Below are 208,253 nucleotides of genomic sequence, written 5' to 3' on the forward strand. Positions count from 1 at the left end.
GCCAAATAACACGTTTTCTAGGCGCCGCGACGGCTTCTCAATGGTTGGCAATAGCTTATGCGCAGTAGGGCTGCAAGTGATGCTTATTGCACTCGACAATTCTAAACCCCCTGTCTTTGGAAATTCTGTGCGATAAGACGCAGAGCCAAGCCAGATCGCACGGATGACGGCTGTGGTCAAGCAGCTGAAGAATTGCTTGTTGCTCCCTCACGCCGAGCCAGCCCTCGATTAGCGATCAAACAGGAATTCACCCGATGAGCCTTTCATCGTGACGTCTGCGTTCAATCTACGGATATGGATATCGAGATTGATTATTGGACGGTCCATAGAAGGTTTGATGTCGGTATTTCCGCCCTCAATCTGTATAGTCTGTATGGTTCATACCTTACCAATTGCTATGAATTTCATCCAACCACGATTAGAGGAGAAGAAAAAAATCGGTTCGTATCCGGGCACTGAGGCACGCCTACTTCGTAGTAACCCTGCATGCATGTAGTCTGGATTCTGACCAGTGCCAAAAGAGAGGTACGAGAGGAAGGAAGGCACGGAGCGGAGTGGTGGAAACTGGCAAGAACGTGAGATGGCACTTTCTCCAACGCATTGCCCCCATGTACTCCGTACCTTTAGGTTGTACAGCATACGGTTTCCTGCCATCTAATTGAGATTCCTACACAAATCCAACAACCACTCCTACAACACTTCAGTTCGACTACCTGCAAATCACCACGTTGGCCAAAACGACCCGATAACATGGTGATAACTGCGGGACGCAGTGAAAAGGAGACGCGTCGCCAGCACAGCCCTGCAACGCGTGGCATGAGTGCATAGTCTACCGTTCCAGCGGATTAAACCTTAAGTGGTTGCTTCTATTTTTCTCTCTCCTAACTTGCTTCGAGTCTCGACCTCTCAGACGCCTCCGTAGTCGGCATGCTTCGAGAAGCAGAGCGACGACGCACAGCACAGTCTCGTTGACACACGGACGGACAACGACGCAGCAATTACGACACCCGTCCTGCGGCCTAAGACCTGAAGCTGGAACTATTTGGAGCCTCGTTGAAAGTGCATCAAGACTCGGACGACTGGTTCATCCTCTCTTTTGCTACCTACTCCTTAACGTTCCATCCCGCCTTGGCCGCCACCGCTACCATCGCTGTCTCCGCCAGCTTCGCCTCGCCGACAACGACGTCTCTCAAACACAAGATGCACGTCTTGGCGGGGCAAGAGACAATATTATCCGTGGCACCCTTACCTTGGCGGTTGTGAATTGGCGACGACAGACAACGGACGGGCAACCTCTGAATGGGAAGAAGGTAAAAGTGAGGCAGTAACCTTGGGTCATGAAACACACCAGATAACTTTATCTGAACAAGGACTCGCTGCAAATTCCCCGGATTCTCCCAGCATCTTCCCTCGATCAGATACCCATCGCTCGGTAGCTTCGGGAACAAAAAATGGTGCCATTTCCACTGTACAAAGTCTTCCCTACAGTCCGTCTCCGCCTGTCAAGCCCAACTGTCCGACAAGTTGCCGACTTACCTAGCAGCACCAAGGGTACCCAACTAGGTACTTTGCTCTGCTCATCGCCGCTCATCACGGCCAGATAAAGCACCTCCACCACGAGTCAAGCAGCGGTTTCAGAACGTGCGCCGACGGCATCCGCCTTTTGGGTCGATCCTCTTGGACGTCCTTTGTTCGAGTCTCACACTCAACATGGCCTTGTCCCGACTCCAGCGGCTAGACGCAGCGCCCAAGACACCGCTTATCGTGTCGAAAAGCTGCCCGCATTCTGTCTCTCGATCCCAACGTACGGAATTCTCTCGCCAGATTTGCGTGGATACCGTACTATGGTAGAGTGCCGACTTCGACAGAAGCAACTGTGCAGAACCAGCAATCTAATAGACTTTGGCCTCTCAACAGTATTGGGTTCAGGATTGTGGATCGCTATTTTCGGTCAAATAACAGTTGATACACGTCAGAGTTCAAACCGGCGCTCATTGACACTTGGCGCAACCCAAGGTTCTCATGGCTTGCGGGCCGCTAGAAGGAGCGAAAGTCTCAATAATGGGACCGGCAATCCGATATGCAACCCATCAAACTTTGTCCATGAGCGTTGAGCACTCAAGTCGAAATGAGAGCCGCCCCTGAACCGAACATAATTATCAGAAGCGGCCAACCGCACAGCTGCATTGCAATCAGCCCATTGCGCAGTTTGCATGCCGCAATCTCATCATTTGCCCGCAGCGCAGTCTCGATGCTTGGCATTGATTAATGGATTGTGCTGACGCCGATTGCGCTGAACCTACAACGCCAATGCCAATACCAATGCCAATGCCCAAGCCACCCTCTTACACTAATACACACAGGCATACAGCCCCTGGTCCCTGGTCCCTCATGTCGCTCGCCCCTCCCCCTGCGTCTCCGCCAATCCCACACAAGGCTGACAGCATGAGCTGTGCGATTCTGTTTGGCTATCCTTGCCCCGGGCGAGTTGTGGTTGGGATGGGTGGTTGCGAGTGTGGCTAGGCGGGCAGATGCAGCTGCCTAGCTGCACCATCGATGGTGATTGATTCTCTTCATCACTCTGCCACCCGCAGGATTGGCTCGAGTTTTACAACATCCATCATCACTGGCTGATCTTTGCAAACTCACGCCAAGAACTAAGACAGCGCAATTAAACGACAAAAATCAGGACCTGATGGATGTCGCGTCGGCAAGGAGTCTTATCGAGAGGGCTGGCTCGGCTGATGAACATGGTACAGTGGATGGTGATGTCAAGATTTCTAACAAGAGCAGTCAAAGCGGGCAAATCCGTTTGAGAGGCCGCTTTCTTTCGCAGCTTCTCTCTGGCAAGCCAATCCGATGGCCAAGACACGTGTCCATCTTTACTCGTCGTAGCTACGCCCTACATTTGCTAAACAAATGGCCCAGCGTATATCATTGCAGCGCTGGAAAGACGATAGGCAGAAACCCTGGCTTGGCCCGACCAAAGTTTTGCGAAAACGGGGCGAGTGGTTTCCAAAGGAGGGGCCCCCATCGCGAGTGAGATGATGGCGCCGGACGATGAAATCGGAATATAGCGGCATCTCTTGATAGTAAAGAGGATCAGCGAGCAGCAAAAGGAGATGAGTAGAATCGAGGACATGACTGATGAGATGGGGACAACTATGGATCGATGTACACACGGATACAGATGCGCCAAACACGTTTTGTTGGTAACTCAGGTTGGACTCGACGAGGAAACCCACAAGGCCAGGCACGTCGAAAGTCTGGGCTGGCCCGGGCGTATGCTCGCCGCAGGGGTTCGGCGCACAGTGCCAGCTTCCTCGGACGCTAACTGTCTCCGGCCGGGGCGTCGACCGGGTCCACTCCCGCAATCCATTGACAGCAGTCAAGCAGTCGCGCCGCCCAGGCGCGCGCCCAATTGGCAGACAGCGCCATTGGGCGATGTTCATAGAGGATTCAAGAGAAGTACTTGTAAGCGTCCCACGGGCGTTGTTGATCCACTGTCACGACGCGGCACAGCAAAAAAGAAGACCTAGCAGACCACATGTCACCTCGTGTCTTGAAATGCTGCTTGTGAGTTGTGACCATCTCCTCAGCTCCTGTCTACCAGTCAGTCGATCAGCAAGTTGGTATTTCTAAGATAGTCGAGCCCATCGAGATACTGTGGACGGTGATATTGTGTACTACCAATCTCAGTAGTCCCAGACCAGTGTTGCCAGTTTCGACATGCCGAGACAGGCTGCACGGCTGAGGTCCGACAAGAGAGACTTGGAAAAGAAAGTGAAGAAGAAAACGGACCCCTGAAGAATAAGCCCCTTTATCCTTGTCGTCTTTCCGTTCGACACTACCAAAATGAGTCTAAGAGGCAAGGGGAGGAGGGGCACAGCTTCGTACAGGGCACCGAGGACAAGGGAGGGGGATAGTGGAGGTCCAGGTCGGTCCCCTAATGGGGTTTGGGGGCCGCTACCGCCCGCAATGGATCTGTTCCAGTTGGAGAAAATTAAAATAGCAAAAGGCGACCTTTTTTTTTTCGCGCGCTCTCTCAGACTATCTCGCAGTAAAGAGGACCCGAACCTTTTTCTGCCCCCTGTCCTTACTGTACGGACGGACGGTCGGCTACGGCTACACAGGGCGAGATCGCGCATCTGCTGTTGCTTGCTTGCTGTTACCGGGATACTGTCTCCACGACCCTGAGCTTCCACCTTTCATGAGGTAAGAAGTACTGTGTAAACTTCCAAAGCCCTGTAGGTGCGTACCTTACGAATACCCGACGGGTTGTCTGTAAGGTAGTGCATGTACAGAGTACGTACCTTTTTACTGAGGTGGGAAAGAGGGACACCTTTCCCCATTGTCGGCCGACCCTCTTCTCTTGGCCCTCATACATTTCGCAAATCCTCTTTCTCCAGCATCGCTTCTTTTTCCTTGTCTTCTGTGACATGCTGGACTGGATATTGTAGATTCGCATTTCCTGCATTTCTTCACTTATTGGTTTTCTTCCTCCTGCAACAACAAAGCAGACCGTCTTTCTCTTCTTTGGTTGTGGTGCTGCAGTCTCACCGCCAAGGTTCCACCCAAAAGCTTAGAGAGACATTGCCATCGTTGGCGACAATCTGCCACTCCCTCGATTTCTCTCTCGGACCTTTGCCCGACTTGACTTGCGACACCTCTCTAGTCGTTCCACCACTCGCTTTTCGCAACTGGCAAATCTCACCCCGACGTAGCAGAGCTTCATCTGTTCATCGTAGCAATCCGGTATAATGGCCACTCAGATTAAGGCAGCTGCCAACGGCGCTGCTGCGAATGGCGACGTCAACCACGAGCCCATCAATGTCATTATTCCCATTGGCGGTATTGGCTCCCGCTTCGCAAAGGAGGGTTACCGCTACCCGAAGCCCCTGATCAACATCGTCGGCCGGCCCATGCTGCTATGGCTGATTGACAACCTGAGCCTCAAGCCCGGCGACACCTTGTGGATGGCCATTAACGAGGAGGTTGACGACGAGTTCAGAATCGGCCAGCTCGTGAGCAAGACGTTTTCCAAGATCGACTTCAGACTCCTGCGCTTGCGCCACCAGACCAAGGGTGCCAGCGAGACGGTAAGCCATTTTCTGAGCTTCTTTGTCATCTCTCTTTTGCTCTTTTGACCTGCGCTCTTGTCTCTTCTTCCTCCGCCCTTGCGCAATTCCGCACGAGGAAGGGCAAAGCCAAGCTTGGAAGCGCATTGCTGACGATCCCTCATAGCTCTACATCGTCACCCAGAGCATGACCAAGAAGCACCTCGAGCGCAAGACTGTTTCTCTCGACTGCGACACCATCTACTGGGCCGATGTTCTACAGGACATTCGCAACATGCCCAAGGGCCATGGCGGCTGCTTCTACTTCCCCGACGTTGGCGACAAGCCCATTTTCTCTTACATCAAGACAGAACCTAAGTGAGTGGCTACCGGGAGCGAAAGGGGGTGAACCCTCTGTAGTCAGGATGCATATTCTAACAGATTACTACTACAGGGACGGCTTGGAGCGCATCGTCGACATTCAGGAGAAGAAGGCCATCTCCAACAAGGCAAACACGGGCGCATACGTTTTCCCGTCTGCGGGTCAGCTTAAGTCATGGGCTGCCCAGAACCTCGACATGAAGAGACCCGACGGCTCAGAAGTCGGCGAGTACTACACTTCCCAGATGATCGCCCTCATGATCCAGAACGGCGTGCCGTACCTGGGCATGCCTGTCAGCACCAAGGACTTCAGTGTTGTCGGCACACCCGAGCAGCTCAAGGACCTCCTGAAGCTTCTCAAGACCGATACTTCCAACCTCCCTATCAAGCTCAAAAAACGCCGTTTCTGCTTCGATCTCGACATGACTCTGGTCGGTGTGCCCGCCGTGGCCGGAGATTACTCCACCTGCCCTCCCATCGAGAAGAACATTCGCCTCGTCCAGCAGTTGTACAACGCTGGCCACTACATCATCATTGTAAGTCAATTCTTGGCGCTTGGCGAGCAGGGAGCAGATCATGGCTTCCTGCATTTCCAAGACTTTACGCTAATCCTTAACAGCAAACGGCTCGCCGCATGCGCACACATCACGGAAACTTGGGCTCAGTCCTGGCTGACGTCGGCCCTGTCACCTTTGCCCAGCTGGCCAAGTACGAGATCCCATACCACGATATCCACTTCGGCAAGCCCTACGCCGATGTATACGTCGACGATCTGGCTGTCAACGCCAACCTCGACACTATGCGGGAAATTGGCTGGCTTTTGGATGAGCAGGACCCAGCTGCCCTGATCGGACAAGATGCTGCGACAGGTGACGATGCGAAGAAGGCCGGCATGATTGCCGCCCGCGATTTCAACACCATTCAGATCATTGGCGATAAGGTGATCAAGTCGAGCAAGTCCGAGAACATTCTCGGCGAGCTCTTCTTCTACTCCCACATGCCCGCTGAGATTGCCCAAGTCTTCCCCACCGTATATAACGTGGACTACATTCCCGACACCACCACTTACAACATCACCATGGAGAACCGCCGTGGTTTGACCTTCTCTCACCTTCTGGTTGGTCGATCCATCACCAAGGGTCGCCTGATCTCCCTTCTCAAGGCCCTCCACACCGTTCACACCACGGGCAGCACAGACAAGGCCACGCTCAAGATCCCTAGTGCCCTGGAGAAGAAGTTCGAGGAGCATTCCCTCGCGCGGGCGAACAACCGCGTCAACATCTACGCGAACTACGGCTCTAAGCTGCGCAGCCGTTACTACAAGGACCAGCACAAATACGATGCGCTTGGTCCCCTAGCCGCCTCTCTCTTCGCCCGTATCAACGAGTTCCTCGACACATACGAGGCTGAGGAGAAGGGTGTTCACGCGCAGGTCATCCACGGTGACCCTGTTTTCAGCAATGCCATCCTTTCCAAGGATGAGAAGCTCGTCAGCTTCATCGATGTGCGCTGCCAGCTGGAGAACACCCTGACGCCCGAGGGTGACATCCACTACGACTTGGGCAAGGTCCTCCAGTCCCTCTGTGGTTACGATCACATCCTGTTTATGAGCGCGAACAACTATGACTTGCGCGACGCTCTCGACAGTGACAAGCCTCTTCTCGACGAGGCTGACTCAGACCTCCTCGAGAGCCTCCAGGAGCACTTCTTCACCTTCCTCGAGGAGACATACTCTGTCCGCCTGCACCGCAAGACCCTCTTCCGTATCACCGCCTCTCTGTTCTTCAGTTTGATTCCTCTGCACCGACCCGAACTCGGCGCCGTCTTCCTGCGCATGTGCAAGGAGACGCTCGACAAGGCGAGCAACATCAACTACGGCCCGGGCGCCCGCTCCACGGCAGGCCTCACGCTTAGTCGACGCGCGAGCTCCAACTTTGGATCTGATGAGAAGGCTCGGGAGATGCCTATCGCCTCCGGCAAGGGCGAGAACCTCTCCATCCCCAGCGTTACCGTCACTACGAAATAATTGTACCAGCTTTTGATGATGTCGTATAACTGCTATCAAGAAGCCAATCCACTCGATTCGCGGGCTATAATGTGCCGAGCTATCGGAAAGGTGGAGGTTGGCTTGCGATGGCGGGGGTGGAGTTGCATTGATGTCATTCGGGACGGAGCTTCCGTCGAAGAAAGCGGAGAGCTCATGTGGAGCCCTGTCGAACACACGTCGCGTCGGAAGCCAGCCGAGAAGCGATCGATGTGTGTATGTGGGAACGGGGACGGGGACGGGGACGGGAACAAAGTGGCATTTGCCTCGAAAAATTGTTCGTATCGCGTAAGGTACTTACCTATAGGGTGGAAAAGGGGGAAGAAGCGTTTTGATCGGGTTTTGCACTACAACTTGTAGGGATGGATGTTGTTCAGCGTCGGTCTACGAGGGTCATGTACTACTTATTATACCAAGAAATTAAGAAATCGTACATCAAAATCAGGCACTTTATGCAGTGTGTGTGTGTGTGTGTATGTATGGCTTTGGATGTGAATGATGGCTAGCTTGCCACGGATGTTGGCAAGCTTCCAACTGAAGTCTTAATATTAGATTTTGCTGCGTAAACAACTCACAATCACCAAAAAAGAACTTTGCAATTGGTGAATGGTAACGTTCGCTATCTAGGCTCGGCAGAGCAGGGCCTGCTCACCCAGGTAATCCTATCTACTTTCGCTCGATTGAGGCCAATTCTTCTCCTGACTGACCCGGAACTAGTAACTTCATTCTCCCGCGATCCTCCCACAACCACCAACCACGCCTGCCTCTCCCATCATCACTCACTCCATCGCACTCCCTCCAGTCCTCACCCATTGGAATCTCTGATATGCGTACTCAGATGTACCACATGGTGTTCTTGAACATGCCAGATGCCTGGGGGTCAGAGTCAGGTCCACTGCCACCCAGAGGAAGCAGGGGAAGGGACTCGGTAGGACGCTCGCCCTCGAACATGCTAAGACCGCGGGAGCCGTATTCGTCAACCATCTCCGCCGCCTTGGGGCCGGAACGGAAGCCCTGAGAGGTAGCAATGTTCTCATGTGCACGAGCACGGCCGCAGGCGAGATCAGCGTAGTAGATCGCCGGGTGAAGGGAGACAGGAGTCGTCGAGCGAGCGTACTGGTAGCACTGACCATAGATCATACGCTGAAGATCATTCGGGGCCATCTTGGCCTCGTCCACCAGCACGGTGTAGTGCACAGGGCGAGCAGTTCCCTGAATGGCCACGTGCGAGCACATGTAGAAGTCCCACCAGAAGGGGTGGCAGACCTCCTTCTCGAGGACAGTTCCGGGGAGGGGGTTGCCGTTCTTGTCTCCCTGCTGGGGGAAGAATCGAATGTGGTGGCGCTTCGTAGCCACAATGACCGTCCACTTGGGCTGCTTGGCGGTGGGGTAGATGCTCTTGATGATGTTCTTCATCGTTCCCACCTCGTATTCCAGCACCTGTGAGTACTGGCCCTCAGAGACACCGTCACGGAAGTAGACAATGTGGGGAGGAGGCGCAGGGTGGCCCATACGCTTGTGCCAGGTAGGCATGAGACGACCAAGGAAAGTGCGGGCACTGACAGGCGATAGCATCTCAACGCGGTAGCCGTTGGTCTCAACAGCGGCTGAGTAGAAAGTGGCATCGGCATCCATCGGCATGGTCATCGCCGCCATCGAGGGAGCGTCGATTCCAGGGGTCGCGTGGGAAACGTCTACTCCAATCATCATCGTAACTTCCTTGAAGAACGGAGGATTCTTGTTAGAAGGACCGGATGGGTGAGGGATACGGCAGGTAACGCCTCCAAGCTTCGCGTTGACCTTCATGGCCACGTTGGAATGGTACTGGGCCTGGTTCTTGTCAACATGGCGTGAAAGAACACACTGAGTAAGCAAGCCGAATCGACAATCGGCGGACTTCTTGATTCGCTCGTAAGAGCCAACATTGTCAAACCGCAAGATGCAGAAGAGCAGCTGCGGGACTGCACTGGTCTTGGCCTTGATCTGGGCATAAGCCCTGGCAATTGCTTCGGCAACATTGTTATTACGGGCCTCGCTGTCGATGACAACGGCGTCCTTTGTAATCTTGCCTCCATGGCCAGTGTAAGTCTGCTTGAACGTCTGTGCAAAGGCCTGGGCATTGGCTCTGCTAGTGGAGTTTTCCAGAATCACGATACCCCAAGACGCCAGAGGAGCACGATTGGGAACCCAGAACTTTTTGCCGCGCAAGTCCCAGCGACCAGAGAACATGGGGCTGACCACATTGTTGGCGTACTGAATCTTCGGGGGCTCAAGGAGACTGCCCACAGTCTTGGCCATCTGGTCTTCGAAAACAACACCGTACTGGCGGAGATAGGGGTCCTCCTTCCATGCCAGCTGGTTCTTCGCGTTGATGATGTCCGCCTTGCGCTGGGTGGGACGAGTGACAGCAGCCTTGATCATCGCCGAGGTCTGATCAGGGTCAAGCTTGTAGTTGTAGCGCTGCATGGCAGCGACCACACAGACCTCCATGGGGAAGAAGCCGGCCTTCGCGGTCTCGACAACAGGCCAATCACGGAACTGAACCTTGTAACCGTAGGTCTTGTCGAAGTACTTCGTAATGTTCATCTCCTCGCCATTGTTCGTGAAGACGATACTGTCAGTAGTAGCACCGCTCTCGCCGTAGGTTGGGTTGAATGCGAACCCCTTGATAGTGTAGGACTTGTCCCAGTTCTCCTTGCCGCGGTGCTTGGGGCAGAATCGAAGCTTGGCCAGCTTCCTAAGATGCTTGAAGGCATCAGACATGGTAAGTACCGTCTTGCCGTTCTTGTCCTGCTGGCGCACTGGCTTCAAGACCTTGGCGATGTCCGGCGGGCTCAGGCCCTGCCATCTACGATCGCAAGTACCCAGGAAGTCCCTGACGAAGAGATGCAACGGCTTGTCTCCCTTCCAGAATGCCGTATTGGCGACGTCGACGTTCAGACCGAGCCCACGACCAAGCTTGTTCATAACCGATTGATTCATCCGGACCGACGAGTAGACACCCTTGACGACCTCCAAGCAGGCACCAAGATCCATGGTCTTCCTATCGCGCTCGTTGTAGAAGTTGCGCTTGATCGAGAGAAGGTTCTGGCCAGGGAACTGGCGGACAAGGTGGTCGAGGAAGTTCATGCACTCCAGAACAGTGCTGTCCCAGTCCATTTTACCGGTCAGGTATGCTTCAAGGGCGGCGAGGTTGATCTTCTTCGTCTCCTTCATGACGAAGAAGAAGGAATTGTCGCGCGGCTTGGCATTGGGACGGACGAGCTTGCCCTCGTCAAGGTCAACCTTCAAGCGCTCCTCGCCACGGTTGATAGGAACCGACGACCTGTACTGGTGTTAGAGGAAATATGCATGTAGGATAGGATAACGTACCAAGCCAACTTGCGACCATCGTTCAACCAAAGGGTCTTGTACTTCGCCAGCATATTCTGGACAGGCGGAGAGTCCCAGACCTTCTTGAACACCACGTTGTACTTCTGGGGCACGGGCGAGATCGACACATCATACTGGTAGATGGTCATTTTGTCGTTCCACTGCTTCACGCGGAACTGGTTGACCTCCAAGTTGACAGGCTTGCCAGAGGTGTTGTAGCCGGGTCTTCGAACGAAGGGGGTCTCGCCGGCATTGAGGTACGACTCCGGGGGCGGGTCGATGCGAGAGTTGATGTGATCCTTGCTGGGACCACCGCCCTCCGGCTTCGCGGGGTCGAAGCCCATGGAAGGCCCGAAGCCATGCTTTGGCTGAGATCCCGAACGGGATCTAGCAGGGCTGGCAGGACCACGGCTGGGAGAACCGGAAGACATCCTGTCCTAGGTAGTCGTGGAAAGTGTGGAGTTGCTGTGTAGATGTCGCTATTTGTGGTCAGTGAATGTACGTAGCTCGCTGAGATGATGTTGAGAGGTTGAGAGGTTGAGAGGTGGTAGAAGAGGGGGGAAAATGGAAGAAGGCCCTTTTTGTAGCTGCCTACCTAGGTTGACAGCTGTCAAAGGGGCCTGAGGAAGGAGGTTGTCGAGGACGGGTGATCTGGAAGGAAGGAAGGAATATGAAAAGAAGGAACCAATCTCGAGAGCAGGAGCGCTGTAATTTTATTCCTTTTCCAAAGATAGCATAGATGTATGGGTCGGGCAAGATACCTTATCTGAGTGTGTTGAAGGAGGTTGGCAGTGAGGCTGGGTTGCAATGCAGTATGGTGATGTATGAGGGAAGAAGCAGAAGTTGGATTGAGAGAAGGGAGAGGCCTTTTTGTAAACCCGCTGGAGGAGATTTCCAGCCTTTTCGGCAGGAGGAAGGAGGCAGCTTGTGGGTTTGGGAAGGAAGGTATGGCAGCAAAATCATGTGTGTATATGTGTGTGTCTTGATGATGTTTGTGCAGAGATGTGAGGTGTGTCAAGCATGAATATGTTGTGAACTTGCCTGAGTTGAGGGTTGAAGGTGACTGAAGTGTGTGATTGTGATTGATTGTTTGGGTAGCTAAGCAATTTGTGATTGCGATGTGAGTGTGTGGAGGAGAAGAAGATCTGGAGGCTGGAGGGTCAAGAGGTGGGTTTATATAGCCTCCAGATAGAGGGAGTGATCTAGAAATCGGCTGCGTGGTTCTGGGGAAGGAGCAACAGAATCAGCAGGAAGGATCGATGGCCAAATAGTGAGAGATATTAGGATTGAGGATATGAAGACTTCAGTTTAGGAAGTTGGGTGGGTGAGAACAATGAAACCTTCACCCTTTAGCCAGGCATCAAAATCACCTCATTCAAGTTACTATCAAACACGTCACGATGCTTCGCTGCAGCCAGATGGCCATCAAGGCGGTGAGGACGCCGGCATGAACGCCATCATTTATGACACAGCGTGATGGCAGGATGGCATAGAATACATGGGTGATAAAATTGAGCAAATAATGGCATTGACATATGCCACTCAGTCTACGTACGTCACCAACAGTAAGCTACGGAACAGCTGCGAATAGGTATCAAAGCCAGACTCGCCAATCATGCTACAATGTGATAGCCATATCTAGATCTCCCAGACACCAGTGATCAGGAACTCGGTCGAGAACGCTGAAGGCTTCGAAGAGGTGTCAAGAACGTGAGACTCTAGGGCAATCAGCACGTTTACCCACAGTCCACAGTCGAAAGAGCCCAACATGCAGATCTCGCATCAACTGAATATTCGTGGCCTGGAAGATGCCAACAGTTGTTGTCTCACAGAATGGAAGGCATGACCACGGGGCATGAGCATAAATGCCGCCGCATCATGATGACTCCAGTAAGCACAGCATGCCATGTCTGAAATCAACCGGCTTTCCGCCTATAACGAAGTTCGTTAGTCGACTAGTGGTAGATAGTAGACGACGTGACTTCCATATCTCTGGCTGGCGATGCGCCGGAGTCTCGCTTCATTGTTCCATAAACAGACTAGCAATGTACTCTCTTGAAAGGCTTTTGCCGCGTCTGCGATGGGGCATCACCAGAGCCGTCACACCTGCAAAGTCTGGCTTCAAGAAAACTCACAAGCCTATATAAGGGCGGCAGAGTATCTCATGGAAAGCAGAATGTGCTTGTCAAGCTTAAGGCCATTAGATTGTCTGTGGGTTATGGCACGCGGGATTGTGCCTGCAAGCATAAACTTGTATTTATAAATCAAGAGAAGAGATAATTAAACACAAGCATCACTGAACAATTACGACCTAGCAACACGTTTATTCCAATAACCTTCCTATGTTTAATAGCGTATTCTCTAAGGAATATATAAGAAATAAAAAAGGACAATAAGAAGAGTAATAAGAATAGCAATAGGAATAGCAATAGGAATAATAACAGGAATAGTAATAGCAGTAGCAATAAGAATAGTAATAAGAATAAGAGTAATGAGAATAAGATAAATAGAGCTTAGGCGTTGAGCGGCAAACTACTTTGCTAATATGAGGTGCTAGGATAGGTCGGATATTAAGTCAAGCCAAGCTCTGCCTGCCGCTTAACACCCGGTTCCTTTAGGGGTGATGTCGGGGCAGAAACTCCGTCACTGCCCCAGCGGAAGAGTTCCATGTACGTAAAGGTACCTGCACGTTCTGTTCTGACGTATTAGGCTTTGATTCAACACCAGAGTCTCCGGGTTAGTGTCATCTTGTTAGAGCCGTCCATCGCTTTTGCTGCGACGAGATTTGAGAGAAACCATACTTCGGGACGGCCCAAGGCTCGGACCTGTTGAAGGACGACTATCCCATGCCTCAGCCGGGTGATGTTCGACGCGGACCTTGACCAAATTGCTTTACAAGTGCGCAAGCCGGTGACAAACAAGATACCGATCAACATAAGAGTAGTCACCTCATATCAACAGCAAGAGAAAGTGATGTCTCAAAAGCAGATTTCTTTGAATTACTCAAGCGGCTAGCCAAGCAATCTAGATGACACCTCAACGTGGCATCCCATGCAGCCACCTGCCATTCATCCCCATCCTCCAATATCGCGTGGACGAGCCATCGAACAACATGCCGTGGCGTATGCTTTTTGACGAAAAAAGTGCGTGCTGCTTCCGTGAGCCGCACGAGTAAAGTATCCGCCGCCGCAGCCCTGAACGCCTACAGTAATGCGGAGCCCCTTGAAGACTTTTTGTATTATACAGAACACTGATGTCGCAGACTTTGCAACCAATGTTCCCTTGAGGAACGAGTGAAAACCATGACCCTCAAAACATGAACCAAAGCTCAATATCAGAAGGCATGTCCCGACGCAGCGTGTTGGGCTTGCCCCGATAGTTATTGAGCCACCAGATACCGACTAGTGTGGTCGACCGAGTCTGTGATAGCCATCGAAATTATGGCCAACCCCTTCGGAAACCAGCCCCTGAATCCAATCGTCAGCTCCAAGATCAATACTGATATTTTCCATATTGCTGTGCTGGTGCTTGGCTGTAGCCAGCAGGTGCCCAAGAAGCGTTCACGTCAAACGAAGCCGCTGGTGGATATTGCCCCTGCTGTGGCATGTCCTGTCGGTAAACAGAAGGGTCGGTATGTCCGCCACTGGAACCAGGTCGGAGGGGAGAGCTCTTGTATCCGGATGATGCCAGGCGCCTACCCGATCCATCGTATGGACTGAGGGCTCTCTGAGGGGAGTTCCGTCCACCGTTTCCGTACCCAGCGTAGTCACCAGATGCCTGTCGGCTGTGGGAAGGGGGTTGCATACCGTTGTTTTGTCGAGCGCCGAGCTCTTGTTGGGTTTTCCATGCGCTGTAATCAGGCACAGGGGTGTCGCGGATCAGGCCAACGAGATTAGGAGCGCTCAGACGGAATGCGTTGGGCGAGTGAGCGTAAGAGTGCGCCGGCGGTAGGATGCCCAAGAGGAAAGTAATGTCTCGGGAAAGGGGTGCTCCTTGGTTACGTCTTTGCTGGTCAAGACGACGACCCGCGGCACCCTTAAGAGGCGATTCTCCCCTGGCGAGCTTCCGTGGCCTGTTGAGCTCTTCATAATCGTCGCCCGCGAAAGGTCTCTTTGGAGAGTTTGTGACGCCCATGTACTGCGGGCCCGGGCTGGCCGTCTGACGAACTGGCAAGGCCATTGGGGATTGCCGAACTGAGGTCGGCTGCTCGATGGTCGGAATCAGCATCTTCGGCCGTAGTTGAACAGCCGGGGAGATGATGAGGCGGTATGCGATGGGATCAAACGTGTCTACTGAGAAACGGTTTGCAAAGTGTGAAAGTCTGGGATCAGCCGGCCAGAGTTCCGACATGCGCTTCTCCAGCTCAGCAATTGAGGAGAGCTCTCCAAACTGCGATTCGTACTTGTGGAAGTATGAGTAGAGTTGCTTCGCCTGGTCCTTCTTATCTTCTTTCTGCGTGAGGCGGTTGACGCACGTCTCGAAAACAACACGGGCATCTATGCATGGGTCAATATGAATTCATCGAGTATGAGAGGGAGGAGAGCTCACTTGTTGTGTCGCCCTTGGAGTGCAAGAACTTGAGATACTCGAGCATGAAACTAGCATCCTCGGGGAAAAGCTTCGCACCGCGGTCAAAGATCTTACCGCCAGCTGGGTCGTTGTAGATGAGAGCTTCCATCTTCGCAACGGCGATGTAGACATCGCTGGTAAGCTGGCCGCGGCCACGGGCCTCAATAAAGACTTGCCGAAGACCCGAAGTTGTGTTGCCCTTGCCTTGTGTCCTCCTAGCAGCCCGACAAAGCGCAATCCACACGAACGAAATGGTGCGCTTGAGCATATCTGTCTGTACCGAGAATCCCTGCTTCACGGCGTTGATGCGCTCTTCCTTTCCAAGTTCACCGGGCTGATTGTCGCCGTCGATATCGTCGTCGTTCCGTTCGATTGAGTCCTTGATGTTAGGGTCTTGGGCCGAGGCTTCCTCGATCTTGCGAACCTCTTTCTCTTCCCGCTCCTTGAGCTTCTTGGACATGGCGTACAAAGTGTCGAGAACGCGACTGTAGGGCTCCCTGATTGCCTTGGCGCGGGCAGCCTTGCTGGCATCATCGTCTCCAGCCGGGTAGGTCGTTTCCACACGGTCTCCATGTCTGAGGGCAAGCAATACACTTTCGGGGTTGGCCTCAATGCCGTCTGTCAGAAAAGACAGGCCCAGCTCCTTGCCATCCTTTGCAATGTTGTTGGCGAAGCACCACTCTGCTGCGTCCACCCACATCTCGGGCCAGAAACGGAGAGCCATCAACGCTTGCCTATAGCAGTACAACACGCGAGTTTTGTAGGCTTCAGGCTCTTCGTCTAGAAGAACTAACGGATCCTCCTTCTCCCACTGAATCCACTTCTTCCAGATATCGACCTGCTCCAAGAATTCCTGGTCACCATGGAAGCCAGGTGCAGGAGGCAGTCGAGGAAGCGACGTTCGTGAGAGCCTAGGAATCAGGCGATCGAGCTGAGAGTTTGCTGCCTTGGCTGTCATGTAAGCGGGCGAGCGCTTTTGGATGAATTGGCGGCCCTTATCGTGTCGTTAGCAATAACCATCTACCGAGGGGACAAGTAACTTACAGTCGTTTTGTTCAGGCTCATTTCGAACTGGTCGTAGTCCTTCCACAGATCTGTAAGCGCAAACATGGGGACTGTGATGGCGCGATGGTAGGCCTTGCGCAACTGGTCCATCTTCTGCTGATCCTGCCAGCCACTGCCTCCGACCTGGCCTGGGCCGCTCTTGATGAACTGGATGTAGTCCTTCCACAGTTGACCAGAGTCACGGTCAATGCCAACAGAAGCAATCACAAAGTCGTAGGACATGCTCAGGATTCGGCGAGACTCCCCGTTGGGGTCGTTGTTCAAATCGTATCGTCTGCGGATGTAGTTGAGGTATACGGTCCAAAGCTTGACATTGGGCACATTGACCAGTGACCGGCTGAAAAGCGCTTCGGCGTCCTGAAAGCGGTTGGAGTCCAACTCGAGCTGTGCCCAGTCGGCCCAGATATCGGCCTAGATAGGCGTTAGTTTGAGACCTTGCTGTACACAAGCATAATTCCACTTACAGCCTGGGGGAAAACTTGGAGGAATCGCTCATAGGCAGCGCGCAACTCATCCAACTGGTCGTAGCGTCGGTGTTCTGCGAACAATGCAAGCCACGCATCCATATCCCCTCTTGGGTTCTCCTTCACGCGATCCTCCAAGATGCCAAAAGTGTCGTTCGGGTCTCTGCTCGGGGCGGACTGCACTGCTGGAGGGGGCGGCGCTTGCGCTGTCCTCGATGCCGCACTTGGTGCGCGCACCGGGACTCCCTGGCTTGCCTGCTCTGGAATGGCGCTCATTTGGCCTTGGACAGGAGTAGATGTAGATGCAGAAGGGAAAGGAGGGTCTTGTGCAATGGGAGTTTGCGTCGCAGGAGCAGCAGGAACAGAGTTCGATGCCGGAGTAGGTGCATCTTCTTCCTCGTCATCGGAGTCTCCCACTAGGAATCCTCCCTGCGTTTTGGGTTTGCCTGATTTCGGCTTGATGGAGGTGGAAGCGGTGGGAGTTGGGGTTGAATCGGCGGGGGGATTGGGCTCTGCGGTCTCTGGAACTGAAGTTATCGCGACCGACTCTGGGTCATATTCGCCAGCATCTTCTGAGTCACCATTCGCAGCTTGATCAAGTGGGAAGGCAGGATCTTGACTTTGTTCGTCGCTATGCTGTATATCATTTGTTTCTTCATATCCATCTTCTCCCCAAGACGCACCCTCGAATTGTTGATCGTTCTGCGGGAGTTCGGAATCCATTGCGATGATGAGCACTCCGAAGAATCTGTGTTGCAACGTCTCACAAGAATCACGGTGCGATCCTCTCCGCTGAGAACCTCAATGTCAATTGACTTCGCAGCGTAGCACCGGTCGCGGTAGCTATGAGGTACGGGGTCGCCCTAGGCGCGATGACGCTGGGTATTTCGGGCGAGGAAGGCGTAATTAGGCTCGTAGAAGATCGATAAATGGTCGTAAAAGAAAGGTTTGAAAGAGGCTTGTCGTTCGTAGTCGGCTATCGAAGGTCGCGGATGGCTGCGAGGGGCAGTGAAGCTGATGATGGTGGCTGCCTGTAAGACGAACTGGTCGCAAAACCAGAAGGTTGCAGCTTGTTGGCAATGTGAAAGATTGGAGGAAAGTAGACGCCGAAACTAGGCTAGCGTGGTTTGGCGGTGACCTGGCAAAAGTTCGGTCAAACCAAGCTACGACTGATAAGATAATCTTATCGGATAAGGATCACCTGGTAGGCACTTGAGGTGACTTCCACCTTGAAGTTCCTTAACATAAGGTAAAGTACCTTGACATATCTATACGAGTGAGAACTCTTGCGAATTTTGGCTTTCGAGAAGATCAAACAGTTACGTCGGTCTCATCCATTCGAATGTAATGGCATATTCTAGCTAAGGTACGGAGGACGTAGGGTTCTTCCACCTAAGTGAGGTACCCATGGAATGAGAATGGAATGCATCAGCCATCTCCAAGCCTCGCTTTGTGTGGCTGGGCAGGTGGACAGGAACTTGACAGGCACGACAGACACACGGACAGGCGCGAGAGCCGAAAGGGGCTAGCCTCGACGTGGAGACCACTTTACGCGAAATTCGCGGTAGGGGGAAGGCAGGCGCGTCCCAGGTCCACGCCGTTGTCCCGTTGCAATTGACGAGCCGAGCCTTCTTCTTCCATCTCGCTCGCCGCAAAACAAACCGACCTTCTCAATACACTAACTCCACCCACCACCTCAGACCGACGTCCACGCAACGAATTTCTCCTCAACTTTCTATCGCTTGCAGTCGCGCAGACTTTTCCTCTACATCCCTTACCACTTTCTCAACCAAGACTTCATCGCCCACCTTTGACGATGTCCATCGTTTCGCTTCTGGGCGTGCAGGTTCTGAACAACCCCGCCAAATTCACGGACAAGTACGAGTTCGAAATCACCTTCGAGTGCTTGGAGTCCTTGGAGAAAGGTAAAGAATTATATGGGAAAGAAATCCACGATCTCTAATTTTACTGACAAACTTTCGATCAGATCTCGAGTGGAAGTTGACCTACGTTGGTTCTGCGACTAGGTTAGTTTGATGTGGAATTTTTCACCATGTACACCGCCATTCGCTGACTGCCAGACAACAGTGATCAGTACGACCAAGAGCTCGACAGTCTTCTCGTCGGACCCGTCCCCGTCGGTGTCAACAAGTTCATCTTCGAGGCCGATGCGCCCAACACTTCCAGGATTCCCGACGCCGACATTCTGGGTGTCACTGTGATTCTCCTGACCTGCGCTTACGATGGTCGTGAGTTCGTTCGTGTTGGCTACTATGTCAACAATGAGTACGACTCTGAGGAGCTCAACGCCGAGCCTCCCTCCAAGCCCATCATCGAGCGAGTCAAGCGCAACGTTCTCGCCGAGAAGCCTCGTGTGACCCGCTTCGCGATCAAGTGGTACGTTTCCATAAACATGAGGGGGAAATCAGAATCGACAGAATAGTGGAGCTAACTGGGAGCCTTAGGGACAACGATGCCGCCGCCCCCGCCGAGTTCCCCCCTGAGCAGCCCGAGGCTGACCTTGTGCCCGATGAGGACGAGTACGGTGCTGAGGAGCGTGAAGAGGAGGAGGCCGAGGCTAGCGCTGCTAACAGCGAGAAGCCTGCCGGTGAGGATCTCGAGATGGCCGGTGTCGAGAATGGCGAGGGTGAGGCCGTTCCTGCCGAGGAGGACGAGATGTCGGATGACGGCAGTGTTGATATCGAGGGCGAGAGCGAGGACGAGCTGGAGGAGGAGGGTGAGGGCGAGGCTGCTGATGACGACGCCATGGACGTCGACACCGGTGACAAGCCCGTTGCCGTTGCCGGCAAGGCCTAGGAGGTCGCTACTCACTAGGTGACGCCTGTCGAGAGATGTTTTGACGCTTTTGCCCATACCCCCATTGTTTTGCCGACCCAGAAGTTATTCGACTAGAATTGCGCAGGATGGCGGTTTACACGAAGAATACGACCTGGATGATGATTGCACAAGGTACCCGAACCATTCAGTATAGATGATGTGGTCTGGAGAGGGGCCAAGTGCAGAAGGGACTTTGTCCTAGTAATTAGATGCAAAAGATACCTTTTCCTGTGGACATGTGCCCTTTTGACCCCTTCCTGGTGAGCTACGTGTCGAAGTGACTACCCATTTTTCTACTTCCAAGAATTTCCAGTCTTAGTTCAAACCCCTGGGTAAGAAAAAAAAAGGAAAAAAAAAGCGGATGCGAAGCTCCATGCAACGAATGCCGACGACACGATCTAACGTCTTTTTCTGCATCATGCGACTGAAATTGAGACATTTTCGAACGGGCTTGTGAATTCCATCCCCTCCAGACCACACTAAGGCCTCCCCAGCAACCAGATGCCTCTTCCGCGCCCCTCGTTTCCCCTCCCTCCTTAGGTTGGGTTTGAACAATTGCACCTGTACGCACGTGAAGTTTCCTTGGCGGCATTCATCTGTCAGTAGCACAACGCCATTGACAACTGCCAAGGCAGCAGCCATTGCCAATCAACTTTCAATTGCGACTCACACAGTCACACTCCATAGGCCGCGAAAAGCCGCTCCTGGTGGCCGGCGCCGGACGACACCTCATCGACAGCCCTGCTTTTCTTAGTGATCGCTAATCGACTCCGACGATTCATGCTCCAAACTAACCTCACCTCGGTGACTCCTCCAGCTCCAACCCCACGTTGTATTTCCTGTATTTTGGACCCCCTTCATCCCCTCCCTCACTGTTCCCCGGCATGCGTTCTCAAGTCCCGTCTCCCTGCGTCACACCACACATTCGGGGCGCACAGAGATGCATACGGGGAACACATCCGTGCCCACCCACCCGGTCCAGTGGCCGAAAAGCTTGGGTTCGGTGATGTCGGCCGATGTTCGCACGCACGCGCCCCCCGGGCCCATGAAGTCATCTCGAGACGGGACTATTACTTGCCGGCCTTCATCTCTCCCGCGCGCATGCTCGCACACACCGAAGACACCGCGCCGTACTTTTGGAACCCTTGGCTCCGCGGCTCAGCCGCATTTGGGGTCGATCTCCTTGGATGAGGGGAACGTCGAGGCTGCCTAGGCTAGTGCTTGTGGTGTAGCTGGAGATTGCCGATGGCACAACATTCTGATTTCGGATCTCTTGTCGAAGGTCTTAGGCAAGGCAGGCTGTGCATGTTAGTGAGTAGAAAAGGGCCGCTGTCCTGGAGACGGTCTGCCCAGTAGATTCTCTTCTTTCTTGATCCATCATTCTTACATCAGTAGTCATCTCCTTGGCCTCTCCTAGCATACTCACTTCGTTAAACTCGTTCTCGGTCACTGCTATGTCAACCCGGAGCCCTGAGGAACTGCTCAGAGCAGTTGAGGCAAGCCACGACCAATATCTCCGTAACTTACGAAGTCTCCATGATTCCCTGGCTAGTGCCGTGAGAGACAGGTCAGATACCAAGACGACAAACAACACTCGCCAGCCATCTCCCCTCCTACAACCTTCTCCAAGTCCCGTCCAAAGTCCAGGCCAAAGTCCACCACTCTCATCGGAAGCGACCTTTCAGCCTGCTCTTCGCCGTGCCCGGCGCTCAACTTTCTCTGACCCTATCGAGAAGCGGACTCTGCCCAGCGTCGTTGAAAGAAAACACGTACCGGCCTCCATTCACTCTGAGTTAGACTTCGAGTATCTACCCTTGCTTGACATTACAGGCCCTCGAAGTGCCAAAAGTTCAGATGGGACCCTCGCAATCCCCCCCACAAAACTAGTTGAACGCGTATCATGGACGGACAACCAACTTTTACGCCATCTCAAGTACACTGACTTCACCGGTGGTGCCGCTATTGCGCTAACCGATGTGATCAAACGGCAAGCCGACATTGACGAGGATGCGGTATTCGAGGAATTTGCGGCATATGAAAGCCAAGGGTACGTCAGCTCAACTTTTGAGCTGTACGACGTCGATAAGGAAGGATCGCCTCGACCTGTGGGTAAACATCCAGACCGCCGTCCCCGAGGCGCCTCAGCCGACGCAGCTCCAACTCCCACTCAGATTGTCGACGCTCCGACGGTGTGGAACGCCCTAAAGGAGATTCACGCCGACGGCCAAGCCGTAGGTCTCGTAACGATCCTACAAGAACCGTCGGCCCTCATGCTCGGCGCGCTACATATGACAATGCGCCCATACTTCGACATGACGGAGCTCCTCAACCACTTCATCACAGACCATGAGAATAACGGCAAGACGACAGCCCACGTCCACCGAGCCTTTGCAAAGGATGCTTCACCCTCGCACCTCCGCCAGCGCAGCTTCTTCTTCGTCTTCAAGTACTACACAGTCGTAGGCGAGGGCCTCGAACCAGCCCCCTTTCAAAAGTACGATAAACGCCCTGCGGACCGCCGCTCAAAGGACCATATCGACATTGCGGAATGCAGCTCCATCTCTCTGGCCCACCACGCCAATCCGTGAAACAGACCCGGCGCCGCGAGGGTCCCCAGGAAGGCTTCCTCTTCGACACGTTCGCGCCGTGGCATCTGCTCTCGATACAGTCCTTCCCAGACGACGAACACACCCTCCGCGGCGGCGACGCCGAGGCACACAAGAACTTCCCCTCGGGCCCGTACGCCTTCCTGGACGCCCTGGTGACCGAGTACCGCGACGCGACGAAGCGCAACCTCGCCCTCCACGCCCGCATCGCGAAGCTCATCACCCCGCCGACGGACTTCATGTTCGACGCCCGCCTGCGCGACAAGCTCCTCTTCGAGGACAAGCACTTCACCTACATCCGGCGGTACTTTTGGGCCTATAACACGCTGGGCGTCGTGAACGAGGGCCTGCGCGCCATGCTGGCCGCCTACCGCGAGACCTTTCCCGACGACTTCTGGGAGGGAAGGCACCAGACGCTGTGGCCGCACCCGGCGCCGGAGAGCCCCGAGGGCGCGGTGTACCGCGACAAGATGGTGCTCTTGCGGTCCGACTTGGAGCGCGCGTGTCGGGACCTGGAGACGGTGCACGCCAAGAACGCCGCGACGCGCAAGGAGATTGAGAATCTGCGGGACCAGCTCTTCAGCGGGAGCTCCATCAAGGAGTCGAGGAGGGCGATCGAGCAGGGGGATAACATCAAGGTCCTGACGTTGGGGTCCATGGTGTTTTTGCCCCTGACGTTTGTAACTGTAAGTCGCAATCCTCCCTACCTCCTACCTCTATTCAACGTCCTTATACTGAAACATCAAAACTCTGCAGTCAGTCTTTGGGATAACAGAGTTTACAATCTCACCAGAAGACTGGAGATTCCCCGTGACAATGGTCTGCGTCTGCGTACCCTTCATCGTTGCCCTCATCCTTCTGCAGACGCGCGCGGGGTACTCGCTCGCGCGGCACACGTTCGCCACGCTCGCTTGGCCGTTTCGGCTGTTTACGGACGCCGATGCAGATGAGCAGTTTATGCCGGCCGTCACCATGCCCGTGACGGAGACGAGACCCAGAAGGAAGAGGCGATTGACGGGTCGTCGGCCCCCGCCTCCGCTGTCGACACGTTCGCCACGGCACCAGCACCAGCAGCAACAGCGTGACAATGATCTGGGTTTGATACAGTCGTTTATGGGTTGGTGGACGTGGGTGAGGAAGAATGGGGTTCGTAGAAGTGGAGGTGAGCGAGGTGACGATTCAGCGTTCGGAAATGTGTGAGAAGGGTTTGATCGATTGAGATTCTATAGCTGCTAGATACCCCCCTTTTTTTTTATTAAAAAAAACGTCTTGAGCCCGTTAACCTATCATATGTAAGAATACAAAAGCTAGATGCGAAGGCTTGTTTCCTGAATGCCAGCCAACCTCTCGAGAGTAGCCGGACTGTAGAGACCCGGTCGAGGACGAAGGCCTTTCTTTACACCAGCACTCCGCTCATATCCAATGTCGAAACTCGCCGTGTTCACAACATACCGGACATACTGACAGGGATTCAACACTCGCCAAGCTTAGCTGGAGAATCAACCGAGTGGGCTTCTGACCATGTGAGAAGACCCCGTTATAACTCGGTACATTAATCACCTTGGTCCTTTCCGACTGGGCGAAGTGGAATTGGAATGGCCCGGCTTGGACGATTTGATCTTTCTCTGAGTGTAATCGACGTCTCCAACAAGCATGGCGACCATAAAGTCTTTCATCCTTGATCTTAAACCTAAATGCCGACAGCTGCCTCTCATGTTGGACCTCTCCAGAAAACTCATCTCAAGCCCGTCCCGGATCTCAGTGGAAAGATGATCCTCTAGTCCAGTCAAGATGACTACACCGTCTCGCGCACCTCTCTCGACAGCCGACACGTTGTCGCAACATCACTTTGCTCTACAGTAAAGTCCAGTGAAGAGGGGTGGCTGACTTCCCTTGCCACCCCCCAATCGAATCACCCAACTCCGACTCGATTCTTCAAAAGATCGAGTCGCATGGATTCAATGGCTATGCTCCCGACTCCCAAATCCTCACCAACTCGAGCCCTCGGAAAATTATAATCCACAGCAAATGTCAAAAGTCGAGATCCCATAACCCCCAGATCCCATCGTTTACGAGCAAAGAAGAGAGACAAAACAAAGAGAAACAAACAACGTGTTCTTGAACAACTGCATAAAAAACAAGTAAGAGAAGAGATGGCGAGCAGGGGTGAATGAATGAGTCTCTTTGTCTCATTCATCAACGTCGCCAATCTATGTAGAACAGCGTTCAACTCGACCGGTTGCTTGTTCCCTCGATGTCGCAGGTCCTTACTTCCGTTCCGTCCTCCCGTTTCGTTGTTTCCGTCATCTCGGTAGCCTCTAGAAGGTGAGTCTTGGATGCCTCACGGGAGGCGAGGTCACATCCGTCCTAGATCGGGCTAGTCGACCTTTGCTTGCGCAACATCTCTATTTACTTTGGCAGATTGAATTCTAGTCTATCTGTACTCTGTACACAGTATCATGTCTAGTGGAGCAAACTGCCGCCGGCTACAGATGCACAAGACACATCGTTGGGGGCGAGGGGCGGCGGAAAAAAGAGAATCCCTTCTTCCTCATCCTCCTCTTTCCGCCCCTGTCAACGCTTGGCTTGTCACCCGACTGAACCCATGTCGCCGATCAAGAGCCCCCCCCCCCCCAGACTCTAGGGTTTCTGCCACACGTAACAGAATTTCTGACCATCATCATTTCGACATTCGCTATCTGCGACAGTTTGAGCCTTGAGATGTAAACACTCCTATGTAAGCAGACTCAGAGAGCAGCTTGCCCCCACTCAGACCATTGTAGCCAACCACTCCGAGTCCTCTTCTCCCGAGTCCTCGAAGGGGCCCGCCGGGTCGGGGTGGGCTGACTGTTTCTGCCCTAGGTTCGCGTACCCCGCCGCAGTAAATGGCGACCGGCCGAGGAGGCGCAAAAGGTTATGGGTATGGGAAAAGATCTACGATTGTTCCCCCCCTGGGTGCTCCACATGATGTGGAAGAAGCCTCTCCCACGCAGCCGCTGCTTTCAAAAAAAAAAAAAAAAAAATGGCCGATATCCTGCTCGCGCTTTGCTTCAGAGTTGTGGATCTCCTTCCAGCCACCCGATTTTACAGAGAGAGTTCATGATACACTATCCATGCTGTACGGATACGGATGCTTGTCAGTCTACTGTTGCGTGAGAGCTTCCTACTGAGCACAGCCTGACGTACACCCTCAGCCAGGCCTCGTCAAGAGATCTGCGTCGCGGCAAGAAACGCGACGACGTCTGCGGAGATTAAGGAAGGCCCCTACTCCAGGGTTCTCCGGGGGTAAGGGCGGGAAGTGACAGCTGTCGGCAAGAGCTTTGACGTCGGACGCCTGCAGATGGTTTGCAACTCGACAATAGCGGTTTCTGTGCTTCCGTACTCTGTACCCTGTACCTCGAGGGAAAGGGCGAGAATGCCGTGTAGCTGTGGCAGATCGTGACTGAAACATTCGGATGGTGCTGTTCAACACGAGAAGTCGTCTTGTTTCGTTTCTTTGTGGACATGTCACCTGCCATTGAACAAGCAAGGTGGCAGGCGTGTAAGTTGAACCGAGTCGATGGATCATCAGGAAGCCTAGAATTAGGACCAGGACTCTCGGTAGTCGCAATCTCACCCAGCAGGCCGCCAGCCAACAATAGTAACTAGATTGCGAGTCAGTCTCATGGGCTTGTTGGAAGAGGCTAAGCGAGACGAGTGAATCATGTGTGCCATCTAGAGGATCGTGGGTTGGTTAGTCTATCTATTCGCAGATCTAGAGTTTGTAAGGCAGAACGTAGAGAACGACTAACTGATGATCTTGCAAGATACTGGTTGTTTCTTCCCGAAGAATCCGACGATTCCATGGATTAGTCGCCGATTGGACGAAAAAAAAAAACTGCTGACTGTATATTGCGCTGTGCTAGAATACGGGATAATCTCGATCTTGAGTTGGATCTTGTATCGTGTGTGGTGCTTTGATGTTGCCCAGTTCAGTTCTCGCATCGCACAGACAGCATCGCGGGAGGCAGATCCGCAAGGGGCAGCCATGGCTTGGCGTAATTCGATTGGCTCATTAACGACGACAGAAGCACCTTGGGATCTGACACTGACAACTTTAGAATGATAGACGTCGTTACCAGCTAAGCCATCCTGGTATCGAATGGAGAGGCCCTTCCTCTCTAGCCATCACGATGGGAAAGGGGCTAAAGGGGGAAATGATTGCCCATTATAGCAACACCATCGGATCAGAAGGAGGACGGTGGCCGTTGACATTGACCGGAGCCGTGCTGGAAAGTCAGCAAGAAATCCGAGCTATAGTCAATAGTGGAAATCTTGTTCCCTGCCTACCAGCCAAGAACTCTCTACTCGTGACCATTTGGCCCCAGCAGGGCTAGATTAGTAGAGACAAGCCCCTGGTTTTGGTGACAGCAACGGGGGGGGGGGGGGCATGGACTGTGCATCGGAGGCTTCGAACGACGGTTCCTGCAGAAGGGTCCATCAATCTAGTTCGCAAGGAGAAACGTCGCGTACGTTTTCTGTGCGTCACGCACTTTATTGCTAGCAAAACTTTGCGCGCTGGCGGAGCGTCGAGAACGGCCCTGAACGACGGTGGATCAATGTTCCCATCCGTCGCGCGGCGTGTCTTGTCTTTCGCTGTTCCTAGGACGAGCCAAGGTCTCTTTTGGACAAGGTCAGGAACAAGCCGAGTTGAAGCTAGGTGTCGCCGGAACTCCCTAGAGGGGGCGATCCTCATGAAATCGCATCCTGTCCTCCCACGTGTCGCAGGCATGGGGAAATGAAGAGCATGGACCAGCTCAAGGCGGTGCAGACATCAGTTCAGCCACAATCCCCCGCTGCTTTGATAGCCTTTGTTCTATGCGGCGGATTTTGTGAGCTATGTCTTCGCATTCGACATGCTTAAAGGCAAGCCGCACTGCAATGGCGTTGGCATCGGGTCCCAAGTCATTGTCAGGCCTGTCTGCACGCGGGCGGCTAAGTTCCCCTTTCTGCTGGCAGCGCGGCCAGGCGGCCGCGCCTGGCCGGCAGCGTCGAATCCGCGTCTGATGCGGCCAGATCTTGACGTAGACGCGCCACAGCGGCCAGACTGTTGATCTGTAGGCTCTACAGGTTCAGTTGCGGGCCCTCGTAGTTGAATTAACAATAACAAGGCAGGTGTCGAAAGAAGGTGTGCCGAAGAGGGTCGAGGGGCGCATACTCTGAAGAACGGACTTGCGTACTCGCAGTTGGGTGACACAGAGAAGATCGGCAGCGAATCGGCAGTGAAGCGGTCTCACATCGACTAGACTAGGTAGGAGAGCACGGGATCCTTGGCGATGGACCGCTGGCTGGTTCAGCTGGATGATGAAAGGTTCCAGAAATCTGGCCCCCGGCGTCAACTTTGAGACTTAGGCGCAGGCATTATGCTTCGCGAACAACAGTCCCTTAATCACGCGTACGGGCCGCAGCGAGGGCCGTCGGGGGGCTCGGCATTCCAGGGCCGGTCCTGTGTATCTGTATGGGTTACTCAAGGGTATCGGAACGGCAAATATTTGTATTGATTTCCAGTCTTCCATCAGGAAATCAATATCCCGTCCGATAATACAACGGACGCCTGTACTCGCCTATACCGTTTGAAACCAAACAAGCCCGCCGAAGAAATCGGATGTGATGAACGGATAGCGCGGTCGTATAAGTTGATGATGACGAGTTACTGTGTGGCTTGGAGCATCGCAGGGTTCCAGAGGTCCGTTCCACCCTCCAATGTTCGCGTCCGAAGCCGAAGAGAGGCGATAATCATGGGGAAACGGGGTCAGGGATACGGATTGAAGGATGCAGGAATTCCTGAATGGGCCGGGGACCACCGTAGCACGCGCCCGAGTCGATATCTTGTTTTTCTTTTTTGGCTTCCCCTATTCCACATCCCGCTGAACCGCTTTCCGAACGGGCATGTGGGCCTTCTTGATGCGGTCAAGCGCGACTCTTCTTTTGTTATTGGTCCCTGTCGCTGTCTCTGGGGTGCAGACGCTGACAATGTCAAAGTCAAAAATGGAGTTGACAGAGGCACACCGAGGGAAAAAGGAGGGTGGCGCTCTTTGACATGCCACTTGTTTGTCGTTAACGATGGCGCCGATTTTTACGAGCACACGGACCGCCGACAGGTTCATCAATGCTGATTTAGGTCGGGAAGCCGATCATATCAGGTGTGCATGAACCTTCAAGTTGCGCTGTCGCAAACGCAGACACTCCGAACGGTGAGCCAAGTTGGCGCAAGACGGTTACACTGCTCATCTAGTCAAGGTACTGTGAGACTGGGAGTTGCGAGCGACTGACACGGTGTCATGTTGCTGTGCGTCTGACAGCCTGTCTTGATTTCGATCGCCTTTCTTCTTTCTGCAGCATTTGCAGACGCAGGACCGTAATGTGCAGCTGAAAAAAGCAGTGGTTTCAAGCCTGCCTGCGCCTCCTGGTTGCATGAACGATAGGCGTCATGCCGGTTTCTGCTCCTGTCTGGTCGGTACTTTTCTCGAACAGAAAAGCACTAGGAATGATGGTAAGAGTAGGGGAAGCGACGATTCCCAACCTCAGTCCTTGGATCTGGCCCACTCAGCTCCGGTGTTATATGTTTTGCGGTTCGTCCATCCGTTCTTTTAAAAGAAAGGAAGCCATATGTCCGGCGTCGTCCAGTGCGGTGTGGCATCCCGAGTCTGTGGGCAGTGGCTCCATCAGGCTTCTAGAGTTTGGTGCGAGGAAAACCTATTTTAGTCTTTCGTTCTCTTGTGATCACGACTTTTGGCAGGTCTCGGTCGGAAAGGTAGATGCTTGGATGGATGCGAAGGGCGAGAAAGAAGCCGAAGACGAACGGGTCAAGGCCAGTCCGTTCCGCATGTCTAGGATGACTATGTGAGGATATGTTGCAGGTGCCGCCACCAACAATGCAGCCAGCGTTGGTGGATGATCCTGACACTACCAGAGATGGAGGCGATATCTGGTGAGGGATCGTTAGGTTTCTGGAGCCCGGTTCTTCTTCCTGGACGTAGGTTTTTCCCGTCCACCCGGCGGCTAGGTAAGTTGAGCTGTAAGGCAAACTATCACAGGACGGATGCAAGGCAAGGTAGGCGGTCCCTCGCTTTGGAATCGAGCGAAACGGTACCTGGACGCCGTCCGTGGACAGGGCTTGTTCACCCCTTTTCAACCCAAAGATGGGAAGTTGCAGTTGCAGTCATCTGCAGTCATATTCGGCCCAAGTTGTTCCTGCATTTGTATCGAGACTGGACGCACGATGAGGCAAGCTGGTATAGCCGGTAAAGCTCGGCGAGTTTGATGCGAAGGAGCGCGCACGGGATAGTCTGTTCGTTAGGAATGATCGCGACCAATTGAACTGACGATGGACAACGATTGGCCAGGTAGTAAGGTCTCGAGCGGCTTGTGAAAAAGATTTGGAGCTCAACTGAGATGGAGGGAGTGAACCCAAGCGAATGGGATGTCCAGGCTGCCCGGAACCCACGCAGCTGTGGCAGCTCACGTAGTGTAGATTCGAAGGTGTGAGGGCGAATCCTGGAGTGTCTTGGGGTTCGAAGTGGTGTGCATATATCTGACCCGACTGCAAAGAGTCCGAGGCGATGGGATTTGGTGTGTAGCGGCAAGAGGCGAGCAGTCTCAGATGGGGTGAGTAAGTAATACACGGTCATTGATTTGTAGCGTCGGTATTTCCTCACTACGGTGCCTGGCTCGAGGATGAAGGCCAAAAACGATGTTTGAGAGTAATCTGTGGATGCCAGACAGAGATGAGCCTTGGTACGTACCGCGACGGACGTTATACGGTTGCCAAACTGCGATACAATTACAGTTCTACCTGGTACCTGAGGACGGTTCGGGGTAAAAGGCAGGCAGGTGCATTTCATCCTCAACTTCCAGGTTACCTACTCCGTTGAAATCGTGAGGATAGGTACGTACTTGTCCCTGATATCACGGAAGGTGTCAAGGTGAGTTGAGGTCAGGTCGAGGAAGGTGTGACTGTGGGGTGGTTGGATGACATGACCCCCGCCACTCCCATCGACAGGACTGAACGGGAACTTTTGGTGCTTAGGGAGGAAAGGCTCACGGCTCACGCAAGTGCGGGCAGGCGCAGGTGCAGGTGCGGCAACCATCTTTGGAGGAGAGAAGGAAGCGATGGAACCCCTGCAGAATTCTCAAACAGATTTCTGGCGTTACAGCGAAGCGGGAGTCGCGGGACCAGTCATCGTCGTCCCATCCCACACTTTGATTTTTTTTCTGTCTGTTTCCAAGGTTCTTGTTGGTGGGGTCGCGTTCTTCTTCACATCTGCTTCGGGAGGTGATGGTCCTTTATTTTCTGTACTATGTATCGTGTTTCCGGATGATAATATAGATAATTGTCAAATTCCCGGTCAACAGATCGATAGAGATTTGTTGAATTTCAACTAGCAGACAGACGGGCAAGCATGAGAAACATCGCAATATGCCCACGTTGCACGCCCATAGTATCCAGTCTCACCCCAAGAGACAACAAATTGCTCCAATTTGCATTTTCGAAGCGACTTACTTGAGCTCTGACAGATTGCCACTTGTGCCTACCGTTTCTCTAGACAAGCAGCCATAGAAATTCACTTTCCGTACTCGTTCGTATCTCGTTACTTTTCCCCCTGAGCCTGCATTGGTGAGTTCATGACAATAAAGTATCCTCTTTTCTCCTATTCAGAAGACTGCTGTGATCGTTTTAAATGTCTTGATGTCATGATACAGGTGTGTAATCAAACTGGCAATTCGGAGAGCTCTCTAGGTTGTCTCCTACTAGACCAGTCGCCCGTTGCATGGTGGATGATGTTGCACGTTGCTAGTTGGGTAGCAGCAGTTCGTTGTAACTCCCATTATCGCTTGGTTCGGTCAGTACGCCCGCTGACGGACTCGGCGAAGCTCCATTGGGCTTTGATGATTTCCCTGCTACCTTACTGCAGTTGGTAGGTCGCCGGCGACTGAGTGCCCGTTTGTACTCTGGGATTTCGCGCGTTCCTAGGTATCTTTGCCTTAAACAACCATGTACTCCGGTACGTATCGAGGTACCTAGTTTCTGCCCACTCGCCCACTTCGCCTGAAGCCAGGAACCGCTCCGCATCGCGCGCACGAGGCAAGGGGTCCGTTCCCCACCCTCCATTCTTAGTGACCCCATCTCCTCCCTCATCCCAAGATACCTAGTGTAGGTAGTGAGTGAATGTACCTTTTTAGGTACCGACAGGCTATCTCTCTCACACTCTCACTTTCGCACGATACGCAGGCTTAGGTTGTTGGACGCAGTCGTTCATGCTCACATTGAATCTCACTCTCATACGTATCGGTGCACCCACCACACCACAAACTCACTCTCACTCTTACTCTCATCAACACTCATTCAGACACACGTAGCTCACGCTTATGAATTTAGCAGTCTGTTCGCGCACATCAATCTCTCATCGCACTCAACGCGCTTTTCGCGTCTTCTTCATCAAGACCATTCAATAATACCTAGTACGTACGGATACCTTACCTTCATCCCACTTACCTAGGAAGGAACACGTACCGAACAGGACCAGGGACTCCCCCGTCCTCATCGTCCCGGATCAGGTCCAACTTTCATGTTCAGGCAGGCCGGCCGGCCGCTCTGCTCTCGCTCCCACGAGCCATCAGTGGTCACGCATCACACCCCCATCCATCCATCCTTTCCATCCATCCATCCATCCACTTTGCTCATCCAACTTTGACCCTCCAATAAAGCCAATCCCACCGTTTTGTGCAACCTCTCCGCTGCACCTACGCCCAGTCTACCTATTCAATTACGAGTCTGAGTATCCGTACCTTTCCATAGTGTATGAACACCTTGCCTGCGCAGTCAAGTGAGCTCTGGCTGCTCCCATCGCACCCGCAACAGGCCTGGCAGATGGCGGACATGGAGGGCAGTAAGGTACAGATACCGATGCTCGTTGATCGCTCACTCAGTGTCCGTGCCATGTGCCTTGTGCCTGTCCATCTGCTGGCCCGAAGTGATCCATGCCCCTTTATTCGCGACCCATCCTATCCATCCGTACCTTAATCTCTCCGTATGCACCGCGGCGACCAACTGTACGTACCCTTTACCTGGATATGGCCAGGACCTGAGGACACAGCCTTTTTTGCTCTCACGCTCTCCGCTCTCTGCTCTCCTCCTCTGCCTCTTTCTCTCTGGCATGGCACACCCCCCTGCTCGTCACACTCTTGTCCAACTTTGCTGCTTGTCCCTCCTTTTGCACGTTCTGAACCGCCGCCCTACGCAGTCCTACCTCGCTGTACTCTTTACGGAGTACCATCCCCTCCTTTCTACTTGAGCGACAAGGCCTATCTCTCTGTGTCCCCCCCCAAGAGAATTGGCCCCTGGTCCTCATTCCACCCACACGGAACCACCATACACACACACATTCGTACACACTCACTCACTCTCTCACACTCTTCTTCTTCTACTCAACTCTGCTCTGCTTTTTTAACCCTATCCTCCTCACTCCTTTCTTTGCTCCTTACAAACAGCAGTGGGAAACCTCTGCCATCCTACAGCGTAGCGCCCCAGAGAAAACATATACCGAAAAAGAACGGGCTCATCACGCTGCTCAACCAGACGCAAAAGACCAAGCACAACCCTCTCCCCCGATTATCTGCCTGGATCTGGAACCTCGCCGCTCCTAGGGTCGATTTTAATTTGATCACCGCTGTCCACACATTTGCGGCCGCGCCTGCCAAAGCTAAAACAGCGCCCTTATTCGTCGTACCGCCCTATCAGCTGGGCCAAAAGCAATATCCATCGGCCTGCCCCCCCGACGAAGCTTCCGTCCGAAACACCACAAAAACCAACACCACATTCTCGAAGTCTGCCATCTTGGGTTCTTTGACACCGACGACTGAAGTCACTTCGCAGCCTCTTGTGCACTCAACTCAATCACTGTCTCGAGGCGTTCGCTGGACGACATATCAATTGTGCCCGCACACACACCAATATACACTCACTAACGCACCACTCAATCACACTCTGACCGACCCAGTTCCCGCACGACACGCACGACTCGATTCCACCCAGTTCCCGGTTCAGTTCCCCCCCCCAAAAACTGCCACGCCCCCTCCATCACCTCTTCGGAGCCACGTCTTGACGAACCGCTCTCCTTCCGCGAGTCGCAACGGTCTGGCAACGATAACTGCATCTTTGGATCAGTCGGAAGAACCACTTCCTTTCACGCTGGATACCAACAGTCGCTTTCCCAATCGCCAACCTCGCAGCTGCACTGCAACATCGCCGTTCAGCCAACCACCGATCACCAGCGCCGGCCGTCGTAACCTCTTCGCAGGCGACGTTGAGACCCCGTTCATTCAAGGGGTTCTCTGAGGCGACTTGCCTACTTCGCGCAAACATCACCTCAGGCCATCGCCAACATGTCCGTCATGCTTCAAACACCATCCCGAGCTTCTACCGCCTCCTCCTCCTCCTTCCAACCCCTCTCCCGCCAAAACACCATGTCTTCTTACGATGGATCGCGGTCCGCCCGCCAATCGAAGCGATACTCCATGTCCGCGCTGTATATGTCCATGTCGGCGAACGAGACTGATTTGGAGATTGAGGATGACTTGGCCAAAGGTAGGCTCTGCAACCTCCGAAGTTTTTGTGCCCTTTCGCCTTACTGACGATGGATTGTACAGCCCAAAAGATTCTCAGGGAGCTCAAGTCTAAGATCTCTTCGCAATCCAAAAAGAACTTCGTCCTCGAAAAGGACGTGCGATATCTTGATTCACGAATCGCCCTCCTCATCCAGAACCGAATGGCTCTTGAGGAACAGAACGAAGTCGCGAGCCACTTGGAAGACGCGACGGATATGCAAGAAGGCGCCTTTCCCAACGACGACAAGACGCAAAAGTATGGCAACTTGATGTTCTTGTTGCAATCCGAGCCGAGGCATATTGCACACCTCTGCCGTCTGGTGTCAATGTCGGAAATCGACTCCCTGCTGCAGACGGTCATGTTCACCATCTACGGAAACCAATATGAGAGTCGCGAAGAACATCTGCTCTTGACTATGTTCCAGGTTTGTGTCCTAAGACTATATTGTGCGAAATCAGAAGCTGACTCTTCACTCAACAGTCTGTTCTCACCTACCAATTCGACAACACCCCCGAATATTCTTCGCTTCTGCGCGCAAATACACCCGTCTCGAGAATGATGACCACATACACGCGGAGAGGACCAGGACAGAGCTTTCTCAAGTCAGTTCTTGCTGATAGAATCAACAGTCTGATCGAGTTGAAGGACCTTGACCTGGAGATCAACCCTCTCAAGGTCTACGAGCGCATGATTGAGCAGATTGAGGAGGACACTGGCAGTCTGCCTGCATCGCTTCCCAAGGGTGTTACTGCTGAGCAGGCCGCGGAGAACCCTCAAGTTCAAGCCATCATCGAGCCGCGACTGACGATGCTCACCGAGATTGCTAATGGCTTCTTGACGACCATCATTGACGGGCTCGACGAAGCGCCGTACGGTATTCGGTGGATTTGCAAGCAGATTCGCAGCTTGACGAAGCGCAAGTACCCTGATGCCAATGATCAGGTTATTTGTACCCTCATCGGCGGATTCTTCTTCTTGCGGTTCATCAACCCGGCAATCGTGACGCCCAAGTCATACATGCTCATTGACGGTCAGCCGGCTGATCGCCCAAGAAGAACGCTGACTTTGATCGCAAAGATGCTGCAAAACCTTGCTAACAAGCCCTCATACGCCAAGGAGCCTTACATGGCCAAGCTGCAACCCTTCATCTACCAGAACAAGGAGCGTATCAACAAGTTCATGCTTGACCTGTGTGAAGTTGGTGACTTCTATGAGAGCTTGGAAATGGACAACTACGTCGCACTCTCGAAGAAGGATTTGGAACTGTCCATCACCTTGAACGAAATCTATGCCATGCATGGCCTGATCGAGAAGCACAACGGAGAGCTCTGCAAGGATGACAACTCTCACTTGGGCATCATCATGTCCGAGCTAGGAGGCGCACCCCCACAGGTTCCTCGCAAGGAGAACCGCGCCATCAACCTCCCCCTCTTCAGCCGATGGGAAACAGCGATCGACGACTTGACAGCGGCGCTCGACATCACGCAAGAGGAAGTGTACTTTATGGAAGCCAAGTCCGTCTTTGTGCAAATCATGCGATCGATCCCATCCAACAGCAGCGTCGCACGAAGACCTCTGCGACTCGAGCGGATTGCCGACGCCGCAGCTACGAGCCGAAACGACGCCGTGATGGTTCGCAAAGGTATCAGAGCGATGGAGCTGCTTTCGCAGCTGCAGGAACTGAAAGTCATCGATAAGAGCGATCAATTCGGCCTGCTGCGTGACGAAGTCGAGCAGGAACTGCAACATCTTGGATCGCTCAAGGACGGAGTTATCCAAGAGACTGGCAAATTGGAAGAGGTTTACAAGACCATTCGCGACCACAACAACTATCTTGTTGGTCAATTGGAGACGTACAAGAGCTACCTGCACAACGTGCGTTCGCAAAGCGAGGGAACCAAGCGCAAGCAGCAGAAGCAACAGGTCCTCGGGCCTTACAAATTCACTCACCAGCAGCTGGAGAAGGAGGGTGTCATTCAAAAGAGCAACGTCCCTGACAACCGGAGGGCCAACATTTACTTCAACTTTACCAGCCCTCTGCCGGGAACCTTTGTTATCTCTCTCCACTACAAGGGTACGTTACTTTGATTGGTCACTGCGCAACTTTCACTGACTCTTGTACAGGACGCAATCGCGGTCTTCTTGAACTGGATCTCAAGCTCGACGACCTGCTTGAGATGCAGAAAGACGGCCAGGACGACCTTGATCTGGAGTACGTCCAGTTCAACGTCACCAAGGTTCTCACTTTGTTGAACAAGCGATTTGCGAGAAAGAAGGGGTGGTAAACGCCACGACTTGACCTCTCAACTCTCAACTGTACAACTTTTCCTCCCAGAGATACCCTCGACTGGCTTTTCTTCGAATTAGGCGTTCTCGGCATCTATTTGAATCCTGATACCACGACGTCTTCGTCTTCATCGTCGCACCGCCTTCGACTTCCATCCTCGCAATCGTCTGCATCAATGCGTTGCCAGCTTCCCACCCTTATGAACGCCTCCTCGCTACGGCCGCCTTTAATTCACTTCTCGACCATCTCATTCATCCATGCGCATACCGGCGTTATTATACCTGTCTCTTTCGTATTCGCCTAGATCTGTGTCTGCGTGCTCGAGACTTTGAGCAGCTTTCTCTAGACTAGGTCAAGTACAAGATTATCACCGTGGATATATGGGAACTTGGTTTTTGTCTCTTGCGGCCTTGCGCGCCACATCTTATCGGCGAATAGGCGGTACGGCTTGGAGTCTTCTTTTTTCACGTCCTCTCGATATACCTGCTACGTCATTTTTAATTCTCTTGTTCGGCGGTCGGCGCCAGGAAATTCATGGTTCTTGCTGCCTTGTGCAACTTTGCTTGCTTGTCCTTTTTTGGTCCTCATTTGTTTGTTTTTTTCCATCCATACGTCCTGATGCGCAACGATGGCGCAAGTTGTATTCGGCTGGTCCGGCGACTTTTTTTTGGTTTTATGTCCTGCCCCTTTGCACTTCATGTCTGAAATGATACGGTAGAGAAGATGGACGAGAAAGAAATGGAATGAAGGTAGATGATTCTCTCAAACTTGGTCCCTTTCGTGATGACGTACCGTGATATTGTTGCTTGTGAAGCCTTGTGAAGGTTTGTCAATGATGGGGTGACAATGTCGTATGAGGGGAAGAATTGACTTCCGCGATCAAGGTTTGAAAAGGGTATGTAGGAAGGGGTATTCAGTTTAGTTTGAGCGAACATTTGACAGTTCGTCGTGCCTGTTTCCGTCTCGTATTTCTGCTCTTCGTTTCTACCCCGACAACGAAGTTTGTATTCACTTTCTTTTTGAGTTTTCTCTTCACAAATGGCGCGCGTTCGTTGCAAAAGTAGAAGCCTCGTGTCTCTCTGTGGCTTTAGGCTCCCGATTCGGGTATACTTCATCCGATGAATTTTTGTCATGCGAGATGGGATGGATGGATGGTAGGTGAGTAACGGTTGAGGCGGGAGGAGGGCGGAGGAGGAGGAGAAGGGGAGGGGGATGACGTGAGCCTGTCTGCCACGTTGTCCTGTGGTCGCGCAGTGCTTTGCGTTTGGGTTGTTTGGTTCTTTTTCCCCCCGGTTCGTGTTTCGAGTTTTGGTGGTGTCGACGGCGTGATATAGGGACGGTGGTATATATGACCGAGGTGTGTGTGCCTTGTGTTTGAGAGGTCTTGGTTGTATGGTAGGGTGAGGAGGAGGGGCCGGGTATGGTTTGCCGGGTCCTTGGGTATGTCGTGCTGGTTGTGTTTCTGTAGGCTGGGAAGGAAAGTGAGGTAGGGTGTGCTGTCTATAGGGGAGGGAGGGGGTTTGGAAAGGTGACGATGGTTTTCTTTGGTCGATTGGGTTCGGTTGGCGTGTTACAGCCTTGTGGAGAGGGGTGGTGGCGTTTGGGGGCGGTGGTGGTTTGGGTTGGTGAGATGAGATGAGGCTGAGGTCGGAGTATTTGGTGAGTTTTCGTGAGTTTGTTAAGTTGGATGGATGACTTTGTTTGTGAAGGAGGCTGGATGTTGGGGAAGAGTGAAGGTAGCTTCTCTAACATTGTGGATGACGCAGATTGTAAAAGGAGGTTGTATGTGTTTATGAGTGAGTGAGCTTGAGCTCAGTGTCAAGGGTGGCTTTGGAAACATGAGTGTAAGTTGGAAGGTTGATTGGATGAGAGCTGCGTTCCTTAGGGCGAGTTGGTGACAGGATCCGAGGAGTGTCATGATAGGCATAGACGACGAGGTTTTGACTGAGTGTTTCGGAGTAGACATGAAATTCACTGCGTATGGTGTTAAGAATACATCACGTTGAGTATGAGAGGAGGTCGTACGTGAAGGAAAACTCACAGGAGACGTCAAAAAAAGAGAACACAGGTTGAAGAGTCTCTACTGTGACTTTATCATGCGAATGTCAGGATTCGTACATTTTGATGCTGGCATGCAAATGAAGAACTTGAAGGGTCGGGGAGGCTATTCTCGACCTTCATCATGTTACTGTCTCACAACACGCCCTTGGGAACTCAGGGTTGAAGAGGAAATGCCCGGATGGTGGCTATTGATTATTGGCCTGGCTAGGTCTAAAAAAGCAACTCTGAACCTTGTGATTGATAGCTGCTGCTTCATCAGTGAAGCCTTCACAGCTCAGATCGAATGCGAGTCCGCCGGTTAACATTGCCAGCGTATCACACTGTGATGATTGAAGAAGAGACAACCACGGTATATGCCTGGAAGAATTCAGGTTTCTGAAAACTCGCAACAGGTTCGACTGGATTGCACATCCTTTCCCACAAAGTCAGGGCGACAACATCTTTGACGTGACACGGAATATATGTTTTGATACTACCTGGAGAGCAGACGGTCAAGTAAGTACGTTTAGACCCCTTTGCCAGTTCGCCAGACCACTTGCGGATGGCCGCAACCGTCGGTACCTATTGCCTAGCCAGCGTACCAGGACTGGGCGTGTACGTTCAAAAGCCTGGCTATATGCGGAGATGTTTCCCTATACCTCCTCGACATTCATAGGGACGTTGGGAGTTGAAATAAGGAGGCAATCCAGTGATCATGTTCTAAGTCTTCATGATATATCTGTCATCACATTGAACTTTCACTTCTCTTGTGGGTATAAAGGCTGGGTTTCTGTATACAATTACTGTTGTTTGAATCAACTCGTCCCTAGAATTTCAAGCGGAGCCGAACTTGTACATTGCCGTGACATACGATTGTGTTTGGAAGCCTGCATACGATACGAGGTTGATAGAGCAAAGCAAGTCCTAGCGATACACGATATCTGCCTGAGAGAAGAACGTGTTCTCGATTTGACCTCATGGTAAGATGATACAAAGATGTATCCCTTCGCGTTCGTGATAGACGACTAGGGGTTTTTGATCTGGGACTTACTTTGCAAGAAGGCTGTGCAGCTTAGTCGTGGGACTTTGCTGGTTGAGATGGGTTAAGAATGCAGTGAAACCGCCGCCCACGACGGGGTTTTGCATGCAGGGGTTGAAGCGGCAAACTTGCCGGAATGGTCTTGAGAGCTCCGGATGGGCTACCATTGCAGTGAAGCTTTCGCCCCTTGCTTCCTCTGAGGTCGGGCTCTGGATGTAGGAGCTGAGGTGCTAAAGTAGAGAAACGTCTGAGAGCCTTGGGGGGAGCCAAAGTTGCAGTGAAATTTTCGCCACACGCCCACGACCACTGAGGGGAATTCGTATGCTGAAATTGAGTTGATAAAAGTCACTCATCGTCTGGAGAGCTTGAGATGGGCCAATGTTGTAGTGAAGCTTTCGCCCCAGTCGCCTCTGAGGTCGGATTTTGGATACAAGAGCTGAGGTGCTAAAGTGGCAAGATGTCTTGAGAGCTTTGGGGGGAGCCAAAATCGCAGTGAATTGTAGGCACAGGTCCCACCACTCCTGGGGGCAAGAGGTTGCATGCAGGGATTAGATTGAGTTGACAAAGCTCCTAGGTAATCTTCTGTGAGCTTGAAATGGGCTAACATTGCAGTGAAGCTTTCGCCCCCGAGCCATCACCTCTGAGGGGGCTTTGCGTGCACATGCAGGGGTTAAGGTGCTCCAGTCAGCATACGCGCTCATTACCGGTGTTCATCCAGGATGCCATCAATAGAGTCGTTTGATATCTATGTGATAAGGAAGAGCTGGAAGAGTAGGAACCCGCGAATGTGTCGTCGTAAGCAGCGTTCGGTGATCTGAAGGATTCTGCAGTCGGCCCTAGTTCAGCCGTTGAGGTGTGATATGATTCTCGTCCTCAGTATGCTCCGAATCAATTGTGTATGATGGACAGCTCTGAGACTGTGATTTGCCGCGGCAAGGATGCAATGCATTAAGAAGCAGGTGATTAGGTACAAGATGTGCTGTCTTGACCGACACCGCGGTGGCACCGCGATGTAAGTGCCGTCGACCGACTTGAGGCCCAAAAGCCCGAGTGGCTGGCAGCACTCATGGAGACAATATCTCCAACATCGTCAGAATCGCTAGAGGTAGACAAGGGCGAAGAAGAGGATGGCTGTATGGAATCAGCAAAGCAAGTCCTCGTCTGAAGCCTTCTCCAGCCGCACCCGACACCTTCACCGCTTTGCTCACGCCTTCGCCGATTTGATATTGAAATATCAGTGCACGATATGGACGGATCGACAAGAACTTCTTCATCTTGCCCATCAGCCGTGCTGAAGGTCTTCTGTCAGGGTGACTATACAGCGACTGCGAGAGGTCTAATGCCTGTTGGATCTATGCCTAATCTAGTAGCGACATCGTTGCCATCATGGTGGGTACTTGATGGAATCGAGCTCATCATGCTGTGTGGCAGCCTCAATGCTGTACTGTATGTTATGGATCAGCGTGCGGTAGCTGTTTGAAATTGTTCGTAAACACGATTGGTACAATCAAGTCGAATGGTTCGCATTATCAAACGTGGCTTTTCAAGTCGAAGACGTGGCGGAACCGAGCCGACAGGCCGGTTCGTGAGGAGATGGGATGGGACAGAATGGATAGATGGACGTGGCATGACACACCCTACCACATAGACGTTGATGGACCGTCAAACTCGCTGTGAATCATCAACATTGCCACTTGAAGGCGGCATGTTGGTTGTGTTTGGAGGCTAGTGTTTCGGCAACGGATACTGTGTGTCCAAATAGTCGTCGGCGCGATTTGACTCGTACGTCGGCGACTATCATGAGTGTCGGCTTCCGTTGACGACCAAACATCGGCTTGAGAGGACGCATGAAGCAAAGCGTTGCATTTGGCGGGGGGGAGATGTCAGTGTCGTCGATGGATGGTGGGATTCGTTTCAAAACACGAGCGATTAGGGATGCCGCAAGAAATTTCTCAATGCCTAGACTATTTCCATGACCCTTGATCTTGGAAGCGAATTTCCGGTGGGCAAAGAGTTCAAATTGCTATACATATACTATCTTCCCCCCCTTCTCACCGAAGACCACCGAGCCCGGTGAAGAGAGTTAAGCTTGTTTCGAGCACGTCAACTGTCACTTACAACGCCCACCCCGGCCGCTTCCCACGCGGGCCAACCCGCAAATTCTCCCCCCTCCAATCCGCAGACGCTTGCCAGCCAAACTTCAACAAGGGGGTGGGACTGGCAGGACAAAGTTGCCTATCTGGTGATTCACGGATTGGGAAACGGTGTTCGACGATCACTGATTCGGTCCCTATCTCTCTGTGAAGAAAAGAATTCCCATAATAGGGGAGTTCCCTTGGGGTAGCATTGACTTAATCTCGCAATGCTCCACACCAGGAACCCAGCAAAGCAAAAAAGTCGTCACCCATTATCATAAACAGAGAGAAAGACGCACACGCCAACGCAGAAAAGAAGGGGGGAAATCTTGAAAGTGTGCCCTTTTTAGCCTAAGTGCCAGACAGGGTGACATTCGTTGGATACATTCTAGAAAGAATGGACGGTAAAGGAATCCAACCCAGATCAAATCATAATCAAATCTCGATAAGCCGGACCCCTTTTTTCCAGTCCAGCGCGCAAGTTCAACGTTCCGCGAGGTAACTGTACCATTTCAAAATGACGGCTGCGCATACCGAGAGCGCACAGCTGGCCAGTCGGCTCGATGGACTGGTCATGGTCATCCCGGACCTGCGCCGGATGGTCAGCCACTGGCCGTCTGGGAAGAATGTTCACGCCTCCGAGGTTGAGGGGTTGATTTGCAAACTCCTGGAGCAGAGGTGAGCTTGTCCAAGAGAATCATGAGATTTTTCGGTATGCTGACTTATGAAAAGCGATGCGTCCCCGAAAGACAAGACCAATGTGCTGGAAGCGAATCCGGCTCTCTTGGCCTCATGGTAAGATATCCTCAAGAAAAGTTGAAAAAAGAGGGAAAATTACCCCCAGCACTTGCTAATGAGTAGTGTGTGTGTGACGTTAGCCTCTGGCCCAACGCAACAAGAGAGAGGCTTGGCACCTTGACGCTCATGGTGCTCTGGCAGGGCAGACTCGATGACCATATCGAAAGCCTCGAGTGTAAGAGCGCGGAAAAGGCCAAGGATTTCCGTAACAAGGCCAAGGACTACATTGCACAATATCTCCAGCTTTCCGAGGGGCCTAAGGAGGCGTCAACGAACCCCGTCATTGCGGGGTTCCAGCCGGTTGCCAAAGTTATTTGCCAGCAGTACGACCGAGGTGAGTTTCTTTTCTCATATCTGGGTATAGCAGCGAAATCGGGGAGCTGATTTATTTTGCCAATGACAGATCAGAGGAGGAGGTTGAGGGTCAGTTTATTCGAGTACATTGACTCGACCGTGCAGGAGATGCGGTATATCCAGAACGGACACGCGCCGACGACGTTGTCGTATGAGAAGCTTCGCAAGAAGACGGGGGGCGCTGGCCCTCTGTGCGCCTTGGCAGAGTAAGGAAACATGAAGGTAATTTCCTTGAAATGTAGGATTTCTGCTAACGAAAGTAGGTTCGCCTCTGGATCAACGTGGCCAGCGCACGTCGTCAACTCGCAGCCGCATAAGATGATCCTGGAGTCGGTTAGCATCATCATCGGCCTGTTAGTTTTGCCCCTCTACTAGACCCCGGAATGGAGATACGCAGAAGCTAACAAAGTGTTGTGGAAAATAGGACGAATGACTTGCTCTCGCTGAACAAGGAGCTGGTAAGTGGATTATTCATGGTGGTGGTGCGTGAGCGGGAGGAACTAATTATTCGAGCAGCGAAAAGGCCGGACTCTCAATGCGGTGCCGGTGCGGTACTGGAATGGCAAAGATGGCAATGACCTGGAGAATGCCGTCGGAGAAGTCGTAGAAGAGATTGACAAGGCCATCAAGCAGCTCGACGTTTGCGAGCGAAGATTGATCAACCAGAGCCTTGCGGACGCTGACGCGATTCGGGAGGTGACTGCGACGCTGAAGACGATTTGCACTGGCAACTTGACTTGGAGGTTTGTGACTTTGGGTTCCCCCCTCTCTAAAAACTTGCGTGTTGCTGACGACGGGAACAGTCTTGAATCGAAGCGGTACAACGTAGGTCCTCTGGATGCCGATGGAAGTCTGAGGCAGGAATTGAGGGCTCCCGATGCATGAAATAGAGGGCAATTCGAGAAACGAAGGCGGTAATAGACGATGATAATGGATTGTCATGAGAGGTAGAAGTAATAGCTGGGCGGCAACGCCGCGAGTAGAACGCCCGTAATGATGAATGATACCCTCAAGGCTTTGATCTCGACGGACGGTCAATTGACGTTCCAATGCGTGGGGTGTTGATTGTGGTTGTCAAGCCCCCGGTTCCTAGTGCCAGCAGATTGGGAAAAGGGACCGAGGACCTTGAGAGACAGCGCGATAAAAGCAAGTATCATGGAATAAGAAAGCAGAGGTTGATGAGGTGCGGACGTTATTGGTGGCGTGCATGACAAGTCAAGTTTGCGTTGCAGCGCCCCGGGCTTGTGAACAAATACGGCGTACCAACGCGACCGCGCCAGAAGGATATTAGCCTCTTAGCATCTTGGGTTTGTTACTGTGTTACACACCTAGCAGTACTCCTTACACAGAACTTGACTAATGTTCTGCCTATGGATACAGTACCTTAGGTAAGTAAGTACACAATGAATGTCTCACAGGGGAAAGAGGGCCGGACGCAGGGGGGACGTTTGCCATTGGATGTTGGTCTGATGTCATGGCAATTTGCGAGCTCAGCCAAGCAAATGTCTCAATTGGCGCGGGCAGTGGCAGTGGGCGAGGCCCCTCTCAAGCTTTCAGCTCCAGGGCAGTGTCTGGGGAAAAGACCAAGCTCCCCCCGCCCAAGCTCTAGTCCCCAGGAAAACAGAAAGCTCCCAACACAAACACATATCATCCAGCCTCGCGCCCCCGTCTTGGAGCTTAAGCATTTACCTAACTTCCACACTCACACAATATCAACTTCAACCTCAAGACACCGTACAAAGCTACCCACAGACACAATGGCTTTCCGCTTTGCCGCAAGAAGACTCGCCCTCACCCGCCCCGCCGTGCCGGCGCGGGCCTTTCACTCGACGCCCGCCGCGTTCGTCAAGGTCGGCGACGCTGTGCCCGAGGTCGACCTCGTCGAGAACTCGCCCGGCAACAAGGTCAACCTCGCCGAGGAGTTTGGAAAGGTCACCAACGGACTCATCATCGGCGTGCCCGCCGCCTTCTCTCCCGCGTGCTCCGCGAGCCACATCCCTTCGTACATCAACCACCCGAAGCTCAAGGAGGCCGGCCCCGTCTTTGTCGTCTCCGTCAACGATCCCTTTGTGTAGGTTTCCCTCTCCGGGACCTTGGAGGCATTCGAGGATTCGAAACCTCATTGAGGCTTCAAGGCAAGGGGACGTAGAAGGAAAGCGATTGATACTGACGAGCGAGTAGCATGAAGGCCTGGGGTGACCAATTGGACCCGGCGGCCCAGACTGGAGTATGTTGAGACACCCTCCTCCCTTCTCCTCTTGCGCCGAGGCAGCGTTGGTATGCTAATTTTATGAAAGATTCGATTCCTGGGAGACCCGTCCGGCGAGTTCACCAGAGCATTTGACGTCGACTTTGATAGCAAGGCCATCTTCGGCAACGACCGCAGCAAGCGCTATACCCTCGTGATCGAGAACGGAAAGGTCAAGGAGGCCCACGTTGAGCCCGATAACATTGGCACTGCAGGTAAGATTTCGAGGACCTTATCATGCCTTGTGAGGGCTAGCTGACAACGCGAACAGTTTCCCTGGCCGACAAGGTCTTGGGTTGAGATGACGTGGACCCGGTGTTGCGATGTTGCAATGAACTACAAGATAGGGGAACATCGAAGGTCACTTGGATCAGGTAGATGCAGTTTGAAAGAAGATATAATATGTATCGCGAATACCAGCTTGAATTCAAAGACAAGCCCAGAAGACGTGTCTCCGAATCCGAACCCCTGACTGACAGCAGCGAGAAGAAATGGTGTTTCACGTACCGGCCTCAGGGGCCCACAAAGAAATCGAATGTTTCCTTCGCCTGCTTAGGAAGCTATCATGTCGACACGGTATGGGTACCTGAGTTAATTGACAATGATGGGACTATCACATTTGTCAGGCCTGCAACGCCGAAGATCAAGGAAACCCCGGGATCAAAGCTGGCCGAGCCGGGCACTTGCGGACACCCGGCATGCACCCGATGACCGGCGACATCGGAGCCACTTGGTGCCGGGCCGCTCCCGCCTGACAAATGCAGGGGCAAATAACGTGAGAATGCGACGTCGCTATCGATAAGAACGGATGACTAAGGGTAAGCGAGGGGCAGTTCCGTCAGGTTCCGCACTGCTTATCGAGCGACAAACACGGAGTCTCGACTCGAGGTGACACTCTCGAGGGTGGTGGCGCTCAGGGCAGCTGTGTGAGTCGTCCACCGTCATGCCATGCATCAAGTTCAAAGCCAAAGACCACCCTCTCACCTCTAGGTATGCCTTACTCCTGAGTCCCTCATCGCCTAACTCCGCACTGCCCTGGAGGCAAGGACCAGATTCTGAGGGCCTTATGGAGTCACCTGCCCGCCGTCAGACGCAGTCACTGGCCAGCGACTATTGCAATGACGCTGGCACGGGGCTGCATCTGGCCCCCAGGGAGTTTGAGGACTGGTCTCCTCCCCGGTGGGATTGGAGAGGGTGAGGTGCTTTAATCGAGTCGTGTGCCTGAAGCCTGCCTCTTTCATCAGTGCCTGATCAATTTCCCTGGGCTTGTATCCGTGGATGTAAAGATAGCGCTGGAAGCGCAAAATAGAAGCATCTGCAACCTTGTGACCTTGTCCCCCCTCACTCCTGACCTCTAAGGAGGTACTTGAGGTACTTAGGTAAGGCACTCACTCACATTACTCATTTCGGGACTGAATCCCGCCATCATATGCCCAAGAACATAGGAGATGCGTATTGGAACGTAGTGTCGATGGTGTTGATGTTAAAACGAATCCCTAGACTCAGTCGGCCTGTCCAGTGACACTGATATTCAGAGTTGCAAGGGGCCGTACTGTCAGAGTGTGTGGTGAGAGTAACTCTGAAAGAGTCCTCCCGTCCCCCTTGGCCCTGCCCCTACCTTACACAGTAAGTACCGGTAGTTCACGGTGCAAGCCCGCGCCCCCGGCGGGGGATTTGTCCCCCGCCCTGTCGAGGTACTTTGCATTTGCCGATGTCACCCGCCATTGATGAAGTCACTCGGCTTCTTCCCTCCAGTGCATTCATTCTTCTAACCAACACCCCCGACGTCTGAGTTCCGTCATTGGGTTCAACAACTCACTCGCTGGGTACCTAGGAAGGAAGTCACTGCCTGGTCCTGACTGTCTGTGACTGCCAAACCAAACCGTCCGACTCCCTCCCGCTACCTTACATACCTTCCTTGCCTTATCCACCCATTCATCCCACCCACATCCCACACGCTCAGTCACTCAGGTCGTTCACCTTTCCCGCAACGCATTCCAATCCCACTTTCACATCCACATATCCACGCCCACCACACCCATCACCCATAGACCACCGCCCTCGCGCTCTACCTTGCGGCATTCTACACCGCAGGCAACCGAGCCAGGTCCCTATTGCCGCCGACCGCTCTGACTGATCCCGCCCGACCTCGACAACCCGCCCTTTCTCTGCACAACCGCAGACAGCGAGTGCCTTTGTATAACCTGCTCAGCTCTTCCTGGCCTTTGTACCTGTTTGTTGCCTCACCCTTGGGCCATCACAGCCTGCAACTTACCAATCTACCCCTCCACCCATCAAGTGACTTCCGCACCGCGACCGGCGCCCAACACAGCCATTCTTTCTCCCCTCGTTGGATCTGATCCTCGACGTCCATCTCCGTCACCCGTGTCTCACCCGCCCATACATTTCCAACCCGTTTCCGCCCCCTCGGAAACGCTTCCCTCGCCTCCATCTGCAGTCGGCACCATTCCTCCCACTACGCGGAAGAGAAAGGCCGCTGAGGCGACGATATCCTCCAACAACCAAGACACCGCGACAAAGAAGAGGATCGCCTCGGCTGCTGGACAGGACGCTCCCCCGACCCCCGTCACCACCGCGAGCAACGGCATGGATTCAGAGGAGGACTTCATGTCGGCTCCCTCGAGCGACGACGAGATCATGCAGGATGACAGCGGCGAGGACATGTCTGGCCCTGATGGTATGTATACACCGCTCAACCCACCTCTAGACTCCTCGGTCTCAAAGCCACCGACTGACGTCTCTGATTCCTCCACAGACTTCGATGAAGATGACTTCGAAGACGAGCCCGAGGACCTGGGCATGATCAAGGACTCCGACAGCAAAAAGAAGGTGGCTTACGACATCTCATTCAAAGTCTACGAACCAAAGGACATTCAGCGTCAACAGGATGACATGATTGACGAGGTCAACATGATCCTGAACATCCGCAAGGAGGACGTCGCGATATTGTTGCGGCACTTTAGGTGGAACAAAGAACGTTTGATCGAGGACTACATGGACGCTCCCAACAAGGTCTTGGAGGCTGCAGGCCTTGGCTCGAACGTGGCTGGCCCGCCCAAGCTTGAAGCCATTCCGGGTTTCATGTGCGACATCTGCTGCGAAGACGAAGACGGCCTCCAAACCTTCTCTCTTAAGTGCGGCCACCGATACTGCGTAGACTGCTACCGCCAATACTTGACTCAGAAGATTCGCGAAGAAGGCGAGGCGGCTCGTATCCAGTGTCCAGCCGAGGGCTGCGGCCGCATCATCGATTCCAAGTCCTTGGATCTGCTCGTTGCAGCCGATCTCAACTCCCGATACCATGAGCTGCTGAACCGGACGTACGTGGAGGACAAGGAAATCCTGAAGTGGTGCCCTGCACCCGACTGCCCAAATGCCGTGGAATGCGCCATTAAGAAGAAGGACCTGGACAGAATCGTCCCCACAGTAGCATGCGGTTGCGGTCATCGCTTCTGCTTTGGTTGCATTTTGACTGATCATCAGCCTGCTCCCTGTGAGCTTGTCAAGCGATGGTTGAAGAAGTGCGCAGACGATTCGGAGACTGCGAATTGGATATCGGCCAATACCAAGGAGTGCCCCAAGTGCAACTCGACAATCGAGAAGAACGGCGGCTGCAACCACATGACATGCCGAAAGTGCAAGCACGAGTTTTGCTGGATGTGCATGGGATTATGGTCGGAGCACGGCACGAGCTGGTACAACTGCAATCGTTTCGAGGAAAAGAGTGGTACAGATGCGCGTGATGCGCAGGCCAAGTCCCGCATATCGCTAGAACGTTACCTGCATTACTACAACCGATACGCCAACCACGAACAGTCTGCCAAGCTCGACAAGGACATCTACCACAAGACGGAGAAGAAGATGGTACAGCTTCAGACAGCCTCAGGCATGTCTTGGATTGAGGTTCAGTACCTGAACCAGGCTTCACAAACGCTGCAAACTTGCCGGCAGACTCTTAAGTGGACCTACGCCTTCGCATTTTATTTGGCGCGTAACAACTTGACCGAGATTTTCGAAGATAACCAAAAGGACCTCGAGATGGCTGTCGAGGCCTTGTCAGAGATGTTTGAGAAGCCCGTCCAGGAGCTCTGTGATAAGAAGTTGAAGGTCGACATTATGGACAAGACGTCATACTGCAAGAAGCGACGGATTATTTTGCTTGAAGACACTGCAGACAACCTGGCCAATGGTACGTTAGCAATATGAACCAGATCAAATAATAGCTGACCGTATTAGGACGTTGGACATTTAACGTAGATCTTCACGGACCTTCACCAGTCGGGGCCACAAGCAGTCGTCGTCAGTAGATCATGGATGATGCGGACGTGGTGGAGCGCGAAATCGACGAAGACAGCGGCGAAGAAGAATGGTTCTTCCTTTCCAACGATACGGCGAGGTAGTTGCGGCTGCCGGGGTGAAAGAACACGATTCGCATGGTCCGTGAGGCTAGCGGATCGCTTTTCGGGCTTGGTATGGATATACACAGAAGCATGGACTCAGAGAGCCACGCAAAAGGTTTGTCGCGTGGGTTTTGAGACGGAAACCTTTGGAAGAGGAAGGCATTAGACCCAGGAACGGATTCAACGTGGGGAGGATCGGCTGCTGCCTCAATGGTCATCACTTTAGTGTTCTCAGTATGACAAGAGGCGGGCTTTTTTTTCTCCTCTCTCTCTTTCATAGTAAAGGAAGGCAAGGGAATGACTGCTGCGCATCATGAGCATTGTGTATGGTATAGGTCTTCAGGTTTACTTGCCCAGTGTCCCAGGCACAGCGGGCTTCTTTTTTTTATTTTTATCATTGGGCAAAACCACGTCCTGGTCAAATTTCCATCCCGGATTCTGTATTCTGGTTTAGGTTTGTGAAATTTGTGAAACTCGTGAGCTTTCACAACTAGGCTATCTTTACAACCCGTCCATGTGTTTACGTCCGATGGGTACTGCTAGGTGGTTCTTGAACGCCCATATGGAAAGGGCTGTAATAATGAGGTGGGATTGGGGGCTAGGCGGCTCCCCGGTCCGGGCCGAGATTGGATTTTTAGATAAGTTCTCAAAAGAGTGACCAACGAGAACCTTCCGAACAAGATAAGAAGTAGGTAAATCGTAGTATTTCATGACTTGAATAATGACCCGTCAAGCTGTAGGCTGATCACAAGCAGTGGCGCACACGTTCCATTAGGGAAAAAAAGGGTCTTCCAGCCACGATATATTCCCATCATCAATCACCACTACTAAAAACTCCATCGTCTCCTTGTGATTACAATGCATACAAGAAACCCTGGCTATACTGTCCCTCTCGACTTTCCGGCATGATTCACATGTTCTGTGGTCCCTTGTAACCTCCAATCATGTCAAATGATAACTCATGCTGTATGCCTTCCTGCCCGTACGCCTCGGTGACCCTAACTTCAATGATGGCCATCCTGTACCGACCTCGCTTTGAGTCAAGAGAGATAGATAACACGATCGGGTGCCCAGAAAAATAGACCCATCTCTCCCCTAGAGGAGTCGCGCTCACGGCGCCTCAATGATGCGTAACTCTTAACGCCTGCTTCCAAAGTGGATAGAACAAAACAAGGACGCAACGTTTGTGGGTATCGCATCGACATGTGGTTAGTAATTGCTTCAATTGTATACAAACCGAGAAAGGTTCAGTGTCTTGGGCACGGAGTCTCCGTCGTCCTTCTGGCCAAGGTCGTGGGCAAAGACATCGTCGTCATTCTCGCCGTCGCTATCGGGGATGATCTGGTCTTCGCTTCCGCACGCCGCGTTCAGAGCCTCCACCTCGGCCAGATCGACCTTGGGCAGAGGTACAAAAGACGGGTTAACGGGGAACGACTTGAGTAGCCGGCTCTTCCGGGGACTGCGCTTGGGGCTCCGCTGTATCGTGCTCTTAGTAGGAGATAGGGGCCGCCGAGCAGGCGGGTTCTTCCGCTGGAGAGCACGGGCTCCCATCCGCTGTAGCGGGGTGAGAAGCGGAGTGTTCTTTGACGTGCCAGCTGCGATTGAGCTAGCCGAGAATGTGATTGAGGATGCCGCAGTGGAGGGAGCAGCGGTCGAGGGTGTGAAAATTGATGATTGCTGAGAGGCAATGGTGCTCGGCGTGTCGGGCTGGCTTGAGGCGGCAGGGCTGGGCTGAGAGCTGAAGGCAAATCGCTGTAATGACGTCCGTCTCATGTTCTTCTCTGTGAGCGACGAGACAGGCTTGCTCGGCTCAACGTCGTCTACTTCGGACAGATCGGTCTGCGGCGTGGCTGATATCTCTCCGTCCTTGCTGAACTGGCTGTCCGTACCGGCAGTTGCTTCGGTTCCTGTATCCGTGCTCTGACTCTCTTCGTAGACCGCTATTGATTTGGGCTTCGGGTCATGCCATCCATCAATGTCTGGGAGATTGAGTAGCGCCTCGTCGATGGAGTCGTCTGAGAATAGGAAACTGTCCTTGTTCTTGTTGGTTGAGCTTCCGTTCTTGGGGAAGAACTTGCTCTTTTGGGATTCCTCAGTTTTCGTTTCGGTAATGTCTGTATCTGCACATAGACGGACCTTCTTGGGAGGCCGCTGGGAGCCGCCTTTCATCAGTGCATCGATATCGTCTATAGTGTTTGTCGCGTCACCGACGGTGATACGACGGGTTCCGTCAGAGCCGCTAGAAGCATGTTGCTGCAGTAAGTCCTGGATGGGCTCGGTCCGTCGTCGTAAGAGGCGAGGGGAAGTATTTGAACGGGCGGTTCGTGTGGGACGCGAGCTGGCGTTTGGCTGCGATGATGAAGTGCCATCGACATATGGTCTAGGAAGGGGAAAGACTCTGGGTACCAGGCCATTGTGAGTAAGCGCGGCAACTCTCTCTGGGTCGACAGAGAAACAGTTGCGGTCCATTTCACCCATCGGAATACGCTGGTGGCCTTTGAAGTACGAATCAATCGGCTTAGTCGGTTGTCGCGTGCGGGTCGACGATGAAGAGACTGCCGCAAGGGCCTCTGCAGATTGAGAATGCCTTCTCTTCGTATCGGTCTTGGAGCCAGGCATGGGCGCGGGGATGATGGTCTCCTTGGTCATGGGGTTGACATCTCCGAGTGCAATTGCCGTAGCCATGGCCGGCTCCACGTAGCCACCGATGAACGGCATATCCTCCACACCCTTGCCTTCCTCGGGTTCTGTCAAACATACCAACCGCTTCTTCGTCGGGCAGTAGACTCTTTGGTGGATGAATGTCAGCTCGGCCTGGGCAAACCGAGACATGTAGTTCTCTGAAACGCGATGCTTTCCTTCGAATTGGATCATCCGGATCAGTCGATCAATAGTCTTGTACTTGCGAATCATCCGGTAGGCCGTCTTGAGACCCATATTGTTGATTCCCTCGAGATAGTCGCACCCACTGAGAATGGCCATTCGGCGGAAGTCGTCATCCGTCCACCCCGTAAGAGAAACCTCCCGAACCGCACAGAAATCCCTCCGGTTGATCTCGATACAATTGCCGTACTGGTCGAGTTTTGTGAGGAGCCGCTTGCAACCAAAAACCAAGAGGTCCGAGTCCTCCGATAGAATGCCGTTGATGAGGCCTTGGCGTTCGAGGTAAACAAGCTGAGCATCAGCCTCGTACGGTGCGACGACGTACGAGATATTCAACTTTTTCAATTCGTCAATGAGATTGCGAGCCATCTCTGGTGTGACATCAATGGCCTTCTGAAACTCGAGGGCTGCTTGTGATGACTTTCCGGCTCTGAGAAGCTCCATGGCAGACTTCTTGCTCTCTTCACGGCGTTTAGCGCGAGATCCTTCGGTGGCGGCTTTGCTGGGAAGGAAGTCGCCATCAAAGACAATGTATGGTGTGACGCCAAAATGCTTGAGCATCCTCACCCGGTGCATGGCGAAGTCGACATATCTGAGGCAAGGTTAGGCATACGAACCTACGGTTGCGTAGCTTGGGAAGCGCGTTATGCACGGCGCATGGCTAGGGTCACTTACTTGCGGGTGGGGTTGCCCTTGGCCAGATCAACGGCGCAGGCAATAGCTCCTCTGTGAAGCCATCCATAGGCGTCAACGCCGAGCGTTTCACCGGCGAATTTCTTCAACTCGGTTGGCCTGTGGATGGACTTGAGCAACGGAAGCAGACCTGGGGGGTTTTGGTGAGCAAGGACGTTGACCGGAAGCAAGGGAGAAATGGTACCTGAGACGCCCATTTTCGGTCGCGAGAAGGGTTCGCGGGTCCTCAAAGGTTGGCAAGTCGGTATTTCCTGAGGGCTGCCTAGGTCTCTCTCTGATCCGATTCACAGGCCAGAAGCCGGGGTCGACGAAGGGAAATCAATGCTCAGTCCATTCGTTGAGAGAGAATGACGCGTGGGCAAGTCGTTCGCGTAAGGATTGAAAGTCGGAACGCCAAGTCAGGTGATCCGGGGGCAAATGTAAACAAAGCACTCGGGCGCTACGTTGACGAGTCCGGAAATGCCACTTGTACGGAGGAAATGCGACGAAAGGTTGGAGAACTGAAAGAGGGGGAAATGCAAGGTCGACGGGAATTCACCACGATGCTGAGGTCGAAGGAGCGAAGCTGTGCAGGTGGAGTGAATCACGGCTTCCTGCACGGGAAAGGGACGGTGGAATCGCCCGGGGGGTGACCTGGGCTTGCTATATTGGAACGCGGGTGGACACACCGTACCGCGTCAGGCTCATATCGCGACTCCCCAGTTCTCTTTTTTCTCTCTGTCTTTTTGTATTTAATTTTTACGCAGGAACCAGGCCAGGAAACTACCCCAAAGAGGATTAGCGCAATCAGACAAGGATTTCCAGAGCAACGTCACTCTGTCCGGATTTGGTTGAAGACCATTGGACCTTTCCTGGGGTTAAGTGGAGACATCAAGTACTCTTTTCATCCAATGTCTGTGCACACAGCAAACGCACCTGCAGACTCGGATGGGATTTTCATCGGGTGGGGCACAGACCGACTATCACAGAACCAGCGCCATCGCAAATCTCATTCTGCGTCTCGTTCAACTCTGAGAATCATTGATCTCGGATACCAATCTCATTGTGAACTGACCCGGTCTCATTCCCTCTGTTGTTCCAATATCGTCAAGATGCCCTCAACATTAGAAAAGGCTCGCAAGCACATTGCGAAGAAGCGCAACGGCCATGACCTAGCCTTGCATGAGTTTTCCAGAGATTCCAAGCGTCTTCACAAGGCCTCGATCAGAGACCAACGGCTGGGAAAGCTACACGCCTCAAAGAACAAGAAGGAGCAGCCGATGAGTATGATATCACAGTTCAAGAACGTCAAGGCTGGCCAACTGACATCTGGTAGTTGACCGTGCCTCCTTTTTCCAAAAGGCCATTCAGGAGAAGGGATCTGAGCCCCTCGACTTGGCCGCTGTTCAGGAGCTCATCAGCAAGTACGTCTCAGAAGCCGACCAGCCCACATAAGTTGAGAAAACACTGACACATTATCAGGTTTGTGCACCAGTACGATGAGGAGTACGCCGAGGTCAAGAAGACCCGCCGTGCCGGCCGCCCTGCAAGTGCCAAGGAAGACTTGCTCAAGCTGAGAATCTCCAACCTTGAAGAGGAGTACAAGATCGGATTTTGTCAGTCGACTCCCCGAAGCGTATCTTCCTTTCGCGGCATTCTAACGCTTTGCAGACCTTCCTGATCTCACAACGTCGTCCAACATCATTCAACTCGACCGCTGGGAGGGTTCATGGGCTTACCTCACCAACCTCGCCTGGGTCAAGATCACGAGTGACGGGAACGTCAGACCTTCCAGCTTCCCTCCCAGGGTTTAGTTTCTGGCATCTTACAGCATGATCATGGCGTTTTTTTTTTCGGCGTTTGGGGGAAAACAAGAGGCCATAATCCAGCTAGGCCTTGAAGCACCATCATCGATTTCACCGGGAGAAAGGATGGGGGATCATTCGTCGGCTCCAATTTCTATGTACGGCTCCTCGTACGGTGCCACCATAGAAGAGCGGGCTTTTCGCGGGAAATGTCTCGGACAGGTCAGGCACTGTATCGGAGTTCTTGTTTGGCCAACAGACAAATTTCTCCGGTTACATACAGCAACCGTGCATGTTGAGGTGCGAAAGGTCCAATGCTCGGATCACAGCAGACCACGCATGGTCAAATCACTGGCTCGTCCAGCGTCTAAGCCATGATTCTCCTGTGCCGTTGCACAAAAGGGGGTTCGGCAAAGTGTGCCAAACGTAGAGAGCATGTGGCTTCATGAGAATCGCGCGCCGTACCGATGGTCCTCCGAAGGGGGGGCTGCCAGAAGGCGGGCGGCAGAGACCGAAGCAGCGTCATATAAAGAGCCAACGTGGCGGTTTTGCATGAAAAGGTTGCTTCCGAAACTTTGGGTGAGGCTCGGCAAACGCTACATGAGTGCCTTGTAGCCTAGTATTATATGATCATCTTCGTCCCAGATCGCCCAACCATCTTACTTCCATGTTGCACGCCGGTAGTCACGATGATGCCGGGAACTGAAAGGTCCTGATCCTATAGCTCCACAACGCAACGTCTTCCCACAGTGTCGTCTGTCCATGGCCAGACTGGCCAAGCTGGCCAAGATCATGCATCTCATCTGCCCCAAGCCTCCTGGACCAGGTCACTGGGACCACATTGCTAACGAATCGTTTTCCTACTTTGTAACTAAACCCAGCTTTCCTTTCGAGTTCCAAGTGCTACATTACACCGCTGCTCTACTCCTCTGCAAGGCTTTCGACGGTTACACACCTGCAGAGTCTTGTGGTCGGAATGAACTCATTTACTCTACTCGATCCAAGGCTCTTCCCACAATGGTGAGATGCCGTGAACGCAGCAGCGTCTGAGAATGTCGCAGAAGAGAGGATCAAGATGCTGGTGGGCGCTTAGAGTGAGAATAGCATCATGCTGTTGGACAACAATGGCCCGTGGCCGGGCTCTTGCTGAGCTGGATCGATGAGCTGGATCGATGGGAGCATTCCCGTCATGCAGGATCGCTCGGCCATATCGAAGGGTATATCATCGAACCGGTTCTCTGGGTCTCCACGCTCCCATCTATCACCGTTGGAGTGTTATACCCGACAACTGCGGCAATTCTCAGTTCCCGACCGTCTCGCCGATCTTTACAGCTGTTTCAATCTTTCTTTATACTTCCAATCATCCATCCATCTTTGAGCCACGCCTCTCAGTAATGTAAGCCACCTCTCTCAAAATCTGACGCACTCAAGATAAATGCTTATATAGACACCTAGCAAACTATGTGCAAATACATCACACACCTCCGCGTCTGCAACGTGTGCAGTCACCAAGATACGGTTCTCATATCGGAAAGACCCTGCTTCCTCGCCAAGAAGAACGGCGTCTTTGGAAGCTGTGATGCCGGCATAGGTAGTGACCGCAGCTGTACCAGAAATCACTGTTGGAAGTGTAAAGAGAGAGTCCGTCGCATCCCCCGGCCATCACCAGTGTCACGCCACATCAGTCTTCACTGAGAGAAGGACAAAGGAAAGTGGAAAACGGTGTAATTTGGATGAGGAGGGCGAAAACTCGAGAGCCATTTCATTATAGGCTAGCTGCGGGTCAGCTGGGAATATTTGTACCATTTCCTTGGATCTTGATGTTTGTTATTTGAGGTGGTTTCTTGAAGACGAGACCGGCTTCCCACGGCGAATTCTGGGGGTCGGTACATCTGGATCCTGTTGCTACCTATTGAAGCTTAGCTCGGATTCCGTATCGATAACATCAAAATCAAGGTGCTTCTGTGGATCAATTCCAGATGCAGTGGAGTTCTGGTCTGGTGCCTGAATATGACAAAGTGTTTGCAGAATGGACCCTGCTGTCCAGTCCCTGGCGGTTCCGCTCCACCCAGGCCCGGTGTCACCCGGCAAAACGTTTCGCCGAAGTGTGATCTGATGTCAAAAATTTTGGGAGCTCTCCAAAGCTTTTTTGCGACCTGGCAGATCCAGCCAATCCACCTCCACTCTCCTCCAACAAGCTTTTGCATCTCTCCTTGCCTCAACCATTACGACCTCTCAACGCAACACCTCAGTCCACCGCCCATCATGCTTTCCATCAGATCCGTCGCGCGCTCAGCGCCCAGAGCTTTCACTCTCCTTTCCCTCAGACAGACTGCGCGCCCCAGCGCCTTCATCAAGGCCTCCTCATGGAGCGCTGCCGTTCAGACCCAGCGCGCATCAGCCTTCTCCAGCTCTGCCTTTAGGAAATCTGCCGCCGGTGAGACCGATGCTGAGCTCGTCGCCAAGCTCGAGAGCGAGCTTCAGTTCGAGGAGGAGGTCAAGCAGAACGAGCAGCTGCCCGCGAGCGTCAAGGACTTCATCGACAACAGCCCCTTTGAGCTCCACGACACCCCTGGCAAGGAGGAGGTCAAGCTCACCCGCAAGTTTGGCGAGGAGAAGTAAGTTTGCAACCCCAGCATTGTCTAGCAGCCAACATTGCGAAACGGGAAACTAACAGAAAACCCTTAGGATCACAATCACTTTCTCCATCGCCGACCTTGCCAACTACGACCCCGAGATGTACGACCAGGATCGAGCCCTTGAGGACGAGGAGTTCGAGTCCGACGTCCAGAACCCCAACAAGCAGTCCGGCGTCCAGTCATCCGGTGGCGCCCGCTCTGCCAACGCTGAGGAGCAGCTCGAGGAGGAGGAGGGCGACCTCGACGAGGCCGCTCCCCCTTGCCGCCTGAGCATCGTCGTCGAGAAGCCTGGCAAGACCCCCGGCGCCCTCAACATCGACGCCACCGCCCAGACGGCGCCATCGTCGTCGACAACATGTTTTACTACGAGGACGGCAAGCTCGCCCACGCCTCTAACGCCGAGGTCGCCCATGCTCGCAGCGACATCTACCCCGGCCCCCCCTTCGGCAGCCTCGACGAGGACCTGCAGATCTTGATGGAGCGCTACCTCGAGGAGCGCGGCATTACCCAGGCCCTGGCCGTCTTCGCGCCCGACTACATTGACGTCAAGGAGCAGCGCGAGTACGTCCGGTGGTTGAACAACGTCAAGGGCTTCGTCAACGCCTAAATTCAAGTTCAATGATGACTCTGTTTGGAAGGAAAAAAATCTGTTGGGAAGAAAGAAACTCAATGATGTATGATGGCGCGGCGCGCGTGCAAAGTGTAAGATGATACGAAAAAAACCCACCTGGAAAAGGACCTTCTTGGCTTGTCTTATAGCTGTTTTCCACTCTACGATGTACCATATCAAACCATGGCCTGGCCGGCGTGCCGGTTGCCCACATAAGAAACTGTAATACCAAAAAATTCTCCTGCACACATGTAGCGCACTGGGTCCACTAAGCATTTGGTCAACAGTATAGTAGAGACTAGAGAGTGGCTCTTTGGCGAAAAACCATTGAAGCTAGCACAACATTTCTTCACATTGCTCAGGGTCCTATTTAAAGTCTAAGCTAGAAACTGTCGACATCAACAAGTCGTGCATTGACCCACTGCGCAAGGCGACATAGATCTCGCTGGTCAAGGTGCCTATGGTCTTCTTTCCCGGCTCCCCGAGGTTTTCATTGATTTCCAGTGTTGGCGGGTAGTCTTGCAAACCGCGATGCATCGGAACGCCCAGAGTTTTCCTGACATATATATAGATTGCCTTTGAAGCAACCCCGAGATATGTGCCTGTGCTGGGGTTCTCCAGAAAGCGGAAGCGTGTCTTGCGATACTCATGACTGATTCTTTCAGCGGATTGCTTTGTGTAAGCGTCCATGGCCTTGACGGCAATGATCAACTCCTCAGGATGCATGCCCTCGAAGTACGGGGCCAAGACCTCAAGTTGTTCACCCTTCGCTTCTCGCGCAGCAGCTCGACCTCGGTCCTCCACGTCGAGGTTGGCCAGGCCGTTCCACTTCTGGAGCAGGATCTCGCCACAGCGCTGGGCAATGTCGTCCGCTCCGTCAGCAGCTCTGTGAAACCCGACACAATTCTGGGCAACTTCCAGCATCGCGGGCCTTGTCACGCTGCAAAACTCAAGATGGAGACATTGCAGGTCGAGAGCCTGACAGAGGGCGTATATGTACGTTGCCACCATGAGGTACAAGATCTCGGTCATCTCCAACGCGTTCCTAGCGGCGATCAACGCAAGCGAGTTGATCGACTGGTTGTTCATCTCTGCGCTCTGAATATGCGCGGACACGGGGTGGGATAGGTGGGCCAGCTCAGACATGTACGCTGCCATGGTGATGTCCAACCCCTTCGTTGTGAATGACTTGCTCGGGTTGTCAGCGGCGAGGTTGGGCGGCAAGCAGTCGTTGAGCTTAGCGTTGAGAAGCTCTGTGCATTGAGCGAACATGAGTTTGCCCAATAGTTGCATGGAGGATGAGGCCTTTTCCATGGCAGAAGTGACAGCTAGCGCTTGAAAGTTCCCTCCTTGATGTACGGTCTCGGTCTCGACGTCAAAGAGGGGGTTATCCGTGGTGCTGTTGATCTCAACTTGTACTTGCTGTTGAGCTAGCATCAAGTCTTCAAGCAAGGGACCAATCCATTGGGGCGCGGTTCGAAGAGGGTATCGGTCTTGGACGAGGCCTTCGGCATGGTCGTCTCCCTTTCTGGTCAGCTTGGATCCGGAGAGAAAACGTAGTATGTTGGCAGCGGCCTCCACCTGGCCCAGGTGCGGTCAACATTGGGATATGAACGGATGGTAGTTCGACTGCCGGCCTCGTAGTGCCTCGGTTGCCATAGCGGTAAGGAACTGCGACATCGTGGCGAGTTGATGAGCCTGGTGCATGGCAACACAGGCCGCTGCGGCGCTCGTAGCAGTACCATTTGTGATACCCAGAGCTTCCTTGGCTTCGAACCGCACCGGCTCCAGGCCAATCATTTTCAAGGCTTCTTTCGCAGTCATAAACTTTGGCCTTTGCGCGCCGACAGCAACGTAGACATCCGAGTTGCCCTCCAAAACACCGGCAATGTAAGACAAAGGTATCAAGTCCCCAGAAGCTGAGATGCTGCCACGCAGTGGGACTATCGGAATGACATGGTTATCCAGCAGGGTCAACATTGCTTCCAGAACTTCTAGACGGACACCAGAATGGCCACGCAGCAGAGAGTTGACCCGGACGAGAAGCATTCCTCTGACAATGGAGGTAGGAAGGGCATGCCCTCTCCAGGCTTGCATTCCAAGATGGCTTTCGCCATGAAGATCTGAGCCTTTGTCGGAAGGTAGAAGAATACCCACTTGGAGAAGCTGCAGTAGCCCTCTCTGCAATTCTTCGTGATCAGAAGTGCGCACGTCGGCACTTCCGCCAAATCCTGTTGTGATGCCGTAGATTGTGGCACCTTGGCGGAGCTTTAGGTGTAACAGAGTAGTGCTTTCGTGAACCTTATTGATGATATTGGCATCCAATGTCAAAGAGACGGCGGCGTGATAGTGGCTGACGGCTACCACGTCAGAGAGTGATAAAGTCTGGCCGTCTACAACGACACGGGAATGCGAGTCGAGCAACTGCCGGAGGTGGTTCCATTGCCCGAACACAAGATGAAGATGTCCCATCAACATGATTGTAGGACCCGCCTCAGTTAAACAAGATATAGCTTAGGGATGAGTGGATGGTGCTCAATTGGGTAGAAGATGATGTATCAAGGAGTGACAGAGAGCGCAAGAGCGAGGCATACCAGTCTAGTTCTGAGCAGTTCAACTTATATATTCCCATGAACGAGGAACTAGAGCAAGTAGGCTGCGGTTCTCGCTCCTCAACCTCGTCCTTCGTGCCCTCACGGTCTTAAGGGTTCTACACGATTCACTGTAGACACCCAGCCACCTGCGAGCTTCTAAAATTTTGAAGACTGAAGAGGGCTTCTCTCAACACGATTCATGCACTCGGATATCTCGCGCGAATATTGAGGATCATTGCTTATCTTGTCTCTATACGATGTGGTGTACATAGGTAGATCAACCGTAGCCGCTGCTATTCAAGTCAAGCGCACGGAGGGAACTCCAGCAGTGCTACAAGATGCTGCAATCATGATTTAACCCACATTCCTTGGGAAATTGGCGGTGCGAACTATGTTCCTCTTAGCTTCTCGTCGTCGGATGCAACTGGACTGATTTTCGGTCTAAAATCTGATTTTTCTGCCCAGTATCGTGAGAAGTCTAAAGGACACTACCTTACGTGCTTATCCCTCTTTTTCACAAGCGGACGCCGGCGATCCGTCGGAATAGATATTCCAAAATTCAAGCGAATGCATATTCATACTGCTCAAGCCCCCTGGCATGTCTCAAACCTAGAGTGAAGCTATTCAGACACGTGCTACAGAGGCTTCTCATCGTAAGTAGATCGTGAGATTGATTATCTTCATGACTCAACAAATTCGTATTGGCAAAATGCTGCATTCAGGATAAGGTTCGAGCTATCCGTGGAAAAAGGACTTACCCCTCAACTACACGACTTACAATAATGGCAGGATCCATCAAACTTTAAGTGAAGCTATTCAGAGTAGGCTTCCCATGATGAATAGTGAGGATGATCTACCTCGATTGCCGCGTAATTGCTCAACATTTCCAATTAACATAAGACTACTTTTGGGACAAGGTTTCGACTAATGAGGCAATGGAAGCACAGTTTACCCCTCAATAGCACGGCATTTGCCGTCGATTGCACGCCTGGAGTCTAGAGCCTAATATCTATATAAGTTGCAAAGGGGCATGGATTTCTATCACGTAATTTGCTTTCTGTTTACACATATTGCCCAGTGTTCAGCCGGAACACAACAGTAACTCAACCAGCCATCCTATTCTTTCAAGCTTGCAAAACCTTTGAAAAATCATCATGGCAACATCATCACAGTACGCTGAACGCACGTATCATAACACTTCATCTCCGTACGTTTTGCCCAATGAGTAAGTACTACTAAAACCCTGCCGAGGCGTCTCGAATCGAAGAACATGAGCTTACTCTGTCAGTACTCCGGAGCAAGCTCGTCTTGATGAACAAGCACTTGCCATCCAGTCCATGCTGGGTGGGAAGCCTTTTCTCTTCGACCTGAGACTTCTCCCGAGCAAGTCGAAAATCCTCGACATCGGATGTGGAACTGGGGTAGCCACGACCCAGCTAGCACGACAATGTCCTTCCTCACGGGCGTACGGGATTGATCTGTCTGCAGTCCCTGACCATGTCAAAGCTTCAGCTCCGACCAATGTCACCTTTTTGAAAGGCAACATCATGGACGACCTGTCCGAGCAGGGACTTCAGGAAGAAAGCTTGGACTACGTGTTCGGGCGTATGCTGTTCCTCGCGATCGACGACTGGAAAGAGTACTTTTCACGCGTTCACCACCTCTTGAAGCCCGGTGCCATCGTCGAGCACCAGGATTGCTCCTGGGAGTACTACCGCCAAGGTACACAGACAAAGCTCAGCGGAAATTGGTCTTGGCATCAAGCAGTTCTAGAGGAGTCGCAGGCTATGGGACTGGATATCCTAGTTGGTGATCATGTCGGAGATCACATGAAAGCCGCCGGGCTCGAAGTGCTTCTTACGCGATCGTTTGAGTTTTCAATGATGCCGTCCGAGAAGAATATTCCCAGCGCTGCAGTCGGGTGCTATGCGCAACGCACTCTTCTCAAGGCATTCCCAGACCTTCTCAGAAAGATATTGACAAAGCGGGACTTGTACTCTGATGAAGATGTTTTGAAATTGACAAAGGAGTGTCTTGAGACTTCATCGGCGGAGGAGGGGATTTTTGTCAAGTACACAGTCACCATTGGGAGGAAGCCAGCTCAGTAGTAGTTCACGAATGATGCGGTCTTTGGCTAGGGGATGGGGTGTTCATGTTCTTGAATCCTTCTGTTTTTTCCTTCTCAATGTTTAATGTCGAGTATATCTTGCTGTTTATCTCCTCATTAGTTTCAATGTATCTTTGATCAATGGCCATTCAAAGTACTGTTCGTTGTCTTGAAGATGACTTCGCTCTGTAGACTCGACGGGAGGCATGTTATGGAGTTGGGCGACTGAAACCAACTGGCGCTAGTCACGTAGCACGATGACGGTGACAGGCGACTCGCACGTGTATTACCACGTTGAAGCCATCATTTTCACCGGAAACGGCGTGGCCTGGGCATATCGCCAGGCGGCAGGCTTCCTCGAGTCATTCAACGGCGATACGGTACTTGCAATAAGGTTTGTAAGGTCGTACTGGCGGGGGCCGACCTCATCGTTATCGATCTGAAGCGCTTCCTGTGCAGTAAGTGCTGCAAACGGATGCCCCGATCGGCATGATATAGTGCCTTGTCGGCTAAATTACTGGCGGTAGCGCGACTGACCTTGTGAGTGTGAACGTGGAGTTCAAGAGGAGGCCCTTTCTGCTCGCAGATCAACTACCCACGGGCAGTCCTCGTCGCTCGATAGTCTGAGCTCGTCCAATGAGTTTGCTAGCGGGTGTTTCTAGAAGGTGTCATCGCGGCTTCAGTAGCACTAGTAGGTAGTGCATTCTCGACTTTGCTCAATGCAGATCATGGACAAGATCATCCTGATCGACACGGAAATAACCGCAACCGCATTCCTACAATATCACGATGTCTAACGCAGCTTTTTACGTACATGGACTAATACTAGTAGTTGATTGGGCATTAACGCTGCGCCAAATCTGCCGAAAGGAGAGTATGCCGGAACCCACGTGAGGTGCAAAGACCATCAGTCTATGCACGTGAATCTCAGAGAAGATGCTCCGGTATGGCTCGCATATGAGCAGTCTTCGGATAACACCAAGGAAGGAAAGTCGCCTTGCACTCGATGAAAAGGCCGAGCAATATAAGGCCAATATTAGTTTGGATTCCAGCAGCATTGACGAAGGCGAAGTCCTATGCTTCTCAAAATGGTTCATTGACCATCAGTTCTACTCTCAAGCTGCAGATGCAAAGGCAGGCATGACAACTCCGTTTAAATTTCTGTAAAGTTCCAACCAACCATGTAAGCACTCCAAAGATCTCACGCCGCCATCATCCATCATATATCCTTTACCGCCCCAGCCAAAAGCGAGTCACGCCCTTCGGCAGCCACCGCCGCAAAATCATACTCGGTCAGGAGCATCTTGGGACTCAGCCCCGCAAACTTCCACACGCCGTCGACCTTTCTATACCAGTGCTTATTGCTACTATGCGCGTGTCCCTTGACGGCGACATGCTTGAACGTCTCGTCAGTGTACTTTTGATGGGGGACACGGAGCTGGTGATGGCCCACGACCTCGGTCTCTGAGATCTTTTCCCAGCGGCTTGCACCGACGAGGTGTTGCGTCTTGAGGAGAGGACTGCCGAGCATGGGTTTGCTGCTCATCATGGCGACGTAGTCTTCTGCGGGCATGGCTTCCCAGATCTTGTTGAGGAAGGGGTAGTCGATCTTTGGAATGAGGGTTGTGTTAGGTTGCGTGTTACCAGAGGGAGGGCGATATGCTTACGCGGAGGGTAGGGGCAATACATTTGCGAAGGCGGTCCCAGTCCTTTGTGTCGTAGCTGTCTGCCCACTCGTAAAGGCATGCATTCAACCCGAGGTAATCTAGAGTACTTGTTCAGTATCACATCATGGGCAGTCAAACCTGGTGAATTGGTTTACCGTCGAAAGTAATATTAATAGAAGATGTCATTTTGTCTAACTTATAGAGTATAATGATGAAATAAGGTAGATTAAACTATCGCCCGATCTGTGTAATTCGCGAGGGAAGTCAAATGAGGAGGAACAGCTCGTGCGATGAAACTTTGATGGAGCATGGGAATGAATCACCGGGAGTTGATAGAAGTATCCCTAATCTTCAAGGAAAAGAATATAAGCTGTCTTAAATTACCCCGGAATCTGCTTTCTCCACGATTACATCTTCAAAGTAGACACTTTGCCTATGAAATTGGTCGTCGCTATCGAGAGCGGGGGACCGTGGGTGTAACCCGTCCACTTGCCGTTCCTCCACTTCCCGGAGAAGTCTACCGGACAAATTTATCGGGCGGCTGTGTCAACGTATTGCGACGAAACACGGCATTCGCACATGTTCTTTGTATGCCAAGCCGATTCGCTCCAGACGTCGACTAGCACTAAGTTAAAAGAGGCGCCGGGCGACTCGGTTAAAGCCACAATGAGAAGAAGTTCCCGAGTCTCACTTTGTAATACAACACCCGCTCCAAATGTGTCCACAACCAAGTGCCATCGAAGTATCACATCACATCACTGAAGAAAATTGGAGTTGCATCGTGAGGCATTTACACTATGCCTCGTTATAGTCATGCAAGAAATTCGCCAAAGGGCGGTTGGTTTTGTAAAATAGACCCAGGATCTACCCCCTTTTCCTCGTTTCTCGATCGGCCTAGACCTGGAATGGATTCGACATCAAGTCGTGGGAAAATATCTCAACCCCAAGTACACAAAAAATGTCCAAGAATGAAAAGAGTTGTTGGTGTTTTCGGCCCAGCCAACGTAGCTACCAGAACAGGTGCCCTGCCTTGTTGTCGCTGCATGATCCCGTTTGCCATTTTTCAAAGTCCGTCCAATGGCGGCGTCCTTGTCGACGTTTAGTAGGGCTTCTCGCCGAGGCTATTTCTCTTGTTAGTCGTCTATTCGGGCGGTTTGTTTTCAATTAAGACTAAAACTTACTAGTTGCCAGGGGGCGAGTAGCGGGCGACGACGTAGGTGCCCTGGGAGTTGGTGGCAACAGCCAGACCGACCTTGGTGGTGCTCTTCCAGACGATCTGAGTGTAGTGACCGAAGCCCATGTAGTTGGACTCGGAGATGGTCTCGCCGTTGTAGGAGGACTTCTCAGCGATCCAGGCGTTGGCAGCGTTGATGTAGGGGCTGTCGGTGTTGGACTGCATGTACAGGTTCTCGCCCTGGTCAGAGACCTGGGAGTGGGTCAGGGAGCCGACGGAGAGGAGGTGGGTGGCCCACTCCTGGGCGTTGGAGGCGAGGGTGGCATCCCACTCGAGGGCCGGGACGCCGACGTCGGAGCGGGCGGCGTTGTGGGCATCGAGGGCGGCCTGCTGGTCCGAGGTGAGGCCGGAGGTACCGCTGGAGGCAGCGGTGGTGGCAGCCGGGGCAGCGGAGGAGGTGGTGCTGACGGCCTCCTCAACGGGGGCGGCGGCGGAGGGGGTCACGACCGGGGCGGCGGAAGTGGCGGCGGGAGGGGCGGTAGCGGCGGGGAGGGTGATGGTGGAGGTGGAGGTCACCTCGGCGCCGGAGCAGTCGTCGGCGGCCTTGCTGGCCTCGACGCCGGTGTTACCCCAGCCCCAATAGGAGCCGGATGGGGGGCCTTGGCCTCTCCAGGCGGCGGCCTGGGTGGCGAGAGCGGCAACGGCGACAGCGGAGAAACGCATTTTGATGGTTTGGTTGAAAAGGGGTCTTTGGAAATCACCGGGATTCTTGGATGTTGATCTGAAGGAGTGAACGGAGGATGGAACCTGCCAAGGCGTCGATGAGTACCGCTGGGGTGTAAAAGAGTGACAGACGCAAAAGGTCGATTTTGGGTAAGGAGGAAAAGAGAAACAATAGGAAAGGAACGCGAGAGTTGGGATATTATATATTCTGCATCGTGTTTACTCAGTTAGAGTTGTTTGCCCCCGGTCCTGCTGATGTCGGGATATTTTGCCGCTGGCAGTATTCAACTTGAGACGAGTGATGATCTCCCGTATGCAAGCCTCCACATCAGAGATATTAAACTAGAAGACGTGGTGTCTCACACTCCCGGCCCTTTGGAGAGAGCACTTACGAATAATCGAATCTCCTTTGCATCCTGATAGGACCAGGGCATTCGGGGGGAGCCTGGAAGTTGGAAGGGATTAGGATCTAGTGTGTTGGAGTGTCCCCCCACACCAACAACATTGTCAAAAAGTCTTTCCAAGTTCCAACAGTTTCCTGAGTTTCCTCCCCCTTCTTTTGCAGGAGCCGCGGAAGCGCGGAAGTTGGATCAGACAACGGTGCCCATTGTATTAGTGGATACGTTGACATTGGAAACGACCCCAGATGAGTGGTTTAAATTCGACCGGGCAGCAACAAACTCGCCCCTGTCGACATGTCTCACACCACCACACCAGGATCTCCAAGGATTTCTCTGGGACGTAGCCCTACCAGATTATGTCACATCAGTGGATTTAGCTGCTGCCGGTAAATGGAAGGGACCCCATGTGGGGCCGAGCGTGTGGTCCAGGCAGCGGTCCAGAACCAAATCTGCTCAGGGATGATGACCAGTTCTCGACTCTTCGACTCACTCGATGTCTCAATCTCTTTGTCAAATTTCACCCTCTCTTTTTAATAAACAAGCCTGAGAGTCTTCTTTACCATGGCACTCTCTAATCCTCTTTTCACAGCCTCATTCAATTACGATTGCGTCGGTGTCCGAGGGAGCCAGAACAGAAGAAAGTGAGAGAGAAAACTACCCGTCCTGAGTACGATAGACCCTATCTGGCTGTGTTCGCCTATGTCGGAGTACCCCACCCGTCATTTCTTTCTCTGACACTCTCTTCTCGTCTAATTAATGAAGTTGCAGCCGAACGGACATTGTTTATTATGCTTCGATCATCCCGTCAAGTGGGATGCAAAGGCGTCATGGATGGCAAAGCCCAGCTCCTGGGCGAGAACTCAAGTGGTAGTCTGGTGCGGGGTATAGCCAATCAAACATTGCACAATGCTTTTTTGTTCCCTCATTAAACAACTTCAAACTCTAGCTTCGGCTGCAAGCCTTCACTCAGGGGTAAAAAAAAAAAAATAAAAAAAATAAAAAAAAGACACAAAGTCTTTGTCGGGGCGTTTCGCTCTGGAACATCGCCAGAAGCACACAAACGATCAGCTTTGCCACTACTAAATTAGTATAGACTCACATCGATCATCATCGATCACGTTCGAGGCCTTGAGTCTCTCTTTTGCTTTAAGCTCCTTGCTTCCCTTCCCTCCCTTTTCTCCCGCTCCTTTGGTTCGAGCCAATCCCGCCGATCGATGGTCTTTGGCAGGCACCGAGGCTTGGACTTGGCCAAGCTGGGCACCCAAAGCTTACACGGGCCGGGGCTGGGAGTTCCCACATTCCCGCGCCGTTGGATCCGGCGTCTTGGTACTGGTGACTGGGAGAAATGGATGTGGTTCGTGTCATGCAAAATGTTGGCCTAGACCTTTCCCTACACTAGTTCGTCTGATGTCTCTCCTAGCACGTGTACATCTCAGACCACCTTCGACAAATCTCTCAATTATTTTCGTCATGAGCTGTTTAGAGTTGACTAGTAAGCACCGTGGCACCGCAAACCACTCTTTACGTTGCATAAGTTTGCTAGACAGAAAATCTCTCAATCGAGTTACACCATGTCCGTTGGGGGTGTATATGCCGCTCTCTATGGTATATTCGAGGTGGGCCTCCGAGATTGCGAAATCAACATGGTTGAACTCGCCCCGGTTACATCCCGCCGGTACAGAGTTGAGCCAAGGTGTCACTTTGCCCCTCTCTGCCTTCTTCGCTAAGTTCGCTTCGACATGTCTCCATTTCTCTGTCACGATTTCCTGTTGCAATCCGCACAGTCCCCATCGCTTCGACTGCTTTCCCCCGATGAACCCGGTTGACCGACCAATTGGCCAATGCAGAAACCACCGTCGTCTGTCTAAGCAACTTTAACGGAGTACGAATAGGATTGTTTACTGATCCTATGGGAATCTCTATGCATGGACGTAGGCCTTGGTTTGAGCTCTTTCTTGTCCTTGCGTATACCTGAGAGGATTTTACGGCTTTCAGGTCAAAAACACTTCCGGTTCTAGTTTTCCCGTACCTCGGGCCTTCATAGACCCGGCGAGTCAGGCATAACTCCACCGCCAGTCACCTCACAGGCTCACGGGACATCACAATCTTGCATTCAATTCAGAGTTCAGTAAGCGAAGTGGCGAGGAGACACGTAAACGCTGAATCAGCCGCGCGAGAGCGAGAAAGGAACCCAGGTACCAGCCGCTATCCCCGGTGATTTTGTAAGGCGGCGGTATCCATCAAGTGCGGCTGAGTCGAGTCGCTTCGCCCAGATCTCGTATCAATGAGTTTGTTAATCTGCGGATCATTTCACTGGACCGGAGTCTTCCTGTCTTCTCTGCCTACGGAGTAATCCGTATGTCCACGTCTGACGTAGGCCAAACATCCAGTTGGTCGAGTTCCATTTTGTCGAAACCCGTCGGCCGCAATCCTTCGAGCGCCGTCCATATACAGCATACTCCGTACTTCTAGCATATCTAAGGCCATACCTCTTAGGCAACTTCGAATCCCATTAGCAATACGAGTGATTGCGCTTTACAACTGTGTAGCCTGCCTCTCTGTTGATTCCCGGCTGACCTTGCTTGTTTGGGGCCAAAGACTATGGCGGGCTCCGGTTATCGCCCGAGTATCAAAATTGAGAGGAAGCCACTGCAATATTCGTTAGCACAGGCCGTCGAAGTTTCTGGGTATGTCTTGTTCACATAAATACCTGAGTTTTTTTGCTGGCATATTTCACCCCTTTTTACTCTTCACCAACATCCCTTCGCGTCTTGTGAAAGCGACCTCGTGGAAACGACTGAAGGTGTTTTCAGGTAAACTCGACCAAAGCCTTTGAATGGCTCACGGTGAACCTCACCCCTCTGTCTTTGAGCCACTTCCACACCGGAATGATCTCGTCCATATCCGAACTCTTATCCCCAGGCAGAAAAGTGAGAAGATTGTCCTCCACTGCATAGTGGGCAGTTTCATCCGCTTCCCTGTACTCTCGTTTTGCTCTGAATTCTACACTCTTCAAACTAGGCATCTTCTGTAAATACCGAAAGTGGTGCTTGAGATTATGAGCCCAGCCGGGCCTGAGTAGAATCGCAGAAAGCAGTATCGTTTGAACATGAGAGAAAGGTTCCACGCAGCCGTGGTATTCCCAACGACTAAAAAGAGCCCTGTAAAGATTCATGAGAGATTGCGGAACCGGACGTTTGACAGAGTAAGCAAACTGATCGATGCTCGGGACGATTCGTATTGACGTCGAAGGCTTCGTCAGTGGCCTATTACGCTCGAACCAATTTCGATGAAGAAAGGTACATTGCGGTAATCGTCTGTTTATGATCTCTCGAGTTCTGCGGTCGACCAGTGTGAAGTTATACAGGACTTCCATGGCATGTTGTCGATGCTTGACTTTACTCTTTTCCCAGTTTCTAGCGTCGTCAATCAAGAAATGCTCAATTCTGTGAGACCAGGGGTGTTTGCTTTGGTCAAGCAGGAGGCAGCGATTCTCATCGGTCACCTTCTCGGACTCGAACCCCGACAATACCCATGATAATGGCTCGACTGTTGATTCCAAGTCGTCAACCACGGCATCGACGATTGCGAGCCATATTTCGTACGGAAGAACTCCGCTGGGAAGAGTCGTGCCTCTGATTTCGAATTTAACACGCTGCAAGGTATTGTGAAGCTTGGTGGACCAGCGCATAGTGTCCAGCCGTGGAGAGGGACTCAGGCTGGGGGCGGGTGTTGGTCTTTCAAAAGTGTCAAAGAAGATGACGAAAGTGAAGAGCAATGCGGCGCAAGATTTAGTCGACACTGTATAGTCAGGATCAGCACTGCTTGTACTGAAGGCGTCTATGTTGCGAAATTATGGGGAAAGAGACGAGGTGAGCCGCTGTAGTGGTGGTAGACGGAGAAAGGCCTTTTTCTTTTTGTTCTACATAGCAATGTATGCGTAGATTTCATGGCGCTAATAACCTTCTCGAGCAGGTTTCTTTAAGTTTGGGTCAAGTAATGTATCTCTGGGGGTTCTTTTGGTACAGAGAACCGAGGTTTCGAGCGAGAACAGGCAGAGCAGAAAGCATAATTTGAGACACCCTGACGACCTCCAGCATCGAAAAGCAAACGTATACCTTGATAATCTGATATATATATATATATCCAATCGACTGTAGCCAAGATATTCAGGAACTCCATTTACGGTTTTCTAAGGAAAGAGAGCAGTCACACCAACATCCGGAGAGTACGTGGGTGCCGTCTAGTACTATGTTAGTCGAAGATCTCAAGTAAATTTCGTGCTATCCATACGGTCCTGTGACCCTAGAGACGTGTTCGACGAGTATCCACATTCACCGTCTTCAACTTTACAGTATATAGATAACGCTGCCTCGTGTACTTATCCATATAGATCCGGTTGGTGGTAGGCATGGATTGGGAGAGACACCAAGGCACCTTCAAAGCAGGGGCTCTCGCAAGCGACTTGATTCATATCGGGGTATCAAAGAATTTCATTGTCTAGCCTCCTCCGCTCGGTTCTTCCCGCCCACTGCGTATACCACCAAGTATAAGAATCGGTTACCCAAGCCTGGAGTCAAAGGGTACACATCCACAAACTCCAAAGAACTTACGCTGACAGCCACAATCCAAGCTCTCGTACACTATTCCAGCCCAATCCGATAGCACTTACACTCCTCTTCAAAAAACCTCATACGCAGACCTCCGTCCGTACGAACGAGCTCAATCTCCCCACGCAAAGCATACCTCGGCTGAATCGTAATCTTCACACCAGCATCAAACAACGGCTCCCACAACAACAGAAGCCGCGTATCGCTCAGCGCCAACTCCGCAGCAAGGTCAGGCAAGATGGCCGGATCAACAGGCAAAACTGCCGTGTGGTCGTGCAGCGGCTGCTCGTGATCGGCGGGCTGCACGGGGCTCTGGATCGCGCACCACGTCTGCACGCGCCTCAACTCCGGCAAGGCCGCGAGGGCGCGAATCTGCTTCGTGCTCGCCGTCATCAGGTTTTCTAAGCTACTGCTGACGTTGCGGATCATGCGCAGCGGCCCCACCGCGGCTGTCTCTGAGGGCTGGAGGATGGCGTTCTCCAGGGGTTCTGGGTTCTCGCCGTCTGCGTTGTTATGTCGGTCCGCGGCCTTGAAATCGAGGACGAAGACGTCGATGTCGGGGAGGACCCAGGCGTGTCTGGGCGGGTCGGCGATGGCGTTGCTCTTCTGTCCTGCAGTAGACCATTCTGTGGCGCTTGCCGGGGTGCGGTGGTGACGGGGCACGTGGTGGTGGCGCGGGAACTTGCAAAAGGTCTTGTCTACAATGTCGGAGACGCGCTTGCTGCGGAGGTTTGCGAGGGTGCTGACGAGGCACCAGCGCTTCGTCTGGGAGGCGTAGTCGTAGGCGTGGTTGTCGCTGATGTAGATGGAGTCGATGGCGTCCGAACATCCTTCCACGTGCCATGTCGAGACTTCGGCTGCGGCTTGGGCGTAGGCGGATTCGACGTAGCGGTCTGCGATTTCGAGGAAGAGTTCGAGGGGGACGACGCCTTTTGAATCACTTGATTCGTTGGTGGTGGCCAGTGCCTGGTTCTTCTGGGATTTACCAGCCATCATTATGGGGGAGGGGTTAGTTGGGATCGAGAGCTGTGGTTGAGAGAAAGTAGGAAGGAAACTTAGACTGGAGAGGGGGCGTAGTTGGAAGTGCCTGCCGCTTGAATGCTATTGAGAGTGAAGACAGGCTGTAAGAGTGAATTTGGAGTTGGCTAGAAAATTGATTTCTGTAAGTCAATTCAAAGGTGAAGTCGATGCCGATGCAAAGGTGAAGCGAGGTCGCGAGCCAGTCCCGGCAAGAAGCAGTACTTCAACCAGGAATATGAAACAAATGCTGATCGATGTTATTATCCGAGAAGTGGTTGATCTTGTAGAGATGTGTAGTCTGTCAGTTGTTGAAAGTCTCCTGACTTTATATATCACCTCATCCTCAAACCCCTTTCATCATTGGTTCCGTGAGCTTGGTCTTTGTGACCCTGCAAACAAAGTGATTATCCCCCCTTTGAAGAATCAGGTCGATGAAGTAATCTTTGATGAACGGACAAAGACGCTTCTCCTAGATCATTATTTGTTGTCTTTACTTAGGCATTGTTCATACTCATGCGTTGTCTCATAGTAGCCGTTCCGGATGCAAGGAGTCCAAAGTTGAAGCGTTGAAACATTAGCTGGGTAGGTCCTCGTACTGGCAAAGCAGTTGGTTTCTTGCGTCTAACCAGACATCTATACCATTTAGCTTGAAGACAACAAGTTCTGAGATCCCGTATAACTCGTTATTACCCGAGAGGTAGACAACTCATCAGTTCTAGGTATCTTGGAATGGATGGGATGAGACTCATCATATACGAGATACAGAATACCATTTTCATTACCAACAAGTAGACAAGAATTCTCTTCCAAGGTAGGTAACATCGCAGAGGAGCATGAAACAATCTCTTCCCGGCCTGTCCAGCCTTCCTACTCCCTGCGAAATCTGCGCTTCAACGAGGGACCAGGATAATAGTACAACCTTCATGAACCATGGATGACGGCACCTGCATCCCGCGCGCCATATTCACCGAAAAACGTCTATCCTCTCATGCCATAGCATTATATCTATCCTGGAACCCCCCCAAACTTTGCGATAAAACTGCAATATGTAACATAAGTACCAAGTCAAGTGCCTATGCAGTGTCAAGAAGGGGTTACATCCAACTCCGGATCGACCACCAAATCAGGGACGTCCACAAACCCCCCGATTTCCCCCCTCCCGAAAGCGGGGCCGAACCGCACGGAGCCAGGCCAGACTCGGCGGGCAGCACGCAGCCATCGGCACCCAACACGTCCGCTCCGCCATCCGAAAGCGAATGTCCGTCCCAACACCGCGTTAACAAGGTTTCTTCCCCTCTCCTTCAAGTTGTCTATTGAGATAGAGTTTACTTTGAAGCCATCTCATCACAAGACAGGAGGCTGTCCAGAAACGCTGGCTTTCACCCCTCCTGTTCAGATCTATATAAAAGCCAAGCTTTCCTCACAAACTCAGTTTCCTCGCAATATGACTGACACTTGTTACCTACCATATGCCTGTGATGTCTATCCCCACCTTAATCACCCGACCCCCAAGTCCAATCATGCAAGATAAAGTATTGATGAAATGTATTACTATAAAAAATACTCAACCAATAAAACATAAAAACCATCTAAAAATCCCAACGCCGCCTTTCAAGAATAAGGCTTGTGTGTGTGTCTCTCTCTCTCTGTGTGTGAATGTATATGTATGTATGAGTCGCAATGTTCCACACCCGAGAGCGAACAATGTGAATGGTCTCCTCCTCCTCCTCCTCCTATTCCTTCTTCCTCTTCTTCCTCTCCCCCATCCGCACACCATGCAACGCAAAAACACCCTCCGACCCCTCATCGTTAATGCAAGAATTCTTCAAGCGAGAGGGATCATGAAACGAGAAAACAACCAAAGAAAAAGAAAAAAAAAACTTCCAAAAAGCAAAAAGCGAGCGATGCATCTTCAGGAAAGGTCAACAGGATCAAACGGATCCAAATGATCTGGAAAGAGAGACAAAGGAGAGGAGTTCCAAGAAAGAGAAACAAGGAACGGGCCCGATGCAGCGTCCCAGGCGCTCAGTATGCCTTTCTAATCCAATTAATTTCTTTCCCCAACAACGTCAACCATTTACTTGCTCTCCGTAGCCGGGGCCGCAGCTGGAGCCGGAGCTTCTACAACAACGATATCGCTCATGTCCCACTCCCCCTTCTGCGCCCTCGCGAGCACCTCTCTACCCTTATCCGTCAACTCGGGCTTGCCACCCGTGTCCGTCACCTGCTCAAAAAAGGCGGGCTTGAAGACCTCGCCCGTGCGCTCGCGCTCACGGGCCAGCTCCCGCTGCCGCTCCTCGAGCTCGACCTTGACCTGCGTCGCCTTGGAGAACTGCTTCGCGTGGATGGCTTCAGTGACGCCACCCCACATCGTCAAGGACTCGTTCTCGAGCTGCTTCTCCTTCGGGGGCAGCACCTTGGGCGCTACGTTGAGGGGTGCGAGATCGATGATTGTGTAGCGGGCTTCGGCAGGGTGAGAGTTCTGCATATTCTTGTGAGCTTTCATGCGGCAGAGGTGGGCGAAGGAAGACAGGGAGGGAGGGGGCAACTCACCACTGGCTTGGGGCCGAGGGTAAACTCAATTTTCTCGCGCCACGGGCCGCTCAGGCGGGCGACAATATCGGCCTCTGGGACGTCCTTAATGTTGACCTTGTCATCGTTCTCGGGGTCGTACTTGAAGATGATGCCCTCGACGCGGTTCGTAGAGCGGCCGAGCCACCCAGCCTCAATGTAGTGCAAAATCGTCTTGAGCTTGGTCTGCGGGCACGTAATGTACGCCATCTCACTGACGCTGACGCTCAAGCTACCCCTGAGGATGCCACCGAGATGCGCCGCGGGGTGAGTGAGGCGATACGTCTCGCCGCCGCGCTTTTCGAGCGTGACGAAAATACCGAGGTTGTGCTCGCCAGGCAACACGCGCACACTAGTACCCGTGAACTTTGCCGTAATCTGGTCGAAGCCGCGGGCAGAGAGGCCCCGCTCGGGACAGCTGATGTGGAATGCGCTTACGGGCGGGTGGTGGGAGGTCTGCTCGGTCAGGTATGAGATACGGAGGGGCTTGCTCTCAGGTGTCGTGTTGCCGTGCTGCGGGACGGATAGGGAGACGGCCGAGGCGTTCTTGTCTGCCTTGGCCGACTTGAAGCTTGACGAGCTGCTACCGGCGCCGCTACCGAGGGCTGTTGTGTTGATCTTGGGCGCATTATCTTCGGTTTCCCAGTTACACTAATCGCATCCTCCATCAGCGTCATAAACCATGACAGGCGCATAGTATGCAAAGGAAGGACCGGCGGTAACTCACCCTAAAGAACTCTCCCAAGCACGAGTTGTATGGTTTGCAAGGCTTTCCCTTGACGTACTTCAAATCCTTTGTGAACCAGAACCGGCAGACCTCGAGCATGCGGTCGAGGGGTTCGTCCGCGGTACCGATGGCGACGAAGGCGTTGGGCGCATCGAGGTAGTTCCAGTATTCGAGGTTCGGCGTCGGCTCGAGGAGTTGGGACGGGAGAGAGAAGCGGACGGCAGCAAGGTCGGCGACACCAATAAACCTAAGAGAAGGAGGCTAGTCAGCACGGATTCCACTTTCCTGACGATTCTCGTCCGTCTGGTTCTGGAGTTTTGGAGGCCTGATGAGGTGACGATCGCAGATTTACCCCTCCAGGGATCGTCGCCCATCAGCCAACGCATCCCCGCCCGCGAAGCAGAGAAACTCGCCTCCTGATTTCCAAAAAGCACTGCGCATGCAAGCCAAACCGCCGAACGACGTCACCCAACACACACGGCATACACTCACTTCTTCAGAATACCAATAAAGGTCTTGAGCTTGGAGCCATCGCTCTGAGGCTCTTCAGGCGTATCATGCGCAGCTGCAGCAGCCATGGTTGCAGTCTCGAGATCGCAGAACAAGGGGTTCGTTGGTTGGTTTGGTTGTGGAGGGTAAGGCGAGAGGTTCAAACAAGCCCGCGGCTGGTCGGTGGGTTTTCGGAGTAGCGAGAGAGAGTTTGAGGAACCGATGACGACGCTTCCCTTTCTTCCGCCTTTGGTTTGATTCGCTGCTTGGCGGCCTGGCTTCTCTCCTACTACCGGTAAGGTAAGGTAAGGTACTGCGTGAAAGGTACTGTTCAACCAAGAAATCGCCCAGGCGAAAAATAGCGGCTTTGGCTGCGATAAGGTGGGGTGCCGAGAACGGCTGGCGGGGTTGCGAAGCCGAGATGGGAACGGCCAAAAAAGAGAAACCGAACAGTGACAGACAAGCACACCCACACCACGACGTAAGGTAGTAGTTCCACGAGGTTTGGCGGCTGCAGTAGAGATCCAGAGATGTGGACCAGAGATGATGACAGAGTAAGGTTTTTGTTTGGATGCTCGACTCCGAGTCGAAGGAGAGATGACCGTTGTTGCGGGTACGTTTGTTTGGACAGGTAGGGTATTCCGTAGGCGAGGTGGTTCCAAAGGCGTGAGCGCGCGTGTCCGTTTCGTTTCAGTCGTCCGACTCGTGCGCAGCGCGCCGCAGCGTACAGATACGTATGCTATGCGGTGATGGGATCCCGCAGAAGGAAATTAGACCGTTGCTTCGTATGGCCTATTGCGAATACCCAATGTTGGAGGGCGACAACGGGTGAGGTGAGGTGAGGTGAGGTAATCTGGATATGAAATACTACAGACGTTGCTGTATTGGAGATGGATGGCGAACCAGCAGGACGAGCACGGAAAAAAAGAAAAAGGTGCAACCCAAACGCGGTTCAGGAGCAGAGAAGAAGGTTCGTTCGATTTGGGGTATTGTTTTCTCTCTCTTTCTCCCCCAGCACGAAAACCAATAGACAAAGACTTTGGAAATGGCGGTGGATGAAAAAAAAAGAGGATGAAATGAGAGATGAACCGAAGGCGAAACCATATGCCCCAGAATGGTACGTAAAAATGTCATGCACGGCACCCAAAAGGCTACGAACAGCAGCACCACCCACCACCCAGCAGCATCAGCAATCAAAGCAACAGCAGAGCTCCATGCATCGGAGCGGGAAGGCAAGTGGTGACGCCGCACAGAGAGCGCTAAACCCGCGCAATCTGACCAGGGGAGCGGGAGGATGGGCACCGAGGCACAGCGCCAAGCAGCCAATAGCTGTAGCTAAGTCGAGCGTGTGTGCCTTTGGGGGGCAGTACTGAGCAAGTACTTCCATCTACAGTGCCAAATATGACGTGATGGGTCACAAGACCGCTGAATCCCACCTGTTGTGGTTGTCTCCGATAAGCAGTCGCACTGACTAAAAGTCTCTGATAACGCCTCGACCGTCCTTTCTCCTTCCAGAACAACTGCCAGAAACATACTTTCGAGTCAGATAAGAGCTGCGATAAGACATCTCCCCTTACATCAGAAACCAAGGGGCCTTGCACCTCTGACTTTCAGCAACCACTCGAGAACAACAGAGAACTCTCGATAATGTTTTACATACCATCAGGAAACACACAAAAAGAATTAGACAAGCTGTTCTCCAGCTCCAGTAAGACAACGCAGTAATCAACATTGTACTCACTTGACCAATCAAGGTAGGTGTCAAGTCGGGTTAGAAAGGCACGCTCCCATCCACCACCTCCAAAAGCCGCGTCCGGACCGCCGCAGACAGCAAAGCAGCCTTGCGACGCCAGGGCCGGATTGCGACCAATCATCCGCGCACATGTCTAATCCAGCCGCCATCACAAGCTTCTCTCTCTCTCTCTCTCGCGCGCGCGCGCGCGCTCTCTATCGCTCTGTCTTTTCTTGACTCAAGCCTTACCCCTTCAAACACGTCTGGTGAGAAGGAGGAGGTGGAAACTACCAGAAGGAGGAAACAAAGCTCGAGCACATGGGAGGAATGAGAGGCTACGGCGGCATCTGCATCTCTACCTTATTTCGCAGTTCTGATCAATCAAAGTCAGACGATTAGCAGATAGTTACATGTAAACACACTTACCTCAAAGTGAAGGTCGTGATATTCGTCCACAACCCTCAGATCAAAACACCGCAAAGATGCTGCCAGACAGACGAGCGCAGCCCGCACCTCCCTCTAAAACGATCTTTATGAACGGATGGTTCTATGTGCAACATATAGCTTAGCTCATGTGAAGCTGCACAATTATTCAAACCACTGCTAGGAAAACCAGCAACGGTAACGGCAATCGCACCAACCTTCAAGGCTCCCGATTCGTAGACTACAAACTCGAGGACAAAGACCTCATCCAACACTAGCCAAATACATCAATCAAAAAGCTTAGTGAAAAAATACGACCACAGCACCTAAATCTCATAAATCATAGCATATCACTCAACAAGGTACAAACATCTTTCATAATCAAGCCTTTCTCCCACTCGTACTGACTTCAGCCCTGCCACAGAAACGAGAAGCAAACTAAGAACCTGACTTATAATCTCTACTCGAGTATTGAAAAAGCCAACCTCGTGTCGACGTCAAGTTCAACCACCTAGCTGTAAGGCAAGGTAGTTCAACCAAACAAAGGCGCCGAATAGGCAGATGTGTCTCTCTACAGCCTCTCAGAGCTCAAAGGAGGAAACTCAACCCAGTCACGAGGTCGCAAATCCCACACTGCAGACGACATTGAATAGAGCCGCAAAGCCCACAGACCCCCGCAGCACCCAAGCGTACATACGTCCATCTCGTTCCCGTGACACGCCTCTCATCTCATGAAGCCATCACGAGACCACCTCACTTACACCTAACCCAATCTACGCCCCCCCTCTCCCTCTCTCCCCAGCGCCGTTCCCCATCCCAAGGAGGCTGTGAATCAACCTCACCCTGACCGCCTCATTCCCGCGTCCCCCTGAGCCTCTCTGACATTTCATCCATGATGCCCCCCGACGGTTCACCGGAATCTCCCCTGCCCCCTCCAAAAAAACTCAGCTTCCAATATTGAAGACTTTGATATTACCCTCGCCTCTATCTCACCCGCCCACCCGCCCGCCGCCGTTACTCCTGCTGCTGCGGCTACTACTACGCCATACTCTCCCACTGCTACTGTTGCTGCAGATCTTCAGGAACCCCTCATCTCAGGCCATCTCAGGGTCCTGCCAGGATTCCACCACCTCCAAGGCAAAGGCCCTCGTTCGTGGGTTCATGGTACGAAGTGTTTCCAAGGGGGAGGGGAGTGAACCTGGAGCCTGGAAAGGGAAGGAGAAGGAGGAAGCTACATGGGAGCAGCAGCAGTACTGCGGTAGAATCAGGAGCGAGGGAAGGGGGTACCGGGGGTTCAACGTTCGATCGTCGATTCATCTCTCTTTCTCTTTCATATCGCCAACCTCATCTCTCGGTGAGTAGGAGTGAACATGGGGAAGGGGGTGAAATTGAAAATGAAAATGGGAATGGGGGGGTCTGATAGAATAGAATGAAAGGATACTTCAACGTCGTATGTACCGCCGGTATCTCGGTATCAGACTTCCCCCATCGAGTTCAATATCCACCGAAAAAATCTCATCGACTCGAGCTTCATCATGGACATGGAATTTCGGTCAAGGGCTTCGAGAAGAGGAGAAGGGGAGAAGGGGAGGAGAGGGAACAGCCACCGTTCATTCCCCGTCTTACATGCTACCCTTCGTGCATCTGATCGTCGTCGCGGGAGAGAGGAAGAACAAAAACAACTGATCCCAATGGCTCGTGAATGCCTTCAGAGTTTTCGCCGCCTCCAAGGCCCGACTCAAACCACCAATCCCCGGGCCCCCGAGAGTATCACCACTCCCGGACGGACCCCTCACCCCCCTCAAAGAAAAAAAATCCAATATCAGAATGGTGTTCAAGCCGTAAAAAGGAATGCAACAATGTTCCACTCCAGTCAAAGTGATGGTAAGGTAAGGTATCCGCAGCGCCGCCGCAGGACAACAACCGTGGCCCCCCGTGCTCCGTACCTGCATTCGGCACTCGACTCACCGAACCACCACCCACCCACCAACCCGGGGCTCTGACCTGGAGGCTGACCTTGCTTTTGGATTTTGTAAGTTCGTATAGCTTCATCCTGCCCTCCCTGTACCTCCTCAAACGAGCATAATCCCCCCCTCCAACTGCCAACTCTAGGGTCTCTGGCGCCATGGGAATCTTGGAAGATCTGCATTCTGAACCGTTTTTTCCCACTCCAGAGTCCATGCATTCCAACTGACAGGTACACCTGAAGGGTTGCATCGCATGCGGTGGGCAGAGGAAGAGGAGAAGAAGAAGAAGGAATGAGGGAACAAAATACCACCCAGCAATGCCAGTCGAAGAGGGAGCGCCGCCGCCGCAAGCCCGCCCCCCGAATCAAGCTTCATCGACAAAGCAACAAACAACAACAACCCCCGCCCCGCCCAATAAGCACCGCCGTGTATCCATTATCGTCAAAATAAAAAAGGGACTCCTCTCCCGGGCGGTTGCTTCGTGGTGAGAAAGTGGCTCTCCCTCCCCCCCGGTATTCCGGCCGAACACGAGAGATCAACGCGTGGCAAAGTCCCGTGGTCGACCGACCGGAGGCTAGGAGCACCGGGCTTCACGGCCCTCCTTGCCTAATGCCGACGTTCTCTCTGGGAGTGCTGAATCCTCGACGTCGGACATGCGTCTCGGGGAACCGGGGGGCGTGTTAATTGCTATTCACGCCTCTCTTCCCACCCACCAAACTTATCCTGTAACCCCCTTTTCCTGCCTCTGCTTCATGTATCCAGACACGCCAATCTTTCCTCTCCCCATGTCTGATATCTGCAAGAATCGTACGCGAATAACGTCAGTGCCTCCCCTCCAATACTTCCCCAAGTTGCCTCCATCGTGGCTCAGCCCTCTATAAATATATATAATTCCAATGATTTTCTCAGGGGGGCCGCGATCAAGGGTTCCATTGAATGATTTCCACCCATCGAGAAACCTACCTCGTCGAGAAATGATCATCGTCGCTTTCTGCCCCCCCCAAATTCCCTCTCTTCCCGCCCTTCCTCAATACCCAAGCCCAGTGCAAACCTTTGTTCGTTCCAACCTTGATCATGGCATCGGAGTCAGGGACCAATCTGCCATCTCACTTTTGTGCCCCCCAAACACCGCACAACACACTGCTGCCCGGCCCCCCGTGTGCCCCCGCAAGACCCACGCCATGGAAGGGTCCATCGAAAAGTTTTTCTCCCCTCCAGCAATTTCATCCCCTCCCATCGACAATGACCTCATGATCGACACCGAATTTTCTCTCTTGGGCAAACGTGACCGTCAATAATGGCTGCATCCCAGCGGTGCCCGTGGAGACCCTTAAAAGGCATTCCTAGGGCAAATCCACCATCTGTACCCTGATCCCGGCCGACCACAGGGCGCACGCGGGATGCTCTCCGATGCCACAGCGTCAGCGTCTGTGAGTGCCGTCCAGGACCACCACGGTGGACAACGGCAGAGAGAGTCACCTCCACTGTCAGGATCCCAGTCAAGTTGCTGGCCGTGAGATTGCTTCTATCCGTACGTCCGCCACCCATCCGCAATAACAGGATGAGTTGGTTTGTTGCTGTTGTACGAGTCGGACTTGCTTTCCGCGGCACTTGTCAATCGCTTATACTTTTTGCGCCCTACGTTCCCGTTGGAGGGTGAAGCTTGTAGCCGTATGCGGTGTAAGTGAGGGAAACAAAACTGTACCTGCGCTTTGCCCACAGCACGACTTTGTTTTTGCCGCCGTTAGTGTTGCAACCTCCGCCCGGATACCCTCGTCAACTGGCGCTTACAAAGTTAACCCTAAGCTTCGTCATTTCCTAGTCCCGAGAGAAGGGCACGTTCCGGGGAGGATGACAACGGTCCCTAGAGGCCTTGTTCCCATGTCCGGCAAAGCGCATCTTGGTGCCCCGGGTCTCCGAGTGTAACGTGAGGTGGACCTCAACCCAAGCAGGCGAACTCAACCGGCTTCGGCTACAAGACATTGCCCTGACGCATATTGACGAAAGCTTCTCATCACCGGCGCGTCGGACAGCAACCTTGTGTCTCCACTGACTGAATTGCGACCATATTGGCCATATGACACTCCCCCCGGCTGCGGGATCAAGCCCCGAGGGTGTCCTGCGTCAACTGCCCAGCGTTGCATGTGGTAAGATTGGAATTAAGCTCCAGGATGATGGGCCAGGGCGGGTCAGGGCCTGCGACTATTATCGTAGTGTAGCCCCTCTGTTTGGTGACTGAGAAACCCATCAAGATGTCTTCTCTGGTTCATACACTGCCACTGACTCGTGTGCCACAGTCGGAGCGTAGTTTGACAGGTTTATTGGCACTTAACGGCGGGCGATATTGTCGAATCTCCGTCATAGCCAGCAGTCTGAGCGGCTGTCGCCGTTCTGCGAATCGGGGACTTTAGGGTTCGGCAAGCTATTGAAGTTACAGGCCACAGTAGAGTAGTAAGGTACGAGATCCTATACTACCTTACGCTGACCGCGAGGCAAGCCGTGAAGCAATCTCGATGAACAAAGAGTCCACGACTCCACGGAGCTTGCTGGCGACTATGAGATGAAATGAATCCATGCCTACCTTTCTTTGCCCATGTAGCACCACCATTGTGCCCCCCACCTCCACTGTGGCTGCCGCGACCCTCAACCAAATACCTGGTATTGTTGGCGCTGTATGCAGAGAAGCATAAAAGAAATGGTTGATTTTTTTCCCCCTGAAATCGGCGATCAACGGTCAGCTAGACTTGGACAGTTGGTCCCCTGCTTTGGCGCTGAATGCGAGGACCCTGAAGAAACCGTACTAGTGAGCAACCGACGGTTGGTATCGATCGCTGGGTAGGGCTCCGTGGTCTCCTACTTAGCCTCCTGTACCCCAGCGCCGTTGCGCGGGATGGCCCAAGATGGCTTCGACCATGTGCCCAGATTGGGATGCACACCATCAGTTGTCATAATCTCCTACGGACATTGAGCAATGAGCGCTCATGAGGTTATACCGTTATACTAGGCGCTACCGAACGCCCTGGGGTCTGCTGAAATCCTCTTACCCCAAGAGTGCGTGCTCCGAAGCCACATGTGCAAAGGCCCCGCAAACATGCATGGCAGCCCTCCCACTTTGACGCGCTGAGAAATGCCATGATCCCAGACTCTCTATCCGTTTGTACCACGGCCGCCCACCCAAGCTGGTCCGAAGCGTTGCATTTTCAAAGCTTGGCGAGATTTGTGGCTCGCGATAACATCGTGCGAGGTCGATGGCAGCTGGCTTCAACGCCGCATATGCGGGCTTTAACTCAGGGCTTGCTGGTCGCTCCGTGCGCTGTTTATTAGCGCGATATGTGCGTGAAATGCCTACCGGGCATGATTATCTGACAGATAATCATCATGCTGTTGCAATGCCGTCTCTGGGTCGGCAACCTCCTGAGTGCTGAGTGCGGGCTCGCATTTGGGTTGGACATGGTATCCATGGTCGAGCTCAGGATCCCGGGGTAGAGCTCATGGAGCTCTCGCTGGAGCCATACACTATACCCATTAGCAATGTATTCTGCCATCTCGCCTGGTAAGACCTTGTCCGTATCCACCCGGTGAATTATCCGGCCAAGTTCAACTGATCAGGGAATTATGTTTCGTGGTATCCGTACTTCGTAGCGGGCAGAACTTGGTGATTGCTGCTGCTCAGGCAGACTCGCCTGGCCCAGCATTTTCCATCAGTCAACGCCACATCATACTCGTGCCGCGTCCCGGGAAGAATGAGGCGCCGAGACTAGTCGCCCCCTGTATCTATATCCTTACTTCGATGCATCGTCAGGCCGAGCAGAGCAAAGACGGGGGCCCCGTTTCTAGAGAGAATGACGTTGCTCGCGGCATCTCAGCATCCCCATTTGGATGGCACAAAATGTGACTGCACTGAGGCCCTGAAGGAAAGCTCAGCGCGCTCTCATTTTCGGAAGCTCGCCTGATGGAGGTATAGCCCATCAGATGGCAGGGTTGCGAGTTTCGAACATGTCCCGCGCAACTCTATCAATGACACAGAGAACCATGCATCGTGTGTTGTCGGGGTCTGTTTCAACTCTCTGTGCAACGACTGTTGATGCAAGTTCCAATTGCAATAGCACAAAGCTGGCCTCTACCGGTGCCACGAATCAAGTGTGCGGCGCAGAGGTTTCTACACCGCAACTCGCAATGATGCTGCATTGCGGAGAGTTGGCTGAATACGTGAGTGTTAACGACTGTTCATTGGAGCCTTTGGAATAGATGGAGCTTGTGCCATCGTGGGATGTTGTTGGTGGAGTCAACGTCGCTTTTCCAAATGTATCCGTACTTCGGTGAAAATAGCAACCCAGTGAAGACAGTTTTTTCTCTTCTGCTTCTGTTTGGCTTTCGTCAAGTACGACATGACATCATTCTTCCGTGGCGGTGCGCGCCCTCCAACATCGACAACCATCCCTGGTCCTTGCCCAAGATGAGAATGGAGACTGAGATGGAGAATGGAGATGGAGCACGCACACGCGGGTCCTGAGCCCCGCATCAGTTTGTTTCTCTCCAAAGCCCCGGGGTTGAAAGCAGCATACGGCGCTTTGCAATGCCGTCCTGTCCATCTTAATACGCCGTGCCAAATCAACGTCGGATCTCCCCCCCAGGAGGAAGAGGAGGAGGAAAAATTTCAGTGTTGGACTCCATCTGAGTGGCACCAGACAAAACCATCAAAGTCACAACCTGAGCTGCGAGGCCCATTTTGACTGGCCACCGATGTCGTCAGTGAGGCATTCGCCATTTGGCGATGGCAACAAGGCGACGTTAATGGGGCGAATTCTCACCAAAGTCTGCCCACCCATGTTCCATGCGCTGGTGCGCGCATGTCTGTATCTTCGATCACGAGACCCATCCCACAGACGCGAGCAACTTCTTCCGTACGCCAGGATCGCCTCTCATCAACTAGGTAATTCACAAACCACGGGAGGTGTGTGCAATGTGAACCGCACAGCTGGAAATTATTGGGAACCCCAACTACCGATGTTTGGCGAGTTTCTGGGTCTCAATTAAAGCCTTACGGCCGGATCCTTGTGGTTTATTGTTGGCAATGTTATCCCGATACTGATGCGAATTCACCGAACTGCAACGATCCCTGCAGACCCTTTGGGAGTCGACTCTGTGGTTGGTTGACGCTTGGATGCAATCGTTATTTGTATCGTGTGCAGCCGTATTAGAATAGCATTATGCGTTAGGAGTAGGCGACAAGTTTGCTACTTCACCCACAGGCCTGGACTGGAAGACCTGCTGCTTGACCGCCTCGTTCTGTTAGAGGGGGGGGGGGGGGGGGGGGGGTTTCCCGGTCCAATCTCGTCAAGTCGCGGAAACTCTGTTGTGTAGACTAACGATTCCATTCTCCTCGGGACGAACGGTTGGATTGATGTACTCAGGAACCGAACGATCACCGTTGAAGTTGATGACAAAAGCAAGCGACGATTGGTTCGTCGTTGCCCCCTAAAAGCTGTGCTGGGATGAACTCCCACGCCTATGGATAATTCTCCAGCATCCTGAGCCGAAGATCGGCATCAGAAACGGGCAGGCCAGCTGCGACGGCCTGCTCTCGACAACCAGTGCTTCTATTTCGATTCCATGTCGGCCATTGGCGCCAACCGGTCCTGGCCCAATCGGCAAACCATTCACAAGACCCTTCTTTTGAGGCTTCGGTACGGATGTAGATCGACTTCCAGAACCCAAAGACCCAGGTATCGTGCTTGTTGTCGCAGGCTTGTAGCCCCCGTGATTGATGTGTTTCGAACTCTCGACATTAGCCTGTGGGTAAGGAGGTGAGTCTGGGTCGCCATGACGTCAGAGTTTTTCCCTCGTTGTCTCCGCCTCGCCCTGGTAATTTGGGAACAGTCACAGACTCATAGCCGCTGCGCGAGACACTCGGGTCTAGAGTCTAGGCATGGGATCGTGCTTGACATGAGACGGTCTGGCCCTCCATCAACCTTCTTCCCCAAGTCGAGGCCTGTCGTAGAGTTTGCGGCTCGAGCACTCTGCACTGATGGAGGACCTATGCTGCATAAGGGACGGGGAGCCCGAGGGAAATCTGAGTAGCTTCCTTTGGACTCTTCTTAGCGTGGTGCACTGAAGATGTTCCTGAGAGCTAGCTTCGTTGACGTCCGTCTAGAACAAATTGGCAGCTCGGCGATCCCATCTGCAAGGGCAGCTATGTGGCCTGTAGCTGTCACGACTTGAGGCGGATCCAGTGCCTCCACCGAACTATTGGGACGTGCTGGAAGTTGTTATGGTCGGCAAGCTCTGCAGAGGTCGCGCTGCATCCGCAGTTGAGCCATCGCTTAAGCTCGCATCGACAGTAGATCTTCTTTCAGCCCACCCGTGAAGTGTGACTGACTTAGATGAGTAGTTGACGACGTTCAATTCGGAACCCCTGGTTCGCGATTTCTCTCGCTCATCATAAGACTCCGCTCGGAAGTCGTCTCTTTCTCCAAGTTTGGGGTTTACATAAAATCCAGCCAGAATAGCATTGAGGCGACGGCCTTGAGGATTGTGGTTCTTGTGTTCTAGCCTCGAGGCTTGCTCTCGTAGTAATTAGTGAATTGTGCGGTAAAGTGAATAAGCTTAGATGAAACAAGGATCGCAGCGTAAGTCTCGTCTCTTGACAGCTACTGGTCCGAGTCGGAAATGATCTGTCGGCGCCCAACTTTGGTAGTCGCTCAATGGATCCCTGGAGGTCGCCTTGTAATCTCCCGAGGACATCTAAATGAAAGGAGCCATATACCCATCGTCAAAAGACGTTTCTCTTGCTTTGATTCGATACGACTTGAAGGATTCTGGATGAGTCGGCATCCCGAAATGGCTGTGAAGAATGCCGCGTCGTCTCAAAATCCGGACCGTTTGAGTCTGGCGGTGTTTCGGGCCATTTCGATGCTCAAAGAGGCTAAATACGAAACAGTCAAGAAGTACTGTGCCGTGGATATGACGACGGCCCGGAAGAATCCTCGTCAATTCTCGTTTCCGAAGCCTTGGTTGCATTTCAACATGGGGATTGAGCTGACTCGAGTAAGCCTTTGGAGGTGCATCTGGGAACTCACTGGCCAGGAAAATGACGTCAACACGCCTTGTCAATATCATCTGCCATTCGAAATAAAGCTCCACGCCAACAGAGAGCCGTTGGGGGCCAATATACGATGTATGCTCCTTTTACGTAGTAGGCGGCCAAGTTGAAGTATCCCGCACGATGAATGTGGATACATACATTGCCGCGTTGCCTTCGATGTATCGAGGTATCGGACTGACGGATTCTTCAATGCGGTATCGCCAAATGACTCTGCCCCATTCATATGACTGCCACGATGACCCGGCCATAGTTACCAGTGCTGTGCCGCCGCAAGTCTTCAGTAAAAGCGTATTGTCCATGTCGGATGTGGTAACTATCGGGATGGCGTCAACACAAATCTGCCTTGAAAAATAATGGCAACCAATTGTCGCGTGTGGACGGGACGGGAGCTATGCCACGTGCCGTGTCCCGCGCGGGTAACACTCGTCATGTCTAGTAGCGACAACGGCGCGCCAGGCTAACAGAACGTTGGCGACGTTGTGATAGCGCCACTTAGAGTTCACTAGATGGTGCGTAACGGTGGGCAAGGCCAGTCATCTGGAATAGGATAATCAGGCCCGAAGCCACCGTTTAGCGAGCAACCAAGGATGTCGAATCAACGAGCCTGCAAGAGGTGGAATTGAAACACTGAGCATACCTGCATAGTGGCAGCCACTACAGCCTCGCTCTGAAATTATACTGTATGCAAAGGACACGCGATTGACCCGACGAACGATGTGAAGTTCGGAGTCAACACCGCCAGTAAATCAGGACCGAGATAGGAGCCAACAGCCGTCCGTCCATTAGAGACTGCTAGTAGGGGGTTCAGGGGTGTATCGTGCTCGCTGCCCGGATATCGCGTATATTTTGCTGGCGATTGCAGTGCTGATCGCATCGCTGAATCGTGGTTGTCATCAAGAAAGCTACTTGGGGTTTGGGCGGTGCGGCATGCCGGGCAGAGATCTGCATTCACTAGTGAAGACATTGAATCGCCGCCAGGCAAAAAGGAGACATCCCAAGGGCCTGTTGTTGCAATATGCGATCCGAGACCATTGCCGCTTCTGAATCAATTCCCGGCTTCATCGAGCCTTGGGCGTGGGGTATCGCCGGCGACTTGTGTCGGCCTGCTTAGCCGTCGAAGCGATGATCGACTGGATGAGCTCTGAGGTTGTCGTTGTTGGCCGACAACAAGCGGACACAGCCCATCTTTCGGGATCGCATTCAGACGAGCATCCCCGAAGACCCTAGTCTTCAAGCCCACGGCCAGCTCAATGTCCTTCCAACGGCAGCAGTAATCGGGCATGACCGTTTTCGTATATCCTGCGATCTGTCAAATGACCCAGAAGTCTCTATCTTCGGACACTGGCCGTCATGACATAGCTCGATTGGGATTCGGCAGCTCTCCACTTTGTCTAGGGCGCTTCGGCGAGGGGCGAAACGGAGATTGCACAGCCACACGGCTTAAGGGTCCAGGGGTCTTGTGGCAATCCTTCGCCTTCGCCATCTCCCAATACCTCTCCAATGGGTGTGGTGTGGTGTGGTGGTGTAAGTATTGGTACAAGCCGACTTGATTCTTGGGCGGTAGATGGTAGGCCGTTGACTGCCACGACTGCTTGTGACAAAAAAGCAATTTTTGAATACTGGCAAGAATTGGGTTGTCAAGCGCTGTACGGAGTACGGAGTACGAATACCTGAGCGTGCAGTTTGAGGTGGCGGTCCGCGGATTAGGTTTGACGGGGATGAACGGTTCGACCAAACTTGGAAGGCATCGCAGGGTTGAGGGCTTCGAGAGCCACCGAGCCGCGTGCTGCGGTATGAATGGAGTGGTATCCATACATTGTTTTGTCCACTGACCATTTGTGATTACTAGCAGTGTACCTATGACCAGAGCGGCTAAGCAGAGTTGATGGAATGTACCCGTACGGATGGTGCGGTATTAGTTCGCCCTGTAGAGTGCGTCTGAAGCATTGGACGAGGCATCCGGGGGGGTTGGCAGATTGTTTTGAGTGACCGGATGAAATTGATCGAGAAGAAAAAAAAAAAAAGCAAAGACGGGGGAATTGCGAGCGTCCTTCAGCGGAATGACTGGTTGAAGCCCAAGGCAATTGGGCGGCTTGGGTCAATCTAGACAAGGTGTGCCCGAAGAGTGATGCAGATGTTTGATTTGGAGTCCAGTAATACGATGGAGATTTTGTGCAAAGAACACACAATGGACGCACCGCACCGGTGAGCATCTTGAGAGACGAAGTTGTACAAAGCTCCGGCGCCTAATGGCACTGCTGAACGTTTTCTCGGGGCGGCGCCGCCGGCATGGGGCATCCAGCTGTCAGAGACGCGATGGCGCAAGAAAGGACCGATCCAAGAGACGACGCCTTAATCAGACGATACCCACCGAGCCCACATAGTACTGTGACGGTAGGCGCATTGGCAGACTAACAGGAGAAGGATGAGGCCTGTGGACGAGGAAGAAGAAGAGTGTACGAATACTCCGTACTCCATAAGGTATGCATGGATGGCACCGATGGCAGACGGCAGACGAAGAAGAAGAAGAAGCAACGGAGGATGGGCCAGGGGGGCGGGGTTAATGGGAATGATGAAGCCAAAGGGAGCATGGCACACGGAGATACCAATGCGAGGATGGGGAAAACAAAAAGGCGCATGAACGTAGAACTGGAAATTGGCTTGTGGCAGTGTGGGCAGATGAAGATGAGGTCGGGCTGGCGCTGGCGCTGGCGCTGGTACTGGCAGGTTGTTGGGTTCAGTATTCTTGAAGATTGAGATGGCGGACGCAGGAAGACGAGGACGAGGGCAGCGGCGATATGATGGGCGAAGGGAGACACCTTGTGCGGGAAGATGATGTGATTGAAGAGGACGGGAGTCCCGTGGAGCTGACGTTCACAAGAGATCCTGGAAGCCTGAAGGTGACTTTTGCGCAACATGCCCGGAAAGCACTCATTCTCAGTTCCTTCCGCTGGAAGGCAAGGTTCTTAGTACATTAGTTGTGAGGCAGGAGCGAACGAGCCCAACTGAGCGCAAGGAAATGGGGGAAAGAGCAAGCCGCCGCAAAGGTCGAGGTGCGATGCATGCTCAGCTCATCTCAGCTCAGTAAGGTACCTATTAAGGTACGTAAGTGGTCCAGGCCCCCTCAGACAGAGAGACACCTCATTGTTTAGTGAAGCAGGCAAGGTAATGCTGACTACTACCTTCCATGCTTGACGATAAGGTGCGAGGAAGGCGCCGTTCAAAGTGCCCAGTTGACGATTAAAGTTTCGGTAAGGCGCCCTTCATCGCACACCTGCCATGTGTGGTGTTTCTGTTTTGAGCAAGGGCGTTTTCCGCTTTCCCATGTTTGAAAAACACCATTACCCGTATTGCCCTGAGCACGAAGTACAGGCTGGAGAGAAAATGGCAAGAGCAAGCGGGAGCAATTGACTGGTGCGCTATCTCTTCCTCCTACTTTCCTTCCGGGAAGGTGCCTCGGAATAAGGTCAGGTAAGGTACCTTAGGAAGAGTTATAGTAGGTATACCTCCCTTACCTTGGTACATGTGGCATGGCTGTTTTACCGCCCTGGTCAAAAAGTAAACAACAAGAAGGAAGGGGAAAAGTACCTTACTTCGTGCTTGACCTGACCTCAGTTCCCCATGTCAGCAATGTAGTATTGAAGGTGGTAAGCCCTTGGGTGTGTAGCAACTGCCTTACATCGAGATTCAATAGTGACCCCGATGATATTGGTTAATGAGAAGGAGCGAGGGTTGGACGGCACACGGGAGCAGGTACGAAGTGCAAATGGGGAAAACCGCCGTGGTCACGGAATAAGGTAAGGTACCTACGCTTCAGGCCCATAGTGCGTATGAACAATGTATCATTCTGGATGTCTATCGCTTCGTTAAAGAAACGGAAGGCACCTGCTTGTGGCCTGCGTTTGCTTGGCTGGCCGAAGTTGTGCCTCCGTCTCCGTACCCGTCCCCATCCATCACCGAGCATCTCCATTCCTTCTCCCTTTTGCACCCAGTCTATGGGCTACTACCTTATGGTACTTCAAGCTCGAGAGGGAAAACTGTCCCGTTACATTGAGCTTGCACACGGATAACGGCTCGCCAACAATGACCACCAGGGCTAGCCAAGCACCAAGATGGGACACACGGCAACGGCGACGGCGCCGAAATCTGATCCCAAGGGCCCCAAGGGACCAAACGTCGTGCGGGCTGCGGAACCTACGGTCCTACCTACCTTACCTTGGGGTGGGAAGGGGCACGCAGGCCGCACGACACAAGCGCGCACGAGGGGAAAGCACACATCGGTATGAAGCCAGGCCCGATCCAGACAGAAGAGGGCCCAGAAAGGGCCTGCCATCTGACAAGACTCGCGCGTTTCCCCGTTCCCGCCTGTTGAAGGCTTCAAGCCAGAGTGAGCATAGGCTAACTCCTCCGACCACGAGACACCACCCGACTGCCCCAGGGCAGGCCGCGCCGCCGCAGAACCGAAGATGAGGGACCGACTACCCTTCACTAACTAGCATCCGCAACTTAGGTCGCAGATGCTAGCAAGGCCTCCGTGGATGGTATCCATACTCTGTGGTCCTTTGCATTTTGCGCAGCACCTTTTTCTTAATTGACTGACGACGTCTTTTTGCCTCTCACGTTTATTCCGAGCCGCGATCCCAATCAATCTGCCATACTAATCGGCTCTGTCAGAGAGTGGTCAGCTAAACCAACTACGTCAGATGGGAAAGGTCGCCGCTGGGACGGAGTAGCGCGGCTTCCTCCCCCTGTCCATCCCCCACTCTCCGAATCTCTCTTCTCCGAGTCTACTGAAGTTAGAAAAAGTGTCGGCTGACTGTGCAGGGGAAGGAGAAGAGCAAAACCGAACGGCCGGCAGAGAGGCGATGCTGTGTGTAGTGCTATATTCCGTCGGTATGGATACAGATACACTACTCTGCACCTTAGCTTGCGTAATACCTAGCACCTGGGCCAAATAAGAAAGACATCGGAGAGTGCAAGAGCTCGAGCCACGATTGAGGTGCCACACTCGTCGGGGTTGAGCTTGTCTGGCGGCTTGACTGGCGGTGATGAATGCGCGCGCCCCCTTTGCATAACGTAGGTGACTCTATTCGAAGCTGGGGCGCCACAGACAACACTCAATGGAACAGAGCAAGGTACGGATACATCTGGACTGGAAGGATGGACTCGACCTCGGTCTAATGGGGCCACAGAGCTGCGCGTCACGGGAGAGAGAAAGAAACAGAGAGATTCGGTCAGTCCGTCACCTCACCTCACCTCACCTTACCTTACATCGGTCGCCTCTCTCGTTCTTTCCCGAAACTCCTCATCGACTTTGCAGTACTTGGTACACATCAGCGAGGGCACTTTCTCATTCTCTCTCCCATCTGGGTGAGGATGATGGGGTACGGAGTACGTATCCTTACGTGGGTGCGAGAGAAAGAAAGACATTGGCACAACCGTTGCCGTCCCTTTTCTGAAGAGCACGAGGGGCGTGTGCATAAATGAGCCTTGTCGACACATCCCATCCCGGGGGGGCCAGTGAGCGGGGGGTACGATACAATGCTCATTGTCGCGCACTAACAATTATTTTTTCGAGATGGACAGTCGGCCTGGCAAGGGAGGGGGGATCGAGTGGAGGAAGCCGCCGATGGACATGCCCTGCCCCTGCCCACACACGACCTCGCAGTCGTGGTAGCAGTAGGGAGTACGTACAGACCAGACCACCTCACCTTACCTCGAGTGAGCAGGAACGAGGGGAACAACAGCAGCAGCAGCAGGAAGGGGAGAAGCAGTGGCACTCATGTACTGCAAGTCGAGTCCCACCTTCACAGACACGTACCGCTACCTCGGCTAACCATGTGTCTCACGCAAGACAGCAAGTAGTCGGAACCTCGCATGTCCACCCGACCCGACCAGAAAAGCCAACGAGGGACAAAGTCCAGCCCAGCTGTGCAGTGGCAGCGGAAGCGGCAGCTCCAGCAGCAGGCCGACCTCACACATCACACATCCAATCCAATGGCACCCGACAATATCGTCTTCTTCCTTCTGGTTCTCCCTCCCCCGTGCGACGCGTTTCTCTACCTGCCTTACCTTACTTTACATAGGTACCCTACCTTACCTTCACGGTGCTGTGATCCAAAGGGAGCGAGCGACTGTTTGTTCCTCATACTCAACATCTACTTTCTCCCACTCGACCCGGGCAACTCGACTTTGCTTTCTCGGAGTAATAATACCTGAGTTGACATTCGTCCCTTTACCTTACGTATCCGTACTTTACACAGCTTCGCTCTGCCGTGCATCATTGCTCTAGTCAGCTCAGCTCAACTCCCACTTCACCCACCTCAAGGCGGGAAAAGGTAAAAGGTACCTTACCTTACTGCCGGAAATCCTCCGTTGGATACATCACAAACACACCCCACTGCGATTTCTTCATATCTTCCGCCAGACTTCTCCCATATACCGGCCTTCTTCTCCATCCTTCTCCTCCTACCAGACTTCTCCTCACTTCTGTTACTATTCCATCGCCAACTTCTTCTATCCTCCTACGTCGGCAATCTTGCAACTCATTCCACCTCCGTTTTGTCTCTCGACTCAGCTGCTGCTAATACTACTGCTGCTGCCTGACCTCAAGTAGCTCACCTTACTTCCACAATTCATCCCACTTCCACAACCGCAACCTCAGAGGAAAGAAAAGCGAGAGGGAAAGAAAAAAAAAAAGAGTACGTACCATCAGCTACTTGTCTTTGCAGTCTCGCCCAAGCACATCGTCAGGTACCCATCCCCCCGACCATCCTCACCCATGCCCATTTACCCATCTCTTCCAACACCCATTTCCATATCCCACACACCCATGCCCTTACCAGCATCAACCCAAGGCCCCAAGGGCCCCAGTTCTCTCCTCCAAGGAGGTCCCAGACCCAGGTCCCATCCATCTTCATACCCATCAACCCAGGACCCAGCCCAAAGGGCTCACTGCACCGTCGTTCAACCCGCGCGCACACCCCCATCCTTACCTGACCTCTCTCTACCTTGCCTTACTCTGCCTTACAAGCGCGCATTCACACATACATACATTAGATACCGCTCATCCCATCCATCCCTCTTTCCTTGAATTCTCTATCTACCCGTCTTGCTTGAAGTTCTGTTCCGACCTCCCATCGTAGCCGCGTCTCTTCTCGCTCTTGCGCACTCTTTCAACCTCTCTCCCGGCCCCGGAGCATAATACGCACACCTCGCCTACCCACGCGCTGTGGTGTCTACCGTCCATTTACTCACCTTGAGCTACAGGTTGTGTACCAGGCAACGCACCATTACGGGCCGTATTCGAAACCACACACCAAGACTTCGAGACTCTTTGGCGAACCAACAGACTACCACTTGCTGTTACCTCTGGTGCGCGCATGGTCTCTGTCTGCCAACGTCTTGGTCTCCTCGTTTGCGCCTCGTAACCAAGTCGCTACATCCGCCCGATTCATCTCCTCGGTGAAGCAGATCCAATATCGACAGAAACGCCCACTGCGCATCTAGGCCATCGTTGCTCCGCCGCGCATCCTTGTCTGTCCACCTTGCTTCACAAACGTACTTACCAGGTACCCACTGCATCCTCTAATATACCGCTCTCTCCCCACGGACGTCATACCGGAGCGGTCTTTCCTCTCGAACTGCAACTTCTCGACTTTTGCTAGCGGCCCATTCGACCTTGCACATCACCATTTGAAGAACCAATTTCGCACCGGGGTTTTTTTTTTCTTCCCCCTTTGGCTCCGCGACCGCGTGCGACGCTATCACCGACACATTCGCTCGTTTTTACTTTCGATCGCTCTATGAGGCGCCAAAGCTCGGCCTTCCCCCACCTGACCTACGCTCGTTAAGGAAGTTCAGGCTTGCTCAGCTGAATCACGGCAGACGAAGAAGAAAAAAAAAGACAGGCGTCACAAAGCAGCAACACGAGGGCGAGGATTCGGACCGTTCGATCGCTCGCCAGAAAGAGACTGGATTTGGGAGACCACCCGCAACTACTGAACACCAACTTGGTATCGCTGTCACTAGGCAGCGCGCAGATCTGCTATCAAGATGTTTCGCCAAAGGTAAGCTCTGCCATGTTTTGTCGTTATGCGCCGACAAAAATAGCTGTGCAGCCCGGCTCCCCGCACAAGATGCGCGCGTCGTTGCGCCATCTCGAAACCTTTTTTGCGCCTGCCCGGACATGTGCTGACTCGTGTGCCTGTTCACAGAACAAGCGCCCAAAAACCTGGCGATGAACTGCTGGCCACTTTTCGAAAGCAGTTCCCTGAGGTAGCTGTTACGACCACGGCCCCAGTCGGTGCCGCGAGTGCCGCCGTTGATAATACGGGCATGGTCCCGTCCATCCCGGGTGTTCAAGAAAGGTCAGTACAAGTATCATCGTGAACCTTTCCTAGAGTTTTGCCGTTGCTTCTGCGGCACCCGGCCGCGCCCGCCGGGATGAGTCCAGGCAGAAACGCGGGGTATTCTTGCCCACGTGTGGATCAGGAGGACTTATGCGCAGAATTACTTCCCAAAAAGATGCTTGATTTATCCGACTCTGGCTAACATCATACTCGCGGTAGAAGCCACAGCCTCAGCCATGAAGCTTTCAGGGATCAAGACCCAACGCCCAGAGCCACGAATGAACCATGGAGGTTCACCCCATCGCTGCTTGACCCCAACTCTTTCTCCTTCACCAACTTCGCCAATGCGCCGCCCGGTTACTACACTCCCACGCCGGGAGGCACCAACACCATCTACCATCCCCATGCCGGTGACTTGCACACACCTACCCTAGGGCTCGGCATGGGTCTCGGGACCCCTCTGTCGATGCCTACATCTGAGGGCGCAATGCATGCTGGGCAGCCTATGATGGATCTCGCCGGGTTCCAGGGAATGCAAGGAATGCACCACCCTCAGCAGTTTCAACAACCCTTCAATCCTTTTATTCAGCCTCCGGCACACCAGCAATCCTTCGCCCCCTCGTCATTTGTTCATCAAGACACCGGGTACGAGACTATGGAGCAAGATGGATCGCCAATGAACTCTGATCCATCTGAAGAGCGAATGGCTTCTATCGACAGCGCATTTCACAACTCGCCCATGGTAGGTTTCCAGGGACGTCAGTTCGGAGGCATGCCCATGGCCGCGGTCATGCCACCATCTGCTGAAAAGTTCCGGTTTCACGCTACTTTGAATGCCCCTACCGCCATGATCAAACATGCCGATGAGATTCCTGTCACGTATCTCAACAAGGGCCAGGCTTACTCTTTGTCTGTTGTCGATACCAATGCTACAATGCCTGTGGCCCCGGGGACCAAGTTCCGTACTTTTGTCCGGATCTCCTTCGAAGACGAGCAGCAAAGACAGAAGCCCGGCGTCTGCTGGGCTTTGTGGAAAGAGGGACGAGGCACAAACGAAGCCCATCAACGAGGCGGAAAGCTGCAGGCCGTGGAATATGTAGAGGCAGGCCAGCCGACCGAAGGCGACGATAAGAGAACCCGTGTTGAGTTGGAATCATCCTCTTTTGACGGGTTTTCCGTAGTTTGGACCCCCGGCATCAACGGCGCCCCGGAGTGCAACATTGCCGTACGCTTCAACTTTTTGTCAACCGACTTTAGCCACTCCAAGGGTGTTAAGGGCATTCCAGTAAGACTCTGCACCAAGACCAGCACATTCCCGATAGACACCGCGCAGCCAGCAGCCGATGCCAACCCGGAGATCTGTTTCTGCAAGGTGAAGCTATTCCGCGACCACGGTGCCGAACGGAAGCTTTCCAACGATGTTGCACATGTCAAGAAGACCATCGATAAGCTCAAGCAACAGATAACCCAAGCGGAAAGCGGCATGAAAGACTTTGGGAAGCGCAAGAGGTCGAACGCTGCAGCTCAAATCAAGGGTGCAGATCAGCGACCCGGCAAGGTTCAGAAACACAAGCGAACCTGGTCCATGTCCTCCACCAGTTCAGCTGGGGCCGGAACTCGCCCTCCTCTCGAAGAAGACTTGCACTTCAAGCTCCAAACATTGCAGGATATGTTTACCAGTACCCGACCTGTGAGCGTATTGTACCTACGCGGTGAAGAACTCGACGATCCAGATCTGCACCCTGTTTCGCTTCCCGGAGAGCAAGGCGAACTTGCCAAGGTAGAATCCCGCGAAGGACCAGCATGGCAAGCACGGAGTGGCCGCAGTTCCATTGCCGGATCGTCTCTGGTATCACCTTCACCGAGCTCCCTATCACTAGCGTCTCAGGCTTCGGTTGTTCCCAACCGTCAATGGACCGGATTCGAGGGCGAGGGCTCTGGTGAACCTGCTTCCCGGCAAGGGTCAGACCAACCTACAAAGGTCACCAAAACAGACGATGCGGGCAACTTGAGCGGTTGGATCGAGGCTCTAGGAGTAGACCCAGCTTATCGTCCCCCTCCAGAGCGCGTGGTGAAGCCCGCAGCCTGCTTCTACATTCTTCGACCCAACACAATGGAGCCAGAGAAGCGGGAGTACTACCGGGCCATCTACTTGGCCCAGAGGAATCTCAAAGATTTTAACTACCGTGTGGCTGCAAAGTGGAACCTGGACCCTTCGAAGATTCTGCGGACAGTCCACGTCCTCGATCGCGGTCTCGAGGTCGAGATAGACGACGATGTCATCCAAGAACTCAGAGAAGGCCAAGACATGACGCTCGAAATCAAGGAGATCTTGCCCGAAAACCCCGGCCAGCTCAAACGCGAATGGGACATGGCCGTCGACACAAGCGATGGCGACGCCATGGACCAATCGTCTGCACAAGGCGGTTTCGAATTGCGCCTTAACTTTTAATTTCACATAATTGGATCCATCTCTACTTCGGCAACAATTGGATGGGATTCGGATTGGGGACGGGCTTCGTTTTTCTTTCTGCTGGCATAGGCATACACGCGCTCGCACACGCATGGTTGGAATATCGCTCCGAAGGCGTTGTTGATTTTGAGATACCAAGTCCCTGGATGGGCCGCTTCTTCTTTTCAACGCTTCTCGCCACACGAATCGTGGGCGACTTTATGATTTGGGTATTTAGATCTGGGTCATTATGGGCAATCCTGGGCAGCAAAAAACACACAAGATATCCCGCCCTTCCACAAGGGCCGTTCGGCACACTCTCGAGAGGCTCGTCGGAAACGCGACGGGCAGACCTACGGCGAAGAAGAACTCACAGACAACCCGGACTTCTGTGGCCCTTTCGACCTTGCCAATGGCCTCTGATGCGACTTTTCCCATTCTCTTCTTTCATTTCGCGCATCACTACGTTTTACCCTACTATTTGGTACCCAATACTCTGTCTTTCATTTGTTCGAGGCAACACATTGTGTGTCTTTATTTCCTGAGCGCTCAGGAGCCATGTAGCTTGGCCAACGAAGTGACGCAAGTATTGGAGGGCACCATTGATAGAGACGAGCTCCCTGCACTGCAATGCATTGCGGCTTGTACCATAGCAACATACCCGCTGATTCCTTCGGTCTATCCGGGAACAGAGAATTTACGGCATTTACATGAAGTTTGCATTTTTATCGCAGCGCCCGCATCAAGCATATTTCGAATTTAGATTGCCAGGCCCGAGAAACCGAACCACAGAAACACTGGCTAACTCTAGTGCTCATATCGGTTCCGTATAGGTCATGCAAGGCGGTTATTACTGACTGGGACACAGAAGCCGCCGTTTAGGTCATTGTGCACGATGATTGGAAGACGGCCGTGCTGTGGCTAATCTCGCGTGGGAAGCGCTCATTTCGACCGTGGGAGCCACCGGGGAGGCGTTGAAACCGCTGTCGAAGTGTACTTTGACTAGCGCCGTCGACGGTCTAGACCACTGTCATCGCGGGTCCGGTTGCTCCATCATAATCGAACAACATGGGCGGGGACTTCCCTTTTGCAATAAGGACGGATCCAAAGTTTCGGTCTGCCGCGCCTGGGATAACCCTGGAATACGGCCACCGAGACCACGACATCGTCGATGAGAGGCGGCCGGCTTTCTCCAGCCACACAGCGTTTTCCGTCCGATCGGTCCCACTACGACCTGCTTGGGAGGAAACGCTCCAACGCCCTGACGCCGCGCCGCGCCGACGGGATCCGGGCGTATTCGTACCCTTGAACGTGATCGAGGCTCTCGCCTGGGACTCAAATCCAGATTGTCGCGCTGGTCCTCGGTGAAATCAGAAGAGAATCGGACATTGGGGCTCGTGAATACGGCATCAACTAATTCCTACGAGCTTTGACCCCCACAGTTCATGTTGCTCACAGTCCCAGCCAACCGGAGCAGAAGATACAACTTTCAAGGAAACGGGGCCAAACGAAGTTTATTTTCTTGCGACCAAGATAACAAAGGTTGGGCAAGCAGTTAGCAAAGGCTGAGACGACAGGCGTCTATCTAGGCACGCGGTGGTCAGAAGAATTGGCCGCTTTTCTCAGGCTCGATGGTTAGAAGAGTGGCCAATTCTTCTGACCCCCGCGTGCTAAGATCGCAACCCAATTCCGTTGATCGCCGTCCGTTCAGCTGCTTGAGTACCACTGATTGATACTTGATGCTGCGATTCTCCGATCGGGAGTCTCGACTTGGGGGTGAACGATCACCCAACCAACATGCCTCGGTCAGCGAATTAGTCAAAATGTTTGACAACCTATCGAGTGCTTTCAGTATGGATGGAAGGCACATCAGATGTTCATGCGCTACAAGGGGTCCTTCGCGACATACCCCGACAGCCCCGCGGCCACCGACTGACGAATAGCGGGGCAATTGCTTACTTCGTCCGATCCGTCAGCAGACCATTCCTCCGATGTCCCCGGCGAGACACCTACAGACCGGCCGGATTCCGGCCATGCCGTATGATCGGCGCAGTACAATATACCTCGCGAGGCCGCCCGACAGTCCCCCTCATTGCTCTACGTCAAGCCACAGCGATCGCCGCCTCTCATTGCCTTTTGAGATTCACGAGCCACTAATGATGTGGCAAGTGCTTGCGTGTTTCGAGGGCCTGGAAGCGCCATGGACTCTTGTCTAATTCGCTCGAAGAAGTTTCCTCGGATGAGCCAAACATGAGTCAAAATTTGAAAGTTTAGCTAGTAAGACGACCTACACATGCATATCCGTGCCGTGAGGCCGAGAAGCCACATGTGGCGCAAGCGACGCACCACAGGACCAAAGATGGGCGACTACCTACGACTACAATGGCCCATCATGAACGTGTTGGATGCTGCGTTGCTCGGCTACCTCGAAGAACTTGTGGTTGGGGGGTGTGAAGGTTGTTGGTCGATACTTTCAAGCAGCAAACGACTTAACCTCGAAGTTCTTGATATCACGACACCAGCGTATGAAGACAACCACCCATGTTCATACGAATCGATCGCCTACGTATCATGGTATCATCTCAACAAAAGCGATGCCGTATCAAAACACAGGCATATTACCTCGATAGTCTGGACCTAGGGTGTCTGTCATGGAGGCCGCCCTGGGCTAGAGCTGCAAGATGAATGACCGGCCTCTTGTACGGCCGCAACCATAAGGCCGCATGAAACCTTTACCAGACGATGGCAAACGACAAGCCCTCAAACGACGTTATGTCTCTAGAGCACGCATAGAGACGAATGGATTGGATCGGATTACGCTAGCAGACTGAGAGTTGCTAGATCTCCCAGTTGATCTTTCAATCCGATGTCTTCGGCACCAACCGCCTGATATTTCAGAATGCCGAGGCGAGGATTTGTGATCGAAATACCGTCTGGTCATGTGGGATTGTCACTGAAAGACGCCAAACCCAATAAATCTAACAACATCGCAGAGAAACTCGAGTCGCATTCCGCCAATAGTCTTGAATTTTCCTGACAGATACGTTCCAAGAAGGGCCTGCCTGCTTGCGGGGAATTCGGGGTCAGAAAACGACTTTAACATGCGGAAAGCGAGGCTTTCGCCTTACGAGGTCGATCTCCTGCGGCTAATGGTAACGGTAGCATATTCGGCCCCGGTCGCATGCGACCCCATGTCCCATTGCTAATGTTACAAGCGTAGGGGTACTTCGAAGATTGCCCAACTTTCATCAGAGCCTGATAATGTCTCAAATTCTTTAGACATTGTCTAAGGATATGGAGCTGTACACATCAAATCACCCAACAACAGAAAAGCAACAACAGAAAAGCAGCGGCAAGCACTTGTACGGCCACGCGTCTCATACCATGCTGCGAAGACGCGGATGCAAGTCTCTGCGCCTAAAAGTCAATGATTTTCAAGGGTCTGCATCATGCAGCGGCACGAGTGCACGATGAAGGTCTATGCGAGCAGGTGAAGCCACAGGTCCTGCATTCCAAGTACCAGTACATTGGAAGATGGAGTGCCAGTCACGGCCTAGAGATGGTGGAGAGCACTCGCCACAGATCAGTTCCCAAATCGTCTGCCAGACGCTTCTGAGTGGCTCAAGATACGAGAGAAACTGGGACTTTTTGTCCAAAGGGAGTGGCTCGACCGGCTTCCCGAATCGGAGCGGTTGCACGCTGATCATCGTCGACCAAGGGAGCGTCTCCAGGACTAGGCAGAAGAATCTGGACCCAACGAGCTGTGAGAGACCTCGGAGAGACAGCCTTGTCACACTTGCTTCTGCGGCGTCTATTGAAAACGAAGATACCTCATGCAGAGAAAAGGAGGGCAGCTGCATTCCAGATGACCTCTGTGCGTCTGTGACGAGACAGGATGCGCCATGATTGCGCGGCTACTAGCCACAGTTGGTGCCACAGGTCGATAATCCGGGCGCCCATGATCCTCCGTGGCATGAAGATCACTGCAAACTATATCTCAAAGTCGCATCATTCTTCAGGGGAAGTATCCAGTCAGGTTCATCAAGACCATGACATCTCAGCTGGCCAAGGGTTCAGCCCCCTTCGCGTAAAACAATTAGGTTTTAGCGGAGGGTCTAAGGCCTCTGTTCGGCTTCGACCTCGTCCGCCACAAGTTGTGCGGAACATGTCGATCACTTGCTTCATGTGGCTTGAAAGGCGAGCCACACTTCGAGCGGTCAACCGCTATGCGTGGAGAGTTGCGTGGCTGAAGTGGCTGAGCTGCTGCTTCCTCGGGGGGTGTGCGCCAGGTGTGGAAGAGGTACGACTTCTGACTGGCTCTGGTCAGATGCACTCGCCACAGTTGAAGGGGGACGGACGGGGGAAACAAATGGCGTTCGTGCGTAGGTGCGGCTTCTGCAGCTGTCGGACGCAGTGGGCGCCCCAGGGGTGAGTGTCTTTGGGGTCTCGTTAGGAAGAAGTCACTTTCTATCAGGCCAACATCCGGTCCGCTCATTGGGTGGCAAGACCCCTACATGATTCCAGACTCTTGGGATCGCCGAGGATAGGGGTGCCACGAGGGCTCGGGACTCGGGAGGCATGGCGGAGGGGTTCCATCAGAAGAGGGACGCCTTGGACCCAGCCACAAGGGACTCTCGCCAAGTTGAAGAGGATAAGAGTCAACGACGCCCCAAGGACCAACGCTCGACGCGGCTTTCTTTGCTGATGGAGGTGATGTTGAGGTGCCCTCTCCACGCTCTTGCACCGACAATGCCTTGTCTCTTTTTTTCAAATTTGCTTTACGACTCCCTTCTTTCTCCAGGACAACAGGATAACACGACTTAGAGGTAAGGATCCCCTTCTTATTTCCTCGTTTCTCCCTACCCCGTCCTCCGCCTCCTCTCCAGCCACAGTGAGGGACTAGGTTTCTCTACTCGGTAGCGGAGTGACGCTTGTCTTGCCGCTGGAACGTCAACGGTGAGCCAATGGCAACAACATATGAGGCCTGTCAGTTTCCTGAAGCGGTAACTTGAGGCTTTTGCCACACCTGAGAGCTCTGTTGTGAGGGAAGATCGCGAGTTCGTGGCGGTGTTCCCCTTCCACACCCTTTCTGGCCTTTGGCTCGGAACGTGGGGGGCGAGGGTGAAGGAGGAGTGAGAGGGCCGGAGGCGAGGAGGGGCTAGGGCTGCAGGATCTCGCGATTTACATCCTCTTTATCATCCACTGGCCTGTTACCTGCTGCATGAGGGCATTCCCCTTGTAGAACAACAGCCGAGACGGCGATCCTCGCTTGCCAACTGGCTCCTTGTGGGTGCAAGCGCTCCCTTTCGGGACCTGGAGGACGTATCAGTGCCCACAGTGTCACCTACAATCGGTCTTGCTCCCTATAGGACAGGTGGCAAGCGGATGAGAAGCCCTTGAGGCAGCGGAGACAAGCGTTTTCACAAGTCAGCGGGCAGGATGCCACAGGTGACCAGGCAGCGAGCTGTCGCCACACGAGGATGAAGCTTCCCCTGACCTGTTACCGCGATCTGCAGGGAGAATGCAAATTCTTCTTGCAGCGAAAAGGGCAGCTATCACCACAAGAGACCGTTGGAGAGGTCTGTCGCGCGGAACGACATTCAGATCTGCGGCCTCTGTCACCTGGAATGCTACGGTGATCGTGTGGCAGGAGCACCAATGGGAACACGATCGCCGTGGGAAGATGCCTTTTACGGGTAGCTGTTGCAGTATGCCGAGTGGCATTGAGTTTAGGGCTGAGATGTGCCTTTTTTCTCTATGCTTCCCCCATTTCGCCACCCTACCTCTCTCTGCAAGCTCTACAGAGTTGCCCGGGGGATCTGATCTGACAGGCGCGGCGACGAGGCACGTTGAGTGGCGGGGATCGGCGGACACGGTTCTGTGGAGGGGCGGCCTCGGCACGTTCACATCGAAGCCTATGGTAGGCTGGGGATGACAGAACTCTGTGGACGATGGGACGTTTCAGAAGCTTTGCGAAAGAACAAGAGATGGACGACAGATGAGCGTGAAAGGCAGGGATTCTCCCGGATCGCTTTGTGGCGGTCTTTCTTTAAGACGGTTCTGACGGCGAACGAGAGCACAAGATCTGCAGATCGACCGTTTGCAAGAAGCGGGGAAATCTGTGGTGTTTTGTTGACCTTTTTTTTTGTTGCGTGGTTTTCGGTATGGGGATGGCAGTTTACAAAGCTTTTTTTCTTTTTCTTTTTTTCTGCATTTATCCGAATCGGCCCGTTTTGGTTTTCAATTCAATTAATTTTTTGGGATTTGATTCGGTCTGGTAATGGTAATTGTCAAATTTCTATTCTTTTTGCAATGTCATTAATGTTTTGTTGGAATTCGATTGATGCCATTTGTTTGAGGTTACTTTTCAGGTGAGAGGAGGCGAATGGTGATCGGCGGTGATCGGCCGTACGTCATTGCCCGTTTCTATCACCTCCGCGACGTTTCGGAGCGTAGGACGGCCGGCGGGAGAGGATGGGGGGGTTTTGCCACATAAGAGAATCAGAATTTTTATCTATAACTCTAGTGATTTCTCTTGCACTCGTGCCTGTGCCTTTAATTGTGTGACTGTTCTTGTTTTCGTGCGAGTTGAGGAATCGCTCTGCGGAATAGGTGTCGATGGGCGACGTTTTTGGGGAAGGAGTGAGTGCGAGACTACGACAAGTCAAAGATTGAATGAGTCCATGGATTGGAACTGCGACCGAGGTGGGAGTGAGAGTGTTTGGAAGGATGGGATTCGTTTCCTTTTGGATGGGAACTTGTTTACGAGGATTGACGCCCGAGGTCGCGTAGGGACGGACGGGAAAGGGGTGGGAGGTACTGGACGCAAATTGGGCGACGACGGAGCACGACGACGACACGATTAACGACGATACAACTACGATAATAGCGAGGAGGTTCCAAAGGAATTGCATTGATGGAACTATTAGACACAAGTGACGGAAGCAGAGACGTACGCGGCCCCGAGGACGAGGACGAGGACGGTGCCTACGGACTCTGTCGACGCAATACCCCCCCCCCCCTTTCCCCAGGGCGATTGTCAACGTCCGAAAACGATGATGCAGAAAGTGAGAGATGCATGGGCATGCCGGACTGCTACACCGAGCTGGATCGAATCGCAACGCGGGATGGCGTGTGTAGGTCCTGATGAGTGACGAGTGGCGGAAATGATGCTGAGAAGGAGGGAGGGCTGCGTTTTTGAGACTCTCGCTACGGGGCCCATGCTCTGATACTATGTCGTTCCGTCGTTTGAGGTTCGCGAATAGGTCTTGGGGGAGTTTCTTGGAAGGGGGAAGGGGGAAAGGTGAGTAAGTATTTTGGCTATTTCTTCAGATGTCAGTCGTGGGGGTATCGTCATGGAGCTACGAATTGCCATCTCTCAAGGAGCAGATTGTTTCCTATCGTGATTCCGGATAGTAGGTAGTGTCCTGACCCAAGGCGTTTTGTGAGCCTTGACAGACTGACACCCTGCGATCTTCTAGCTTTGCTGGGTCTCGTTGTGGCTTACTTTGGGTGAGAACCTCAAGGGGATAAGGTTCAACCCAAGCGGGCTAATAAACGTTGTCCACGAAACCACCTTGAAGGTCGTCCTTCGACGGCCGAGTCGTCCACCCCTCCCGTAAGCTTCTGTGCTCGAGATTATTACCGCAAAACCTATGGTTGCTCCCGTGCTCCCCTTTCATCCTTGCCATTATCGGGAGGAGATGTAGTTGCTACTTTGATTCGAGTAGTACAATGGCAAGCAAGCACCATGATATCTGTCAGTTTCTGAAGCACGTCAAGCGCCACCTAGGCTTCTCAATTGTTTATTTCACACATAGTGGGAGGGAGGTCCAACTATGAGCAGTCTTGAAAATAATTACTTGTTGAATATGCTGAGTTGTCAGGTGAGCGTGGAGTCTCCTATTCTATCGAGGAGCACAGCAACCATGCAATCCTGTACATACGTAGCCAACAGCCATCGCAACCATACTGCAGTTGTAGTCGACTGCAGGGCACCTTGAATAAATACCCTCCAACGTCACGCAGCCGTTCAAGCGATCCTCAAGGCACCGGTGATTAATGCCATCGACTTCCTCAGCATGAAATAGTCTCTGGATGATAGCTGAAAGTCACTGTTGCCCCGAGATACACTTTCAAAGACAAACGTCTCTTTGTCTTAATCTGAATAAAGATACCGTCTCGTTATCTGTTACGCACGCTCATCCTCCTAACATCGTGAACGAATACGAACAGGTCTTCTAGATTCTATGAATGACTAGAAGTTCACTGTTGACACTTGTGTGGAACCTGGTTTCTCTCGGACCTCCTATTCGAGAGAGTCTTCGTGTGCCCTTTCATGGTATCGTCAAGCCGGCCTAGAAGCTCTTCCTCATAGCCCTTACCGAAGCCACGTCTCGACTTTCAACCTCGACGTCTTTTCTCAGTCCCTCCTTCCCTTCGAGCTTGACTCTGCATGGCCCCCACCCCAGGACCAACTCCACAACATGGAGGGACTGTTGACAGAAGAGCCGAAAGCAGATCTCATCCTTCTCGTCAAGGAAAAGCTCCAGCGGGACATTCTCCTGACCAAAACCCCAATGGCGAACTACAACTGGAATTCTCCTACTCTACAGCGCCTTCCACGGGGCCTTGTCCGTCGTCGGACTTTGAAGAAGAGAGGTGATTTCGTCCGGTAGCCCGACGAGGTGGAGATCTTCGGGTCCATGCTTGCGAGAGCCGAGCCGAAAGCGTTCCGAACTCAAGTACTCGGCCATGCCATAACTGGGATGCGTCATGTACTTGTCCATGTAGACTCGCTTGATGCTCGGCGGGGAGAGGAACCACTCAAGCGCGCCGGACAGCTCTTCTGGGTTTGGGACATCTGAACCGAACCAGTCGAATCTGACATTTTGGACGACCCGGAGGATTCCGTTGGCCGTCGCGCTAGGCTGAGAGCGTGAGGAGACCTGCTGGCCGCTCGGTTGGGCAAACGGCCACGGCTGCGTAAATTTGGTCTCGATGTCGACGTTCATGATTTGGAAGATATCAACTGCTGGGCATGCCCAAACACAATCCTCCTTGAATTTAACGACGATCTTTTCATAGAGTGGGGGACACGCCACTATGCGGCGTTTGCTGCGGTAGCGAAGAGGATGGAAAGTCTTCAGGGCCATGGCCCTGGTCCATGAGCAGACTTGCAATGGTAGTCGGATACCGTTGAAGCGCTCCTTCGAGGAAACTGGCCCCGTGTCTTCGAGGGATGGCGAATCTCCACGTCCTGAGTAGGCTGTTACGTCGTCTTGTAACGTGCGTCTTGGGCGTTGGCGTCTGTGAGGGTCTCGACTTTGGAAAATTTCCCACGTGATGGGCTGGCAATCGGCGGCGGCACCTGCGATCATTTTGTCGAATATCATTAGTATGATCTCGTTTGGGAGATGGGGGAGGCAACGAGCCTCCACCACTACCTTTGAAGTCTTTTGCTGCGACATTATCATGGGCGAACCAATACTCAGGGAGCGTGAAATGATACGGCAGTGATGATCCTGTATGAGATATCCGTGATGATGGTGTGTTTCTGCTAGAATTTCTCAGCGTTTATCATGGACAATAGCAGCCATGATATCTGTAGAAACAATGGCTTCGGAGACGGCAGTTGAAGGACCTTGAGGGTCAAACTGACACTGAACTCGAATAACCTTTTTTTCGATCTCCGAATGAAAAGCTTGTCATAGAATTTTGGTGCTCTGACATTGATGTCGGGGAAAGACAGATAAAGAACTTCATTTCTCAACCATTCAAGCAAGCTTCTGAAAACCAAAAGATGGTACGCCTATAGGTGCAGGCGTTGGGTTTCGGACTGTTCATTTGGTATCTATGCTTAGCAGAAAGGAGAAGGAAGAAATGTTATCAAGAACGATATTAGTTCAGACTAAACGACTTGGCCCTCTTTATATGTGTAAGGCATTCTGTAAAAGTAGAACCTCGCCGCCCGAAAATTTACCACCACGATATTCATGATGCCGTGGTCCCAAGAGCTTACCCCGTGCTCCGCAGCCACAGTGACACGAAAGCATCTAGTATCGTTCCCAATATCCTGTTGGCATCACAGTATCACCCACCCTGACAAGAATTTACAATCTCTGGTCTCATCTGGAGCCAAGTATTTCATCCTGAAGCCTTCGGTCGTCTGAATGATCTCTGCACCACCCCTGCCATCCGTGACATAGATTCGAACTTTCTTTTTCTTGAGGTATTCCCAAATAGTTCTGCCATCAACTTCTGACGTCAAGACTTGCAGGTTGGGATCTATTTTGTCGTCAATCTCTACCGGCTCGCTCGGGCGAGGGCTGGGTAATACAGCCGATGGTAAACGGCGACTCAAATATCTCCATGGTTCGGGGCGACAGACTACTTTCCTAAGATTTGGTAGCCACGACAGAACAGTACAGAAATGGCTTGGCAGATTCTGGAAGTATCTACTAGCAGGTTTCGCACTGGGGGGAAGCATGATATTTTGCATTTTCTGCAAGAGTCGAATGCTCTCCAGATTTGCTTCAAAGTATTCGTCTTCCATGCAAAAAGCGTCGATTTCAGGCAAAGCCCATCCGTAGACGGGCTCTCTATCCCAACTGCCCAAGTAACGGGATATATCCGCTCGAAATAATCTTTGACGAACCATCTTTTGACCCATTCTGTTGATCTGTGAGGGAAGTCTGAAGCTTGCAGATCTCTTTCGAATTTCGTGAGCCATTCTTTCGAAGTCCCTGGCGCCTAGACCGATAGGGCTTCTAATCAAATAAGTACTTTCCCAGAAGATGGGACAAGCGGACTGCACAGCCTCTGATATGAGGATATCGATGATTGCCATAAATATCCTAGAGGGCAATGAAGCCGGGCCAACGGGGCGGTCTTCGCTCTCGTTTTCGTCTTTTATTGCCGACAAGCATTGTGAGCATGTGCATTCGGGGTTTAGGAACTTGATACTTGGACTTCCCGCATCAGGGTCATCCGAAGTATTGTAAACCTCAAAGGTAGAGTGTCGACTGTCTAATACTTTTCCGTATACTCGTACGCTTCGACAGCCGAATGGATTCCAAAATGACCCAAACTTGGTCTTGTGAGGGAGATGATAGTCGCTCCAGTCGGGGAAGTTATCGGCATCCATAGGAATCATACCGAGAAGGCATTTGGTGTCACTCATCTCGATGGTGTCAATAAGGGTTTTCCCGTTAAAGATGACTTCTTTTAGTTGCGGCAGATTCTCGATAACTTCGAGAGTTATCATGTTGAATTCTAGGATATGGAATCGCCGAATATGTTGCATGAAAGTGTAGGCCTTGAGAGTCGGGAGATATATCAATGAATCGAGGGGGCTTCCAGTATAATGAATGTAACTTCTCACTTTGGCTACCCGAAATAGATCAACGTAAGGTAGGACGAAGATGTCAGGGCCAGTTCCCGGAAAATAAAAATGCTGCGAGGGAATAGGTATGAAGACCCTACTAGTGAGCTCTCTGCATTTCTTGTTGATCTGTAAAGGAAGAGAAATGTGTTGGAATCGATGGATGCTGAGCGGTCCAGGGTAACCCAGGTCGCCAGTGAGAGCGAGGCGGAAGTTCGACGGAGCGTCTTCTGCATACTCTAACCGCCACTCAATGGCCCGGGCAGAAATTTTCGCATCTGTGAGGAAGGCCTGAATGATGGCAAAAAATATCTCGGTGGGGATAGAGGCAGGGCCGGCACAACCTGGGAGTTCCGGCCGAAGTTGACGAGGAGACATCGTTGGGTGATATAGATTGTCTTGCAAGGGCAAGAGAGAAGAGAATCAAATGAGCGTGAGTTAGAAGCTAGAAGTGATTTTGGGAGAAGGGAGAGATGGAAAGGGAGAGATGGAAAGGGAGAGAAAGGTCATTTTTTTCCAGAACGAGGAATACACCCTTTCGCCACAAAGATTACAACCCTTTTGGACATTATCTTCCTTGACATATCACAAGGACCTGAAGGGTAATATCTGCTGCCTTAAAGAAACGATGCTTGACTTTGGACCTGCGCAGCCGCAAACCTTAGAAAGGGACCACAGACTGGTGCCAGAGACGACAGGAGGGAGGGACCCTAGAATACCGGCGGACATAAATGATAAGAGAGCCCCAGCCACCTACCCATTTGAGTTACAAGACAATTAGTTGGTGTATCATGACTATTGTCCTCATAGCATCACCGACCATGCGTTATCTCGTGCACAAAATGTTCGAGATAAATCTAGAGTTAAGGCATGAACAGAGGAGCGGAAGACTGTGAGCGCCGAATCGTTAGGTAACTTGTTTTGTCAACGACCTACTTCTTAGGTTTGATTCTGACCTGAACTGAGGGTCTAACCACGGCCACGACGAAAGCCGACCTCGCCCGAGGCGCGTCAACCCCCAAGTCCCCGCAGCCTTCGTGCCTCAACACCTTGCACAAGTACAAAGATTATTCTCAAAATTCAACCCTCCTTGTCATTGTACTCAGTGTCGGCTGGGCAGCAGGAGCAGTCGGGAAAAAGATGCTTCACGCGGATCCCGTCCTTGGTAATCTTCATCTCCATGACAGCCGGCTTGATATCATCCCTGAACGCAAAAAGCTCAATCTCACGTCGCTTAAACGGACGCCACAGCTTGCGGAAGGCACGACCGTGTCTCTCCTCCCAAATTTTCATATCCGGGTACCGGTGACCCTCGACCTTCATCCAGCCCGGGTGAATCGCTAGGAGCTCGGGGTCATCGTACATGGGCACAGAATAACCGGCGATAATGGAGACCGTCTTGAGGCTCGGGAGCGTCGAGATCGCGGCCACGGCGACCTTGTTGTTCTTCTGGAAGAAACGAAGGGTTGGGAGGAAGACGTGCTGGACCCCGCTTAGGAGGTCGTGGCCCAGGGGAGTGGGTAGCTGAATGGCCGCCGAGAAGCTCATCTCGCGCGAAGGGCGGACGCCTTCGGTGTCGTTGAAGTCGGGTGTGAAGAGGTCGACGTCAGGGCGGACCCAGGCGTCGACGGCGGAGAGGGGCGAGTTGTAGAAGTGATCCTTCTTGACGGGCATGCGGCGGAAGTGGCGGTGGACCATGGAGCGCGTCTTCTTGTCAATTTGGAGGGGAAGACGAATGCTCTGGAAACGGTCAAGTTCGCTCATCTCAACCGTCTCAGAGCCGACGTTATGGCCTCTGATGCGGAGGACGAGCTTGGTCGGGACGTCGTGGTGGTAGTCGATGAGCCAGAGGACTGAGCGGTTGTCGGCGAGAGCGTTCTCGAGGTAAGCATCGATGATGCTGAAAAATATCTCGCGAGGCAAGTCTGTGGGACTGACTTTGCCTCGGCGGGTAGTGGAACGCGGCATGCCGGCGAAGGAGACTGTCGAGAGGACGGTTCGGTCTACGAGGCGAATTCGACCGCGATCTCCTTCGGTGTTTGACAAGCCTCCTGGCGAAGATGAAGGAACGGTCTTAGACGTCATTGTAGCTAGATGAGTAATATCAGAAAATGGAAAATTGCAGGGAGTGCGGCGAGTCGTCTACGTACTTTCCGACCGCCAGAATTGAGGAACTGGCGGTGTTTTGTCGAATCCTTCTCGACACTCCGACCTCAATGCTGGAAGAGGATGGAAAAGAAAAGAAGGGACGAGTCGAGATAGAAAGATTATGATTTTGAGAAGATTCGGTTTCATGTGAGTAGCCGCTTAGTCGTCATATTGGGCTCTGTTTGTTTGTCTGCCTGCATGCTCACCCTTGACTTGAGGCGCAGAATCAGGCCTCTGGCGGATTGGCCGACCACAATACGGATCAACGACCTATCATATTAGTCTCAGAAAAGATGAGGCTTCATGAAAGGCCCTGAACTGGAGACAACAACATATACACATGGTGAACATGCGCAAAAGAAAACGAATCATCTTTGATGAACTGTGCATGGGACAAAGAGTTTGGTGATTCCTAATTACGACTTCTGATGAGCCAGCGTGTTGAACAACCTGAAGTCCCAGTACGTCCTCCTATGATGGACTGATTCTTGGGGCGAGAGCTACCCCAACTGCCACACCAGTCCTTCCATAACCACAAAGGCTGGGTATCTATCCTCCTTCCAGGAGACGAGTGTGAATCCTTCCATTTGTACCATTCGTGATCCCCACGTCTAAGTCAGATTATCATGAGGTCCATGACATGCTTCATGCGCTCTGTCAACTCTTCGACGGCTTCGTCAGCGTAAGGCAGAATGTATGTGATCATGATCTTGTCACGACTCGGGTGTAACTCGATGATGGGGAGCTGGTCGTTGTCGATGACACCAAAGAGCTTGACTCCTCTTGCTTCAAGATGGTCGGCCCATAGAATTCTGAGTGCTTCAGAGTCCTGAGTGCAGAATTGTGCAAGGCGCGGAAACTTCTTCGGGTCGACCTCATGGAGACCTGGCTTCATGCTGCTGCGAAGTTTGCTGGTGAATCTTCCAACATTGAAGGTGATTGACTTGAGGTTCGGGAGTCTGACCAGGGTTGAAAGAGACTCCTCGTTTGCAGTGATGAGGTAGCGCAAGCGCAGAAGGAAGATCTTCTCGACGCGAGAGAGTAGGGCGTAGCCGGAAGAAGAGGGCAGGAGCACCGCTTGGTCGTAGATGAACTGTTCGGCCTCGCGGCCTTCTTGCAGAGATGTGAAGAAAGGGACAAACTCGTCTGTCAGAGGGACGTATGCCTTGACTGGGCAAAGGAGGCGAGTGAGACCGTCGGGACTGGCGACCATCAACGGGAGTCTAGTGAAGGTCTTCTCGGTCATGCGTCGGGACTGCTGGTTGATCTGCGAGACAAGGCAAAGCTTCTGGTGGCGCTTGTGAGTAGTGGTCTGTGGCTTGGCCTCTAAGATGTTGACATCGTTGAGCACCAGCTTGGTGGCCAGGCTGTGATTGTAGGCGAGAGACCAGACCTTGACATCGTAGGGGTCCTTTGCTGTACCGATAAGCTGTTCAACAACATGGAGAAAGACCTCGTATGGCACACTGGTCTTCATCTGAGGCCGCTTATTCACCGCTGCGACAACAGGGGATGGAGAAGGGTCTGCCATGGTGGTGGTGATAGTCGTGACTAGTGGTGGTGAGGTGTAATAATATCGCGATGTTGTTGTTGCTGTGGTAATGGGTATGGTCGCGGTGGTAAAAGTATGAGAGTGGGAGAGTGGGAAGAAATGGATAAGAAAGTGAGTGTTTTATACCACAGTAGTAGGGAATTTTCAAATTGCGAAGAGGAAGGTGTATCTCACTCAGAACAAAAAGGAAGGAGCAGGGAAAATGTGTATGTGATTCAATGTTATCGAGAGGAGACCTCCGGGGCGTAGAAGGACGACAGTGGCTGGGCGAGACGACAAACACACTAAGAAGTAGTGAGGCCATAGGAGCCAGGCTGTTTATACCTGAGATATGATGCCACCTGCAAGGCAAGCAAGGTAAATCGAATAACAAGCAGTCTTTTCTGAAAGCCCTTCGGACTGTTGACATCGTGTGACGATAGCTTCACCTCAAAACTTCAGATGGATTATAAGCCGAAGACTATCACCATCATAAGTACAATATGAATCAAACCCTCTGAACTTTCTGAAAGTGTATCATGAGACCCCTTGTACTATATATGCGTCGCTAATCAAGGCCGTGATAGGAGGCATCTGGAAATTTGTACCTAGTCTTACCGTCTTTTATTTGGGCTAAATGTGGATTGTGACACCTTTCAGAATGGAATGATGCGTGTCTTGATCTGACGGATGTAGCTATACCTCGTGGTGATCTCCCCAATGCAGTGAACTGAGGACTTCACGAAGTTGATGAATGAGTATTGTGATTCTTACGAACGACTAGCTATCTGATGTCCGAGCCTCCCATTTGTTATCTCTTCATACCTATGAGCTGAATGATACCCATTGTGTTCCATCAAACGCGAGCCAGGGCCATGACACTCTGGATATCGTAAGTACCCAACAAGTAGGCAGAAAAGCTTGTGTCCATCTCTCTTCATCAGTGACAAACATAACCATCGCAGCCACTACCCTAAACACTGCGAAATTCGCCTCCGCGAGCCAGATCCTCGCGACTGAGCATGTTCAGCTGACCACCGTTGTCAGCCTTCATAGCAAGAACGACCGGGTGACGCTGATTATCATAGCAATGGCAGACGGGGTCGAGGAATCTCATGCGGACGCTGCCATCGTTCTTGTAAATGAGCTCGAGAAGCTCCACGTCGCCGGCACCAGGCGCGTAGCACACGAGCTTGATGTCCTTCTGCTCCAGCTTGGCCCAGACGGGCTTCATCTCCTGACGGTACTTGCGGTCCCACTCGATAAGGGACGGGAACAGCCTGCTGTCGAGGGGAAGTTCCGTGTTGTGGTGGTGGCGCTTTCTCTTGGGAGTGTTGAGGATGCGGATGACGCCAACGTCGATAGCGACTTGCTTGAGATTGGGCAGCTGAAGAATGGCCTCAAAGTCCTTGCCATAGGCGTAGCGGTACAACTCGGTGATGAAGATGCGAACGCTCTGAATGGAGTGGGTGATGAGGCAGTTGGCAGGGCGAGGTCTCATGAGAGCGGCATAAAGGTACGGGATGCTCTCGCGCTCGCCCACGAAGATGAGGAAGTGGTCTCTGGTGGGACAAATCCAGCCGACACGCACGAAGCCGGGTTCGGCTCCTTCGACGTAGATCATCTCCCAGGGGCGGAAGACGAGCTTGAACTTGATGCGGGAGCGGCGGTCGATCTGGTTGAGAATGCCGACGATGCGGAAGCGCTTGCACTGGGGGGCGCGGTTGCCGAGCGCGGCGTAGTCGACCTGGTCGAAAACCGTCAGGCGAGACTTGGCGTCAGGCGTGGGGTCGCGGGAAGTCCAATAGAGGATTGAGTCGGTCTTCTGCTCAGCCTGCTTGAGGAGGTGGTCGAAGACGAGCTCGAAGACCTTGTGCTTGGAGTCTTTCGGGCCCTTGACGACTGGAAGAGCCTTGCCGAGGGATGACATATCCATGGACGATGCCATCTTGGCGTCAGGAGTGGATGTCGAGGCACTCATCGTGATGGCTGGAAATCTCAGAATGGATTGGGGATTTTTCCTGCGCCTCAGTGGAATGTGTGTATATGGAAGGAGAAGAAGAAGAAGCGAAACAGGAGATGGAGGTAGTAAAAAGAACAGAGAGATGTGTGGGAAGGAAGCCGGGCCAAAACCATTCTTCCAATACTTGCAAACGGCAGCCGTAAATCTATGCAGACGTGCAGATAGCCGAAGGAGCGGTGGGAGTTGAAGCGGAAGTGGTATGTTTGTTGTCAATCGATGCGGCAGCCGGCAGTTAAACTTAATATCTACAGCCTTAATCCCGATTCACCTCTCTTACTATATTTTCCATAGTGCTCCTTTGATCCGGGATCAGTGTCGAGCACTTCGAGACTCAGATTGCGGCATGACATGCTCTGAAGGGAGATGGAAATGAACTGTGCCAGAACATCCATTGTGGCGAGGAAGTGAGTTCTTGTTATGTTAGAAGCAACTGCCATAAGTGACCAAATGAGAGAGAGATTTCGGAAAGGAGGCTGAAAGAAGACTGGAAAGAAGATCTGGAAAGGAGATTTGGAAGGAAGATTTATGGTAAGGATCTAAGAAAACTGGAAGGAAGATGTCATCAAGATGTAGTACATTGGGGTAGCAGCAATCGACAAAGACAGACGAGCAGCATCAATGTACTTGGCAAGATGAACGAGTCAACGATTTTCTATTTAGATTCTCGCTTTTAACACCCTTTTTGTGTAACTTATGTCTTCCCAGCTACAAAGAAACCAAGTCCTCTCCAGACTCAAGATTGATCTCCTTTGTAGTTGCCCGAATCTGCGGCAGCTTGTTCACACTTCGACTTTGAAGCACATTTGTGACGGTCGCCTTCTTCTGCGGGGGGCTACTGAAGAAGATATCATCGAACAACTTGTTCGAGAACCGAGTCTTCAGATCCTCTAGAGTCCACCCAGCCTCCTTTCCAATATCCGCCATGACGCCGAGGAACTCTTGAATCTCAGCCTTGTAGTCCTCGTTCTTCATCTTCTCGAGCCACGGCCTGCCGTTGACGCTGAACTCCTTCCATTCCTTGGCCCAGTGAGGCCGCGTCTTCAACAGCTTCTGGGTATTAGGGTCCTTGAGCGCCATCCATTTGTCGAGAACCTGCTGAGCGAACGGCACCCAGATATCCGAGGCCGCGTGGAGGGTAAGAACCTCAATTGAACAGGTGCCCAACTCGTTACCGCGCTGAGGTGCCATCACGACATTACTCCCTCCCATAATCCTCATTTCCAACGGCATGCGCATGGGACACTTTTCCCGATTCTCTTTCGTATACGCAGTAAGAATCGCATCCCACCACGCCCGCTGAATAGGGGCATAGTCAATCTCCACAGGCTCATCAGGCCCAAACGTCTTGCCACCCTTGGCCACGAGCGGGATTTCGACCTCCATGTCGCGCACGCGGACGTTCTGGATAGCCCGCTGGAAGTGCAGCGCGTCGGGGACGTAGGTGGTGACCTCCTTGTCCGGGAGAGCCAGCATGGCGAAGCGGGAGATGAGGGTGACGGCCGCCTCGGTGAAGCAGACTTGGTCGACGAGCTTGTCGAGGAGCGTGGTGTTTTGGAGCACATTCATCGTGAAAGTCTGCACGAAGGAGAGAAAGATGTGGGCGTCGTCGGGGAAGTTTACGACGCCCCCGCTGTTGGTTGTGTCGTTCCAGCAGTTGACCCAGACTTTGTCCGAGTACGGGAACCAGAACCACTCCGAGTAAAAGTCGTTGGTCGCGCGGTCCTCAAAGATCTCCTGGTATCCCCGCCTCTCCCCCTCAGTCAGCTTGCGCCAGGGGTCGGCGAGTGTAGCGGGGAGCTTGGAGAGGTCGAGGTCCGCGGGCGGAGGCACGGCCAGCGCGACGGAGACCTTTTCGGGCTTCAGGCGGGCGTAGGTCATGGGCGACATCTCAAGCGTGATGTGCGTGACGACGCCCATCAAACCAAAGCAGCCGCTCGCGGCTCGGAGGTGCTCGGGCTTGGTGACTTCCTGCGGCTCTCCGTGGCAGTCGACGTACTCGATGCGACGGACGAGATCGCTGAGGGTCTGGTGGCGACGGCCGGCGCCGTGACAGATTGGGGCATTGGAGCCGCCCAGCGTGATTTCCACCATAATGACGTTCATGGGCATCGTGACGGTCTTGTTGTCGATGCACCAGCGGCGGAGTCTCTCGTTTGTGCAAGCGGTGCCGACTCTGACGAGGTAGTTGCCGTTCTCGAGGGGCTTTTCGGAGACCATGCTGATTGTCTGGAGGTCGTTTGCGGCGGACTCTGGGAAGGGGAGAGCCGTGATGTTGGGCAGCTTGGTGACCTCGTGAAGGCCGAGGAGGGAAATGAGAACGTATCCGTTCTCTGCGAAGACCGGGGACCACGAGTGACCTGCCGAAAGGAATCAGATATTGAAGGAGAAGGCAGCGGCATGCTGAAACTTACGGAAACCTGAGCATCGCACGCCCATGTTGTGGGCCTTTGCATACTTGACGATGAGCTGGACCTCTTGAGATGTCTTTGGCACACATGTGAGAGCTGGAACGTTCTTCACAGTGAGACCCCAGTTCTGGAACTCCGTCTTGTAGTATACCTGGCGACTGGTTAAGCAATTCGTTTGTCGAGATAAAAATCATTCGAACGAAAACTTACTACGATACCAGTCCCTCGGAGCTCATCCTTGTTACCCTCGATGAAGTCCTCCATCTTGGTCAACGTGTTTTGAAGAAGCGCCCTCTCCTTAACAGCAAGTTTATGGATAGGCTCTTTGAGCTTCTTGATACCCCGCGCACCAACCTGGATAACGCAGTCCGCCTCGTGCAACCTCGCCAGCTCCTCCCGACACCCCAGACTGGGACCCATCTGGAAACCATCGCCAATCTTCTTGGGATCGTCGCCGGCGAGAAATCTCTTGATAGACTTTTGCTCGTCATCAGTATGCTTGTGGAGAATGTTGGAAAATGCGCCATCGGTTTCCGAGTCCTTGAAGACCTGGAGGAGTCTGCGGAGAAACTGGACGTAGTCGACGTCTATGTCTTTGTTGACGTAGTCATCTAGAAGGGCTTGCAGGCCTGGGACTTCCTTTTTGCTGAATTTGGGGTTGTTGTGGAGGCCCTTGGCAATGTGTCCGATACGTTCGTCGACCGAGTGGTCCCACGCTTTCGATGTGGAAGTCATGTTTGGGCTGGCAGGATGGCTGAGCAGCTATGTATCGTGGCTATGATAGCAAGCAGTAAGCCTGTCAATTCAGAACTGTCGATGACAGACTATCGAGCGATGGGTACCAAGCAGTCGGATATCCTGCCGGGACTTTATATGCGTCCTCATCCTTTGAGATATGCTCAACTTTCCGGTCACAGGAGAATGCGATACCCAAAGACCGTCTTCATTTCTCAAAGCATTCGTTTTCGCGCAGTTCCCCTGCTCTTCAGCCGCATTGAAAACATGCGAAATCAGAAAGTCAACATCAGCCGTGTCTTGAATCCACATTGGGGGGCGGGAGCGGATGTGACGACGAAACCGGCAATAGGGTTGTCTTCATGTGAAACAAGCGCCCACGAGGAGAGCCGGCAGTGGACGCCAACGTCTAGATCATGTGCGGGGAATCTTTTGGCATCAAAAGGTGGACGCGTTTGAGCTCCGCAGGAGAGTAGGCGTCTTGTGGGTACCTGCTACCTATGAATCCTCTCCAACTTGTCTGTCGAAGCGGCACATCAGGCTTCCTAAGAAAACACTCTCTTAGAAAAGGGAACACGAAGTTGATGGCGAAGTACCTAGTCACGATCACGTAGCCAAGAGTCAATCAATGGCATCAAGTTATGCGGAAAGTGGCAAATGCTTTGGGCTTCCGGTTCATCAGAAAGGTCCGGCCCGACGCTTATCTAGCTCGCACCCCGCGATGGCCTGGATCCCAATCGTCCATCGTCGAATAAAATGCAGGGGAGCGTCTCTCATGTTTTCGAAAATCCGTCTTTTCACGTGTGGCGTTGTGAGACATTTAGGAGGCAGACAGCCGGTCTCATCCCATCGGCTGAGTTTTGTGGCTTTTCCGATTGCTGTTAGGTCGCTGACTACGATTTACCCAAAGACGGCCGAAATAGAGCTCGAAAACAGTCTCATCCTAACTCTCGTGGCTTTCGGCTACCAACGCAGACTATCCGGAGCATCTTTCCCTTATTTCATGACAAACCGGCCCTCCTCATCATTAGGGAAAACTCAAATTCAAAACCTGGAATGCCCGTGGGGGATCGCGGGCCACGAGGGCACAGAGGACATGGTCAATGATGAACAAGCTACGAAGGAATCTTCTCCATATATTGATGTCAACTGTCTATTGACTATCCTCTCCCCACTCGCTGTCTTGGTCTTCAATATCTCTATCCGATGCCGCAAGGATGTCTTGTGAATGCTCAGGCAACTTGAACTTGCTCTCACGCTCACATGCAACCCACAGCAGAGCCCACAAGATGATCTGTCCAATGAGAAGAGGTAGCTGAGCAGCAAAGGTCGAGATACTGTCCGTGTAGTCCATGATTATCTGGCCGAGTGCCCAGCCCATCCAAGACAAGGACACTGATCCCAGCGCTCCTGACCACGATGTCGATTGGCGGACCATGAAAGCCCAAAGAACTTCCTAGAGTGTCAGCTGAATGTTTGAATAGTCTTTCGGGGGTTTGGCTTACAGGGCAGCGCCGCTTCATTAATTCGCCCCAGAAATTGGAAAGGAACAGCTTCGAGAACGCTGAAGCCAGAAACGCTTAGGACGCTCAAGACACCTGATGTAATCGCGACTGAAACCATAACAGCGTCTAGTTGAAGAAGTCAGCAAGCAGCAATTTTCACTACATTTTCTCGAATGAATCATGATCATAGCCTCATCCAAGCACTGTATTATTTACGTTGAGGGGCATTCGGAGACAGCCCGAGGAAAGAGATATCAAAAGACACAGAAAAAGCCATTAGAGAAAGTGAATGACTTACAGAGCGACGGTGGAAATTTGTAAATCAAGAGACCAGCGAGAATGGTCATGACAACAGCACCCGCTCCGCTGACAGGGTCTTCGTGGATGACACCCCCAGAGGTCAGAGACATCGCCAAGGCGATGAAAAAGACCAGAAATGACTGTAAAGCGTTGGAGAGCGATTGCTATCAAAGACATTAGAATATGAATGCCGTGGAAGAGGAAGATTTCAGGACGGACCTGGTGCTTCCACCAAACAGCCCCCGCTGCTTTGGCGTAGAACGACTCAGAAGCGGCACGCTGTGAGTAGTAGAGTTTCTGATGCGGAAGAAGCCAGGTTATATCCTTTGGCCCTCCGATAAGATTTGAGAAGCCGACCTGTATGGCGTAGTACAGCAGACTAATATTGGTGAAGAAGATGATACCGCCGATGTCGACTGTCAAAGAAATTTTATTGAAGGTGATTTCTGGCAATAACCCAAGCGAGCTAACAAGCCCTGCGAAGGCAACGTTCCAAAAGAGGAAGCGCAGTGGCAACTCCTTGATGGGGTACCATGTTATCATGTACTTGACGAGCGTCAACGCGAGACAGCTTCTCAAGACGGCGTGGACCCTGGAGAGCAATACGGCGATATGGTGGAATAATACACCGCCTCTCACAACGCTGACTAGTACTGTTCAATCATTAGTCTCTGGCTTGAGGAGGAGGGCTATGGGAATTTCTGAGTACTGTTCGCTGCGAAAGTGCAGATGGCGACTTGGTTGAGCGGCAAATACTGCAGCAAAATGAAGCCTGGCAGTTGCCCCACGAGGGACCAAGTATAAAAGATGAAGATTGCGGATGGCTTGGCGGAATTAGATGGACCGAGAGTGCTCAGTCCGGCCTGCTATCAGTAAGAGGCTGTTCATCTGCTGATTGGCCTGAGGCATATGGACTTACAAGACATAGTGCGAAGAAAAGAAACTCTACTCTCCATGTGTGAGAAGTAGTGATAAAAGTCGAGGTCTTGGCTATGTTATTCTGCCCTTGCACTGGTACCATATCGTTATTGGAGGAAGAGGATGACGACGCATCATGTATAGTGTCCTGTGTCTGCTCCTTGGGTTGGGGGTGAGGTGCCAAAGACAGCCGGATCCTATCGATACGATGCAGCTGCTCGACCCCTCGACGGTTCACTCTCAAGACAGCTTGCCTGTGGAATGTGTTTGTTCGAGCGTCGTAAGAGCAGAGGAGAGTTCGTTGCAGACCGCCTTCAGAGCCACATTCGAGTATGGCAACTGGAGGAAGACGGCAGTGGAAGTGCGTGACCGTCATCAAGTACGTATCCACCAAAGTGAAAGCGAAAGTGCCGCTCCCGGCAGGCGGCCCGGAGGGCTGTATGGATGTTGGGGGTTCTCGTCGATCATCTTCATCGCTGTAGTGTTCCGAGGTCGTGGTTGTGAGATTGCCATGATTGAACCCCCATAGATGCTTTTCAATGCTCGCAGAGTCCACAATGCCCTCTATGCCGATGAGTCGGGACTTGGCAGGCTGTTTGACTCTGCCTCGTGTTGAGATTAACACTATTGGGAACAAAAGAGCGAAGACTATGGCAAGAGGAAGGAGCCACATGTAGACCTGCCAGATCGACAATCGCATAAAGTCTGAGAGCACGATGCTAGCAATGCCAGTGAAGAAAGAGAATGCCATAGGGACGGAGAAGCATGCAAAATACGTGAAGCCGACGAAAACGACATAACGCATCCCGAAGCTCCTGTCGAAATAAGGCTCTGGCTCGAGGTTGTCCCAATGAATCGTCGCACCGTGAACCTTATCTAGCATGACTGTATCGGCGCCGACCACGCCGGTTATACTGACGCTTGGAAAGATCTCGCTGAGCCTAGCACCCCAGGTATCTTCTACCCGGTGCCATGGGGCTCCGTCTGGCTGGGAGAGGGATATCAACCTGCTGAGGAAGGCTCCACTATCATTGGCGATGGAGAGCTTGGCAAAGGCCTGGAACCCGGAGTCGTCTTTGTTCACCGGAGGTCGATGGCGGTTGGGGAACAGACCCATTGTTGCATATGCAATGTCTCCCTTGTTGAATTGATCCGTCTGACGCCTCGAGAAACAAGCGAGAGCAGCTTCGATGAGCCGAAGGTCGGTAAGGATTGCGGATCCTTCGAAGTGGTCCACGAGTTCCTTCACAGCCTCCGCGTCGTCCCATGCCCGCTCAGCAAAGTTGCGTTTCGCCAATTCCTTGGGTTCCGCTTGGTCCCCGAGGACATAGAGTCGTATGCGATATTCCGCCGGGCAAAGCAGAAGTTCCGGCAGCGTCCACAGGCGAGATCCCCACTGCCGTAGCCACGGAGTGACGTTCTCACGCTTGTACTCAGGAGGCTCAGTGCTAGCAAGGATTGAGGCGACCTTGTCGTTGGCGGATGGTCCGATGGCGATGATCATGGAATGTGCCGCACGAACAATGTCGCAAATTCGATAGACGTCCTGACTGCTGCTCGTCGATCGTGCGATGCCGTCGTCGTTCCTAACACACTCGAAGTCGAGCCAGAATGCCCTTTTCCCCACCCCTTTTGCGGCATCCATGCCCCATTTGGCCAAGATCTCTCGATCCTGTCGTGCAACTTCTTTGTTAGCGTTCCTGGTAGCCTCGTCTGGGTAGTCGTGCTTGTTGAGTTCCTCCTCAGTAGCTACCCTGAACTGGAGCCTGGTGTATGAGACGAAGACGAACTCGAGGTCTACATCGTCTCCATGCTGCGCGAGGTAGTCGGAGACCTTGACCGTCTCGTATATGCCTTGTTCAAAGTCCCTAACGAAGCATAGGTATCGTGGACGAAGAGAAGTTGACGAGCTGTCAACACGTAACCCGGAAGGCGGCAGAGATCCGCTCAACCTGATGTTATCGGTGTATTGCTGCTCTGATGCTGGAGGCCTTGCTTCTTGCAGGGGACCAGGAAGAATGGCATCTTGCTCTACCGGATGTCGATTTGGAAACGATCTCTTCTGGCTGCTTTCCTCCCTTGAGAGAACGCATACGTCATCGTAGCGTGAGTCCTTTTTGTTGCGAGCATCGACAAGCTGTTGTACAGTTGTCCCAAGATTCCCGGCCCAGCAGACCTTGATATCATGATCAGCTCTGTTCTGATCAGCCTGTTAGAGCAAGGATGTGTCTCATACCAGCATACAAAGCACCGGCCATGCCATGAGGAGCTTCAGCGCTGTCACCGCCAGTGCGTAAAAGCTAACATTGTACTTCCTTGTCCCAGGAACAAATAAAGATGACCCGGCCCAGTAGGAGACGCGCAAAACTGGCGAGACTCGGGATGGTAACTTTCCCAGGCGCGACCATCTCGATGTCTCGGGCAGAACGTCCGGCTCTTGGCCGCACTGAAGCACGAGTGGAACCAAGCAGCCGTCCGATGGCCGGGCCCACCATTCGTGGCTTGGGTCCGTGTAGTCGGGTTCCATCCTTTCAGGATTTCGCGATGCTGAATGAGGCGCGCATAAATCAAAGATGCAACGATTTCGCACTCAATGATGAGAGAGAGTAAGAAATGAGATGCGCTTGGCGCGTATCAAGGGAACGCCTCACTTTTGTGTGGATTTCGCGCTGAATGTCGTTGCCTGCTTACGCTGCACAGCCACGGCGGCTGAGACCTTGCATGAACCCCTGTCACTGTCATTGTCGATGAAGTTGCTTCGTTTTGAGGTAGGCGCCGATAGCTCAGACTATTGGCTGGAACTCGTCAATGTGGGGCCATGCAACATCCAGCACGAAGTTGGAAGGAAGCCTCTATCTCAACTGTGATAGCCGCACCTTCCAGATATTGCTGTGAAAAGGCCATATAAGACCCCTCACTTCCAATCCTGTCACCAACGGTGGCAGGCGCCTCACAGGCTTGTGAGGTCAGGTCAAAGTCCCGTTTGGCGGGATGGTTAGGGGCGAGCCTTCTCGGCGGCAGACTCGTCTTCACCAGGGCTAAGGTTCGATCCCCAGCATGAGCACCAAGAGATGTAGCCCCCAGTTCAGCACCGGGGGGGTGAACTCTTTTTGGTACCGACTTCTAGTCTTTCTTTGGTCGTTGGGCGACCTCGAGTTGAACCTGCTAGAGCATGTCTAGGCTTAAGTCAAGTCGCGAGCCCTTGCCCAAGTCTGAGATTGACTGACGCCTCAGTAAAATCGGCTGAGAAGCATGGTCTAGAAGTCGGCGACTCAAAAAATTACTTGGACTATGTTGGATTGATTGATTGTTCTGGAAACGTAGCATCATCGATCATCCAACATCTACCAGCTCATCACGTGACGTCACTTTACCACTCTTCGCACTTGCAGATTTTGACGGAACGACATATCACGTACCTTGAGTCATTTTGAATGGAATCATTGTATAAAATGGAATAGTCCTGCACTCTTCAGTGGCGGCTGCAGGCTGGTCCGTGTATTTGTCGTCTGAACAACGGTTTCTTGACAAGCTGCAACTTCGAAGTCAGATTGACTCGAGCCCCTCCATATTTCGACGACATGTCTAATCTTCAACTGGTTCCGTCGCTGAAGACGCAAGTTGCATGTAAATTTTGTTAGTATCCGACTACATGCTCTATCCCTTTGGATCTCAATTAAGCATTTTGGTCAGTCAATACGACCCACTGAAAGCAAGAAAAATTGCATCCATTTTCTCAACCGTAATTCCACAGACAACAACCGAGATGCAGGTGCTGATTCGAAAGAGAGTGAACAGCTCTGTATAGCCATCTCAGTCACATGGGATATCTGTAGTCTATTAATTGATAGGTACCTTATCTAAGGCCAGTATGAAACACTCACACAAGTCGGAAGGAGCAAGAGGGAACGTTGTTGCATCTCCGGAGATCGGAGCCGAAAGCGGACCTCAGACGTCCGAAGCCCCGCTTTCGCCGAGATCCGCCGACCTCACGCCAAAACCGGATTGGGAACCCTGACCAAAAGCTCTGACCATGGGTACGGATACCGACCGACTTGGGCTTATCTTTCAGACTTTCTCATCTTCCAGGTTCATCCTTTTGCGTCTCACCTCAGACTTCATACAGACCAGCATTGCTACACCTCAGGTTCTTAGTCCGGTGACAATGCCGCATTGTCTGAGACGCACGTTGTGCGACAGAACCATCACTACGAAGGACAGCCACTCCAACACTCAGCCCAAGTCGCACAGCGTACACCGTCTACCAATGGTCATTCGAGGGGAAGTTCTCTCGTTGTACGAAGTAGATATTCCTACATACATCCGTATGGAGCATCAAAAAGTCAAAAACAAGGGATGATTGTTTTTACTGCTTCTGCGGTCAGCGCCCCGCCGAAGCCTCGAACGGTATCTAGCGTCCAGGGATTTCCGCCGGGAATAACTTTTGCGACACACTGCCTGACAGGTTCCACCGCCCTGGGAAGCCACGCGGAACTGGCCAATCCGCAAACCTTCGTGGTGGTATTCTCGATTCCGACAGACGTTCTGGAAAACTCTCGACAAGGTTATGGGCGAAGCCGCGAAGATCATTGTCGGAGCTGCCAAGATGAGATATGACTTCATCTATCAACTATACTGTACAAGTCTACCCTATCGGAGACGTGAGCGGCGTTGTCTTGTACATACGCAAATGGCGAAAGAGACATGACTTATGTTCTCACCCGCCTTAGCAGTGCTTACTTGTATAATGTATTCTTATGGGACAATGGGAGTGGGGCAAACCGAAGCGGACCTCGGCTGAACTCCACCCCTCCCCAAATCATCGTCTCATCTCACACCGGAAAACGATGGGCTCCATTGATAAGAGGAAACGCGGGATTTGGCACTGTTTTCCGCTTCCACAGCACCACGACTGCAAGGCTCCAATGCGGAGGAGAAGCTGGGGATTCTCATGAAGCGGGGGAGAAGCAGATCCAGACTCTAATTCTAGAGATGCTGCGTGTCTCAGTCTCGATACCACGAAACTTCCAAGTCTTGAGGTCTTGAGCAAGACACATCCAAATGTCGGCCCTCTTCGTCACTTCGCTCCCAGACGGCGGCCACTCTAGCCCGAGGCGATGCGACCCTAGCTCCGCCGTTATCCCCGTCGGGCTCTGAAGGTCGATCACCCACCCAATGGGCCAATTCTAGTCCTCGTCAGGCTGTCTCTTTCCTTTCCCAATCCTGCTCCGATTGCGTGCCTTGAGAATACCCACACCGCGCACCCCACCTACACCCTTTTCGCGCCGGTGGATCGGATGCGGGTTGCCGCCCACCACCCATTCCATGGATCCAGCACCAGGTCCCCTTCCCACTCGCCGCCCCCTTTGACGGCGGCGTTGCGCTGCCGGGGGGCGTGTGTTTGGGCGTGGGACGTTTGAGAAATTGTCGGTTTGTAAAACTCTTCTGTCTCTCCCTCGCTCTTGTAGGTCCTATCTACTATCCGTGTTTCTTGAAGGATTCTTCGGGGCCGCCCCTCTTGCAAATCTCCCGTTGACTCATTGGCATAGTATACCCGCTTTGTCGACTGGCTCTAGCTGTGACGGGAGTTTGTTACACCTTGGGCCAGAGATACTACTAGTACGGTTAAAAATCTCTTGTCCCGAGGCTCGGCGCGCCGTTTCTTGATCTACTTTCCCTGTCCCAATTCCCCAAGAGCCGCAATTCCCAGGACATTCGGGTTCTTTTTTGCGTGGAGGGAGATCAAACATCGCGCCAGGCGCCTATCCACACTGGTCTTTGAACCAAAGAAGACCTCGGCAGCAGTCGAATCATGCCCGCAATACACGACTTCGGGACCGGGTCCCACGCGGCCGCCACCGACACGGCGACCGCGACCTCGACCAGCTCCGGCCAAGACTCGCCGCCACTCCGCCCGCTCAAGGAGGTCGAGTCCCGGCACAGCCACCACAACCGGAGCCGGGCCTCGTCCCACTCGTCCACCGACACCGACCCCCTCGAGCCCCTCGAGCACGCCCTGACGCCCGACCTCGAGACCGAGGCGGAGCACGTCGCTCGGGAGCCCATCACGTACACGCGCACCGGCACGAGTATCGGCAGCACCGCATCACGGCCTCCGGACTACGAGGTCGTCTTTGAGCCCGACGACCCCGAGAACCCAAAGAACTGGCCCCTCTGGTACCGCGGCTGGACCATCTTCGTCGTCTCACTCTCTACCTGGATCGTGGTGCTGTACAGCACGAGTTACACGGCGTCTATCCCCGGCCTCGTTGAGGAGTATCACTCGACCAGGGTTATTGCGACGCTCGGTGTTACTACTTACCTTCTTGGCTTGGCTGCCGGCAGTCTAATTGTTGCCCCGATGAGCGAGTTGTATGGCCGGCAATATGTCTACCTCGGATGCTTCACCGTCTCATCACTGCTGATCATTCCCTGCGCTCTTGCAAAGTCCCTGACGACCCTGATTGTCGTCCGCTTCTTCGGGTAAGCCTTCTACTATCTCAAGTAATTGGGATCATCTAACATTATAACTCAGCGCATTGTTCGGAGCTGCCTTGATCGCCAACAGCCCAGGAACGGTGGTGGACATCTCAGATGAGGAGTATCGTGCCCTCGCCATGTCCTTCTACTCCATCGCCCCCTTGAACGGTCCAGTCACCGGTCCAATCATCGGTGGCTTCGTGTACCAGTACCTGGGCTGGAGATGGACCAACTGGATCGTCCTCATCATCGCCGGTGTTGGCATCGCACTCATGTTCACCCTGCGTGAGACCTACGCACCCACCATTCTCCAGCGCAAGGCCGCTCGCATCCGCAAAGAGACGGATGACCCGCGCTGGTGGTGCCGCTACGACGAGAAGGTTTCCAAGGTCCACCTCATCAAGCTGAATCTCAGCCGCCCCTTCGTCCTCAGTTTCACAGAGCCCATTCTATGGTTCTTCAACCTCTGGTAAGACTCTTACGTGACGCCCCACCACCACGGGCCACATACTAACAAAAAGCCCAGGATCTCACTCATCTACGGCATCCTCTACCTCTGCTTCGTCGCCTACCCCATAGTCTTCTCCCAATACCGCGGCTGGGGCCCCGGCGTCTCGGGCCTCGCCTTCGTCGGCATCGGCATTGGCACCATCCTCGCCATCATCAGCGAGCCCATCTTCCGCCGCATCATCAACGCCCACCCAAAGGACCCCATCACCGGCCGTGTCCCGCCCGAAGCCACCGCCCGCGTGATGACCATCGGCGCCATCCTCACCCCCATAGGCCAGCTCGTCTTCTCCTGGACCTGCCTCCCCGCCACGATCCACTGGGCCATCCCCATCGCCTTCGGCATCCCCTTTGGCGCGGGCAACACAATCTCCTTCATCTACGGGTCCAACTATCTCGCCGGCGCGTACGGCATCTACGCCGCCTCCGCGCTGGCCGGCAACGCCGTCATGCGAAGCATGTTTGGCGGCACGCTGCCGCTCGCGGGCACGTCCATGTATAAGGCCATGTCGCCCCAGTGGGCGGGGACGCTCTGCGGCCTGCTCGAGCTCGCGCTCATCCCGATCCCCATCATCTTTTGGCGGTACGGCGAGAAGATTCGCGCAAAGAGCCCGATTATTCGGCAGATGAGGGAGGACCAGGAGAAGAATGAGAGTAAGCGGGCGAAACAGCTCGCGCGGCTGGAGAGGAAGAAGGAGAGGGAGGCTGCTGCTGCGGCAGCAGCGGCTGCAGGTGGTCACAGTGAGAAGTCGACGGGCGTGTTGGCGAGTGAGGAGCAGACTGAGCCTCGAGATATCGAGAAGAGTGCTTGAGAGGGTTGTATCATCCTCTTGCAAAGCCATCGCCAAGGAGGATATGTTTGATATATGATGTGTTCGTTGCAACACGAATTCGACGAGGACTGTATACCCCCCCTTAGTCCTCGGAAAAGATCTAATGTAGCATATACGGCGTTTGGGATGTCGCGTCAGGAGACACATGGGCCATTGAGCCTTTCCCTATAGAAGTTGTCGAGAAGTAAAGATTATCATAGCTACATCCATAGGATCGCCTTAAAAGTAATACTTGGTTTTTCAGAAAATCGTCTCCCACGGTCCCAGGTCTCGAGCCAGTTCCTTCAGCTTTTCCTTGATGCCATCGCCGGTCCCCTTGGTTCCCTCTTCTCCCGGTCCCGTGGCGTATCGCAGGCAGCCTATATCTCGATAACCTCCTTTGCCACTGTTGGTTTTATCGCCTGTATCGTGAAAATCAGCATACAATACCATTCTTGGTGAGAAATCTTGTAAGTGAAGCTGCTGATGGACGAGCTGTACTCACACTCTTTCCAGTTCCAATTCAGCATGTACTCGCAACGATTCATCCCATCAATCTCCTCTCCCGTCTCCCTTGGATCAAAGGCCCTCATACCATACCTCGTCCTCTCCTTGCTCGGGAAGGTGCAGCCCTCTATCCAGGAAATTGTAGAATGATGTTTCGAACCGTTGGTGCCCAGCCCGTTGGATTTATATTCCTCGCTATCTGGCGATATCCGTAGCTTTTTGTCGTCCAACGCTTTGCAAATTTTCCTGATGTCCATCAAGATATCCATCCCGCTGATGACCTCCTCGTCGAACGAGGCCCTGCCGTTGCATTTCTGCTCGCCGACCTTGATTTCCATATCCTTGATCCACTGCGTCACGATAGGGTACGGTGCTTTGCCGGTGTTCTTGGTCGGCCTCGTTGTTGTGGATGTCGGTTTAGGCGCAGGCGTAGGCACGGCTAGACACTTGCAGACCTGGGCAACCTTGTCACAAGCCGGAGTCTGGTCGCGAGCGCACTGGTTTAGGAGGTTACATTGGTTGTCTTCGGTGCAGGCTGCTCCTGGCTTTTGTGCTGCAGCTGTGGAGGAGGGCCATACTGTGGGCACGTCGGATGGGTTGAAGGGCATTTCGCTCTTGGTGGTCTGAGGCGGAGGTGATGTCTGAGGGACTGATGGAGATGGCGTCAGAATTGGAATGACAGATGGACCGGGCGGGTCAGGAGGGGGCGGCGACTCCGCCAGAACCAAATGTTTGCCGTTGTAGCTGGTTGTCCAAGCTGCCCATTTTTGAACGTTTGGTCCAGCGTGTACTCCTAGTTGAGTACCGGCCAACAGTAACGAGCTTAGGAACAATACAAACCTAGACTTTGACAGCATGGTGTACTATTCAGCGCGGACTGGTGATGGGCGAGAATGGCAGACAATGTAGCGACGTAGTCTGGAACAAAATGGGGGAGGAAGTGCGTTTAAGTCGCCAGTGGACTTGTCGCAACTCAGAGAAACAACCATTGCCCGATTGAAAATATGTCGCCCGTATTTCGGGGCTTTGATCAATGTGACACCATATCATCCCTTTTGAATCCGGGACAAACAAATCTGGCGTAGGCTTGCCAACATCGTACTATTAATCACTGAAGGGATCACTTTGTTTTCGCGAGTCTCTGGAGCAGCCATCTGTGGTTTGAAAAGATGAACCGACAAGTGGGGCTTCAATTGTTTCCGGGAATAGACTGAGAGCATGCCAAAAGTCATTTCATCAGCATAACGGAGGATCGATTAAACGAAACGAGAACGTATGGCAGGGAGGCAGGACGTATTCGGGGGAGAGTCTTAAGACGACAAAGAAGTAGGTGTCGGCGTTGAAAGAAAATCTCAAGGGAAGACTGTAGTGCCTGCTTTTGCCCCCTAGGTAGTCACCTTGATTGGATCCCTTGCTCTTTGACTGCATTCTGCTCCCATGTTGGCTCCAAAAAGGCTTGAAATAGATGTAGGATCTAAGAAACCGCCCTATCCTCCAAGACAATTCCAGAGCCCATCATGTACACAGTCACCCTGTTGTACTCTGGCCTGATTTTGTGATAAAACACCGCAAGCTGGACATTCTGAACAAGTCAAACGGTTGTACTGGTAACATTGAATTCGCCACTGTCTAACATGGGACATACTACAACGCAAGGTAACTCCCAACGCCGGGCGCGGCTGAGATGGCATATCGCATACGTCAAACGCATCAATGAGGAACGTCTATCGAAGCAGCTCCCGGTTTCCGATGCCCCCCAGTTATTAGACGAAATTCAAGAATTCGAAGCTCTGTTTGCGGACTTGCCCCCGCTGCCGCCTCGCCTTCCACGACCAGATTATGCTATTGATGTCGACAAACTTAATCCCGATGATCCCATGGAGCTCGAGTTCTACATTGCTTGTCGAATGGGCCACCTGCAAGAGGCTCAAATCTTCATTCAGGACATGTCTTCGAGTCACGCTGTTCGCCAATTCGGTCTACAGCAAGCTTCCTTCGGAAACCAGCCTGCTATCGCCAAGTTCTTGCTTGCCAACGATACAACTCTCCACGGATACGTCTTTGAAGGCACGGAAGCAGCATCAAAAACACGAGGAACCGCTGTTGGCGCTTCTCTTTTCGAAACCTTTCCAGATGATGACGATACCTTGGTTCCTCTGCTGCAAACTTTCATGGACGCAGGATGGCACCCGAATCAAGCTTGGGAACCCAGAGAAGGGAACTACCCAAAATGGGCGCTCCAGGATCCTTTATGCGTCCGCAACAAACCTCTGGCCAAGTTCCTTCTTTCTTGCGGCGCTGATCCCAATATTGGACCCGGGTGGTATCATATTCCGACACTAAAGGACCAAGAACCAGATGTATGGTTTCCAGTTGAAGTGCCGTTCCATCGGCATGGGATATGGACATTTGGTCTTGCGATCGAGACCTGGAATCCGCGTTTTTTTGAGTTGCTCAGAACGTACAGCGATCCTGTCCTCAAGGTCTCCGAGCTCATGCCCTTGCTGCGAATCGTGCGAGACATGTCATTATTGTCAAAAGTCGGCCAAGAAAGTGAGGACGCTGAAAGGTGGGTGAGCCCATTCTCCATGCGTCGCGAAATGGCCGAGCACATGTTGAGCTTTGATGATGTGAGTGTCGATGACGCGAAGTGGGCAGGAGAAAGAGGGGAGCAGACTGCGCTGACTTTGGCTTGTGCTACGGGGGATTGGGACTACGTGGAGTGGCTTCTTGACAAGGGGGCTGATCCGAGTGTTCTTGACGGGATCGCTTTCGCTCATGATCCGAAGAGGCTGTTGGAGCTTATGAGTCGGTCAGGGCCATCCGATTCAGGGCAGTTCGAGGATGTTGCCCGCCCATATCAGATAATTTTGAAAAAGCAGCTGGACCAATGTAAGCTAAACAATCGAATTACACGCCGCTAAGGCGTGATCAACGAGGTATAAGACAACATGTATGTGGTACCGGATAAACATATTAGGTACGACTTATCCAGGTAGGACGCATTGGAGGTTTCCATAGGTTACGGCCCATCCAAATTTGATGGAGATATCAAATTGACATGAGATGATCCAGTTAAACAAAGTTCCCAAGATTCCTAAGACCCAACAGAGAACAGAATTGAAGACACAATACCTTACCTATAACAGCCTTGATTAAAGTAGTAGACACACATCCTCACTTGTAGGCTACTATAGTTACATCTTTATTCCGATTTCGACTTAGAGCTCCGTGTCCTTACAAAAGCATGCCCGATTCTTGAAGTTGGCCATATTTCACGATTTCTAGGCTTTATTTGAAGATGAACGGACTACCCCGTGGGACATTGAATGACAGGCCACAAAGAGGGTTCTGTTACTGAAATCACAACAGCCATACACCATACGGTTGGAACGTGTGATCTCGAAACTGCCAATAGTTGGCCAGACGGCACCTCATTATTCTACTGCCAAATTCTTCATCCTCCGGCAAGCTGGTGAATCAGTTGAGCCTCTCCCTCGTAGCCTTGCGCTTCAGCCTTCCATGGAGAGACTGGCTTCTCTTCTTTCCTCTCAATTTCCTTGACAACCGAAAGGTTATTTTCTTCCCTTCCACATAATCGCGTTCGAGTATTTTACGCGTTCCTCGATTTGTTCCTTCGCAGGAAGGCAAACGCGTCGCCCTGATCTTACGATTCCAAGCTTTCGAAAAGGCACGGCAGCCATCGCCATATCGACATCAAGGACTCTCAGTCTTTTCCTCACCGGCGCTAGACGAATTCAAGTGACCATTGAAACAACGCAAGCGGAACGCCATGATCATGTCTCTGTCAAAGATTCCAAACCTGACCGGTCCAATCCGCGTCCCTTACGAGATTTTCCTCAACGTCATCGAGATTCTCGTCCGGGAAGAACTGGAAAACACCCATTCGCTGGAACACGTCCTCGAATACGACCGGCGGAGTGAGACCAGGATTGTTGTAAGCACGACTGGCTATGACGATGACCACTATGTACGAATCAACCGAGTTCGCGACCTCCTGCATATCGACTGCAGAAGCCGCAGCATGGTTAGCAAGTACTTCCCTCGAATGGTCATGATCACACGCAGGCATCGACGTCCCCGGTTCCCGTTCGTGGGTCGAGTGTGCCTCGCTACCGACATCTTCACTTTCAAGGAAAATCTCGAGATCGATTTCCTCTTCGCCTCGATCATTCTGCCCACCGTCAAGGGCAATGAGATCGTCCGGAACATCACGGCAATCAAAGGAAACGATACCAAGTTCTTCCGAGAGAACTTCGAAGATTTTATCGACGTGCTCGCTTCCCTTCCCAACCTCCGCAAAATAATCATCAGCGGTGGCAATTATCAACCGAAGGAGGACGACGACAGATGTGCATGTTCTCTCTCGGAATCCCACCCAGGGTTCACGACGATTGACGGGTCCCACTTTCCATCGCTAGCCCAGTGGGAGGAAGACTACGGCGACGTTGCTCGGAAGTTTGGTCCTCAGTTCATGAAGAGAAACATTTCCATCATCGCCCATGTCTCCACAAACATATGGAAGTCTGATCTGGAGCTGGATATCACCGAGGACGCCATCCGCGTCAAGTCCAACTGCAGGAATTGCGACTGCTGCGAGTGCTGGGTCAATGAGATCTGCCAAGATATCACTCGACTCCTTCGGCAGTGTCGTCTCGCCGAATTCAGAGAGGGTTCCGGCATTCGTCCCTAGATGCATTTACCTGCAGGCTTATGCACTCGAAAGACGAGATACCGACGGATCATTGCGAATGTCAAAGGGGGCGGGGGGCGGGGCGGGCATCAAAATTTGAAGCATAAGATGGGATAGCAAGGAGAACTACATCGCGAAACGGGTCGAATAACAGGATGGGCTTCCTTCTTACTATTGAGACTTGGAGTGAATCAAACAAATGGTTGCGCATGGAATCAAGAGAGAGTCTACAGGCATTCGCCACCCAAATAAAGTGTCTACGTTGATAATTAGTTGGCATGATTACCTATCATTTTTGACCCACTCTGACGAGGTGAAATATTTTTCATACATGATTTGTGATCCTAGTCACAATTGGAGTAGCCAAAAGACATTGTGAAGCAGCATCGACCGTCAGCGTTATGATGGGAAAGTAAGTCAAGAACTTGATGTGAGCTGCAACCTATCGCAAGTGATACAAACAGCCTCTAGAGATAGAAATGCAAAGCGTGCTCCCCAACCGCTCATCCATGACAATCTATCGTAGACCCCGCAGTTCAAGACCCGTGGAAAACTAATCCTGCTGTTGCATCGCTTGCTCTAGAGTACGCCCAAGAGCTCTCAATTCCTCGGAAAGCTCAAGGTAACGAATGCATTGCGGGTCAAGGAACTGCAAGCGAACAGCTCCGTCCTTCAAGAATAATCTTGCCTTCTTGACTCGGGACCTTTGTTTCCATTCTGAGCCTGATGTTACGTAAACATGAATCCCTCGTTCTTCTGCAACGCGTAACTGCGTCTTCAAAGTCTTCAGGTCTTGGCCTGATGCTGCCAAACCCAGTTCCGGGAAGATTTGGGTGTCGAGTGCCATGTCATCATGGTGAGAGTCATGGAACGAGACTCTCGGGTCGAGGCCTTTGAAGACTTGCTCGATGTCGACCCAAACTTCCTGCAAGTTGGGGAAACACCGCAGCGTTTCGGGACTAAGAGTTTGCGGCCAAATCTGAGTGGGTAGGTAGTCAAACCAAGTCCCCTGTACCCGTCTTACTAGTCGATAAAGCTGTTCTTCTTCAGGTTGAGGAAGAAGAGTGAAAGATGCCTTGAAGATGCTGTCCGTGTCCGGCGCGAGCTCAAACATGTCAACATCCGGAAGCACACACCCCGGCAGCATACGGACCCTTTCTTCCATGGTTCGAGGATCATACTCGTTTGAGTTGCACGCAACGCGTACCATGTCGTTGAGAACGAAGACTTGTCTTACCAAACGTCTGCTGGTTCTGTCAATTCGTAGAAGGTCGCGGATTTGTCTTCATCGCTGCGTCTGTATCTCGACGCCTCCACGGTCCCCCAATACCGCAGAACCGTTGGATTGCGGGTCACTTTGATACCATCCGTCTGTGAAACCAATTATGTAGGTTACCTTTTCATGTCTAGCCCTCTCGTAAGCCTTCGAAATCATCACCTCTACTATTAGGAGGAAAATCTCATAGGGTAGGTTGACAGGACCCTTCAGAGCTGGGAAAACTGCGTGCAACGATTGAGCGGACATGTTGCTTGTCTTCTGGAACGGAGTGCTAGGCTTCGTTGCTTGTTTAGTGTTACTATGGCAGTGTCTAAAAAAAGTACTCAGCTTATGGTGTCTTGAAAGTCTGGGTATGTTGAGCGCTTTGATGATGAGGAATTTTGGCGGTTGGTTGATGTGGTATGAGAGAACTCCAGATATGATACTACATCCAGACATTAGTCCATTTTATGCATCAACGAATCTCTATAAGCCTTTAGTGCCTTTGATACATTGTTCTTGGTTTTCCTTGCACTACTATCGCGCAGACAAATACATTGTACGTAAATCATGGGCCTAGTCTATTGGTATTTTTAGTTGTCGCGTCAAGCATTGATCATTTTGAGTCATTGTAAGACTACCACTATTGTCTTCGAGACAACAAGGTAATTACCATGTTTTCCGTCAAGGATCTTTGTGCAATTGACGCGGCTTGAGCCTTTCCATTCTCGCACTCCCTGCTAGCATCTGAGGCGCTTTATGTGAGTAGTATACCTGATTTTATTCAAGTCGGGAAGCTTTCTGGTCACTGATATTTATCTAGACTTGGATCTTGAGATATGCCACAAAGATCCTGCAAATTTCTTAGCGTCTAAGCGCTTCCTTCTAGCCAAATTCCATTTCTCCTGGGCGTCCACGATTTTATGGCTCCACGCATATGCAAGAGCGGGTTCCGACGCCTCATAACTGTCTATAGACAGTCATAACCAAATCAAATGCTATTGATTTGTCGAAAAAATACTGGAGGGTGCTAATGATTTAGAGAGGACTCAAGCGAGTCACGAGCGCCAGATGTAGAAGTAAGATTACTTCAAACTCACCGACTACTCAACAGATCGCAAACGGTCATATTTACTTACCCTAATCACCCCAGTCAGCTAGATGACCAGATAATGAACATGCGTGCTCGATTGCGGTCACCGCTGAAAATGTGGAAAACTCACATTACGAGGTCATCACGACATAATAAGAGAGCCTCGCAGGTATAGAAAAACGAAGCGAGAGAAAAGGTGATGGCTGATGTGGCTTCAATCATATATGACGGACACGCCTAAATGTTCTACTAACACTACATCTCTTAAAACCAAGCCTTGACACCGGCCTGAATGGCCTTGAGGAGGCTGAAGTCGTACGAGTCCTCACCCAAACTCCAAACAGCGACACCACCCAGACCACGAGCCTTGGCGATCTCATTGAACTTGCGGGTAACAAGAGCAGGGGTATCCCAGGTCCAGAAGAAAGGACCGGCGGGGTCCCAGTACCACTGGCCACCACTGACCTCATCGGTCTTGCCGTTGGTCATGGCAGTCTTGAAGGAAGAGAGGGTGGAGGTGCCGTTGCAGATACCATAGTCGGACTGGCAGCCGTTGCCGCAGTGAGCAGCAGTGGCACCGCAGAAGCCGTACTGGGAGCAGCAGTTGCCAGTGGGGCACTTGTAGAAAGTTCCGGCACCGCAGGAAGCATCCGGAGAAGTAGTCAGGTTGGTGGGAGCAGCCTGGAAGTTGGCGGTCTCAAAGGTCACGGCGCCAGACATGCCCGTATCGGTGCCATCAGCAGCCTCCATGAGCTCGGTGGGGCAGCCGAGACCCTGGGTACAGTTGTAGCCCTTGGCGGTGGTGAACCACTTGGCGTAGAGAGCAAAGCCAAGGTTGATCTTGGCGGGCTCAACGCCAAGAGCGATGTAAGTGTCGATAGCCTCAAGAGAGCCCTTAATGTCAGTGTGGTGCTTGGTGATATTGTCGCGGCGGTTCATGAGATCGTAGGTCATGACGGTGAAGTGGTCGACGGCGGCATTGATCTTGGGAGTCTGGTGCTTGGTGAACGCAATCATGTCGCGCTTCAGACCCGGGGCGGTGACGGAAAGCTCCATCTTGTGGTGCTTCAGCTGAGTCTTGATTGCAGACAAGAGCAGAGGGAAAGTGTTGATCTCCGAAGTCTTCTGGCTGTTGGGCTTCTGGATGTAATCCGCACCATTGCCACCGGGATACTCCCAATCAACATCTAAGAGCACATTTAGTCGGTGTTCACAACAGATTAATGATGGAAGATCACGCGTGACTTACCGACACAGTCATATCCAAGCTTGACCGCCGTTTCCGCGACGTTGATGGCATACTTGTGACGGCTCTCGTTGGTGGCAGCCCCAAGACCGAATCCATCCGTGTCGCCCCAACCCCCGATGGCCATGCAGACCTTGGTTCCGTTGTTGAACAGAGCGCGAACCTCATTCAGAGGCTTAAACGGCTTGTATTCGCCAGCCGGATCGGAAGCAAAAAGGGACGAGTTGGCGAAAGCGGTGATTACGTGGGTAACACCCGAGGTTACGGACTTGTCCGGAATGCCTGCGGTGTGGTATCTAATTGGATCTGTTAGAAAGCTGTCTTCGATTTCGGGTGATTGAATCAACTTACTGGTCAAAGTACATGACATAACGAGGAGCTGCACCTGTTCCTTCGGTGCAGGTAGTGCCGTCGGAGGCAGCCTGAGCGGCCACGGCGGCCAGAGAGGCCAAGCCAAGAGATCGAAACAGCATTATTACTATAGTCTGGTATTATCAAAAGAATGTGGTTCCTCAACGAGTGGTTGAGACGGTCAGGTTAAGCGAGTGACTTCGAGAGGCGTGAAAGCGCTTGCCAAGGAATCTTTCCATACATGCGTGGGGAGAGGGAGATGCATTCTCAAATAGCTCAACCCCTATCCGAGGGATACGCAACCCGTCTCGTGTTGACGAAAGTTACACACGGGTAGCGGGACCTGGTGCACATTACCACTGCCCACAACCCGGTTGTTTGGGGGAGCAAACTTGGACGTTTGGTTTGCCTAGGTTGATTGCACTCGTAACAAGTGAAAAGGTAGATTAAACGGGTAGTTGTTGAGTGGATCACGAGGGGTGATCATTCGCGGGCGGACGCGGTAGTGCGGCACTTCGCGGTGCCAAGTCAGGAGACAAGGCGGGATCGCTTGCGGTCACTGCGAGGCATGGTTGACAGCAGTGGAGAGTTCAATATATCAAGAAAGTATAAAATGGTCGTTTGGTAGAGTCGGAAATTGCGGTTGGACTCGGTCTGCGTTTAGATAGGCTGACTCGCTGGGATGAGCCCGTCCGAAATACCGTCGAATGAATCGCGCGCTCCAGAAAGTGCTGCAGCCAAGATGATTTCCCAGATGGAAAAAGCTTGACCTAAGCACAAGCCTTCCGGGGTTTCCGTCCGAACTCATAGACACCCTGCAAAGTGGTTCGTGCACTTACTCCTCGAATCAATCAGCACGGCGCTGAAGAACCCAAGATTATTTTTGGCAAAATTGGCATCTTGCTTTGCTTCTTACCGTCACTTCCAGCTTTCGAGTCCAGAGAGTTTCAGTGTACGGAGTATTCAGTAGCCTCAAACTTTAGCTGAAATTGGAAGTATTCGAGAACAAAGTGAGTAACGCAATGGCTCTTAATTCTGCCTTTAGTAGCCGAGTGCCTCAGGTTATTAGTTTGTGGCTTAAACCACTTGAGGCTGGAGCTCGGTGCAGCTATTTCGTCTCTCCTGCACCTTCCACGGGAGAAACAAGCTGGTTGTACTTGAGGTAAGTAACAAGATGATATCATGTGGCCTCTGGTCATGCGGCAGACGTGATCTCTTTTAGATTTCCTCAGTTCACATCTCTTGACCAAAAGATTACCGCGTTTTGTATTGTTTAAACCGGATGAACTGAGCACAGACAGAAGACAAAGCGAATACCAGTCCACAAGTGCTGGTTACAGCACTCCTACCTCGTCTTTAAGAGCGAGTAAAACGTCGCTGCACAATTGGATTGTAAAGGAGCATCTGTGACTCTGACCTTTCCACGCTCCATCTCGGTCTCCTGCACGCTTGTTCTGGGTGTTGGGCTTCATCCCAACCTGGCAGAAGGGACGATGAAGTCTGGTTAACAACACTAGTCATGGTTTGGCGAACGGTGATGATGGATGAAGGAGTGAGAAAGGGGGAGAAAAGTCCGATGTCCAGATACGGCCTGGTGATGAGACGTACGTGAGCAGAGCTATGGCCGCGAGCGCCCAACCACATGGAGAGAAGCCATAGATGACTCCTTCGGAAGCGGCTTGACGACAAGCTATCCCTATATCTCCCTGGTGAACTGTTCTATGGCCTGACTCCGTATCATGACTATGGCATGTATCAATTGCTCAGGCTTCTCGACGAGCCTGCATTGCATTAGTAGCAGCAGAACAGTCACCAAACAAGATGTGATCTAACCCCTATCAAGCGGCCCCCTACATGCAATGGTTAGTGAAATTCATATTCGCTCTTCATGTACTCGCCTGCTTTCTTCGCTATCTTTGGGTAGATACAAGCCACTTTCTACCCACTCCACGCGCCCATTGCTGCGCCATAACTCCTGACATAGAAGTTGTTGCCCCGTTCGATATGAAGTCATGATCGATGACGATAGTTGTGATCTCATTCTTCGGGAACTTCCTGAATATTCCCTCATCGTAGGCAGCGGCAAATGTCTAGTTGCAATATGACTGGAAGTAACGCCTCTCGAAGGGTGCTTGAACGTTAAGAATAGTAGGCGAACTGGGGAAACTCGTGAGGCTCAAGCAATAACTAAAGTAGTATTCTGATCGGTACATGAAATGACCTCTGCTATTATCGCCAATACTTCCATGTCACCCATTCCCTATACTTCTTGGATCAGACTTTTGAGGCAGCGATTGCAGCGGACTCAAATAAAGAATCCAAACGTACCATTATTACAATAGTAGTCGAAATATGACCTAGCCCATGCTAAACAATTGATTGGCTTGTTTCTCACTCAAGTCTCAAGTGAACTTCACTCTATTTAAGGTGTTTTCATTCCCAACATTTCATTCTTCGATGACTTCCTGTATCAGAATACCCTTAACCTTTGCCATTTAACTTTTAAGGAGTATATTGCGACATAAGACCGAGGCTAGCCGGGCTTCTTTGGTGATGGTGTTACCCTATATTGATGATAGCGAACTTGTTTATCACTGGGGGGGAGCTCTTAGTGATGGTTATAATAGGTATTGACCCTAATGTTGACGATAAGTTATCTTGCTGATGTGTACGTATCATATGGAAAGATAACGACTCGCTGATCGATAAGACTACGAAATAATCCTTTGTTCATGTGCGACAAGTAAGACTCAACTTATTGTGAAAGTTATGCGTGAAGCAGGGGCAAGGAAAATATATCTATAACTATGTTACCATACATATTTGGGCAGTTGGCCTTGGCCCTGCTACACAATTCATTTCTAATTGCATTCGTCGTACTAAAGCCGAGAGGCCGATATCGCTGCTGTGGTCATTGGGACTTCGAACTCGCTAGAAAGGCATTCTACCATGAGAGAACCCACATCAGCTCCGTGTAATGATCAATTGATCTATGAAGAAGAGGAAGAGAGAGTGTAAGTCAACAAAGCCTGAAGAATGGGTCTGCCACAGCTGTCCCGGGCGAGCCCCGCGTCAGCCAGAGTCCTCCGAGTTGCCAATAGTGGCCCCGTGACCATTATCGTGAGAAAATTGAGGACGACAGAGAAAACAGATTGTCGACGACGTCCCAGTTGAGCGTTTGATTGCTTGTCAATTAATGGTTACGTCGAAAAACCATTGTCACTCTTAACTGAATCAGAACATCTCGCCTCCTTAACATCATCCCATCAGATCATCTGGCTGAATGGTAGTGTAGGAAACAATGCCCTATACGACTTATCAGTGCCTGAAAGGCTTTGAAAATCGTAAGCAATTTAAGCTCGGAAATCAAACTTTCTGCCCTTGCTTTGATATCGTACTTGAATTCACGATGGAGACCATCTTGACAGTCTGTTCTCAGGGCTTGCGGTAGGTAATACAAGCGTGGGATATGGTCTTATTGCCTCCACAACAAGCATTTCCACTCTTCAGCTTTCTTCCTTTTGCAAATACACGTGATCATAATGTTCTACTAAGTCTTTTGCAACCGCGTGTGAGGAAGTGCCGCTAAATAGGTAATATCATGATGAAGTCAGTGTTAGAGAATACTGACCGTTATTCGTGAGAGTAGATGATGAGCCAAGTTCTCTCTTGCGGGCGCTGAAGTTTGATTTTACAAATTCTCCACTGCTTGAACCTTGTTGTTGATTCTACCAAGACACGCCTGAGTTAATTAATGGGCAGTTCGACCTCCCGGGTGCGGGGTTCCGAAGTCTACGAACCCAATAGAATAGGATAGCTATCGAGTTTTTAAGAGAGCACCGCCTCTTCTGTCGCGTTGCCGCCCAAACGTTAAAGTCGATTCCTGACCTCGTTCATACACAATATACATAATAGTGTGTAATATGTTGTCTTAAGAAGGAGCCTCCAGAGTGATGGATTCAGGGACGATGAGCAAGTCTGGAAGCCTAACGATTCAGAGACTGTTTCAATTGTCCCTTACCACCAAGCACCTTCTCCGCTCGCCCTGGCTAAACTCCATTGTGCCCTTGTCACAGCGCAAATAAACATCGGAAAAAGAGCTACAGTAGGAGAGAAATCGTATGTCCTTAAGGGACATGTGAACAGAATCGTACTCATGGCACACTAACGAACATTAGGCTCTTCTCACGGTCATCGCCACCATTTCATGTCAGATACAAGCCCCCCCTTTGGCATCGTACATCATCATAGAATCCTAGTTATCTGACATGAACTCTCAGGTCATGGCTGTACCTCAACTTCCCAAAAGAGGCCAAGAATCAGCATAAAGTACCTGCTTTAGTCCCGTAATATTCCGGTCTCGTCACGTCACTGAACGAAAAGAGTGGTTTGTATCCGCCGTGAATATCGGAATATAGTCCACCTCAGTATGGAAAATTTTGAGGAACCTCTTACCCTCCACATCAATACCTTCGACCTAGCGTGAGTACTAGTATGATATCACAACAAGACTGGCAGGTCGCATTATCTTCCATGAGTCATGACTACAACCTAAGCTCCAAGACTCATACGTCTACTAGGTACCAAGTTCGACGAAACGGCAAAGCGGGAAAGTCATCGAACCGCGCCGAGAGGGCACTCTTCGAGGTTTTTAAGCTCCTCCATTGCCTGAATATGAATTTCATGGCTCTGTAGAGCATAGCCCAAGCCCCGGACACGTTCGCGTTTGAGACCATTTCTGCGACCGGCCGAATGCAACATGTACGAATCAGGAGCGATGCGGAGGTTACTCCGACGCTTTAACTTGAAAACCGGGATATCCTGGACATATGTAGTCTGATCCAAGATCCGTCTCAACCTTGATGGCGTATCATCTCGGCCTGGGCCGCGACCGAACCTCCTAGGAGCTGCTTCTATCTTGCAGAGCTCTGGATTCGATTTATGTTGCATTTTCTCAAGCAATCTGGATTTCTCTTGACTAACAATACAGTTTCGTGGAATATTTCCCCGTTTCACTCAATCCAGTATGAGATTAGATAGATGAAGAATGCATCCATCATTAGCGTATGACTTGCTGCCGCATGGAGCTATCCAGAAAATTTATATTGAGGGATGTCTGGCAATGTGCCCTTGTCCTTTGAAGAGAGGAGTAAGTCACATTGAGATGGTTACCATTCTAAATTGTAAGGCGAGTGAACTTGTGCTGTTCCAGAACTTGTCGTGTCAACCCTGTTCAGTGTCTAGACTCCTTAGATTGGATCTAACGGCGACTTTTCCAGTTCTGGCGCCTAAAACGTCTCCATCGGAACGCCTGAACACCTCTCGCGTTGTAGTTCATGCAGTAAGTGTTGCTTCTGGATGTGTTTGTTGGCTGCTACGTAGTTCCAGCTAGCCATCAGACTCAAGAAGGAAAAAGAAATACGGCAAGAAGAATATCCAACGGCCGAAGCCATTCTCATTTCATGGGGATACCAGACCTTTATGCCAGATTGGTTAGGGACAAGATCCTGCGGAATTTACGTTGGTCAACCCATTCCCTAGCAAACCTTGTGTAACGAGCACGCCAAAGAACGCCAAAATCAAATTACTGCTGGGGGAGATCTGTCATCTTAACTCTTGGTCCCAGGGAATCCAGGCTTTGACGATCCTGAACGTCTCGCGTAGATTTAGACCAGCATCATCCCTGTCACCAAGATCCATGGATAGGAACTCGGACTTTGAAGAAAGCCCTATACCGAGGGCTTTTCTGCTTGTGCATGCATGCATTCAACGAGGGGGCTTTTGAAGCTGTCACAAATTATCTGAAGACATTGCATTGTTACACAAGAGAGACTTATCCAAAAGGTACCACAACTCTGGCCGATCTCCGAGGCTGATCCGGCTTGTGTATCACGTCAACGGTCGAACAGTCCCATCTGAAATCACAAGTCAACGTTGTGCCTTCACATTTGGATTTTCTTTTCCAAGCTGATCCCTGGAATTCCATTCGTTTTTACACTAAAGTCTCTTTTTACGGATGATACGGAGATGCAATCGATGGAGACAACTTGGCGGCCTCGGCTGTGCCGCGCAGTAGTTCCAGAAAAGGCAAGGTTTCCTTCGAAAAGGGTGAATTTTGAGGTCCACGAATCATGGCTTGCGGCCAGCTTCTACTTTAGAACGTCCACGCGGGATGACTCGAGTCCGTGTCCGGGGTAATCGTCCGGAGATGACAGCCACAGAAAGGGCGTCTTGGAGACGGACCGCATGCGAAAGTCAAGACTCAGACATCTCGTAGCCAGATTGCGCCATGACTCGCACCTCTCACTCATCAGAGAACGTTTGAGCCGCTGCCGAGCCTCGACACCGTTAAACCGCTCGTCTGGTAACGCGCGCGAAACTCTCTTGATCCGTAAGCAACCAATCCGGTATCAAAGCATCGGTTAAGGTTTCGTGTCAACTGGGGCGAGCCTCATTTAGCCGTGGGCAGAAAAGAAGGTCTAAACCTACGTGGATCCCATGGAAGGTAACCCTTGGCGGCTGGCGCAGAGCAAGACCAGGCTCCTGGGTGACTTGTTGCAGAAGCGGCGAGAGCGGTGAATCCCACAGTCATTGTTGCAGGAGTGCACAAACCAGTCTCTGCCAAATCACCCTGTACATGTTACCCTAGACTTAAGGCTCAATGCAACCAAAGCTTTGATCACATTTTGTCCGTATCACACAAGTCCGCGAGGTCTTGATTGGCTCATAAGTTTCTTGGTTAAGTTGATAATTCAGTCTGATTGACTTCAGACTTGGCAATAGTCTCTTTAATCATTTGGGACGGGGTCTTAATTATTGCATCTTTTCTGCCAATCTTCAGTGCCGGTTAACAGAAAAAAGAAGTCCTAGTTGTTGAGGCTAGCGGCCGGTGGGTTTCTTGGCATATGTCGAAGAGACATGCTATCGTGAGGATGGTCAATTGCGAAATTGCAAGGGATATTGCGAAATCTGATCTTGTTGACTCGACAACTCCTCCTGGTAACTGAGTGGGCCTTTTGGAGACTTCTACACGGGTTCCACCTCTATGCCGCCGAAGATATTGTGCCCTGGACCATGGAAGAGCCAAGCATCGTCGATAGATTCCTGGGTGTCTGTGGGATACACCAGCTAAAACGGAAAGTCGATGCCGAACAGGCATATCTTGATACTCCCTGAGGTCTGAAGCACCGCCCCTCTGTTGATAGATGTGGTAGAATTAAGTTCAAGAAGATGATATGAACGAGACCTCGTCAATTCCGAAGGAAACCTAAACTTGTTTCTGTAGTCCTTGAGACAATGGAAACGTGCCTTCGGCATGTGAATTGTAACCCAATGCCGCTTGGCAGAAGCTGCGATGAGGCCCAGAGAGTGAATTGCCAAGTATAAAGAGAGCAGAAATCAGCCGTAAAGATCAAGAAATCCAAGCTTCCCAACACTCCTCTTCTAGCATATTGTCTTTCACCAAATTCTGTTGAGAATATCTTTCAGAACCTCGTCACAAATATGTCAGCCATTACGAAGTCTTTGAGCACACTGGCTCGCCGTGGGGGACGGAAGTCAGCCCTTGGCCATAGCCGCCACTTAGCAACCGTCACAGACCACAACCTCGCGCGGATGGCTGCCACAATGCCTCCGGGACACAAAGCCACAGTAGCTCAGCTTGAGACATTCACACTCCCTGAGCGTGTTACGGGTAGCCCTGGTGATCGTGCCATGGGAAAAGCTTTGGGCGATGCCTGGCGCCGAGATGGTATCCTCCAAGTCTCTATGAATGACAAGCAGCAACACATCTTCAATGAAGCCACAGCCTCAAGCAAGGCATTTTTTTCCAAACCCCATGAAGAGAAGGCTGCATGTGTTGACTCTCAAAGCTACTCGGGCTACATCGCCTCTGGCGAGGAAATCACCGATGGTATCGCCGACTACTCAGAGATCTTCACCGTCACTAAAGACTTGGATCTCGCTGAACCCCGCGTTCGCGCAAAGTGGCCCTGCCACGGCCCGGCCCCGTGGCCCGACTACGAAATGAAACAGCCCATGACTACATACATGGACTACCTTGGAGAAAGTGGAGAGAAATTGCTCCAGCTTGCTGAGCTGGGCCTGAATGTTCCCGCCGGTTCCCTCACAAACCTGACTCAGGACGGCTGGCATCACATGCGTATCCTCAGGTAAGTAACAATCATGGTATCAGCCAAGTCGTCTCAGACACCTATCTGCTAACACTTATCTCACTAGATTCCCTCCTACCCACAACACCAACGGCAAGGGCAAGGCTGGACGTGGCATTGGCTCTCACACAGATTATGGCCTGTTGGTCATTGCTGCCCAGGATGATGTTGGTGGTAAGTCATGGTCATGAGCGAGTCGGACTTGGCGGAAACTAACACACTCGTTCAGGCCTTTTCATCCGTCCCCCATACGACGGTGAGCACTACGCAAACTGGGAAAGGAGCTCAGCTGGAATGGCAGAGGAGGACGACCGGTGGCACTACGTGCCCCCTGTTCCCAACGTCTTCACAGTCTTCCCCGGTGATATCATGCAGTACATCACCAACTCCTATCTGCCCTCTACCCCTCATAAGGTCGGCTTGAACACCCGCGATCGTTTCGCTTTCGCCTACTTCCATGAGCCCAGCTTCCAGGCCGTTGCCAAGCCTCTTCCAGGGTACGATGTCGGCCAGTCTCCCAAGGAGGGAATCCACTACGGCACTCACTTTACCAACATGTTCCTGAGGAATTACCCTGAGAGAATCACCACTAAGAGAATGCATGCGGAGAATCGTCTTGCCCTCCTCGAGAGGGAGGAGCTCCGAGCCCATTCTTCTCAACCGAATACAACAGATAGAGCTGTTGCAAATGCTGGACAGCAGACTCAACAGGCTTCCTTATAAGTCAATAACTTTTAAGTAGAAGCAAGCGACACAAAATGGTTTTGGTTCCACAGGCCTGACGCTGTGGGGAGGGAACGCAATGGGAATACCAAATTGATTTACACCCCTTCAAGCAAAAATTTCTAGATTTGTATGTAAAAAAACGAAACCAGGCCAAATGAGTTTGCTCAAGAGCGCAGTGACACCTCTTGGCTTTAAGCGAACTTCTTACGTCCAACTCTGCTGTGCCTCTTGTCAATCGTGCTGAAGATCCGGCAAAGAACCTAATTGTTGATCACTTTAGTCTTCAGTGTGTTCTCGCCTAATCTCGCAGGTGCGAAGAACTGTCTGTCAAAATTAGTTCAGATGGCATGCTCTTTGTTGCCCTGGTCAAGGTTCTGCTCCAACAAACGTAAGTTGGGAAGGTATGTAAGAGTTGGAGGTCGCATATGACAACGTCTCCTGGCATGCTTTTTCAAACCCCAATTAGGCTTCCCCGTCCGAACCTGCCTCTCCACAACAACTTTATCCACACCACCACACCCAAACTTCACGTCCACAATACGATACCTCTTACGCCACAATCAAGTAATCCGACATGGCATCCTCGGCGATACGATTCGTGGCAGGCACCAAAAAATCACCATTGGGAACCTTGTATCTACAATGTCATGTAAAACCTGGCGCTTCCCGAGTTCGTGAGGGGGTCACTGCCGTCACAGATGCGACCGTAGAGCTGTGCGTTTCTGCGCAGGCGAAGGAAGGCGAAGCAAATAAAGCTGTCGTGAAACTGCTCAGTGGGGTATGTGTACTATTTTTTTTATTTTCTTTTTCTTCGCTCTGAAGCATTTCCGAATCGCGCGGCAGGAGCATACCAAGGCTTGCGGTCTTCCGTTGCGACAATTTGCTAACTCAGTCACAGATTTTGGGTATTCCCAAATCAGACCTCACAATTACCCAGGGGCTCAAGTCCAGAGACAAGACTGTCGCAGTGGGCAACATTCAAGATGGAGAAATAATGATGGCTAAGATCAGAGAGCAGCTTGAGAAAGCCTCAGAGGATGGCTGATGAAGCATCACAAGGAGGTGTAAAAAGCAATGCGGTTAATTTTCCAAACAGCTAACAACAAGAACACAAGAGAAAATGTCGACTCCATGATCCTTCCCTGTATGAATGATTTTGCCTGGACTTTTTTGATTACTACACCACCACTTGCATTTTGAAATGATGGCACGCTCAGCTGTTCAATCTACTACTATGATGAGTATACACAGACATTCTAGTAAGGTCCAGGCATAATTTCGACGTAGCACTAATGAGCTAGAAGTAAACCGCGAGAGATTCATCCAATAATCATTCCTTTTAGACTTGCCTCAAATTTGATCGTAAATGAGCTCTATTAACGTTCAATTTCGTCGTGTCGATGACCAGATTCACCATTCAATTGATTGATTCCCTCTTTGGCTAAAATGTCTTCGCCGGGGGGCAAACAGTGCTTGGAACTGTTAACCTCCCGTGGTCAGATGCAAAAGCGCAGGTAGCATCTGAACCTTGGCTAGAACGCTGCCTTCTATACCTTGGATGAGGAACTCGTTGCGTCTCAATTCTCGCATCAACCTTCATCTCTGACTTCATTCCTTGTCAACCGGCACGCCCACTGACCGCTTTGAAATAGCAGGCTATGCATTTAATCAGATCAAGAACAAGCTGTATCTAGCGGTCCCCGACGAGGACTTGTCGGTTCAAGATGGACAAGTGTGAGAAAAAGATACACATCTCTATTTCTGGAGTAGAAAATTTCTTCGTCTGTTTCACTCCTGCAGTTGCGATGACCAACCTTATCACGTGCGGCTGAGAATTGACTTTAAGCAAGTATCTCTACTAGAACAATCATACAATGGCTACACATGGTGGCCATGTATAATAAGTCTAGTAATGAAAACTCAGATAGCAATGAAAGCCGTGAAAGCTGTGAAAGAGAATTTATATCGAAGAAACAAAAGTCATAATTGCTATATAAGCCTTCAAGATTTTACCTGAAAAGCTGGACCGTGGAGGGAAGACTCGTGAGGCTCCTGAATGATTGGCTTTTCTACTCTTTGCGGTCCAAAGAGGCATGGACCGACTTGGGAATATCGGCTAACCGCCCGGACAGCAAATCCTTGTATGTGTTTGCAGATTAGTTGTCACAGTTGACTAGTCTGCAGCATTGCATGAGAACACGACATGGTCCACATGCGTTGTAACGTAAACTGACGTAGACTGTGCGAAGGCTTGTGAGAACATGTGATGATGATATTTGAAAAGGCTACCTACCTAAGTAGTATTGAAATATACAGGGTCAGGGCAACGCAGCCAAGCTCAATTGTTTCTTCAGCCGACGAAATGTGCATCAGGAAAAATGGTCTTATTAAATGACGAAAATCTAGAATTCACAATGGCATCAGTTGGCGGCTACATGGCCTCGTTTGACTGACTTTCGTCGATCTGAGCCGCTTTGAAGGAAGTGAGGTTGCACTGAGCCTGGGTAGATGTACTGCCAGTTGGTTGAACGTACCAACTTTGATATTCGTAACCCCTCTTCGCCAAGTGTCAGACCACATGCATACTGGTTGTGTAACAGATACGCAAGTCGAATCGAGTGGGCTCATGCGAATGTGGAGCGTTGCGGTTGCGACCAACGTGCTGACCATGATACCAGGGTATCACAAACGATCTCCATTGTTCCAACCACTACCAACAGCTTGCTTTCAAATTCATAATCTTTATGTTATCTATGTTGTAGCTCCCAACTTTTCATCCGGTGTTTGCACTCCCAAGTTTTTCATAGTCTCCTCGGTAACCCTGCGCCAACCGCAGTAGTCGATTGCTTGAAGGCACATCATGGATCCGATTCCGTTCCCTCACAATGGGATTTCATCATCCTGGGTGACCATATTGAGCAGTGCGCAAACGCATAAGACCAGTCTTGTTTTACTGACGCCTGCCATCAGCTGTTTTCTCTGGTTCTTTGCCTCTTGGCAGACGTCCCCGTTGAAGAAGTTTCCCGGACCACTCCTCGCAGGTAATTCATGAGCTTCCAGCCATAAGACATCGCCGAAGAGAACAGAAAGCTAACCCCAAAGGATGGTAGGATGGACGAATGTTTGGAGGTTTTGGCAGGTGATTGCAGCGGAATATGCCCCTCGCATAAAGAAACTCCACGAGAAGCATGGCCCAGTTGTTCGCCTCGGACCCAACCTTCTAGACATTGATTACCCCGAGTTAGTCAAAGTCATCTACGGCACCGATGGTAAATGGAAGAAGGTAGTGCCGTTACCAAAAGCTCATACCTCGCTGTCTGCTAAGTCAATAATTTACGCAGTCCGATCTTTACAAGAATAGCAGCACAATCATTGACGGCAAGATTACCTATCACATGTTCAGCGAGACCGATAACAAAGAACACGCAAAACTCAAAAGGCCTGTAGTGAGACACTTCTCGGTCCCCAGCGTGCTTGCGATGGAGCCCCATATGGACAAGACTATAGAGGAGTTTTGCGATCATCTCGAGCGTCGATTCGTGGACACCTCCAAGGCCTGCGAGTTTGGCGACTGGCTTGCTTACTGTAAGTCGGAGAAGGCATGCTCAAACTGTTTGGTCGCACGGCTGACTTAGTCTTTTTTGTACAGGTGCGTGGGACTTTCTTGGCTACGTCACTTTTAGTAGAAAGTTTGGCTACATGGACGAAGGCCGTGACTTCGACGGCACACTTGCAATCGGCGACCAGGCGATTGATTACCTCGGTCTCTGTGGCCAGATGCCGTGGCTGGACCACTGGTTGGACAAGAACCCGGTCTATCCTCTCGGACCCCCGAACCTATCCAACGTGACCAGGATCGCATTCGAGAACCTGACTGCGAGGCTCAAGGGAGAAGATGATGGCTTCAACCCCGAGAAGCCAGATTTTCTGCAGTACTTCATCGACTCCAAGGGGACACATCCCGAGATTGTCAATGAGGGCACCATTATCGGCTACCTGCTTTTGAATTGTGAGTTATCCCTTCAACTCCAAGCATTACAGCAACTGACAAGAAGAATAGTGATTGCAGGGGCTGATACCACAGCCATTACAATGCGTGCACTATTCTACTACTGTCTCAAGGACGCGCGTATCTGGAAGCGATTGGAAGCCGAAGTCATCTCTGCTATCCCAGCGGACAAGCCCGCGCCCTACGCCATCGCCCGCGGGCTGCCATACCTTGAAGCCGTTTGTCGGGAGACCCTGCGCTACCACCCACCCATCGCGATGACAATGGAGCGAATCGTGCCCGAGTCGGGTCTCACCCTTCCAAATGGGTCCTTCGTAAGAGGGGGAACGCTCATCGGCATGAACCCTTACATCATGGGACGCAACAAAAAGGTCTATGGCGAGGACGCCGACGAGTTCAGGCCAGAGCGGTGGCTTCAGCAGGAAGATGAGGACGACGAGGCCTACAAGCTGCGAATGCGGCAGTGGAATGCGGCAGATATCGTCTTTGGCGGTGGCTCACGAATCTGTCTAGGGCGGAACCTAAGTTTGATGGAGGTCTATAAAATTATTCCGTCTTTGATTTCGAGGTTCGAGATTGAGCTTGTGGATCCGAATGAGCAGTGGTGGACTAGCTCGCGGTGGTTTTACCGGACGAAGGGAGTTGTCTGCCACTTGAAGCGCAGACCTGCAAAGGCGTGAGGCACTGGAGAGTGTCCAATTAAAACGTGGGTGAATGTCACCATCATTTTGTGCACACAAGAGAGGACCGAAAGACTAATGAATGTACTTGAAGGTTGATTACTATTACTATGCTACAACACACACACACGCAAACTCCAATCATGCCGTAGGAGCGAATGTCCCGTTGGCGCACTCGAAGCCGAGGTTGGGGTTGAGTGTCGGCATCGCGTTCATGCAGATGAGCTTGGAGGCGCCGCAGCTCTGGGGGTGGATCTTGATGTCTCTAGTCTGGAAGTTCTTGCAAGACGTCTGGGTGTTGCACTCAATGATGACGGCCTCGGTGTGGGTGAGGTTCGGGAGACCAGAGTTGTACCAGCAAGGCTACGTTTCAGCGTCAGCATACATGTACTCTTCCTCAATTGCAAAACCTGAAATTGTGTGTGCGAAAGAAAGACTTACGTTTGTGGTGCAGGATCCATCGCCGGGGTTGTTGGTGTTGATGCTGCCGGAGAAGTGCTCCCAGGTGAAGTCCTCCATCATGACGGACGAGTTGTTGGGCCTGTCGCCGCCGGCGCTGGCCTGGTTGAAGTAGGTCTGCGTGACAAAGATGGGGAAGGTAACGTTGTCGAGACGGATGTTGCTCCAGGTAATGTTCTTCGCCAACCCCTGTCCACCGATCCAGCTCTTGAAGCGGGCAGCGTACAACCCGCCGTGAACATCAACGTCCTCGAAGCGGATGTTCTTGACATCAGCCACGGAGGCGACCTTGGAGCCCAGCGAGCCGACGCTCATGCCGTGGGTCTCGAAGCCGATGGTGGCGTGCTTGAAGAGGACATTGTTGGCGCCGTCGTTGATGGCGATGGCGTCGTCGCCGTTGAAGATGTTGCTGTTGGTGATGGTCACGTCCGTGGCGCCGACGTCGAAGCCGTCCGTGTTGAAGGGGAAGCTGCTCGTCTCGGAGCGGGCGTCGATGACGGTGTCGGAGATTGTAATGTTCTTGCCCTTGATGGAGAAGTTCCAGCCGATGGGCTTGAGTGACTTCATGTTCTTCATGATGCCGTTGGTGACGCTGAACTGCATGAGATGGGGCCGGTTGGGCGTGCCAGCCTCACCAGGCTTATTGGCATCCCACCAGGCTTGTCCGTGGGACTTTATCCATCCGGCGTGAGGCTGTAGAAGGGTATTGTGAGTATCGATCAGAATTCGTCAGGGTATTACAGTCAGAAAACATACATCAGTTGAGGCGATCCATTGAACGTTGGTGCCGCCGATTTGGAACCAGGTGAGCGTGCCGCCCTTGGCAGAAACGAGGGCCTGGACGGTGGGGATGTCCTCGGGCAGAGTGATGTTGCCGTTGACGGTGATGACGACGTTGGAAAGCTTGGTGGCAACAATCGGCTCGTAGGCCTTGTACTCGACGCCTTCACGGAAAATGATCTCGGCATCGCTAGCGCACTTGGTGAACGCCTCGGCGATGGCGGCTGCGTCTAATGTCGCATTGCTGGAGGGCGAAATAACGCATTTCGTCGTCTGCGCGAGCGCGGGGGCTGCGAGAGAAATTGCCAAAGGCAGCAGGTTACGGTACAGCATGGCGGCGGCGAAGAATGTAGAGACCGTGAGTTGGCGTTTAGAGAGAGAATGGGCAGCTTAGCGACGACTCAAGCTATCACGGCGGCCAAGCCGGGTTATTATAAACATCTCAAAGCTTCGCCCCCGAGTCGTGGGACCCTCTCATATTGAGGGGTCCACACAGAAGAAGAAGGGTGACATCGGTCTCCCGGGTCAGAGCATATCGAAGAAAGCACACCCGCAGATTTACTGGGAAATTTTTTGAGTTGGGTTGGGATTCCCGGGATGGTGGTGGTTTTTTGCGGAGATGAGACTAGTATCAGGTAAGGAGAGGCCGAATCTTAACGGCTTACTGACGTTGGTCCCGGTGGACAGCAGCAGTCTCGATTGCGGAGGAGAGAGGGGAGTGCAGGAGTCAGGGGGTCCCAAAAGGGGGATAGGCAAACGAACGTGAGTTCAGACGATCCACCGTCGAGGGTGATTGGATGGAAAATTATTCCCCGTTTCCTTGACTGACCTAGCAAGTTGCGCTATGGAATTGAGTCCTTGCAAGCTGCGAAAAGAGATCTTCCGCACGTGTTGGAACTTGGTCCCCGTTGGTATTAGTGATCCCCGCGCGTGAACTTGCGCTTGACTAGGACCAGGGCCGGAAATGCGGCACACTACCCTGCGGCTCTTTTCCTCATATTCTGTGAGTTGAAGACTTGGCAGACGATCAGGAACCGAAGTGTCGTCAGTTGTGAAAAGAAAAGAAGATTATCCTTGGCAGAATGTGTAGCTGGTCAGATAAGTGATTTTGCGTATCAATTTGCGAGGTGCGACAAGTCATATCAAAGACATAGCCCTATGTTCCTGGTCAATCTAAGACAGGGTGTACTAATCAAACCTTGTGCCATCTCAGTGAGCAATTTCCGGCTAAACTTTGGACGTAGTCTATATTTTGAATTTGAACCTACATGGGTGCCACGAGATTTCGGATGAGCAGCACCACGGAGGTATCTGTCAGCGAGCAGGCCGGGCTCAATTCTAGGCCGCTGTCACTTTATTGGCCTGGTAAATGGAAATATCGCTGGTTGAAACCGCAAGTGGTTGTCCACAAAGTCTCGGTTTCGAGCTCCTCAATCTTTCTGTCAAATTCTACAAATCACGCACAGCTTGTATCCCGAATGGATGAATAAGTATCTTCCAACAGCAATGCTGTCGTGGACATCGCAGAAGCCAAGCCGGAACCCCGTCTGGATCGACAGATTGAAAAGGCCGGCCCGGCTCGGCGATCTCGGCCCCCCACTCTTTCCCGCGTGGTCGAAGCAGCCCCGGCCCTCCTCTAGCATTTGATATCGAGGACAACGTCTTCGTTTCTTCTCAATAAGCCTTGATCTATACTTGGAGGCGTACAAGCCATACGTCACTGGCTTAGCACCTCTTGATTCGCGTACAGAGACATAATAAGACGCTCTTGAGGCTTTCAAGTTTAGGCAGTTCAATATTTTTTGGATTACATTCGTCGAATGATTTGGTGCCGGGTATCATACACATGCCGCGTCTCACTCCTCCTGCTGCTCCTCCGCCTGAACTCTCTCCCTCACCGGGGCGGCCGCTGGTCTCGGCTGAAGCCCCTTTTGCTGATCCAACTTCCTCCTCTCCCAAGGCTTCAACCTGGTCTCCTCGGCCGGCCCGTCCACCTCCTTGGCCCACTTGACCCAGTCGGACCGCCTCGTCTTCCACATGTCACCCTTCCATGTGCGCCAGACGCTGCGGCCCATCCACGAATCACGTAGGGCCCTCTCGTGCTCCGCCAGCGCGCCGATGATGGTCTGCTTGACGTGGAACGGAATCGACCGGTCCGTGCCGCGGGAGGGCACCTCGATGATGGCGAGGACGACGTTGTGGCCAAACTGCGACTGGGCGAGCTCTGCCGCGTGCGGGGCGAGCGCACCGACGAGCGCCTTATGGAAGAATTCATTTTGAGGGGCAGCCGGGGTGGCGAGAGCTGTCGTCAGGACGGTCATGGATGCCATTGACGTGGTTGAGAGCTTGACGAGGAGGTCTGGGGGAGTGGCGAGGAGTGATTTCTGGGCGACCTTGACGGGGTTGCCGGAGGTCTTGAGCATGGCTGTTACGAGTTGACAGCCGTGGTTGGCGACGGCGGTTTTGTTCTGCGGGCCATCCTGCTGGAACTTCTTGTCCTCGGCGGCGGGCTCTTCCTCGACGAGGTGGCACAACTTCGGCACCACGTCCCTGGGGTTGGAGCCGAGCGCGTCAGTGAGAGCTCTTGTGAGCGCGCTCTTCTCCTCGTACGCGCCACGGGCCTCACAGCGCTCAAAGAGGGTCTTGAGCACGTTGTACCGAGCCTTGGTCACCAAGAGGGGCACGGCGGGGATGATCTTCTTGACGGCCTCGACAAGATCGTCCTTGCTGGCACGGTTCAGAACGCGGAGGGCGGGATACGAGGCAATGTCGTTGCGGACGTAAGTTGCGATACGCTCGCCGAAAAAGTTGCGAGAGAGCGCCTTGAAGATCTTGCCGGGGCAGTTTGTGAGGAGCGTCTCGAGGAGACGAGATCCGATCTGGTCGTACACCATGCTGTTGACAAAGTCTGCCGCCTGTGATGACTCGTCGCTCAGGGATTGAGGTGCGTCGGGCAACAGCCTGTACAGCAGGGTATCCTTTGTTGATGCTGCGGATTCCTTATCGTTCTTGTGGTTGAGAGAGATGTCGAGCTCAAGCAGAAGCTGGAGGAGAGGGTTACCCGTAGGGTGCTTGGCGAGCACGCGCAGTGCGGTAAAGTCCATGCCGGAAACGGCGTCCTGGATGATCTTCTTGGTAGCCATGGTGAAGGATTCGGGAACGGCCCTCAGCTGGTGGGTGAGTTCGTCCGCGGTTGCTGTGGCTCCCTGGACGGAAATGTACTCCTTCTTTTTGCTCTTCAGCATCGACTTGGTAGCTGCGTCGTCCAGTGGTCTTCCAGATAGAACAACCAGGAGCACGCGCAGGGTATGAGATCCGAACCGGTCCGTCAGGAGGAAGCCCATGTGCTCCTCAAACTCGTCGAGCGTCATGAGGAAAAGGTCTTCCATGGTGTTTTCTGGCTTCGGCTCGCCATCCTCCTCGGTATCCATCTCGTCGTTCGCCTTGGGTTCGGACATGATACCTCCCAGCTCTTGTGTCACAACAGGTGCCGACTCGAGGAACAGCTTCTCACAGCAGTGGCTGGCAAATCGATGCTGGACCAGAGACAGGAAATGACTGGCAAAGGCGTTGAAAATCTGCTTCTTCTGTCTCGTGTTGGAAAGAATGATAAGGCGCTCCATGAGTCGTGAAAGCGATTGACTGCTGGCCAACTTCAATTCCTTGCCCCGCGCCTCCTTGTACACGTTTTGCAGGAAGACGTCGCGCTCCTCGGACGAGGGAAACTGGTTCAATTCGAGCAGCTCGTCGGCGCGGCGGAAGTATTCCTGCTCCTCGTCTGCGAGCATTCCGAAGAATTCTACTTCCGGGCCATTGCCATGGAATGACTGCTCCTGCTCATTCGCCGCATCGTCGAAGGCGGGCTGTTGTTCGCCATCCTGCTCGTCATCCTGGACCCGCCTGCGCTTCGACGATCGTTCCTCTTTGTTCGCCTCGTAATTCTCTTCGTTTACCTCCCTCCTCTTCTTCTTTCGCTCATCGCGAATCGCTTGACGTTTCGTTCTCGGCTTCGGCATTGTGACTGGGCGCTGGAGGTTGCAAGGTGAAAGGTATTATGCTGGGGAATTGGACGGGTTCGTCGTGCTGAACACTGGAGAGACGAGTATGAAAAAAAACTTTTGGGGTTCTTTATCTTATCTCTTATCTTATCGATACCAACCCCGCCACTCTTCCATACCTGAAGGTATCCCTGTCACCCCTGCTTCCAGGAACAGTCTCGTCCATCTCCCATCTGCTATCGCTTCAGTTCTTCTCATCTCTTAGCCCAATTTCATACTTGGAAGAAGCTTCCTAACTCTTCACACTGATGAAATCTCTTGCCATTTGATTGTCCCGTCAACCAAGCTTGTTTTGACCATAGACAGTGCCATCAATGCTCCAACCAGCGGAACATCGCGTCTCGCCTGTAAATTCTTCGTGGGCATTGGTTTAGTCAAGTCTATCTTCTGGCGCATCGTTTTCGATGTCTCTGTGTCTAATATTTACCATGCTCCCATAGGATACTCTAGTCCTTACGCCGCAATCTCCTTGCCGACTTCTTCTAGCGCCTTGACCAAGCCTTCGACGGTTCCCTGGAGGGTCTGGCAGTTGACGACAACCCGGAAGAAGCTACCTCGTTCCCCAGGAGCATAGTCAATCATAAACCCGCGCTGTATCAGCTTGTGTACCATTTCGCTGGTCCGTCTCGTGTTCGCCTCGGGTTCCTCTGCTAGCTGGCCGTTTGGCGCATAGTAGAAGCAGACCTGCAAGCAAGGCGGCGGGTTCGACGAGACCAGGACAAAGTTGTCGCTCTTCTGCACTAGCGTTGCGAGGTGCTCCGCCAGGGAAAAGGCATGGTCGATCTGCCGCTCGAAACCGCCGGCACCGTAGTAGATCCAGGCCAACGCCAGCTTCAGACTGTCGCCCCTGCGACCGCACTGGAGGGTAAGGTCCGCCAGATCCCACACGTCCTCGGTCTCGTCCACGCTGTGGAATAAGTACCCCGCAGGCAACGTGTTGGCCTTGTGGAATACCTTCTCGTCCGGCGTGAGCAGGAACGAGCACGTTACGGGTACGTTCATCATCTTGTGCGGGTTGACCGTCAACGAGTCGGCCAGATGGGAGCCCTTGAGCTTGGCCTTTTGCTTCTCTGAGAAGATGGCGGACCCTCCCCAGCTGGCGTCGATGTGGAACCACATACCAAACTCCTTACAGATGCTCGAAATCTCCTCAAAGGGGTCGTAGGAGCCCATGACCGTCGTTCCGGCTGTCGAGTTGACGTACAAGGGCGTCTTGCCCTCCGCCTTGGCGAGGAGGACGAGCTCGCGGAGGGCTTCGGGGATCATGCGTCCGGCGGCGTCGATGGGTACGGCCCACACGCTCGAGGCGCCGAGACCGCAGGCCAGGGCGCTCTTTTCGACAGAGTAGTGACCGTGGGCGCTGGTGAAGATGACGAAATCGTGCGAGCCGTTGCCGGATGCCTTTGTCTCTGGGTAGAGGGCGCTCCGCGCCACGACGAGGGAGGTCAGGTTGGAGGAGCTACCGCCCTGGCAGGTGACGCCGCCGGCGCGGGGACCGGTGAAGCCGAAGAGGTTTGCAAACTTTCGTGCCGTGATCTTTTCGATTATGCTCAGTGCGGGTGAGACTTGGTAGACGTGAAGCTTGGTTCGCTTAGCAAAGACACCTCGCCGCAAGGGGAGGGGGCGGAGGGTGAACTTACATTTGTGTTTAGGACAGATAGAACGAGATCGGAAACGACGCCCACCTGTGATAAGTCAGAGCCTCACCCAGCGCACCTCGCATGTACCAAAAGGGTTGCGAACATACCGGAGTATTGCTTGCATACAACTTATCCATGAAGCCTTGATCCCAAGTGTTGACGCTGTACCTCAAGATCTTTTGCACGACATCGAGCAAGCCTTCCTTACCGAGCCCATCGCCCTCGGGGAGAGACAGCTTCAACTTTTCAACCAACGCCTCAGGCTTCTGCGTGTCGACCAAGACATTGCTCGGGACGCCTTCAATATCGACGGATGTGTAGCCGTTGGCCTTTTGGCCAGCCGCCTCATCGGCTGCTCTGATGTACGGGACGATCAGACCCTTGATGGCATCAAGCAGCTATTGAACAAGGGGTGCAGGTTAGTCCGGGATATTCGGGAGAATCCACGACTGCTTACGATGCTGAGATACATACATCCTCTACTTCCTCGGCTCTTTTGAGCGTCTGCGGGACTGCGTGGTGCCCATTTGTGCCGTTTGTGCCGTTCATCGTTGTTGTGTTGAGAGATTAGAACTTCTCCTTCATTGGAGGCCAGAAAAAGTTTCGAAAATTCTTTCAAAAATGTAAGAAGCTCAGACAACGAAAGTTTCGTCAAAATTACCGCTCAAACTGTACAGGACGGAATGAACAGCTGATTTGAATTTCGATACTCAAGGAGTTGAGTGTTTTCTTGATGATCCACTCTATGATCTCCAATGTCGTCTCCAACCGGAATGAGTAATGCTTTTTGGAGAAATTCTTCAACAGCCGGCGTTTGTTCCCCGATGACGGCACATCGGAGCAAAGTGGCGCGAGCCCACCTTTACCCACCCGGCTGGGAAACTAGCCGCACTCGCCGAGTGCCTGTGCCGTGTACGGCACGACAAGGATCTGGTATTTGGAGCTTGACAGGTCGGGTGACGGGGTTAACAGCGTCTCCACGATCACGTTTCCAAGTCTCACATACACAACCAGCCCATTTCGAAGAAATGTCTGTATTCGGATTAACCCCTAACATATTCAAAGTCCTCAATGTTCCACTCAAAAGTCAGATGCAGCATCTACATTCTGCTCCACACGCATACCGCTGGGCAGATTGTCCTTGACTGCGTCCTTGATCACATCGCCGCCAGTCCTCATAGCCTGAATGATGCCAGCGGCAGGCATGGGAACGCCGACCTTGTGTAGAATGTCTGTTTGCTCCGCAATGGCGTCGATGCGGCTCTGAAGGCCGTCGGAGATTTCCTGTTGCTTCTATTATGAGGAAGATGTCAATGTTAGCGGTATTCGTTGATACAAAAAGTCTCTTGGTCTGAAAAGGCGGCTCACCTGGGCAACAAGCTCATTTATAGCCTTATTCGCAGCATCTGTAAAGTTATTGAGCTGGTCGCGCTTAGGAGCGATCTCCTCAGCAGTCTTTGTGACCTTGCTTAGTTCCGTGAGAAGGTCAAGGCCCGGGTTGACGTATTTGGCGTGCACATTGGTATACATCTGGCAGATCATCTGCAGAAGATCAAAGTACGCCTTGATCTGCAGGGTCGAGATATAGATGGTCTCGATATCGAGATCATTGAGCTTCAGTATACCCCTCTGAGACGCCTCCTGGCCGATGGCTGTGACATCAGTGTCAAAGTTCTTCACCTTGGTCTCAATGATGACCTTGACCATGGTAGAAAGAGCATTGAAGAAGGTAGTTAGCTTGCTGATCTGCACCTTGAGCTCAACCAGAATGGCAATGCATTCGATCAAGATCTCTTTGACGCGTTCAAGGGCTGCGCCGGCAATCTCGATGCCCTTGAGTTTGGTCTGAATGCCAGTCAACCTCTTCTGAACCTCTGCGGCAGCTGCGACTGCATTCGTGTAGTTGGCCTGGGCGGTCTCTAGGGCCTTTTGATTGAGGGCAAGCTTCTCGGTGGCGGTGTTCAGGGCGGCCGTGACGGCACTATTGTCCTTCTTGTCCACAGAGATGTTATTCAACTTCGGCGCGTTCGAGGAGGAGCCAGGGAACGACTTTGCTGTAGCCTCGAGTTTGGTAACAGTGAGCTTCGCCTGGGTAATGGCATCTTGCCACTTCTTTATAGAGGCTGGGTCCGTCTTTGCGGAGCTAAGCTTTTGCTGATTGGCGACCTCCTTCTTGATATCCTCAACGATAGCAATACTGGAGTCAAAGGCAGCGGCAAGCTCCGTGCTAGGTGTACCAGTACCCAGCTTTGCAGACCTCTGTTGCATCTGGAGGTTGCTGAGCAGCCAAGTAAGGCCCTCGGTCCCGGCTCCGATCTTAGACGCTTGGTCCTTGAACTTTGACCAGTCGGGGGTATTGCCCTCACCGGCAGTAAGATAGGTCAAGAGCGTAGTCATGAAGGGAGCAAGAAGAGGGGCGGCGACATATGCAGGATCAGTTTCGGGAGTTGCGTCGTTGAACTGAAGAGTTGCGCCGCCAGGCTGAGCGCCTTGCTGGCCTCCGAGAAGAGCTTGAGCAATGGGCGGTGCACCCGGAGTGTTGAGCGCACCCTGGCGACCAGCTTGAGCGAGCCCGCTTACAACTCCATTGACTGCAGACATGGGATTCGCGGCATTGACAATGGCAGGCAGTGCCTGAGCGATGAGCGAGGGTCCCGCCGAAGTTATAGCAGTCAAGGCACCCATAGCGCAGGTCTCCCAAGCTGTGAATGGATTCTGTTAGCATTGTATGGCATTGTAATGGATAAAAATAAGTCAAGTTACCAGATGGCACAGCGTCGTTGGCGGCCTGAAATGCCTTCTCCTGCTTTGCAAGCGACTTCTTCATGTCTTCAGAGGCCTGGTCGGCCTTCTCGAGTTCTTTGTTTGTGTAGCTTGCCTCGATCTCAGCCTGTAGCTTAGCAGATAGATTGTCCTGAGATTCCTGCTCAGTGGTACCATGTTTCTGAACAGAAGCCTAGTGGAACTCAGAAACAGCTAGAAGCCAGGTATCAAAGGCCTTTTCGGTGTCCTGGGCGTAGTTGAGGCAATTGCTGGACATCCTTCGCAACTTTATAAGCTCGTTCGTCAAGTTGCGCTGAGTGTCTGGGAGGCCCTGGATGGCCTTAACAGTACGGGTGACGGTCTCTATGAGCTCAGAAGACGTGCCGGCAATGGCTGACATGTTACTTCCCGCAATGCGAAATGCCTTGTCACCTTCCCCGGCAACAAATACCAGACAGGCTCTGAGGGTTGGTTTGGCGGCAACACTAGACATGATTAGGTCGCTGTTGTCTCGGGATGTCTGGAGAACTAAGGAAGGGGAACAAACCGCAAATACTTGAATCCTCCAGCTGGGACAGCGTCGCCCAAGCTGATGGCTGCGGCTTCGGGTGAAGCCGCGGCAACATGGCAAGCACCAACCAACGTAATGGCAGTCGGAGCTGCGGAAAGAAGCTCATTCCAGTTGTACTGGAAAAGAAGAGACTCCTTGACCTCTTGAACAAACTGGGCCCCCGCCTTGCCTCCATGAGTCTTCTTCAAGACGGCCTGCTGAGCAGCTTCAACCTTAGCAAGACTATCAGCAGACATAATGGTAGTTAAGGGGTGGAGAAATCAGATCTCTCGAAGGGGGGGATTATAATCTATGTCAAGTACTTAAGATTGGTAGTAATGGGTAGTGATGGTTGTTTAGAAGCCTACTAGGAGTGCATTCGATGGGCAAGGCTGTCTTCTTTATACTTGACAACGAGCCAGTCTGGCATTTCCTGCTTCGAAGCTTCAATCGTACAGGTCTACCATGCTCAATCAAACTTCTGACGCAAGCAGACCACTGGGACACTACGGTGAGTCTACATCTTCGCAACTTGCGGTTCAGATTTCGACTGCTTCCTGTATCTTGGACTCTCTCTGTGTAAGCGCCACGCTTTACAAGTTCAACATCCCCCGTCGATTGTCACTCTGGGTGCGGAAGTATGGGCTCTGTTTTTCCATCTTCAGCCAGCCACTGCTCCGTAATTGTGCATGTACTGCTCATTGAGTCTCTTTCCGCGCCACTATCACTATCTCTTGACCCTGAATGATTCTTCAGCCAGCCAGAGAAAATCACTTGAAGTGGTTTTGCCGAAAGATTCTCTGAAAACAGTTCTCGACTACGAGTTTGTCACAGAGACTTTCAGCTGACTAGCGTAGTTGAGACAGACAACAACCATCTTTCTACGGCTTCCTACGGCCGAGACCGGTGACAGAAGAGCTCTGTGAGGGTTAGCGGCGGCGACTTCTGACGTCTTTCGTGGTCTGGATTCTAAATCCCCAGCGTTGCAATGTGATAGTGGCTTGACAGACCGAAGCTGCAGGAAGGATTCCCCAACATGCCGCTAACTTGCCAAAAAGGGATCATCATCTAGAACAAATATTCGGAGAATGAACCATCCCAATGATTTGGTGTTTGTTCTGGAAGCACTTTGCTTGAAACAGGGCACAATCCCTAGACTCTTTATAAAGGATCATCACTCAGTCAAACAGCCAACTTCTGTCAACCTGCATTCTGGATATTGAATGCTTTTATTCTTCGGAGTTCTCTTTCTCTTCCGTCATGATGTACAACGCATATCTTGAATCGTTCCACAATCTCCAGGCCAAGTCGAACGCGTTCCGGCAACGTCTTGATGGCCAGCGTGCTGGAGACGGTACCCTTTTTAGTGAAGCAGCCGCTTTACTAGACAAGGCCAATGACGCCGCCTTTGAGGGACTTGAGACCTTAGTCGTCCAGCTCTTGCAGATAGCGGATGGCGACTCGCCTGTCGGTAAAGACGCTGTCCCACAGCTCTCCATTGCTATCGAGCTCTTCCACAAGCTGGCTAAGTCCTGTGAAGGTTCCGTTGACCGTATCGGTCAGGAGTTCATAGGTACGACTCAGTACGGCGGTGAAAACAAGCAGCTACAGGATGACATCCAGGTCCTCCTCAACAACATCAGCGGGGAGGTTCTTGGCGCGCAGGACGTGCTTCGAAGGGCTGAATACTCTTCAAGGAGCTGCTCTGAGCGTTTGGCGACTGCTGAAAGCGATTTGAGGGATGCGAAAGATAAGAAAGATGTGAGCGAGCTTGATATATCATAACATTGCTTGAGTTGTCTGCTAAAACTTCATCCGTCATTTGTAGGGCTGGTACGACGTGTCCTCCTTCTTTGGAGGAGGCGGAGACATCGACGACCAAGTTCGAGTAAACGAGCGAAACGTCAATAACTGCCAACAAGATTGGGATAATGCCAAAAGGACTGAGAACGACTGCAGGAATAACCATTCCAATCTGCAGAGCTTGATCCCAAAGGTACAGGAGCTTACAAGACTCTTGGATGATCTCTTCTGGCAGATGAATGCTGAGTACGAGAAGATTGTCAAGGACAGAAAGATTATCGAACGGACTTGGGTAGCTACTAGGACGCTTGACTATCACGTCAGCACCAATGATGTCGACACCTCCCGCGATGACATTCTACGCCATGTGGTTCAGTTGATCCACATGAGAGTGGAACAAGTAGATGAGGATCCTGATGTACAGCGATTCAAAGAGAATATTGAGAGACGGATGCGCGAGGCGCTGGGTGAGGCTCAGGTGGAAGAGCTCCACCACGAGAGGAAATTCCTCCCCATGGAAGATGTCGACTTTTAGTCTACTTATGCTAGTTTCAATTCTACATTTGTGCATTAATAGATTTCCACAGCTGAGACGAAAGAAGAATTGGCTGCCAATACGACAAGACGGGGGCTCCAGATGCGTAGGGGTAAGGCAGCTGATGCCACAAGTCAAAGTGCAGAACCAGGACAGTATCTAGGCGCGGCTCTGGCCGTCGGCGCTCGGGACGATTCACGAAGGCATCCACTCACGGAAAAGTGGTGGCAGATTGGATGAGCTGAGACTACAAATTATCTGCTGGTGGCTGTCTGAGCTATGAACAAAACCCTCTGTTTACTATTTCAACTTTTACCCAGACGGACTGTCGCTCGCTAAGCCCTGGTGGCTGGCTGTGGTAAGACATATATAGGCTGTCTCGGCACATGATAAACTTCCGAAGTCTGCAATGATGGGATCATCATCGGCAGTTCGATACTCTTCACCTCAAGAATAGTGATTCCTTCCGAAAACGATCGATTTATTCGGCCTATCGCGTGGTATCAGACCCCTGCCCTCTCGATCAGACCAAAATCGCAGCCTATTGAACTCGCTGTGAAGAGACTAGCCAGTGCTGTCCAATCGATGCTTTCGAGTTGACGCTAGTCTACCTTACTTGCCCCAACACTTGGCAGGTAGATCGGCTTCGTCTCACATACGAAGAAGATGAATTCAGCAGCCTGTACGCTACATCGTAGCTTCTGCTGATCATCAGAAAGCGTTATCGTCAGGCCCGCAGTAACAGGCAGTAACAAATGATTCCTTGGCTAATATAAGCAGGGGCTATAGATAATCGCCATGAGGCCTGATGGGTATCCCATCGGTGACTGGTAGACGTCAGCACATGAACCTCTATTTATTTTCCAACTCCGAAATGGTACTCAATTTTTGATGTCTGGGAATAAGGGCTATAAGGTTCGACGATCATATAATGCGCTTTTACCCCTCATAGAAATACGTACCCTTGTACTAACGTCAACCCGCGATCGATATGATATATCGCGTGGTAGAGATGCGAGTTTGTGTCAAGACATGTTCGCAGTTAGAAAGGGAACTAGGTCGACTGGCGGGGAGGAGCCGGGTATGCGGAAGTGGCATCGCTTCCTGAGCTAGTATCGTGCGTGTCAACGGTCAGCCAGCCACAGGACGGTGAATGCTGGCGCGTCAAGGTGCCGAGGCGCTGCTTGAAGCGGGGGTTGATATCCCGAAACAGTACGGATAAGGGTTGATCAATAATTTCAAGTCAATCAGCTGTACACAGCATAGATCTCCAGACTATTTCGGAGATAATTGCCCGTCAACATCATAAGAATGGAGGCGCAGGCCTTCGGGAGACATGATTTAAGACAGGCTGGCCCAGACTCAGCAAACCCCACCCCTAGCCAGCCACATGTGCTTTGTTCATTGATATACTAGTTGGAGAGGTCGAGTTCCTACACGATGATGTATTCATCGGCTGGGTAGAGTGTGAGCTGTCAGGTGGTAGAAGTAGGAAAAGGCGTGGTTCTCGGGGCTTGCAAATCACGCACAGAAAGTGAAACAGGATATTAATACACTCTGCTCAACCAAGTAATTGACCGCCGGCAAGCGGCACGCCACATATGGTTCGCACCGGGTAGATTAGCTTCAACTGATCGTTATCACTATCACATTCATGAGCTCCGGTCTGGGTTACGGTCGATTTCAGCAGCACAGATTCACCGAAACCAGCAGTCAGGTGTACGAGGGTCTAGTGTGGCTGGCTAATTGGGAGGCGAAACCTAGGAACAGCTGATTGCCTTCATGAATCAGCGACTGTGTGTCTTCTTGTTCGGAATAGTGCTGTGTATAACCGTAGCTGGAGCAGTCACATCATCAACCATCACACGCTCAATCTTGGGCCAACTCGCTTAGCCGTGGCCCAGAGGTGTTACCAGTTGAGATACGTCGTATCTTTCAGCTCCAGAAGTCCCGGACTCCTTTTCCCGTCAAGAAATCGCAGAGACGGCACGAGGCGAAGAAATGACGTTTGCATACAAGACGTCACCAAATGATACAAGAGTTGCAATGTACATAGTCTGGACTGGAAAATCTATTGACTAGTAATACATTTACAAACCCAGATACGAAAGCCAGCACTATAAGTGAAGTTGCTTACCCTTTCCTGTTATACAATCACAAAGTGCCCTACCACCTTTCATTCTCCTCTCTCAGATTTCACATTCAGTACGCAGATAAAACCTTTGGTCCAAATAGTCTGTTTAGCTGACAGCTTACAATAGATCCAATTCTCTCCAGCTGAGGCCGCTTCAAACCCTTGTGCCTTCCGCCCCTTTCGACTAACTTCACCTAAAACGATCTCGTAAGTCTCTTACTGCATTGATATTCTGATGTCTTGATCCAAAGGGACCTGACCGATTATAGGCAAGATGCAGTCAAAGAATGACAATGCAAGCTCCGATATTGCAACTAAATATAAGAGCCTAGCCCGTGGCCCTACCGTCCTCGAGCTCATTACCAAATTCGAGCAAGAGGAATTCATCAAAAGGAATCTGAAGTCCGAGTCTCTGTCAAACAATCTGAGCAAGCCTTTGCTTGATGATCACTTTGCAGAGGGAGCAGCTGAAGGAGTCTGCTCGGCTGCGGTGATGCATTGGCTTGCCACCGGCACCGTCCCGGCTCCCACCGAGAACATGGCTACGAAGCTATCTCGAGTCCAAGGCTCCTTTGACCTCGATAATGAGCCTCAATACTTGACTTGGCACAGTAACCTATCAGCATTCTTTGAGAATCTCAAGAAAGCTAAAGACAGTGAGAACTTGAATCTCAACGACAACCAAATCTTCATCAACTATTTGCTTGACAACTCGGGTAAGATCAACACAGGGTTCAAGCTTTTCCTCATCCTTTCTTTCCAGAATGGCACTAAACAATGTGCCCACGCGGTTGGCTGGAATCTGGGGACCAAAAGCTTCTTCGATCCCAATTACGGCGTTTGGAAGGTCAAAACTCCTGATCCCAAGAATAGCATTTGGAAGATCATACCTTCTGGCAATGACTCCGATCCGGCCACAGTCATCGCCTCTTCGATTATTGGCTTGGATGAGATTCGCAAGAAATACGGAGACCCAGTCTCTGTCCAGGCTATCACTTTCTAATGTGTGTTTGGGAAAGGTTGTATTATCCTATCGAGTGCGGAATTGCGCCAGTACCACTTAGGGCAGTAACAAATCACGTATTATTCCACGACTTTCCTTAATAATCCCGTAGTAATTCGAATACTGCACAAAATTGAAGAATCTGAAGAGGGATTAGCGTTAGAGAAAAACGCAAATGTATTTACTAACGCCATTCCGCACTCGATGGGATAGAATATCAATCCCTAAAGTAGCTATTCATCCATTGCGACTTCTGACATAAAATAAGCCATGATCCCAGTGTAGAGTTATGTTCCAGCCAGTGAATTCATGCTCATTTTCATCATCTTATTTCTTTTGGTTCGAACAAAAGATCATGCTACCGGCGGTGACAATCACTGATAATCTCTATCACTGATAGGCAAGGCGTTGACTTCAAGGAAGCTAAATATATGGAAAACTCAGAAATAATTGGCGTGTAGGAACCAAAACAATTTTATAGGATGAGTCGAAAACAATACTCCCACAACCCCTCGGGTGGTGAGCCGCAGTGGGCTGCGGTACATGCAATACCCTTGTAGCCTAACAGTACCTAGATCAGCATCTACTTTCGACTAATCCAGTTCATCAGATTCATTCCATGTGGCTCAATTGACGTCCTAGGCTTTGCAGATAGAGACGTTGCCCCTCTACTCACATTTGAGTTCGTCAAGGAGGGGGCAATCAATCAACAGATTCAACCTGGCCAACATGCTTTATGTCAACTCCCGAGTGCCGCTTGCAAGCAGAGGACCCCCGATCGCATGGGAAGCGGCACAGTAAGATCTTTCCCATCGACCCAGATTCGTCTCACTGGACCGCCGTGCCAAGCATGTGGTTCAGCGGTGTATCACCCGGAATGTCTGACCGGGTACCGAGAGCCGATATTTCTTCTGACCTGCTCCGGATCCCGATCATGCATGGCGGCCTATATCTATCTGACTTTGTGTTGTCTTTTTTCTCCCGCGATCCCCCTTGTAAACATGCCATTAAGCGACAATTCTTTCCCTGGTGTAGTTTCCATCGACTGGTCTGTTATAGTACCATTATATGGAGCCGAATTAGGGATACAATTGAGCACATAGAATTGCTTGTCGGAAACTTGCTGGCCTTCAATTTACGGTATCTATACTAGAAGCGCATGATATGAATCATGCGAAGTCAAGTCGAGCTACTGACTCCCATAGAATGGGAGCCATTTTCGCTCGGACTTCACGAACCCGATGGATCGGTTTCTGCTTCATGACAAAGCCTCCGGCGATACAACTCGGGCATTCATCGGCATCAAGCTTTCTCAGAGAGTCCCGAGGGGGCGGAGCATGAAGATGCAGAATCAACAGACGACATTTGTTTGAGATGCCACGGGGAAAGTTTCACAGAATCCAAAGCTGGAAGCCCCGAATCCCTGTCACCCCACGAGCTTTCCAAGGAGAAGGGGCACAAGTGTGACCAATGCGGGTGAGGTGGCATTTGACAAGACGTTGAAACGGATGTTCACCATCGTCATTGGGGGGCAGGTATCCGTACACCTGATTCTGCCATGATGTTTCCTTTGCACTGCAGGATAAGGTACTTGGGGAGAGAATATGCAGCTAATTAATCATACCCACTGGGCTGACCTGCATCGGATTGCGCCGCCGCCAGCCGCCCAGGAACGAATATGCATGCAGTCCACCTGATTGACGCCCGAGATCGTAAGGCGTTCTTCTTTTACAATGTGCATGATGCACCTTCGACGCAGAGGGGGGGGGGGGGATGCATAGAACAAACATTGTTCGATCGAAGGGGTTGCCTGCCCGAAAACAGGAGTTGGAGTCATCGCGTGGCACGACAAAGCGAACAAAGAGGAATGATCCCAGAGACACACACGTGGTATGAGATTCAGGAACGCTCCAAACCCAAAACCCCGGATGAGAAAACGGTCTCAGAGGGGAGGGGGGAAGAAGTGCTTGCTTGCTGCTTCTGGTACATACCTACTTAGTGTACAGATATGTGTACAAAGTACTCCGTACCGACCGGACCATAGAACCGGGAATCAGGGCCGAATGGGGGCGCGACGGGGAGAGCGTCATCGTTTGGTGTTGAAGTTGAACCCGCCAGACCGGATGCACTTGGTTCCATTTGCTAGGCTTGCTTCGTCTGCGTAGCGTGTAGCGTCGCTGGGAGTCTCCATGTCTGTGGAGCCTTTGGGCTCTCACTCTGGGCTCTGAAAACCGTTGCATAGTGAGAATGTGTGAGTCTCACTCGTTCTCCTCACAGTGAGACACCATGCACCAGGAAAAACGTTGTCGTAGGGCATCAATTGCAAGTCACCATCCCAAGACGGGGTTGCGAATTTCAAGCGGAACTAGACGAAATAGGAAGAAGGCGAGGAAAATCTTTTTGCAGCTTTGCGCCGTTGCGGGCGTTATGAGTCCTTGTTCCTGGGACTTTTTTCCTGGTTCCTGGGGTTGGCGTTTGGTCGCTTAGAGGACGATCGACTGCCGCCAAACAGGGGCAGCCAACCACCGTTTACGGGTTACCAGCATCGCTTCTCGAAGGCAAACACCATCTATCGTTCTTTGGGTCGATTGATTGCGGCCCAGCCTACCGGCTGGGTGGTGGTTAGAGGCGGGAGTTAGGCCGAAAAGAAATAGGTGGCTGCAACTATCAGTATCTTTCAAGTTGCACTTACGGATAGACGAGCCAGGCAAATGCAACACAATAAACGCCCTCCGCTCAGCCACAGAAATATGGTAAAAAAATAAAAAATAGAGGAGGTCGGGTCCCATGATGTGTATGAAGATATTGGAAAAGAGTCGACAGACATCTCGGACAGCCCGATATGCAAGGGTAAAATTCTTCACAAGCAGATTGCACAAGTCTCCACGTTCATTTATCACAGCGAGAAAGAAGAGGAGATTCGGAGAATAAGAAGAAAAGAAGGAGTGGAAGATTATTAGATTCGAGATTCGAATGTGGACCACTAACCGCGGCTCTCAATTCTCCTTGAAAAACAAGCGCCATGTTGCAATTATTCTGTATCGGTACGGAGTACGGGTCCGTAACATGGCATGTCCAATAAATAAACATGCAATATCATTTCGCTGTTTTAGTGTTGAGTTGTCCGCAATCTCATTTCAGCCCACCTACGCGGTATTGCTGTTAAGGCCCCCCTGGCCTCCCCCGGCCTTTGCACTGACAGAGATCCCGGACGATGGACGGAGCACCAAGCGGGCCAGCAGCATCTTTGACATTTGCAGTAGCAGGCCAGCAGGGCAGCAGCAGTGGCACCCTGCAGATATTGTAGTTTTTTTTTTCTTCTTCTTTCTGCGCGGCACGGGCATCTCCAGAAACAGACGACATTTCCATTCTTGTTTATTGAGAAAGGGTCAAGGAGCGGGAGAAAAAAGGGACAGCAATTTTTCCTTGATAATGACGAAACAATCAGAGACGCATCAGGAAGGGGCGGAAAAGGGGGGAAGAAGCACAGAAGGAAGGAAGGAGACAGGTTTGTCTGCACCTTCTTCCCCGAAACCGAGTAGCAGATACGTATACACAATACACAGTACATAATACCTGAGAAGTTGGGAATACTTGATACTTCATGCTGCCCGTTTGCTCCCCTCCATTTTGTTCCATCGTCACATCGTCACATCTTGGATCAGGGTGATCAGGGTCCCCTCCCCTCCTCCAAACGCTCTCTTCGTCACCAAGGCCAAACACACAAATCTCAAATCAAAGCCATCGATAACCCCCCTCTTCATCCCTCAGTGACGACATCCCATCCTCGTTCGACGCCCCGACCACCAAAACCAACGCTACCCGTGACCCGTCAACTTAGCTACGCATAGCCTGAGCAACACGCACCAGTGACCACTCATCGGAACTGGAGGCACAAGAGAAACACCATCGCTGCAGGGAGCTCCCCTCCTGAAGCTTGCGCCCACCCCTCCTACGATCCCACAATCACCGAGACAGAGCCGCGCAGTCGCATCCCGTCTTGCAGCCAAACAGCGCCCGGGACTGACTCTTTATTTGAATACCAGTACCTCACCGGGTCAGAGCTGGAGATTCCCCATCAGAGCTCCCCATCGAGCAGGCCTCATCCCTCTTGCTTCTTCCACCTCACCCTCGGACGGGGCGACGCTCGAGCACTCCGGTGACCAGTCTTTTTGTCTTCCACGACCACCACAGACATCCCCATACGAGCACGACAAGGCAAAACAAATACATAATAACAGGGCGGAACGAGGAAGAATAGAGTCGGGCGCCCGGGTTTTTGGCTTGCTCGTTGCTTTTGTCTTTAATCCGCACCCATCTTCGAGCTTTGGGTTCCGATTGTACTCAATTCGTATTCCACCGACATCCTTGTGTATCTACCTTTGCCGGTTATCTTCCCTGTCTCGTACCTAGGTTCTTGCCTTTCAAGATTCGGCCCCCAAAGACCGAGTGCATCCGTCAATCCTTCCCTTCCATCGATTCATTGCAACGCAACGCAACACAATACAACGCAACACAACTCAAGGTCCGAGGAAGAGCGTACCGCAGCACCGCCGCCAAGGGTCGGGATCAAAAGCAAGCGCATCCCCTCGCTCGCCCTGTCATCTCTCCAGCCATTCATCCATACCGAATACAATCCACCCACCACTATCCCGCATTATCGCTGCGATATTCGGTCCATCCCAGAGACACACCACCCAACCACCGGCAGGCCAACCAACAGCCTCGTCACACTTTCGGACTACACACCAAAATCCCATCCCGCAGCTTACCATCAATTTTCACCTATCAACTGCATCTGCGGCTGCGCCCAATTGACCAACGACGTCTTCTGCTCCCCTCATCGCTCAAGCTTCCACTCGCGACAAAAGAAACATATTGTCTCACCTTTGACGGCGAAGAATACGAACGGGTTCTATTCACGTCCAGTCAACCCAGCCCGACCGATTCACTTCTCGCCCATTGCAACCTTAACGGTCTACGCTCACTCTCTGTCTTGCGCGCGCGCGCCACACGATACGGACTAACCCCAACGACACCTCCATCATCCCGTCCACATCCCTCTCAGTGGGCACATAGAAAAGGCGACGAACGACACCTGCCACCCACACCAAAAGCAACAAGATCAACCAAAATAACAACCACGAGGCGAAGAGAGGCAACGCAAACCACACAGACGCACACCTTTCTTGAATACCTGTGTCTTCCACTCTCCTTCTCGTCTTCGCTTCCCCCACCCTGCCCAGAAAAACCCACGGTCCCAAACGAACGAACCCTGTTTGGGGGCCGCTCCCGTGAACGATTACGCCACAGCCTTTTGCCTCTTACTCGATCCTAACTAAAAGAAGAAAAACGGTCGAACCGCGCGCGCGGTCTGAGAGCCGAAACGAAGCTAAGAAATACAAGAGCTGCTGCACTGCCGTCCGACTACCTTGCTCCCACGAGCCTACGAATATCTTGCCTGCCCTACCGCCGCCACTAATAGAGAGTCGGACCTCTTCTTATCTTACCTCACCCACCACCACTTATTGTACTAGCGATCCTTTCCCCCAAAACTTCTCGACTGAATCTCCCGAAGCACACTTTCCCTCCGGAAAGATTACCACGAGACCGTACTCGACCTTTTTTCGACAGCTCAATTCAACGGGCAACACTGCGACCAGTGCATTTGCGACGCCAAGTCTACCGTCATTGAGCGTCTCCCACTCGCGACTTCCAACGGCGCACGCGACGTGTGACGACACAACCCCGCAATCCAAGGCGGCCGACACTAGACCACTACAACCACCAATTCCTTAATCTGCGTTTGGTCTCTCGGAACGAAAGCCAACTTACACAATGTCAATTTCACAACAAGCCCCGACGCCAATCTCGATTACCATCTGCGGCGATGGCGGCTGCGGAAAATCCTCTATAACTCTCCGTCTGGTGCGATCGCAATGGACCTCCGAATACGACCCCACTATCGAGGACTCCTACTCCATCACCCGCAAGATCGATGGACAAAACTACCACCTGTCGCTTACGGATACGGCAGGGCAAGAGGAGTACCGCGGCATGTGGGCATCATCAAACCTCGGCGCAGATGCTTTCTTGCTCGTGTACGACATCACCTCCCGCGACTCCATCGACGCTCTCCAGTACTTTAACGACCTCATCGACATGGAGGCAGAGACGCGCCTCGACAATGCCGAGCGCGCAAAACGTGCCGGCCTCTCACCGTCCTCCTACCGCGATACCGTATCTGCCACGCCGGGCGCTAAGACCGTCCCTCCCGTGAAGATTGTCGCCGGCAACAAGTGCGACCTGCAAGAGTCCCGCGCCGTCCCTGCGGCCATGGGCCTAGACTGGGCGCGCCGCCGTGGGTGCGGCTTCATGGAGACGAGCGCACGGCTCGAGGTCAATATTGAGGAGACGTTTGCGCTCATTGTTCGTCGAGTTGTGGAGGCTAGGCGCATGGCGGAGCTGGGCGTCAACGAAAACATGGAAATGGATCGGAGAGGCATGACCAAGCCGCTGAGTCCCCTTCCGGCGGGCAGTGAGCAGAATGAGAAGCGCGGCCCCGGTGTGCGGGGTCCGAATATCGAAGGCAAGGTTGGCAAGGCATCGATATGGAGGAAGCTCCGGTGCTGGTGAGGCTTTTAGCTTGATGGCCCCATCAGCGAGAGATGGCTTCAGATTGCCGATGTTGCGTATAGGGCATTCGCGGCGGGATTGTTGCTCAGCAGTGAGGCCGTCAAATGAGACCATGAACGGCTTCGCCTGCCGACATGTGGACTGAGAAGCGGGGCCCGACGAGGAGGTCCAAGTCTATCTCTAGATAGACCCGGAAACCAGTGCGACAAGCCAAGAGCCGCCGCGCTGGGAAAGGGTCTGTACAAAACGCCATGGCGATGAACTGCGCCATTATGCATGGGAGGAGACGCAGCTTCGGAAGTCGGTGCATTGTCTTTTTTCGCATTTTAGGGCTCCAGAAAGATTGGGGACTTACACGCAAGTGTAGCATTATCAAATGAGGGCGTTTAGGAGTCGAGAGCGCAAGTCCCTCGTCGCCTGTTGTACGGGTCGCGAAGGGTGAGGGATTGTTTCCAAGGGGGGGTTGGGCAAAACACCACCGATATGGCTCAGACTGTATCTCAACTTTTGCGTTTTCTTGTGTTTTTGCTTTCGTTTAGATACCAATGATGCGTGTGGATTATCAAGCATATTTAAGGTGAAGCAGACTGATCAATCTTTTTTGCAGTGTGAGATTTTGTGAGATGAATGTAAATCTATTCTGAAAAACTAGAGTCATTTCTTCTCTTTTCCATTCAATTTTAGAGCACATATACCACTGCCGCGACAAAAACTTCATTCTCAAACTCGAAAGCTGCCCTGATATCTTCTGCTCTTGTCCCAAGTATACCACAACGCCGTAACATCAAACAAACTCTTTCCGAAAACGTCACTGTCTGCGAACCTGTCCAAACATCTCATGTAGTCGTTTCTTCCATCTATTCTCCCATCTAACACAAAAAAAGTCTAGGTGGTGATCTTGGCGACCTTTTGCCACAGGCCGTTGTGGGACCAGGTCCAGTTCTTGAGGAAAGGCGGGTCCATGCCCGTCTCGAACGCCTCGATGCGGGCGGCGATCTGCTGGTTGCGCAGCGTCTCGCGGGCGGCGGCGCCGCGGTTGTGGAGCTGGGGCATGCGGTCGATGGCGTCCATGGCGAGGCTGAAGCGGTCCGTCTGGTTGCGGATGGCGAGCTCGAGGGGCGTGTCGATGTTGCCCTTTTCCTTGTAGCCGCGGACGTGGAGGTTCATATTACCGGGCCGCTTGTAGGTGAGGCGGTGGACGAGCCAGGGGTAGGAGTGGAAGTTGAAGATGACGGGTTTGTCGTCTGTGAAGAGGGAGACCCACTCTGCGTTTGTGAGGCCGTGGGGGTGGTCCTCGTGGGAGATGAGCTTGAAGAGGTCGACGCAGTTGACGCAGCGGATCTTGAGCTCCGGGAAGTGTTGGAGGAGGAGGTCGATGGCGGCGAGGGACTCGTGGGTGGAGATGTCGCCGCACGAGGCCATGACGAGGTCGGGCTCCTCGCCCTGGTCGGTGCTGAACTGGGGCCAGATGCCGATGCCCTTTGTGCAGTGCTCGACGGCCTTTTCCATGGTGAGGTACTGCAGGTGCTCCTGCTTGTCGGCGACGATGACGTTGACGTAGTTTGACGAGGCGAGGCAGTGGTCCATTGTGGAGAGAAGGCAGTTGCCGTCGGGCGGGAGGTAGATGCGGACGACCTCGGGGCTCTTGTTGGCAACGACGTCGAGGAAGCCCGGGTCCTGGTGCGTGAAGCCGTTGTGGTCCTGGCGCCAGACGACGGCGGTGAGGAGGATGTTGAGGGAGGCGATCTTGTTGCGCCACTCAACCTCGAGGGCCTTTTCGATCCACTTGCAGTGCTGGTTGACCATGGAATCGATGACGTGAACTGCACTTTTTGTTAGCATGATGTATGTTCATGAGGCAATGTGGTGAAACTTACTGAATGGCTCGTAGCTGTTGAGAAGACCGTGACGTCCGGTCAGGATATAACCCTCGAGCCAACCCTCACAGGTGTGCTCGGAAAGCATCTCCATGACACGTCCCTCGGGGGCCAGGTTGCCGCCGTTGGCATCCTCTTCAAAGTATTCACCCATCCAGACCTTCTTGCCGGCCTCGTAGACGGCGCCGAGCTTGTTGGACTCGGTTTCGTCGGGTCCGAAGAGACGGAAGCTCTGCATGTTCTGGGCCATGACGTCCCGAAGATAGGTGGCCATGTTGTTCATGCTGGCAGCCATGGTGCCGCCGGACTTGTCAACCTTGATAGCGTACTCCTTGAAGTCAGGAAGCTTGAGAGGCTTTCTGAGAACACCGCCGTTGGCCACCGGGTTGGCGCTCATGCGGCGGTTGCCGGTAGGGCAAAGGGACTTGAGCTCGTCCGAGATACGGCCGTCCTTGAAGAGACGCTCCGGCTCGTAGCTGCGCATCCACTGCTCGAGGAGCTTCATGTGCTCGGGATTGGTAGCGGCGTCGGGGATGGGGACTTGGTGGGCTCTCCAGTAGCCCTCCAAGTAGTTGTCGTCAATCTTGCGGGGGCCAGTCCAACCCTTGGGGCTACGAAGGACGATCAAGGGCCAGATGGGGCGGAAGGCCTTGCCGGAGTCACGAGCCTGCTTCTGGAACTTGCGGATCTCGAGGACGCAGTGCTCCAGAGTAGCGGCCATGGCCTGATGCATGGTATCGACATCGTCGCCCTCGACAAAGTACGGCTGCCAGCCGTATCCGAGGAAGAGGTTCTCAAGCTCCTTGTGGGAGATTCTGGCCAAGATTGTGGGGTTGTTGATCTTGTAACCGTTCAGGTGCAGGACGGGCAGAACGGCGCCATCCACAATGGGGTTGAGAAACTTGGTGCTGTGCCATGCAGTCGCCAGTGGACCAGTCTCAGCCTCACCATCACCGACCATGGTCAGGGCAATGAGATCGGGGTGGTCGTAGACAGCACCGAATGCGTGGGAGACGGAGTAGCCAAGCTCTCCACCCTCGTGAATGGAGCCCGGGGTCTCCGGGGTAGCGTGGGACCCGATACCACCGGGGAAGGAGAAGGACTTGAAGAACTTTTGCATGCCCTCAACGTCTTCGGACTTCTCTGGGTAGACCTCGGAGTAGACACCCTCGAGGTAGGACTGGGAGAGCACGGCGGGGGCACCGTGGCCCGGGCCGGAGATGAAGATGGAGTCGAGGTCGTACTTCTTGATGAGACGGTTGAAGTGCATCCAGGTGAAGATTTGACCCGGAGCTGATCCGAAGTGACCGAGTAACCTCAGCTTCATGTGCTCCTTCTTGAGGGGCTCCCGGAGGAGGGGGTTTTCCTTGAGGAAGATCATTCCCAAGGACAGGTACAAGCTGGCCTTGAAGAAGTCATTGTACTTTACAATGTCCTCTTTGGAGAGGGGCTCGCCCTTGACTGTTGACCGGGCTGGTCCATAGGGGCTGATGGACTCGACCTCCTTGTCGGCCATTTTGATGGTGACACGGGGTAGGTGTGTAAGTGATGATGGTGTTTCTTGTAAAAGTGTTCAGGCCAAGATGCCTTGAAAGGGGTGATTTAGAAAAGGAGAGGCAAGAGTTGACTGAAGTCCGAGAGGGCTTGGTCTTTATACCTACTAGTCAGGCCGGAAGAGGCCAGAGGAGAGACACAGAGAGAGGAACATGCATTGCGGTCATTTCGCCCAGAGGTCGGGCGGCAGGCGGATAGCTCTGCCCAGGCTAGAGGTTGATGCTCACGTCTATGGTGCTGATTCCCGGTTGTAGGCCGGCGGGCATCAACTGAGTAGCGTAAACACAGGTCCAGGAGCTATCAGCCGATGTTGACGGCTCCTAACCTGGGTAGGAGGCGAAGGTTGCGGACGTTGAGAGAACAAGGGCATACTGGCAGGGGTGGGGTATACGAAGATACGGAACAGAACCTTGTGGCATGCACACGTTCCTTGATGGCGCTCTTGGTGAAGCATCTTTTTGGGAATTTTAGCTTGGAGAGTTGGAGAAGTGGTAACCCTAGGTGCGGGACTCTCACACATTCCACGCTGAAAGGCTCCAATGGGCTGGCAACGTGGGGGGAAGAGGAGAAGAGACGGAGATGTTGGATGTCATGGCATCCTGGCAACGTGGACTTCTGGTGTGGGTTGTCTCTAGTGGCATATGGCGAAGTTTCCTTCTGGGCGGTCCGGAAGCTACCTATGACAGGGTGACGGGACGAAAACTGAGACGGCGGCTGCAGATGAGCTGAGGAATTGCGGGTTTTCCTTGCATGTTCTTTTGGCGACGAGAGGTTGATCTGTGGGTGGTGCTGGTGATTGTGCGTGGGGAGAAGAGGTGGTCTGATTTTCTGAACGCAACTCAACTGCGGTTATGGCACCAGGCGAGATGTAGCCGACGTCACCCTACGCCCCACGTCGGTATCGGCTGTGATCCTGTCCGCGTCATAGTGCTTGATTTGCCTTGTCAGTCCGTTTTCAGGAGATTGGAGAAGGATGTCTTGGATCCAATGGCTTTTTGGGTCAGGAACGCTTGCACCTTGGCGGTTGAGGTCTCAGTAAGCGGAGGAAGTACGGAGAAAAATTGCTGCCCAGATTGTTCAAGGTCGGGGCAGCAGCGGGCCGAGCAGAATCGCCGCTTCAGGACATGGTACGGTACCTTCAAGGTACGTATTCGGCACCGTCGGCAGCTGCCGTTTGCCGGCCCGGCCTACGTATCTACGGTGTCCATGGTGAGTCAAGGTGAAGACGGTGACTAGGAAGGTGAGGTAGGTGCTGATGCACACATCTTCATTACGATTTGCAACGTAACGCCTGCAACTACATTCGCATTATCGGCAGCTCTGCCCAGTCCGCGCTGCCGGGCCAATCTCTGTTACACCAACACATTTCTGACTCAATCCAACCCATCCATGCCCGCATCAAAAAGCCTCAATCACCTTTTGGCTAGGTGGTCTCACTACCCGATCTTCGGGAATGAGATAGTCAACTCCCAGGACAACGACTAATCGCCAGATACGATTTTCTTCTTGGCGTGGCGTTAACCGAGATGGCACACCCAAAATGTCTCCCTACCATCACGGGACAGTGGCATCCTTCTATCGAGAAAACAGCACAATCCGTCCTACCTCGCCTCCAGAGAAAGCCAATAGAGCCTCCATCCCGGGCTAGGCATGCTCTACGGCACCACCGTTTCGGACCGTTTTCTCGTACCAAAGCCCTATCGCAACCAGCGCCGGTGTCCCCGTGCAACCGGCAGAGTACGACTGGCCTTTTCTCTCGATGCGCTTGTCTGGCCGACCAGGCCACCGATGGCCCGATGGATAGCAGCACCAACGGCGTTGATGATGGCAATCCTGTCCCGGAGGAGCAACACGAACATCGAAACAAGGACGTCGTCCGTTAGGCGGCAAGGGGTATCGTTGACAGGCCCGGCAAGCCTGGCAGTGAACCCGGACGCCTTCTTCCCTAGGCCAATCTAGCTAGGCATGCAGCAAATATCCCGCCATTGCAGAGAGGTGTCTTGGTACTTGGCCTTCTTCTGCAGGCGACTGGGCAGGCTGTGCCGAATTGCATCGGACTCCCTTAGTCGTGCAAGCCTGGCATAAGGCACGAATTAGACTGCGGACAACAACTGACGGTGCGGAACCCGGCCGGCTCCTCGCCCAGATCCAGAAGCAGCTGATTCATGGCGAGTCTGGCTTGTGGCATATGCACGCAGATCATGGCACCGCTCATCCACGACTTTCCTGACGTGCCATAATAAGCCTGGCACCCTGGTGCACTAGGGGGCCTGACACACCCCGCCAAGTGTCAATCCTGCAGACATCACCCCACCACCTCTCATGGCGGGAACTAGGACCCCAGCCCTGAGAAGACGAGAACAAAGTGGACGGGAGCTGGAGCTGGAGCTGGAGCTGGAGCTCGGTGCTTGGTGTGCTTGGTGCCACTTCCGCAGAAACAACGCGTCGGCTTGAATCGCCTTTGATATCATCTTTCTGGGAAATACTCGCTCGGATTGTTTTTCCCCTCAGCATCAGCGTTTCTTCTGCCCGTCGCAAGCATCCTGCCTTCAGAGGCCATGCCATCGGCCAGATGTCGACTGATCTTCCGTATCTTGTGTCTTGAGAGGCTCAGTGTAACTGCAGCGGCAACCGGCAAGTCAACTAACTGGTGAGACCTCGCCGATGGAGGGGTAACCTCTTGGCGAAACACTGCTAGATGAGGGGAAAGCCCAAACTGCGCGTTGGGAGGAATGTTCACGGAATGCCGTTGGGTTCCAAGTCATCCGGTGTTCCGCATGAAGTCAAGACTTGTGTCAACTAACAACGCCGGCTATCCACTTGAGACGACGATCCGCAACAACATACACTTATCATTATGATAGGATACTCAAACCCGCGGGCGATGAATAGGCTCGTCTTTCAGCGGATGCAGCTTTCCTCGCTGTACAACGTATTCACATTGCTTTGTGTGACAGCCCTCGGCATAGTCAAAGGCCGATTGGACCAGACAAGGGGCCAAAACGTGACAATGCACGCACCATGGTCTCGAGGCTCTGCAAATTGAGCAATTTGGGGATCTGGCAGATGTTCAAAGACAAGACATCTGCGACAAGTTTACCACCATCAGACGCTAACCTTCTTGACTTGGAGAGTTGGATTTCCGACTGTCATCTGAATCACCCCAGCTTATCCTGAGTTAGGTATGAAATGTCTCATTGCCTCGATGTTTGCGCAACCTTGAGACTCTCCATGCCTTCCTTCTTCATCGCAATCTCGGACTGGAAACAGGTTCCGATTTCCTTGGATCTCGATGAGCGAGACCCCTTGCGAGACGTTGTTCAGCGCAGTGGGCGGTGGGGTTTTTGCATTCTCATGTCCTGATCTGATAATTAATGGGTACGAGGATTCTGACAGCTGCGCTCCGCGCTGTGCCGCATGTACTTCGTATGCGGGTCACCAAGTCGGGTCCTCCGAGCCGACTGGGGGCTGCTGTCCTGCGGCTGCGGCGGGGTTGGCGGGGGATCAGCCGCCGACACGCGGGAACTAACCGTTTACCAGCAGCACTCAGGGGCAGGTGGCAGTTGCAAAGAGCTTGGTTAAGCTGCCTAATAGTTGACGTCGATCTGGCTTTTCACTTGGCGCAGAGTCACTGCTCTTGTGCTTGGTCGCAAGTCAGGAGGTCAGCATCTAGATGTGCCGAGTTACTTCCTCAACAGGGACATGCGTGATTTATAGGAAATATTGGCTGCATTTAAGGCAAATTACCATATTGATATGATATTCTTAGTTGGCCCTAGAAGTTGGGGTTCATAAAGCGTGGCCTTGATCCTCGTCACTTACGTCCCATCTCAGTGACACTTGACTTACGATGACATCCAATCCCGGACCCCATTCTGGTCTGATATCAACCTGACAGCTCAAAGACAATATCCCCATGCGAAATTACGACCCTGAAAAAGTTCATTGTTCCATAATGCGAGATCCCCAATTGTAAACTTTCGTTCACCTCCAATGGATGACGAATAGCAAAATCCATCCCCCGCACCGACGGACTGAACTCTCTCGACAACCACTTCACTGCCTCCTCCATATGCCCATTTACCCGAAAGTGAGACCGCGCAAACTCATTTGATTGACTTAGCTCACGAACTGTCCGAGCGGAAAGCCCGTGACCACCTTTAACAAGAGAACAGCCAAATAAAAAGGAGAGTCGACACACTTGGACATCACGGTGGCCTGACGTCACGCCGCCCCCCTCGCATTCTCTGGTCTCCAATAGTTTGGTTCCTACGAAAAAGAAAGATAAATAGAGGGGGAGAATAGGATTCATTTATGTATATACTTTGCTCCGTCCGCTGTCAGATTGCGACGAACGATAAAATGTGTTTGTCCAACCTCCTCTTTCTCGACTAACTGTCGGAAACCGCCTCGTGAGTATTCTCTTACTACGGACATCACCGCTCCCCTCCATTTCATCCACAAGAGTAGGCGAGTGAACATTCAGGTTGATTGTGAGATTACACATAGAAGAAAAGAAAAGATTCCCAAACCCTTGTAATGGCATCCTACCCGAGTCACAAACCTCAAACCCCACAACCTCCTGCGCCTATCCCTATCAAGGACGACGACGACGACCAGGGCGATGTGATGAGAGACTACTAAGATCGAAGACGTCAACGTAAGGGAAACGACAGGAGACTGGCTTTGATGGAAGTTAAATGGGCTTCAGCCGGCACACAACATCCCAAGGAGCGGGAGGAACTTCGAGACTGTGATGAGATTTTAGGTATACGCGAGCTGAGAAGAGAGGGCAAAAAGAGGCAGGATATGGATGTGACCACCGAGACTGCAAACTTGTACGATATCATGCAATTCGAACTATTTTCGGATTGACAATTTACTTGCCAAGTCCCCCGTCACGCAAAGAAATCTCCCAAGTAGGCCGGCAGTCCTCTTCACTTGTGCAGACTTCCCCATCTCGTATCGTGTTCCCTCGCTGCAAGTCTGCTCTCCCGTCCCAGCTACCCGGGTGTCCCAGCCAGCGCCGCCATTCCGGGGTTCCAGACCTCATCAGACCACGCCTCTTCCCCTCCCCCTACCGGTAGCTCTCCCCACGGGGTACAAACGCCTATACCTATGCATCTTGACGTGATGATTGCATCTAGCGGGCATGGCTAGCCGGCTCTCCTACTTACCATACTTACCCCGCCCTTTTCTTCCGTCTCCCTTGGACGATCCTTCGCGTTCTGTCTTGATTCATGTACTCCTGGTTCTTCTGACTCACCTGGATCTCGCAGGGCAGTATCTCAGTTATCACGCCAACGCGCATATGTATCCGATCTCTCTGATATCTTATAGAAAGAGGGAGAAGACACGACTCCTATCTCGCAGAAAGCTTGGAGGTGGCTGATAGATCTTGCATAGTGTCCCATCTCATCCTGGTTCCTTGGATCTTGTAGTAAGCGGGACCGATGCTAATGTTGGAGACATCAGGTGATGCCTACTTACACGTAGGGCTGAGAGCCAAACAAGAATTGCTGTCATTTACATATCCGCAGAGTGAAGGATAGACTGGGAGAAGGCAGTCTTTTCTAGATGCAAAGCTCAAAGTCAAGCATGATCAGACAACTTGGGAATTCATTGCATTACAGCGCAGGCTGAGCAGAGACTGGGTCTTCCCCTTATATCCGAACTCCAAACAGTAGCTAACGAATTACTTTGAGAACGTGGGAGACGGGAAGCCGCCACAACATCACGGCCATCACAACTCTGAGCATTACAACTCTGAGAACTATATAGACCCTCCTCCCAAACCTCTCATCGTAGTCATAGTCAACTTACCACAACCACTAGACGCCTCCTCGTTCTCGTCTCCCAAACAACCCCCCCAAGCCTCTCCTGCGTGGAAACTGTTCAAATCTTCTATACGGAGCCAAAAAGATCCAGCAACGGCAAAATGGAATGCCCCCTCACGGGATTGAACCGTGGACCTTCGCATATCAAGCGTACGCGTGCGACGCTCTACCACTGAGCTAAAGGGGCGGGGCGGAGTCGATATCGTCGTCCTGGTCGGGTCGGCGAGCGAGACATCTCCACACCGATGCCGACATGCTGTTTGGCGATATCACGGATGACTGTTGAGGAAAGACAGACAGCGAATACAAAGGACGAAAAGAAGCAAGACGGGAATGCAAATGGGGAGAAGTGTGACGTCTAACTCGTTTCTATCATTACGCAAGAGGGTATTGGCGGTTGTTTCCCAGTCAAAAATGATCATGCCTCTACCAAAGCCATGCACGCTCGTGCCTTTATAACTTGAACCCCGGTGAGCTATCTACGTAGCCCAAAAGCGTCTTCTTCACCTTCCATTTGACAAAGTCCAAAGCCGATCTCTCAATAAGTTGATGCGAATCACTGTGTCGCCATTGTATCGTTGAATCGTGGTTCAGTCAAGCTGGAAACGTAGTTTGGATGGGCGTGTTGACAGCGGACGTGATGCCCTCTGAAAGTTCGGCGGACTCCTCTTCACTAGAGACAGTTAGTGGAAAGTTAATAGTGCCTTGAATCAAACCCTGACTTACTTGCACTTCGTCTCCTTAATGCGTGACCCCTTTCCTCTTTCGGTTCCTCACCTGCCGCGTCTGCTTCTTTGGTGTAACTTCCGAATAGGTTGAGAATGACATTCTTCGGCAGGGCGTTCTACTCCTTCAGTGACAAAATGCCTGTGCCCTGCGGCCACTTGTTCTCCACGTCAATGAGTTCGATATCCCCATCAGCATCTCGATCCCCATCCTTGGCAACACAGTCAGGTTTTGCTTGCTGGCGTTTAGGGACTTTGACCAAATCGCCTTCTTTGCCATCTTCCACGTAACAGAGGTAGTAAGGATCACCGTTGCTGTTGAGAGTCTTCATGACCTCCTTCGTGTCGGGGTTTTCTGTGACGACCCTGTCATTGTATTTGCGCCAGACTCCGGCCTCAAAATCGTGGATCCAGACCCAATAATGACCAGCTCTGAGCTGACCACTGTGGCAGATCACTGCATGCAAACGATAGGCATGCTTCTTGTGTTGAGCGAATAGCTGGTCAAGCTCCGCTTTATGGGACTTCAGTTCATCTTCGCGCATGTTGCTGATCTGCTGGCGTCCTTCCACCGTAAAGCCTGTAGGCTCAGGCGGGTCACCTTTTCATATGTTGCCTCAGACTTTGAAGGGTAGGTAGGGAATGCCGGCTCTTGCCCCGCAAAGCTGAGGGATGATGTGGGCATGTCGTTGAGAAGTGACGAGGTCTCCTCAGTATCAGGCTTGTCGACGTGTACAAAGTCACTGATGAAACTGTCGATGAGTTGAGTATCCTCGGCCGCAGTTTTGGGCATGTTATTCAGCTGGTCTAAGCGCTGTTGAAGAGCCCAGCCTTTCTGCCGCAACTTGAAGAACTGAGGGTCGTCCGGGGTATCCATATACCGGTCAAGATACAATGTCTCGAATACCTCAACCGGGTTCATGTTCTTGTGACCATCACCTTTCGTTCTCTGGATAAGGACATGTAAGATTGGAGGAAGCTTCTTTGATCGACGTGTATCGCATAATATCTGCTTCTCCGGCAGCGACTCGTTGGAGATCAAAATTGCGACTTAGGCCATCATGAATGTTTGTCGGCCCGCCTTCAGCAGGATATGCCGTGATGGCACGCTCCAGAGTTGAGTCTGATTTGTACTTGTCCTGATTGGGGAACTTCGTGTGATTGGTCAACTCAACATAGAACGTGTCCATGATCGGCTCCCACTGGACCTCATCGGTGGCATCTACCCTTGTAGGCTTGATGGCAGCCTGCAGACGGTTGATGATGCTGCCCATGACCTCTTCAACGTCTTGTTGATCTGTACCTGAGTCTCTGGTCTGTGTTTCCAGAGCCTTCAGTACTCGTTGTTCCACGTTAAGAACGGCTGTCTCGACCCCTGTCATTTTGACATCGTTATCGTTGGCGGATCGGGTAGAAGACTCCTCAACTGGCTGAGAAACAATTCTGATGTCGGTCTTGTCTTCGGGCACGTAATCCTTCTTCTCGTGGTCAACATCGGAAAGGTTGACCAAAGTCTGCGAGCTTACGCTGCTAGCAGACTCAGAGATTGGGTCCACTGTGACATTGACCATGTCGACATCCTCGACGTGTTCTGCCGTATGTGTAGGAGGCCCCGGAGCAGGCCTTGCAGGGAGTGGCGGAGGGGCGGGAAATTGGGTACCCATGACCTCCAGAGTCTTCGGCTCCTCCGCAGTCTTGCTCGGTTGCTTCGCAGGATCTTCGGTCAAGTTCGAGGTCGGCAGCAGGACGGCATTGGCGAGACGTTGAGACGGCCGGATAGCACTAGCCTGAGAGCCACTCAGATTATCCAAGAGTTTGCTCAATTCATCGACGACTATTTATTATTAGCAATGGCTCCCCGTACCTTTGATGGTAGATAAGCACTTACAGGCGCGGGCAACAACAGCCTCGGCACGATCGATCTTGAGCTTGTTGCCGCCGACAAGCCGGCGTTGGATATGCGAATCATCCAGACCTAGCTCATAATCTGGGTAATGGGCAAGCAAGTCTTTGATAGGAATGACGGTGTTGAGATACTGAAGAATGCTGTTCAGGTAGCAAGTGTTGCCGATGTTCTCGAGCCCGACAGGTAAGTTAGCTGCATTGGAAGGTCTGGCGTCCATCTCCGCAGATTGCGCGGACTGGTCCGGGGCTTGAGCCAAAAGAGATAAAGTCCTTGCTGCTTCGCGGATTTCGTCGCTATTCCTATCCTCGGCGATAGCTTCCATCGCTTTGATCGCGACTTCCTCTGTAGCTTTGCTTTTCGGATCCTTGTTCAGCTAGAGGGATTGTTAGCTAGAGTAGAAAGTCGCAGTTTCAAGTATACAACTCACCTTGACACTGGACATCATCACAATGGTGCTGTCAGGCCATTGAGGATCTACCTCAAGAATGCGATAGGCTGAAGCGACGTCCATCGGGCCATTTGCATGGGTAAGAATGCGATCGCTGTTTCTATGGCGCCCAATGATCTGTAGCATTTCTCGAGCAGAATCAGCTTGAGAGGGCGAGTGTTCGATCTTAGTGTTGAAGGCAGAAACGACATTATCGTCGCTGGCGGTGTATTTTAGGCTGAAAAATGTGTACGCCTGTGTTTGCAACTCGTCGCCTGCGCCAACGCCATCTGGGGCGGGCATACCGTCCATAATGGTGAGCTCTTGGATCGCTCGGGTCTGGAAATCATCGTCGTTTGTGAGAAGAGCAATGTCCTTGAGGGCCTCGACAAACGTAGGACGTCGTTTCTCACACAGGGCCGACTGACGAGTATAAGCAAAAAAGATGAGTGCCTTGTCGAAATCTGGAAGCACTCCAAGAACCCGATGCGCTTCGGTTGCCGTTTGTGCAATCTTGTTCTGGGGGTAGTCAAGACATTGTAGCTCTTTGAAGAGCCTGTTGCCGACATAAGGCCTATTTTCGCCAGTCTTCCCGCCTCTTATTATGACACTCTCTGTCTCGGCCTGCATATCCTCAACGAATGCCCGCAATGCGCTAAGTTCCGTTGGTATGCCGGGAGTGCCAGGTTCGAGAGTAGGCGGGATGAAGTAAGGCTCAAGAACTCCGTCCTTGTCGAGGTTTTCCTCTGTGAACATGATGGCTCTAAAAATGACATAGCATTCTTCGCCAAACACGACCTGGAAGCGCTTATTACGCTGAGATATGTTGCGTGGGTTGGGCCTGTCCAGCAAGTCTCTGAGATAGGTGTTCAGGGTGACTGGAGCGCTTGTGCACCAATCGTCTCTTGCGTCCGCGAATCGATCCGGCGACTGCTTCCTGGCTTTCGCCAGATTGTCCAGAATGCGCTGCTCATTAAGAAGGAGGTGTAGCCACTCGCGCTTGAGCCGAGGCCGTGATATTTCAACTGTAACTTGCAGCGTGCAGCGAGGAGCGGAGCAGGCGAAGTGCTCAACGGCGAGTATAGTCTCACGGATGAGAGGATGATAGTTTGATGTCGACTTAGTTGGTCGAACCGGCTGCTTGATGTTGACGAGATGATGGAGGTAGAAATCTGTGTCTTTGGGAGGAAAATGGAGAGCGTTAGGGCGACACAGACAGACAAGCTGATCTGGATCCCAACAAGTCCTGATCAAGAAGTGGAAGTCGCAGATCGCGCAGACACAAGACAGCACGCCAGGGTTGCGAGTATCTGATGTGCTCTGGTTGCCCACGAGGACGAGTCGATGCGGCACTCCTGCTTTGCTGCAGCGCGCCTGTTGGTCCCATTCGATTCTGGCGAATGATCCGGAATCAAGGTCAGAGTTGAGCAAGTCTTGGATCCACCTGGGGGCGAGGCGTCCTAGAGAAAGGTAAGCGTTTGATATCAACAGTCAACAGGACAAATGTGGGCTGGCCATAGTGCCGTTAAAACCAGAAACACAATCCGTGCTCATTTGGAATACTCAACGTACCAGTCTTTCCTACCATGTTCTCTTTGACCGGCGCAGGGCTGCCTTCCCAGTGCTGCGTAGTCGGTGAATCGCTTGGTGACATGATGGAGTAATGGTCCGTGATGGCCATGCTTTAATGCCTCTTTTGTATGGTACGCTCAATGATGAACTAGAAGCTCGCGGTAGCAACCCGACTGGACGCTACAGTGTAGGTAGACGGGTCGATCGATGCCGCACATACGAATCCCGACTCGTCATCAGCTTCCCGTGCAAGAGCTCAAGTCACAGGCTGGTGGTCGTATACGAATATGTATGGTTTCGATGTAAGTGCTTGGCCAAATAAACAGCCGAACGTAGCCAGTAGTGCTTCGAGTGGATCGGCGGGCGGTCGTAATTACTTTTTGTCCCTCTGCTGATATATGACCGTCAAAGACTATCGCAGCCGTCGGCAGGAATCTCTATGCTCGTATCGGAGATGTGCAGCTCGATGTATGTTCGGCGGAGAATCGCTCGGTCACGAACGACAGGGTAGGATTCGTTAGACGCGGGGCACTGAACAAGTGTTAGTCCAGGAAAGCGAGACCAGGTTGTATTGAGAGAGGAGACGAACAGCGAAGCGGCTTCTTTTGTCGTGGCTGGTTGGTTTGGCTTTGTAGCCGGGAGTGTTTGTCGTGCCGACCTCAGACGGAGGCCACGCCTAAATCGTGCGGTCGGTATGCATGCGGGGGAGAGTGGCAGAAACAGCGACGTCGTGAAGAATGCAAGCAGAGCTCGGGGTATCTAAATGCATGTGTAAACAGATAAGAAGACTGTAGACCCTAAGAAAAGACGACGACGTGAAAAGTGTCCGAAAAAGAGGATGGTAAACAATTACGCAGCTTCAATGCGTCAAGGACAGGGACGGACGTACGGGCAAGAGCTACCTCATGCAACCTAAAGGTGGGCAGGCAGTATGGTGTGTGGCGGGGATCGAGACGTAGACAGGCTGACGCAGCCGGTAGCCTCGCACTAAGCTGTTGCAGTTGAAGGAGCTTAGGTCACCTGGAAGGTACTTTGCCAGCGAGAGGAAGCTTCCCCAGTGAGGTACCTAAGGTGCTTAGGTATGTAGCCGCTAACTTCGTCACCGCCTGCCGAGTTCTTTCAGGTTGACCCCCGGCTCGGCATGGGGCGATTAAGGCACGGCGCCTGTGGCTAGAATCACATGGAATGCAGGGATATGGCTTCCATCAACCGTCGTCGGAATTAAGATCAGGTGACCTGGGAAGTGAATCTGGGCTGGGTGGAAACGAGCTGAGTCATCAAGCAAAATGCAGCACCTGATTCTTCTTCCGAAGAGCAATCAAGGTACCTACTTCACCTTACCGAAAAATTGGGTACAATGAATGCGTGTATATTCCGTTAGACTCAATCATCTCAGACTGGACTGCGTGATGTAAGGTGAAGATTGGCTATTCAATTTCGATACACAAGTTACTTCCAAGTGTTTTATGAGCCAAAGCCAAAGACAGGAAAACGTCTCACCGAGCGCATACACAGTTGACCTTTGCGCATAGTCTGATTGGCTCCACACCGGGATAGCACGTGACTGAGACAGAGGTGGAGCACCTGTCGTGGAGCTTCAACCTGACCTCAAACTTCCGCAACATCCCTCACCAACTTCTTTTCCAATTGAGTGTCTGGCCCGCGACTCCGAACCACCCCGCAACCATGGCCGGCGACCACGATACGTACCACTCCAAGGACGCCATCAAGGCGGCCATCTCCTCCTCTGCCGCTCTCGGTGGTGCCGGCTTTTTCATTGCCGCTGTCCACAATGCCCTCCAGAAGCAGAATGTTGGCGCCATGTCCGTCTTCACCCGCAGCGGCGGCATCATCGCCGTGATGGGTACGTTGCCCAATTGCCTTTCGCCAAGTCCAATTGAGAAGGCCTCGATGCTAACGAATCTTTGCAGCGATTGGTGGCGGCGCATACGGCTTCACCAAGTCGGCGATGGCCAATCTGAGAGAAAAGGACGACCCGTGGAATACCGCGACTGCCGGCTTCATTTCTGGTTCAATCCTCGGAATGACAAGTATGGATACAACCCCCGAGTCTGAAAAGACGCAATCGAGACAGGATACTTACAAGTCGCGCCTCACACAGCCAGAAGAATGCCCGTTGTGCTTGGCCTGGGTGCTGCCTTCGGCGCATGGCAAGGAGTCTTCGAGGTCACCGGCGGACGCCTTAGAGGATGGAACACGGCCGAAGTTGACGAAGCCGATTTCGAGGGCCAGGTTGCTCAGCGCGCGGCCAAGAGGCGCCCGATCGAGGAGACGATTGCAGAGCTTGGCGAGGGCCGTGGTATGTTCACATTTTGGAGTACGGGGCTTGATATCCCACGGAGGGCTGACGCGTTACAGGTATCCGGCCGCCGGGCTACGAGGAGCGGAGACGTGAGCGGCTCAAGGAGAAGTACGGTGTTGAGATCAACCCCGTTAAGGCAACTGTCGAGTAAAACAAAGTCAAACGAAACATCAAGACCATCACCACAACCACCAATCCACCACCCAGCCCAGCGAGGCATGCTCTTTTATTTCCCGTTGCTTGTACATATACACAGCCTGCGAAACACGTGGGCACATGAAGAGGAGTCTCATCGGCTAGAGGAAATGGAGAATTGTACTATTTTTTTCTCATGCTCTCTGAGCTTCCGCGTGATGTGTGCCTGTCTCCAATGACGCACCGCCGACTGCGTCTCAACAATGGTACGTTCTTGCATAATGCTGGCATTTGTCAACTTCAATGATGATACAATAGCTTCAGAGGCTGTTTATGAATTATTTATGATTCGACCAATCACCGTTCTATCATTTGTCTGATTTTGAGTTTAATTCTTTGCGAACTTTTGCATCTTGATGTCGTCGACATGCACTAACAGGGAGTCGGCTTCTAGCAGCAGCAGCAAACAGCGCCAAGTCTTTCGTCATTACCGCCGCAACCTCGCCTACTGATGGTAAGTCATATCGTTCGTCCCTTTCCCTTGCTATTGATGATACAATAGCTTCAGAGGCTGTTTATGAAATCATTTCATGATTCGACCCATCACCGTTCTATCATTTGTCTGACTAGGCTTTCAATACTCATTTTCGTGTATTCCATTGTATATAACCGAAACTAACATCCTAATCAAGACCTGACGTCAGTGTGCCACGCTGAGCCTCTAAACCATACCATCGATATATGCTAAAGTGAGTCTTGGGAAGTTCTTTGTCTCTACCCCCATCTCTCTTGATGATACTCAAGCTTCAGAGGCTGTTTATGATCTATATGATTCAACACATCACCGTTCTATCTTTTTGTCTGATTTTCGATTCAAACTTTTAATTATCTACATATGCCTGCTTTTCACAAATACTGACGTAGTTTTCAGGCTAGCATAATCTCAAATTCGGATCCAGCCCAAGTTAATGTTTTCAGAGTAAGTCCAGCTTTTGTTTTGATTCACTTCACACTTTCTGTATGATGATACACTAGCTTCAGAGGCTGTTTATGATCTTCATGATTAGACCCATCACCGTTCTATCATTTGTCTGATTACACTCCAATCTTCCCCATCAATCTTGCATAGTTGTCGGTCTGTCAACTTGTACTAACGGCAATGCCTAGGCACTCGAATGCTAGAAAATTGCAGAAAGTCTCTGGAGTTGCAAGAGAAAAGCGGAGAACAGAAGCCATTGAAGGGCGCTAGATGCTCCACCAGATCTAGATGAAGACTCTTTCACTTTTCAGATTAAGGAATCAGGGCGCAATATCCCGCGATGGTATGGACAGACTTTGCTTGCATTGGACGCCGTAAAAGACAGCAGACACGAGGGTTCTCGTCCCTGACTTTGGTAAGTTCTGAAATCTCTCTCGTTAGCCCATTTCTTCAACATGATGAATCACTAGCTTCAGAGGCTGTTTATGAATTATTTCATGATTCGACCCATCACCGTTCTATCATTTTTCTGATCCTTCTCAAACCATAACTTATTGACTTTCTGTATTCGTCGAGGTCCGACATCGGCTAACCACCCTTCGGACAGGACCTATCTGGGTCAAAGGGCTTTTGTCCAGATGAAAATGTTCTCACAGTCGCGACGACGCGACGTTGAAGTCTTGGTAAGCACTCTTCCCACAACTCACGTCAACCAATCAACCCCGCACTACATGATGAGACTCAGCTTCAGAGGCTGTTTATGATTACAATCAACATGATTCGAAACATCACCGTTCTATCACTTTCTGACACCCGTTGCAACGCTACATCCTTGCCCACATTCACACATCATTGGTACATAAGTTGCAGGCGGCTAACTTCGTTGCCAGATCTTTTACAGCAGCGCTTTCCGACATATTCCCGAGTCAATCATGATGAACGTCCTTTTTCATTGGTGCTCATCTATAGCAGTTCCACGGCGATGTGCAACCTTGATTCATGGTACGTTGATCAGTTCTACTCTGCCCCTCCGACATCTCTTCCCTGTTACTATGATGATATCCAGCTTCAGAGGCTGTTTATGAATGTTTTTTGTGATTCAAACTTTTACCGTTCTATCATTTGTCTGATTCGTTTCCTCGACGACACTGCTATACTGATACCGTCACTGGTTGCGCTGCACAAGGTACTAACAAGCTCAAGTCTCTAGACATACCTTCCTCTCTACTATCGCACTCTTAACATCATCGCGGAGACACCTATTGTTGTTGTTTTTTACGTGCCTTCCATTGTAGCTTCACCGTCCCTAGTAAATGCCATTCTTTTCAGAAGCTAGCATTTTGATCGTAATATTGTACACCAGTGACCTAGACCCCCAACGCCTTGCGCAAACTTATCAAACCACGGCAGCCATCACAGGAGCTGCCCTCACAAAGTCTTGACAGACTGGAAAAAGGGGTTCGCAAGCAGCTTCTCGTCCGCCATGACGAGCCCCTTGAGCTTGGAGACCATCTCTTCCTTACTCATCTGCCCAGCGGCAACCTCCTCCTTCCACTTGAGCAGCACCTCCTTGAGCAGCGCACTGCCCTCCTCGATATCCGTCTTGCTGTACTTGAGCCCCAGGTCCTCGTGCTTGGACGTAAAGTCCTCCAGCTCGTCAGCCTTGCGCTTCGCCATCCGCACGACCTTGTCGGGGAACCGGACCAGCTCTGCCACGTGAATGCCGAAGCTCTGGTCGCATACACCATCATCGACCTTGTACAACAATGTCACCTCACGCTTGCTGTTCTCGCCGCCGCCGCCGCCGCCAATGTGCGCGGTGACGTGCAGGTTGTGCACCTGCGGATGGTCGTCCGCCAGGGCCGTCAGCTCGTGGAAGTGCGTCGCGAACATTGCGAAGCAGCCAATCTCCTTGACAATATGTTCAGAAATGGCCCACGCGAGACCGAAGCCGTCGTACGTTGATGTGCCGCGACCAAGCTCGTCAATGATGATGAGCGATTCGGCCGTTGCCGATTTGAGAATGTTTGCCGTCTCGAGCATTTCCGCCATGAAGGTGGACACGCCCTTGAGTTGGGAGTCGCTGGCACCAACACGCGCCAGGATAGAGTCGAAGATGGTTAGCTCGGCCTCGCTGCAGGGGACGAAGCAGCCAATCTGGGCCATGAGGGCGATGACGCCGATCTGGCGGATGTATGTCGACTTTCCGCCCATGTTGGGGCCAGTGATGATGAGGAATGAAGACTTGTCGCGAGTCAAAGTGACGTCGTTCGTGATGAACTGTACGTCGTCTTGCATTTCCAGACACGGGTGTCGAGCCTCCTTCAGGATTGTCTGGCCTTCGCCCCGCTTGTGAATCTTGGGTCGGACGTATTCCGAAGGTGCATGGACTGAGCAGTGTGCGAGGGAAACGATGACGTCCAAGTGTGCCAGGACACCAGCAAGTCTCTCCAGGACTGGGCAGTACGAAGCGGCTACGCCAACAACCTCGTTGACCAGACTGCTCTGGGTTCTGTTGTAGTTCTGCGACAGCTGGTCGAACTCGCGGCGAAGACTTTGCAGGGTCTTCGTTGTGAAGTAGACACCATTCTTCTGTGTTGAACATTCCTGGTATCCTGACTTGTTGCGGATCGCACCGGCTTCCTGTCTCGTGAGTCTCATGCAGTAGCCGTGGACCTTATGGTTTTCGAGAAAGATCTTCTTGCCGACTTCCTGCTTCAAGTCGCGCGCGGCATCCGAGAATTGTTGATCAATATCCCTCTTGAGCTTATCGAGCTTCTTCCTGATAATTCTCAAGCTGTCATCGAACTCTGGCTTGATGATGTACTCGTGGTTGTCGAGCGCATCCAAGTCGACCGTGGTTTCCACCATCTCCGAGAGCTTTGCAAGACTATTAGAAAGCTCACGAAGAGGGGTTGTGTAGGCTTCATCGAGAGGATCTCTGTAGGCTTCGTCCATGACACCCTCCAGGGTTCCCAGGAACCCGGGGAGACGGATGATGACCTGGTACGCACGAACAACGTCCTCGAGGTTTGCCTTGCCCCTTTGGAATCGCTTGGCAAGGCGGTATAGATCCGGGACTGAGCGAAGGTGCTCCTCTTGCATAGTCTGCCGCAGCTCAGTGTCGTTGACGAATGCCTCAACGAGCTGTTGGCGCTTCTCGATTTCCTCCTTGCTCATAAGGGGTTGCTTGAGCCATTGCGACAGCAATCTGCTACCGACAGGTGTCTTGCAGTGATTCAGCAGACCGTACAAACTCATAGACTTGGCACCGTCGCGGGCGCCAGGCATCAAGTTGAGAGCCTTGAGCGCCGCTGCATCCAGCTTCATGAACTGTGAGAGGTCATGCTGGTACAGCTGGTACTGCCCAAAGTTGGACGAATCGTGGAGAACGCCGAGGTACTTGATAAGAGCCGCGGCTGATCCCATGGCCAACTTGAGGTCGGTTTGTGGGAGGAGAGTGGTGGCGCGTTCGTCCTTCAAAAGACGTGCCAGGTCCTGCTCGATATCCTTGGTGCCGAATTCGCCAGCAGACCGCTCCGAGACGGCTACGCCACAGTTGACGATGATCTGCTTCAGTTTCGCCAGATCGGGATCCTTATTCTTATCGGCCTTGTCTGTCTGAACAAGACACTCTCTGACACCGAGCTGGATGAGAAGGGCCTCGAAGTTGGAGAAGAGATCGTTGTCGAGGAACTCGCTGACACCCAGTTCTCGCACACTGGCATCGGCGAAGCAAACACCCACACTCCGGGCCTCCGAGGCTTTTGTTGAGATCTTGACTGCAAGCATCATCGGTGCTGCCTCAATCTGGCCACCCAGGTCCTCCTCCACGTCCTGCAGGTTGCCAGGCGAAGCTTGCTTGACAACCTTCCAGTTCATGCGGCCGCCGGTGCTCTCCCATATCTCAATTCTCTTGCCCAGCTTGAACAGTGCTTCTCGAAGGAATTGTCGAAATACTGTGACAGTCATTGTCACTGAGGCGAGCCCCGTCTTCTCATCACGGCCGAGTGTCCTTACGACGGATGTTGTCTTGTAGACCTGGGAATTGTCAGTCCGCTCAGCTCTTAATAGTCAGTAGGTCATGTAGGACCAGACGTACTGTGCGGGCAATGAAGTTGGCATCTTCGCCATGTGATGTGTACCAGTCGCCTCGGTCGAATATGCGGACTGTATCTTCATGGACGGCCGGGAGCGACTTGAAGAAGCGAATGAAGCCGTGTTCATCGTCGACCTAACATCATGACGTATTAGCCAATGTTTAGTCGACATTGATTGGGAAACGAACCTTCAATTCCGGCCGGGAAGACATGGTGAGCAGGATATCGTAAAGGATTGAATAGCGAAAGAGAAACGGAAAGCAAAATCAAGTTGAACGGTGTAGGTGGTGTAACCAGTGCGTGACACCCAGCGTGCAGTGCTTCTCCCGAGTGAAAGAAGTTAAAGTGGTTTCCTGGTGTGACGCGTCCGGAAATCTATCTGGTGCGAGACGCGACGCGATGGCGCTAGTTCAAATTTGGTGCCAAAAGTGCTGACCGCCCTTGAATCTGCCGGTACTGGCAATAACTAGGTAGCCATCTAAGACCACGAATGCCATTTAGCGAGCTTACCTACGGCTCAAAATTTCAAACTCATTAGTTCAGAGTTGACACTTACCAGAAGTCTGCTCATTTTCACAACAAAACGCCGTTCTAGGTAACTAGCTATACTCAAATTTGGTAATCTACGCATCAAGACTTTGGCTCCGGGTACTGAACAAGGCTTTCTTGACAGTTGATCTCACGCCTTACCAAATATAACACGCTCTCATAGAACTGTCTGCTCATCCTTCATCCAATCCAGCCCCGCGTTAATGCTGTTCAGATCACTGCAGCTCAGAACGCGAGCTCTCTGTCGCGCCGGCGCAGCTGCAAGGGAAAGCTGTACAGCTCCAACAATTGCCCCGCATTGCGCCCCAAACAGTTTAGCGTGTTTCTCCAACCTTTCTGCGCACCACCAGCCGGGCAACGCTCATCGCAGGCGGTCGTCACCAAAATTTCGCAAAAATCCCCCACTTCGCTACCTTAACTCTGCATCGACGTCCAGCTCGACCACCGCAACAATGGACACATCCGCAGCAGAACCCGTCAATCAGCCAGCAAAGGACTTCGAGATGTCCGAGGCCGTTCCAGAAACCACCGCCACCGCATCTTCGGCTGCCAATGGCGACGTCGCAGAGGGTGCAGCAGCAGCACCACCACCACCATCAACCACCACGGCCAGCGCTGCGGTAGAAGGAGGAGCGCAAGCCGCCGAGGAAAAGGAAGGCGAGGAAGCCGACGTGGAATCTGCCGGTCCAGCCGCAGAGGGTGAGGAAGCTACCTCCGAAGAACCCAAAATCTCAAAGAACCAGCTCCGCAAGATGAAGCGCAAAGCCGCGTGGGAAGACGGCCGCGAAGACCGCAAGCGCAAACGCAAGGACAAGCGCCACGACAGACAAGTCGCCCGCCGTGAAGAGCTCGCCGCCGCCATGGCCGAAGCCGAGTCGAAAGGCATCGACCCGTCCACCGTCACCATCCCGCCGCGCCGCAAGGTGCCCCGCGTGCCACCGACGCAGGTGCCCATCACTCTGATCCTCGACTGCGCGTTCGAAAAGTACATGCTCGAAAAGGAGCAGGTCTCGCTCGCGAGCCAGATCACCCGGTCCTACTCGGACAACCGCCAGTCGCGGTACCGCGCGCACCTGTACGTCAGCTCGTACGGGGGCCAGCTCAAGGAGCGGTTCGAGGGTACGCTGGGCAGCCAGCACGTGCACTGGAAGGGCGTGAAGCTCGTCGAGGGCGACTTTGTCGCGGCGGCCAAGGACGCGGACGAGTTGATGAGGGGACCACGCGGCGGCAAGATCATTGACGTGCTGAACCCCACCGAGGAAGACGGCACACCCGCGAAGAAGCCCGCCGTCTTTAGAGACGTCATCCACGACTCACCGAACCCGGATCCCGAACCCGAACCCGCGGACGAGCTCAAGAATATCGTCTACCTCTCCTCCGACTCCGTCAACACCCTCGATCGCCTCGAGCCTAACACGAGCTACGTCATTGGCGGCCTCGTGGACAGGAACAGGGAAAAGGGCCTGTGCCACCGCCGCGCGCGCGAGATGGGCATCCGGACGGCCAAGTTGCCCATTGGGGAATACATGAACCTGTCGAGTCGGAGGGTCCTCGCGACGAATCACGTTGTGGAGATTATGCTCAACTGGCTCGAGACGGGCAGCTGGGCCGAGGCGTTCCTCAAGATCATCCCCAAGCGCAAGGAGGCGAAACTGAAGGAGGAAGGCGCGGGCAGTGCCAGTGGGACGCCGGCTGCTCAAGACGAAGGCGAGGGCGATAGTGTCGAGGATAGCAGATTGGAGGAAGAGAATGACGAGGATGTGGATGAGAACCAGACCATCACGGAGACCGTGGCGGCACCTGTATCAACAGAGGCGGCTCAGGAGAATGTCAAGACGGAAGTAAGCACATCATAGCCAGGCATGGCAGGCGATTGAAGAGTTGATAGAATACCCCCTCCCTTTGCCGTTTGGAATCAAAAAGACAAAATCGAACCACAAACACCGACCCATTAGCCAAAGACCACCCCATCATACAAGATTCATGTCGATTTGCTTTCAAAATTCCATGCTGTCCTCCCTCTCCCTCTTGACCTTAACGTCCCTCTCATCTTTCATCAAGCCAATGACAAACGACCGGAACTGTTCCACGTACGGCTTCAAGCTCGTCTTCTCCCAATCCTGTACGCTCTTCTGCTGCGACCCGCCCCCCTCGGCGTCCTCGTCGCCGCCCTTCCACGCATCAATCTCTGCCAGCAGGCTTTGTACCGTCGGCACGGCCAGCGGGTCAAAGTCCTCGAGCCTCTTGGTGTCGATTGGCACGCACACCCTGCCAGTGCCGGGGTGGACGACAAAGGGCGACTTGAGCAAATGGTTCAGCTTCTTGCTGACCTCGATATCGAGGCGCGGGTACGTGTACTCGAGCACAATATCCTGCTTGGCCTCGAGCAGCGCCTTGGCGTCGAGCTTCTTGCTCGCGCCGCTCTTGGCTACGGTGTCAATGTCGGCCCACTTGGCAATGGATGACCGACCCGGCGCCGCGTCCCACTTCCTGCGAAGAGATTCGTTGAGGTCCTTGTCCGGGAGGAGCTGGAGCAGACGCTCCGCGCGCTCGTTGGAGGCCCAAGGGTCTTGCGCCTCGAGGACGTCTTCTTGAAAGTGTGACTTGAGAGTTTCCAAACTCCGTCTGCGGCCATGTTAGTCATTCTCTTGCCTTGCCCAGTAGCAGAAACACCACTTACGAAACGTGAGGATGCAACGGCCGCCACAGGTTGACCTTCTTCCCGCTTTGCGCGCCACCCTTGAGAACCTCCAAGTACCCCGCGATAGATCTACGCATCTGGTCGCCCATCGTCCGCGCTTTCTTGTCGCACACCCACGCGTGGGCACCTCTTCGTCCAGAGTACACCCACATAATGTGCTTGAATCCAAAGTCATCCCGCAGCGCAACGTCCACGACCTTGATCGCCATCGTGATGAACTGCCAGCACTTGTTGCAAATGTTGGCCTTGTCGCAGCACGTTCTGATGTCATCGTAATCTGTCAAATCAATATCGAAGCACAGCTCCTTGGCGAGGGGCTTGAATGCGCTAGCGTTGCGGAGGGTCTTGCGGTCGCGCGGGTTCGTGGTGTAGACAGGGCCGATTTCGAAACGGGAGGGCATGAGGCGAAGAACGTCTTTACGCAGGCTAGGGCGTGGGCGGTTAGTTGCTGCCGTACTCCGAGCAGGCGGGAATAGGATGGTCGCAGTAGACTCACAGATCGTGGCTTGCAAAGGACTGGTATCGTAGGTATGCATCGTTCTGCAGCGTGAAAGCGAATTCTCTATGGCCAAAGTCGTTGGTCGGTGATGGGCTGTGGTTCAGCCATTGGAAGAGGTATCTCCAAGGAAACAAGCGCTGGTAAAAACTGCGCATCACCTCGGGATCTGAAGCCTTGAGGTCTGCGACATCTCTGCACCTGGTATCAGCAATTGCCCCTCCATTACATCTTGGGCAACCCACGTTGCAGAAGGGGGTGTCAGGACCCCATCGGGACTCGATGAGGGAGCGTCTTGTAGTCTTGAGCTGGGAAACTCGTCGTCTGAGTCGGCGTCTGCAAAGAGGTCGTCCAGCTTGACCTCGCTCTTCTCTTCGGCGGCCGGCGCAGGCGCCTCGGCCTCCTCCATCGCTACGTCGCCGTCCGTTACCTGGGTGACATCTTCAGGAACGGTGGAATCGACCATTGCGTTGTCGGTAATGCCGGTGGTGTTGGGAGGTGAGTTTGCTTCTGGTGACACGGAATGAGGCATCGCTATGTCTGTGAGGGTCATTGAAGGTGACAACTTCATGTATCGCTCTGCTAGTATCGGTCACTTTGTCTTGGTGGGCAATTTGCCGGGGCAACTTTGCGGGCGGGCGTTGCTGGACAGGGGCGCGTCGGGGGCGCGTTTTCTCGCGTAAAGAGCTGGGATGGGGCCCGTCCCCTGTTAAGTGGCTTAGTCATTAGCGGAACGATCAAGACTTCACCTCCTTCCTTCCGTCTACTCTACTAACTCTACCTTGCCCAGGTAATCAATGCCAGCATTCTTGACATTTCGAGTCAAATTCACTTGTCGTCTTGAATCTCCAGGAAGAAACATGATTCTTTAATTTGAGGTGGGGCCCGATATTTGACCGACAACTTCGACGCAGTTCACCGTGGCCAACCACATTCATATTGAAAGGAGAGGGCCTCTATCTTGAGCGTAGCCATCCACGATTCGTCTCATTTCACTGATATGTGTACCGATCTCAATGTCTACATTTAAGTCAACCTCAACGCCACATTATACCTTAGGTAGTGTACCCCAAAGCAAAATCAAAAATGAGATTTATATACGCAAAAGGAAAAGGATGGGGATAGAGGTCGGTGATCATTTACTCGTTTCTTCACGCCCCTGCCCAGATTCGAACAGCGCGCCCCTCATGCCAGCATGACTTCATTGTGGTATTTGTTTTAGCTTCTCTGCTTCAGAGTGTAAAACACCCGGCCAACTGGCCGGATGGGTGCTGGTGACAGGAACGGTGTTGAGGAGGTATATATAAGGCAACGTCGTCTCGAATACAATGGCAGGCGCGTCTGGAGACCTAAGCATAGTCGCCTGGAAAGCCCCTGCTCTTTTCTCGTCAGCACTTTTTCCCAAGGCTTTTCCAAAACCAAGAGCGTCAACAATTCCAGACCTTCGTTTTTGACTACCATCATATCTTCCTGCCTGTCTTCCAATGACAACGCCTTCATGATCCGGTCTTGTGGCTCTCCGCGCTTGATTAGATCGCTCTTCCCTTCCCCGTCTGAGCCTCCAAGCTTCACTCAGCCTGATCGATCTCGGATTGCCGCGAACTCGTCCTCATTGACGGTTCCCATAGAATTTCACGACTCAAAAGAAAGGTTCGCAAGATTCCACCAAGCTATCTCGTTCCAGTATCGACTGCTTTCTCATATGACAAGAAACACATCGAGTGAAAGCCCTTGGCGAACTGTACGAAGCGCCTTCCCAGGCTATCCCGTCGCTTCATAACGTTATTTTTTTTAAGCGATGAGTAAATCCAACGCGTGTTCGACCACGAGATATTTACTTGGTCGAGGTGCTCCCATGGCAATTCGTTCCATGACCAGAGAGGTGCGATGTGGCAAAGTCCAGATGACTGAGCTTACTAGTCGACTCCTGGGCGATAGAATGTTGCAGACGCCGGAGAGAAAGCAAGAGGCCATTTACTTCATACCCAAGGGTCTCTTGAGGAAGTGCATTTTTGTGGCGCTTACCTTCGATAAAGGATTTGTGCCATCTATGGTAAAAAGGAAGCAGGTCGCTTATGAGGATATCATCGTAGCATTACTTGGAAGAGCAGCGGCTGTTGCATGGTTCCCAGTACAGGTTCCATCGTTTTCATCTTCTTGTGAAGCGACACGCGAGGAGGTAGAAACTTGGCCATGGGAAGGATGTTGACAGCCCGAAAGGGATTTGTGCTGGAAGCCGTTGGCAGATTCTGCGAAAGGTAACACACTCAATTGCCCTCCACTTGAGAATTAAGACTAAAGTACAGAGGATGGACTTGGAGTTTCATCAAGACAGCAACGAGAAAGTGAATAGGTACGCCAGCAGCGCTCGCTCAACAAGCAAGATTCCATGCTTGACACAGGAGTCACCAAGGGCCATGTCACAAGGAGGGTCAGAAGCAACCGTGGTCAACACCGGCGTCGAAGTGCCCTCAAATCAGCTTGCTTCAGCGAGCTCTCCTCGTCCCGTAAAAGTTGGACGTGGGACTGTCCAAAAACCTCCTTCATAAGACACGTGATCGAGATGGGTGAGAAGCTGCCTTCTCTCATAAAGAATGGTCATGGCTGTGGTCTGTTCTTGCCAAGACTACCTTACTTGGGGAACACGTCTATCGTTTTCGCCCGGATATCGTCATTTATTTACCCAGGGGAAAGCCATCGACAACATAGAAGGCCGACGTCTTCAGCACAAGAATCCAGTAGAGGGAATGATGAAGTCGAGACCGTTACTATGATGCAACCTATACCCCAAGCATAACTCTGTTCAGTCGGCAAAAACAGCAGGCTGTTGATTTGCCCTACATGGACACAGCAATCCTATGCCGGAAAATCTCAACCTCGAGTGACGACGCCTTCGTTGGCAGATCCTTGAGCATCAGATGTCACGCGCCGGGTGTTCTATCCCTCCAGTAGGCTGCTGTTAGCTCTCCAGCGACGAGATGACTTGACCAGCTGCGCCTGCCAGAGAGTAAAGTCTGGAGAGACAATACTAAGTAACCAATAGAATCGAGTTCTTGGTGAACTTAGCCCTTGGAACGGCACCTCGTCCGAAGCTGATCCTCATTGGCTGGCTAGTTTGTGGACTTTTCCCAGCTATATCGGAATGAGAACACCCATAGTGCTTCAAGCTCAACTCAGACAGGTCTGGACTACGTTTCAAATGGTCTACTTCCTGTACAATTGACAGTAGCGTGAAGAATATGCAATTCAGCTGGCGATCGCCAGCTAGTTCTCGACACGATGCCGATGTGCGAACGTCGCCTCCATGCCAGTGATGTGGAATCAAAAAAAGGTTTTCAGTATTTCAAGTTGTCCAGTCAATCGCTGTCTCGAAAAAAAAAACAGGCCAATCTGGAAGATGGATCAAAGATGATTGGTGGACTTCCACCCAAACGATATATGGCACACATGCCATGTGGTCGGGCTAGAAAGGGTCCAAGGGAGAGGCCGTGGCCGGCACCTGTTGGTCCACGGCGCTACATCCGGCTGGCAGGACGGGAGCAAAGCCATCAGCAACGCGGAGCCGGGCGCCCGCCCGCCCTCTAGCTCGAGACATTGTGTCTCGGCGCCTGGTCCTCCGCTGTGGAATGCTCGGCCACGGTGTCTTCGAACCCAATCTCCCTGCACTCGCAGAGCTCGGCGATATGACCTGATTCGATTTCGTCCCAGGCACTTGGGTCTGGCGGATGGGATGATTGACTGGAGGAGGATTCAGATCAATAATCCCGAGGGCCGCTGGAAGGTCCCTGGGGTGGACTTGTCCAGCATGTGCCGTCCGGTGTCTCGAGAAATATGTTGTCGAGCCCATTGCTGGCTTCTTGGTCAAGAATTGGCTCGGTTTAGGACGAAGACGTGGAAAGGTAATCTAATTAGATGGGTCTAAGCCCATCTTGAGTGTCCTCTAGTCGTCTCACCTTGTAGATTTCGTCAGAACAGATTGAATTGGATTGTCATTGTGGGAACGTTGCTGGTGTTCTCGGCTTAACGGCAGCTGTATCTTCAGAAACGTCGGATGCGTTTGGAGGCTCACCGCGCCAGCGGCTCTCTGCGCCTCAAGACGCGATCACCAACCAGCAGCTGATAGGGCGGCTATAACGGGTGTTCGAGTGTGTGTTCGACTTCGGATCCGGCGGGTGTGAAGTGTTTTCGGAAACGCCAATGTCGATCCCCTGCTTGTAACCCCCGCCGCAGGTATCCAGCAAATGGAGACGTGCGACAAGGAGTGGAGGATTTCAGGCTTGCACTACGTAGACGGTCTGAGACCCTTCAGCCAGAGGTGCGGTACCGTGCGGCAAGAGTGAGAGGCAGCCGGGAAATACCCGACCCTGTGATTGGCGGCACGGTGTTCGAATAGAGTAGGTATTTGCGGTGAAGCGGGCAGCCGTCGTGCCGTAAAAACGTGCTGCTGGTCCCCTGGCCTGGCAAGACTTTGCAGTTTGCACCGTTCGCTGTGGTGGGAATAGTTTCGCCAAATGGGGTCAACGCCCCTCGGCAGCTTTGGTGGACAGTGGACTGGGCCAAGGGGTTTGACGGTGACCTCCCTCACCTGACGCTGTGAAAAATCTTACCGTCCCGCCTCATCATTTTCCTTCTCTCATCGGTCGGGAGATCTCATGGATCCTGGTCCTGGGCGCCAAGGTCACGGTGTGGATGGTGTGACCCGTGCAGAACTGGCAGCGTCCCCTCAGTTGCGTCATAATGGGGCTAGCGTCGCTATGTAGATGGGACAGGCCGGCTTGGAGTTGTCTGCTAACTTCAGCCTCCATCAGCAAGTGTGCCACGTTTGGCCATGTTGCCGCTCGGACGTCCATGATGATGATGTTGATGATGATAGCTTCAAGGTTGACTGAAAGTTTCGTGTACTTTAATTTTAGTTGGCAACCTAAGAAGGGCAAGTTCGGCGCGAGCTGCGTCACCTCCGCCGGCCGCATGCTTTGATAGCATCCTAGTTGTCCGTTTGGCGACGTTGAACCCTTGGCGACGCCGTGGCTCCGTCCAACTTCTTGGATTGCCGATCTTGGCGCCGGATGGAATGCTGTCCGTTTCGGAATCGGCCTGGGACCGCTGAGCTAATTCAATTAATCGTGTCCGTACGCTGAAGTATTCCGGGGATTGAGCAGCCCAATCGGCCGACATGTCCTTCGCTGGGACCCCTTGCATGGGCCGGATGGAGGGGAATGCACCGCAAGGTACGGCTGGAAAAGCACGATGCCGTGTGCCCGTCTGAACTATCAGTACAGGCAGTATCTAAGCTTCCTTTGGCGAGGGAGGTTATTAGGCGGTCGGTTCAAACCGAAGTGCGGTCCCATATAGCTGGGTTTCGGCTGCTGTCAGTGCTCGAGTCTGGTCTGCCCTATGTTGCACACGCTGACGAGGCAGGCTTGCGCTGCGACGCCCTTTACGCAATGCCTTCTAGAAAGCAGAGAAAGGTTACCCCGGACGATAGATTGGGATCAGCGAGATGCGCTTCAAGATGGGGAGACTGCGTTACACTGTCGAGAAATTGAAGGGGACAGGCTCGAAAGTGTAAAACACAGCTTTTGCGTATCAGTTACCGGCGTCATTGATTTGCAGTTGACGAGGTCAACGTGATATCTCGCTATCGTGTGCCTCAATGATGCTGTAAACCCTAGACCGCTGAGGTCGTCAACGTTCGAAATACACGGGCGAGAACGCACCCACCGTGTTCATGGAAGGATTGGCCGAAAATGGACAGCGGAGTGGAGGACCTATTGTCCAAGTAGCCCGGACTGCTCGTCAGATGGTGGCAGCGCGACAACACTCAGACGCCCGTTTAGGACGTCTTGAGCAGATCCAGTTAATCAAGGCTGGCCAATCTGGAGGCAGCCATCGCGGATCGTTGCTGTCTTCATCCTCAGGATGATGGCTGGGCGGGTGGTGCAGCAAGCCGGTCAGGTTGCCAAATCCACCGCCCATCACACTGGCATCCACTCGATTGGCGAACAACGACTGTTGACTTGGAGCACAGTATGAAGGGTCTTGATTCCAGGTTTGTCTTTGTCCGAGAGGGTTTCCCAAACCGTTTCTCCGTCTCTCCCCGCACTACAGGAAGGACCCTTTGCCGCCCAGAGTTGAGATGGCATGCATTCCAGGACTCGGCGAGACAAGATAATTTCTGCAATTGTCTTTGCTCTCGCTGGTCCTAGACAGGACACTCGCACAGCGCAGCAGGAGTCATGTGTCGCGGAAATAGCCGGTCGTGTTCTATTGGCTACTGCATATTTCGGATGTACGTCCGTCTTTTTGAGGTCGCCGAGAGGATGGCTTACTCGAGCACGAGATTTTTCAGGCCGACAGGGTCTTTGAAAAGAAGCCATCGCGCCGTGTGGCATGCAGCTTGGTGGTTGTTTGCCCGCCGGAATTGCTTTTGCGGCGCCAGTTGGCCCCCAGCGTCGGATAACCCGAGTTCCTCATTGTCTCGGACTCCCTATTCGTGGTGTGAGGGACGACCACTGTGTGCGTGCGAGCATGCGTCTTTGCACGCTACTCCGTAGCTAAGTATTCATCTGGATCGCCTTGCGGGTTCAGACCAGGAGTCGGAGAGTCAGGATGCGAGGTGTTTTCAGGTCAACACGACACAGAGAGCAAGGGTCCAGAGCAGCAGTTCGGAGCTTAGGTGCCATTCCCCTACTAACGAATTGTCAGCCCGTGGTCAAAGTTAGTTCCCCGCGTAGGTAGCTTGCCAGTGCTTGCATGGGCCAACAGGTTAGACCAAATCTTGGCCAGATGACTTTTCAAACTGTACTGACAAGCTCTGTGAGTGCATGTCGTCTACGTAAGGCGCGCATACCGTGCTTTGCAAGTTGGGACGAGTGACTCTAGACGTGCTCTTAGCTCCGATGATTCTGATCTATCGAGAAGATTAAGTGTCGGAATCTGGCTTGTCTGGGTTGCATGTCGCCTATTAGCCCGAGTTTTGTCGGCTAGTCGAACCGGGGAAGTCCTGACAGGTGCAACACACGACACGGGCAGAGAGACGCGGATGGTGAGAGTGTGGTGGAGACGATAGATGAGGTTGGAGTTCGTAATACCCTCTGCTAACCTGAGGCATATAGGTAGGGGACAAGCGGCAATGATGGTATACTTGCTATACTTGTTATACTTGTTGGAGGATGCCGTCGAAATGGTCAGTCTGTTCAGTGGCGAGCCGTAGCCATCTTTGGACCATCTGTTTGTGAGCACTGAGGTCGTCTGTATGTTGAAATTGGCTTGATGAACCATCGGGCGACGAGGAGGGCAAGTTGTGGTGGTGGTGGTGGTGCCTGTTAGTGTACCGAGGTACTCCCGGATGGGGAAAAAAGCGTGCATGCAGGGCTTGCGATGGTAGGTACGTAGCTACGTACCGGTCACACCGTCAGACGTCTTGCCATGTTCTGAGAACAGTATGAGGTCATTGTTTCCGACACGGACCATCCGTGGGCCCGCGCAGCCGGCAGCAACTGGAGACGTCCCATGTGTGGGGTCCGCTGTGGATCCGAAATGGACGAATCCCAGGAGCGGAGAAAAAGAAGACACTGTCACACTGTGAACAAGGGCTGATCCACGATTCGCATGTCTCTTGTCCCCATCGCAGCTTAACCACTTCCAATGCAACCGTAGTTGGCACAAGGGCCATGAGCTGCGCGAACTGGGACCTCGAATTCGACAATTCGCGACTCGGCGACCGGGGCCGGGGTTCATTGACAGTCCAGGGCTGCCAGATTGCCAGTTGCCCCCCCCGGCTCCTCCTCCTCCGAAAGGTCCTTTTACCGTGTTTAATGAGGTTTCCCGGGTCGCAAATTCGCATACACAGCAATACGGCACTAAAATCACATTCACATTTCCCGCTTCCCACGCGCTGCTTCAGCCTTTGAGATTCAGGATTCGGGGCTTCAGGCGTCAGGCTTCTCCCCCGTCCGTTTGCCCGCCGCCCCACGGCCCAGGTCGCTTTTCTGCTCCTGGCACCTGCCGCCCGCACCGCACCCGCGTTCCCTTCCCTTCCGCGCCGCGCAGGAAATGCAGCAGGACCAGCCGATTGAGATTGAGACAACTCGTCCGCTTGTTCCCGTTCTTTTTACGGTGCCCATACCCACTGGAACGACTCGAACGAGGTATCCGTAAGGTACGGGCAGTGGACACAGGCACAGGGTTACCGTCCTCGTGCTCGCCTCTTCTCTCCACCCAACATCTCCAGTTAGACCCATTTGGCTCGAGGGTATCATCCACCATTCCCAGGTTTAAGAAAATCAGACTCGAGATTCAACAGATAGATCAGAAACAGGAACACCAGCTGTGGCATTGAAGAGTCCGCGTCCTCTCTCTGATACATCGTATGCAGACGCTGAAAGGGTTGGCACAGGCCAAAGTTTCCCTTTTCATCAACCTCAATACCGGATCCTGCCAGGCTCAATCTCAGCACTAACTTAGCACCTCAGGTTACCCCTGTCAGTCTGCTCCCGCGGCTTTCTCTCGTCCAGGGCATCACCTCGCTCGCATTTCTCAGGGCATCACCACCGTGATCTTATCGAGCCGCCTCCCCACCAAGTGAGTGGGTGCTCCTTTGCATTATTCAAAATCGAGTCTTTACTCTTTTTCATGGCGCTCTGGGTTCCTGACTTGTGATCAGGTAGCTGGTCGACACAGGACAAGAAAAATACAAGCCATCGACGACGGCGGCGGCAGTGGCAGCGGCAGCACGAGCGCGAACGCCAGCACCACATAGCAATCCATACCGGATAACCTATCCGTCCCTTTGAATAGCGACTTGCATATGAGGCAGCGCGCTAATCACCCGTGGACACCCAACACCACCACCGCAATCTCGCTCGCACGTCAGGCCAGCACCGCATTGGTGCTGCACCGCGCATCCCAATACCATCCCACCGTGGCCGCCGCGCTGCACCTCTCGACTCTTCCCATCTGAATCTCTCTCTCCCACTTTCAGACCCCCAGACGCACACACGCACATACGCACACACACGCAGGCGACAGACGCAGAAGCAGGGCAAGCAGAGCAGTCAAAAAACCAAGCATATCCAGCTCACCCCCATTCCCTGTCGCCGACACCCAAGTCACCACAC

The 208,253-nt window shown here is 52.4% G+C and overlaps 44 protein-coding genes and 1 non-coding gene across 45 annotated transcripts; 20 read left to right on the forward strand and 25 right to left on the reverse strand.

The window, feature by feature from the left end:
- Positions 1–4,760: 4,760 nt before the first annotated feature.
- On the forward strand, positions 4,761–7,464 carry N0V96_008694 (uncharacterized protein; the record flags this gene model as incomplete). Its single annotated transcript, XM_053199055.2, has 4 exons — positions 4,761–5,099; positions 5,245–5,435; positions 5,512–5,974; positions 6,058–7,464. The coding sequence occupies 4 exons, from the start codon at positions 4,761–4,763 to the stop codon at positions 7,462–7,464; spliced, it is 2,400 nt and encodes a 799-aa protein (XP_053043510.2).
- An 852-nt stretch (positions 7,465–8,316) lies between these two features.
- ago1 (Protein argonaute) lies at positions 8,317–11,285 on the reverse strand (the record flags this gene model as incomplete). The annotated part of the gene is made up of 2 exons (XM_053199054.2): positions 8,317–10,807; positions 10,855–11,285. 2 exons carry the CDS (start codon positions 11,283–11,285, stop codon positions 8,317–8,319), a joined length of 2,922 nt encoding a protein of 973 aa, XP_053043509.2.
- A 3,061-nt stretch (positions 11,286–14,346) lies between these two features.
- Positions 14,347–17,675, reverse strand: RNA14 (mRNA 3'-end-processing protein rna14; the record flags this gene model as incomplete). Its single annotated transcript, XM_053199053.1, has 4 exons — positions 14,347–15,350; positions 15,403–16,417; positions 16,468–16,899; positions 16,953–17,675. 4 exons carry the CDS (start codon positions 17,673–17,675, stop codon positions 14,347–14,349), a joined length of 3,174 nt encoding a protein of 1,057 aa, XP_053043508.1.
- Positions 17,676–18,768: 1,093 nt separating this feature from the next.
- Positions 18,769–19,769, forward strand: ASF1 (Histone chaperone asf1; the record flags this gene model as incomplete). The annotated part of the gene is made up of 4 exons (XM_053199052.1): positions 18,769–18,877; positions 18,940–18,979; positions 19,041–19,349; positions 19,418–19,769. 4 exons carry the CDS (start codon positions 18,769–18,771, stop codon positions 19,767–19,769), a joined length of 810 nt encoding a protein of 269 aa, XP_053043507.1.
- A 2,028-nt stretch (positions 19,770–21,797) lies between these two features.
- N0V96_008698 (uncharacterized protein) lies at positions 21,798–23,346 on the forward strand (the record flags this gene model as incomplete). The annotated part of the gene is made up of 3 exons (XM_065758428.1): positions 21,798–21,837; positions 21,912–22,249; positions 22,384–23,346. The coding sequence occupies 3 exons, from the start codon at positions 21,798–21,800 to the stop codon at positions 23,344–23,346; spliced, it is 1,341 nt and encodes a 446-aa protein (XP_065612821.1).
- Positions 23,347–33,820: 10,474 nt separating this feature from the next.
- Positions 33,821–36,328, forward strand: gap1 (RasGAP protein; the record flags this gene model as incomplete). The annotated part of the gene is made up of 4 exons (XM_053199050.1): positions 33,821–34,022; positions 34,085–34,467; positions 34,524–36,117; positions 36,168–36,328. The coding sequence occupies 4 exons, from the start codon at positions 33,821–33,823 to the stop codon at positions 36,326–36,328; spliced, it is 2,340 nt and encodes a 779-aa protein (XP_053043505.1).
- Positions 36,329–42,061: 5,733 nt separating this feature from the next.
- On the forward strand, positions 42,062–43,581 carry N0V96_008700 (uncharacterized protein; the record flags this gene model as incomplete). The annotated part of the gene is made up of 7 exons (XM_053199049.2): positions 42,062–42,222; positions 42,277–42,339; positions 42,423–42,676; positions 42,746–42,902; positions 42,960–43,049; positions 43,121–43,154; positions 43,213–43,581. 7 exons carry the CDS (start codon positions 42,062–42,064, stop codon positions 43,579–43,581), a joined length of 1,128 nt encoding a protein of 375 aa, XP_053043504.2.
- Positions 43,582–44,453: 872 nt separating this feature from the next.
- Positions 44,454–45,244, forward strand: N0V96_008701 (uncharacterized protein; the record flags this gene model as incomplete). Its single annotated transcript, XM_053199048.2, has 4 exons — positions 44,454–44,767; positions 44,878–44,923; positions 44,994–45,159; positions 45,216–45,244. The coding sequence occupies 4 exons, from the start codon at positions 44,454–44,456 to the stop codon at positions 45,242–45,244; spliced, it is 555 nt and encodes a 184-aa protein (XP_053043503.1).
- Positions 45,245–47,551: 2,307 nt separating this feature from the next.
- N0V96_008702 (uncharacterized protein) lies at positions 47,552–49,365 on the forward strand (the record flags this gene model as incomplete). The annotated part of the gene is made up of 4 exons (XM_053199047.2): positions 47,552–47,642; positions 47,721–49,154; positions 49,202–49,218; positions 49,273–49,365. 4 exons carry the CDS (start codon positions 47,552–47,554, stop codon positions 49,363–49,365), a joined length of 1,635 nt encoding a protein of 544 aa, XP_053043502.2.
- Positions 49,366–50,586: 1,221 nt separating this feature from the next.
- Positions 50,587–53,138, reverse strand: EXO1 (Rad2 nuclease; the record flags this gene model as incomplete). The annotated part of the gene is made up of 2 exons (XM_053199046.2): positions 50,587–52,840; positions 52,924–53,138. The coding sequence occupies 2 exons, from the start codon at positions 53,136–53,138 to the stop codon at positions 50,587–50,589; spliced, it is 2,469 nt and encodes an 822-aa protein (XP_053043501.2).
- An 894-nt stretch (positions 53,139–54,032) lies between these two features.
- TMA16 (translation machinery-associated protein 16) lies at positions 54,033–54,734 on the forward strand (the record flags this gene model as incomplete). Its single annotated transcript, XM_053199045.1, has 4 exons — positions 54,033–54,204; positions 54,257–54,344; positions 54,403–54,536; positions 54,592–54,734. The coding sequence occupies 4 exons, from the start codon at positions 54,033–54,035 to the stop codon at positions 54,732–54,734; spliced, it is 537 nt and encodes a 178-aa protein (XP_053043500.1).
- A 2,256-nt stretch (positions 54,735–56,990) lies between these two features.
- On the forward strand, positions 56,991–57,971 carry MAM33 (Mitochondrial acidic protein mam33; the record flags this gene model as incomplete). Its single annotated transcript, XM_065758429.1, has 3 exons — positions 56,991–57,343; positions 57,414–57,710; positions 57,785–57,971. 3 exons carry the CDS (start codon positions 56,991–56,993, stop codon positions 57,969–57,971), a joined length of 837 nt encoding a protein of 278 aa, XP_065612822.1.
- Positions 57,972–58,340: 369 nt separating this feature from the next.
- On the reverse strand, positions 58,341–59,954 carry N0V96_008706 (uncharacterized protein; the record flags this gene model as incomplete). The annotated part of the gene is made up of 2 exons (XM_065758430.1): positions 58,341–59,494; positions 59,717–59,954. The coding sequence occupies 2 exons, from the start codon at positions 59,952–59,954 to the stop codon at positions 58,341–58,343; spliced, it is 1,392 nt and encodes a 463-aa protein (XP_065612823.1).
- Positions 59,955–62,115: 2,161 nt separating this feature from the next.
- N0V96_008707 (uncharacterized protein) lies at positions 62,116–62,676 on the forward strand (the record flags this gene model as incomplete). The annotated part of the gene is made up of 1 exon (XM_053199042.1): positions 62,116–62,676. One exon carries the CDS (start codon positions 62,116–62,118, stop codon positions 62,674–62,676), a length of 561 nt encoding a protein of 186 aa, XP_053043497.1.
- A 1,218-nt stretch (positions 62,677–63,894) lies between these two features.
- SCD1_2 (Scytalone dehydratase) lies at positions 63,895–64,528 on the reverse strand (the record flags this gene model as incomplete). Its single annotated transcript, XM_053199041.1, has 3 exons — positions 63,895–64,284; positions 64,343–64,440; positions 64,498–64,528. The coding sequence occupies 3 exons, from the start codon at positions 64,526–64,528 to the stop codon at positions 63,895–63,897; spliced, it is 519 nt and encodes a 172-aa protein (XP_053043496.1).
- Positions 64,529–65,522: 994 nt separating this feature from the next.
- N0V96_008709 (uncharacterized protein) lies at positions 65,523–66,239 on the reverse strand (the record flags this gene model as incomplete). Its single annotated transcript, XM_053199040.2, has 1 exon — positions 65,523–66,239. The coding sequence occupies one exon, from the start codon at positions 66,237–66,239 to the stop codon at positions 65,523–65,525; it is 717 nt and encodes a 238-aa protein (XP_053043495.1).
- Positions 66,240–71,283: 5,044 nt separating this feature from the next.
- Positions 71,284–72,246, reverse strand: N0V96_008710 (uncharacterized protein; the record flags this gene model as incomplete). Its single annotated transcript, XM_053199039.2, has 1 exon — positions 71,284–72,246. One exon carries the CDS (start codon positions 72,244–72,246, stop codon positions 71,284–71,286), a length of 963 nt encoding a protein of 320 aa, XP_053043494.2.
- Positions 72,247–74,347: 2,101 nt separating this feature from the next.
- On the reverse strand, positions 74,348–76,146 carry N0V96_008711 (uncharacterized protein; the record flags this gene model as incomplete). The annotated part of the gene is made up of 4 exons (XM_053199038.2): positions 74,348–74,752; positions 74,824–75,492; positions 75,569–75,815; positions 76,061–76,146. The coding sequence occupies 4 exons, from the start codon at positions 76,144–76,146 to the stop codon at positions 74,348–74,350; spliced, it is 1,407 nt and encodes a 468-aa protein (XP_053043493.2).
- Positions 76,147–95,339: 19,193 nt separating this feature from the next.
- N0V96_008712 (uncharacterized protein) lies at positions 95,340–98,087 on the forward strand (the record flags this gene model as incomplete). The annotated part of the gene is made up of 3 exons (XM_065758431.1): positions 95,340–95,353; positions 95,501–95,653; positions 95,855–98,087. The coding sequence occupies 3 exons, from the start codon at positions 95,340–95,342 to the stop codon at positions 98,085–98,087; spliced, it is 2,400 nt and encodes a 799-aa protein (XP_065612824.1).
- Positions 98,088–106,696: 8,609 nt separating this feature from the next.
- Positions 106,697–107,467, reverse strand: N0V96_008713 (uncharacterized protein; the record flags this gene model as incomplete). Its single annotated transcript, XM_053188645.2, has 1 exon — positions 106,697–107,467. The coding sequence occupies one exon, from the start codon at positions 107,465–107,467 to the stop codon at positions 106,697–106,699; it is 771 nt and encodes a 256-aa protein (XP_053053411.2).
- A 3,083-nt stretch (positions 107,468–110,550) lies between these two features.
- N0V96_008714 (uncharacterized protein) lies at positions 110,551–111,555 on the reverse strand (the record flags this gene model as incomplete). Its single annotated transcript, XM_053188646.1, has 1 exon — positions 110,551–111,555. The coding sequence occupies one exon, from the start codon at positions 111,553–111,555 to the stop codon at positions 110,551–110,553; it is 1,005 nt and encodes a 334-aa protein (XP_053053412.1).
- Positions 111,556–112,234: 679 nt separating this feature from the next.
- Positions 112,235–113,149, reverse strand: N0V96_008715 (uncharacterized protein; the record flags this gene model as incomplete). Its single annotated transcript, XM_053188647.2, has 1 exon — positions 112,235–113,149. One exon carries the CDS (start codon positions 113,147–113,149, stop codon positions 112,235–112,237), a length of 915 nt encoding a protein of 304 aa, XP_053053413.1.
- A 973-nt stretch (positions 113,150–114,122) lies between these two features.
- On the reverse strand, positions 114,123–115,130 carry N0V96_008716 (uncharacterized protein; the record flags this gene model as incomplete). The annotated part of the gene is made up of 1 exon (XM_053188648.2): positions 114,123–115,130. One exon carries the CDS (start codon positions 115,128–115,130, stop codon positions 114,123–114,125), a length of 1,008 nt encoding a protein of 335 aa, XP_053053414.2.
- A 747-nt stretch (positions 115,131–115,877) lies between these two features.
- On the reverse strand, positions 115,878–118,315 carry N0V96_008717 (uncharacterized protein; the record flags this gene model as incomplete). Its single annotated transcript, XM_053188649.2, has 3 exons — positions 115,878–117,529; positions 117,584–117,731; positions 117,791–118,315. 3 exons carry the CDS (start codon positions 118,313–118,315, stop codon positions 115,878–115,880), a joined length of 2,325 nt encoding a protein of 774 aa, XP_053053415.2.
- Positions 118,316–119,468: 1,153 nt separating this feature from the next.
- Positions 119,469–123,168, reverse strand: N0V96_008718 (uncharacterized protein; the record flags this gene model as incomplete). Its single annotated transcript, XM_065758432.1, has 6 exons — positions 119,469–119,771; positions 119,821–119,879; positions 120,119–120,284; positions 120,340–120,712; positions 121,662–122,990; positions 123,134–123,168. 6 exons carry the CDS (start codon positions 123,166–123,168, stop codon positions 119,469–119,471), a joined length of 2,265 nt encoding a protein of 754 aa, XP_065612825.1.
- A 3,682-nt stretch (positions 123,169–126,850) lies between these two features.
- On the forward strand, positions 126,851–128,837 carry N0V96_008719 (uncharacterized protein; the record flags this gene model as incomplete). Its single annotated transcript, XM_053188651.2, has 3 exons — positions 126,851–127,521; positions 127,574–127,987; positions 128,045–128,837. 3 exons carry the CDS (start codon positions 126,851–126,853, stop codon positions 128,835–128,837), a joined length of 1,878 nt encoding a protein of 625 aa, XP_053053417.1.
- A 261-nt stretch (positions 128,838–129,098) lies between these two features.
- On the reverse strand, positions 129,099–130,201 carry N0V96_008720 (uncharacterized protein; the record flags this gene model as incomplete). The annotated part of the gene is made up of 2 exons (XM_065758433.1): positions 129,099–129,217; positions 129,343–130,201. The coding sequence occupies 2 exons, from the start codon at positions 130,199–130,201 to the stop codon at positions 129,099–129,101; spliced, it is 978 nt and encodes a 325-aa protein (XP_065612826.1).
- Positions 130,202–133,143: 2,942 nt separating this feature from the next.
- On the forward strand, positions 133,144–134,058 carry N0V96_008721 (uncharacterized protein; the record flags this gene model as incomplete). Its single annotated transcript, XM_053188653.1, has 1 exon — positions 133,144–134,058. The coding sequence occupies one exon, from the start codon at positions 133,144–133,146 to the stop codon at positions 134,056–134,058; it is 915 nt and encodes a 304-aa protein (XP_053053419.1).
- A 2,615-nt stretch (positions 134,059–136,673) lies between these two features.
- N0V96_008722 (uncharacterized protein) lies at positions 136,674–138,128 on the reverse strand (the record flags this gene model as incomplete). The annotated part of the gene is made up of 3 exons (XM_053188654.1): positions 136,674–137,596; positions 137,659–137,951; positions 138,007–138,128. 3 exons carry the CDS (start codon positions 138,126–138,128, stop codon positions 136,674–136,676), a joined length of 1,338 nt encoding a protein of 445 aa, XP_053053420.1.
- A 7,504-nt stretch (positions 138,129–145,632) lies between these two features.
- N0V96_008723 (uncharacterized protein) lies at positions 145,633–146,900 on the forward strand (the record flags this gene model as incomplete). Its single annotated transcript, XM_053188655.2, has 3 exons — positions 145,633–146,177; positions 146,245–146,351; positions 146,407–146,900. The coding sequence occupies 3 exons, from the start codon at positions 145,633–145,635 to the stop codon at positions 146,898–146,900; spliced, it is 1,146 nt and encodes a 381-aa protein (XP_053053421.2).
- Positions 146,901–150,298: 3,398 nt separating this feature from the next.
- Positions 150,299–151,592, forward strand: N0V96_008724 (uncharacterized protein; the record flags this gene model as incomplete). Its single annotated transcript, XM_065758434.1, has 3 exons — positions 150,299–150,488; positions 150,553–150,912; positions 150,964–151,592. The coding sequence occupies 3 exons, from the start codon at positions 150,299–150,301 to the stop codon at positions 151,590–151,592; spliced, it is 1,179 nt and encodes a 392-aa protein (XP_065612827.1).
- Positions 151,593–151,733: 141 nt separating this feature from the next.
- Positions 151,734–153,164, reverse strand: N0V96_008725 (uncharacterized protein; the record flags this gene model as incomplete). The annotated part of the gene is made up of 3 exons (XM_053188657.2): positions 151,734–151,955; positions 152,034–152,744; positions 152,808–153,164. 3 exons carry the CDS (start codon positions 153,162–153,164, stop codon positions 151,734–151,736), a joined length of 1,290 nt encoding a protein of 429 aa, XP_053053423.2.
- Positions 153,165–154,687: 1,523 nt separating this feature from the next.
- On the reverse strand, positions 154,688–156,847 carry NOP9 (Nucleolar protein 9; the record flags this gene model as incomplete). Its single annotated transcript, XM_053188658.1, has 1 exon — positions 154,688–156,847. The coding sequence occupies one exon, from the start codon at positions 156,845–156,847 to the stop codon at positions 154,688–154,690; it is 2,160 nt and encodes a 719-aa protein (XP_053053424.1).
- A 495-nt stretch (positions 156,848–157,342) lies between these two features.
- On the reverse strand, positions 157,343–159,078 carry GAD2 (Glutamate decarboxylase 2; the record flags this gene model as incomplete). The annotated part of the gene is made up of 4 exons (XM_053188659.1): positions 157,343–158,470; positions 158,530–158,574; positions 158,637–158,927; positions 159,004–159,078. 4 exons carry the CDS (start codon positions 159,076–159,078, stop codon positions 157,343–157,345), a joined length of 1,539 nt encoding a protein of 512 aa, XP_053053425.1.
- Positions 159,079–159,609: 531 nt separating this feature from the next.
- N0V96_008728 (uncharacterized protein) lies at positions 159,610–162,099 on the reverse strand (the record flags this gene model as incomplete). The annotated part of the gene is given in 5 exon segments (XM_065758435.1): positions 159,610–159,822; positions 159,898–161,231; positions 161,293–161,485; positions 161,504–161,777; positions 161,840–162,099. The coding sequence occupies 5 exon segments, from the start codon at positions 162,097–162,099 to the stop codon at positions 159,610–159,612; spliced, it is 2,274 nt and encodes a 757-aa protein (XP_065612828.1).
- A 1,006-nt stretch (positions 162,100–163,105) lies between these two features.
- On the forward strand, positions 163,106–164,180 carry N0V96_008729 (uncharacterized protein; the record flags this gene model as incomplete). Its single annotated transcript, XM_053188661.1, has 2 exons — positions 163,106–163,603; positions 163,671–164,180. The coding sequence occupies 2 exons, from the start codon at positions 163,106–163,108 to the stop codon at positions 164,178–164,180; spliced, it is 1,008 nt and encodes a 335-aa protein (XP_053053427.1).
- Positions 164,181–166,588: 2,408 nt separating this feature from the next.
- N0V96_008730 (uncharacterized protein) lies at positions 166,589–167,317 on the forward strand (the record flags this gene model as incomplete). The annotated part of the gene is made up of 1 exon (XM_053188662.2): positions 166,589–167,317. The coding sequence occupies one exon, from the start codon at positions 166,589–166,591 to the stop codon at positions 167,315–167,317; it is 729 nt and encodes a 242-aa protein (XP_053053428.1).
- Positions 167,318–173,155: 5,838 nt separating this feature from the next.
- N0V96_008731 (uncharacterized protein) lies at positions 173,156–173,953 on the forward strand (the record flags this gene model as incomplete). The annotated part of the gene is made up of 1 exon (XM_053188663.2): positions 173,156–173,953. One exon carries the CDS (start codon positions 173,156–173,158, stop codon positions 173,951–173,953), a length of 798 nt encoding a protein of 265 aa, XP_053053429.1.
- Positions 173,954–174,838: 885 nt separating this feature from the next.
- Positions 174,839–177,346, reverse strand: N0V96_008732 (uncharacterized protein; the record flags this gene model as incomplete). The annotated part of the gene is made up of 2 exons (XM_053188664.2): positions 174,839–175,776; positions 175,831–177,346. The coding sequence occupies 2 exons, from the start codon at positions 177,344–177,346 to the stop codon at positions 174,839–174,841; spliced, it is 2,454 nt and encodes an 817-aa protein (XP_053053430.1).
- A 5,982-nt stretch (positions 177,347–183,328) lies between these two features.
- On the reverse strand, positions 183,329–183,408 carry N0V96_008733. The gene has a single exon. It is a non-coding gene; the product is annotated as a tRNA-Thr (tRNA).
- Positions 183,409–184,065: 657 nt separating this feature from the next.
- Positions 184,066–187,960, reverse strand: UBP2 (ubiquitin-specific protease ubp2; the record flags this gene model as incomplete). The annotated part of the gene is given in 6 exon segments (XM_065758436.1): positions 184,066–184,533; positions 184,548–184,893; positions 184,940–185,780; positions 185,835–186,225; positions 186,280–187,739; positions 187,852–187,960. 6 exon segments carry the CDS (start codon positions 187,958–187,960, stop codon positions 184,066–184,068), a joined length of 3,615 nt encoding a protein of 1,204 aa, XP_065612829.1.
- Positions 187,961–189,537: 1,577 nt separating this feature from the next.
- On the forward strand, positions 189,538–190,325 carry N0V96_008735 (uncharacterized protein; the record flags this gene model as incomplete). The annotated part of the gene is made up of 4 exons (XM_053188666.2): positions 189,538–189,715; positions 189,783–189,902; positions 189,974–190,171; positions 190,231–190,325. The coding sequence occupies 4 exons, from the start codon at positions 189,538–189,540 to the stop codon at positions 190,323–190,325; spliced, it is 591 nt and encodes a 196-aa protein (XP_053053432.2).
- Positions 190,326–192,716: 2,391 nt separating this feature from the next.
- msh2 lies at positions 192,717–195,600 on the reverse strand (the record flags this gene model as incomplete). Its single annotated transcript, XM_053188667.1, has 3 exons — positions 192,717–195,329; positions 195,391–195,522; positions 195,577–195,600. 3 exons carry the CDS (start codon positions 195,598–195,600, stop codon positions 192,717–192,719), a joined length of 2,769 nt encoding a protein of 922 aa, XP_053053433.1.
- Positions 195,601–196,389: 789 nt separating this feature from the next.
- On the forward strand, positions 196,390–197,793 carry TRM10 (tRNA (guanine(9)-N(1))-methyltransferase; the record flags this gene model as incomplete). Its single annotated transcript, XM_053188668.2, has 1 exon — positions 196,390–197,793. The coding sequence occupies one exon, from the start codon at positions 196,390–196,392 to the stop codon at positions 197,791–197,793; it is 1,404 nt and encodes a 467-aa protein (XP_053053434.2).
- Positions 197,794–197,934: 141 nt separating this feature from the next.
- PRI1 (p48 polypeptide of DNA primase) lies at positions 197,935–199,687 on the reverse strand (the record flags this gene model as incomplete). The annotated part of the gene is made up of 4 exons (XM_053188669.2): positions 197,935–198,562; positions 198,618–199,064; positions 199,135–199,329; positions 199,380–199,687. The coding sequence occupies 4 exons, from the start codon at positions 199,685–199,687 to the stop codon at positions 197,935–197,937; spliced, it is 1,578 nt and encodes a 525-aa protein (XP_053053435.2).
- Positions 199,688–208,253: the final 8,566 nt, after the last annotated feature.

The sequence above is a fragment of the Colletotrichum fioriniae genome (assembly GCF_027942845.1).
Source record: "Colletotrichum fioriniae strain IMI 355084 chromosome Unknown scaffold_11, whole genome shotgun sequence".
Classification (NCBI taxonomy): domain Eukaryota; kingdom Fungi; phylum Ascomycota; class Sordariomycetes; order Glomerellales; family Glomerellaceae; genus Colletotrichum; species Colletotrichum fioriniae.